Here is a 288358-nt window from a genome sequence, read left to right on the forward strand (position 1 = left end):
GGCAGAGAATCCCAGTGGAAAGAGGGGAACCGGCCAGGCAGAGACAGCAAGGGCGGTTCGTTGCTCCAGAGCCTTTCCGTTCACCTTCCCACTCCTGGGCCAGACTACACTCAATCATATGACCCACTGAAGAGATGAGTCTTCAGTAAAGACTTAAAGGTTGAGACCGAGTTTGCGTCTCTGACATGGGTAGGCAGACCGTTCCATAAAAATGGAGCTCTATAGGAGAAAGCCCTGCCTCCAGCTGTTTGCTTAGAAATTCTAGGGACAATTAGGAGGCCTGCGTCTTGTGACCGTAGCGTACGTGTAGGTATGTACGGCAGGACCAAATCAGAGAGATAGGTAGGAGCAAGCCCATGTAATGCTTTGTAGGTTAGCAGTAAAACCTTGAAATCAGCCCTTGCTTTGACAGGAAGCCAGTGTAGAGAGGCTAGCACTGGAGTAATATGATCAAATTTTTTGGTTCTAGTCAGGATTCTAGCAGCCGTATTTAGCACTAACTGAAGTTTATTTAGTGCTTTATCCGGGTAGCCGGAAAATAGAGCATTGCAGGAGTCTAACCTAGAAGTGACAAAAGCATGGATTAATTTTTCTGCATCATTTTTGGACAGAAAGTTTCAGATTTTTGCAATGTTACGTAGATGGAAAAAAGCTGTCCTCGAAATGGTCTTGATATGTTCTTCAAAAGAGAGATCAGGGTCCAGAGTAACGCCGAGGTCCTTCACAGTTTTATTTGAGACGATGTTTTGTGGGTAGTTGTTTTCTGTATAGTTTATTTGCCTTACAGAACTGTTAATTTTTTCACTTTGTTATTTTGTTCGAGTGTTTTGCTCAATAAATATCATGAACACTTACCACGCTGCACTTTGGTCCATGCCTTCTGACAAGAGACGTAACACATACACTTAGGTTGGAGTCATTAAAACTAGTTTTTCAACCACTCCACAAATTTCTTCTTAAACAAACTATAGTTTTGGCAAGTCTGTGAGGATATCTACTTTGTGCTTGACACAAGTCATTTTTCCAACAATTGTTTACAGACAGATTATTTCACTTATAATTCACTGTATCACCATTCCAGTGGGTCAGAAGTGTACATACTCTAAGTTGACTGTGCCTTTAAACAGCTTGAACAATTCCAGAAAATGATGTCATGGCGTTAGAAGCTTCTGATAGGCTAATTGACATAATTTGAGTCAATTGAAGGTGTACGTGTGGATGTATTTCAAGGCCTATCTTCAAACGCTGTGCCTCTTTGCTTGACATCATGGGAAAATCAAAAGAAATTAGACAAGACCTCGAAAAATAATTGTAGACCTCCAAAAGTCTGGTTCATTCTTGGGAGCAATTTCCAAATGCCTGAAGGTACCACGTTCATCTGTACAACAAATAATACGCAAGTATAAACACCATGGGACCACGCAGCTGTCACACCGCTCAGGAAGGAGACGCATTCTGTCTCCTATAGATGAACGTACTTTGGTGCGAAAAGTGCAAGCAAATCAATCCCAGAACAACAGCAAAGGACCTTGTGAAGATGCTGGAGGAAACAGCTACAAAAGTATCTATATCCACAGTAAACATGTCCTATATCGATGTGACCTGAAAGGCCGCTCAGCAAGGAAGAAGCCACTGCTCCAAAACCGCCATAAAAAAGACAGACTACGGTTTGCAACTGCAAATGGGGACAAAGATCCTACTTTTTGGTCTGATGAAACAAAAATAGAACTGTTTGGCATAATGACCATCGTTATGTTTGGAGGAAAAAAGGGGATGCTTGCAAGCCGAAGAACACCATCCCAACCGCGAAGCACGGGGGTGGCAGCATCATGCTGTGAGGGTGCTTTGCTGCAGGATGGACTGGTGCACTTCACAAAATAGATGGCATCATGAGGGAGGAAAATTACGTGGATTTATTGAAGCAACATCTCAAGACATCAGTCAGGAAGTTGAAGCTTGGTCGCAAATGTGTCTTCCAAATGGACAATGACCCCAAGCATACTTCCAAATTTGTTGCAAAATGGCTTAAGGACAACAAAGTCAAGGTATTGGAGTGGCCATCACAAAGCCCTGATCTCAATCCTACAGAACATTTGTGGGCAGAACTGAAAAAGTGTGTGCGAGCAAGGAGGCCTACAAACCTGACTCAGTTACACCAGCTCTGTCAGGAGGAAGGGTCCAAAATTCACACAACTTATTGTTGGAAGCTTGTGGAAGGCTACCCGAAACGTTTGCTACCAAATACTAATTGAGTGTATGTATATTTCTGACCCACTGGGAATGTGATGAAAGAAATAAAAGCTGAAATAAATCATTCTCTCTACAATTATTCTGACATTTCACATTCTTAAAATAAAGTGGTGATCCTTTATGGGCTATACTCGGCCTTGTCTTAGGATGGTAAGTTGGTGGTTGAAGATGGTGTGGGGGCTGTGCGGGGACTGTGCTTTGGCAAAGTGGGTGGGGTTATATCCTGCCTGTTTATATCCTGCCAGAGTGCCTCCCGACCCCTCCTGTGTCAGCCCCCAGTATTTATGCTGCAGTACTTTTTGTGTCGGGGGGATAGGGTCAGTCTGTTATATCTACCACACGGAGGGAGCTACTGGCTGTAGTGGAGTTCACTACACACTTCTGTCAATACCTGCTCGGAAGACCCTTCATTGTGCGCACCGACCACAGCAGCCTTCGGTGGCTCATAAGGATGAAGGAACCAGAAGGTCAACTGGTGAGGTGGCTCGAGAAGCTTGGGAAGTATAACTTCAAGGTCATACATTGTCCAGGACACCAACCACCATGAAAATGCTGACGTCCTCTCCAAGAGGCCCTGCCACCAGACTTGCCCCTGCACTATACAGGACCCTACCCAGAAGAATGACCGTTTCAGGGCACCAGGAAGTGCAGTGTGACTTCGGCTCCAGCATAGCTGATTACGCTGTGGAAGCTACATCTATGGAGCGCTGTTCAGTGGGGTTAGGGGAAGACCCCTGCCTACAGCCTGTACTCCCTGGAGTTTCTGAAGCTGCCGTCAACGTGGAGTCAGGTCATCGGGAGAGTGAAGGTGACACGTCAGATGTGGAAAAGATTCGCCTCACCGATACAAGTGACACTGTTCTGTTCCATGGATGGACTACTGAGGAATTACATCAAGCTCAGATGGCTGATCCTGATATAGGCCCTGTCAAGAGATGGCTCGAGGAAGTACAGGATCGCCCATCGTGGGGAGATGTGTCACCTTTCGGGCCAGCGACTAAATCCTATTGGAGCCAGTGGAAGATAATGTATGTCAAGGACTGCATTCTCTTACTATGCTTCTACTGTACCGAAGGTGCAGTGTATTACCCACAGATACTCCTACCTCGGGTGTTCCGGACAGACATCATGAAGCAGATGCATGACGGCCCAATAGGCAGTCACTTTGGTGTAGAACGCACACTTGCCCAGCTGCAGACAAGATACTACTACTGGTACCGTATGAGAGAGGATGTCACACTATGGTGTCGTACATGTACCAGCTGTGCCGCTAAAGCCAGACCTCCGAGGAAGCCCCAAGCACCTATGGGCACTGTCCGCATGGGAGTACCCATGGAGAGGATCGCCATTGATCTCAATTGCTGCATGAATGAGACAGAACGCTACAATTGCTACATTTTGGGGGTTCAAGACCCACAGACACTCCACAGTGGTCAAGGCTCCAACTTCGAGTCTGAAGTCTTCCGAGGAATGCGTGAAATGTTAGGAGTCTAAAAGACTCGCACAACCCCTTTCAGACCGCAATCGGACGGGCAAGTCGAAAGATTTAATGTCTCTCTACAGAAGACCTTAGCCACCACCACAGATCATTGTCATTGGGACTGGGACCTCATGATTCCTTTCGCCGTGATCGCCTATAGAGCAACAAAGCACAGCTGAACAGGGTTCACTCCAAACATGATGCTCCTTGGACGAGAAGTAACAGAACCCATCAACCTGAGCATGCCAAGACCCCTCCACAGTATGTGGCACAGCAACGAGATAGATTGGAACTTGCTCACCAGATTGCAAGGGATGCGCTGGGTCAGTCAGTGGAGTGTGCCAAAAAGCATACTTCATACTGGAACAGCTGGACAACTTGATTTACCGGATTCAAAAGAGTCCGAAAACAAAGGTGAAGGTTGTTCATCACGACAAACTCAAGTCGTACAACTCCCGCACGACTCTAGACAACAGCTGGGTGTTCACACACGCCGAAGCGTGGCAATCTGCAGAGGTCTTGTCGCCTGGTCTGAATGCAGGACTCCACAATTCTGATCTGGATCTACCCAACCTGTTCATGGACGAACAAAACAGTGACAATGGTAGTGAGAAGGAGGCAGATTTTGCTTCTGATACCACTTCTTTTGTGAGTGGGTCTGCGACACCAGATGGAGTTTAGTCTGATGGGGGTAGCATAATGCAACAAGGCCAAACATGGACTGTTACTCACCCTGCTTTGGATCAAACTCCCACAGCGAGGCCAAAGAGGAAAAAAAGACCACCGAACCGGTTAGGTGATTGGCTGTTGATGTTGAACTGAACTGTTACTTACAAACTGTTCTGGGACATAAAAAAAGGGCATTTATTTAACGTTGCATTATTGTTGTTAAAAAATATAGAGAAAAATAACAAAACACAGAAGGAGGTGGGACTGTAAATTGTGACCGTTTTATATTCCATGCATTGAGACGTGGCCCATTTATGTTTTGGGAACTGTGTTATTTTGTTTGGGAAGAAAGCCAGGTTTTTTTTGTAAACGGAAAGTAACATTCTTGAAATAGAACAGTGTTAACCTTCTTACTTTATCAGGAGAGATAACTTGGGGTTCCTGCATTCACACTGGAACTACATAATGTACTGCTAGGTACTGGAACCTCTGACTTGCCTTCCTTTCCTCTAGGTATCCTCCTCTTAAACCAACAGCCCTTGTAGGGTGCTACCCACCGCTCCATGTGCTTTTGGGCAATTAGGGGATATGGGCTGTATAGACTATTTGCTCTGTCAAGTGGAGTACTGAACAGGACAAGTTCAGAGGACGTTGTGGACTGAAAAGAAGAAGAAAACAATGTCCATGTTACTGAAATGAAAACCATTGGATGTTGTGCCTTTGTATGAGTGTTGGAGTGGCGTTAGACCTAATCACCATCCAGAGTGGGGGTAGTGTTGGTAAAGTAGGGGTATAGCTTTAAAACACTGAAGTGCATTATGGGTAACTTTCGGTTTTGGATGTGACTGTGTGTGACGAGGATGTAGCCGTACTGTGAGCCACTCTTTTTCTGCTCTGTTAGCCCACAATTTTATTTTGTCATTCGGACGACCTCAAATGATGTACAAGTCTTAATAAAAGTTAACTACTTCCGTGGAATTCCAGACTAACTCGTAATTAGCAGCGGATAAGATCCCCAAATGTGGGAATTACCCCAGGGCATCCGTAAATTGCTCTGGCCCTGGAGCTAGCAAGTGAAGGCCCCCCTGAGCCGTCACAACATACTGCCAAATTCTCTTAATCAAAATTGGAGGCGGCTTATGGTAGGGAAATTAACATTAAATTCTCCGGCAACAGCTCTGGTGGACATTCCTGCAATCAGCATGCCAATTGCACGCTGCCTCAAAACTTGAGACATCTGTGGCATTGTGCTGTGTGACAAAACTGCACATTTTAGACTGGCCTTTTATTGTCCCCAGCACAAGGTGCACCTGTGTAATGATCATGCTGTTTTAAAAGCTTCTTGATATGCCACACCTGTCACTAACAGGGATGTAAACAAATTTGTGGACAACCTTTTACAGAAATAAGCTTTTTGTTTCAGCTCATGAAACATGGGACCAACACTTTACATGTTGTGTTTATATTTTTGTTCAGTGTAGTTGCTTGACAAAGTCCTACATTTTCAGAAGGATAAATTATAAAAATGTTGACCCCTTGGGGATCACAATTAACCCCTGTTGGCTCTTTTAGTGTTAAACACAGACTGGTGGGAGTGCAGGAGGACAGTACAGGGCAGAGGGCGATGGAGGGATGAGGTTTTGTGTGTGTGTGTGTGTTTGGAGGGAGGGAGACCAGCCTTAATGAGACACAGGCACCTATCACCAGTCCTAACCTACTCCTTGTCTCTCTCTGTCTTTCCTGATATATCTTCTGTCCCCACACTCTCTGTGAATATGCCCAGTCTCTCTGTCTGTCTCTCTGTTTCTGTGTGGTTCTGTGCCCTTGTTATATCTGCCTGCTATTTATCTCACTGGCCAAAGCCCTAATTTACACTCTTCAGCCACACACATTTTTCTAGAAGGCGATACTCATTGGATATACATGTATTTCTCAAGGAACAATGTGACTATCATTTGTGGATGGACTGGAGTTCCAACAGGGATCAGCATGGCCACCTCCAACGGGTGAGGTGATTATTGAGCTCATATAAGATAACTACCCTGCGGTGTATAATCACCTCTCCTCCACTTTGATTGACAGCTTAATGCTGTTGCCCCTGACGAAGGATTAGGCCAATGGAGCCTTTGTGCTGCTCAGAATGCCTCCACTAATAAAGACACACTGATCTCTGTTCAGTGGCCTCTCTGTGTGACAGGACTTTAATGAGCATGGGACTGATCTGTGATCAGAATCCTCACTCTGACAGGCCTTTAATGAAGAGAGGCAGGTCATAATGACATTGTACTGATGGAGGATGAGAGGTTTATAAGAAGGAAATGATTCGCCTCATATAGGGCTGATGTAGCTACAACATATAACCCTTTACAGTCTCTGTCTGTCTGTCTGTCTGTCTGTGTGTGTAACTGTGTTTACTCAACACTTCACTCGGGTATAATTTATGAGCCCAGAATATGATTGGTAACGAAAGCGTCATGTTAAATTTAGTATAAAAAAACATTCATTGACAACAATGGTCCTTTCAAAGCGAAGGCCTGGTGTGTAAGCATGGCTTGAGTGTCTGTCCATGTGCGTGTGTGTGCTTCCATGTGTGTGCGCATGCACGTGTGTGAGTCCCTGCGTGCTTGCCTGTATGCCTGCATCAGTGTATGGGTGTGTGTGATAGGTCCCTCAGGAATGCTGTACCAGTGAGATAAGCGTCCTCTCCCCTGCTACTTATTAGCGTTTATTAGAGACGAGAGGTCAACTTGGGGGCACGTACGCATCATCACACTGTGCCCCTTGTGCGGCAGCTGTCACAAAGAGCTCCTTTCTTCTCTTTATTACTACACTGCCCTTCACATATACGGACCCCACTATACACACACGAACACGAACAGTCGCACAGGCACACACACACGCACACACACATGCGGGCATGCACACATTCTCCCCAACCGTCATCGCTAATCGTTTTCGACATGTTGGTAATGTATTGAAATATGTGTGAAAATGTAAATGTATCAATAAAGATGTAATAGTGTGGTGCCAGGACAACAGCCTCTCCCTCAACGTCAGCAAGACAAAGGAGCTGATCTTGGACTACAGGAAATGGCCCCATCCACATCGACGGGGCTGTAGTGGAGCGGGTCGAGATCTTCAAGTTCCTCTGTGTCCACATCACTAATGAATTATCATGGTCCAAACACACCAACGCAGTCGTGAAGAAGGCACGACAAAAGCCTCTCCCCGCATGGGCCCTCAGATCCTCAAAAAGTTCTACAGCGGCGCCATTGAGAGCATCTTGACTGGCTGCATCACCATTTGGTATGGCAACTGCTCGACATCCGACCGCAAGGTGCTACAGAGGTTAACGCATACGGCCCAGTACATCACTTGGGCAGAGCTTCCTGCCATCCAGGACCTCTATAACAGGCGGTGTCAGTGGAAGGCCCTGAAAGACTCCAGCACAGCAAGCGGTACCAATCCACCAAGTCTGGAACCAACAGGACCCTAAACAGATTCTACCCCCAAGCCATAAGACTGCTAAATAGTTAACCAATAGCAACCTAGACTATCTGCAATGACCCTTTTTGCAGCTCTTTTGACTCATCACACGTGCTGCTGCTACTGTTTATTGTCTATCCTGTTTCCTAGTTATACGTACATATCTACCTCAATTACGGCGTACCCCTGCACATTGACTCGGTACTGGTACCCCATGTATATATAGCCAAGTTATCCTTACTCATTGTGTATTTATTCCTTGTGTTATAACATTTCTATTATTTCTCCTTTTTTCTCTCTCCATTGTTGGGAAGGGCCCTTAAATAAGCATTTCACTGTAGTCTACACCTGTTGTTTATGAAGCATGTGATAAATACAATTTGATTTGTATCTGTGTGGGCATCTGTCCGCGGTGGCGGCTCTGGTGCTGGACGTGGCCCCCACTTCACCGTAGTCTTAGTCCCCCACCTTGTCCGCTTCCGTGACCTGCTAGCCACGGCAACCCTACCCAATAACACGGGACAGAGGGGCAGCTCGGGACAGAGGGGCAGCTCGGGACAGAGGGGCTCTTCAGACTCCGGCAGCACAGGAGAGGAGGAAGGCTCTGGCAGATCCTGGCTGACTGGCGGATCTGGAAGAGTCTGGCAGACTGGCGGATCTGGAAGAGTCTGGCAGACTGGCGGATCTGGAAGAGTCTGGCAGACTGGCGGATCTGGAAGAGTCTGGCAGACTGGCGGATCTGGAAGAGTCTGGCAGACTGGCGGATCTGGAAGAGGCTGGCTGACTGGCGGATCTGGAAGAGTCTGGCTGACTGGCGGATCTGGAAGAGTCTGGCTGACTGGTGGATCCTGGCAGACTGACGGCTCTGGCTGCTCCATGCTGACTGGCTGCTCTGGCTGCTCCATGCTGACTGGCAGCTCTGGCTGCTCCATGCAGACTGGCAGCTCTGGCGGCTTCTTGCAGACTGGCAGCTCTGGCGGCTCCATGCAGACTGGCAGCTCTGGCAGCTCCTTGCAGACTGGCAGCTCCTTGCAGACTGGCAGCTCCTTGCAGACTGACAGCTCTGGCTGCTCCATGCAGACTGGCATCTCCGGCTGCTCCATGCAGACTGGCAGCTCTGGCTGTTCCATGAAGACTGACAGCTCTGGCTGCTCCATGCAGACTGGCAGCTCTGGCTGTTCCATGCAGACTGACAGCTCTGACTGCTCCATGCAGACTGGCAGCTCTGGCTGCTCCAAACAGGCAGGAGACTCCGGCAACGCTGTAGAGGCGGAAGGCTCTGGCAGCGCTAAACAGGCGGGAGACTCCAGCAGCGCAGGAGAGGAGGAAGGCTCTGGCAGCGCTGGAGAGGTGAGGCGCACTGTAGGCCTGATGCGTGGTGCTGGCACTGGTGGTACTGGGCCGAGGACACGCACAGGAAGCCTGGTGCGGGGAGCTGCCACCGGAGGGCTGGTGTGTGGAGGTGGTACTGGATAGACCGGACCGTGCAGGCGCACTGGAGCTCTTGAGCACCGAGCCTGCCCAACCTTACCCGGTTGAATGGTCCCGGTCGCCCTGCCGGCCCAAGGAGACGCACTGGGGACCAGATGCGTAGAGCCGGCTTCATGGAGCTGGAATATACCGCACCGGGCTATGCACCTGCACTGGGGACACCGTGCGCACCACTGCATAACACGGTGCCTGCCCGGTCTCTCTAGCCCCCCGGTAAGCACAGGGAGTTTGCGCAGGTCTCCTACCTGGCATAGCCATACTCCCTGTGAGCCCCCCCCCAAGACATTTTTGGGGCTGACTCTCAGGCTTCCATCCGCGTCGCCGTGCTGCCTCCTCATACCAGCGCCTCGCCGCTTTCGTCGCCTCCAGTTCTTCTTTGGGGCGGTGATATTCTCCAGGCTGAGCCCAGGGTCCTTCACCGTCCAGTTCGTCCCCGTCCATTCCTTCTCTTGCTGCACTTTGGAGCGGCTACACTCCCCTGGTTTAGCCCAGGGTCCTCTCCCGTCGAGGATTTCCTACCAAGTCCAGAAATTCTTGTCACGCTGCTCCTGCTGCTGTTGTTGCCTGTTACCACGCCGCTTGGTCCTGTTGTGGTGGGTGATTCTGTAACGATTCTCTTGTGGTGAAGGAGAGTCGGACCAAAATGCAGCGTTGTGATGATTCATGTTATTTTAATAAAGGAAAACTATACATGAATAAACTACAAAATAATGAAAATGTGAAAACCGAAACAGTCCTATCTGGTGCAAACACAGAGACAGGAACAATCACCCTCAAACACACAGTGAAACCCAGGCTACCTAAATATGGTTCCCAATCAGAGACAATGACTAACACCTGCCTCTGATTGCAAACCATATCAGGCCAGACATAGAAATAGACAAACAAGACATCCAACATAGAATGCCCACTCAGATCACACCCTGACCAACCAAAACATAGAAACATACAAAGTAAACTATGGTCAGGGTGTGACAGTGTGTGTGTGTGTCTAGTAGAGGTCCCTGTGCTGACGAAGTACCCTGAGGATCAGCAAGGTAAAGCAGTGTGGAGTGATGGTCGGTGGAAAGGATTTATTTGACTACGCAGAGCTGAACAGAACGTGGCATAGTGGAACTCGCTGATTAAAGACAAAGAAAGAGAGAGATGCACACACACATCAGATATATAAAATGAACATGCACACTGCCATGGACACTCATAGCAAGTATACATTCACCTATTTCCCATAATGTACTGACACCCTATAGCAGGAGTCACCAACCCAACATGCCATGACATGACACTTGTCGTTATGATTGTTAATTCGATTTGCGCAAAAGGACTTCAGCACCGTTTGTTTAAATCTTTATTAGATGAGCTTGACGATGCATACGGTGACCTGATTCTCCACACTTGCATAAGGTGGTTGAGTCGCGGGAAAGTACTGCAGCGATTGGTTGACTTGCTGCCCGAGATCAAATCATTTCTGGAGTCACGAAATGAGGAACGTGAGGAACTGTCTGATGATGCACGGCTGCTAGACTGAGGTTTCCTCACGAAACAAAACAGCAAAACTGAACCAGCTCATCTACGAGCTTCAGGGAAAAGACAAAGATGTGGTATACATGATCAGCGCTGTCAATGCCTTTAAGGGCAATGTGGGTGTGTGGGCAGTGTCCGAAATTAACTTCTTGGCTCACCTGCCAAGGAGACTGGTAGATTAAAAAATCCACCAGCCAAGCTTATTTTTTTACCAGCCAAAATAATAAATTGCCTTTTTGCCTTACATTCATTTCAGTACATTTCATTGAGACGATAAGTTATTATGTTGAATATAAACTTAAAGAAGATTTGATCCTTTCAACATGGATACCAGAGGTCTCCAGGACAGGAAGTGGTCCACCAGGGTTTCCAATTCAGTGTCTCCAAAATCTAGAATAATTGTATACATTACATTACAACAAGCATCATGCAGTTTTAATTCTCAAACTAAAAAAATATGATCATGAAGCTGAACCTAACCTGACTGCCCTGTAATACAAAACATAAAGTAACCTGACTGCCCTGTAATACAAAACATAAAGTAACCCGACTGCCCTGTAATACAAAACATAAAGTAACCTGACTGCCCTGTAATACAAAACATAAAGTAACCTGACTGCCCTGTAATACATAACATAAAGTAACCTGACTGCCCTGTAATACAAAACATAAAGTAACCTGACTGCCCTGTAATACAAAACATAAAGTAACCTGACTGCCCTGTAATACAAAACATAAAGTAACCTGCTGCCCTGTAATACAAAACATAAAGTAACCTGACTGCCCTGTAATACAAAACATAAAGTAACCTGACTGCCCTGTAATACAAAACATAAAGTAACCTGACTGCCCTGTAATACAAAACATAAAGTAACCTGACTGCCCTGTGAGAAAGAGAAAGAGAACACCTTTATTTAACCAGGTAGGCTAGTTGAGAACAAGTTCTCATTTGCAACTGCGACCTGGCCAAGATAAAGCATAGCAGTGTGAGCATACAACAAAGAGTTACACATGGAGTAAACAATTAACAAGTCAATAACACAGTAGAAAACGAAGGGGGGGTCTATATACAATGTGTGCAAAAGGCATGAGGAGGTAGGCAAATAATTACAATTTTGCAGATTAACACTGGAGTGATGAATGATCAGATGGTCATGTACAGGTAGAGATATTGGAGTGCAGAAGAGCAGAAAAGTAAATAAATAAAAACAGTACGGGGATGAGGTAGGTGAAAAGGGTGGGCTATTTACCAATAGACTATGTACAGCTGCAGCGATCGGTTAGCTGCTCAGATAGCTGATGTTTGAAGTTGGTGAGGGAGATGAAAGTCTCCAACTTCAGCGATTTTTGCAATTCGTTCCAGTCACAGGCAGCAGAGTACTGGAACGAAAGGCGGCCAAATGAGGTGTTGGCTTTAGGGATGATCAGTGAGATACACCTGCTGGAGCGCGTGCTACGGATGGGTGTTGCCATCGTGACCAGTGAGCTGAGATAAGGCGGAGCTTTACCTAGCATAGACTTGTAGATGACCTGGAGCCAGTGGGTCTGGCGACGAATATGTAGCGAGGGCCAGCCGACTAGAGCATACAAGTCGCAGTGGTGGGTAGTATAAGGTGCTTTAGTGACAAAACGGATGGCACTGTGATAGACTGCATCCAGTTTGCTGAGTAGAGTGTTGGAAGCCATTTTGTAGATGACATCGCCGAAGTCGAGGATCGGTAGGATAGTCAGTTTTACTAGGGTAAGCTTGGCGGCTTGAGTGAAGGAGGCTTTGTTGCGGAATAGAAAGCCGACTCTTGATTTGATTTTCGATTGGAGATGTTTGATATGAGTCTGGAAGGAGAGTTTGCAGTCTAGCCAGACACCTAGGTACTTATAGACGTCCACATATTCTAGGTCGGAACCATCCAGGGTGGTGATGCTAGTCGGGCATGCAGGTGCAGGCAGCGACCGGTTGAAAAGCATGCATTTGGTTTTACTAGCGTTTAAGAGCAGTTGGAGGCCACGGAAGGAGTGTTGTATGGCATTGAAGCTTGTTTGGAGGTTAGATAGCACAGTGTCCAAAGACGGGCCGAAAGTATATAGAATGGTGTCGTCTGCGTAGAGGTGGATCAGGGAATCGCCCGCAGCAAGAGCAACATCATTGATATACACAGAGAAAAGAGTCGGCCCGAGAATTGAACCCTGTGGCACCCCCATAGAGACTGCCAGAGGACCGGACAGCATGCCCTCCGATTTGACACACTGAACTCTGTCTGCAAAGTAATTGGTGAACCAGGCAAGGCAGTCATCCGAAAAACCGAGGCTACTGAGTCTGCCGATAAGAATATGGTGATTGACAGAGTCGAAAGCCTTGGCGAGGTCGATGAAGACGGCTGCACAGTACTGTCTTTTATCGATGGCGGTTATGATGTCGTTTAGTACCTTGAGTGTGGCTGAGGTGCACCCATGACCGGCTCGGAAACCAGATTGCACAGCGGGGAAGGTACGGTGGGATTCGAGATGGTCAGTGACCTGTTTGTTGACTTGGCTTTCGAAGACCTTAGATAGGCAGGGCAGGATGGATATAGGTCTGTAACAGTTTGGGTCCAGGGTGTCTCCCCCTTTGAAGAGGGGGATGACTGCGGCAGCTTTCCAATCCTTGGGGATCTCAGACGAGATGAAAGAGAGGTTGAACAGGCTGGTAATAGGGGTTGCGACAATGGTGGCAGATAGTTTCAGAAATAGAGGGTCCAGATTGTCAAGCCCAGCTGATTTGTACGGGTCCAGGTTTTGCAGCTCTTTCAGAACATCTGCTATCTGGATTTGGGTAAAGGAGAACCTGGAGAGGCTTGGGCGAGGAGCTGCGGGGGGGGCGGAGCTGTTGGCCGAGGTTGAAGTAGCCAGGCGGAAGGCATGGCCAGCCGTTGAGAAATGCTTATTGAAGTTTTCGATAATCATGGATTTATCAGTGGTGACCGTGTTACCTAGCCTCAGTGCAGTGGGCAGCTGGGAGGAGGTGTTCTTGTTCTCCATGGACTTCACAGTGTCCCAGAACTTTTTGGAGTTGGAGCTACAGGATGCAAACTTCTGCCTGAAGAAGCTGGCCTTAGCTTTCCTGACTGACTGCGTGTATTGGTTCCGGACTTCCCTGAACAGTTGCATATCACGGGGACTATTCGATGCTATTGCAGTCCGCCACAGGATGTTTTTGTGCTGGTCGAGGGCAGTCAGGTCTGGGGTGAACCAAGGGCTGTATCTGTTCTTAGTTCTGCATTTTTTGAACGGAGCATGCTTATCTAAAATGGTGAGGAAGTTACTTTTAAAGAATGACCAGGCATCCTCAACTGACGGGATGAGGTCAATGTCCTTCCAGGATACCCGGGCCAGGTCGATTAGAAAGGCCTGCTCACAGAAGTGTTTTAGGGAGCGTTTGACAGTGATGAGGGGTGGTCGTTTGACTGCGGCTCCGTAGCGGATACAGGCAATGAGGCAGTGATCGCTGAGATCCTGGTTGAAGACAGCGGAGGTGTATTTGGAGGGCCAGTTGGTCAGGATGACGTCTATGAGGGTGCCCTTGTTTACAGAGTTAGGGTTGTACCTGGTGGGTTCCTTGATGATTTGTGTGAGATTGAGGGCATCTAGCTTAGATTGTAGGACTGGCGGGGTGTTAAGCATATCCCAGTTTAGGTCACCTAACAGAACAAACTCTGAAGCTAGATGGGGGGCGATCAATTCACAAATGGTGTCCAGGGCACAGCTGGGAGCTGAGGGGGGTCGGTAGCAGGCGGCAACCGTGAGAGACTTATTTCTGGAGAGAGTAATTTTCAAAATTAGTAGTTCGAACTGTTTGGGTATGGACCTGGAAAGTATGACATTACTTTGCAGGCCATCTCTGCAGTAAACTGCAACTCCTCCCCCTTTGGCAGTTCTATCTTGACGGAAGATGTTATAGTTGGGTATGTAATACAAAACATAAAGTAACCTGACTGCCCTGTAATACAAAACATAAAGTAACCTGACTGCCCTGTAATACAAAACATAAAGTAACCTGACTGCCCTGTAATACAAAACATAAAGTAACCTGACTGCCCTGTAATACAAAACATAAAGTAACCTGACTGCCCTGTAATACAAAACATAAAGTAACCTGACTGCCCTGTAATACAAAACATAAAGTAACCTGACTGCCCTGTAATACAAAACATAAAGTAACCTGCTGCTTCATCTCCTGACTCTGGCCAGTTGGTGAAGCTGACCAGCTTGGTGGCACACAGGACCCCTACACTGGTGAAGCTGACCAGCTTGGTGGCACACAGGACCCCTACACTGGTGAAGCTGACCAGCTTGGTGGCACACAGGACCCCTACACTGGTGAAGCTGACCAGCTTGGTGGCACACAGAACCCCTACACTGGCGTCCTGGAACCTGTCAGTCATGCTCTCAACTAGTCTGTCGAGCATTTTATCCTGTGAGGTGACGAGGGTCTTGCTGTCACCTCTGGTCAGAGAAATCCCCTCATATCTGTTGGCCGTTGTGGCCTTCATCATGGGCCCTTCTCTGATGATAAAAGGCACATTTTAACATTCTTTCAGAATGTTCCTTTACCACACACTCTCACTCACACTTTCTCTCCCTCTCTTATTGACGTATTCCTTTCTCTTAATTCTCTTCAGGTAAGTATTTCTTATTGCAGCTTAAATAAACATACCTGGTTTTGTACTTCTTAAGTACTGCCTGTGTTGAGCACAAGGAGCTGTGGGCTTCTGCTATGGTGATGGTGGACCTCTGCAGACAGGTGGACAGGTTGCTATGATGATGGTGGACCTCTGCAGACAGGTGGACAGGTTGCTATGGTGATGGTGGACCTCTGCAGACAGGTGGACAGGTTGCTATGGTGATGGTGGACCTCTGCGGACAGGTTGCTCAGGTGTGTTAGTGTGTCATGCAGGAAGCCACAGAAGCCGATAACAACAGCCTCCCTCTCAGTACTGTAGTATTTCCTGGCCTTGGCCTGCTGGACACCTCAGACATTTTGGGCATCAGCAGATTGAATCTGAAATACATAAAGAACAAAGACATACAAACAGACAATGAATTGCTGTCCAAAAAAAACTATATTAGATATGACTAATTTTATCAGTCGATAAAGCATTGAAACATGATGTAACCAACGGTAACCGTGTTTGTTGTTATTTACTGGACATTACATATTGATGATGACTTTTGAAGTGCTTAACATAGCAATCTAGAGCCACTACCTGTTCCAGGTGCTGGACAAGCCCCTGGTGATCTCACAGGAAGTGGTTCAGTGCATGCAATATGTGTCCTACCCATTGGGTCCCGCCAATTCTGGTGGTGTGGTGTGGCACCAGTGGTGTGTGCCCAAGAGCCTGGAAGCTGTTTACCAGGTTTGCCCTGTTCAGTGGACTGGTGTGGTAGAAGGTGTAGAGCCCACTGAGGAGGTCTACTTTCTGAAACATCACGTTGGACCGGATGGCATCAGAAAAGGTCAGATCAAGGCGGTGTGCCATACAGGGGATGCCGATGATGTTGGGCCCTGGCCCCCTTCAGTCGGCTGACCACACCATTCTTGGTTCCGATCATCACAGCAGCTCCATCTGTTCCCAGAGCGACTCACCACGCACTCCCTCCATGATGGCACTGGTGGAGTTGTTTATGTGTGCCGCGTCTGCCTTCTCCACTGACTTGATGCCAACAAACTTTGACTCGATCTTGCCCTTGGGACAGAATCGGACATAAACTAACTCCTCCTCTTTCACAGAACTGTCTGTGGAGCCATCTGACACGATGGAGAGAAATTTGGTGGTTTTCAGATTCTCTCTGATGTTGTTTCTCTCCACCTCTGCAATATGCTGCATAAACTCTTTGGCCTGCTTCTCATTTCTATATGTTGAACCCACAGCGATTTCTTTTTTTTCCCATCCAAACTGCAAAAATAAAACGTCAAATGAATTCAATAATAACTAAATATACAATCATATTATCCAATATAGCTGGCAGTTGATTGTGCTAAATTAGCCTTCTACCATTCGTTTACTTAAGGATCAACACTATAAGGCAGGTAAAGTAAATTGTGTCACAATGCTTTAAAATGTAAACAGCATCTGGAGAACATTAAAATAGAATGTTACAGAGCCATAAGAGAGCATGGATATCCATGTCAGCATCAGTAGGCCTATCATTTGATGTTATTTATACACTATTTTGAGGTGAACCGAAGCTTATCAAGAGCTGAGAAATAACCTACAATACTGGACCACGTCTGCTAAATAGACTTGAAAAAGCTAGCTACAAAAGTACTAGTCTAGCTGCAAGAGTAACAGCATTTTCACTTACTCACACATCCACTCCAAGTCAGAAAGGGGTCTCGTCTTCTTGCCAATGGCATGTACAGTCCTAAACAATATGTTCATCTTCGTGCTGGTCTGCTCTGACATTGCCTTTAGTGCCGTCACAGAGGGTGTCAAGAGGAGAGGTTCCGATTGAGCCCAGGACACAGACACGCAGGCAATGTGACACTTGCTGTGTTCATGGTCACGAATGTTCTCCAGCTTCATTGTTTTATTTCCGATGACAAATGAGTTGTTTCTGCTTTTATCTTTAGCATACTGGCGACACACAGAACAACTCATCACCACAGCCTCCGTATCCTACTGTAGGCAGCCTCTTGAAACTCCTTTATCTCCAAACCTCCATTTCTCACAAAACTTTTTTTTTTAAATGTGATTCGTCCTCCTTTTCGTCGGTGGGTTTTTCGTTTCAAAGGTTGGCTTACTCCAGGTAAATGTCGCCACATAACAGCTATTGAATGAACGGTAGCTAGCAGCAGACCCGCGTTAAGTGAGCGATGTCCAGTGCGGTAAACTGTGCCGTGAAACTAGGAGCATGAGAGACGGTCTGTGGTAGGCTGGCAAACATGAGTAATTTCCACGAGCCATCATGCCAGATTTTATTACATTACTATTTTGGTGCAAACATTTACCCACCAGCGTGGCAGATAGCCTTCTGAGATTTACTCGCAAACGGAAAATCTACCCGCATTTGGCGCATGGCGGGTGTTAATTTCGGACCCTGTGTGTGGGCCTCTTAGCTGAGGAATGGAAGGCTGGTGCACTTCCCCAAACCTGGAGAAAATGTCGCAAAACATTGGAAACAAAGATGCTTTTCTCCCGCAAGAATTCTGTTCCCACCTGGAGAAACTAGCATACGAATTCAACTGGCTTTTTCAGGAGTTAACTGACATAGGGGAGGTTGTTGCATTGATCTCAAACCCTTTCCTCCCCAGTGAGATCGAGGAGATGTCCGCCAAAATTCCAGCAAGTATTGTTCTTTACCAATCGGAGTTGACATGGAGATAATTGAGTTGCAAAATGACATCGAGTTGAAAGTAAGATCAAGAGACAGTGACTTTTGGGGTCTTGTAGACACTGAAAAGTTCCCCCTCCTTTCATCCTGCGGCACTTAAGGTGAAGGCCTACTTTGGATCAACATATCTCTGGGAGATGGCCTTTTCACAGATGAAAATAATCATGTCAAAGAACAGGTCTTGTCTAACTAATAGACATCTCACAGACAGTGTCGGACTTGCTGTGTCAAACTATGAGCCAGACTACAGAGCACTTGCCGATAGTGTGCGATCACAGCCGTCACATTGAATGTGGTGTGGGGAGGGGATCTCATCCACAGCCATCAGAAGGAGTGAGTGTTGCCAGTTTGAAATCTGTTTGTATGCTATATAGTTTACAAAAGGATATGACCTGTGTTGTGTGTTGTTTGAAAAAGGGAAAGGCAAACAGTACTATACATGATTGGCTTAGGCCTGTAATTGACTGAATATTGAGGTTATATATGAATGGTGAAGGCCTGTAATTGACTGATTATTGAGGTTATATATGAATGGTGAAGGCTTGTAATTGACTGATTATTGAGGTTATATATGAATGGTGAAGGCCTGTAATTGACTGATTATTGAGGTTATATATGAATGGTGAAGGCCTGTAATTGACTGATTATTGAGGTTATATATGAATGGTGAAGGCCTGTAATTGACTGATTATTGAGGTTATATATGAATGGTGAAGGCCTGTAATTGACTGATTATTCAGGTTATATATGAATGGTGAAGGCCTGTAATTGACTGATTATTCAGGTTATATATGAATGGTGAAGGCCTGTAATTGACTGATTATTCAGGTTATATATGAATGGTGAAGGTCTGTAATTGACTGATTATTCAGGTTATATATGAATGGTGAATGAGAAATAGACCTGTGGAAATATTGAATAATGTAATATGACTGTTATAAAATGTTGAATGACAGTTGCACTTACTTCTGATTATACTATTTGTATAATTAAATGAATACTTTGCGTGTGACTGACAGGTAACTAAATGAAGAATGTCAGAGTGGAACCACCTTGAGGCCTTGTTTTGTCCTCGTTTTTTGCAAGGGGTAGATGTTGGTGGACATTTGGACTTGGGATGTGATCTTAGGCTTGAAAAGGTTGGTGACCACTGACCTATAGTATAGTAAGCTTTCACACACACCCTAATTACACATTTGAGACATCCGATACCGTATATCCACTCAAGACACCGTGGGGGCACTTCTGGGAGTAATAACCACAGGTCCCGGATCAGATATTATCTTCATCTTTGTAAAAGTTCAACTTAATTTAGGAATTGGGTAACCTGATCCTAAATCATGGATTAGGTTCAACCTATACCTTAGGCCCACTTGTATTTGGCTTGTGATCGATACGGATCAGGGTCAAAGGTTAGGGGTTAGTAGCAGGAGCAGTATGGCGCCATGGGGTGCTGATATATCCCCTGCCTGGGGGTTAAAATAGACAGTTCACCAGGCAGGGCCAACAGCACACACACAGCTGCTATGACCAGACGCCTGTCTCTTCGACCCAGGGCCAGGCATTTACTGCAGAGCAATAACAGCATGACCCTAACCTGTTCTCTGTAGGTGTGTGAGGGAGTGGGGGTGGGCTTTGCGTGCCTCTGTGTCCGGGGCTCCTTGCCTTTAGTAGGGCCAGGAGTTTTTCCTGGCATGAGCAGGAAAAACTCCTGGCCCCATGGAAGGTCTATTGAACAATACTCTCTTGCCACTACAACATTTGATATCTCTCATTGGTGCATGCATCAGGTATATTTGGTAGCTGCAGGCATCAGGGCTAATACACATTGATTGCTAATTGCTGCCACATTGGAGACCAACCTATTGACCACGTTAACCCTGGGTTCAGTAGAAGCGCCCCTCTCCTCCCATCCCAGGTCTGCACCGTCTCTGTCTTCCTCAAATCTCCTCTGATCGCTTGTGGATTCTTGCAATTCAGAGAAAGAACATAATCCAGGACCCGTCCACATCGACAGGGCCACAGTGGAGAAGGTGGAAAGCTTCAAGTTCCTCGGCGTACACTTCACTGACAATCTGAAATGGTCCTCAAACTCAGGGGGCTGAAGAAATTTGGCTTGGCCCCTAAGACCCTCACAAACATTTACAGATGCACAATTGAGAGCATCCTGTCGGGCTGTATCACCACCTGGTACGGAAACTGCACTGCCCACAACCACAGGGCTCACAAGAGGGTGGTGCGGTCTGCTCAACGCATCACCAGGGGCACAGTGCTTGCCCTCGAGGAGACCTACAGCACCCGATGTCACAGGAAGATCAAAAAGATCATCAAGGACATCAACCACCCGACCCACGGCCTGTTCACCCCGCTATCATCCAGAAGGTGAGGTCAGTCAGGTACATCAAAGTTGGGACCGGGAGACTGAAAAACTGCTTCTATCTCAAGGTCATCAGACTGTTAAATAGCCATCACTAGCCGGCCTCCACCCAGTACCCTGCCCTGAATGTAGTCACTGTCTCTAGCCAAAAGCATCTCAACATCAACTGTTCAGAGGAGACTGCGTGAATCAGGCCTTCATGGTCAAATTTCTGCAAAGAAACCACTACTAAAGGACACCAATAATAAAAAGATAATTGCTTGAGGCCAAGAAACACGAGAAATAGCGATTAGACCAGTGGAAATCTGTCCTTTGGTCTGATGAGTCCAAATTTAAGATTATTGGTTCCATCCTCTGTGTCTTTGTGAGACGCAGAGTAGGTGAACCGATGATCTCTGCATGTGTGGTTCCCATCGTGAAGCATGGAGGAGGAGGTGTGGTGGTGCTTTGCTGGTGACACTTTCAGTGATTTATTTAGAATTCAAGGCACACTTAACCAGCATGGCTACCACAGCATTCTGCAGCGATACGCCATCCCATCTGGTTTGCACTTAGTGGGACTATCATTTGTTTTTCAACAGGACAATGACCCAACACACCTCCAGGCTGTTTAAGGGCTATTTGACCAAAAAGGAAAGTGATGGAGTGCTGCATCAGATGACCTGGCCTCCACAATCACCCAAACTCAACCCAAATGGTTTGGGATGAGTTGGACTGCAGAATGAAGGAAAAGCAGCCAACAAGTGCTCAGCATATTTGGGAACTCATTCAAGACTATATAGCAAGGAACACAAGCATTTCACTACACCCGCCATAACATCTGCTAAATATGTGTATGCAACCAATAAAATTGGATTTGATTTGATCGGTGGCCCAGATTCCACAGCCTCTTTTGGCAGAGCACACCAAGTTCAGAATCAGAGATGGGCATTTTTGGGGGGTTTAACCCGTTTTATTTCTTCAACAGAAACTCAACTGATTCTTCACGTAACAAATGTGCGGGGGACAACTCACATAGTTTTATTGTATTTATTTCGCCTTTATTTCAATTTTAAACTTCATAACTTTATAGTGCACCAACGACTTTTACATTTCAGATCAGCGGAGGATAGGATCCATGCTGCAGCCGGTCAAGACTGTCATTGTTCTTTATGACCTCTTTGCCCTGTGTTCTACGTCTCCGATGACCTCCAGGGGGCACCAGACCTGCACCGACCACACCACTCTCCACACTCCCCCAGCTCAAGGCCCCTCGCCAGGTCTTGTATCAGCCCTACTCTGGCTCTGGCGCAGGGGGAACTCAAAGTGACGGATCTCCCTTACAATGAGGCGGGAATGTATTGTCTCATGGTCCCCATGGGAGTGTTCCCTAAAAGTCTTCCGTTTTTCACTTTCCCTGAGGCCAGAGGAGCGGGCCAAGTCTGAAGGGGAGAAGGCAGGAGGGTTCAGGGTTTCTGTGCACTCTGGCAAGGCCCGCTCAGCCCAACGGGACAGGACCCACAGAGCCTGAACCTCTCACTGGTACTGCTGAGATCAGACAGACTCTCAGCTGACAACTGTCTGTGTGTGAGAGAGAGAGAGAGCCCGGCTTCATCTGTCTGTGTACTCTACTTCAGTGTGTTTTAATGCATATGATGTTGTTGCGTTGTGTTGGTTTGTATGATGTGTACTGCCTTCCTGATGGTTTTTGTCTGTGCTGTCTAAAGGCAGTACTTATATTTTGTGCCATGTTGTGTTAGGGTTGATCTGTGCGCATGTATGCCTGCTGTGTGTGTCTGCGTGCGAGTGTTCACATAAAGTGTGTTTGTGTGTGTCTGTAGGGAGTGTTCGAATAAAGTGTGTTTGTGTGTGTCTGTAGGGAGTGTTCGCATAAAGTGTGTTTGTGTGTGTCTGTAGGGAGTGTTCACATAAAGTGTGTTTGTGTATGTCTGTAGGGAGTGATCACATAAAGTGTGTTTGTGTGTGTCTGTAGGGAGTGTTCACATAAAGTGTGTTTGTGTGTGTCTGTAGGGAGTGTTCACATAAAGTGTGTTTGTGTGTGTCTGTAGGGAGTGTTCACATAAAGTGTGTTTGTGTGTGTCTGTAGGGAGTGTTCACATAAAGTGTGTTTGTGTGTGTCTGTAGGGAGTGTTCACATAAAGTGTGTTTGTGTGTGTCTGTAGGGAGTGTTCACATAAAGTGTGTTTGTGTGTGTCTGTAGGGAGTGTGGAGTGTTCTATAGAGGTGTTTTTGCAGCTGGATGAGAATAGCAGGAGACACCAGTGAAGCGGAGGCCCTCAGATCAACAGGGCTGTAACTGGAGAGGAAAAGCTGGAGTAACGGCCCAGCCTCTATCCCAAGCCAACGCACACACCCACGCACACACACACAGAGCGCAAACACACACACATTTCATCACACTCAAGTCTTCGCTGGCGTCCACCGCACTCACACCGTGAAGACTATGCTATATTTGTATTTTATATTTCCTCTCTCTCCTCGGCCTCATAACCACTTGTTTTTCTACTGAACACACCAGGAGTGTGTCTCTATGATTTATCTCTGTCTGATTTTACAGCCATGATAACATTTTATGTGGCATCGTTCAACCTGTGTGTGTGTGTGTGCGTGTGCGTGTGCGTGCGTGCGTGCGTGCGTGTGTGTGTGTGTGTGTGTGTGTGCCTGGAGATAATGGGAAGTGAGGGTTGAAGAGAAAAGTTTCTCCAGGACCCATGCTATGTTCAGAGTGTGTCTGGGCAGGTTGTGGTAAGGAGACCCCATGCTGGGTCTTGACATCCTGCAGCATCCCAGGGGTCAAAGGTCAAATAGCAGAGCTTATTTCATTTCCTGTCAGACAGTTAACACGAACAACACAGAGAGTATGCTAACTCTGCCTTGTGTAAATACGGCTGGTCGTTGTTTCACGTCTGGGCTGTTTCCCACATCTTGATAAATCAGGTTGTTTAAAGCAAAGGCTAATGGAAATCAAATGGGTTCTTGCCAGTCGCTTGCATGCGTTCACATTTAACTGCCTCGTGAGAGATGAGTGCAGACGGGACTGTGGTTCTGTTCATCCTCCACATATTACCTCCCTCCTCTTCTCTTCTCCCCTCCGTCTCTTCACTCTCTCCTGCTCTATCTGTCTGTGTACTGTACAGTATGTCTCTCTGTTAGAAAATGTTTTATGTGTCAACTTACCAAAAGCCGTCGAGTTGCTCAGACAGTAAAATTACCCAGAGCAGTCACTGTTAACGGCTTTATTCACTCACCTTTAGCCTCACATATAAAAACGGCATGTCAGGCCGCTCGACAAGAGGCGTTTTGGCCGGAGGGGGTTTTGTATTCACGCCATGTCACTGACAGAAGAAATCTGCTCTTTTTTGGTGATGTGTCTTTTCTCACTTTCTTGGCTCAGGATTATTCCACCGACTGCACCATTTTCCAATTCAGTTACATCATAAAGAGGTGTGAGAGGCTGGAATGAGGGACAGTTGCAGACGGTACTCAAATGTCCTTTTCCACTTAAATGGTTTCAACTGAAAAGTCATTATGAATATCATTCAAATCATTTCCAAGCCGTTTTCAGTTGAACGTTGATATCTAAGGCATCTCTCATCGTATTGGGTTAACAACAGTCACCAACTTTGACTCTTCCATCGACATGGGCAGTTCATAGAATTGAATTGTGAGTAGAGTAAGTCGCTATGATGGACAGGAAAGCGGTGATAGGTGCTTGTTTATATTCTACAGGTCAGACACGCCGATCTTCTCTCTGGATCTGCAAGTCATTCCTTGCACTGCTCCAGCTCAGTCCACCCATGCCATTATGTACTGGACACAGACGTGTACACCCACCCACACAGCACAGCCACATGGAACACATACACAAACAAGCACACGCACGTTTACGCTCCTCTCTGGTTTCGACTGTCTGAAGTATGTGCGCACACTGACTGCTCGTTTGTTTTTCCTTCAGACAAATTTTCCCAAATTGTCCCAATTCTATTGATTGAGTAATGGGCCACTTCGTCCCATCAGGCTGTCAGTCTGAGGGCTTGATGTGTGTGTGTGTCTGTGTGTCTGTGTGTGTGTGTGTGTGTGTGTGTGTGTGTGTGTGTGTGTGTGTGTGTGTGTGTGTGTGTGTGTGTGTGTGTGTGTGTGTGTGTGCGTGCGTGCGTGCGTGTGTGTGTGCGCGTGCGTGCGTGCGTGCATGTGGCTTTACTATCCTTGTGGGGACCAGAAGTCCTCACAAGCATAATAAAAGAAGGAAAATTCATACAAGTGGGGACATTTTGCTGGTCCCCACAAATAAAAAGGCTAATTTAGGCTTAGGGGTTAGGTTTAAGGTTAGGTTTACAATTAGTGTTAGGGGTTAAGAGTTAGGTTTGGAGTACGGTTTTGGGGTTAAGGTTAGGGTTAGGATTCAGGTTATGGAAAATAGGATTTTGAATGGGATCCAATTGTTTGGTCCCCAAAAGGATAGTAAAACAAACATGTGTGGGCGTGCGTGCGTGCGTGTATTGGGGGTAGAGGATCAGGAGGTGGATAAGCTGTCTATCACACAAGCCCACAGCTCATCAGCACCCAACAGTGGACAAAAGAAGCTTGGTCCTTCTTCACCCCTTTTCCCCTGTGTAGACTATTAGGCAGCTAGTATGAAAAACATAAATGCTAAAAGATGAAGAAGCATAATTGCGTAGACAAAAAAGACAAAAGGGAGAGAAGAGGAGTAGCAGAGGATGAAGAGGAGAAGGATGAGGAAGAGAAGCCAGATGAAGGAGGAGGGTGGAGAAGAAGGGTGACTGTAGAGGAGGAGGAGGAGGTGGCATTCCACAGGCTGTTGCAGCGACCTCAACATCCAGCCTATAAAAATAAATCACACATCTGCTTCCAATGAGGCTGTGACATATTAATGGTTTTATGCTTGTTATGAAATTCTTGTAACGTTCTCCTCCCTCTTCCTCCATTCAGGGAAGCGTTTATACACTCATCTTCGCCCTGGGGATTCTACTATCTGTTCATCACTCTCTCGATCACCGCAAAACGAGCTCCATCCTGCTCACCACATACAGTAAGTACACCTGAAAGGTCCCTTTCTTTACCCCACCCCCCCCCTCCCTCCATCTTTCATTCATGTTGAGATACTCAAGCCAGTGGGGGTGTAGAGATTCACCAGCAACCACTATTCCCCACCAAAGGGACAGCTGGGAACATAGAACATAGAAGGCAGACAAACACAACAAAGACAGAGAGGTGAGAGTTGAGAGTTGAGCTCTCTGCCCGTAACCTGTCCCAGGATGTCAAAACTGATGATTATAGATAAAATGAGGATTATGAACAAACACATTCCAGTGTCCTCTCTTCCCCCACCTCATCATCACCGGGGGCCGGAAGCAGGGCTCGTTCTCACATGTGGCACTGTTTAGAGAACCGTCAAACCCAGGCGGAGAACGGAGGACAGAGAGAAGAGGAGGGTGGCCACGGGCCTTTGAAACCCTCTGCAGGTCCTTAATTAGCCACAGACAACCATAATCCACTGTTTATTTGTGAGGGTGAGGCAGCTGAGGCCTGTGTGCCGCAAGGTAGGGCTGGAAACGGACTATCTAGGAGAGTGGCCATGTGGAAGTAAATGTGGTTTCCGTGACGATGAACTCAAAATATCCCTGTCCCACAACTTGAGGCAGAGGAGCTCTCAGCAGCATGCCAACTCCGGAGAGAATTTTCTCAAGTTGACTAGAGTAGAGCAGGTGGATCCTACATATTTTCACTCTGCACATTGAATTCCTTGTGAGGGTACAATATCATGCAAAATATGTGTGAACTAATTCTCAGCCAGGAGATGGCAGTGAGTGGATGAAGTTGTGGCATTGCAAACCAAGAGGTCAGTGGTGTCTTCACACATATGGCAAAGCCCTTCAGAGTGTGTGAGGAGGATAGACCATACATAATAATACATAATAAAATCTTTAAAATACCCTCCTCTAAAAATACCCTCCTCTAACACTTATGATAGGATTGTTTGTGTCTCCATCAGTGACGTGGTGCAGTTTCGCGAGGCCCCTTCGGCAAGCTAATTTCCATTCATAAAAATATCAAACCAAAATGTTGGGCTTATGAGGTGTTCATATGTGACCTGGGGGGGCCGACCACCGCCCCAAAGCTCATGGCTCCCCAGCCTTGCAGTGGGGCTGCGGGGGGTGTGCTCCGCCAGTGGTCTCCATGTGAATAGTAATGATATAGCATCTCACTACATAATCTCCCTGAATTGAAAGAGGAGTCAATACCCGTAAATCTAATAATTAGGACAAACTGGAGACAAAATCACACAAAAAAAGATCTCTACGACAATTCATGATCAGAATTTGGCCCCTTAAATCAGATCCAACTTGTTTTTATCACATGTGGATTGAAACAATATAATCTAACTTGGTGTCCTCTCCCCTTTTGCAGAGAGACCAATGTGACGATGATATTCATAGCAAGGGTGGGCCCACGTATGGGTGTGCCAAGGGTGTACCCATACCTTCAGACACTGACGTACCCACCGACCCACTGTAGCTGGGTATAATAATACCGTTCTATTATGGATGGGCATGAGTGTTTGCTGGGGCAGCTTCATTGCGTGCCGATCTGTGAGTGACTCTGTGCCCCTGTAAACGGATCGGACAGTAATCCCAAGGCTCACTCTAATCTCGTCACGTGTGTCCACAGCACGTCAATAATAGGGGTACCAGAACACACACACTTTCACTACATCCTCTCTAGGTGTTTTTAACCGCCCCTCTCACGATCTCCGTCTCAGCCCTGAAAGCTGTCCATCAATCAATCTTGCTGTCAAGCTCATTTCCCCCACTCCTCAAACATTGGGGTCATGGTAGACCCAGTTTTCTCAATGCAAAAGCATTGTTCATCCTCTTGTTCATTGGATTTTATCCACTGTACATTTTGATTGGTCACCGAAAGGCATAGTAATGAATAGCTTATTAACATAGTAATGCTCTTAATTAAGCTATCAGATAATCGAGTGCTGAGCTATCTCAATATCAGCCTATAGCACAGCTTGGTGTGGCAGCATGAACGTTATTCATCTTCAGAAATAAAAGGAAATAGTCCCTTCATTTAATTTCACACAAAAGAGATGCATATTGTAGCACACCCAAACCCAGCGCCAGGATAACGGGACTAAGGGGCCAGATTAAATCTTGCTTGTACCTGTTGTTTCCCCCCCCCTGTTAACATTACAACCGCGCAAAATGTTTCTGATGCCCTTTCAGACACCCCAGTAATGACTGATATGGGCTCAGTGGAAAACCTTGTCTTTCAGTTGCTTCTATAAGAATGCTAAAGCTGCGTTGGGGATTTAACACATCGTCTCGACACTTGTATCACAAGAAAGAGAAGAAAAATACATTTTCTTTTTAAATGGGTGTTTTTTTTTGTAGAATGAAATTGAAAAAAGGTCTAATTTGATACAGTTGAAATGTTTACAAATTAGGTGTGCTGAACTCAAAGCAACTTCTGAAAACGAACACTCGGATTACAGTGATATTATGTCTGATCTTGCCAACAATGTCAAATATGTATAGATAGTTGTAAATTAGAGTCAAGCGTGTTGATGTTTAATCTGAGGGTATCCTGCTATTGCCATTTTTTTTTTTGAATTATGCAACAGAACGTGACAACAACAGTAATTAATGAGGCAGTCTAAACAGAGCAGATGAGTCCAGGTAGACCTAGACAGAGCAGGTGAGTTCAGGTAGGTTTAGACAGAGCAGGTGAGTTCAGGTAGACCTAGACAGAGCAGGTGAGTTCAGGTAGGTCTAGACAGAGCAGGTGAGTTCAGGTAGACCTAGACAGAGCAGGTGAGTTCAGGTAGGTCTAGACAGAGCAGGTGAGTACAGGTAGACCTAGACAGAGCAGGTAAGTACAGGTAGACCTAGACAGAGCAGGTGAGTACAGGTAGACCTAGACAGAGCAGGTAGACCTAGACAGAGCAGGTGAGTACAGGTAGTAGACCTAGACAGAGCAGGTAGACCTAGACAGAGCAGGTAAGTACAGGTAGACCTAGACAGAGCAGGTGAGTACAGGTAGACCTAGACAGAGCAGGTATACCTAGACAGAGCAGGTAGACCTAGACAGAGCAGGTGAGTCCAGGTAGGCCTAGACAGAGCAGGTAGACCTAGACAGAGCAGGTGAGTATAGGTAGACCTAGACAGAGCAGGTGAGTACAGGTAGACCTAGACAGAGCAGGTGAGTACAGGTAGACCTAGACAGAGCAGGTGAGTTCAGGTAGGTCTAGACAGAGCAGGTGAGTACAGGTAGACCTAGACAGAGCAGGTGAGTACAGGTAGACCTAGACAGAGCAGGTATACCTAGACAGAGCAGGTGAGTCCAGGTAGGCCTAGACAGAGCAGGTGAGTACAGGTAGACCTAGACAGAGCAGGTAGACCTAGACAGAGCAGGTAGACCTAGACAGAGCAGGTGAGTACAGGTAGACCTAGACAGAGCAGGTGAGTACAGGTAGACCTAGACAGAGCAGGTGAGTACAGGTAGACCTAGACAGAGCAGGTGAGTACAGGTAGGCCTAGACAGAGCAGGTGAGTACAGGTAGACCTAGACAGAGCAGGTATACCTAGACAGAGCAGGTGAGTCCAGGTAGGCCTAGACAGAGCAGGTGAGTACAGGTAGACCTAGACAGAGCAGGTAGACCTAGACAGAGCAGGTAGACCTAGACAGAGCAGGTGAGTACAGGTAGACCTAGACAGAGCAGGTGAGTACAGGTAGACCTAGACAGAGAAAGTTTTTGTTGTTGCAGCCCTGTTCTACTCTTTTATGTTAATCTCATTTATGCAAATGAGGCACATATAATTGTATTTATTTTAACACAAAAGATCAACCAAAAAACAGCTGATACCATTAGAAAATGTATATATAAGTACATTCTAAGAAAAAAAGTGAAATTATACAATAAATTGTTTACCTAAATTCCCACCAAAATCCATGAACTCCATTTGATATTTGTCCGTGCCAGTACAACGTGTTATGTGCAAAAATCTGATGGATTTTCATCTATATGTAGTAGTATCTTCATCCACTGTCCAACTGTTGCATTTATTAGAATGATTTTGAAAACCTTTGAACAATTTGAAGGGCCGTTGCTACTCTGTGTGTGTGTTTACGTTCTCTTTAAGATCCACCTCGTACTCGGCCAACATAACACACTGGTATTTGCTCATCATAGCTTCCTTTCACATCATGACCTCAGTGGCCTCCAACTCCTCATCCACTGCAGAGGGAAAGGTTTTAAAGACTGACAGCTTCCCTATAGTCTGGACTGAAGTCATGATAACCCATGTTACTGTACCATACCTAATAAAAAGCATGAGCTGGTGCAGACCCAGAGAAAATGATTTAGCGTAGAGGTGCTGACTAACGGCAAATAAACTGTAAACTATAAAAACAAAGAGATTTGCATGCTCTATATTTAAACTCCCGGTGATTTATTGGGTAAAACACAAACGTTTCCCCATCACTGTGCCTTCTTCAGGGTGAACACACACACACACAAAACCACACAACACACACACACACACACACACACACACACACACACACACACACAATCAGTAACTACCCCAGTTTAAAAGTCAGGTGTTATGGTTATACAGTTCAGGGAGAGGTCACCCAGCAGCTATAAGGACAGGTAGGTATGTCAACAGTTATTTACATTAGTGTCATACGGTGGCCACAGAAGGAGTCAGTTACTGTAGGAAATGGATTCCCCCGTTTAGCTGCGCTTCACTGGCAGATAAAGTAGTCCATTGATAAAGTAGTCCATTGTGAATTGCTGAGTGGCAGGTCTGTTATCTCCACCACGCTATGGGAACATTGGGATGGAGGAGAGGGTCAATTCTGCATGTAATCTCTGTCTCTGATAGTGTTTGACGTGTGAACAGAACTACAATGAAAAGAGAGGGGAAGTAGTGAGGAAATAAACAGTGAATTACAAACAAATATCAATGACAAACATGGCTGAGGAAATGTGTATTGTCAGAGAGGTTTGAAAAGGCTATTAATATGTTCTTACCTGGAAAAGATGTTCCAGTGGCAGTTTTTCAGCAGATGACAGGGCATGGTTTTCTGGGAGCCTGATGTTCTGCCCGGTAACTGGATCGGCCTCAGCTCTGTGGTTGGCCAGTATATGCCCGGAGAGGGTGGTACAGATAAACACATTGATAATGGGGAAGGTGGTCTCTGTGGATCCAGGCAGTTGAGTCTGATGCACTGGTCTACAGGTTCTGCACTGGGCCTGGAGTGGGTTGGACTATAATGTGGTAGACCATCTGGGGGCTGGTCAGTGGTGGAGAGACGCTGTAGGCCCATACTGGTGACCGTGTACACAATTTTGAGTTGGGGACAGGACAGGCCTGAACAGCCCCTTGGATGAGCTTGGCCCAGGCTGGATTGTACTGTTATGGAGGGGGGGGGGGGGTAAAAGGAGGGGGTAAAACCTGCACTGAGACGTATCCGCTGTCCCTGCAGCAGACCTCCTCTCTTCAACTCAGTCAAAGGCCCATTGGTACATGTCTAACAGAGCCTGGTGAAGAAAGCCCTGCTTCAGAACATGGGAGTTGTCCTCTTGGTGACCCACCTTTTTGGGAACCACTGATTTAAAGAATGCCTAGTAGTAGGCAACCAATCATAATCCATAGTGACTGAAGTGTAGAGATGCAGGGTAGGGGTATTACCATGCTCCATGGTCACTATGGACAAAGGCAAAAGAGAGGAGAGGCATAAATTAGCTTGGAGAGCATAAAACACCTGGGTTTGTTGTGTCTGATATCTAAAAGGGCTAATCCATTATTTCTCAACTGTGATGCCAGCAGCCACATCCCATTTAGCAGTAGGCTTAGGAACAGGCTATAGTAGGATAAGAGAAGAGATTAACACCTCCAGGTGTCACCTTTAGAAAACAACCCAATGGGCACACCGCGTCATTTCAACGTTCATAATTGAGTAATATTTGGTTGGGACATTGGTCAATGAGATTACATCCTATATTCACCCAGGCAAAAAGAGCCAAAAGTTAGCTGGATTTCCAATGTGTTATCACAATGCTTTCAACCATCTAAAAGCACAAGCAAAGTCCAATGGAAAAACAATGTCTTATTTTTGCTTTCGTTTTTTTTCAACCAAATGTCTGTCACTGTGCTTTCAACCATTGTAAAAGCACAGCAGTTCAAATAGAAGTACATTGTCAGATATTTTGTTTATTTACACAACATATTGCGTTATCAATGTGCTTTATCTAATGGCAGAACCAAATCAACTGGATTGCGGTTGAGATAACATTAAAAGTACATGGTGCAAGTGATCAATGTTGTTCGAGATTCTGCACAGATTATTAGAGCAATTGTGAGGATCTCCACAGACCTGTGGCGACCTATGTGTAACGGATGTGAAATAGCTAGCTAGTTAGCGGTGGTGCGCGCTAAATAGCGTTTCAATCGGTGACGTCACTTGCTCTGAGACCTTGAAGTAGTGGTTCAGTAACTCAACAATCTGAGTTAAAGAAAAGGACTAAATCAAAGCTAATCAAATGTTCAATTTATTTAGTCCTGATTCTTTAACTTGGATTTTTTGAGATGGATACTTGAATCCAACATATCAATTATTAATTTGTAGATAAACTGGATTTAAAGCCAGACTAAATAAGTTTCACAAATGGAACTATCCAAGCAGAAGATAAATATTGTTGATATTTTGTTGCATTGATAACCAAACACAATCCAATATCACTAAATAGCATTAGATTTACAATCAACCAGCTTGAAACCCTAGGCCTACACAGTTGAAGTCGGAAGTTTATATACACTTAGGTTGGAGTCATTAAAACTCGTTTTTCAAGCACTCCACAAATGACTTGTTAACAAACTATAGTTTTAGCAAGTCGGTTAGGACATCTACTTTGTGCATGACACAAGTAATTTTTCCAACAATTGTTTACAGACAGATTATTTCACTTATAATTCCCTGTATCACAATTCCAGTGGGTCAGAAGTTTACATACACTAAGTTGACTGTGCCTTTAAACAGCTTGGAAAATTCCAGAAAATGGTGAAATACATCCACAGGTACACGTCCAATTGACTCAAATGATGTCAATTAGCCTATCAGAAGCTTCTAAAGCAATGACATCATTATAATGACCTTCGTTATGTTTGGAGGAAAAAAGGGGGATGCTTGCAAGCCGAAGAACACCATCCCAACAGTGAAGCACGGGTGGCAGCATCATGTTGTGGGGGTGCTTTGCTGCAGGAGGGACTGGTGCACTTCACAAAATAGATGGCATCATGAGGTAGGAAAATTATGTGGAAATATTGAAGCAACGTCTCAAGACATCTGTCAGGAAGTTAAAGCTTGGTCGCAAATGGGTCTTCCAAATGGACAATGACCCCAAGCATGCTTCCAAAGTTGTGGCAAAATGGCTTAAGGACAACAAAATCAAGGTATTGGAGTGGCCATCAGAAAGCCCTGACCTCAATCCCATAGAAAATTTGTGGGCCTTCAAACCTGACTCAGTTACACCAGCTCAGTTAGGAGGAATGGGACAAAATTCATTCAACTTATTGTGGGAAGCTTGTGGAAGGCTACCCGAAACGTTTGACACAAGTTAAACATTTTAAAGGCAATTCTACCAAATACTAATTGAGTGTATGTAAACTTCTGACCCACTGGGAATGTGATGAAAGAAATAAAAGCTGAAATAAATCATTCTCTCTACTATTATTCTGACATTTCAAATTCTTAAAAATAAATCCTCTTAGGGCTCGTGAACCGATAGCGGGACACCTGTTGACGACATCTGGTGAAATTGGAGCACGCCAAATTCAAGTTACAAAGTCGTAATATTAAACATTAATTTACATATAGATTACTTATATATTTTAAAAACTTCTTGTTAATCCAACTGCGTTGTCAGATTCAAAAAGGCTTTATGGCGAAAGCATAACATGCGATTATCTGAGGACAGCGCCCCACGTCAAAATACTTTTTCAACCAGCACAGGCTTCACAACATCACAAATAGCGATTAAATAAATCACTTACCTTTGAAGATCTTCCTCTGTTTGCAATCCCAAGGGGCCCAGCTACACAATGAATGTTTGTTTTGTTCGATAAAGTCCTTCTTTATATCCAAAAAAGTCTGTTTAATTGGCGCCATTGATTTCAGTAATCCACTCCTTCAACATGCATACAAAGGAATCCAAAAAGCTATTGGTAAACTTCATCCAAAAATGTCAAACAATATTTCTATACAATCCTCAGGTACCCTAACATGTAAATGAATGATAATATTTCAGATGGAAAGAATGGTGTTCAATAGGAATGGAAAATAACGAAGAGCGCACCCTCATTCACACGCGCCAAAAGCCTACTTTTCCTGTTGAGCTCACTTTGGGAAAACTACTGTTACTTGTTAGTTTTTCAAGAAACAAGCCTGAAACCCTGTATAAAGACTACTGACATCTAGTGGAAGCCATAGGTGCTGCAATCTGGGAGATATGTTTATATATAGACCCATGGACTTGCATTGGAAAGGCCTGTGACCTCAAAAAATATATAATTCCGGGTTGGATTTTCCTCAGGTTTTCGCCTGCCATACCAATTCTGTTACACTCACATACATTGTTTTAACTATTTTAAAAACTTCAAAGTGTTTTCTATCAAATTCTACCGATTATATGCATATCCTAGCTTCTGGGCCTGAGTAACAGGCAGTTTACTTTGTGCACGTCAGCCAGACGGAAATTCAGGATAATGCCCCCTAGCCTTAAGAAGGTTTTTAAAAATAATAAAAACTTCTTATCTACGTTACCTCAGGGACAGGCTCTCAATAAAGGTAAGGAAAGCCCGGTGAAATTCTGTCCTGAAAGTGCATGGATGTGAATAATAAAACTACAAATTCCCGATTGGAAGCTGGCTAATTTGGTAGGCTAATTTAACATGTACAGTTTATGATGTCTGTCACATCACATGAAGACCATACTAGTAGGAAAATGTTTATGTCCTATCTGTGCTAGTAAGTTATATTGAAATTGAATTTGCCTATTGAGTATTTCTTCTGTCATTATCTGCCAGGAAACCTCCATTAAATAGCTAGCCGATTTTCATTGAACATCCAAAGGGTCTGAGTAGGCCTAAATAAAGGCTTTCTGTTGGATTATAAACATCACATGACTTCACATGAACTTTGGTTAGTATTATTCTCAGAAGTCACAACCAACCTGAGGGTTCAGATAGGCTACAGGTCAAGACAGTCAACAACAGCTTTTAGTGTTTCCCTTGAGTTGTTAGGGTGGGGAACAATGCATTTTGTAAATGCCTATTCATACTGTTAAAATACTGATAGGCCTAGAGTAAACACTAAAACAAATGTGTACCACAAATTGGATTAAGGTTGGGCTGAACAAAGCTTTAGTCTCTGAGTCAAACACATAATTATTCAATTTTGCACTGGAAAAGGAAACTGCATCAGACACCTGCAATTTGTAAATTTTATGCAAAGGATTATGAAAGTTAATGTTCTAATTAGTTATATTCGTTGACTAATAAACACGAGCCACAAAATAATTGGAAAAGGGTGTGTCTTAGTGATATGTAGAGCCAGTAGAGAAAACTATACGGTTCTAGTCAAATGCTGTGTGGAAAATGCTATTTAGCATGTACTTTTCTTTCTAACTAGTTTTGAACTGTGTATTTTGTGTTTTTTGGCTATTGGATTAAATGGTAGTTAATGCCAGGCACCACACACTAAAAGGGGAAAAAATATTTTTTATCATATCACAATTAACTTTACTAGTTGAATGTTGCCTACAAATCAACTATTTCCCTCTGGACAAGTCTGGAGAATATATCTAAGCATAACCACACACAATTTTGTGAATGCAGATGCTTTTGAAGAGGAAAAATATGAGTTGAAGTGTGGGAAGCGGAAATGGCAGTTGAAGACAAGCACACTGAAATTAGACTACCAAATACAAAATGCCTATTTAGACCCAATCAACATCTCTAAAAAGTAAGTTACCAAATATCATCCAGTTTGTAACATTCTCGATGAAATGGCCTTTTAAATGTTGTAATTGAGTGTAGTGAGCTTTGAAATGATTGATGTATGTCCATTTTAAAGCTGTTCAAATTATTATTCTTTTTTATATGAGAGTATTATACAATAAAGAAAATATACATCTGCATCAAGTTGACATTTTTATGTTTATAAAAATGATCAAAAACAGGAGTAATGTAAAGCAGTTGGCTAGTGTAAAAAACATGGCACGGTGTTGTTGCCATTTGTACCCCACGCAACATTATACAAGATCACCTTTTCTACATGACTTTCTACGCCTGTCTCTCTGCTTGAAATCCATCAGCTTACAGTGTATCAATGAAATTCAGACAACGAGTGGAATATATTGTTATATAAAACACAGATATTCAGCAGTGCATTGTACACTACACTATCAATCCAAATGGTAGTACACAAGAGTGACTCTTTCCACTTTTTCCCATTGAAGCAAACAAACTATTTAAGTTAACTATGCACTACATCATTTTGGTTCAGTACGTATCAGTTTGAGCAGTTTGATTAAGTGATAGTTTGTTGTATTGCTAATAAATGACAAGAAAATCATATCAAAAGTAAAGTGAATAAGAGCAATTTGAAAAACAGATACTTAGATTGAATGCGTATCCAAATAGAAAGAGTGATTTGGTGCAGTGAACAAGGACTTTGTGAATTGGTTTGTTGTACTCAGTCAATTGAAAATGTGCTTAGAGTTTTGAAACATGAGCCATGTTGATGATCTGTTTTGATTTTTGTACTTAGAGTTGTGAAAATTTACCATATATTTGTGAAAATTGTTGTGTACAAAACATTAAGAACACCTTCCTACTATTGAGTTGAATCCCGTTTTGCCCTCAAACAGCCTCAATTCGTCGAGGCACAAACTTTACAAGGTGTCGAAAGCTTTCCACAAGCATACTGACTCATGTTGAGCCGGATGTCCTTTGGGTCCTTTGGATCAGTCTTGATACACACGGGAAACTGTTGAGCGTGAAAAACCCAGCAGCTTCGCAGTTCTTGACACACTCAAACCGGTGCGCCTGGCACTACAATCTTTTGTTTTTGCCCACTCACTCTCTGAATGGCACACATACACAACCCGTGTCTAAAGACTTAAAAATCATTCTTTAACCTGTCTCCTACCCCTAGATTCAGCCGACGGGACAATTTTTTTCTTGGACAGATTTTGGCAAACACCCGAGGCAGTAGAGTCTTACTCTTAGAACACCACTCGCGCTGTCACTAGTTGGTTCACACTTGACAAGGTGGAAGTTCCTGCAGCCACAGGACCATCTCCAAGGTCTCCCCATCCCAGTGCAGCCCAGCACAGGTCATGTAGGAAGCTGACGCTTAAGCAACAAATCAATTACATGGTAAGACAAGAGATTATAGCCCAAGGCTCATCTGCTACAAATGGGATCAGGGCTGATTAGCAGGGTTTAGGATGACGTACTGCAACTTTGTGGCTTGATCACTCTGCTACTCGCCTGGCTACCTCCTTTTGCAGGAAAAGGATCTACCTGGAATAGCTGTGTAGCCCGCTATATCCTGTCATTTTGGGGGATTTTATGTGAATATTTGTTTGATCATTTTTGGTGGCAGACTCCTCTGTCCACCCAGCACTATGGACTTTCCTGATTTGAGGTTGGTCAGAATGGATATGAAGAGGGGAACCCTCGCCAAAACACATTCTGCAGCTCCTTTCTGGAACGGATTACAATTTTCCAACTGAAACTCTCCACGGGAACATTGTTGCCTAAGGTCAACTGAGGTCTTAACTGTTACTGAAGAAATAACATTGAAAAAACTCGTTTTTACTATTTTGTATATTCAAATTTGTATATATTTTTTTTATCCAAGTTTTGATTTCGGGATAGTATACACTCTGAGGTAAGCATGGTGTTGATGAAGGTAAAGTTTGACTTGCCGAAGCGGGTGAAGCTTGCCCAGGGCCTGTGGCTCATGTACTGGCTAGCAGTGATGACCGGCATTCTGGTCTTCAGTCTGGGGCTGTTCTTTAAGATCGAGCTCCGGAAGAGGAGTGAGATGATGGACAACAACGAGAGCCATTTTGTGCCCAACCTGTTGATTCTAGTTGGCCTGGCTGCTTGCGGGGTAAACGTTTTTGGCGGCAAGGTGTGCCACGACTCTCTGGATGCTTTGAAGTTCGCCAAGTGGAAGCCCATGGTCAAGGGCTACCTGATGGGCTGCTTCGCTTTCAACATCCTCCTGTTCTTCACAGCTCTGCTGTGCTTCTGCATGCAGTTCCAGTTGTACTTTTCCCTGGCTGAGGGTCTGAAGAATGGGATCAAATACTACAAGGATACGGACACACCTGGGCGCTGCTTCATGAAGAGGACGCTGGACATGACCCAGATCGAGTTCCGCTGCTGTGGCAACAACAACTATAGGGATTGGTTTGAGGTCCAGTGGATCAGCAACCGCTATCTGGACTTCAGCAACGATGAGGTCAAAGAGTGAGTACTGAAATCAGTAGCCGATAGAAAGCAATGTTGGTTGGATCATGGTACCCAGAAGGCCTAGATAGGCCCAAAAATGGCCTGTAAAGTAAAAGCAGGCTAATGACTTGTTGACAGTGTCTCTGCGTGTCAGCCAGAACCAAGAAATCTGTCTTTCCACCAGAGCTCCTTGGCTTCGAAAGATTCCTTCAGTCTTTCGATTGACAGAAAGGCTATTTTAGGAAAGAAGTACTGTTTAATTCATGCCAAGTTTTATGCAACATAACCAACATTGCTGCTACATAGGAGTTGTTTCTCACTCCTAACCTTAGTCTCTATATTTACTCATATGGTCTCTTGTGTTCTTGTGCAGGAAGCTGGGGACAGTAAATGAAACAAGGTAGCACTTGCTGTCGCTAGTGTAAGGTAGTGGCAACTTAGTTCCTGTAAAACATACAAAACAAATAGTTTAATTAGGGGTATACCTTAAAGGGGGTCAGGGCAGGATAAATGTAGAGAGAATTAAAGAAGTCTTAGTGGGATGCAGAGGATACCAGTGTAAGTGGAGTCAGGCTCATGTGCCAGGTTCTGATAAGTCGATGATCTCCCTGGATCTAAATTCCACGTCCTTCAGAGCTTACTGTCCCCCTAAATCACAATAAGACAGCAGTTAACTGTCACCAATAGACTCTGACACTTCACAGAAACACACTACCCCCCCCCCCCTCTCCCCCCAATATTGTGCCTTGGTGGCAACTGATACTATATTTAGTCGATTTAGATTCTGATTTGAAGACATTGATTAAAGGGATAGTTCACCCAAATGACAAAATGACACATTGGTTTCCTGACCCTGTCAGCATTCTACGGATAAGGGATGACAGCAATTCATGCTCCGCTTTTGTTTACCGGGCCACTGTTTCAAATGTTAACTTGTGGGAATTCTTGGCCCAAATCCAATGCATGTCAATGGTACCTATAGTAGCATGTTCATGCTTTATGTCCAAATCATCTATAAGTAACGACACAATCATTTTTAGAATATTTAGGATGGATGATTTGGACATTTAGAAAGTAATTCAAGAATATGTTTGGAAGTGTGTGGTAATGTGTGAATAGCACAAGTGTAACGGTGTGCATGTTTAAACGCATTCGAGTTCATTCACACATGTATATGTGTGTGCATGTACAGTATACTTGACTGTGTGCATGTACAGTATACTTGACTGTGTGCATGTACAGTATACTTGACTGTGTGCATTGGGCATGCGTGTTCATATGTTAATTTACTGAAGAGATACCCGCTGTCTCTCTCACTCACGAATGATCCCATCAAGAGGGTCCTCATGAACCCGGGTTGAAAGTCTTCAACAGTCAACATTAGCCTGAAGCGATCCCAACTTTCCTCCTGTCAGCCAAGGCCTCTCTATATAATAAAGCTGACTGATCGCTTAGTCATACAGTTAGTCTAGACTGACACTTGACATGTGAGCTGTTGCCTCGTTTCAATGCTTCACATGTCTGCGTTATGGGACTGACGTAAACCTGTGGATGACCTGCCGTGTGTGTGTGTGACATGGCCGGCATGACTTGTGACGGGTCCGACGTGTCTCTCTTGGCCTTTCCACAGCCGTGTCCTGAGCAACGTGGAGGGGAAGTTCCTGATGGAGAGTGTGCCGTTCAGCTGCTGCAACCCCGGCTCCCCCAGACCCTGCATCCAGCACCAACTGACCAACAACTCAGCCCACTATGACTACGACCACCACACCGAGGAGCTCAACATCTGGACCCGGGGCTGCCGCGAGTCCCTGGTCGCCTACTACGGAGGCATGATGAACAGCATCGGGGGCCTGATGCTACTGTACATCATACTGGAGGTGAGAAAGAGAAGAATAGGGAAATGGCTGGGGGTGGGGGGTGGGGGGGGGGGGGGGTGATTCCCTGGATGTCCTGTCAACGTCCTTCACTTCAGAGGGTAGTTGGCGACATGTGCTAAAAACCACACGCAAACGAATCGATTAGCTGATTTGATTCAATTACACTCTTAAAAGGCACACAGCAGGACTAGGCCCAGGGGTGTGGAGAACAGGGTAAAAAAAATGGAACAATTTAAGACTGTCCATCGGTTTCCCATTATTGGCCATATTGTAGAAGATGGCCATTTCTAACTATCTAGCTCAGTGAGTATTAGTAGAAGTCCAGCTGGTCCAAGTTGGCCACAGCTGACCAGTTCAGTGGGCACACATACCAACCCTCTTGAATATATTTAGACTGTAGGAGAACATGTGGCACTCACCAAGCCTAACTATCACCATAACGATGCCCTTCTTACAAGCGGGCACTGAAACATGCCATTACATAGTTGGTCTTAGCACTCACTTGACTTTCATATAAATGACTTGCCAAAAGTAGACCTCTAGTGTCTGATCTATCTGCCCAGGCTTAAGTATCAAAAGTATATGTAATTGCTAAAATATACTTCAGTATCAAAAGTATAAATCATTTCAAATTCCATATATTAAGCAAACCAGATGGCACAATGTGTTTTTCATTTATTGATTTACTGATATCAAGGGGCACACGCCAACACTCATTTGTGTTTAGTGAGTCTTGCCAGATCAGAAGCAGTAGAGATGGCCAGGGATGTTCTTTTGATGTGTGTGAATTGGACCATTTTCCTGTCTTGCTAAGCACTCAAATAGTAACGAGTACTTTTGGGTGTCAGGGAAAATGTGTGGAGCAAAAAGTACATTGTTATCTTTAGGAATGTAGTGAAGTAAAAGCAACAATTGTCAAAAATATAAATAGTAAAGTAAAGTACAGATACCCCAAAAAACGACTTAAGTAGTACTTTAAAGTATTTTTACACCACTGTGTGGGTGTGGTATACGCAGTGAGGGAGGATCAGGGTTAGAGGGGTTAATCTGGGCAGAGCAGAGACCAACAGGTAGCCTTCCTAGAAGCACTAATAGGTTTGCTATCTGGGTCAAAACAACAACACTAAATTGTCATTTTGTGCCAAATCCAAATTTGAGATCTGTGTCAATTCATTGATGTCAATTGATGTCCAATTGGCGCCAATGGGAGATTTGATCTAAAAACCCAACCAACTGGGGGAAAATATTGTTTCAATGTCACTTCAACAAAAAACATAAATGTGATGACGTTAAATCAATGTGGAGAACTATAATTGGATTTGCAAAAAGTAATCAACGTAAGAGAATGTGGTCTGTATTTCATCCAACTTTTAATCTAAATCCAATAACATGGTTACATGTTTTGTTGATTTCACGTTGAATTCACGACAGTTTGACAACCAAATGTAAATCAACCAAATGTAAATCAAAACTAGACGTTGATCTGACATCTGTGCCCAGTGGAAAGCCTTAGTGACTATCCTTTTTGTTGTCGATTTAGAGCAGTGATTAATACATTTGGAATCAGTGTTTTCTAAATCTAAACAAGAACGGGTACCAGAGATCTTTGGTGGTTCAGAGGCCATTTGGATGGTTTGATAATTACAGCATGTCCGTGTAAAAGGCTCTGTCAGTGACGTACATATCTGGTTTGTCTGGTCCTCAGGCAGGAGTGATGGTGGGCTTACAGTACCTGACCACTTCTCTGGAGACTATGGCCGACCCAGAGAACCCGGAGAGTGAGAGCGAGGGCTGGCTCCTGGAGAAGAGTGTGAAGGAGACGGTGGCAGACGTCATAGCAAAGATCAAGGGCCTGGTCGGTGCAGGGAACCATGTGGGGGAGGTTGAGGAGGGGGTGGCCACTGTGAGTTGAAAGGGTCTCACCCAAAGGGACTATCGACGGGAGCTCAAAGAGAAATAGAAGGAGTGAGAGGAGAGACATCTTGCTCGGTGAAACAACACATACTCAAACATACACACACAGACACATCAATGGACACATGCACACACCCTTTGAAAAGTGAACAACTCAACCAACTCCTCACATGAAGGGAGAACCAAACAAAAAAATGTGAATGTACAGATGAAGTCGGAAGTTTACATACACCTTAGCCAAATACTAATAATTTGTCTAAGGTGTATGTCAAAATTTTAAAAAATCCCTCTCTTAGGTCAGTTAGGATCACCACTTTAATTTAAGAGTGTAAAATGTCAGAATAATAGTAGAGAGAATGATTTATTTCAGCTTTTATTTATTTCCCAGTGGATCAGAAGTTTACCTACACTCAATTAGTATTTGGTAACATTGCCTTTAAATTGAGAAAACTTGGGTCTAACGTTTCGGGTAGCCTTCCACAAGCTTCCCACAATAAGTTGGGTGAATTTTGGCCCATTCCTCCTGACAGAGCTGGTGTAACTGAGGCAGGTTTGTAGGCCTCCTTGCTCACACACACTTTTTCAGTTCTGCACACACATTTTCTATGCGATTGAGGTCAGGGCTTTGTGATGGCCACTCCAATACCTTGACTTTGTTTAAGCCATTTTGCCACAACTTTGGAAGTATTCTTGGGGTCATTGTCCATTTGGAAGACCCATTTGCGACCAAGCTTTAACTTCCTGATGGATGTCTTGAGATGTTGCTTCAATATATCCACTTAATTTTCCTTCCTCTATTTTGTGAAGTGCACCAGTCCCTCCTGCAGCAAATCACCCCCACAACATGATACTGCCACCCCCTTGCTTCACGGTTGGGATGGTGTTCTTCGGCTTGCAAGCATCCCCCTTTTTTCTCCATATATAACGATGGTCATTATGACTAAACAGTTCTATTTTTGTTTCATCAGACCAGAAGACATTTCTCCAAAAAGTACGATCTTTGTGCCCATGTGCAGTTGCAAACCGTAGTCTGGCTTTTTTATGGTGGTTTTGGAGCTGTGGCTTCTTCCTTGCTGAGCGGCCTTTCAGGTTATGTCGATATAGGACTCGTTTTACTGTGGATATAGATACTTTTGTACCTGTTTCCTCCAGCATCTTCACAAGGTCCTTTGCTGTTGTTCTGGGATTGATTTGCACTTTTCGCACCAAAGTACATTCATTTCTAGAAGACAGAACGCGTCTCCTTCCTGAGTGGTATGATGCCTGCGTGGTCCCTAGGTGTTTATACTTGCGTACTATTGTTTGTCCAGATGAATGTGGTACCTTCAGGCATTTGGAAATTGCTTCCAAGGATGAACCAGACTTGTGGAGGTCTACAATTTTCTTTCTGAGGTCTTGGCTGATTTCTTTTGATTTTCTCATGATGTTAATTAAAGAGGTACTGAGTTTGAAGGTAGGCCTTGAAATACATCCACAGGTACACCTCCAATAGCCTATCAGAAGCTTCTAAAGCCATGACATAATTTTCTGGAATTTTCCAAGCTGTTTAAAGGCACAGTCAATTTACTGTATGTAAACTTCTGACCCACTGGAATTGTGACACAGTGAATTATAAGTGAAATAATCTGTCTGTAAACAATTGTTGGAAAAATGACTTGTGTCAAGCACAAAGTAGATGTCCTAACCGACTTGCCAAAACTATAGTTTGTTCACAAGAAATTTGTGGAGTGGTTGGAAAACGAGTTTTAATGACTCCAACCTAAGTGTATGTAAACTTCCGACTTCAATTGTATATCCTGTCCATAATAATTCTGTATATATGTTAATCAGAGTATATTTTTTAAAGAAAAATAATGAAAGATATATTTGGGTTGTCAAAACATCTGTACATGAATTTGGGCTTGTGAATATCAAGAAAATGTAATGAAATCTCCCCTCCCCGGGAATCCTCTCCATAAAAAATAATGGACCTACCCTGAAACAATCAAGCCTAACATAGTTGATCTATCCTCATGTCTAATAGTTTTACCCCCATGTCCTTTTTACACTCCACAACTTGTGTTAAGTGGACATTCAACCCAATAGCTACACAAAGATATGTATTTTTGTCAAGTATTCCAAAAATGTTCTTAGTCTGCTCAATTTAACTACATTTTCTAATCCAAAACACATTATCAATGCCTAATGCCACCCGGTCACATACGTTCCCTCACGGCAGCTTAAATCGGGCAGCTGCGGAACCGGTGTCCTGGCTGTCCCTCCCAGCCCCCTCTCACACTGGCCCCTGAGGGGGACACACATAAACCCGGGCACTGTAGTGTCCCCATACAGGTCCCTGCAGAGCAGTGCCACATGCATTTACATCTATACAACACACACTTGAACATTTATCGGTTATGTATCAGTGTTGCTATCTGGTTATATGTCTTGATGTACGAGGCAGATTAAACTCTGAGGGGCTATAGTGGACTGACTGCCCAGATGAGGTGCTAGAAGCACGTATAAGAAGAAGGTTGTGTACTTTTTTTTTGAGAGTTAACAATGATCAGATTGGCAGTTTAAAATCAGCATACCCTTTATGGGCAGATAGCGATGCTGGTCAGTTTGCAGTGGATACAAAAAGTCTTATCAGTTGTCATATTTTTACTTTCTGTGTGATCACGATTTTCTTCCTTTGTAATATTGAGAGTTCATCTTTTCTGTCAATTTGGATTTTGAGATATTGTGTAAGATAAAAAATATATAAAGAGAACAAGAGTCGGATTGTCTGTTTTGTCCATAAGGTTTTGTCTGACATGAGTCATGTCTAAATTGATACTGCACACTTAAAAATGTCCTGTCACAGACATATGTACTCACATTCATACAGTTTTTAAAAAGTATTTATTCACCATGGCCATGCTGCCTATGCTTTACATTTGTCCCCTCATTCTCTCACTTTTTGCAAACTTCACTTAAGTGACATGCTGGTTGCGGTAGGGTAGTACCATATCCAAATGATGAAAAATGTCAATTAAGGAGAACCGGAGGTTCACAGTTGATGAGGGAGATGAGGCGTACGTGTAAAGAACCCAGTAGGAACCCAGCTTTCCCTGATGGGATCATCAGTAACGTGTGGTTCCCACTCAGCAGGGATCCAATCCTCAGTTACAGGACAAACAAGTGACTAAAATCACTTTAACTGTGCCACCCTCAGAAGAGATAAGTTGTCGCTAGTTATCAAGTCCCAATTGAGAAAGAGGTCTTCTGACTAATGGGTCTTCCAGGTTAAACAAAGGTTTAATACGAGTAAATGTTGGATAATACATGTCAAAGGGTTGAGGTATATCTAGCAAAGACAATTTAAAGGATACTTAGGCTTACCTACCCTTTTTAATGTGTCCCCTGATATGTTCAACTAAGCCATAAAAGGAGGTATCCTTACCTGAGGGGTAGGTTCAGTTGAGCAAGAACAGTAAATATAGTTGTATACGTGAGAGTGGTAGTGGGGGGTAAAGGGGACATCTGTCCTCTGGAATATAGCTTAAAGGACCTAAAGCACATAAACAGCTGCTGAGGAGATAAGAGCAGTAAGAGGCTTTGATGTGCAGCTTAGCCCCGTCAGGTGATTGCAAGGACAGGTGCCTCTGACGCAGGGAGATGCCCAAAGCGTCTTTGACCAGATGGGGCGGGCCAGCCTCTCTCCTGCAGAATACAACCCAATTCCTCTCCAATCCTCAGGAGGCCTGGATATCTGTGCCAGAACGTTAGATCTAATTACTGATGCTAGGAAACGTAGTGATGCACATTTAAATACTGAAGTGGTTTGGGTTAGTTTTAACCTTGTCCCCAGGCTTGTGGCTGAGAATTATCCAAGGGAGAAATTCTAATTGAAAATGTATTAAATTAAAACATGTATTACCTATTAATAAGAATAGGAATGCAGCACTTAAATACTACTCTGTGACTTCCCTAAAAAAAAAATCAAGTTTGAGTCTGGGAATGTTTCAAAGAAGCTTCCAAAAATATCCCGTACCTCACCTTGAATGTTTCTAACGTCAGCGTTGCTGTAATCCTGGTTAACCGCTGGTTAACTGGTTAAGTGTTCTCATTATACCAGCAGCTTTATTCTTCAACTGGGCCTTGGGAGCCTAATCCACTTTATTATCCTGGACGGTTTCCATGGTGGTTATACTGGGAGGCCCTGACAGATCGGAGATGGGCACAAGTGCTGCTCACAGCAATAGTGATATTAATATCACACAAGGTCACACACACACACAAAGCCCAGCAGGGAACCTTTCATTAAAGGGTTTTTGCAAGATTTTGTTCTACTTACCCAGAGTGAGATGAACACATGGATACCATTTATATGTCTCCATGTGAATTTGAGGGAAGATGCTAACTAGCATTAGCACCATGCCTGGAAGTCTTCAGGTACTGCTAGCGTACCATAGCACAATGATGAAGGCTAGACTAACGCTAGTTAGCAATGGCGCGGAAAACTACCTTCAAACTGCACGTAGAGACATACAACTGGTTTCCATAAATTCATCCGACTCTGGATAAGTAGGATGAAGCAAGCTTACTTGCCTAAATCTCGCACTATACCTTAAAGACCGGGTATTGGCAGGGAGGGACATCATGATAAGACTCGTATAAAAAGTTCAAATCAAGATACATAGCTAGGTCCCGATTCAATATATTGAGATACTATATGTATTGTGATTAGACTTTGCAATAGGGTGAAAGTGTTGTAATACATGACATTTGAAATATGATACTACGAAAGTCTTAATGATTTTGCCAGGAAGAACATGTTTTTGCTGACAACTCAGTCAGAATGTTATATGTAATTGAACTGTTAAACGAACATAACCAAATATTACGATTCCAAGATTCGTAAGCCTTTGAATCGATTCACTATACATGCGATAGAGATCAATGGCACCCCCCCCCCACATGGTTACTAAAATCCAATTTGGATATACAGTGCCTTGCGAAAGTATTCGGCCCCCTTGAACTTTGCGACCTTTTGCCACATTTCAGGCTTCAAACAAAGATATAAAACTGTATTTTTTTGTGAAGAATCAACAACAAGTGGGACACAATCATGAAGTGGAACAACATTTATTGGATATTTCAAACTTTTTTAACAAATCAAAAACTGAAAAATTGGGCGTGCAAAATTATTCAGCCCCCTTAAGTTAATACTTTGTAGCACCACCTTTTGCTGCGATTACAGCTGTATGTCGCTTGGGGTATGTCTCTATCAGTTTTGCACATCGAGAGACTGACATTTTTTCCCATTCCTCCTTGCAAAACAGCTCGAGCTCAGTGAGGTTGGATGGAGAGCATTTGTGAACAGCAGTTTTCAGTTCTTTCCACAGATTCTCGATTGGATTCAGGTCTGGACTTTGACTTGGCCATTCTAACACCTGGATATGTTTATTTTTGAACCATTCCATTGTAGATTTTGCTTTATGTTTTGGATCATTGTTTTGTCCCAGTCTCAGGTCTTTTGCAGACTCCATCAGGTTTTCTTCCAGAATGGTCCTGTATTTGGCTCCATACATCTTCCCATCAATTTTAACCATCTTCCCTGTCCCTGCTGAAGAAAAGCAGGCCCAAACCATGATGCTGCCACCACCATGTTTGACAGTGGGGATGGTGTGTTCAGGGTGATGAGCTGTGTTGCTTTTACGCCAAACATAACGTTTTGCATTGTTGCCAAAAAGTTCCATTTTGGTTTCATCTGACCAGAGCACCTTCTTCCAGATGTTTGGTGTGTCTCCCAGGTGGCTTGTGGCAAACTTTAAACAACACTTTTTATGGATATCTTTAAGAAATGGCTTTCTTCTTGCCACTCTTCCATAAAGGCCAGATTTGTGCAATATACGACTGATTGTTGTCCTATGGACAGAGTCTCCCACCTCAGCTGTAGATCTCTGCAGTTCATCCAGAGTGATCATGGGCCTCTTGGCTGCATCTCTGATCAGTCTTCTCCTTGTATGAGCTGAAAGTTTAGAGGGACGGCCAGGTCTTGGTAGATTTGCAGTGGTCTGATACTCCTTCCATTTCAATATTATCGCTCGCACAGTGCTCCTTGGGATGTTTAAAGCTTGGGAAATATTTTTGTATCCAAATCCGGCTTTAAACTTCTTCACAACTGTATCTCGGACCTGCCTGGTGTGTTCCTTGTTCTTCATGATGCTCTCTGCGCTTTTAACGGACCTCTGAGACTATCACAGCGCAGGTGCATTTATACGGAGACTTGATTACACACAGGTGGATTGTATTTATCATCATTAGTCATTTAGGTCAACATTGGATCATTCAGAGATCCTCACTGAACTTCTGGAGAGAGTTTGCTGCACTGAAAGTAAAAGGGGCTGAATAATTTTACACGGCCAATTTTTCAGTTTTTGATTTGTTAAAAAAGTTTGAAATATCCAATAAATGTCGTTCCACCTTATGATTGTGTCCCACTTGTTGATTCTTCACAAAAAAATACAGTTTTATATCTTTATGTTTGAAGCCTGAAATGTGGCAAAAGGTCAAAGTTCAAGGGGGCCGAATACTTTCGCAAGGCACTGTATATACACAATAGCCTAAATGTAGGCAATTTTGATGTGGTGTGGGGGGGCAATGAGGAGATTCTGTCCCCCACGTGGGGACGCCTGAGTAGCGTTGCCAAGGCACTTCCAATGTCGAGTTCAATTGATCTCTCTACCACATCTATTGCAACAAAAAAAAAAGTATAGCAATATTGATTTCCCCCCCAGCCCTACCATCGTCTAGTGACTACTTCAAAGTACACCTCACAAATAGACAAGACTCAGGCATTCCTTTTCCTTTTTAATTAGGTATCATTTTACAATATAGTACAATGTACTCATTTATACAATAATTAACATATTAACAAGTCTGTGACATGAAAATAATGATGCAGCCTCGATATTGGGAGTGTGTTGAAGAATGGGGGTGTGGATGGTTACCATGAGAATATGCCAAAGGAGTGAAAGGAGGAAGAATTATAGAGCTTCAGATCCCAGCATCAGGGAGACCCTGCATCAGAGAGCAGTGTGTGTGGGTGTGTGTGTGTGTGTGTGTGTGTGCGCGCGTTCCTCTAAAGTGCCTGCGTGTGATTCTCCTGTTAAGTTTCTGAGCTTTAAGGATGATATTTCAGGCTACCTGTCTTGTCACACACTGCTGCCCCCACTGTAGGTGTGGTAAATGGTACAGTCCAGAGACAACCTTATGATTAGGGCTAGGACTACCTGACCAAAAACACAACTCTGCGCTTTACTTATAGGCTAAAGCTAGGTCCCAGAGTTGTTTTCCAGGTCAGGTCGTCAGGCAAACCCACAGGCCCTACTTATGACAACTTCACAGTCCATACATGGAAATAAGGTTAAAGGGATATGTTCCGGCACTCTTCTCAGAGATCCAAAAAACGACAATACAAAAACAATTACCAAAACAAAACAAACCCCATCAATGCACAACATCCACGTCAGATAAAAAGTGAGAGAGACTACATGGCTCTCCAACCAACCACACACATATTACCACAAAAGGAAGAGACAGCCTTGCAGTAAAGGCTCATATCAGGTTTCCTTAAATATAGTGTTAAAAAAAAACTAATAGTTGACAATGAACAGTCTGGATGCATTCAAAACACACATAAACATAACCTGCAAAAAGATTTCACACACACCAACATACACAAGGACAAATTGAAAAACCAAAACACAGGCACTCGGGAGTTAAAACACGCAAACACCGGTGTGTTACTGCACTGTGCATTTGGGTGTCCATCAGACTGGAGAAAGTATTCAATGATTGCAGCAGGGGGGAGAATATGCCTTTGTATTGGGGTCAATTAATTTCAGGACTTCAATTTAAATTCCAATTCAAAGCTGAAAAGCACTATTTATTTTCATTTAGGATTTTTCGGCTCTTGGATTCAAACTTAAATTCAAAGGAATTTAAATAGAATACTGTTAAGGGCACAATCTGACCTCACCTATAGACCTATCAGATGACATTTTGGCCCAAACTCTGAAATGAGCAGTCACTGGCTGACAAAAGCAAGGATGAAAACCTTGTGCTTACTCAAAATGTTTAGTTTCAAAGCAATCCAACACGGCAGCCATCTATCTACCTTAGTAATAATTTAAATCGTATTTGAATAGGCAGAAATTAAATAACATTCCTATAAAGAAGTTATACTCTGGAGTATTCATGTTGCACCCGACCCCGGCGGCCCGATGTGTCAGCTATATGCTTTATAATATATATATTTCATATTAAATCAGAAAGAAAATAGAGGAACATATTCTTTCCAGGGAGAAACAGCAAAAAGAAAAGGAGAAAAACATACATCCACTCCCAGACAGAGGGGGAGAGAGGGAGGAGCGAGAGAGGTGGGGCTCTGTTGCCATGTCCACCACGCTGCTGCTCTCCCATGTGCAGAGTCCCCCATGTTGGGAGAAGGGGTGTATCCGACTCTGGTGGGTGGGAACCTATAGTAACCTATGACATTCACAGGTGCTGCCAGTCGATACCCACCAGGGTCTGGTTGGCCTCCTGAGCGTGCCCTATTTCCTCTGTGACGCTGTGCTGGCGCCACAGCTTCTGGATCTTGCGGTAGCGCTGGCGGCACAGGTGCAATGGGTTCCCCCGCCTGGATAAAATGGAGATGTTTTCAAACAGCGGAGCACAGCAATACACACTACTGGACACCTTTCAGCACAGACTAGCAACAAAGTTGCTTCTGGGGGATTCTAATGAGCGCCGGTGTCTGTCCCAACCGTTTGAGAAGCCATTTTGAGAACCACTGCTGTACTGTAATGAGTGAATGTGCTCACCTTAGGCCCTGGTCCGTCTCTCCATAGTCGTCCAGGTAAGGAGGAGCGTAGAAACAGCCCTTAGTTTTACCAGACAGGAACAGAACCTGGCTCTCTCTCACTCTGGAACACAAAGGATAGCATTATACTTGCACACTCATGAACGTCGGCAAATCTGTCATTTTGTTGTTGTCAAGTAACCATTTCTTTGTGCTCGGGGTGAAATGAAAATAGAGGTCTTTGACCACGCACACTAATGGGGGGTTTGTCCTTCGAAAGAACAATATGCAGAGAAACACTCAACCCTACTGTAAAATATGGTGGTGGATCTTTGATGTTATTGGGATATTTGGCTTCCACTGGTCCCTGGGGCCCTTTTTAAGGTCAACGGCATCATGAACTTTACCCAGTACCAGGATTTTTTTTTGCCAAAAACCTAGTTGTCTCTGCCAGGAGGCTGAAACTTGGCCGCAAGTGGATCTTCCAGCAAGACAATAACCCCAAGCACTAATCAAAATACACAAAAAAAAATGTTAATTGGCCACAAAATCAACATTTTGCAATGGCCATCTGTCACGGACTTGAATCTCAATGAAAACCTGTGGTTGAATTGAAGAGGGTAGTTCATAAGGATATCAAGGATCTGGAAAGATTCTGTATGGAGGAATGGTCTCAGATCCCTCCCAATGTGTTCAACTCATAAAACATTTTAGAAAAAGGCTCAGTGTCGTTATCCTCGCAAGGAGCGGGTGCTAGAGTACTGAAAACAGGGGATCCAATCATCTTTCAGATGCATTTTTTAGTATTACTTGTTAAACAAATTCATTCTCTGAGCAAATGTATAAGTATACAATAACGTGTATAGATTTTTTGGGCATACAATATAGCTCAGGATTATTTACTTTATACAGTCTTTTTCTGCTCATATTTATCAAGGCATCCAATAATTCCAGACCCCACTGTATACAGGCGCACATTTCAACACACACACACAGGTCTGTACCTGAGGAAGATGCCTACTCCGGCTCCGCAGGCAAAGGTGTGCGCGGTGCAGGCTCCCACGTCCTCTCCATCTAGCTCTGTCTGGCAGCAGTAGCTCTGTGAACACAGCATGGAACCACACACCAGGCACAGGGTGGGCGCACGGGACTTATCCCCACCCGACTTAGGGCACCTGGGGGGGAGAGCATAAACACACAGTTGGGGCCAAATACACTACATGGCCAAAAGGTAGATGTAGATATCCACTCATTTTGAAGGGGTTTGGCTATTTCAGCCAGTATAAAATCGAGCACACAGCCGTTCAATCTCCATAGACAAAGACTGGCAATAGAATGGCCTTACTGAAGACCTCAGTGACTTTCAACGTGGCACAGTCATAGGATGCCACCTTTTCAACAAGTCAGTGAGTCAAATGTCTGCCCGGCTAGAGCTGCCCCCATCAACTGTAAGCACTGTTAATGTGAAGTGGAAATGTATAGGAGCAACAACGGCTCAGCCGCAAAGTGGTAGGCCACACAAGCTCACAGAATGGGACCTCCGTGTGCTGAAGCGCAAGGGAGAACTGTTAATCGGAAGCTTCATGAAATGGGTTTCCATGGCGGAGCAGCCGCACACAAGCCGAAGATCACCATGCGCAATGCCAAGTGTTGGTTGGAGTGGTGTAAAGCTCGCCGCCATTGGACTCTGGAGCAGTAGAATGTGTTCTCTGGAGTGATGAATCACGATTCATTTACATGTTAGTCATTTAGCAGACACTCTTATCCAGTCACTGTACCCCAACTGTACACATTTCCAACTAATCTGTACCCCAGAAAATTGACTTAGTGCCCCCTGTATATAGCCTCAATATTTATTGTGTTACTTTTTATTTTATTGTTTACTTTCGTTAATTTAGTAAATATTTCACAGTAAATGTCTACAGCTGTTGTGCATGGGACAAATAAAATCGTGAGAGCATACATTTTTGTATTTTTTCATACTGGTCTCCCATGGGAATCAAACCCACAACCCTGGTGTTGCAAGTGCCATGCTCTGCCAACTGAGCCCCACCGGAGGACCAGATTCACCATTTGGCAGTCCGACAGACGAATTTGGGTTTGGCGGATACGAGGAGAATGCTACCTGCTCCAATGCATAGTGCCAACTGTAAAGTTTGGTGGAGGAGGAAAAATGGTCTGGAGCTGCCCCCATGCACAAAGCGAGGTCTATACAGAAATGGTTTGTCGAGAACAGTGTGGATGAACTTGACTGGCCTGCAGAGCCCTGACCTCAAACACCTTTGGGATGATTTGGAACGCAGACTGTGAGCCAGACCTAATCACCCAATGTCAGTGCCCGACCTCACTAATGCTCGTGGCTGAATGGAAGCAAATCCCCGCAGCAATGTTCCAACATTTAGTGGAAAGCCTTCCCATAAAAGTAGAGGCTGTTATAGCAGCAAAGGGGGGACCAACTCCGTATTAATGCCCATGATATTGGAATGTGGATGTTCAATGAGCAGATGTCCACATCATTTTGCACATGTAGTGTACATTGGCACCATTGCACATTTCTTAAAAGCCCAATGCAGTCAAAATTCTGTTTTTGCTGTGTTTTATATCATGTTGTAAAACAGCTGATGAAACTAACACTGTTTAACAAAATTATTACAGCAATGTATTTAAACATTACTAGGGCCCAAACTCAAATCAGTGTTTGAGGGGTGCCTTCCACCAACTGCTCTCATTATAGGTAATGGAAGTGATTCAGATTGACGCATAGGGTATATAGGGAAAAATACACGTTTTAAATCAATTGTTCAAAAGAACAGACATTTCCCGCCTTTATTTCACCCCTCAAACACTGATGATTTAGAGCAGTTTGCTGCTGAAGAGAGGGCCAAATTGCCAGTAGAAAAAAGGTACAGCAAGCTCAATGATGGCTACAAGAAGCATTTGTCGGCAGTTATCTTGGCCAAAGGCTGTGCAACCAAATACTAGCACCAGGGCGCCAATCATTTTGTCTCTGCCATCTCTCTTTATTTTCTAAAATGATTAATTGTCAACTTAAGTTTATAAAAAATAAAATTGGTTCTGCAATGTTGAAAATCAGTGTGGAGACCAACAGTTTTCAATTTCAACTTATTTGCGAAGAATACGTTGGAATTATTTAAGAAAAGTGCGATAAGTCCAATATATTTGACCGCACCTGTATTAGACATTCACTCTAAAAGATGTTACATAGGACAGGAAGGAGAGCAATGACATCCAACTGCTCCCGATTGTAATGTCATAGCATAGCCTTACAACATCTCTGATGCACCAATGACAGTTGTTCGCTGGGCACTCACGTGAAGCTTGATGCTTGGTTTATGAGGGCACTGTAGTCATCTGGGAGGTCAATCAGGCTGTTGGACTCCCGAGGGAAACTGAACAGAGGAAGAATTAGTCAGCCCTAGAGCTCTTAACACCATCAACAACAAATTCTGTACAGTTCTTAAAAATTAAAACTTGACCACACCAGTGTTAATTTTGTCAACAATAACTAATGACAAAAAATATTGGTCAACATATTTTTCCTGACGAAAACTAATGCCGATAACGAGACGCCATGAATATGTTACGAGAATTCCTTGCGAGAGTTAAGGACATTCAATTCGACATGAAGCTCCTATTCGTCCGTTTTTGTCCAATCATAAGCATGCATGCCTTTGCATAATGTTTAATGCAATCCTCTCATTGGCATAAGTAACGTCTTTCAGTAGCGCGGTCCGATTGAGCTGATCTGCTCTCCCACACAGCTCCCAGGCGGTCACTTCAGGTCACTCGTCAATCTTTTGATATGATACGCAGAACAATGTTAACTCCGTCTTACTTTCATGTAGGCTATTTTTGCTTTGATCATGTCAGCACTATTTTCCTACGTGCGCTTTTACTCATGTCTCGTCACGTTCCGCAAATAGGCATGCAGTTTTTTCCCGATTTGACCCATGAATGCTACAGTATGCGCTGAATATTAGGAGTAAAGTAACATTTCTGGCAATGTTGGAAAGCTCAGATTTTCCCCTCTAAGGGAATCAGAGGCGTGGTCAATCCTCTGCAACTGGATCCTGGACTTCCTGATGGAACGCCCCCAGGTGGTGAGGGTAGGCAAAAACACATCTGCCACGCTGACCCTCAACACGGGGGCCCCTCAGGAGTGTGTGCATATATCCCCATCCTATACTCCCTGTTCAACCTTGACTGCGTGGCTGTGCACAACTCCACACTACTATCAGCAAGACATTGAGGGAGAGTCCATGAGCGGATCGTGTAGTCCACGAGCGGATCGCGGGCTACAGGAAAAGGCAGGCCGAACAGGCCCCCATTAACATCAACGGGGCTGTAGTGGAGCGGGTCGAGAGCTTCAAGATCCTCGGTGTCCACATCACTAAGGAGCTATCATGGTCCAAACATACCAAGACAGTCGTGAAGAAGGCACGACAATGCCTCTTTCCCCTCGGGAGGCTGAAAAGATTTGTCATAGGCCCTCAGATCTTTAAAAGTTATACAGCTGCACCACAGAGTATCTTGACTGGCTGCATCACTGCTTGGTATGGCAACTGCTTGGGTAGTGGGGATGTCCCAGTATGTCACTGGGGCTTATCCAGAACCTCTATAGCAGGCGGTGTCAGAGGAAGGCCCTAAACATTTTACAAAGACTCCAGCCACCCAAGTCATATACGGTTCTCTCTGCTACCACACGGCAAGTGGTACCGATGTACCAAGTCTGGAACCAACAGGACCCTGAACAGCTTCTACACCCAAGCCATACGGCTCCTAAATAGTTAACCAAATAGCTACTCAGACTAACTCATCACATACACTGCTGCTACGGTTTACCAACCGCCACTTTATTCCGGGCTGCAGTATTTGAACATATCTACCTTGTACCCCTGCACATCAACTCGGTACCGGTACTCATTGTATACAGCAAAGTTATCTATTATTACGTGTTTAACTTTTATATTATTTCTCCATTTTCTTTCTCTGCACTGTTTTTTTTACAAAGCATGTAAAGAATAACATTTTATTTTGATTTGATCTTCTCCTTGAGCATAAACTGAAAATGGCAGGCGTCCAACATGTAGATATCACTCTGCCGTTTCCTGGTTACTTAAAATTCTACACTGCAAGAAAATAAGCACTTGAGAGTGTAGAGAATCACTGCACAACCTAAAATCGCAGTAAAATATATTCAATAAATAAAAATATATTTTCAGCTGTTTGAAGCTGGTGGATAAAACTAAAAAGTAAAAAGACTCCAGGGCGAATCTCCACCATGTTGCCGGAATATGAGAGTTGTTATTCGCCTAGCTTCCTCAAGGGGAAGCAAAGTTAGACATATTACCTTTAATGTGCATATGATGGAAGTTAAAAAGGTAAATATTTATTTCATGAAATAAAATGCATTGACTAATATGCGACTAACACTACACAAATTGCTAAATCTACACAAATTGTCCAGCGTTTTAGTCGACTCTTAACCTAAGTCTGAAATGACTGAAATGTATTTTAGTGAAAGGCAAACGAAAATAGCTGCCAAAATTAACACTGTACCACACAAAATAATTTATACCAATATCCAACCTAAGTAGTCAGTCTTCAACCCATCATATCACAGTAAAATAGCAGCACTGACCTCACGAGAACACCACCTCCCTGGAGGGTTTGTCGTACACCTGGGTGAGAGCACCACCTACAGGACAGGAGGACACAATGCTAAATGAAATAAACTTTTCCCCCCATCAGAGTGTGACTATGACAGAGTATATCAATCAGTCATTCAGCTGGCACTTCTGAACCATTCAGAGGATACAAGAGGAGAAAAGACAGGTTACTGGCGCGCAACAAGAGAGAGCGAAAGAGACTCTTACCCGTACAGTAAGGGCTCCAGTAGCTCCTTTTGACTGTGGTAAAGCTGAAGTAGGTTGGAGGGCAGACTGAGGTATCCACACAGTACCTCCCACTGACCAGGACAGATAGCTAGAAGAAACACAGAGAGTGAACATCAACAGCAAGGCTCTGTTTGAGACACACACACACACACTTGAATATAAGTGTAAGGTTGTGCCTATCATGGAATAACCACAGTCACTGTTTGAACTGCAAAATTAAGGCACGCACTAATTGTCTCTCCTCTCTCCCCTCCTCTCTGCCGCTGTAGCAGTTGCCCACTTGTGTTGCCTAGCAACCGGAGTAAACAATCTATCACGCAGTGGTCATGCTTTTGGCTCACGGGATACAGACTTGGCTCTCGATTCAAATTCATACAGCCGAAGTTCAATGCTATAGCGCGATTTAAATTTAAAGGCAATGTTCCCGCATTCACGGTAAATGCTGCATGTCGGCTCAATCGGAAATGACATTTACAATTCCAAGCGCGCTATAGAGCTGAACTTTGGCGATATGGATTGAATCGAGCCCTTAACGTTGGTGAACCTAGTTGATTTCAAAAAAAAAATTCTCAAGGTTTTTATAACCTTGACGATTCACTTTCGCTTATAAAAATGTCCCACACTCACCAAGCAGACAGATTAAGGTCAGATTTCAGCATCTTTTTAACACCTTTACAAACCAGAGAATAATTCCTACTGTAGCTGGTACAGATAATACTGGCTACAGCATCAAAGGGAGGGCATTTCTGAAGGAGACAGTTTACGTTGGGAGGAGATGGAGACAGTTGGATATCTAGACAGATTATCATTCTTTTACACTACTGCCATTGTGTCAAATATTATTTCAAATGAATGGATTGAAGGGTTATGGCAGCTCTTTTATTCATGGTCTTCACCCATTATTATCGGTTACACGATTATACAATTACCGTGCCAGCCCTGTGTGTGTGCGTATCCATGTTGTAGTTATTACCATGCAGCTCTGGGGGCGTAGGAACCCCGTTAAGGTGGTGGAAGAAGAGTGCAGCTCCTCTCAGGTAGGGCAGGATGCCAGTCTTCACGCAGCGCCACAAGTGCCAACCAGAGGCCACCTCAGGCAGGGAACTGTCACCACACACACACACACACAATTAGAAAAATCACACTCACAGCATGGTTCAAGCACAACGCGTGCATTACCGCGACAATACTGGGGGAAAAGCCGGCTGCTTAGTGGATAGGGTAGATGAGTGTCATCTGGGGGGACGGGGGGGATTCACGGCAACGTGTCATATCTACAGAGTCAGTGTCGCCTCACCTGCCGAGATGTGTTCTGAGGGTGTTGTAGAGAGCGCAGATGTCCTCCTCCTCCTCCCTCTCTGCTCCCCCACTCTCCTGCTCCATGGTCACCTCCTCTGTTGACACACACACACACACACAACGTTTGTTTGGTCCTTTCTCTACGCCGTACAAACACGTTTCATGTTTAACAGCGGTTAACTTCGACGACTCGTAAGAACCCTCTCCTCAACTATCCAAAGGGTAAGATTTTAGCTGGGGTTGAGAGAACTTTAAGATCCATGTAGACACATTTCCACACACACACCCTGTCCAGGTGTAGGGTGCTCGCTCTCCTTACCTGGGCCTGATGTGAGCAGCATCTGGACCATGTGAGCCACAGTGATGAGGTGGAAAAAGTGAAGCTGGACAGCGTCCACGCTCAGCCCTGAAGAGTCCTGGGAGTGGACCGACCCGTAGGACAGAACCACACTCACCTGAGAGGGGGATCGGTGTTGACTTAACATTTATACACCCAAATCACATTTTATTGCTCACATACACATGTTTAGCAGATGTTATTGCGGGTGTAGCGAAATGCTTGTGTTCCTAGCTCCAACAGTGCAATAATATGTAACAATTTACAACGACACACACAATTTCAAAGCTGTCATCAAGGCCATTCCAGTGTTTTACTTGCTATATTGTATTTACTTTGCCACCATGGACTTTTTTTGGCCTTTACCTCCCTTATCTCAACTCATTTGCTCACATCGTTTATAGACTTGTTTCTACTGTATTATTGACTATATGTTTGTTTTACTCCATGTGTAACTCTGGTGTTGTATGTGTCGAACTGCTTTGCTTTATCTTGGCCAGGTCGCAATTGTAAATGAGAACTTGTTCTCAACTTGCCTACCTGGTTAAATAAAGGTGAAATAAAATAAAATAAAAAATGGTTTAAAGGCAAAGGGGAGGCTACTTTGAAAAATCTAAAATATATTTGGATTTGTTTAAAACTTTTTTGGTTACTACATGAAAAATAATGAAAAATCCTTGAATGAGTAGGTGTGTCCAAACTTTTGGCTGGTTCTGTAGGTGTGATGAACAGGGACTCACCAGAAGGTGCAACATGTCTATGTCCAGGATACAGGGAGAGGTCTCCACCTGGGGGTCTGGAATCAATGCTACACAAAACACACACATACCATCAATAAAAAAACTATACAACTCAAATGCCTAGAACAAAAAAATCCTCAACATATGCAACATTAAACCTCTTACAGCTACCCCCTACTTTCTTCAATTTCTGCCTGAAGACATACACAAATCTAACAGCCTGTAACTCAGGCACAGAACCAAGGATATGCATATTCTTGGTACCATTTGAAAGAAAACACTCTGAAGTTTGTGTAAATGTGAATTGAATGTAGGAGAATATAACACAATAGATCTGGTTTAGATAATACAATGAAAGAAAACATACGTTTTTTATTTTTTATATCATCTTTAAAATGAACAAGATAAAACAAACATTCAGATAGGATGATGCGGACAATTTCAGTGAAAAACATAAGAGGGCAACAGTACTTGTGCAAAGTTTCAGAATGATAACTTCCAAAACGAGTGTGCTAGGCACCCAGGTGTCCCACACAAGTAGCCCAAATGAACCCAAGTGGCCAAATTGGTGAAGGTATACATTTTGAAACAAATAACTATATACAAAATGGTATTCTAACACACCCCCCCCCCAAAAAAATGGAGATTTTTATTTTTATACATTTACAAAATAATATGGGTAACTATTTACACACTTTCAATATTTGGAAGACCCTCAGTCCTCTATCAAATCAAATGTATTTATATAGACCTTTGTACATCAGCTAATATCACAAAGTGCTGTACAGAAACCCAGCCTAAAACACCAAACAGCAAGCAATGCAGGTGTAGAAGCACAGTGGCTAGGAAAAACTCCCTAGAAAGGCCAAACCCTAGGAAGAAACCTAGAGAGGAACCAGGCTATGAGGGGTGGCCAGTCCTCTTCTGGCTGTGCCGGGTGGAGATTATAACAGAAGATGGCCGAGATTTTCAAACGTTCATAGATGACCAGCAGGGTCAAATAATAATAATCACAGTAGTTGTAGAGGATGCAACAGGACAGCAACTCAAGAGTAAATATGAACAGTTTAGGGTTCCATAGCTGCAGGCAGAACAGTTGAAACTGGAACAGCAGCAAGGCCAGGTGGATTGGGGACAGCAAGGAGTCATCATGCCAGGTAGTCCTGATGCATGGTCCTAGGGCTCAGGTCCTCCGAGAGAAAAAGAGAGAATTAGAGAGAGCATACTTAAATTCACACAGGACACCGGATAAGACAGAAGAAGTACTCCAGATATAACAAACTGACACTGTGGCCCCACCCGATGAGAACCCCGGACAGGGCCAAACAGAAAGGATATAACCCCACCCACTTTGCCAAAGCTCTACACAATATTGTGTTGCTGATGCCAGGTGCCATAGCAGTCTCTTTTAGCTGTAAAGCAGAGGGTCACCAAGCATGTGGAGCAGGTGATGGGGGACTTAATTTAGCAAAGAACACAGCGACACCTCCATACTGTGCCCTTTTGGCCCGGAGGCACATCCATGCCTGCAGAAATACATTTGGGCAGATGAACCAGCTTCAGTGAGGGATGGAAACCTTGGCCCTGGGGGCTGCCATTCGGAGTCAGTGTCACTGTGAAAGAAAATGTTCAGTTAGAATAGTTTCACATATGAGCCCTGTATCAACAGGTATAATAAACAGATATATATAGAGTACAGGGAACATAAGGTTGAATATATTATTATGACCTGCTAGATCTACTGTCTCTTTTATATTATGACAGACCAGCTGTATCTACTGTCTCCATTTCACTTTGGCCAACGTTGTGGGCCTGCCCTCCCCTCAAATAAGCTATTTCATGTGGGTTGGGGTTGGGCGGCAGACACACGCATCTCACATTTCATGACATTACATGTTTATATATTGCTTCTAAAATAAAAATATAAAAATATTTTATATTATTAATTTCAAACAAGGGCATTAGCATGATAAGAACTTACCAGTCCAAAACGATGTCCTCTCCCGTTCAAAATCGCTCAATGAATCGTCCTACAACAATCTGTCTCACGTTCCCAATCAACTTATTCAAAAATTGTGTGTACATCTGTATATCTAGACTTAGATTTAGCTTTCCCTGACTTAGTCACCATAATGATTGATATATAAACAGCTGAATATGCGAAACAACGCTGTGCGTAATATGCGTTTCTCCTTCCGGTATGAAACTTCAATAGCGAATTACTCTCTTTACACCGGAGCTTACTACATGGGTTGGTCTTGCAACACATAAACATGACCTATTGCCGTTTACCTCAGCTCATTGGCCATCTATCCAGCTAGATTTCGAGACGATCAGTGGTCATTGGGTTAAAATACAGTCAATCAACGAAACAGCGGGCAAATCATTGGTGCACAGTGATGTCATGACTTGTCTTCAAATCGGTTTCTTTCAGTCAATACGTCCCGCGAAATGACCCATCAGGTTTGATTGTGTTACAAACAAACCAGTTGATTGCAGTGAAACCAAACATGACTGGAAGAGTCACGTTCTGTGTGGGTTATTTACTTGGAATGTGTCGTCGAAAATGGAATGAGACGGAATTCACGACACAAGCGGTTCACAAAATGTTTCGTGTTAGGCTATAAAAAAACGGATTTGATCAAACAAAAGATCATTCATTGTGTAACAATGAGCATTGGAATTGAAACAGACGAAGATCGTCAAAGGTAAACAATTTATTTTAATGCAGTTTGTCATTATGTTACGCCTGTGCTGGTTGAATTTAAAAAAAATGTTTTTATGGGGCTCTATCCTCAGCTAATCTTTCGCAGTAAATAATTTTTTAAATCTTGGATTAGCAAGATTCTAGGCTTTCGATACATGTGAGACACTTGTATTTTCATGAATGTTTAATATGACTATTTATGTAGCGATCACCGTATGTTGTAAAATTTCAGCCCGCTACTGGGTTCCGTGCTCAGAGAGGTTAACACAACATGTGAATTTGGGCACTGAAAAGACCAGCCTACTGGTCCTGCAGGTGCCCGTTGACAGTGTCTGTCCTACCTGCTACCAGTCTGATGTAGTGGCCCTGCACGGAGGGCTGAGAGGCTGCAGTCCAACACGCTGAGCCAAACCTGGCCAGGGAGCTCAGGCAGTCATCCTGCACACGCAAACACCGGTGTCAAATATGTATTGGCACCTCTCCACATTACACAACAACCTAGAAGTCCACTGACTCATAGGTCAGAAGGAGAGGTTGTAGTCGTTTACCTGTCTGCAAGGTAAACTTCCAAATAAAGGCTTCTCCTCGTCCACCAACAGTCGCTCTGCAAAATAAAAAAATAAGTCAGTTGAACATCACAGCGTGAGAAACAATTGTCGTGTTTGGACATCTGTGGGCCATTCTCAGCAACATTAACTGACCCATTAAATAATGAAGACTTGACTAGGGCTGTAGCGGTCATGACATTTTGTCAGCCGGTTATTGTCACGCAAAAGACTGCCGGTCCCACGGTAATTTACAGTTAATTAACATAAAAAGGTTTAGCATCTCCAGGCCTCCATGCATACAAGACACTTTGAAACATCTACATTAAATAAAATTTTAAAAAATCCATTTACACCATCAATAATTCCATGATTTATTTTAGTCAGGCCTAAAGATACATTATGATATGAAGAGAATGTGTTGAGTTGGCCTACTGTAGGTGTATGTTATCTGGCTATGCTCTATGCCCTAGGCTTGTTCATTTAGCTGACAAGATATGAGACTTATAAGCATGCTTTTATTGAATTTTATCAGATTTTACAGTAAGAAGAATATAATTGAACTTAGCTGAATAAAATAGAAATGATATTTTTCCCATTACAGCACGAGTGCGCATATGAAGTGGCTATGTTGAGCGTAAAAGTGATCATTGGAAACAGATCCTATACGCTTTAGTAGTGAATGATACAAACCTCAGAATGTCTTAGAAATCAAAACGTATATGGGCTGCATGGTGCGACTACAGTCTATTGAGGATTTGAGCAAGTAGCCATAAAAGCCTGCGCTCCGTTCCTTGCCTCAGGCTGCACAGCTGTTCTCTCATCAAGTGGTCATATGTTCACCCATCAGACTATTCTCAATTTATCTGGTCTTCACTAATATGTAAAATGAGTTTATTAGTAAAATAACTATTTAAAATGGGCAGGAACAGGGACAGGGGGGAAACAAAAGATGCCATCTGTATGCACTCAAACAGCCTAGTCAGTGAATGGAGGCGGAGCCCTTTCCCAACAGTCTGTTTTGTAGGCTACTTTGGTTGTAGAGCAGATCACGTGCTCAATATGAGCAGCTGAGAAATAAACAAACACTTCATTCAGTCCATGCATCAACCACTGTTTGAGGAGCATGCTCTCGCTGCCAGACAGGTGATATTCTGCCAAAACCCTGTCCGCCGTGGGCTCTCCAATCTTGTTCCTGCAGCTAACACAGTGCTTAATTATGGAAATCTGTTCATCAACATGTTTTTGCAACTAAACATATTTCACTAAACTGTTGACAGCCCGTCTGCGTGCTCAACAAAGGAATATAGGAGAGAGGAGATATCGCTATTATTAGGCTATTCAAAATAAAATACAAATTCACTAATTGTAGGCAGCCCTTCACAATCAATCAATAGCATGGCCAAGGGATGTAGGTTCTCACCCAGACTCATGGATATACATGTTGGAGCGTAAGGTAACCAGTCCATCCAGTATGCACAACACAGTCCACACTCACCTGCCCTAACTCAAATGTCTTTACTTTTGGAGTATAGGTTCGACCAATTATATACCAAAGACATCTTAAAATCAGTTTTGTTTTATGTTTTCCTTCCATGCATAATATGCGTTAGGCAATGTATTGTATAATGGCACAATCATCTTAATTCTGGGGGTTTTCGGGCTTGGGCTCATAAGCATTTGGATTGAATCGTCACTGTAGAAAGCGCTGTCCATTTCGTTGTGTTAGGCTTTAAAACAGCATCCATCACAACCATGTTTTACACTGTTTTAAAAGTATGATAGACCTACTGTTCTGATGATAAGTGTTTGATGTGATTTTCCATTGTATTTGCATTGATGTTAGTGGTTAGAGGGACAATAGAGCCCTGAGTACCAGGTCATTAGGACCTGACGGTAACAATAGAGCCCTGAGTACCAGGCCATTAGGACCTGACGGTAACAATAGAGCCCTGAGTACCAGGCCATTAGGACCTGATGGTAACAATAGAGCCCAGAGTACCAGGCCATTAGGACCTGATGGTAGTTAGCAAGTTGGGTACTACCAAAGCATGTCCAGAGTGCATTAAAGAAGATTACCATGACTCAAAAGTCATGTGGAATTTTACTCATGACTGCCGGTAAGTCACCACAACAGCCCTAGACTTAACTCAATCCCACATGTGCACCTTTGACATGGGTTTTATATCACTTTAAACTATGTTGGTTCTCTAATTCTTGTCAATCATCTTTTTTTTTTTCTGTCTGTGTGTGTGTCTGTATTACCGATAGACTGGATGGTGTAGGCACAGCTTCCCCAGCACATGATGGGCACGCGGGGGTCCTGCTCGTTGGGGTGCACCTTAAGGCCAACTTTGTAGGTCGCCGTCCCAAACGTCGTCAGCATCTCCTTTATGGTGCTGGAGTAAGGACTCCTGAAGAGACGGGTAATTGAACAACATCAAAAATCAGAGGAAGTCAATCAAACTAACCCAAAGATGTCTTGGTTTACTCCAAAAAGTATCTCTCGCTCATAAAATGGGTTACAATGGCAGTTTACAATGCCACTTACATGGGCGTGTAGTCTATTCTAAAATTCTCAGGGGCAGGGCACTGCTCTTCAGTCTCTTCAACAGCGTCAACACCTACACACACACACACACACACACACACACACAGGTTAGTGACATAACGTGAACGCATAGACACATTCTGTCGTATATCACTTCAGAAACACTGATCTCAATGCTGATATACAGTGACCTCTAATGTGTTACGTTGAACATATGAATGTGTCGTGCTATGATGAGAATGATCTGCACGGGAAGGAACTCACCGACGGGCTGGAGTTTCCTGTGGGCAGAATGCATGGCCTTGATCTGCTGACCACTGATCTTTAGCCACTGACCCAGACCAGGCTGCTCACAACTGGAGAGAGGAAGGCGACTGGTCAGTGGACTCACACTTATGGAGAAGCATACAAACATGGGCTGGCCTTTGCTTCTTAATTTGGCATGCTAATAACAAGGCTGTTGGTATACACCAAGTTTACAAAACACTAGGAACACCTTAATATTGCATTGCACCCCCCTTCGCCCTCAGAACAGCCTCAATTCGTCGGGGGCATGGACTCTACAAGGTGTCAAAAGCGTTCCACAGGGATGCTGGCCCATGTCGACTCCAATACTTCCCACAGCTGTGTCAAGTTGGCTGGATGCCCTTTGGGTGGTGGACCTTTCTTGATACACACAGGAAACTGTTGAGCGTGAAAAATCCAGCAGCGGTGCAGTTCTTGAAACAAACTAGCGCGCCTGGCACCTACTACCATACCCCGTTCAAAGGCACTTCAATATTTTGTCTTGCCCATTCACCCTCTGAATTGCGCACACACACAATCCATGTCTCAACTCCCCGAAGGCTTAAAATGTTTTCTTTAACACGTCTCCTCCCCTTCATCTACATTGATTGAAGTGGATTTAACAAGTTACATTAATAAGAGATCATAGCTTTTACCTGGATTCCCCTGGGTTCATCTACATCATGGAAAGAGCAGGTGTTCCTAATGTTTTGTACATGCATCAGAACCATTCTTTGAATAATATTTATTTATTTAACCAGGTAAGTCATTCAGAGCATAATTTATTTAATAATGACCTGAATTGTATAAAAAAAATAAAAAAAAACACATACATTTGCTAGCATGGTCTTTTCTCTTGAAACTTTTCTCAGCGCTCTCTATGTGAAAGTGTAAAAGGACTGAATGACCTCTGTGTAGTTGTGGAGGTGACGACTGAGCGTTAGTGCCGAGTGAGCCTTGACCTCGCGTGAGAGGAGTGGTACTGTTGACGTCAGAACTCTAGAAGGGAATTAACTGGGGGGGGGGGGGGGGGGTGGACTGGTTGGAGGTGAATGAGAGGCGGGAGACCAGAGCGGATTCCTCTCGTGACAACCACTAATCAGTGTGGTTTCCTGCATCCCAGTATTCTTAAGCGGAATCCTCTCGTCCCCTTCATCTGCACCGATCTGAAGGAACTGGACGGGTGAAAGCAAATTCCCATTGAGAATTCACTATCTGCATTCACATATCCATCATTTTCAGATGGGCACAGGTAAAGGAAAAGAAACCAAATTAGACTGAGAGGTGTACACCAAATTAACACGTGTGTGTCTGTAGCCGAGTTGGCGCTTGCAACGTTAGGATGGAGGGTTCGATTCCCGGGGTCACCCGTAAGTTAAATGTTGGCAGCATGACCAAGTCGCTTTGGGTAAAAGTGACGGATAAAAGGCATATATTATTATGATAGTGTGTGATTGGGTACCTGTTGGAGCCCTTGGTGCCGGGGAGCAGCGGAATGACGGTGTTACTGAGGCACTCGCACAGCGGACACAGGAACTCCCCGTTCCCCACATCGTAGCTGGTGTGGACGCGCAGTCTCTGCTGACGCCGCTGCTCCTTGGCCTGCACCGCCTCAAAATACCTGCACACACACGACAACTATTGAGTTTTAAACCCAAACAACAGTTAACTCCACAGGCCCACTGAATCCTCAAGATCCAAACGTTCCCTTTTACACAATCCCCTGTGTGTGTCCTACTGCCCTGCCCCAGTGCTGTAGGCCCAGGTTGTTGTAGAACCCAGAGTCTTGCTCACCTCTGCCAACAGTGAGAGTGCATGATGTGGCCACAGCTGCCTGTGTGCGTGCCAAACGACAGGTCAGGGTGCATGAAGAGAGGGTCGTAATGCTCTGGAAAACACAGGCAGGTAAGTCAAGCAATGCTAGTATATCATTCACAGACAAAACACAAAGACGATACATCCTCCAATCTGTGGTATAGGATGAAGTTGGCTCTTGACACTGATCTAAGGTCAGTTTAACACCCCCAATAGTTAAGATTAGGACTTGAGGGAAGGTAAGCTGATCCTAGATCTGTACCTAAGAGCAAATTCTACCCATCTTTGTGCCCTCCAGTCTCTCTCTCTCTCTCACCGGGGTCGTGAGGCGGTCTCTTGCGGTTCTTGGACATGACGGTGGATCGCTGGACGAAGGCAGCCAGCACCATGGCCTTGCTGTCAGCCCTGATCTCCTGCTCCTCCTGGCACAGGATACACGTCACCACCTGCCTCTTCTCCCTGGGACGAGACCTCCTGGGACCCACACACACCAGGGCTGCGTCTGATGAAGTGGGGCTGCAGGAGACAGGGGGGGGGGGACAGCTTATAGAGCTTGATTGAGTGTAGAGTAGGGATTGGGTGGTGAAATGCAAGTGTGTGTGTGTGTGTGTGTGTGTTGTCAGTACCTGTGCTCCAGTGAGGTAGAGGTGGAGGCGGAGGCATACAGCTCCTCTAGACTCTGCTTGAAGAGCTCCTTGTTCTCGTTGATAAAGTGTCTCTGCATCTCTGACATCTGGGCCATGATCTTCTCCCTGCGCAGGCGAGCCATCTCCGCCTTCCTCTTCCTCTCCGCCTTGTCCTTGTCACACACCATCTGCAGGAAGGGAAGACACAGACGCGGTATATTTGTCTATTAAATTCACGAGAAACCAAATAAAATGCCATCTAGGTGCATCTCCTCTTAGATGTGCTCGACCCACCTCTTCCTGACCGTGGCTCCCGCTGGCGGTCACAGTATAGGTGGTGGCAGTCAGCTCCCGCATCGTCTTAATGCTGGCCACCATCTGCACAGTGACAAAATACTATTACCTCGTCAAAAAGTGAGACATCAATATAAACACGAGAACATATCTTCCTATTTTGTTTGACATAAGTCATTTTGGATATGCATGTGTCTCGAGGGACCACTAGTTGCACGCTGTCCTATGCTGCCTCCTGGTGGCCATGGCATGTACAATATTGCAGTGAACCAACTGAAACACTTGGGTAAGGTGTCTTCTATGAGAGTTGCATTGGTAGGGGAGGTTGTAATAATGTTGACCCACCTTGAGGATCCAGCGGATCATGTCCTTGTGGACCTCCAGGTGAGGGGCGTTCTGTAGGTTCTCCAAGAGGGCCAGGACACTGGCTGTGTTACTGGGGGCTTCCCCTGGACCTAGGACACACACGGAAGTTAAATACACAAGTTAAAAAGTAATGGAAATCAAACTAATGTTGCCCCCCCCCCCCCCCAAAAAAAAAAAATGAATACCTGCACAGTGTCACGTTTGACCGTTTGGATGACCCAGATTATTTTGAGCAACATTTCAAAGATTTTTATTTTTCAGCTCTCCTCTCTCAGTTTTACAGTTTCAGAGTGAGAGAGAGTTAGCAAAACAGGTCCTGAATTTCAGGCTAACGATAACTCAGACTGGTACCCAGGCTAAGAGGGACTGACTCACGGGAGATTTTGAGGGTGAAGTTGAAAGAGACGTCGTGGTCTTCACTGCTGTTCTTCAACTGCTGCTGTTCCTCCAGCAGACCCATGCCTATTAGGTGGAGCACCTAGAGCGAGAGAGCGAGACACACACACACGTTATGGACAGAGAGGCAGGCCTCTAATGTGCCTACAAATTAGACGACACTGGAACACACACACTTTCTCTAACACGCGCGAGCGCACGCACAGTGCAGTCCTAGTCTCCCTCACCCTCTGCAGCATGGACTCTGACCAGTGCCCTCCGCTGGGCTCCACAGCCCACTGCAGCACGGCTCCCAGCATCCCCAGCAGCACATCACACTGCAGAATGTTCACCAGGCTGGCAAACAGCGGGGAGAACGGGGGCAGCATCGGAGGAGGCAGGGCTACAACAAACGGATTACTTGATAGACAGCTGAAAGACCACAACCAATCACCACAATAGTTACATAGTCAATTCCATTTAAAGACTTGCTTCATGTATATAAAGGAGAGGGTTTCTCTGAGACGCTTTACCCATGTCCTCTCCATTCTGTCGCTTCAGCTTTCTCTGGGCTTCCTCTGCCTTGGACTGGTCAGCTCGGGAGTAGTGGTGGAAGTAGAGGTTGAACTGCTTGGCACACTCTGGCCTGAGCTCATACAGCCCTCTGCCTGTCACACCAGGCTTCCTGTGGGCAAAAAAGGACACGAGTGACCAACATCTCACACAAACTAGACCCAATGGGCGCATCATACATATCGAATTGTCTGATCTTTATTCAGCCAAGTCACCAGGAACAAACTCTTTCACATTAACAATCTGGGTGGTCAGTTTAAACTTCATGTAAGAAACTAGAGAAAGCGACTTACTTAAACGAAGCAACACAGTCGATCACTCTCTCCATACCAGTCTCCTTGTTCTCCTAAGGAAGGGAGAACAGTTCAACCTCTCTCCAAACACACCAAGACAGTCGTGAAGAGGGAACAACAAAACCTTTTCTCCCTCAGGAGACTGAAAAGATGTGGCATGGGTCCCCAGATCCTCAAAAAGTTCTACAGCTGCACCATCGAGAGCATCCTGACCGGTTGCATCACCACCTGGTATGGAAACAGCTCGGCATCTGACCGTAAGGCGCTACAGAGGCTAGTACGTACGGCCCAATACATCACTGGGGCCAAGCTTCCTGCCATCCAGGACCTATATAATAATAGGCGGTGTCAGAGGAAAGCCTATAAAATTGTCAAAGACTCCAGTCACCCAAGTTAAGACTGCTACCGCACGGCAAGCGGTATCGGAGAGTGAAGTCTAGGACCAAAAGGCTCCTTAACAGCTTCTATCCCCAAGCCATAAGACTGCTGAACAATTAATAAAATGGCCACCGGACTATTTACATCGACCCCCCCCCCCCCCACACCATTTGTTTTGTACAATGCTGCTACTCGCCGTTTATTATTATCTACATATATAATCACTTCACCCCTACCTACAAGTACAAATTATGACTTGTGGGAGCAATCAAAACAGATGCCACGACAGCTTATGTCACGTTGACTATGACTCGTTACGAGATATTCCAAGTGAAAACTGCAGTCGGGCAGTCAGCCTGAACTTATGTGTGGTGAAAAAGGGAGTGAGGGAGAGAGAAATATAGTAAGAGCGAGAAAGAAGGAAAGGAGTGAAACAGAGACAAAATAACACTGGGGTTAAAGTAACAAACAAAAAAATCCCATGACTGAAATTTAAGTCGATCTCAGATTGTCTAGAAAACTATTGGCCGTACAGACTTTTAAAAAAAAAGACCGATAGGTTTGTCAGAATCATCCCCCCCCCCAAAAAAAACTAAGATAGAGAAATAGATAGCAAGAGAGTGGGAGACGTAAAGACGGAAGAGAAAGGGGCAGAAAGCAGAGCCTTACGTTCTCAGGCAGGGCCTTGACCAGCTCGCTGTGGGCCATGGGTCTGATACACAGCTGGTGAATGATCTCCCGCTTGATCTCGTCACAGCCTTCCACCTGGCCGACGCCAGCCTCAAAACGTTCACCTGAGACAAACGCACATACCCATCAGGTACTACTACCGCCGTCGTTAACATAAGGAAACAAGTCAAACAGGCAACAAGTCCTAGTGAGCGGATGATAGTGGGACACTCACCCACAACCATCATGATGAGATGCAGCATCTCCTCTATTAGAGTGTTGTTCTGCTGGACCACGTCCTAACAGAGACGTAGGGAGTCAGGTCAGTCAGAGATGGACACACACACACCAAAACTGAGTGCAAACGGAGTAAAAAAAAAAGCCAAAAGGAAGTTGTCATTGTGAGTGAGAGAGCAGACCTTGTTGGTGTTCTCCCTGTTGTAGCTCTTCCTGCAGTCGGCGGAGCTGAAGATGTGGTAGAGCTCGAAGCGGCTCAGGACTATCATCAGGAAGTGGTTGGGATCCATCATGGAAGCTCCAGCCTGGAGTAAACACAAACGTAGACGTACACACACAAACTTGTTCAAGCCTGTAACACGTTGTTGACCGTTAAGAGTCATTAGGTTGTTAGCTGAAACAAACTGACCTGCAGCATGATAAGGTCCTTGTCAAACATCTCCACTCTGCACTTGACATTGTGGTAGTAGTAGATCTGCAACCAGAGTACACTATGAGCTCTCTTCATTATAAACACCAAGAGAAGAGCAACACACACACACCGCGTGTTAGAGTTCTGGTATACAGCGCAGGGGGAAGAAAGGCAATACGGTGGCGGACGGGGCGATTTTACCTGATTCACCAATGAGAAGCCATTTCTCCTCCACATCCCAGCGTGCACTTGGGCACAGAGGACCAGGCAGCGAAGGGGGTGTTCAATCAGCATGGGGGGGCTCAGCTCACTCTGTGGACCATACGAGAGACTCGTTAGAAGACACACACATTTACTAAAAGGTAAGCTGAACATGTTCCAACCGTACACAGAGACACTCCTGCATGCTTACCAGTGGAAGCTGCTCAGGGAATCTGTAGGCCACCTCCATCTTACTGAGGAGAACGTGGAGACCTAAACAGAAAACCAGCAGTGACCATGTTAACAATGTGCTGACTCTTCATCAATATCAAAGCATTAGTGGTCTGTCATTCAGCTGTGTGTGTGTGTCCTACCTGCAAGTAAGCGGGAAACAGGCAGGTGGATGCTGACTTTCTCTTGAGACACGCAGTAACGGATGGTGTCCACAGAATGTCCACACATGCTCAGTGTGATTGGCTGCTCTCCATCGGTGAAGCCACTGTGGCAGTGTGTAAGGGCTGTTAGGCACTTCTTATAGGCTTCAATCAGCACACGTTCCTGTGCGCGCAAGCACACACACACACACACAGGGGAAGAAACAATAGGACCACAGGTGAGAGAAGGCAGCTGCGTGTTTGTGTGAGCAAGCGTTTGAGAATGTGAGTTTGTGAGAGAAAGCGAGCGTGTGTACATTCATGTGCATATGAGCGCGCTCACACACACGTATATGTCCAGTCACTCACATCTGTGGCGCACCACTCCTGCATCATGGAGATGATATGTGTGAGCTTCATCTGCAGGGTGAAGGCTGCCTCCCACTCAGGCTCCATCTCTATGTGCTGGCCCACCTGCCTCACCACAGGGTCCATGCCCTGAGGTGGGAAAGACAGAAAGCACAGATGCTGTTCAACACTACCCCAAATTAACTAGAGACATGGGATGGATCTAATTACTCTAATTTCCTCCATCTGCTCTGGTGTGAAGGAACTGTGCGGGTGAAAGTACGTTTTCCTTCAGGCTAGCTAGGCAACCAACCATCTTTTTTGTTCTGTTCCATAGTGCTGCGCAGTCTCAATCATGCCCAGAGGGGTTGTAACTCCCTATGTCCCCTACCACCACTATAAGGTGACCTGTCGTTACCTGCATGCACTTGAACAGCTCCAGGAAGGTGTCGAGTCCCTCCAGGAACTTCTCCCTGAGTTGGTCACTCCACTCTGTGGGCCGACTGATGAGGACGTATCTGCGCACACACACAGCAACATCGTTTACAACCCATTCAGAAACACACACTCCACAGTGGTCAGTATGCTGGCTTTGTATAACACTCACACAACTAATCTACACACACTGTTATATTGCCCAGGGTGTGTGTGTGTGTGTGCGTGCGCACACATGCATCTTACTTGAGGTCTCCAATGAGGCTCTGTACGCGGCGGAACTTGAAGGCCTGCTGGGCAGTGTAGCGCTCGAACTGGAAGCGGCCCTGCAGGTCACGATGGCGCAGGTGGTCCACAAAAGTCCTGATGATTGTGGTCATCAGGTTCTCCTCTGTTATCAGCATGCGCGCCTGGGCCGGGGAAAGAAAGAGGTTCAGGGGGCCTCAAGTAGCAGGAGTCATTCTGGAGTCAAATCCTTACTACACACAATCTAAGCAAATCTATGTAAAAATGTGACAATATTCTACAGCCTGAAAGTAACTGTCCAGTGGAAATTGCACTTTTTAAAAGTTCATGTTCTGTTATTAACTCATACCCAAATAATGTTGGTGACTCATCCTATACTCACTCCTATGTGGCCAAAGGATACATTGTATCTCAAAAAGACCATTTTTAAAAATGCTTGCCATTTCTTCAGAGGAAGATGCCATCTTCCTGAGAAGGAGCAGCTGGCCAATCAGTAGTCTACTCGGGCAAATATTTTTAATGACCGGTATACACCCAGACCAATCCAACAAAGAAATTCAACTTTTTTTTTAAAAACATACTTCATTACCATTTTCTAGAAGGAAAACCATGTACACTCATATTTGTATTAAGTATAGGTGATTGAAATCTGAAAACACTGGACAGTTACTTTAAATTACACTACAGCATACAATTGGAATAGCATACAATTCTTTAATATTCTATGACATGGGTATAGTTATTATGACATGAAATGGGATGCTGACTGGATAATGTCGTTAAGAAAAATCACAAAATCTAACGTCAGTATAGCATGCCACACCCATTTCAAAGAATCAATGTTGAGAATGGAGATATTCGGAACATAACTAAGATGACACTCATGATTTAGATCAGTGGTTCCCAAACTGTAGGGTCGGCGGGGAACTCAGTCCGGTTTAGGGCTATTACGATGATTGTATTACCACCACAGGCAGTCACGAGTCATGACCACAGTCAAATTCCATGTGGCCTTTTAGTCATGGTAAATAGAATAGGCTTCTCCAAGCTCTGATGCTGCTCAACATTTCTATAGGCTATGCAATTGCATGAGAAAACAGTTGATGGCCTCTATTAAAAAGAGGAGGATCCCATCAGCTTTCTAAAGACTAGGCCTACTATATTTATTTTTCAACATTCCTAATATTAAGCACACTACTTTGTTTACAAAAGGAGCATCACCTACCTGGCTGGCATGAAAATGAACCATGGGAACAGAGTACTATTTAAGTGCATCTTTTATTATTTCCCATGCCCCCTGTTCCGAGACAGGTGCATAATCATGGTCCGTTCTAAATCAAAACTAATTTCACACATATATTATTCTCTATATGTAAAGACAACATTAAATTAAGAATAGTTTGATTGGTGACAATATTAGCCTATCACTTATGAACGATATATTAACACTTGTGAATGATGCCCAGCTTGTGTGCAGTAAGGCAAGAAACAGAGTATGCCTTTGTTGACTTTCTCAAATCAGTCCCACACCTCATGTAGCCTAGCCCATAGGCCTATATGTTTTGTAAAGTGGCCAAATAACTTCTTAAAATTAAGCACATTAATCTGCTTTACAACCGGTGTAGAGCCTAACTGGCATACATAGGCGGCACGTGAGTTTCAAGTTTGGGGGAGATAATTTTCACCTTTATAAGTAAGCATTACATGCATAATCACATTTCCGGTCACTTTAGAGAACAGCGGTTTGCCGCTAATTGATTGTATTTTGGAAAATTCCCGCTTATAACCTACTACAGTGTGCGCATTCATGCTCTCATAATGTGAAGAAATAGCCTAATAGTTTATCAACATTTTAAGCTAAACATTCTGATCTGTTGCATCAGCCTCATTGCTTTTAAACGTTTTTGTGATGCTAGTGGTTGTATTAATTTGGGATCCATCACATCCCACGTTTGGAATATTAATTTCTTGCACTGAAGGACAATAGAATAGATAAACTCTTGTACTATGGGGGATAGCATTCGACACAGGCTGGTGCTTTTGCTGTTAATTAGGCCTACTCATACTCATTGGCTGACGAAAAGTAGGCTAAATGGGGTCAGTTCTTCTAACATCGAAATTTGAAGTTTCATGCAGCTTTTCATAAGAGTAACTATTTCTTTGTTAACTGCTCAACACAGAAGAACCGCATGTGCACGCTCCCTCAAATCGCTTGGAGAAAATATCCTTTCTATTTTATTCAGCTATGTTCATTTGTATTCCTCATACTATAAAATATTGCCACGGAATTCCAAGCAAATCTTGTCTGCTAAACGAACTAGTGTAGCCCACAGCCATATGGCATAGACGGATATGGACAATTCTGTTCTTGTGAAATAGAACATTTTCTTCATATCATGACAAAATGTCATGACTGCCACAGCCCTAGTCCAGCTTTAAACTTACTCTTGAAAATGTTAATAGTAGAATGCACAAGGTGCAATTTCAAAATTGGGTAGTCATCATCAGTTCCTCTTGTCATGTCAGTCGTTGCATACCTTAGAGAGCTATTTATAACTTGTCAGAAATGTGCAGATCAACTAGCCCATGTCAGCTAATGTTTTTTTAGCCAATTGATTTTGAATACACATTAGACATGGCAAGAAAATGTGCTTTTAAAATGGCAAAATGTATATGCACCCCATGACTAAATGTGTAGAATTGCAGGAAATAAGCTTTAAAAACTTCCAAAATTCTCTCCACCAAAAAGGTGTGAACAGTTTGTGTCATGAACAGTGCTTGTGCCCACAGAAATAGACGTGGCATGTGTGTGTGTGAGCGCGCGCAGAAGGGGAGGGATGTTCCCCAATGCTGGAAGGGCCCCCCTCCCCCGAGTGAAAAAGTTTGGGAACCCCTGACTTAGATGGCCATACTTTCTCTCTATGGACGTGACATCATCCATACTAAGTCTAAGATCCCTGAGGTTGTCAGCATGCGTCCCATCTCGGATGGTACTATCTTATCTCACCCCGACCCTGCCGCCCGTACTCACCAGGGAGGGCACTGTGAACATTTGCACGGAGAGGTCAGTGACTGAGAACTCCCTGTCGTGGTCATCTTTCACATAGTCGCTCTGCAAGCGCTCATAATTCTAATGGTGTTGGCATGGGGAAGACAAGAGAAGAAGAGAAGGTGTGTGTGTTGAGAGGTGTGTGGTCAGGCGTGGGGTTGGGGTTACTCACCATGGTGGGGACGGTGAAGAGCTGAACTGACAGAGAGGTCACTGACACTACACGCTCGTGATCATCCTCCATAAAATCTGTCTGGAGGCGCCGGTAATTCTAAACGACAAGGGGGACATTCACCTCCTGGTCAAAGGGCGTGGGCCCCTTTCCCTCTCCTCACCCCCCCCCCCCCCAAATTCAATTCTAAGTTCCAGGGAGAAGTAACCCCTAGACACAGATCTAGGATCAGCTTACTCCCCAAATTGAAAAACCTTAACCATTTGGGAGGAGGAAAGCAAAACTGACCTCAGATCAATGTCTAAGGGCAACTTCATCCTTCTCCCCGTTAAGCTTCTGAAGCCCTCCTGCCCTTGACCACCCAGGTCTCTGAATGCATAGACATAGAATCCCAGAAGAGCATCAGGCCAATTGTGTCCAATCAAAGTTAGGGTTAAATACTCCTCCACGTAAGATTTTGAGCAGCCTATCTTATCCAACATCCTGGCTTCGAGTCTTAGCTCATGCGACCCAGTGAGCGCATATATCTACGCTCTCAGGTTCAGCTCAGAAGACCTGTAGAGCCTTGGCTCCGAGTGTGTGTGTGTGTGAGAGAGAGAGAGAAGAGCGGCCTTTGGAGTCAGACAGGGACCGGGAGTGTGTGGGCCTGAGTTACACGCCAAGCAGGCTGAGAGGAAATCCACCCAGGAGGACTGGTTAAAGGATGTGATGTAGTTAGTGCCACCATCGAGGCTTTGTGCCAACACATTCACACAATACAGTCTTCCGTTATATCAAACTTCCATTCAAGACAGTGTCCAATTCTCTGCAATAGCTACACCATACATTTACATTTGAGACATTGAGCTAGCACTTACAGTTGAAGTCAGAAGTTTACACACCCTTAGGATGGAGTCATTAAAACTCGTTTTTCAACCACTCCACAAATGTCTTGTTAGCAAACTTTTTTGGGGGCAAGTTGGTTAAGACATCTACTGTGTGCATGACAAGTCATTTTTCCAACAATTGTTTACAGACAGATTATTGCACTTGAATCACAATTCCAGTGGGTCAGAAGTTTACATACACTAAGTTGACTGTGCCTTTTAACAGCTTGGATAATTCCAGAAAATGATGTCATGGCTGTAGAAGCTTCTGATAGGCTAATTGGCATCATTTGAGTCAATTGGAGGTGTACCTGTGGATGTATTTCAAGGCCTACCTTCAAACTCAGTGCCTCTTTACTTGACATCATGGGAAAATCAAAAGAAAATCAGCCAAGACCTCAGAAAAAATGGCAGACCTCCACAATCAGGTTCATCCTTGGGAGCAATTTCCAAATGCCTGAAGGTACTGCGTTCATCTGTACAAATAATAGTACGCAGGTATAAACACCATAGGACCACGCAGCCGTCGTAACGCTCAGGAAGGAGACACGTTCAGTCTCCTAGAGATGAACGTACTTTGGTGCGAAAAGTGAGAATCAATCCCAGAACAACAGCAAAGAACCGTGTAAAGATGCTGGAGCAAACAGGTACAAAAGTATTTATATCCACAGTAAAACGAGTCCTATATCGACATAACCTGAAAAGCCACAGTTTGCAACTGCACATGGGGACAAAGATTGTACTTTTTGGAGAAATGTCCTCTGGTCTGATGAAACACAAATTGAACTGCTTGGCCATAATGACCATTGTTATGTTTGGAGGAAAAAGGGGGAGGCTTGCAAGTCAAAGAACACCATCCCAAACGTGAAGCACAGGGGTGGCAGAATCATGTTGTGGGGGTGCTTTGCTGCAGGAGGGACTGATGTACTTCACAAAATAGATGGCATCATGAGGGAGGACAATTATGTGGATATATTGAAGTAACATCTCAAGACATCAGTCAGGAAGTTAAAGCTTGGTTGCAAATGGGTCTCACAAATGGACAATGACCCCAAGCATACTTCCAAAGTTGTGGCAAAATGGCTTAAGGACAACAAAGTCAAGGTATTGGAGTGGCCATCACAAAGCCCTGACCTCAATCCTATAGAAAATGCGTGGGCAGAACTGAAAAAGCGTGTGTGAGCAAGGAGGCCCACAAACCTGACTCAGTTACACCAGCTCTGTCAGGCTGAATGGGCCAAAATTCACCCAATTTATTGTGGGAAGCTTGTGGAAGGCTACCTGAAACATTTGACCCAAGTTAAACATTTTAAAGGCAATGCTACCAAATACTAATCGAGTGTATGTAAACTTCAGACCCACTGGGAATGTGATGAAAGAAATAAAAGCTGAAATAGATCATTCTCTCTACTATTATTCTGACATTTCACATTCTTAAAATAAAGTAGTAATCCTAACTGACCTAAAACAGGGAATTGTTACTAGGATTAAATGTCAGGAATTGTGAAAAACTGGTTTAAATGTACTTGGCTAAAGTGTATGTAAACTTCCGACTACAAATGCATGTAGATCAGGATTGAGTCCTCGCCCCTGCTGATGTGAAGTTGACACATTAGTTCCTCATTAAAAAGGGGGCCAGCTGGAGACGCAGGTTCACAATAGCGCCTCCAGTGCTTCTAATGCAGAATGCACTGTGACTTTCCACATAGCGGTGTTACATTAGGTGGCCATACTGGTCCTTCAAATCAAGGGACAAAAGAAGAGGCTTACTTTTGCAAACTGGATAGCAAATAGCTTCTTGTATTTGAGGTCCATGAGAAGGCTGCTCATGAAGAGCTGGTGGTAGACATTCCTGGCCCCTGGAGTGGAAAACAGGTATTACTTAGAACAACAGTACTCACGGAAAGGCTGTTTATGTTTTATGTGCATTGCAGGGGGGAGGGGTCAGTCAATGCCATCCCAATTCAATCAAATCTCAAAGTAAATAGACATTTGCCATTACTTTTCGATGAGGATTTTTCAATTATTGAGTTGAAATGTAATTGTCCCCAGCCCTGGCAGGAGAACTAAAAGGACGCATTTCCTCCTCCTCACCTTTCCACATCTTGGAGTCACAGAGCATGAGTGTGTCCACCAGGGAGGAGTTCTCTCCCTCTGGCCCTCTCTCCAGGCCCACCTGACACAGGATCCTCCTCAGAGCGTCTACACACACAGATCATACACAAGTGCTGTCAATGGGCCTCAGGCAGACACACACACAAGGGTACAAAAACAAAGCAAACAAGGATGTGTGGAGGGTCTTTAGCAAAAGCAAAAGTAAAGACTGACGTGACCAAAACGTATTTTTCATCCAATAAACCACTTATGAAGCAAAAAAATAAAAAGATTACAGGTTCAATTCTTTATATTTCAAGAGGATACGGAGTGTACAATCCAACGGCAGTTAGACATACTTCACATGCAGCTTGGAAAGAGGAAGGAGGCTGACCTGAGTATCCTATGACGTGGCCCAGCCAGTGGAGGGCTTTGAGAGCAAAGCACTGGTGAGCCACCACCGAGGAGTGCATTACCTGGACCCTCAAGGGCTTCGACTGACGACTCGTGTTCCTCTGCAGACGCACACACACAGATTAATACACTCATGAAAAATTACTGTAAAATAACATGGGTTTAATTGGTGGCTGCGGTGGGATGTGAGCATCGGTCATCTCATGACAATTTCAATGGAGATACATCCAGCTCCCCAGGCCAGGCTACTCACCACAATGACTGACTTGGCCTGCTCACAGAACGCGAAGTCGCCAAAGCGCACCGATTTCCTTCCCTGTATAGCAGAAGATACAAAAGAATGATTACACACATATGAAGTATGGCTGGGGATTGCCAAGGACCTCACGATACGATATTATCACGATACTTGGGTGCCGATGCGATATGTACTGCGATTCTCACAATTATATTTATATATATATATATAGCGATAGGATACCACGATTTTATTGTAATGTTCCAAATATATTGCTCAATATTTTTTACATTTTACTTAACTAGGCAAGCCAGCTAAGAACAAATTCTTATTTACAATGACGGCCTAGACCGTCCAAACCCGGATGACGCTAGGCCAATTGTGCTCCGCGTTTGAGGCTGTACAGCCAGCCGACTAGTGCTAGCTAACCCTACCTGCTAGGGATGCACAAAATATTGTTAAGCATATCGGAATCGGACGATATTAGCTAGAAAATACCAACATCGGCTCTGTCTAGTTTAACGCCGATGTTCAAAACCGATGTCAAAGCTGACGTGCATACCTATACAACGTAGGTAGATGACGTGCATACCTATACAACGTAGGTAGATGACGTGCATACCTATACAACGTAGGTAGATGACGTGCATACCTATATAACGTAGGTAGATGACGTAATGATGCAACGAAAAATACAGCGCTACACGTGCAACAGCATTCCTAACCTCGCCCACAATGTCTGCTGTGTGGATCTATTTTTCAAGTGTCAAAGGAAGATAACAAAAAGGCCATATGCAATGTTTGTGCTGCTCTTATTTCCCGAGGGGAGAAAGTGAAATCCTTCAATACCACAAACCTAATTACTCATTTGAGAGTGCATCCCCACCCAGATGTTCAGCGACTACTTAGAACAAAAGCAGAAAAAAAACTAAGCGCACACTTCCAACAACTAAACACGTTCAAGTCGAGCAGTCATTTGAAAGAGTAAGAGTAACATTTCAGTGAGACAACTCAAAGGCGAAATCAATTAACGCCAAGATAATGGCCTTGACAATCAACCGTTCTCTGTCGTGGATGATGTTGGCTTTCGTCGACTGGTCGAGCACCTCGAGCCCCGGTACAAACTACCAAGTAGGCGCTATTTTTCAGATGTAGCCCTAATGGAGTTACACAGTATTGTTGAAACGCACATCCATGAGCGTCACTGCTATTAGCTTCACGACTGACATTTGGACCAGCGATGTCAACCCCATGAGCATGCGTAGTCTGACAGCACAGTGGGTCGACGAGGACTTCGTACTGAGGAAAGACGTATTGCATACTCAAGAATGTGCTGGTTCTCATACCGCTGCTGCCATTTCAATGGCATTTGAGAACATGTTTGGAACAAAGTACACACTGTGCTACCTGATAATGCACATGACAAATGCTTTGGAAGAATGCAGAGTCACCAGTTTTCCATGCATAGCACACATGCTGCAACTGGCTGTGAACGAAGGTGTTTTGGACCAACGCAGCATATCTGACAGTGGCAACAGGTAGGAAGATAGTGGGTCATTTTAAAACACTCACAGCTAGCATGTAGCCGGCTGCAAGCAATACAGGAACAGCTTATAGTAAAAACGAAAAGGCTTAAGCAAGACATTTCCACCAGATGGAACAGTACTTTTTACATGACGGAGAGCCTGCTGGAACAAAAACGAGAACTTGGCGCGTACACAGCCGACTATGAGTTACCTGCAACAATCAGTACAAACCAGTGGACTCTCATTGAAAACATGATCACACTCCGAGCTCCATTCGAACGACTGATTCGAGAAATAAGCTCTTCAACTACGTTGGCAGCAGACGTGATACCCTCTGTCATGGCATTGAAACACGGGCTCAACAAAACTGCCGACACAGACTGTGCGGTTAAAAGTTGCAAAAGTACTCTACTAGAGGCTGTGAACAAGCGATTCAGTGGTATTCTCTTTGAGCCTCTTTACTGTGTCACCACCATGCTCGATGCTAGGTACAAGGACCGCTACTTCGATGCGGACAACAAAAAAAAACAGGATTTATGTGAAATGTTACATACACCGCTGGACAAGATGGAAACAGACACAGTGACAATGCGCACCAAGGAAGAGGACCCGCGACAGAAGAAGCCACGGACAGACGGAGCTAAAACTTCCCTGCTTGACATGCATGATGAAATCCTGCTTGAGAATGAAACGACTGAACAACAAAACAGCACAGCAAGTAATTGAAAGAAATTGGTTTTGATTGTTTTTCTGGTAATGGAGACATACGGAAATTCCAACAAAATAACTTTTTGGTCAGTGTGTGTGTGTGTGTGTCTCAGAGAGAGACACGTTGTATTGTCATTTTCTGTTACTACATCGGCCATCATTTGCCAATGTTGATCTATTTGGAATGTAGGAATAATGCAATATGTTGTATTTAATGTACAAACCCCCTTTCTCATTATTTGCAGATACTAGCATACCTGACAGAACCTACCATTACCAGGAATGAAGATGCACTTGGATACTGGAGAAGTAACAAGGCATCTTGGTGCTTCCCTGTACTAGTGCCGACAGTGAGCACCTTTTCAGTGCAGCTTCACACATTGTAGATGGAAAAAGAAACGGACTCTCTCGAGCAGGTCCTCTTTGTGAAGAAAAACCTCCCCCTAAATGGGCAGTCATATTGTAGCCCAGTCATCTATAGTCACCATTGTTTTTTCATGGCTGGTATAAGTCAAGATTTTCATTTCATTTAAAACTAAGCAGTTTTGTTCTTTTGTTTATTTATTTTTTATTTCCTAAATGAAAGATGAGATGTGTTGTAAATTTGCTCTCATTTTACTAGTCAAGTCAGCTGAGCACATTTGAAAAGCTGAAGTTGTGCCATTTATAGCAGTTCAGGACAGCCTAGAGACAGTCATATTTTCAAGCAGTTAAAGCTAAAATGAACTGCATTTTAGTTTCAACCAATAATTCTTTCAAAGCAGTTTTAAGTTTCTCCATAGAGTCAAGATTGGATAGTGAGAAGAGCCACCAACACCTTAACCATCTTCGTAATGCGGGGCAGCTAAACTATTTGTGTCATGAATATCTGTTGTCCTAATAAAATACATGAATGGTTGTCATTTCTCTCAATGACATGTTATTAAACAATCTGTTCCTAACTGAACATATGACACCTTGTATCAACTATTTAACTGTACTAGAATGCTTAAAAGGCCGGCTAAAATTTTAAATATTGGTTATCGGTATCGGACAAAAATGTCATGTCGGTGCATCACTACTACTTACAGTAGTAAAATAATGTTTAACTAATTAATACCTGGAGTCAAATATAGATATAATATTGCAATATGTAACTATAAATGCCCCCCCCACCATCACTAATATGAAGCCGTTAGTCATTAACACACTCACATCTCTGTCTACTGTGGTGGCAAAGCTGACTGCTTCTTTCTGGGTGCAGTTGACAGCCTTCTGGAGGGTGTAGATGACTTGCTCGTAGGTGTGGACCTCGTCATTGAAGAGCATGCAGTAATAGGTGTCACCTCGGTCTCTGACAAATCAAAAAGACGTGAATATCAACTGGCTAGAGATGAAAACCATTTTGTTGTCATGACGACCAGCAAGAACGTGACATGGAATCACAAATGACTTCCTGTGTGCGGGTGTGTACGTACGGAGGCTCTAGGCCCGGGGGCAGCTCGTCCTCCTTGTCCCAGGTGAGCATGTCCACGGCGTATTTCAGCACAATAGCGAAGACATTATAGCAGCGGGCAATCATGTCTGTTGACAGGTGGGCCAGGGGATCCTGCAGATACACAATCAAACAATGTTGTGTCATCCTCAAAGAATGATTAAAGTGGCAATTAGCAACCTGTAACAACTTGTAACATAATGTGTAGTAATAGCAGCGAATGAACGGTGTACTTTTATTAGATGTGAATGAGACGATTTACAGTCACAATGGCTGAGAGCTGCTCACCTCCTGACAAGAGTCACTGATGTTGGGCTCATGTTTCTGACAGTAAGGGCCCTTCTTCCAGGCCTCTGTGTCTCCACAATCACAGAAACCCCCTCCCCCAGAGGTCGTCATCTGAAGGGGAGACGATATGTGAGGCAAGACAACACAAGTACATGTACACAGTCATACGCAGCAGACAGAGAAGCTTCTGGATGGTTTATATTTGGAAGACGACAACAATGACCACCTTCTACATCCCCTGCATTGCCTTTAAATTGTTTAACTTGGGTCAAACATTTCAGGTAGCCTTCCACAAGCTTCCCACAATAAGTTGGGTGAATTTTGGCCCATTTCTCCTGACAGAGCGGGTTTGTAGGCCTCCTTGCTCACACACACGTTTTCAGTTCTGCCCACAAATTTTCTATAGAATTGAGGTCAGGGCTTTGTGATGGCCACTCCAATAGCTTTACTTTGTTGTCCTTAAGCCATTTTGCCACAACTTTGGAAGTATGCTTGGGGTCATTGTCCATTGGGAAGACCCATTTCTCCAAAAAGTACAATCTTTGTCCCCACGTGCAGTTGCAAACCGTAGTCTGGCTTTTTTATGGCCGTTTTGGAGCAGCTTCCTTGCTGAGCGGCCTTTCAGGTTATCTCGATATAGGACTCGTTTTACTGTGGATATAGATACTTTTGTACCTGTTTCCTCCAGCATCTTCACAAGGTCCTTTGCTGTTGTTCTGGGATTGATTTGCACTTTTCGCACCAAAGTACATTCATCTCTAGGAGACAGAATGCGTCTCCTTCCTGAGCGGGATGACGGCTGCGTGGTCCTATGGTGTTTATACTTGCGTACTATTGTTTGTACAGATGAACGTGGTACCTTCAGGCATTTGGAAATTGCTCCCAAAGATGAACCAGACTTGTGGAGGTCTGCAATTTTCTTTGAGGTCTTGGCTGATTTATTTTGATTTTCCCATGATGTCAAGCAAAGAGGCACTGAGTTTGAAGATAGGCCTTGAAATACATCTACATCTCCAATTGACTAAAATGATGTCAATTAACCTTTCAGAAGCTTCTAAAGCCATGACATCATTTTCTGGAATTTTCCAAGCTGTTTAAAGGCACAGTCAACTTATTGTCTGTAAACTTCTGACCCACTGGAATTGTGATACAGTGAATTGTAAGTGAAATAATCTGTTTGTAACCAATTGTTAGAAAAATGACGTGTGTCATGCACAAAGTAGATGTCCTAACAGACTTGCAAAAACTATAGTTTGTTAACAAGAAATTTGTGGAGTGGATGAAAAACGAGTTAATGACTCCAACATAAGTGCATGTAAACTTCTGAATTCAACTGTACATACATCTTCCTGCCCTGAAGTAGTGTTTTAGAATGTTCTAGAACACAAACAAAGAGGAGTAAGACAAAACCAGAATGCATAAGTAAGCACTCAAGGTCATATTTTCCACAGATCATTTCACCCTACCCCCCAATCCTAACCTTAACTGTTAGTAGGCCTAAAAACTACAGTATATACCTGACCCTGTATCAGTGGTTAGGGGCAACTTGCACCTACTCTTGGGTGAACAGAGCTTGAGACCTGAGGAGGATAGGTGCACCCATCCTGAGACTCACATGGCAGGAGAGTGGCAAGCCAGGCTAGGCCCAAATGGGATTAGCCTGCCTGATCCTCAGCCTGGATTCAGAGCAGCAACTGGATGACCCATCTCATGGCAATCACCCACTCACTTACCTACCCATTCAGCACTTCTACTGAAACCTAGGCAGTAGTGCTGAGTGATTTGTGCTTTTTGAGGTCGGTTCCGTTTTGGCCGATTTTTTTTATAATCATGTTTTTAGGTTATTACTATTTTTATTATGAAATAATTATATTACAATGTTAGAGCTTTTAATGGATATTCCAAAGTCAAAAAGAGTGAACATTCAATTGCCAAAACATTTAAAATATTCCATTGTCTGTGTCAGGTCCACATTGGGTAGACATCAAAAGAAGAAATTAGGAAATTACTATGAAATATAATATTTCAGTTGTGTATATTACATAATGTACTGTCTTTAGTCATCCTATTTCGCTGGCCTGCCTAAGTATGCTGCAGAGCTGTCTGCCAAATACATTTGACTAGCTCTTCAAAGTAAATAAGGCATTATTTCACAAACTGTCTCTGTCCCTCTCGTCGTTGTGTACATTTCTCTCTCATGCGGTCTGTGTGCATATAACCTAACGTAGCAGGCGTAAAAGTGTATCCATCCAAAGAGTTGTATATAATGATGAGATACTCATGCCTCTGCCCTAACAATGGAAGTCATTGTCCCAAAGGCAGGTGACAAGCTTAGGTCCAAAATAAGCCATAGAAATGTATTGGGCTTATTTATTTTGGACAGATTTTGGCTTGAGTGAAACCTCTCGCTTTGCCTCTTCCTCTCTGATCCGTCTGTCCGAGCTGTAAAAAACAGGCGCAATGGATTATGGGAATTGTTGTTAATTACCAGGGCTATGCGGTGAACTAGGTTGAATATTTGCTTAGTGAAAACTACAACTCCCTTCCGCCCAGAGTCCCACATAGTTCTCGACTTCTCTCGTGAATGATTTCTCTGTAGAGAAACGGCACGTTGGGCTCACAAATATATATTTTTTTAAATAAATGGAAATCAAGTTATTGAACCAACGTGGGTCAATTAGTTGTTTCATAAACAAAATGACAGTTAATGGCTCAGCACTACTAGCCATTGTTTGGGCTGTTGGCCTGCTTATACTGAACCCTTGAGTGTATGATAGAGGTTGTGTGGTCCTTCTTACCCTGTAGCGATGTTCTTTATGCACACTGCCCAGGAAACACTGCATACAAAGCACACAGGTGGGGTCTGCAGCACATTCCCTGCAGGAGAGAGAGCTAGATTGTGAGAGAAGCAGGAGGGACAGCAACAGTACCTAACATTGTCTTCCAGAGTTCCACCAGGTCATGTCTTGATCCCATGCTACCCTCTTACTCAATGCCAATACAAAGGAGGAGTTGTTCAGGAAAAATAGAAACAATACTCATGGAATGGATGTTCAATTAGGCACATACAGTACAATAAGCATGGGAGTGCATTGCAATGGCTTTCCATTGAACACACACTTGGGTGTGTATGGGTGTGTATGGAATTAGCTAGTATGGTCAAGCTGATCCTGTAAACGGAAGTGACCTCGACCTTATCGAGACAGCACCAATTACCAGGAAGCTTACGGTTTGACCTGAGAGTTAACACAGGACCAACCTGACCCAATTCACAGGAAAGGACAGCTAGCATACGTATGTGTGTCTGTCTTTCTGTCTGTCTAACGAGAGCTCAACTACCCCCACCTGCATGAGTAGGTGGGCTCTCCTACTCTGAAGACGTGTCCACAGAGCTGTGATGGCTGGTTGTTCTGCTCCAGCTTGGCAAGGCCCGTGGAAGGGTCCTCCCCACACAGGTACCACTCTAGAGGGGCTTGCAGCAGCAGCTGGGCCAGCAGGTCCTCACTCTGGGGGTTCAGGTTGGGCCCCAGGCAGTAGATCTTGGGTACATAGCGGGCCAGGTGCTGGTATACCTCCTTGTACAGGTCGGTCACTTGGAGCCATTTCTGTGTAGAGGGGGGTTAACAGTGAGACATGAACATGACAACAAACCTGTTGTTAGCTTTTCAGACCTCAGGACATTGAACACAGTCCAGGTCCAACTTCTTTGAATTTGACTTAGTTATATGGGGTGGTCTTTATTGTATGATGAGCAGAGCTGAATCTTGAACGATGAACATACATATGTTAGCCTATAGCCAGGGCTCCAGACTGCGACCATTTAGTCACATTTTGTGGCCCTTTGACTTTTTAAATCATACTGGTTGCATCGGCGTGAGCTGCACATTCTACATGGTCACCTTATTAGGAGGTTAAAACCGTGGTCAGTAAGTGCAATTGCCTCATGTTTCCTTTAATGAAAGTATCTGGCATGCCCCTTTGACTGTTTTGCTGGGGCTTGCTGCTTTGAACAAGCGAGTCACTCACTCCCGTTCTATATTAGAGCCCAACCTTTATGTTTTTTGGGGTCTGATACCAATTCCAATTTTTGGGGGGGACAAAACTTGCCGATGTATCTGCCAATATACTTTTTTCCATCTCAAATTCTCAAATTTCCACCCAAAACAACAACTGTCCAAGAAAAATCTTAAAAATGTTGATTTCTTATGTTGTTAAATTAAAGGACATCATGAGAATGACCACAAGTGTTCAGATTAGTATGAGATTCCATTTTTTCATCTTATTTATTGAATATCGGTTATCAGTGGAAAAATCATCTGATACTGATATAGCGGTAAAAGGCCAATATAGTCCGATAACGTCGGTCGGGCTCTATAAAAAATAACAGCCTAATTGTCAACCCACAATTCCTGACAATCACTGAATCTCTTGCATGAAATAGTAGCTATTTTTACCTATACACGGGAGGAACGAGAAAGACCAGACTACTGGAATTCTTTGCATTGTAGGTCGTTATCAATATATCTAAAAAATATATATAATCACCTGCCCAATGGGGCAACCTCGGAGCAGGCTCAACTTCCATGAATGCTCAGTTCACTTGCCCCAGGCAATAGGGGAACCCTTAAAGTCAATCCTAGCAAATAATAATTAATCAAATGACAGTGATAAACTAGCACAGTCACATCTAGTACATGGCATGTTGCGTCATATGTGGAGAGTGAGCTCTTAGCCTGGTATATAGCCTGCAGGGGGGCAGATGTCACATGTAGACAACATGTAGTCTTAGGCTGAGTGTAATAGGGAAATGAAAGACCACTGAAGTTGATATTTCGTTTAGTGTGATCAACAGAATGTTTAGCATATTTAGAATTAGACGCTTTTGTTATGGATTGTTCTCACATCTGTTGGTAGTGATTGACACCAGAGCTACTGAAGGCCCAAGTACAAGGACACTATTGGCTATTTGATACATTTGCAATACATTCTGGCTAGCTAGGGAGGTATTCGCAATCAACAAGTGCTGTATCACACTGGATGGGCCATGGGTAATGGAAAACATCTGTTTTACTGTTAATAACAATATGTGACTAGTAGGTAGAATTCATAACTAGCTAGTTAGCTAGGTTTGTGCAAATAGCTAAATTCAAGCTTTTCTGTAACCTGGCATCACTACCCCTCGATCAGATGGACAGCATATTTGCGTTTTGGTACAACAGAAGTACATTCATTTCCAAAGTAATGCTGTGATTGCAGAGGCAGTTGCAGTGCGTTCTTTGTTTTGTGGGGTACATTCATTCATTCAATGTATGCATTAAATTGACAGAAATAGTAGCAAAAGTTGAATGTTGAACTTTTGTTGCACATCCAGCAACAATTTTGGATTACATCATGAAAAAAAGTTTGCCTGCAGAATGTATTATGCAGAATTGAAGCAAAACGCTGTTGGTCTGATCAGGGGGCTACGATGCTAGCTGGTTAACGCCTCCATCACACCGACAGAGTTTATGCTTTGGGAAACCAGAAGTACATTCATTTCCAATGGAACGATACCGTTTGCCTTGCAACATTGGCAGTTTTAGTGCGTTGTGTGTGGTGAATAGGCTGTATTTATCGAACGTATGCGAAGACGGTTAGACAGAAATGGTAACAGAAGATAAATGTTGAACTTTTGTTGCACACATATCGAGTGGTTGCTGTGTACTATTTTGCGCTAACACTGTCGGTGTGACCCAGGCATAACGGCTGAGCTCTCCCCAACTATACCCCACTCTCCCCAACTGGTTGTGTTAACATTAACGTTAACAGGGCGGGTTTCACGGAGCGAATAAGGTTAATTCTCAACAACAGATATTGCGGGTTTGTTGGTACGCAAGTTGTACAGAATAGCTAACTACTGCTGCTAGTTATGGAACAACAACTGCTTGACGTTCAGACAGTGCGGCTAACAAATTGTTGGCCGGCAATACCAAAAATACTGTCTGCCAAGTGACCCTAGCCTATAACGTTAGTTAGTATTGTTTAAAATAATCCTGGACACATTCCTACCAATATAACATAGCTGGTGTAGTATCGATTCCAATCAATACATTACAGTTATGCAATGCCGTAGGTTAGCTAATGCCATTTTCTAGAACGCCAGTTAGCATTAGCTATGCTCCCGTACTGTAGCCTAGGCCATCATCATCATCGCATTGAAGAAAAACAGGTCGAGATGGAAAAATATAGAAATGAATATAGTCGATGGAATTGGTGCGCTCTGCACCCTTTGATAAGACACATCACATCAAATATATACACACATGGAAACTGTCACATACCGAAGCTGTGTCCTTGGCAGAGAAATTCAGGAATTCGGTACACAGAGCAGACGGTACTTCACGATCAGATTCTGCCGCCGCCATCTTCGCTAGCTAGTCCGTCCAGTGTGGAAGGAAACGGATATCAGCCGTTCGTAGTGCGGACGAGAGAGTAGGGAAACTTTAAAGCTGACTAATGGAAAATGAGAGGCTGTAGGATCAACGATGACACAACGTGGTCAGGGAACAGCCCAGCCGAGGGGACTTTTTTCTAAGGTGCACTGGGGACAGGAGACAGACTGTAGTAGCCTACATACTAGTAGTTGTAATATCAGAATCAAAATATTCATCATTAATATTCTGATGGTGATTGTAGTGACATACTCCATAAAGTCATGACAAAATATGTGCAAAACCTTTATTTACACTGTACAATAATGTTGAGCATGTATCTAATGCCAGACAGACCTGCCAGACATTAGCGGAACATGGTTAATTCTCGTTTAAAAGGCAGCATCATAATCTGACCAGATCAGTAAATTACAACTAAATGGTTGGTTCTTGATTCACCCAAACATTTAGGCCTACAAAGCTCTGGGATAACTGAGTCAACTAAATAGGCTAGATTGATAAAGAGGTCACTGCAAATAAACAATACAAATGGTGGGAAAAGTTTGGACACACCTACTCATTCCAGGGTTTTTCTTTATTTTTACTATTTCCTACATTGTAGAATAGTAGTGAAGACATCACAACTATGAAATAACACATATGGAGTCATGTAGTAACCAAAAAAAGTGTTAAATATATTTTCAATTTGAGATTCTTCAAAGTAGCCACCCATTGCCTTGATGACAGCATTGCAAACTCTTGGCATTCTCTCAACCAGCTTCATGAGGTAGTCACCTGGAATGCATTTCAAATAACAGGTGTGCCTTGGTCAAATATAATTTGTAGAATTTCTTTCCTTAATGCATTTGTTGTGACAAGGTGGGGGTGGTATACAGAAGATAGTCCTATTTGGTAAAATACCAAGTACATATTAGGGCAAGAACAGCTCAAATAAGCAAAGAGTAACGACAGTCCATTATTACTTTAAGACATGAAGGTCAGTCAATCCAGAAAATTTTAAAGACTTTGAAAGTTTCTTCAGGTGCAGTTGCAAAAACCATCAAGCGCTATGATGAAACTAGCTCCCATGAGGAACGCCACAGGAAAGGAAGACCCAGAGTTACCTCTGCTGCAGAAGATAAGTTCATTAGAGTTACGAGCCTCAGAAATTGCAGCCCAAATAAATGCTTCACAGAGTTCACAGACCATCACATGATCGGTCTTTCTCACAGGCTACAAGTGAAGACAAACACATCGGGGATTCAACTGCGTGGGTCCTTATCCAATTCTGAGGTGCATATTGAAGACATTGGAAGAACTGTCCAAATTTAGTTTTTGTCAGCCAACAAGATGAGTAGGCCTAACGAACAGCAAAAACACTAGCCTATGTCAATCTACTATCCCCCATAGTACAAAAGTTGACCTATTCTATTCTGTGCAAGAAAAAAACTGGAACAGTTGTGGGATGCGATAGATCACAAATTAATACAACCACTAGCATCAAAAAAACTTGTTTACGCAATGTGGCTGACGACATAGATCAGAACGTTTAGCTTTGAATGTTGACAAACTATTAGTCTATTTCTTCACATTATAAGTACAGCAATGCGCACATGGCAGTAGGCTTTAAGCGTGAATGTTCCATTAGCGGGAAAACACCATTATCAAAAGTGACCGCAAATGTGATTATGCATGTACTGCTTTTATATGATAAAGGTGCATTTATGAAACACACTCGCTGCTAATGTATCCCAGTTAGGCTCTACCCCCCTTGTAAAGTGGATTAATGATCTTAATTTTAAGAATTTATTTGGCCACTTTAGTTGTGAAACAAACCTTCGCCAAAAAAAGGCTTTGTTTCTTGCCTTATGCTGGGCATCATTCACATGTGATAATATATCATTCACAGGTGATAGGCTACTATTGTCACCCATCAGACTATTCTTGATATAATCTTGTCTTTGCATATACTAAATGTGCTATATATAAAATTGCTATATAGATACGGTTTCTTGCTAAGATATCGACAGCTGGAACATTTAATAGGTGAGTTTAGGCCTTTCAAATTCCAAGAGAGAATAGCTAGTGTTGCCATTGTTTAAAAAAAACCATGTAATATTAACAATGTAATTGTTAGCTGTAGTGTTAATAAGCCTATGGATGTGAAACAAAAAGCTGGACCCACAGGGAAACCCACACATTGGTCATTCCCCACCCACGAGAAGCGAAACCCGCCCCACCATGTGAACAATTCCCTCCTCATTATTGTCTTATGCTGAGGGCAGCATCACAGCCATAGGCTAGGCTACGTGATTTTGTGTGGATAGCATACCTGAATATTGAGCCAACCAAATTGCGGTTAGTCTAAAATAAAATCGGTTGGCTCGTCCCCTTGTGTGTTGGCCTTAATGTGCTTATCGAAGGAGTCTTGAGCCTCCTTGGTAGTGGAAAAAAACATCTGCGTTGTATTCTCGAAGGTCAAAATGAGTTTTGCATGGCGGATGAAGCCACATCTCAGGTTTAGCTTGCGTAGCTGGGATCTCACCTCGTTGTAGCTCGCCCTCTTTTCAGCAGTTCAGCACTCAGATCTGGGTAGATGCTGAGCCTCTTCTTTGCATAGGTCGGAGCCCCCGAATCCGCAGTGAGGCGAACAATTTGTCATTTGACTTCAAAACTGTGGATTTGTACAATCATACACAAAATATCCTTTCTGGAGAGGACTTGTACGTACGGTGCACAATGTTTATCAGTGGCATGGGACCCAGTTTCTCCTGCCCAAACAGTTCATAGAGAAGATTGCTCATGAAGGAAGTTGGGTTGCCTGCTTCCACACCAGTTTCAAGTCCTGTGACCCCCACATTTAATTTATTTTTTTAGTTCTGTTTTCATTTTTAGGAAATGTATTTCAGGTCATGGAGTCGCCCTTCTGTCAGATTGGCCACTGTCTCTAAAGTTTCCACTTTAGTTGAGTAGGTATCCACTATAGCAGTGCAAGAGCAGTGCAAGAGATTCATTTATAATTGCAAGTCGAAGGCAGAGATAATGTTGTCACGATCAATTTCTCGGATAGTAGTGGCCAACTCCTTCTGTTGTCGGGTGTTAAGAGCCGCCATGTTCCCATAGGTGAATTGTGAATGGACAGAATATGCCAGCTACTGGAGCGAAACAGACCTGCTATTGTTCCTTGTAATACAGTAAATGTCCCACACCTTAATGTGATGTTATATGTTAACAATTATTTGAAAATATTTATTTTGCAAAAGAAAAGCCACGCATTTCAATGCATGCCACCGGAACCGAATTTGACAGATTTGAAGAATATCCGATTCGTTGAATATGCGCCAATCCGGCGTCCTCCTCCTATCCTCCACAATATGCTTCCATTTGACCTCTTTACCGCATCTATTAGATTAGCAAAAATATACTGCATGTATTGTAGTCATACCATAAGATACCATAAATTATCTGAATAACCTAAAAACTGATAAGGAGATAGATGTTAGTTAGAAGGTTTCATCCTTGTTGTCTGGTCCTGGATCTCGTGTTGCTTGTGCAGTCTCTGTGGTTACAAGCATCTTCAGCATCAAGGAGTCAACCTGTTGAGGCCCTGAAGGATTGGATATTACAACACTCATGAGTTCAAAGTAAACAGGTCAAATTGGACACACCCTGTACTTGTAAAGCAGACTGCTGAGACACCCTGTGGCCATCTGCAGAGTGCACTATGCAATTACAGGCTTACAACAAAGGGTTTCTACATACACATGGGTTACGGATGTAACCTTGGTAGAGTGTTTGGTTGCCAAACCACCTATGGGGAACTCCTTCCCTTCACCCGATGTGATTGAGATACTTAATATCAAAAGATGTTTACAGACACGCCACACCCTTAATGTACCCATGTGACCTGCCACTATAAAAGGCTGTGTGGTATGACATACTGTCTATTACGTCACTCAAACCTCACAGAGGTGGAGGAACGACATGAAAGCTTGGCGACCCGATACTCAGAGAACCAAGGTTACATCCGTAACCCAACGCTCTCTTTCATTTTCGTAACTGGTGCCAAATTAACTATGGGAGAGGCTGTACAGTAGAGGTCATTTGGACAACAGAGTGGGATAACTTACCATTTAACTTAGTCCAGATGAGTCCCTGGGACATCCTTGTATCCACCACATGACGCAACAGAATATAATTACCCAACAGGGTAACACAGAATTTCAACTGTGGTATACAACTATATACACAAGCAAGGTGAAAGCTAGAACTTACAACATGAGGCTTCATTTGGGGGCAACAGCACCAATAGTGGAAAGGCTTTTTTTTTATAGAACATCCATCTCACTGATGGTTGATAAGTAAGTATGTACAAGGTTCATGGTACGCTCACTTATCTGGGTTGAGAGAGCATGCCGTGTCCAGGGCCACAGAGCCCACTGATGGTGTGGATAGAACGTTGAGTCGCTAGTACCTTATGAAAGTCATGGGTGTTGCCCAACTTGCAACAGCACAGGATAGTCCAGCGAGGCCCCTCTGAACAGGGCCCATTAAGTGGCCATACCCCTGGTGGAGTGTGCTACTATGCCATCTAAAGTTGGTCTACATGCTGCAGCGTATGATTGTGACTGCAACGTGCCAGTCTCTGCTTCGAGACAGCTCTCCCTTTGGTGTTCTCCCCATAACACACAAGGTGTTCGGTTTGACAAACAGTTTTTGTTGCAGCAAGAGAAGCACTCAATGCCCTAACTGGACAAGTGTATGCCACTCATGACTCTCCTGTGAGAAGTGGGGAGGCAGGTGAAATGCCGCTATGATTAAGGACTGGTTAGCATGTGATGATGAAAGCACCTTAAGTAAGAAGGCTGGATTTGGCCGAAGCACTGCCTGAGATCCAACTTCTGCTAAAGTGAGACATGAAGGATGGGTAGAAAGTGCATGTGATTATCTAACACGCTTGGCTGAAACAATAGCCAATAGAAAGGCAGTCTTGACTTAGAGCTCATTAATCTCAAGTGAAGACAGGGGCTCAAATGGTGAAAGTAGGACAACATCTAACTCCCATAAGGCTACTGAAGGAGCCTTGGGGGGCTGTAGCCTGTGGGCTCCTTTCATGAATTGCGATACTAGAGGGTGTGCCTATGGTGATGCATCAATGTAGATGGGGACTCTTCTGTAGCCATAACCTGGAGGAAATCAAAATGACAGAAATTGGGCAGGAATATGGCGATTCCGCATGGTCGACACACCACTTCCTGAACACATTCCACTTGTAGGAATACAGGGTTAGCGCAGAAGATGCCCTGGCTGCCTGAACTGTATCAATTAAGGAGGGCAACCCTGCAGCTACAAGGCGGTCACACTCAGGTGCCACTCCCACAACTTCAGTATGCTGGGTTTGGGGTGCCAATGCTTGCCATTCGCTTGTGACAGGAGGTCCACTCGAAGAGGGAGTCCCCAAGGTGGGAGGTTGTCAGCTGTACAAGGTCTGAAAACCAGTGATGCTGTTGCCAATGTGGAGCAACAATTAGAACTGACGCACTCTCAAGACTGATCTTCCAAGACCCGCGGAGCAAGGAAATTGGTGGAATCACATACAGCAGCCCACTTGGCCATCTGTGTAATAGGGCATCGACTCCAATTGGGCCTGCCGGACCATTTGTGGAGAACCACATAGGAACATGGGTTGAGTCTTGCAATGCGAACAGATCAGTGGTGGCCTTTCCAAATTGCGCCCAGATCATCTCCACTACTGTAGGATGTATCCACCAGTCTGAAGGAAGAGGGTCTCCTCTGGAGAGGTCTGCTGCCTGATTCTCCACCCCAAGCAGGTGTTCTGAGGTATGTAAGGTGTCTGTTTGCCCAAAGCAGTAGCTCCCTTGCTACCTGGTGCAGTTCCATGGACCTCAGTCCGCTCTGGCGGTTGATGTTTGCAATCACGGTTGTGGTGTCTGTCCGTATCAGTACATGTTGTCCTCTCAGTACTGGGAGGAAGTGCCGGAGTGAAAAGGTCAACCGCCTTGAGCTCCAGTACGTTGATGTGAGCCGTTTTCCATGGTGCTGACCATACACCACGGGCCCCTGACTGGTTCAAGACTGCTCCCCATCCCTGTAGGGAGGCGTCTATGGTCAAAGTCACCTGGTTGTGAACTGCAACTAGCAGAACTCCACTGGGAGTTTGAAGTGCTAGGCGCAACCATTGTTTTGTTCTCCAGCAACTCATTGATATTATCAGCTTTTTGTGTTTCTCCCTTCTGGGACACAGATAGTGTCTGTTGTACATCTGCTCTATTGGCCGAATGTGGAGCAAGCCCAATGGTACAACATGGACTGCAGCAGCTAGGAGGGCTAGTAGCCTCTGACTCTTCTTGTGACGTCACCTGTTTTCTCAGTTTGAATGTTGAAAGGCAATTTGTCAAAGATGCCACTATTTCTGGAGAGTGTTGCTCGCATGACTTGAGTGTCCAGTGTCAAGCCCAGGAAGTGCACACACTGAGTGGGGACCAGAGAAGACTTTTCCAAGTGCCTTGTTAGTCCCAACTCAGAGAGGTGATCTGAGACCATGGATGCGTGTGCCAAAGCTTGGCTTTGCGACCCTGCCTATATTAGCCAATTATGTAAGTAGTTCAGGAAGCTGACTCCTGCTTGGCGAAGTGGGTCTAGCGTTGCGCTTATGCACTTTGTGAAAGTGTGAGGGGCAAGTGAAAGGCTGAAGGGTAGAAAATGAAATTATGCGTCTTTCAGGTTCTGTGGAGAACCAATCTTCCTGGTTGTACAAACGGAAGGCTGGTTTTGATTGTTAGCATTTTGAAGGGCTGAGAGATGACGATTCAGGTCTCCGCCCTTTTCTGGCACCAGAAAATAGATTGAGTAGAACCAGAAGTAATTTTGTTGCGCTGGTTCTACCTCTTCAATTGCATGCTTTTTAAAAGGAGATTACTGAGTGTTTGCTTTTGAGCAAGGTTGCAATCTGTTGTTTTCAAGACACCCCTGAAACGTGGGGATCGCTACCAAAATTGTAGTCAATAGCCTTATGTTAGAGGGTGTAACCATTGACCTTTTCCAGCTCAGGACCGAGGCTCTGCGTGCTTTGGTGCAGAGGGGACACGGCTTGCATATGGTTCGCCTCTGCCTCTTGGGTGACGCTGTGCTCCACCTCTTCGGTAGGGCTGAGAGTGTCTGTTCCTCCACTCCTGTTTTCTTGGCATTCCAGTTGGGGCCCTGGGACTGGAGTAATGGTTTGCTGGCTGATGCATTCTAGGATTTGGAATGAGGCGCTGAAGCGTCATCTGTGCTTCTCTGTCCTCCTTAGACACTTGGAGGAGGTGGGCCGCAGCTCCTACTGATAGAAGGCCAGTATTGCTGCTGAATTGCTAAGCCTAGCGACTGAAGTAGTGCTGTCATGTGTCCTGCATAGGAAGCAATCAGATGCCCTGCATCATTTGTTTGGCAGTTCTTGGTCTGAACTGTGACTGAGAGAAGCAGGCATAACAAGCAAAGCAAATTATTTGTCCATACAGGGGAAAATGGGCAAAACTATTCTCATCTGCACCGTGAACTGTAGCTAAGCGAGTGCATATGCTTGGAATGGCAGGGGTTCTGTCATTTGGGAGGGCTGAGAGAGGGCTGATATGGGTAGGTCTATCAGACGCCATCAGAGGGCTGACAGAGGTAGGTCTAAGAGTCCAGGTAGCGGACTGAGAGTAACTATGTAGAACACCTCAAGATAAAAACGTAATATTCAATATCGGTAAGTTAGACTAAATATTAGCACTACACAATCTGGTGGGTGATAACCTTCAATCTGGATAACAACACAAAACAAATCTTAAGACTAGAGAAATGTATCGACAAATACTATGAAAACAAGCAATACCCAAACATGACGGAGAGTAAAACAAGGGAATCTATTTCAAAATGAAAACGTGACTCTTCTACAGACTCAGACAATTTAATATTTTCACCACCGGGAATGGTAAAGGTTGAAACCGATCTGCTAAAATCAATAAATGACAAACTGGGCATACTTGAACTAGTCAGAGAGGATATAAAAGAGTTGAAGGCAATTCTCTAGATGAGTGTCGAAAAAGCTGCGACATTGGAGAAAGACACAAACAACCAAAAGAGACAGTCAATGAGATTGAAAGCGAAGTTAATGAAGTTAAAAAGGAGAACACCAGTATGAGAGAAGCTTTACTTGACATACAGACTAGATCCATGAGAGATAATCTGGTAATTACAGGTATCCAAGAGAAAGAAGGAGAAGTTCCTGAATGTGTAGTTAGAGAGTTCCTCCTTACAGCGCTTCAGATCCCACGCGAAGCTGTCGACAAAATCCAACTAGAACGTGTACACCGTTTCGGACAGAGGGTAGAGGTATGAATGCCCAATCGTTGCCAAATTTGCTTTCTTTAAAGATAAAATAATGGTTAAAAACCTGGGTAAAAGACTTGCTGGCACAAAAATTGGCATGAATGACCAGTTCCCGAAGGAATTTGCAGAACGGCTTAAAATTCTGTATCCAATAACTTAATTGGAACACAAAAGCACTAATTCAACATGATAAAGATAGAAACTCAGTAAACAGAAGGCACAGAATGTGTGGGAGGTGTGGTGTGTGTTTCTTTGGTGTTTGGGAAAGTGTGGCATAGAGTGAGAAAGGAAATGGTTGCATATCCCAGAACCAATGTATTGCTGTGAGCAGGGGTTGTGAGAGAGCTTTCAATGTTGTTCAGATGAGGGATATCATTTTTATATATCTTATTTATTTATTTATTGTCCTATCATGGTGGAACAGTGTTTTAAAAGAAATTATACATCTAATCAATTTATTTATGATCCTATATTGATGGAACAGTCCACAACCCTATACCCTAGACACTCACCTGAATGACCCAGATACTAAGGAGAAGTCACTAACTGTTTTATGGGCCTGCTGTAAGTGGTCTGTATGCAGCCAATATGTGGTCGGAGACCTAGAGCAGCACTGCCCCCTCAAGATTCTGAGCCTGGAGAGAATAATATACAAGGAAATTCTCAAAGCTTCTAATGAGAACCTTGACGACCTTGTACCTAGCCGGTGGGGATTCCGGTGGGGTGCCCCCACCCAGGCAGTGGCAGTTCTGGCTGCAATAACACATGGGGGGGGGGGGGGGGGGGGGGTCACACTCGGACATTCAGAGAGGGGCCATATTATTGGGGCCCTGGTGGCACAAAATCAAAGGTCTGACTGCATGGAGATGCTTGGGAATATGGTCACTACGGGGGACCGTGTTGTGGATGTTTCAGGGGAAGGGGGTATATCTGACCTCCATCATCTGGGACGTGACAATGGTTAATAAAATTTCCCCATTTCTGCCCATTTTTTTTACACAGTTTTGCAGGCCATCTCATTCAGCTGCAGCTGTATATGCATTCGTAAATCAAGACCTTTCTTTTGCCTACATTTCTAGAAATATTAATAGCTAATTATGGAAAATAAGAAACAGGATTTGAAAAAAATTATATATATTTATATGGCTACAAATGGAGGTGAGGGCGATGGAAATGCATTTGGCGGTTGATCTACTTCTGTTCTGTGAGTGGCACTGTGTGCTCTTTTCGAAGGATGGATCCCAGTCTCTTCAGGGCTATGGGATACGGGGGGGTCTGCCGGGCATTGGGATGACAACACAACTCGGGATGAGGAGGGCGTTTAGCGGGTGGAATAGTGGGGACCAATTGGAAGTTTACTTAGTAGCAATGCAAATATCATGGTGCAGCTATACAGACCCTCAATCATCATGTTACTTTTTAATGGTACGTTTACAAACATATATTTTGATAAAGTGAATTGAAAGTTGAGTCTCATTATGGTAAGTGGTGAAATATGTATTGCCAGTTATAATTGTAATGACCTAGCAGATAATAAGAAAAGACGATCAGTATTTACCTGGCTAAAAGAGAAGGAATATAATATCTATTGTTTACAGGAAACTCATTCAACAATTTTAGATTAAGTTTTGTGGGAAAAGGACTGGGGGGAGGTGAAATACACTAATAAAGGGAACACTAAAATAACACAAACTAGATCTGAATGAATGAAATATTCTTATTAAATACTTGTTTCTTTACATAGCTGAATGTGCTGACAACAAAATCACACAAAAATTATCAATGGAAATCAAATTTATCAACCCATGGAGGTCTGGATTTGGAGTCACACTCAAAATTAAAGTGGAAAACCACACTACAGGCTGATCCAACTTTGATGTAATGTCCTTAAAACAAGTCAAAATGAGGCTCAGTAGTGTGTGTGGCCTCCACGTGCCTGTATGACCTCCCTACAATGCCTGGGCTTTCTCCTGATGAGGTGGTGGATGGTCTCCTGAGGGATCTCCTCCCAGACCTGGACTAAAGCATCCACAAACTCCTGGACAGTCAGTGGTGCAACGTGGCATTGGTGGATGGAGCGAGACATGATGTCCCAGATGTGCTCAATTGGATTCAGGTCTGGGGAACGGGCGGGCCAGTCCATAGCATCAATGTCTTCCTCTTGCAGGAACTGTTGACACACTCCAGCCACATGAGGTCTAGCATTGTCTTGCATTAGGAGGAACCCAGGGCCAACCGCACCAGCATATGGTCTCACAAGGGGTCTGAGGATCTCATCTCGGTACATAATGGCAGTCAGGCTACCTCTGGCGAGCCCCAAAGAAATGCCACCCCACACCATGAGAGACCCACCGCCAAACCGGTCATGCTGGAGGAAGTTGCAGGCAGCAGAACGTTCTCCACGGCGTCTCCAGACTCTTGTCACGTCTGTCACATGTGCTCAGTGTGAACCTGCTTTCATCTGTGAAGAGCACAGGGCGCTAGTGGCGAATTTGCCAGTCTTGGTGTTCTCTGGCAAATGCCAAATGTCCTCCACGGTGTTGGGCTGTAAGCACAACCCCCAGCTGTGGACGTCGGGCCCTCATACCACCCTCATGGAGTCTGTTTCTGACCGTTTGAGCAGACACATGCACATTTGTGGCCTGCTGGAGGTCATTTTGCAGGGCTCTGGCAGTGCTCCTCCTGCTCCTCCTTGCACAAAGGCGGAGGTAGCGGTCCTGCTGCTGGGTTGTTGCCCTCCTACGGCCTCCTCCACGTCTCCTGATGTACTGGCCTGTCTCCTGGTAGCGCCTCCATGCTCTGGACACTACGCTGACAGACACAGCAAACCTTCTTGCCACAGCTCGCATTGATGTGCCATCCTGGATGAGCTGCACTACCTGAGCCACTTGTGTGGGTTGTAGATTCAGTCTCATGCTACCACTAGAGTGAAAGCACCACCAGCATTCAAAAGTGACCAAAACATCAGCCAGGAAGCATAGGAACTGAGAAGTGGTCTGTGGTCACCACCTGCAGAACCACTCCTTTATTGGGGGTGTCTTGCTAATTGCCTATAATTTCCACCTGTTGTCTATTCCATTTGCACAACAGCATGTGAAATGTATTGTCAATCAGTGTTGCTTCCTAAGTGAACAGTTTGATTTCACAGAAGTGTGATTGACTTGGAGTTATATTGTGTTGTTTAAGTGTTCCCTTTATTTTTTTGAGCAGTGTATATTTCTCCCATGGGCAAAGAAATTCAAAAGGGGTGATGGTATTAATTAATAGTAATTCTAATCCAAATGTGAAAATTATCCAAACAGATCATCAAGGTAGATGGATTATTTTAAATGTTATTGGACAATAAACAGATATGGCTTATTAACTTATTCGGTCCAAATAATGATGATCCAAGCTTCTTTGAAAATATATATAAGAATTTATCAACTCTACAAGCAACACTAGACTCTATTATTATGGTGGGAGATTTTAATACGATTTTAAATACCTCTATGGAGTGTAAGGGAAATCACACTACAAACTATCACCCTTAGGCACTTAAGGAAATCATGAATGTCATGGATATATTGGAATTAGTGGATATATGGAGGCTTAAATACCCTGACCTAGTGAGATATACATGGCGGAGGCTTAATCAAGCCTCGTCGTCTAGATTACTTTCTTATGTCATTCTCTCTGGCACCATAAGTTTAAAAAGTGTTGATAGGGGACAGAATGCGGTCGGATCATCACATAATTGGCACATATATTACTCTTACAGAATTTCCACGTGGGCGAGGATATTGGAAATTTAAGCAAAGCCTACGAGATGATAAATTGTTTAGAACTAGGACAGAAGAATTTATAACTGAATTTTTTCGACATAACATAGGTACAGCAGATCCCCCTATTGTATGGGACACTTTTAAATGTGCCTTTAGAGGCAATGCAATTCAGTACTCATCTATAAAACAAAAGAAATTTAGATCAAAAGAGTCCATATTTAAGAGTAATTCTCTCTGACACCAAAAGTAAATATATAATTGATTCTGTGCCTCTATAATACAGTATTTATTTGAAGGACTAACAGAACAGATAGATAGCAATAAATACTGTACCATAGAGGCACAGAATAAGTTAGAGGAAAAACAAAAAGAAATGTAGGAACTTATTCAAGAAAGATCCAGTGCAATATATATATATATTTTTTTTAAATAAAGTGAACTGGATGGAATATGGGGGAAAATGCAACAAATTATTTTTCAATCTTCAATAAAGAAATGCTACCATTTTTTTAATCGAAACTTGTTACAAATGATGGAGTCAAGCATGATTCACCTAATGATATTTTGAAAGAGGAAGAAAAGTACTTTAAGAATATGTTTTCGTTGCAGTTTCCTCCATCTCCACTAACCGAAGCTAATTGTATGGATTCGTTTCCAAAAAATGTATCTAAAATGAACATCTGTACAGAAATTCTCATGTGGAGGAGACCAAATTACAGAGGAGGAACTTTGGTGTACTTCCAATGGATGGCATACCAGTGGAAGTACACCAAACTTGTTTTTATATACTCAGAGGACCCTTATTAGCATGTTTTAACCACTCCTATACAGTGAGGGAAAAAGTATTTGATCCCCTGCTGATTTTGTACGTTTGCCCACTGACAAAGAAATGATCAGTCTATAATTGTAATGGTAGGTTTATTTGAGACAGAACAACAACAACAAAAATCCAGAAAAACGCATGTCAAAAATGTTATAAATTGATTTGCATTTTAATGAGGGAAATAAGTATTTGACCCCTCTGCAGAACATGACTTAGTACTTGTTGGCAAAACCCTTGTTGGCAATCACAGAGGTCAGATGTTTCTTGTAGTTGGCCACCAGGTTTGCACACATCTCAGGAGGGATTTTGTCCCACTCCTCCTTGCAGATCTTCTCCAAGTCATTAAGGTTTCGAGGCTGACGTTTTGTAACTCGAACCTTCAGCTCCCTCCACAGATTTTCTATGGGATTAAGGTCTGGAGACTGGCTAGGCCACTCCAGGACATTAATGTGCTTCTTCTTGAGCCACTCCTTTGTTGCCTTGGCCGTGTGTTTTGGGTCATTGTCATGCTGGAATACCCATCCACAACCCATTTTCAATGCCCTGGCTGAGGGAAGGAGGTTATCACCCAAGATTTGGCGGTACATGGCCCCGTCCATCGTCCCATTGATGCGGTGAAGTTGTCCTGTCCCCTTAGCAGAAAAACACCCCCAAAGCATAATGTTTCCACCTCCATGTTTGACTGTGGGGATGGTATTCTTGGGGTCATAGGCAGCATTCCTCCTCCAAACATGGCGAGCTGAGTTGATGCCAAAGAGCTCCATTTTGGTCTCATCTGACCACAACTCTTTCACCCAGTTGTCCTCTGAATCATTCAGATGTTCAAATAAACCTACCATTAAAATTATAGACTGATCAATTCTTTGTCAGTGGGTAAATGTACAAAATCAGCAGGGGATCAAATACTTTTTTCCCTCACTGTATAAATGGTAGACTATCGGACACGCAACAAGGTCTGATTTCATCATTACTGAAACAGGACCCAAGTGGTATATATAAAGATCGAGTCCATTTAAAAAACTGGAGGCCTCTTACACTTCAGTGTTGTGATGCAAAAATCCTAGCTAAATGCTTGGCGCATAGAATTAAAAAGGTATTGTCAGATATGACTCATCCTAATCAGACAGGTTTTTTACATGGACGATACATTGGAGATAATATAAGACAAGTACTGGAAACAATAGAATACTATGAAATATCGGGGACACCAGGCCTGGTTTTCATAGCTGATTTTGAAAAGGATTTTGATAAAGTATGACTGGAATTTATATATAAATGCCTAGAATATTTCAATTTTGGGGAACCTCTTATAAAATGGGTTAAAGTTATGTATAGTAACCCTAGGTGTAAAATAGTAAATAATGGCTACATCTCAGAAACTTTAAAACTGTCTAGAGGAGTAAAACAAGGTTTTCCACTATCGGCATATCTATTTATTATTGCCATCGAAATGTTAGCTGTTAAAATTAGATCCAACAATAATATTAAGGGATTATAAATCCGTGGCATAAATACAAAGGTCTCATAATACGCTGATGATTCATGTTTTATTTTAAAACCACAATTAGAATCCCTCCACGGCCTCATAGAGGATCTAGATACTTTTGCTAACCTCTCTGGATTAAAACCAAATTATGATAAGTGTACTATACTACTTATTGGATCACAAAAAAAATGCACATTTTACATTACTGTGTAGTTTAGCAATAAAATGGTCTGACGGAGATGTGGACATACTCGGTATAAAAATCCCAAAACAAAGAAATGATCATTTTTATAGAAAGTTAGCAAAAATTTATAAGATTTTGCTACCATGGAAAGGAAAATACCTGTCTATTTGTGGAAAAATCCCCCTGATTAACTCCTTAGTTATATCACAGTTTACCTTTTTGCTTATGGTTTTGCCTACACCTAGTGACCTTCAATTTGATTTGGAATGGCAAGCCAGACAAAATTGAAAGGTCCTATTTATATAACGAATATGAATTCGGAAGTAAGAAATGATTAAATATTAAAGCATTAGACTAAAGGCATCAGTCATACAAAAGTTATACTTCAATCCAAACTGGTTCTCTAGTAAATTGGTAGGAATGTCTCACCCCATGTTCAAGAATGGCCTTTTTCCCTTTATTCAGATTACAACGGTTCACTTTCGGTTGTTTGACAAGGAAATAATCTTCAAAATATCGTTATTTTTTAAACAAGCCTTAGAAAGTTGATTGCAATTTCAGTTTAATACACCTGAAAATACAGAACAAATAATACAACAAATATGTGGTTAAACTCAAATATACTAATTCATAAAAAAATATAAAAAAATTGGATGAAATTTAAAAAAAAAAGGTATAATGTTAGTGCATAATATCATAAATAGGACTGGTGGAGTTATGTCACACATGCAGCTAACACAGACATATGGAAATGTCTGCTCTACCCAAAATTACAACCAACTAATTGCAGCATTACCACAAAAATGGAAGAGGCAAGTAAGAAGGGGTAAAAAAGTAAGGAACTGCATTAAAGAACATAAATGGTTAAAGAAAATTGTAATAAATAAAAACATATACCAATTTCATTTAAGGACCAAAAAATGGACAGCTGTGCCATATAAATTGCAAAATAGTTGGGAAGAGATTTTCGATGTCCCCATTCCATGGCACATGGCTTATATATATGTGTGACACGCAAAACAACGCCAGATTCAAAACTTTGAACTTTTTTTACTATACACAATTCTTGCAACCAATAGAATGTTATATATATGGGGGATACAATCTTCCCAGCTCTGCAGATTCTGCTGTGAGGAGGCAGAGTCATTAGATCATTTATTTTGGTATTGTCCATATGTAGCTCATTTTTGGTCACAGGTCCAGGAATGGCTGAAAAATTGCAACATTTACCTAGAACTAACACTACAGATAGCAATACTGGGTGATTTGAAAAGCCATAGTCAATCAATCAATAATATAATTATTGTTTTTGCAAAAATGTTTATCTTGAATTTACAATCTGTAGAAGCTATGAGAGTAGAAAGGTTCAGTACTTTGGAGAAGCATCGCAGCACAGTTGAAAAATATATGGCAAATAGAAATTCAATATGGATGGTGTTAAGAGATAGATGGGAGGGGTTGAATGGAGCTGAAGGGTGGGACTAATAACAAGATAACACATGTAAAACATACGGTCTGTAAAGTGTATATAGGTTCAGAAATGTTGTGAAATAGCACAGTTACAAACATAAATCAAAATGGATGGACATCAGAAATAGAGGAAGGACTAAAAACAAACAAAATAGAACTATTGTACAATAGATTGTGTCTGTAAAATGTGTATAATATGTATAAACTGAAGGTAGAAGCCTAAGTGTTATTGATTATTAGTTTACTCCAATTGGGGGAAGGGTGGGAGGGTTTGCGGGGAATAATAAAGGTATATTAAAAAAAAAGTATGTATATCTATATAGGTATGTGTATGTATATATATATATATATATATATATATATATGAATGTTTGTGTATGCATATGGATATATTAATGTTTATGTATGCATATGGATATGTAAGTGTATGTATATGGATATATATTTACCAAAAAAGGATAAGGGGGTTTGGAAATGATGCAGACATTTACATTGTTGGAAGCATCCATCTTTCTGCAATATTAAGCTGATCCACCCCTTTAAAAAAAAGAGCATTGGAGCTCACGCACAAAGTATTTAAACAACAGTATGGATGTCTCAGTCTTTGAAGAACTGAATTCATCAAACTTGGATGTGGACGCCATGGCAGTAAGTATATGTTCCACGTTGAGGTTCTTGTTTGCCCTCTTAAACATTCCGATATTTTTGGTCGACCGTCATCCGATTCAACAAGGTTGGGGTTGGGTTTGGTACCGGCGGGGGAAGCCTGGCAAGTAGCTGTTCGAGGGCATACTCAATGGTTGCCATACGACTGTCCAGTGACTTAATCTCCGTGCGCATCTCAGTGTGTTGAGATTTGTGCCCAAACGCGGATGAGCGCTGAGGTTTATTGGGCGGCGGATCACAAGGGGAGTGAGACCTGTCATTACACCTGGAGCGTTTGGAAAGATCATTCATCTGTGTAGCAGACTCATCTGACGAGAATCCAGAGGTCGAGATTTCAATGCTCTTGGTTTGAATTTCTGACAGTGAGTGCAAGAGCTGCTACTCTGTTGCTGCCCCTTGAACATGTTCAGCTCCCAAGCAAAGAATGCAAAGTGTGTGCTCATCTGAGGCTGGGAGTTGTTTTTCACACGGTTGACATGAGTGGAACAACATCCCGTGTACAGCACTGAATCAGTTTACAAAGAAAGGGTCTTCACATAAGAGAAGTGTGTTCCAAGAAAAAGGTAACCGTTGGCTCTGACCCACCGTGCTTCGGGGGCGAGACTCCCGCCTAAATATGTATCAAGGTATATAGTCAAGCGTGGACTGTCAGTCTTGGCGTTGGTGGACTCAGTCAAGCGAGGACCGGTAGCCTACATCACCGCTGAGCTCCGTGATCACAAGCTAGGGAGTGGTAATGCTGGATCAACGGGCTGGTGTGGAAGTCAAGCGGGGACTGGCATGACACTGCGAGGCAACAAGCGCCAACAGGTACAACAAGCTAACTAGCTACGCTAACTATGTGTGGCTAATTTAGCTAGCTAGCTACGAGCTAACTTCTGAGTTAAAGGGATAGACCCTAAACTAATTAGCGTACTAGCTAGTATGGAAAAGCACGACAAAAAGCAATACAAGTTAGTGATTATGGGCAGGCACAATAACAAGAGTAGGTCATTCCGTAAGAAAATAATTAGAAGGGGATTAATAGTTATCTCGTAATGTAAAACACAAAGGTGAGAATTAAGAAAATACAGTATGTCACGCCACACAGCCTTTTATAGTGGCAGGTCACATGGGTACAGTAAGGGTGTGGCGTGTCTGTAAACATCTTTTGATATTAAGCATCTCAATCACATCGCGTGAAGGGGATGGAGTTCCCCATAGGTCGTTTGGCGACCCGTTACGAAAACGAAAGATAACCAAGATGCCTTAAACCAGTGATACCTCACCTGTATGGTGGCGCTTCGACGGGCTCTGACCCAGTGCTTTCTGCTGCCTTCACAGTCACACCACAGCCCACACCTGCACAGAGACAAAATAACATAATCTGTCAGCTATGGACAGACAGGAGACAGTTAAACATAGCTATACTCTAGCACAGAAATACACAGAAGAAACAGGCACAGGGACAGGTTATCATAGTAGGCCTCAAAGAAATAGAACTAGTGAAGTGCAGTCTGACTGGGTCAAAGACTAAACAAAGAGTAAAGTCCATGGATTCTAATTATATGGTAGAGCTTCTCTTATTTGAATGATAGAGTCATTCATGATGTCAGTTCAAATGACTACATCATGTGTAAAGACTATTAATCCAAACATGCACTCCCTCTGGATTTGAATGGACTTTACTCTTTGTTTAGTCTTTGAACCAGTCAGACTGCACTAGACTAGTTATCGGGTCTGTCTTAGTGTATAGACCCTGTATAGAAGGTTCTTTACGAGGTCAACATAATACTGACATGAGCTGGTCTGGGACTGGATCAGTTGGTGGATCAGGGCCTGCAGGTTCTTCATGTCTGCCCTCAGGGCACTGAGGTCCTGGCTCTGCTGGGTCTGGTCCACCTGGAGCCTCTGCAGAGTCTGCAGGTGTTCCCCCTGCACAGGGAATGAGAAGCACCTCTCCCTAGGAGAGACAGGAAGAGAGAGATCTTGACACAAGCCTGGAAATATTCCACAATACAGCATAGTTGTTCCATACTCCTAAAGTCAGGTAAAAGAGAGGCAATGCTGTGCCTACCCCGAGGCCCTGTCACTCTCATCAGGTCGTCCTTGTTCGGGGGGATTCACTTCTTTTTGGATCTCCAGGAACTCATCTAGGGTCTCCTGAAGTGTCGGAAACAGGTAAAAAAGAGAAACAAGCACTCTACCTCCCTAAACTAAACCAACCCGCAGGCAGACATACAGACATACAGACATACAGTTCCAACGCAGGTGTTAAAGATTAATGTCCCATCCAGTCACCTTGATCTGAGTGGTGATCGTCTTCAGCTCAGCGTGCCGCTTTGAGTCAGTTCTGATGTCATCGTCGTATAACTCCCCAAGAGGGGCACAGAAGCGGTGGATGTGCTGGTCGTCATAGAAACGGCAGAGACGGGGCATGGATTCCTCCACCTGCAGGATAATGGCTGCTTGCTGCATTACTGCATTGGCCAGTGCATTGTCATACACCCTGACAGAAGAGATACATACTGATGCTGAGAGTGACGGATGCATACTGAGTCATTTGTTTGTTTGTAGATAAACACGCAAACCTGGCGTAGACAAACAATATACAGTACTTGAGCGCACACGAGTGTAAGCTGTAAAGGCTGATCAGCACACTACTGATCTGCTAGTTCGCCAAATATCATTTTAGCAGCCCGTACCTTTGGAAGGTGTCCGAGAGAAGGGCAATCATCAGGTTGACACACAGAATGGAGGACAGAGCCAGAAAGGTACCACAGAGGAAGTGGGCCATGATCGAGTCCACTTCCACCATGGCGTTAAACTCATACTCGTCCACCAGAGTGATGCGGTACAGGCTGTAGAGCAGCTGGGGTACAGTCCGCATACTGGGTATTGACGCCTGACCTGGGGAGGACAATTCGCAGACAGACCGTAAATACAGTTGTTTGTGTATTTTGTATCATACCAGGACAGCTGCAGTAGCATATGCCATGTCATATTGTGGGTATGTTTCATAGAATATGCATGATCTTATGGTTTGTTTCCCAACGTACCTCCAAATATAATCCAGAAGGCACACGCGTAAGGGATAAAGATCTCTGCATATAGGAAGAGGAAACGTAGCACATCCCCCACAATCTTCCCCAGCATGACAATGAAAGGACCCATAACCCTGTACAGAATGAGGATCAAAGGTTGTGGTATTGGTGTAACGCTGTTGAATTTTCAGACTCAACGGCTCTAAGATCTGCTGTATGAGTTCAATGTGGGTTAGTATTTGGCTACTTTACGTTTGGAAATATCCAGACATGCTGTTCTAAAAAATGTGTATTTTGGATATGAGAGCCATGTCCATATGGGGGCCTATGAGCTCTAGTTCCTTTGTTGTCACTACAGGGGGGGGGGGGGGGGGGGGGACACCTGTGGCACCCTATTCATGTGTTGTTGTCATGGAACCTGATAACTCCAGGTGTACCTATAGGGACGCTGACCAGGTGTCATTATTATCGTTGAGCTTCCCCATGAACACAATGAACTGTTCACTGGGAAGCTCAGGCTTTTGGGTTTAGTTTCAGTTGTGTTTTTTTCTTCTTTTTTTCTCAGAACCTATTGTTCCCTTCCATGATCCATTGGGTACCAGAGAACAGTCATCAATGGTGGGGAAGGGAAGTAAAGATTCATTATTCTCCACCACAAGATTGGTGCTCTAAAATGAACAAATGCCTTGCACTTCCTCAGGGAGACAAGTAAAAAAACAAAAAAAAAGATCCTTAAAAGAGGACTCTTCAGTGGTTGGTCAGTCTGATCACCTGAAGGCTCGGACGTGTTTCATCAGCCGGAGCCAGAGGAAGATGATGACCACGGCGAAGAGGCGCAGGCTGTAGTCCCGCAGTGTTCCTCCAAGCAAGAAGATGTCTGCCACATGGATCCCGAACACAGCCATCAGCAGTATGTACACCAGCCAATCAAAGATGTTCCTGTGACACAGCCAAATGAGATCCCATCGTCTGCTTGCCAGTTAGGTAATGGAAGAGCATTATTAAAGGGCCAGAGTTACAACATATCCATATGAGATGTACTGTATCATATATAACACAAATGTGTTTACCAGGGGTCTTGTAAGTAGTTTCCCTTCATGCGGTGGATCAACTTGATTTGCTCTTCCAAGAAATGCTTCTCCTTTGAAGCAGGAAGACAATTTTCTTTTAAAGAAGATGTCAATTTGCACATTCTCAATGGGGATTACAACAACCTGTAGCCTTACAAATGGCATACTGCCAAAATAATGTATTGGGGTCAGGAGGGCTTTTCCTTAGATCTTAAAATAAGTTTATTTTGGTTAATTGTGTAAGCCTAGATCAAGTCTAGAAACTTCCCGAAAGATGTGTGTATGTGTGTGTCTCCTGGGTAAGAAAAGATGCTGTACCTCGGGCCACATTGGGTGTGTGCAGCGTAGGTCATCGTTGGTGCGATGCTCACACCAACTCTGCCAGCTCCTTAGCTTCCTGCTGGAGCCTATCATCTCTGCCACTTCCCGGCCCACCTCCACCACTGTTAGCCCCAGAGCCACCACCACCCCAAACACACGCCACCAGTCCTGCAGGTGAATATACTTTCTATATTTAGATTTGTTTATTTGGATCCTCATTAGCTGTTACAATCACAACAGCTACTCTTCCCGGGGTCACACAATGACTTCATCAATGTCCAAAAATCTGTATGACCTGTGACATACTTCTGACCTTCATATTCAGATTATTTCATTGTGGATCTAAATGAAGGACTGAAATGTGTGTGAATCTTAAAACATCACACCTTTAATGTAATTCTGAAGAGTTAATGAAATGTATCTATAAATGTATCTATATATACAGTTGAAGTCGGAAGTTTACATACACTTAGGTTGGAGTCATTAAAACTCCTTTTTCAACCACAGAGATGAGTGTACTTTTTGTGCGAAAAGTGCAAATCAATCCCAGAACAACAGCAAAGGACCTTTGTTTTGGTGCTGGGGTAAACAGGTACAAAAGTATCTATATCCACAGTAAAACGAGTCCTTTATCGACATAACCTGAAAGGCTGCTCAGCAAGGAAGAAGCCACTGCTCCAAAACCGCCATAAAAAAAGCCAGAGTACGGTTTGCAACTGCACATGGGGACAAAGATTGTACTTTTTGGAGAAATGTCCTCTGGTCTGATGAAACAAAAATAGAACTGCTGGGCCATAATGACCATCGCTATGTTTGGAGGAAAAAGGGGGAGGCTTGCAAACCGAAGAACACCATCCCAACCGTGAAGCACGGGGGTGGCAACATCATGTTGTGGGGGTGATTTGCTGCAGGAGGGACTGGTGCACTTCACAACATAGATGGCATCAAGAGGGAGGAAAATTATGTTGATATATTGAAGCAACATCTCAACACATCAGTCAAGATGTTAAAGCTTGGTCGCAAATAGGTCTTCCAAATGGACAATGACCCCAAGCATACTTCCAAAGTTGTCGCAAAATGGCTTAAAGACAACGAAGTCAAGGTATTGGCCTGGTCATCACAAAGCCAATCCCATTGAAAATGTGTGGGCAGAACTGAAAAAGCGTGTGCGAGCAAGGAGGCCTACAAACCTGACTCAGTTACACCAGCCCTGTCAGGAGGAATGAGCCAAAATTCACCCAACTTATTGTGGAAAGCTTGTGGAAGGCTACCCAAAATGTTTGACCCAAGTAAAATTTTTTAAAGGCAATGATACCAAATACTAATTGAGTGTATGTAAACTTCTGACCCACTGGGAATGTGATGAAAGAAATAAAAGCTGAAATAAATCATTCTCTCTACTATTATTCTGACATTTCACATTCTTAAAATAAAGTGGTGATCCTAACTGGGGATTTTGCGGAGGATTAAATGTCAGGAATTGTGAAAAACAGAGTTTAAATGTATTTGGCTAAGGTGTATGTAAACTTCCGACTTCAACTGTGTGTGTATATATATATGTTCCCTCTGTCCTTCACTTTCTCACCTCAGGGAAAACATAAGGCTCTTCGGTTCGGATGACAGACACAGAGATGGCCACGGTCGTCCAGGAGACTATAAACAGGAAGTTAAGGAGTAGGAGTATCCAAGCCCCCAACCTACAGAGACACCAGTTTACTATTCAGAGTGAAATACTGAGCCACCATTCAGTACTGTATTAACAGTAGATCCCTTCAGCTACGTGTCTAACTGGTTAGGGCCTATGGTATATTTCATTTATGACAGAGCATGAGACTGGAAGGAGGAAGAGGGGTGACAGAGCCCAATCTGGCAGGAGTGACACACCTGCCACTCCTGTCTGGCAAAAGTCTCTCTCACCGATTAACTGACCTGCCATATAGTTTCCACTTGACAGTGATGAGCTTCAGAACCACAGGGTGCATGATGAGATCCAACTTCCCCTGGTGTACTATGAACTCCAACTGTGGCGAGAGAGAGAGAGAGAGAACAATTGTCAGGGAAAATTCATATCGCAATTATGATCAAATTAGTTGACTTAGTTTTCATCCATTATCACTTTATTTGCTTGTTTAGCCTTAAAGAGTGGGACATACTGGTGATGTAGGCTCACTGGCAACACCCTCTGGAAGACAAAAAAATTGAAATGAGAGATCACACAAGTTTAAAAAAAATTGTTTACAAGTCTGTTGCACAGTTTGACCCACTGAGTTAGGTGGTTAAACAGAGTGTATTTTTATTAGTGGGAGCATTGGCCATATAGGACATGTTGTTCTGTGTAAATAGCATATATATATTTTTTCAGACTATAACCTTGTGAGCCCTGTCCTGGTGGATTCTGCTTGCAGGGTGGCTCTGGCTCCAGCAGGTGAAGGTAGTAGAACTGCTGCCTGGTCATCCGGTCAGTCACATGGAACTGGTTCAGAGCCAAATGAGCCTGACAAGACCAAAGAGAGCTGAACAATACTATAGGATGACCACATACAGAACCCACTCTATGACAACAACTAGCACATTGTCAGGACAAACTATACAATTGGAGCATGTACTGCATATTTACCACTGAGGTCATCTTGTCAATCATGGCGGTGATGCAAAGCTGACCATCAGAGTCCTTTACCCCAGCATCAGCCCCTAGTTCCATTAGTGTCCGTGCAGCCTCACTCCTGTCTGAAAACACACAGGAGTACAACAAAAGAAGCATAATCAAGTACAGCAATAACTGTGTAATGTGCAATTTAGCTATTTGTAAGGTGAGATGGAGGGTACATTTCCATGTGTGTTTGGACAATAAAGTTGTATTTTATTCTAATACAAAGTATGGAGTGTGAAATGCGCACCCAGAGGCAAGTAAAGGTATGAACCTAGGTTGGCAGCCAGTTGTAGAGGGGTTCTCCTTTTGTAGTCTCGTGCGGAGATGTCTGCCCCATACTGCAGCAGCACCTTGACTGCCCCCACCGCGTCATTCTTAGCAGCGTAGTGCAGAGGTGTCTGATGATCCATGTTGGTCTGAGCACCAATGTCGGCTAGACAGGACATGCACGTGTGAGCTACAGTACAAGACACATTCAAATCCCTCACCTACAGAAGTAACACACAAGGGACACAGACACAAATGACCTCTGACCTTTCCTCTCCAACAAGAAGTGGATCATCTCCTCGTAGTCTAGAGCTGCGGCAACGTGCAGGGGCGTGACCCCGTAGGAGTCAGGACGCAGAACATCAGCCCCCCTGTCCAGGAAGAAACGCATCACGTCCACGTTCCACGCCCTCGAGATCTAGAACCAGGCAGAGGAGCCCATTTGAACACACAGTGGCTTCACTCACAACGATGCTGCCACAACAGAAGGTCTTTGAGCCATTTGATGACGTGTGAAGACTTCAGTCTCACCTCATGCAAGACAGTTTGTCCGTATCGGTCTGTTGAGTTGGGGTCGGCTCCATCTGCGATTACATCACTCAGGTACTGAAGGTCCACCTATGACCAAACCGGATTATTGACTGTATGAATCATCACCAGCCTTCAATCAGACCACATCTAATCTATATATCTTACATCTATCTATACCTTTAGCCCCATTTTACAACGTAAATGCCATCCACCCCTCACCTCATCAGTGTCCTGATTGCTGGAAGCCAGATCTCTGAAATGGTCTAGCAGTCTTTTATTGAGGTGGAAGCTTTTGTCTCCTCCATCTATGACATCTTCATCCAAGGCCAGGCCTTTGTACATGGTCTCAAAGAATTCCCCTTTAAACAAGAAGGTGATCACACAGCCTGATAGAGTGCAGAGTATTTGAACTCTTATCTAGGTGTACCTTGAGTTTGGCGTTTTATCTGCAATGGTACCTGTGGGTTTTCTCTTCACACACTGACGGCAGGCTCGTTTCCAGCGGCTGCAGGTGTATGACGCCCACTGGGCAGCTGCCTTCGCAGCACTGGACACAGATGTCTTCGAGATCGCACTTCCAACAACTGGCTGCTGTTCAGACTGCAGTGACACACATACATCACACAACAGTACATAGAACTGCATCATAGCATGTACTCAAATGTCCAATTCTGAAATATATCACCCAGTAAGAAGTATAGTAACCCACTACTCTCTAATCATACACAGTTTGGAGCCTAGTAACCATTGAAAATGTATTGAGAGGGTTTCCGATTACTCCAGAAATGGAAAAATATCAACAGATAACGACATTGAGAGGCAGACTGGTAAACTTCAAAGTGCCATTTTCTCCTCACCTGGTTGACAACTCCATCGGTCATCTCCATCTCCATGGCACGGTTGTAACGGCCAGAGGCACTAACCCGGTTCAGTCTCCTCATCCTGCCGTGTTCCAGGCCTGAAGGCTTCTCTGTAAACACTTAACTACACAGCTCCAATATGACTGCGACCAGCCTACCAGTGTAGGTGCGGTAACTCTACAATGAGCGGCTATTTCCAAACAAAGGCTTTCACTCAAAACACAGGGAGTTGGTATATTCCGGTAGACTCTGAACCTGCTAAAGCCGTGTGATCCAGAGAGATGAGAAGTGGATTGTTGTTAGGCGGATATCAGGTAAAAGGAAAGTCTTCTGCAGGCTCAGTCACTGTTTTTCCTTCCAGCTGTTTGTTTACTAGTGAGCTACCTGCAGTACTGTACCTGAACAATATGGTACATTCTGACTCATGTGCTTGTTACACAACAGCCTTTATGTCAAAGTTAACAATGATGACACTGACAAAGCAATGGTCCTATCTTCTAATGTTTAACAGCTTTGGAGTTTGTCTGAGCTGTTAAGACATGTTGGAGAAACTGTGGACATGTTTATGGCTTCTTATCAGCTTACGTGTGTGCTCAGTACAGATGTATTGTGGCTTGTTACGGTACATATAATCACCAAGTGGCCCCACTCTTGACATACCAGTTTCATGCCTAGATATAGGATTCCAATGGTCTTTTCATATGATTGTTTTTCTTAGCTAAGGCATCCAAAATGACAACACCATGACTTGGCCATATGCAGCGACAGCTCAGAGTTGGACAGGACGTGGTTGCCATAACAATGTGATTGACAGGTGCCACAATAATGTCATAAGAAGGGTGGGGTGTTTGAAAAGCTAAAGTCCACTCTAGGGCAACAAAGCAGGTGGGGGAAAAAAAGACTAACAGACCATTAAGTAACAAAGACTAAAAGAGTGGTCAGCTGTAGCTCAGTTGATAAAGCATGACGCTTGCAACGCCAGGACAGTGGGTTCAATTCCCGTGATGACTCGTATGTCAAATGTACGCACACATGACTCGTAAGTCAGCTAAATGAGATATATTATATAAACACAGACAACATTGTATTCTTTATAACAAGGTTGTGATGTACAATGGGCACAGACAATCTTTGACAAGAAGGAAAAAATGAAGTGTAAATCCACTATATTGTCCAGTTAAAGCCGGACAACCATTGTGCATTTATCTAATGTGACTGAAGGCAAATGAGGTCACTGATTAAGAGATTGTGATAGGTCAGGGCACAGCTTTATTGAGTCTTTTAAACACATGATTGATTTTGCGTTCCAGTCCCAGGCACGTATTCCTGAGTGGCGGCAGGGCCTTTCTGAGGTCTCAGAGTCAGCCAAACCAGTGGTTTCCCATACACTCCCTGTTCCACTCCACACGACAGATCCAGCACCACTCAAACTTACACTGGGCACGGGGACACACCATGTGCATACAGCCACCTGGGAACACAGTATAAAAACACAACTTTACAGACAGGCAAAAAGGAGAAGAGAAGACTAAGCTTGGGAAAAGGACAATGTATGAAAGGATGGCATTTGAAATAATCTATTATACAGTATTGTTCCCACTGCAGAGGGGGGGGGGGGGGGGGGTTTAAGGGGTTGGAGAAATAAAGGGCATATGGAAAACAATGTAGATATAGAACATATACAGTACCAGTCAAAAGTTTTAGAACACCTACTCATTCAATGGTTTTTCTTTATTTTTACTATTTTACTTTCATTGTAGAAAAGTGAAGACATCAAAACTATGAAATAACACATATGGAATCATACAGTATCCAAAAAAGTGTTAAACAAATATATTTTATATTTGAGATTCTTCAAATAGCCACCCATTGCCTTGATGACAGCTTTGCACACTCTTGGCATTCTCTCAACCAGCTTCACCTGGAATGCTTTTCCAACAGTCTTGAAGGTGTTCCCACATATGCTGAGCACTTGTTGGCTGCTTTTCCTTCACTCTGCAGTCCGACTCATCCAAAACCATCTCAATTTGGTTGAGGTCGGGGGATTGTAGAGGACATGTTATCTGATGCAGCACTCCATCACTCTCCTATTTGGTAAAATAGCCCTTACACAGCCTGGAGGTGTGTTGGGTCATTGTCCTGTTGAAAAACAAATGATAGTCCCACTAAGCCCAAACTAGATGGGATGGCGTATCGCTGCAGAATGCTGTGGTAGCCATACTGGTTAAGTGTGCCTTGAATTCTAAATAAATCACACAGTGTCACCAGCAAAGCACCACCACACCATAACACCTCCTCCTCCATGCTCTACGGTGGGAAATACACATACGGAGATCATCCGTTCATCCACACCTCATCTCACAAAGACACGGCGGTTGGAACCAAAAAGCTCCAATTTGGAATCCAGACCAAAGGACAAATTTCCACCGGTCTAATGTCCATTGCTCATGTTTCTTGGCCCAAGCAAGTCTCATCTTCTTATTGGTGTCCATTAGTAGTGGTTTCTTTGCAGCAATTCGATCATGAAGGCCTGATTCACCCAGTCTACTCTGAACAGTTGATGTTGAGATGTGTCTCTTACTTGAACTCTGAAGCATTTATTTGAGCTGCAGTTTCGGAGGCTCGTAACTCTGATGAATTTCTCCTCTACAGCAGAGGTAACTCTGAGTCTTCCATTCCTGTGGCGTTCCTCATGAGAGCCAGTTTCATCATAGCACTTGATGGTTTTTGCGACTGCACTTGAAGAAACTTTCAAAGTTCTTGAAATGTTCCGGATTGACTGACCTTCATGACTTAAAGTAATGATGGACTGTTTGCTTATTTGAGCTGTTCTTGCCTTAATATGGACTTGGTCTTTTACCAAATAGGGCTATCTTCTGTATACCCCCCTACCTTGTCACAACACAACTGATTGGCTCAAACACATTAAGAAGGAAAGAAATTCCACAATTTAGCTTTTAAGAAGGCACACCTGTTAATTGAAATGAATTCCAGGTGACAACCTCATGAAGCTGGTTGACAGAATGCCAATCATGTGCAAAGCTGGTTATTTGAAGAATCTCAAATATAAAATATATTTTGATTTGTTTAACACTTTTTTGGTTACTACATGATTCCATATGTGTTATTTCATCATGTTGATGTCTTCCCTATTATTCTACAATGTTGAAAATAGTACAAATAAAGAAAAACCCTTGAATGAGTAGGTGTTCTAAAACTTTTGACCGGTAGTGTATGTACAGTGCCTTGCGAAAGTATTCAGCCCCCTTGAACTTTGCGACCTTTTGCCACATTTCAGGCTTCAAACATAAAGATATAAAACTGTATTTTTTTGTGAAGAATCAACAACAAGTGGGACACAATCATGAAGTGGAACGACATTTATTGGATATTTCAAACTTTTTTAACAAATCAAAAACGGAAAAATTGGGCGTGCAAAATTATTCAGCCCCCTTAAGTTAATACTTTGTAGCGCCACCTTTTGCTGCGATTACAGCTGTAAGTCGCTTGGGGTATGTCTCTATCAGTTTTGCACATCGAGAGACTGACATTTTTTCCCATTCCTCCTTGCAAAACAGCTCGAGCTCAGTGAGGTTGGATGGAGAGCATTTGTGAACAGCAGTTTTCAGTTCTTTCCACAGATTCTCGATTGGATTCAGGTCTGGACTTTGACTTGGCCATTCTAACACCTGGATATGTTTATTTTTGAACCATTCCATTGTAGATTTTGCTTTATGTTTTGGATCATTGTCTTGTTGGAAGACAAATCTCCGTCCCAGTCTCAGGTCTTTTGCAGACTCCATCAGGTTTTCTTCCAGAATGGTCCTGTATTTGGCTCCATCCATCTTCCCATCAATTTTAACCATCTTCCCTGTCCCTGCTGAAGAAAAGCAGGCCCAAACCATGATGCTGCCACCACCATGTTTGACAGTGGGGATGGTGTGTTCAGGGTGATGGTTTGTGTTGCTTTTACGCCAAACATAACGTTTTGCATTGTTGCCAAAAAGTTCAATTTTGGTTTCATCTGACCAGAGCACCTTCTTCCACATGTTTGGTGTGTCTCCCAGGTGGCTTGTGGCAAACTTTAAACGACACTTTTTATGGATATCTTTAAGAAATGGCTTTCTTCTTGCCACTCTTCCATAAAGGCCAGATTTGTGCAATATACGACTGATTGTTGTCCTATGGACAGAGTCTCCCACCTCAGCTGTAGATCTCTGCAGTTCATCCAGAGTGATCATGGGCCTCTTGGCTGCATCTCTGATCAGTCTTCTCCTTGTATGAGCTGAAAGTTTAGAGGGACGGCCAGGTCTTGGTAGATTTGCAGTGGTCTGATACTCCTTCCATTTCAATATTATCGCTTGCACAGTGCTCCTTGGGATGTTTAAAGCTTGGGAAATATTTTTGTATCCAAATCCGGCTTTAAACTTCTTCACAACAGTATCTCGGACCTGCCTGGTGTGTTCCTTGTTCTTCATGATGCTTTCTGCGCTTTTAACGGACCTCTGAGACTATCACAGCGCAGGTGCATTTATACGGAGACTTGATTACACACAGGTGGATTGTATTTATCATCAATAGTCATTTAGGTCAACATTGGATCATTCAGAGATCCTCACTGAACTTCTGGAGAGAGTTTGCTGCACTGAAAGTAAAGGGGCTGAATAATTTTGCACGCCCAATTTTTCAGTTTTTGATTTGTTAAAAAAGTTTGAAATATCCAACAAATGTCGTTCCACTTCATGATTGTGTCCCACTTGTTGTTGATTCTTCACAAAAAATACAGTTTTATATCTTTATGTTTGAAGCCTGAAATGTGGCAAAAGGTCGCAAAGTTCAAGGGGGCCGAATACTTTCGCAAGGCACTGTATATATTGGAATAAGGATCAGAAAATGGATGGAGTGAGATGGAGGGATGTGCAGTGCCTTACCACTCTTCTCCACTGGGACCTTGCAATGTGGACATGGACGGGTGGTCTCGTCTATAGTCTCCTGCGAGGCCTGCTCCCACCGAGCCTGAAGAGCTGCCTCCTCATCCACTACATAACCCTGGGGCGGGAGGTCAAGGGAGAGAGTAAAGAGAGACCAGACCAGGGGTGGGGGTGTGAGAGACTGGGGGTTTATTTCTTGAGTGGATACAGTGAATAGTGTGCTGAAATTTGGTTGATTTAGGAATGCCATCTTGTGGCATATTTTAAAACTCGAGTCATACATAAAACACATAATATCTCAAAATTAATCTTTACTCACAACTCTGAATTATGAGTCATTACAAGTATGTTTCAGTGTCCCCTTTTTAGATACTAATGCTGGTCATATAGACTGTAGGGGGCAGCAGAGACAGTGCAACAGTGAGCAGCACACAGCTGATTGGCTCAGTTACCTGCAGGGCTCCTCCTGAGACAGGTGATGACCTCACATGACATTCCCCCTCATGGAATCCTTCCTTACAGTCACGGCAGAACACAAACTGAAAGAAGACACGCAAAATGTTGCCTTAATAATATGATCCCATTTAGTCACAATGAAAACCTGAACTGGGATGCTTCTTAATACTCTATAGTGGCTCCCTTTCCTTTCCAATGGACGCCAGCCATGAATTTTCTTACATCGGTATAGTTCCATCACAACACTGCAGGTGAAGGAAAGGAGACGTGGAGATTAAGTCTCTTTTTTTTTTACTATTAAGACGCACCCCTGGTTTCAAGGCATTTAATGACTGGCTGTATCTTCTCCCACAGGTTGTATACAAGTTCCTAAGATAGACAGTGGGTGGCGCCATCTCTATACGCTCCCCCACTAGGAGCCACCCAGCCTGCATGTGGAAGTAGGGAGCTGATATACACCGAATCCTTCCACAACCGGGATTAACTAGGAATCTAGAAAGATGCTTTGTATTTTTAGCTCGACTCCATCTTTTGAAGCGCAACAGTGATTTTGCACTTCATCAAAGGGGCTGGAGTTTTGAAGGAGAGGGGGCTTGTCGCTGTTTCTTTTATTATCTGCTGTGTGTGACTGATAGCAGCTCTCCTCTCAGGTCTGGGGGACAGACGCCTCTTTGTTTCCAAACTCCTGCATGGCGCCGCCTGTGATGAGACAAGGGGAGAAGAGGGGAGCTTCTGACAGGCGCTTTCTTCCTCCCCCTCCCTCGTTCTTTCCCACTCTTCCCTCAGATGAGCCTCCATCATCATCTTCGGCAGAGAACTCTGAACAGTCGCTTCATCAAACGCCCGTGGCGTATGCGCCAAAGCTTGTCTGAGACGCGAGGCGATGAGAAGTGAGGAGTCTCAGGACGCGTCACTACACTGCACTGTAGCACGGTGACCTGATTGTCTGTGAAGTCATTTTGAATGGTTTTCTGCAACATTCAACAGTAACTTGTTTTAAGTCTCACTTCAGCAGAAGCTTCATACCACTACGGTTATAATAAACTAAATGTATAACTATATGACAGCAAGAGCCTATGACAGGTCTCTTCTCCTCCTGATCAGGTCTCTTGGTCAGGAGAAAATCCTCACCTCTAAGTTTAAGTCATTTGTCTAGCCGAGTTGGGCCGGGGGCCGGGTGGGGCGAAGGTTTGCGGCTGGGTTGAGGGTTGGCCAGTGGGTGGGTTGCGTGGCTGGTACAGAGACAGAGCTGCCCAGTGGAGTGTGGAAGACTCATGAAGGGTTGCAGCAGGTTTCCGGTGGCTGACAAACCTATTTCCCCTCGCCTCCCTTCACTGAGCAACACAACGGATCACAGCACCCCAGACAGCACCCTCAGAGGGTAAACATACACACATGCACTGACACAAACACACACACAGTCACAAAAACGGACATAGCCTGTAAGTCAACTTTAAGTGATGTGCAGCCCTGTGCTGTTGCTCAGTATTGGGTGGATATCATATTGTAATGTAGATTCAGCACACTGCAGTGTCTGTCTCAGTACAGAATCATATGGCACATGTGAAGTTTTGAACTGAGGGTGACAGCAGCACTGGGAACTCTTCTAAATTAGAGCACTCTTGTGAAGCTCTAAGAAGAGCTCTGTGAGAGAGCTTACTGATGAAGTGGCAATGTCGTCCCCTTCTGCCCTCCCTGACACCCTTCCTTTCTCGCAATCTCTCTCTCTCTCTCTCATATAAAGTGCATTCAGAAAGCATTCACACCCTTTGACATTTTCTACATTTTGTTGTGTTACAGCCTGAATTTAAAATAATTGAGATCGTTTTGTCACTGGTCAAACAATAACCTATAATGTCAAAGTGGAATGATGTTTGACATTTTTACAAATGAATGAAAAATAAAAACCTGAAATGTCTTGAGTTAATAAGTATAAGACCCCTGTGTTATGGCAAGCCTAAATAAGTTCAGGAGTAAAACGTTGCTTAACAAGTTACATAATAAGTTGCATGGACTCACTCTGTGTGCAATAATGGTGTTTAAGATGATTTTTGTACCCCACACATACAATTCTATTTAAGGCCTAGCAGTGCATTTCAAACACAGATTCAACCACAAAGACCAGGGAGTTTTTACAATGCCTCACAAAAGAAGGGCTCCAAACAGACATTGAATATCCCTTTGAGCATGGTGAAGTTATTACACTTTGGATGGTGTATCAATACACCCAGTCACTACAAAGATACAGGTGCCCGGAGTCCCTCCTTGCCAGAGAGGAAGAAAGCCACTCAGGGATTTCACCATGAGGCCAATGGTGACTTTAAAACAGTTTCAGAGTTTAATGGCTGTGATAGGAGAAAACTGAGGATGGATCAACATGTTAGTTACTCCACAATACTAACCTAATTGACAGAGTGAAAAGAAGGAAGCCTGTACAGAATAAAAATATTCCAAAACATGCAACTTGTTTGCAACAAGGCACTAAAGTAATACTGCAAAAAAATGTGGCAAAGCAATTCACTTTGTGTCCTGAATACAAAGTGTTATGTTTGGGGCAAATCCAATACAACATATTACTGAGTACCACACTACCTATTTTCAAGCATAGGGGTGGCTGCATCATGTTATGGCTATGCTTGTAATCGTTAAGGACTGGATTTTCAGGATAAAAAATAAAGGGAATGGAGCTAAGTACAGGCAAAATCCTAGAGGAAAACCTGGTTCAGTCTGCTTTCCACCAGACACTGGGAGATTAATTCACCTTTTAGCAGGACAATAACTTAAAACACATGGCCAAATCTACATTGGAGTTGCTCACCAAGAAGACAGCGAAAGTTCCTGAGTGGCTGTTACCGTTATGACTTAAATCTGCTTGAAAATCTATGGCAAGACCTTAAAATGGTTGTCTAGCAATGATTAAACAACCAATTAGACAGAGCTTGAATCATTTAAAAAAAGAATAAATGGGCAAATGTTGCACAATCCAGGTGTGGAAAACTCAGAGACCCAGAAAGACTCACATCTGTAATCGCTGCCAAAGTTGTCTCTAACATGTATTGACTCAGGGGGTTGAATTACTTACCTAATAAAGATATATTAGTGTTTTATTTTTCAGAAATAAATATTTATTCAGAAATAAATTAGATTCTTTCTTCCATTATAATATTTTATGTAGATTGTTGACAGAAAATTGACAAATACATCCATTTTTAAACCACTTTGAAACACAACAAAATGTGGAAAAAGTCCAGGGGTGTGAATACTTTCTGAAAGCACCATCAGAAGAAAAGAGTCTCTGACTCTCACACAATCACATCACTCAAGACACAAAACAAAGATACTCTCTTGCTGTACATCTGCTAACTGAAAATCACACAAACAAACACATTGGAGTACCAAAGACAGAGGAATATTTCACCATCATCTCTTTAACACAGACAGACACACACACACACTATACGAACACCCACACACACCCTGCAGTTCTCCCTATCCAACCCTACAGCCCACCTCCCGTGTCTGCGCTCAGATTCAGTGCTCGGGCTCGTTTAACCTCGTCCCCAGGCTAATTGCAACCGAGAGCCGGCTGGTGGACGAGACTAGGACCTGCATGGTCCACAGAGATAAAATGTCCTATTGCATGTTTACAGGTCTCCTCTGCTGACCAGTGTCTATTGTACCCTGCGGCTGCAGCCGGGTCCGCCAGGGCCCATCTGAGCTGTACGTCGTACCAGAGCTGCAGCAAGGGGCTCCTAAAGCCAGCTCACAAACACTAGCAGGGAGGACATGAAAAAGACAGGGAGGCGGGCAATATTGATTTCTATATGTGGTGTCTTTAAGAGAAGCCAGCTCACCAGTATCCTAAGGCCTTAAGCACCCCCCCCCCCACCCCCCAAAAAGAGAACTGCATCTGGGGGAGTGTTAAAGTGATAGGATCCTTGTCTTAAAGTAGCAGCCTGACACTTATAGAGGCTTTATCTGCTTCCCACAGACCTCTGGATGGACTGGAATGAATGTGCACACACACACACCGCCACCCTCTCAGTCAAATCAAATGTATTTCTAAAGCCCTTCTTACATCAGCTGATATATCAAAATGCTGTACAGAAACCCAGCCTAAAACCCCAAACAATGCAGGTGTAGAAGCACGGTGGCTAGGAAAAACTCCCAGCCACCGTGCTTCTACACCTGTATTGCTTGCATTTGCTCAATGTCACCTGGGATCTTATGGCTACACACACATGTATGTATGTATGTATGCTTGCTCCCTCCCTCCCTCCCTCCCTCCCTCCCTCCCTCCCTCCCTCCCTCCCTCCCTCCCTCCCTCCCTCCCTCCCTCCCTCCCTCCCTCCCTCCCTCTCTTCCTTTCTCTTCCTCTCTAAGCCAGGCTGCTGTTAGTGGAGACAGATAGATGGAGAGATTGAGATAGAGACTGAGATACTGTAGGTGAGCGATGAGCCCTGTAGCGACCCCAATTCTGCTCCCCTGTGATGAAGATGGTGTTTGCAAACATGCAATCAGTCGGCACTAATGTATACTATCTCCTAATCTTTAAATCGGGTGGCTAATTAGAGAACATCATGCAACTCGTTTTATAACGACATCTCTTCACGTGCTGTGTGCTTGCGCGTATGCATGTCTCACCCCGCATCCCAAACCGTTGCTGAGCAGACACTGGATCATCCTCTTGTCCTCCTCAGGCAGCAGGCCTGCTCCACATCCAGGGGCTGGACACAACACTCCTCCCATCTGGAGGAGACACTCCTCGGCTGCATACTGCTGGTACCGCTCATACTGATACACACACAGAGAGAGAGAGAGATTCATTCATTATTTCATTATCCGTTTTTGATGGATTTGAAGTAAATGACTTTCCGCTTCGACAATATGGTATTTCATGTCTTTAAGCATCATTTTATTGACATTTATTGAGAGAAGGAAAAAGGCAGGGGCAAAAGAGAAGTGCACTCATGCATATGCACACACAATATACACACAACCACAGACACACACACACACACACACACAGCATTATGACCAGACACATAGTCATGCTAATTGTGTCTCCGTGACAAGGCTAATTGATGCATGCCTCAATCATACATCTGCATAAAGGCTCAGCTCAGAAGGGGCTTTTAACCATCCGGTTCACATCACTTATGCTTTCAGAGTGGCGTGTTTCACTGAGCAATGGAACCACAGGGCAAGTTTAGAGTTGGCTAAGCATTCATATTCAGAATTCAAAGCCCCGCCATTAACTCACTCATGCAACAGGAGCATCGTTTCATTATTTCATTATGTTTACTATTGCAAATGTGCTAATCCTATGTCGGAGTAAATTGAAATAATGTTGAAGAGAGTATGTTTGCCTGAAGAGTCTCAGGAGTGAACAATGGCGCACGGTCCTTATTGTTTATAATTTCCCTTATTAGTAAGCTACTTCAAAATGACACTATTTTACAGTGGAAGTATAGAAGTGTGGAAGATAAGGAGGAGTATAGGGCACTCAAATTCAAAGCCAGATCCACTGCTTTCCACTACCTTGTAGGGTCAGATTTTAATACCCCTGGCAGAGGGGGTGAATGAAGAGTATTGAGTGGTAGAGTAGAGAATCAGACACTCCCTCTTAAAACCGACTCCTGCTCTTCCTGGCTGAGGTGCTGTGAGATGGATGGAGAGAGCGAGAGATGTTGCTCATTTGGGACGGATGTTAGGCTAGTTGAAGGGTGGGCTGGTAGCTCAGTTTGTAGAGCATGGAGCTTACAACACCAGGATAGTGGCAGACACTGTATTGTAGCACCAGATGAGACAATTAAAGCACTGTTAGATGTGACAGAGAGACCAGGAGCATATTTCCCTTGTGACCTGAGTGAGACAGGAAGGCTGAGGTTGATGCTGGGTGGCGGTGGGGATGCTAGTTTCCCTCTAGATAGGATAGATAGGAGTTTGTTTGTTTGGGGTCACTGTTCAGGACTCACCTGTTCATCACCTAGGGCTCGGAAGTGATGCAACTCCGTTATGAGAGAGTCTGGGCAGCCAGCTAGAGATAGAAATAGGGAGAAATTAGAGGTGAAGAAAATTGGTAAGGAAAGGGAAAGGGAAAGAAAAAGAGGAGAGGGAAAGAGAAATGGAAGAGAGAGATTGATCTTCGTCAATGAGCGAAATGAACACAGCCATTTGTGCACAACAGGCAAACACCCACACACTCATTGGAAAAAGACGCACTGTTATATACACCTCATCCAGCATAGGTCAACCACGAGAGACAAGGCCCCTCATCCCAGCCCAGAAGATCCCACGAGGAGCAGAGTAGTAGAATATACAAGGGGGATGTTGTGTCATAACGGTCCTCCGTCTAGCTGACAGGATCATCTCAAACAACCGAGGCTCACCTTTAAATCTACATAGGATAATCACACAAGGCAAATGACCCAACGCTGAATGCATGTGGGTGTGTTTGCTTGTGTGCGTGACACAGCAGGCGCGTGGGGTCCTGTCCTCTTTTAACAATCTTTTTGTTCATCATATAAGGTTAGGATTAGACATAAGGTTAGCAGTGTGGTTAAGGTTTGGGTTTAAAGCAGATTTTAAGAAGGGAAATTGTAGAAATAGACGGGGTTTAGCCATAGTTATGACTTTTTGGCTGTGGTAACTAGTGACAACCCTAGGTCAGCCGCCAACTCTGCACCCTGTGTTGTCTCTGTGCCAGAGACGTCCCTCTCCCTCTATATCCCCTGATGATAGCGGTGGCCTCTCTCTGTGATGTATCTGCGCACTCACACCACTGTCAGCGAAATATTGCTGCCTATTTATGGCTGAGGCCAATCCAAGCTGTGTGGTGGTCTCAACCCCAGGCTAGGCCAAGCAAGTTTCTCAGCCAAGGCTGGGCATTGCTGCTGATGGACTGTGACACAGAGTGAGTCTGAATGAATGAATGAATGAATGAATGTATGTATGTGCGTGGCTGTGATTTTCACTCCATTCCCTCAATGTTGATTCCCTTCAGTACAGTGAAGTGATTGCATTCCGGACCTCAGGAGTGACCATCAGTGCTGCAGGACAATTCCCATTTTACAAGGAGGTGATTCTCTGAGAATGAGTGATCAGCTCAATCTCATCTCCGGGGTCAGATGTGTTTAGTGGTATGGGTATTGAGATGAATTCATGTATTTTCCTTTCCTGTCAAAGGCATATAAAATCCCCAAGCCAACGACCCCATAGGCGGACAGGAAATCAAGACATGCCCCTTGGCAAACAAGCAGCTCTTGTAACACTAACACTAAAAAGACTTGAACTTAACCTAGCCCAGGTCTGGGGACCCTAAGGACAGAGTAAGTACTAGGTCCATAGGAAACTTATGTCCAACTTCCAACTGTCCATGTTTCTTTGTATAGAGCCTGTCTGTGAGTAGCAGAACAAGTCAGACAATCTCCTACATAGACACCGTTAGCTGTAGCTTGAGCCCTGTAGGCTCCAGCATGCTAATGTCGCTAATCTCTCCTGGGGTCTCCTATGCCACAGCGCCGCCGCCACGGTCTCACTGTTCTTATGCAAATCCCTCTGACGAACGCTAATCACGCAGCCCGAGCTGGGAGGGACGAAAAGGAAGAAGATAGAAAAAAACACAAGACACCGACTTTTGTCTGAACGTAATTAAAGATACAGACAGCCGGCGACAGGGACAGAGTGACATGACGTTGCCATGGTGATGTGGGGACAGAGGAGCGGCCCTTGCAGATAGAAAGCGAGTGACAGAGAGAGGCAGAGTGACAGAGATTGACAGACAAATTCAGACAGACACAGATAACAAAGGGAACAGAGGAACAGCCATAAGAGAGAGAGAGAGAGAGAGCGAGAGAGACAGACAGAAATGGAAAGAGGAAGGGGAGGGGATAGACAGATAGGGAGGAATTCTCTAAGTAAGGGAGGGATTCTCTAAGTAACATCTCTCAGAACAGAAGACATACAAGTAACTAAAGTTTGAGGTCACAGGTCAAACAAAGGATTCTACACCCGGGGTGCGTTCAGTACGACAGAACGGTGTTAAAAGTTTCATTCAAAGGAAATTGTAGTGTACTGTACGCCCATTTCAAGTACGGCATGATTATGATGGCCCAGAGGACCATTATCGTGTATGGTGTGCTGCATGAGTTTTGAAATTTAAAAATGGTCAAACTCAAATTGACCACGCCACACCCATCAAACGCGAGCAGACGTATTTCATAATAAGAATGCTGCCCACTGTTTTGGGGAATTGTGTCGTTTAGTACAAACAGTCACACAAACGTAGTAAACATTGAACTGAACTGAACGCACCCTCGGATTTATGTTGTGCCATTTCCCATCACTCTGCTGCTTATCCAAAAGGACAACCAGTTAAAAAGGAGATCAACTTCTTTCAGTGTCAAATCAATTCACTCAGCGCTTCCTTAATGACTGTTATTTAGCCGCCGTGCTTGATAGTTTATTGATCCCTTCATAACAGTGTGTAAAATTGCCTTAAGACAACCGTTTTAAACTTGCGTGACTGAAGGGGAAAGAGAGTCTGAGGATGTGGAGAGCTTGTGACTCCACAAACTTGTTGGATGTATTTGCTGTTTGTTTTGGTTGCGTTTCAGATTATTTTCTGCCCAACAGAAATGAATGGTAAATTTTATTGTAAATAAGAATATGTTTCTAACCACTTCTACATTAATGTGGATGCTCCCGAATCGTGAATAATGAACATTCAGAACATCAGCTATCTGGATTTGGGTAAAGGAGATATGGTGGGGGCTTTGGCGGGTTGCTGTGGAGGGTGCCGGGCAGTTGACCAGGGTAGGGGTAGCCATGTGGAAAGCATGGCCAACCGTAGAGAAATGCTTATTGAAATTCTCAATTATAGTGAATTTATCGGTGATGACAGTGTTTCCTAGCCTCAGAGCAGTGGGCAGCTGGGAGGAGGTGCTCTTATTCTCCATGGACTTTACAGTGTCCCAGAACTTTTATGAGTTAGTACTACAGGATGCAAATTTCTGTTTGAAAAAGCTTGCATTAGCTCTTCTAACTGGATCTTGTTTTGCGTTAGTGCATATAGCACCTCTGATGTTACGGTTCGTTGATTGTTTCTTTTTTTGTTTGGAAGTTTCACTTAAATAAATATGTGGAACTTTTATCACGCTGCGCCTTAGTCCGTCTCTCCACACAACCGTGACAACTCCATATTTGGTGGCTACATAAAATACATAAGATTTAAAACAAAAGAATGACAGTAACCAAATGACTAAAAAGAACCCAAAGGAAAAGCAAATCTAAAAAGATGTGTTTTAAGATCTCTTAAATATGTCCACAGTTTCGGCCCCCCTCAGGTTCTCTGGCAGGCTATTCCAGAGGCAGTAACTAAAAGCTGCCTCTCCATGCCTCTTGGTCCTAAGCTTTGGGATAGTTAAAAGGCCAGTGTCAGAGGACCTGAGGGACCTACTGGGTACATAACTTAAAAGCATGTCTGACAAGTATTGGGGTGCACAATTGTGGATGGGTTTAATAACCAAAATACCTAGTTTGGTATTTTATCTTTATTGAATGTGAATTACAATGTGAGGCCAGATTCTGTCTCTGTGCTTTGGCTCCAACAATATGTACTTTGTTCTTGTCTTCATTTAGCTCCAGGAAGTTATGAGCCATCCAAGTATATAAATCACTAATACGGTCTAATCATTTATCCGTGGAGCTAAAATCCTCTGGTGACACAGAAATGTAAAGCTGTGTATCGTCTGCGTAGCAGTGAAAATCCATGCTGTGCTTTCTGATGACACTGCCAAGGGGTAACATATACAGTGCATTCGGAATGTATTCAGACGCCTTTACTTTTTCCACATTTTGTAATCTTACAGCCTTATTCTAAAAATGGATTAAATAAAAACAATTTCCTCATCAATCTACACACAATGCCCCATAATGACAAAGCGAAAACAGGTTTTTAGAATTACATGTTTTTTTTTATTTACTTAACTATGAGACTCGAAATTGAGCTCAGGTGCATCCTGTTTCCATTGATCATCCCTGAGATTTTTCTATAATTTGATTGGAATCCACCTGTGCAAATTCAATTGGTTGGACATAATTTGGAAAGGAACACACCTGTCTACATAAGGTTCCACAGTTGACAGTGCACGTCAGAGCAAAAACCAAGCCATGAGGTCGAAGAAATTGTCCGTAGAGCTCCGAGACATGATACAAAAACATTTCTGCAGCATTGAAGGTCGCCAAGAACACACTGGCCTCCATCATTCTTAAATGGAAGACGTTTGGAACCATCAAGAATCTTCCGAGAGCTGGCCACCCAGCCAACCTGAGCAATTGGGGGAGAAGGGCCTTGGTCAAGGAGGTAACCAAGAACCCGAGGGTTAATCTGAGAGAGCTCCAGAGTTCCTCTGTGGAGTTGACAGAACCTTCCAAAAGGACAACCATTTCTGCAGCACTCCACCAATCAGGCCTTTATGGTCGAGTGGCCAGACGGAAGCCACTCCTCAGTAAAAGGCACATACAGGTCCTCTTGGAGTTTTCCAAAAGGCACCTAAAGGACTATCAGACCATGAGAAACAAGACTCTCTGGTCTGATTAAACCAAGATTGAACTCTTTGGCCTGAATGCCAAGCGTCACATCTGGAGGAAACCAGGCAACGCTCATCACATGGCCAATACCATCCCTACGGTGAAGCATGGTAGTGGCAGCATCATGCTGTGGGGATGCTTTTCAGTAGCAGGGACTTGGAGACTAGTCAGGATGGAGGGAAAGATGATCGAAGCAAAGTACAGAGAGATCGTTGATGAAAACCTGCTCCAGAGAACTCAGGACCCCCTACTGTGTTAAACGTTCACCTTCCAACAGGACCACAACGCTAAGTACACAGCCAAGAGAACGCAGGGAGTGACTTCGGGACAATTCTCAATGTCCTTGAGTGGCCCACCAAGAGCCCGGACTTGAACCCAATCGAACATCTGTGGAGAGACTTGAAAAATAGCTGTGCAGCGACACTCCCCAACCAACATGCCAGAATTTGGGAGGATCTGCAGAGAAGAATGGGAGAAACTCCCCAAATACAGGTGTGCCAAGCATGTAGTGTCATACCAAGAAGACTCGAGGCTATAATTGCTGCCAAAAGTGCTTCAACAAAGTACTGAGTAAAGGGTCTGAATACCTATGTAAATGTTATATTTAAATATAATTTACATTTGCTGAAATGTCTAAAACCTGTTTTTGCTTTCTCATTATGAGGTATTGTGTGTAGATACAGTTGAAGTTGGAAGTTTACATACACCTTAGCCAAATACATTTAAACTCAGTTTCACAATTCCTGACATTTAATCCTAGTAAATATTCCCTGTCTTAGATCAGTTAGGATCACCACTTTCTTTTAAGAATGTGAAATGTCAGAATAATAGAAGAGAGAATTATTTATTTCAGCTTAAATTGTTTAACTTGGATCAAACGTTTCAGGAAGCCTTCCACAAGCTTCCCACAATAAGTTGGGTGAATTTTGGTCCATTCCTCCTGACAGAGCTGGTGTGACTGAGTCAGGTTTGTAGGCCTCCTTGCTCGCACACGCTCTTTCAGATCTGCCCACACATTTTCTATGGGATTGAGGTCAGGGTTTTGTGACGTCCACTCCAATACCTTGACTTCGATGTCCTTAAGCCATTTTGCCACAACTTTGGAAGTATGCTTGGGGTCATTGTCCATTTGGAAGACCCATTTGTGACTAAGCTTTAACTTTCTGACTGATGTCTTGAGATGTTGCTTCAATATATCCACTTAATTGTACTGCCTCATGATACCATCGATTGTGTGAAGTGGTGCACCAGCCCCTCCTGCAGCAAAGCACCCCCACAACATGATGCTGCCACCCCCGTGCTTCACAGTTGAGACGGTGTTCTTCGGCTTGCAAGTCTCCCCCTTTTTCCACCAAACATAACAATGGTCATTATGGCCAAACAGTTCTATTTTTGTCATCAGACCAGGGGACATTTCTCCAAAAAGTACAATCTTTGTCCCCATGTGCAGTTGCAAACCATAATCTGGCTTTTTTATGGTGGTTTTGGAGCAGTGGCTTCTTCCTTGCTGAGCGGCCTTTCAGGTTATGTCGATATAGGACTTGTTTTACTGTGGATATAGATACCTTTGTACCTGTTTCCTCCAGCATCTTCACAAGGTTTGATTGATTTGCACTTTTCGCACCAAAGTACATTCATCTCTAGAAGACAGAACGCATCTCCTTCCTGAGCAGTATGACGCCTGCGTGGTCCCATGGTGTTTATACTTGCGTACTATTGTTTGTACAGATGAATGAGGTACCTTCAGGCGTTTGGAAATTGCTCCCAAGGATGAACCAGACTTGCAGGTCTACAATTTTCTGAGGTCTTGGCAATTTCTTTTGATTTTCCCATGATGTCAAGCAAAGAAGCACTGAGTTTGAAGGTAGGCCTTGAAATACATCTACAGGTACACCTCCAATTGACTCAAATTATGTCAATTAGCCTATCAGAAGCTTCTAAAGCCATGACATCATTTTCTGGAATTTTCCAAGCTGTTTGAAGGCACAGTCAACTTAGTGTATGTAAACTTCTGACCCACTGGAATTGTGATACAGTGAATTATAAGTGAAATAATCTGTCTGTTAACAAATGTTGGAAAAATTACTTATGTCATGCATGAAGTAGATGTCCTAACCGACTTGCAAAAACTATAGGCTTGTTAACAAGACATTTGTGGAGTGGTTGAAATACAAGTTTTAATGACTCCAACATAAGTGTATGTAAACTTCCGACTGTAGATGAGGGGGGGAAAATGATTGAATACATTTTAGAATAAGGCTGTATCATAACAAAATGAAGAAAAATATAAGGGGTCTGAATACTTTCTGAATGCACTGTGTAAACTAAACAGTACAGGACCCAAAATCGAACCTTGTGGAACGCCACGTGATATGTATTCTCTCTGAGGTATGTTCACCAAAAAAATTGACTGGTCAAATTGGTCCTAAACCAATTTAGAACTGGACAGGCCGCCTCTCCAGTATATCCAGAAGGACATCATTTGAATGCTGCACTTAAATCCAAGAGTACAAGGACAGAGAGTTGTTTGGCATCTGTGTTGGCTCTAAGTTTATTTACCACTTTAGTAACTAAGGCGTTTTTTGTGCTGTGGTGGGCATTTTTTTTTTTTTGCTGTTTGAAACCAATTTCTCCTTAATTTTGCTTAAGAATGGAAGTTCGGCTGAAAATTGTTAAGAGCTGAACAATCTTGATTAATGTTCTTCACAAGGGGTTTCACCATATCAGTTTTTAATGCAGTGGGGAAAGTGCCTGTGAACAGGGAGTGATGAACAATAGCTTGCACTTCTTCAGATATGCAATTAAAAACTGTTTTGTAAGAAGTTGGTGGGGATAGAATTGAGAAGGCAGATAGAAGTTAAGTTGTGATATCACTTTCCTGAGCATGTCTGTGTCAACAACAGAAAATAAATCCATAGTGCCTTTACGTGGTAGGCTAGAGCAAATATCAAACTTCTTATCAGGTGTTGTTTGACTGATACCCAGCTTAATGTTGGTTATCTTATCTCTGAAATATGCCGCACACTCATTACATTTAGGTGTGGATGAAAGTTCACATAGGTTTTAGGGGAGATGATTTATCAGGCCATCAATTGTTGAGAAGAGCATTCCCTAATTACTCTGATTAATATTGATCAAGTTAGAAAAATGAATCCGTCTGGCATTTCTAATTGCCTTGGTATATATGTCAAGTTACTCTCTCAGAATATCATAATGGACTTGCAACTGACTTTCTCCACTTCTGCTCTACATTTCTGCAATTTCTCTTTAATTGAATGGCAAGAGTGTGCAAAGCTGTCATCAAGGCAAAGGTTGGATACTTTGAAGAATCTAAAATATACTTTGATTTGTTTAACACTTTTTTGGTTACTACATGATTCCATATGTGTTACTTCATAGTTTTGATGTCTTCACTATTATTCTACAATGTAGAAAATAGTAAAAATAAAACCCTTGAATGAGTAAGTGTCCAAACCTTTCACTGGTACACTATATTCAAAGTTATTTGAAAAAACATTGAATTTGGCCCAACAAAAACACATTGAATAACACAGTTGTACATGGTAAAAAAGACAGTCAACAAATGTATAAGGAATATGGTTTTGAAGTGTCTGTCTTATATCTGAGAGACAGTCAGACCTCTTCGAAATGAGGACATCCGCAACAGTGTTCCGATGACTGTCGTAAAGCTTGTGCGTGTCGTAGAGCTAGACAATCGACATAGTCGTGTTCATGAGAGTCTCATCTTTCGATGGTGGTGACTTATTAGTCTGTAGCTCACGTCATTCTGGCTTTACATAGGATTATAACCATTTTTGTGTCCGAATCCTCTTGTGTAGAGAAATACCACTTTCAAAAGACTCATGTTATGGAATAGGCGCAAACTTTAAATTGACGGAAAGAGGGGATTGAGCTGCAGGTACACCTTGTGCTGGGGACAAAAAAAGGCCACTAAAATATGCAGTTTTGTCACAAAACACAATGCCACAGATGTCTCAAGTTGAGGGAGCGTGCAATTGGCATGCTGACTGCAGGAATGTCCACCAGAGAATTGAAGGTTCATTTCTCTACCATAAGCCACCGCCATCATTTTAGAGAAATTGTCAGTACGTCCAACCGGCCTTAAAACGCCACACCACGTGTATGGTGTCGTGTGGGTGAGCAGTTTACTGAAGTCAATGTTGTGAACAGAGTGACCCATGGTGGCAATGGGGTTATGATATGGGCAGGCATAAGCTACGGACAATTAACACAATTCCATTTTGTCGATGACTATTTGAATACACAGTGATACCGTGACGAGATCCTGAGGCCCATTCATCTACCACCATCACCAAATTTTTCAGCATGATAACGCATGGCACAATGTCGCAAGGATCTGTTCACAATTCCTGGAAGCTGAAAATGTCTCAGTTCTTCCATTGTCTGCATACTCACCAGACATGTTACCCATTGAGCATGTTTAGGATGCTCTGGGTCAACGTCTACGACAGCATATTCTAGTTCCCGCCAATATCCAGCAACTTCGCACAGCCATTGAAGAGGAGTGGGAAAACCGGCCACAATCAACAGCCTGATCAACTCTATGCGAAGAAGTTGTGTCTCGCTACATGATATCTGTCTGGTTTTCTGATCCACACTCCTGCCTTTCTTTTAAAGTATCTGTGACCAGATGCATATTTGTATTCCCAGTCAAATGAAATCCATAGATTAGGGCCTAATGAATTCATTTCAATTGACTGACTTCCTTATATGAGCTGTAGCTCAGTAAAATCTTCGAAACTGTTGCATGTTGGGTGTATTTTTGTTCAGTATATTTGAAACGTCCTAAAAAGACATCTTCTCACCTTTCACTCAGAACCTCAAATTAACCTAACCTGAACGTTTGGAAAACACGTCTTTTAGACATATTTTCAATGCCATTTTGCTCACTGGGTCCTTTCCCAATTCCCATCTTTAAAACATTGTGCGCATAGCAGGTTAAGGTTGTGCCTCCTGGGGAACAGGTGTGTGTGTGTGTTTGTCTAGATCTCTGTCATTATTAGGGCTTGGTCATGAGCAGGGGCTGTGGGAATGGGCTGAGGCCCTCTACTAATAGGACAGGCAATAGAGAATAAAAATGAGCAGGGTATCCAAGCAAGCAGACAGACACATATCTCCCTCCCTCTCTCTCCCCAGCCTGATGGAGAGCAGGGCACAAGGCTAGTATGACCTCAGGAACAGAGATGTGTAGCTTAAAGGAAGACTGATATGGTCATGCTCACACAGGCAGAACAGCCACAGCCATACAGTATTAAAGACTAGAGAACACCGGTGGTCACTGGATCTCATACGGTCACAGCCAATCATGCAATCACTCTGATTACAGAGACAGCAAGAGATACGATTAGCATACGAAAACACAATCAAGCTGGTGGTAGTTAAAGAATGCTTCATTATGAAAACAGAATCGCCCCCGGGCCGCCATAATCCCCTGTGGTATCAGGAGTGTTCCACAGACATTTCCCAATGAAGATACAGCCGTTCAAAAAGAGGCAGCTTGCCTCTCCTCCCTCTGATCAACCCGTTTCGTACCCCTCCGGTTAATGATTTCACACAGATCGTCATCTTAGATCAGGGTGTTCTCAAAACTCTCCGCAGGGACCCCCCCAGACGTTTAACAATGTTGTTGTAGCCCTGAACCTACTCACCAAGCTGATTCACCTAGTCAAGAGCTTGATAATTAGTTGACCATTTGAATACGGTGTGCTAGCTATGCAATAGTTAAAATACATGGAACCGCTGGGGGGTCCTCAAGGAGAGGTTTGAGAACCCCTGATCTCTTAGATAAGAGATCATAACAGATCAGACAGGCTCTATAGTTGGTACGGTACTGTGCTGTGCTGTGCTGTGCGTCTGTCTGTAACTAAGCCATCGTTAGACCACAGGTCCTGTCTGTTAGCACAGACACTATGCTGACTGCAGAGCAGCCAGGCTTAATGACCCAGTTAATAAGCCCATGGTTAGAGGGGAGATGGCTTATTCTACCAGCCTGAGTCTGGTCACATACAGACTGGTTCTAGATCTAATCTACATAGAAAGAACTGAGAAGATGATTGTCTAGTACTGCTGGAGAATTGAATAGAATAAACCCTGTGAATAAAAGGTTTACTAGCCTTCCCTGAGCTGTTTGAACTCGCTCCTTTGAGACGGCAGGGTTAGGTCGAAGGGTTAATGGCATCATTTTAAGATGTCTGGTTTTTGGAGGGGATTTAGAATATATATTTTTTAAATACAGTAGCAGTGAAAGGTTTGGACATTTTTTTAAAACTATTTTCTACATCGTAGAATAATAGTGAAGCCATCCAAACTATGAAATAACACATGGAATCATGACGCAACCAAAAAAAAAGTGTTAAACAAATCAAAATAGATTTCATATTTGAGATTTTTAAAGGAGCTACCCTTTGCCTTGATGACAGCTTTGCACACTCTTGGCATTATCTCAACCAGCTTCATGTCACCTGGAATGCATTTCAATGAACAGGTGTGCCTTGATAAAAGTGGAATTTATTTTATTCTTAAAATGCATTTGAGCCAAATCAGTTGTGTTGTGACAAGGTAGGGGTGGTATACAGAAGATAGCCGTATTTGGTAAAAGACCAAGTCCATATTATGGCAAGAACAGCTCAAATAAGCAAAGAGAAACGACAAGAACTTTTAAAGTTTCTTCAAGTGCAGTCGCAAAAACCATCAAGCGCTATGATGAAACTGGCTCTCATGAGGACCGCCACACTAAAGGAAGACTCAAAGTTACCTCTGCTGCAAAGGATAAGTTCATTAGAATTACTAGCCCCAGAAATTGCAGCCCAAATAAATGCTTTACAGAGTTCAAGTAACAGACATATTTCAACATCAACTGTTCAAAGGAGACTGTGTGAATCAGGCCTTTATGGCCAAATTGCTGCAAAGAAACCACTACTAAAAGGACACCAATAAGAAAACAAGACTTGCTTCAGCCAAGAAACACGAGGAATGGACCGGTGGAAATCTGTAATTTAGTCTGATGAGTCCAAATCTGAGATTTATGTGAGGTATCTATGACCAAAGATTTTTACAGAGTGAAGGAAAAGCAAGTGCTCAGCATATATGGGAACTCCTTCAAGGCTGTTGGAAAAGCTTTCCAGGTGAAGCTGGTTGAGAGAATACCAAGAGTGTGCAAAGCTGTCATCAAAGGCAAAGGGTGGCTACCAAATATATTTTGATAGGTTTAACACTTTTGGTTACTACATGTTTCCCTGTGTGTTATTTCATAGTTTTGATGTCTTCCCTATTATTCTACAATGTAGAAAATAGTAAAAAATTAAGAAAAACCCTTGAATGAGTAGGTGTGTCCAACCTTTTGACTGGTACTGTATTTCAAGGAAAGGTGGACTGTATAAGGAGGTTTCGACTGGTTCAGAATGCGGATGAAATGAGGAGATAAAGCAGGACTCCAAATAGCAGGGTTTTATTCCACACACATGGGGAAAGCGTGCAGGATAAGAAATGGTTGTGGTTTAATAGGGAAATACAAGAGGGAGAAACAAGCATGACTGACATGTTTCTCTGTTAACTATCTAAGGTCTTCGAAAGCCAAGTCAACAAACAGGTCACTGACCATCTCGAATCCCACCGTACCTTCTCCGCTGTGCAATCTGGTTTCCGAGCCGGTCATGGGTGCACCTCAGCCACACTCAAGGTACTAAACGACATCATAACCGCCATCGATAAAAGACAGTACTGTGCAGCCGTCTTCATCGACCTCGCCAAGGCTTTCGACTCTGTCAATCACCATATTCTTATCGGCAGACTCAGTAGCCTCGGTTTTTCGGATGACTGCCTTGCCTGGTTCACCAATTACTTTGCAGACAGAGTTCAGTGTGTCAAATCGGAGGGCATGCTGTCCGGTCCTCTGGCAGTCTCTATGGGGGTGCCACAGGGTTCAATTCTCGGGCCGACTCTTTTCTCTGTGTATATCAATGATGTTGCTCTTGCTGCGGGCGATTCCCTGATCCACCTCTACGCAGACGACACCATTCTATATACTTTCGGCCCGTCTTTGGACACTGTGCTATCTAACCTCCAAACAAGCTTCAATGCCATACAACACTCCTTCCGTGGCCTCCAACTGCTCTTAAACGCTAGTAAAACCAAATGCATGCTTTTCAACCGGTCGCTGCCTGCACCTGCATGCCCGACTAGCATCACCACCCTGGATGGTTCCGACCTAGAATATGTGGACGTCTATAAGTACCTAGGTGTCTGGCTAGACTGCAAACTCTCCTTCCAGACTCATATCAAACATCTCCAATCGAAAATCAAATCAAGAGTCGGCTTTCTATTCCGCAACAAAGCCTCCTTCACTCAAGCCGCCAAGCTTACCCTAGTAAAACTGACTATCCTACCGATCCTCGACTTCGGCGATGTCATCTACAAAATGGCTTCCAACACTCTACTCAGCAAACTGGATGCAGTCTATCACAGTGCCATCCGTTTTGTCACTAAAGCACCTTATACTACCCACCACTGCGACTTGTATGCTCTAGTCGGCTGGCCCTCGCTACATATTCGTCGCCAGACCCACTGGCTCCAGGTCATCTACAAGTCTATGCTAGGTAAAGCTCCGCCTTATCTCAGCTCACTGGTCACGATGGCAACACCCATCCGTAGCACGCGCTCCAGCAGGTGTATCTCACTGATCATCCCTAAAGCCAACACCTCATTTGGCCGCCTTTCGTTCCAGTACTCTGCTGCCTGTGACTGGAACGAATTGCAAAAATCGCTGAAGTTGGAGACTTTCATCTCCCTCACCAACTTCAAACATCAGCTATCTGAGCAGCTAACCGATCGCTGCAGCTGTACATAGTCTATTGGTAAATAGCCCACCCTTTTCACCTACCTCATCCCCGTACTGTTTTTATTTATTTACTTTTCTGCTCTTCTGCACACCAATATCTCTACCTGTACATGACCATCTGATCTTTTATCACTCCAGTGTTAATCTGCAAAATTGTAATTATTTGCCTACCTCCTCATGCCTTTTGCACACATTGTATATAGACCCCCCCTTCGTTTTCTACTGTGTTATTGACTTGTTAATTGTTTACTCCATGTGTAACTCTTTGTTGTATGCTCACACTGCTATGCTTTATCTTGGCCAGGTCGCAGTTGCAAATGAGAACTTGTTCTCAACTAGCCTACCTGGTTAAATAAAAACAAGTGCAAAAAAAACACACACAAAAAATGGATAAACTGAAATGTATCAAACTGAGGATATCTTACATGCTGGACTGGCAAGAATTTGCACTAAAAATGGCAACAGCATATCAAATGTAACATCAACTAAAATGATCTTAATATTAACATTTACATATTCATGTATAAGGACCAACAGGATACGGAAGACGGGAGGGGGAAAAACTACTGCTTAATTATTCAACGGCGCTAATGAGCAGAGTGGAGACAGGTGTGGTGAGTGGCAACAATATGTATTTTACACTATCAGTCCAAAATACATATGTAATGGCCAGTCCAGTCCCAGACGGATGCGTTAGCCCAGAGGGCCGAGCTGGAAGGGCCTGCATGGTTTGTATCCTTCATGAGGAATTTTCCCCCTTTACATCCCTGTTAAAGACAGAAGCAATTCTGGACAAGGTCAGGCTTTTGACAAACGAGTTCCATTACCGGCGTTCACCTTTTCCTCCTGGCTCAAAGTTAGCACAGCGGCTGTCTACTAAAGCTCAGGCAAGTGTGGTTTACACATTTTCTAATGGCCCCTGTGTGACAAATGACACAGTATCCTTCCCGGCCTGGTCCCAGACCCATTGTCAGAAGGACATCACACACACCTTATTCCCCAGGAATCAACACTTTCTGTCTACACACACACATTGTTTGAAGTGTGTGTGTGTGTGTGAGCGTGCGTGTGTCTGCATGTGTATGTTGAAGGGTAAACTAGACCGGGGAGGAGGTTTTTGTTGAAGTTCTATCAAATTAGATCCACCTACCGCTGAGATATTATTTTTGGAAGGAGAGGGGTAACACACACCTGAGAGATACACTTGCATCGCGTTAGGAGTACACAAACCTACACTAAATTGTGTCAAATATTCCTTTTGAAAGTCACACTGACACATGCAAGAGAGCAATAAGAGGGGAAACTTTCCATCACACACACACGAGCACACACACACTTCTGAGTGAGGAAGAGTGATGATAACTGTAGAAAACTGACAGTGACACATTTTGGTCCCACACCTGCGAGACTCACATTACAGAGCACTTGGTGGGCAGAATCCCAGCGTTTCCATGGCAATACACAAAGTAAGAACCAATTGCCTTCACTTCAAAGGCTGCGGGACTTAAAAGCAGTGCGGCAGAGAGAGAGAGAGCACCTTATCTCAGCTTCTGATGGCAAAGCCCTTTAACAGGCATTATGTTCACATGCATTCAGCACAGCTTCATTTGCAGTAAACCACTAGATAGCACTGCGAGAGGGGAGGAGGAAGGAGAGAGGAAGAGTTGGCAGAAGTGTCCACAAGTGCAGGAAATGTAGTCCCAGAGTATGTCCTCCCTCTCGCAGTAGATTAGTCAAATGAAGAAAAACATATTGCTGAAAGACCGTTCAGAGCTCTATGACCTACTTTAGACACCCCAAGCAAAAGGACCGTGTCTGACACCAAATCCTCCAGACACATAATGCCGATTGCGAGTCCAAACAGTTAATATATGTTTCACCTTTAGAGGCGCCTTTCTCTTTCTTTGATGCCAACTGTGTCTTAGAGCAGGCTGTGCTCAACCTTCACGCAAGAGTAGAATATTCTATTCAAGGTGGATGTGTATTTGTCACCCTGTTACAATGGTGCTTTGACAAAGGAGCTTCTGCGACGTGAGTCAGCAATATAAAAACATTTATTGAATGGAATTAAATTAAGGCCCTGAACCTTCCTTCAATATTATATGGTGCATTTGGAAAGAATTCAGACCCTTTCACTTTTTCCACATTTTGTTACGTTATAAAATGAATCTATCATTTTTTTCATCCTCATCAACTCTACACACAATACCCCATAGCGACAAAGCAAAAACAGGTTTTAAGAAATGTTTGCACATTTATTGCAAATAAAAAAAACTGAAAAATCACATTACATTCAGACCTTTTACTCAGGACTTTGTTGAAACACATTAGGCAGCGATTACAGCCTCAAGCATTCTTGGGTATGACACTACAAGCTTGGCACACCTGTATTTAGGGAGTTTCTCCCATTCTTCTCTGCAGATCCTCTCAAGCTCTGTCAGGTTGGATAGGGAGCGTCGCCACTCAGCTCTTCTCAATACTCTCCACAGGTGTTCGATCAGGTTTAAGTCCGGGCTCTGGCTGGGCCACTCAAGAACATTCAGAGACTTGTCCCGAAGCCACTCCTGCGTTGTCTTGGCTGTTTGCTTAGGGTCATTGTCCTGTTAGAAGGTAAACCTTCGCCCCAGTCTGAGATCCTGACCGCTCTGGAGCGGATCTCTCTGTACTTTGCGCCGTTCATCTTTCCCTCGATCCTGACTAGTCTCCTGCCGCTGACAAAAATCCCCACAGCATGATGCTGCCACCACCATGCTTCACCGTAGGGATGGTATTGGCCAGGTGATGAGTGGTGCCCGGTTTCCTCCAGACATGACGCATGGCATTCATGCCAAAGAGTTTAATTTTGTGTCATCAAACCAGAGATTCCTGTTTCTCATGGTCTGAGAATTCTTTAGGTGCCTTTTGGCAATGTCCAAGCGGGCTGTCATGTACTTTTTACTGAGTAGTGGCTTCCGTCTGGCCACTCCACCATAAAGGCTTGATTGGTGGAGTGCTGCAGAGATGGTTGTCCTTCTAGAAGGTTCCCCTATATCCCCAGAGGAACTCTGGAGCTCTGTCAGAGTGACCATAGTGATCTTGGTCACCTCCTTGACCAAGGCCTTTCTCCCCCGATTGCTCAGTTTGGCTGGGTGGCCAGCCTTAGGAAGAGTCTTTGTGGTTCTAAACATTTAAGAATGGTGGAAGCCACTGTGTTCTTAGGGACCTTCAATGCTACCGAAATGTTTTGGTACTCTTCCCCAGATCTGTGCCTCGACACAATCGTGCATCAGAGCTTTACGGACAATTCCTTCGACCTCATGGCTTGATTGTTGCTCTGACATGCACTGTCAACTGTGGGACCTTATATAGGCAGGTTTGTGCCTTTCCAAATCATGTCCAATCAATTGAATTTACCACAAATGGACTCCAAACAAGTAGTAGAAAAATCTCAAGGATGATCAATAGAAACAGGATGCACCTGAGCTCAATTCCAAGTCTCATAGTAAAAAGGTCTGAATACTTATGTAAATAAGGGTCTCTTTTTATTTTATACATTTCTAAAAACCTGTTTTTGCTTTGTCATTATGGGGTATTGTGTGTAGATTGATGAGGATTTTGTATTTATTTAATACATTTTAGAATAAGGCTGTAAAGTTACAAAATGTGTAAAAATCCAAGGGGTCTGAATACTTTCCAAATGCACTGTATACAGTGACTTCAGAAAGTATTCCCAGCCCTTGACTTTTTCTACGTTTTGTTGTGTTACAGCTTGAATTTCAAATGGATTCAATTGTGATTTGTGGTCATTGGCCAACGCACAATACCCCATAATGTCAAAGTGGAATTATGTTTCCTCTTTCAACACATAAAATTATCTGTAAGGTCCATCAGTCGGGCAGTGAATTTCAAACACAGATCAATACAACCAGTAACTACAAAGATACAGATGTCTTTCCTAGCTCAGTTGCCGGAGAGGAAGGAAACCGCTCAGGGATTTCACCACAAGCCAAATGGCGTCTTTAAAATAGTTACAGACCCAATACAAACACATTACTGAGTACCACTCCATATTTTCAAGCATATTGTTGACTGCATCATGTTATGGGTATGCTTGTAATTGTTAGACTAGAGAGTTTTCTTGGATAAAAAAAAAACTAATGGAATGTACAGGCAAAATCCTAGAGGAAATCCTAGTTCAGTCTGCTTTCCACCATACACTGGGAGATGAATTCACCCTTCAGAAGGACAATAGTCTAAAACAAGACTACGGCCAAATCTTAGTTACCTACCAAGAAGACAGTGAATGTTCCTGAGTGGCAAAGTTACAGTTTTGACTTAAATCTGCTTGAAAATCTATGGCAAGACCGGAAAATGTTTGTTTAGCAATGATAAACAAGCTCTTATAGACTTACCCAGAAACACTCACAGCTGTAATCACTGCCAAGTTGCTTCGACAAAGTATTGACTCGGGGGTGTTAATATTTATGTAAATTAGATATCTGTATTTCATTTTCAATACATCTGCTAAAATTTCTAAAAACATGTTTTCACTTTGTTATTATTGGTTAATGTGTGTAGATGGGAAAGAAATACAATCTACCTAATCCATTTCGAATTCAGGTTGTAACACAATAAAATGTGGAATAAGTCAATGGGTATGAATACTTTCTGAAGGCACAGGTATAAAGCATCTACCCCCTTCACCTTCACTATCAATTCAATAAATAGCATCATCTGTCCTCATCCTGTCTACAGGATGCTATGGTTCCTCCCAGAAGCGTCTAGAGCAGGAGCCTTGTGTATAATGGCACAATTTCGGAGAGGCAGTTTGATGGGTTGAATTCGGGTCACATCTGAATACGGCTATGTTTAGCTCTCATTCCTGTAGAGCTCCATTGTTGAGCCAAAAAGCCTCTTAGAAAGTGAATGAGGCTTCTGATTCCCAAGGTGTTGTCAGCACTTCCACAGGAAAATAAAGATTTAGAGAAGCAGAGGAAGAGACTTGAGAGGGAAGGCTCTTGATTTTCAATTTTAAAGAAGCCGCATACACCTAGTAGCCTATACATCAGACATTCAACCATAAAACTACAGGTGGAAAAAATTGTGGGAAACAATTCAACAAAGCTGCGAGAAACCTTATTGTACTTCTTGGCATTCACATTAGTGGCATATAGCGGTTATATTGTTTGAGCTAGTCTCGAAAAATATTGCATTTAAAAGAGGTGGGTCCATAGCTATATACCAAATTTGGTGCCAATTGGTCCTGCGATTCAGGAGAAGATGTCATCATGTCAACATCATAAAAACAATTCTAAAATATATCAAAAGCATATCACCTGATCTATTTGATTTTGATTTCTGATATTTGGCAGGCGTGGTAAAGAGTACAGAAGTACCTCATCCAAGGGTAATAAGTCCAATTTGTCCTGATGTTGGGGCTGTGGGGCCACAGGGCTTGAACCCTGCTAATAGCTGCTTGCAGCTACATTTCTTGAAATACAGTACCAGTCAAAAGGTTGGACACACCTACTCATTCAAGGGTCTTTCTTTATTTTGAATCTTTTCTACATTGTAGAATAATAGTGAAGATGTCAAAACTATGAAATAACACATATGGAATCATGTTGTAACCAAAATAAAGTTAAACAAAATCAAAATAGATTTTAGATTCTTCAAAGTAGCCAACCTTTGCCTTGATGACAACCTTGCACACTCTTGGCATCGCCCATGACCTTTTCTATGTGAGAAATAAATATTCCAAACATAGTCTGGGACAGTGGTGGGATGCGACAGATCCCAAATGAATACAACCAATAGCGTCAGAAAACCTGTTTCAAGCAATGAGCCTGACGTAACAGACAAGAATGTTTAGCTCAAAATGTTGATAAACTATTAGGCTATTTCTTCACATTATAGGCACAGCAATGCACACAGGGCTGTAGGCTAAGCGCAAATGCTCCATTAGATAGAAAACACCGTTCTCAAAAGTGACCACAAATGCGATTATTCAAACAAGTGATGTAATCATGTAATGCTTATTACTTGCACATCTATCACTCCAGTGTTTAATTGGTATATTGTAATTACTTCGCCACCATGGCATATTTATTGCCTTACTACATCCCTTATCCTACCTGATTTGTACATACTGTATATATACTTTTTTCTACTGTATTATTGACTGTATGTTCGTTTATTCCATGTGTAACTCTGTGTTGTGTCGAACTGCTTTGATTTATTCTTGGCCGGGTCGCAGTTGTAAATGAGAACTTGTTCTCAACTAGCCTACCTGGTTAAATGAAGGTTAAATGAAAAATGTAAAAAAATATCAAGGTGCATTTATGGTGAAAATTATCTTCCTCAATTTTGAAACTTACGTGCTGTGTTTGTATGCTAGCTAGGCTCTACACCCGTTGTAAAGCATATTAATGTGCTTCATTTTAAGAAGTTATTTGGACACTTTTGTTGTGATACAAACCTTAGAAAAGCACATAGGCCTATGGGCTAGGCTACAGTGCCTTGCGAAAGTATTCGGCCCCCTTGAACTTTGCGACCTTTTGCCACATTTCAGGCTTCAAACATAAAGATATAAAACTGTATTTTTTTGTGAAGAATCAACAACAAGTGGGACACAATCATGAAGTGGAACGACATTTGTTGGATATTTCAAACTTTTTTAACAAATCAAAAACTGAAAAATTGGGCGTGCAAAAGGTCGCAAAGTTCAAGGGGGCCGAATACTTTCGCAAGGCACTGTACATGAGGTGAGAGACTATGACTAGAAAAAGCTGCAACAAAAAAAGCATTCACTGTTTTTTGCCTTATGCTGGACAACATTCACAAGTGATAGGCTAATATTGTCACCCGTCATACTATTCTTGACTTAATCTTGTCTTTACATATACTAAATAATATATATGTGTGAAATTTGTTTTAGAATGGACCATAACCATGCACCTGTCTTGATATGGGCAGCGGGAAAGAATACATGCCATCATCTATTCACTTACAGTGGGGCAAAAAAAGTAGTTAGTCAGCCACCAATTGTGCAAGTTCTCCCACTTAAAAAGATGAGAGGCCTGTAATTTTCATCATAGGTACACTTCAACTAGGACAGACAAAATGAGAAAAAAAATCCAGAAAATCACATTGTAGGATTTTTTATGAATTTATTAGCAAATTATGGTGGAAAATAAGTATTTGGTCAATAACAAAAGTTTCTCAATACTTTGTTATATACCCTTTGTTCGCAATGACAGAGGTCAAACGTTTTCTGTAAGTCTTCACAAGGTTTTCACACACTGTTGCTGGTATTTTGGCCCATTCCTCCATGCAGATCTCCTCTAGAGCAGTGATGTTTTGGGGATGTTGCTGGGCAACACGGACTTTCAACTCCCTCCAAAGTGTACCTATGATGAAAATTACAGGCCTCCCTCAGCTTTTTAAGTGGGAGAACTTGCACAATTGGTGGCTGACTAAATACTTTTTTGCCCCACTGTAAATAGCAAATGGACAACGCTTTTCCAGTGTTTTTTATGCCAGCCAGGTAGGCTATACTCCCATTGTAAATAGAAGCAATGTGCTTAATATGAATAAAGTTGAGAAATAATTATATAGTAGTATAGGCCTAGCCTATAGAAAGCTGATAGGATCCTTTTTTTAATAGAGGCCATCACTCTGTTTTCTCACACCATTGCATAGCCTATAGAAATGTTGTGCAACATGAGCTCATGGGCTCTCATGAAGTGTTTAGAGGGACAATAGAGTGCTGAGTACCAGGCAGTTAGAAACTTTGGTAGGCTACTAATGACCATCAGTAGCATCAGAGCTTGGAGAAGCCTAATTACCTTGACTAAATGGTCACGTGGAATTTGACTGCCTTCATGACTCGTGACCGCCGGTGTGGCATTAATACGGTCACCGTAACAGCCCTAGTTGTGGGTTTGATTCCCACGGGGGACGAGTATGAAAAAGTAACTAAATGTATGCACTCACTACTTACTGTAAGTCGCTCTGGATAAGAGTGTCACCTAAAAGACAAAAAAATACGTTTTTAATAATTAAAAAATAATCATATTAATGTTGGGAGACCTATTTACATGTTTTTGTAATTGACTTCTGATGTCTTGATAGGTTGGGAAACTTGAGAGGAAGCTAGGGAAACTGTTGGGGAAACTGTTTGGCGTGAATGCTTGATTGTTATTATTTGTGGATTGCGTTTCATATTCGATTTTTCTATTCTGCAGGGCTCATTTGACCTCCTGCTTAAATAAAAGTTTTTCAAAAGCAGGTCACGTTCATGTAAAAAGAGCAGGTCACGTTCACTAAGAAAGAGGAAGAATCCTTCAACCGGACACAGAAATGTAGGGAAAATCCATCAGCATTATAACTCAATTTCCACTTTAATAACTAGCTGAAACAGAAAACAAAAAACCAGCCCTTTTCATAAAAAGAGTGTGCTCTGAATCAATACTCATAAAAGTGTGGTTAGTGTCTCCTCAGCAGATAGATGTACGTGCCATATTTTAGCCTCAAGCTTCCGGCCACCGATAAAGGTGGATTGAAGGCCTCCAAATCTCTTTTTTTTTATGTCATTCTCATCCATGAAGGGCAGCTGGGCACACAGACAAGGGCCTACGAGAGGACAGTATTCAATCTACAATAATGAGAAAATAGAAATGTGTGTGTGTGTGTGTGTGTGTGAGTGAGAGAGAGTGCATGGCCTCATTTAAATAACATGTACTAACAAAGTGGATATTAGTAAAAATCGATCATTTCTGTTCTAACATGGCAACAATGCTGTTACTAAAATCTAATTTGGACATAACTGGCTGTGTTAGCTTGCTTCACTTTTAAGTAGTCCTTTCAGGTGTCAACCTTTTTTTACATAATGCTCCCGTTCTGATATGCTTGTAGCAAACCTCTCCATTTAGAAATCGCTGGAGGAAGTTGCAGTCGTTTTTAAGTGTAATGCTGTTGACTGGTGACGATGACATGAACATGTACTGGGGATGACATCCATACAAGCTTAATAAACTTGCGCCTATAATTGTTACCCTGGCGTAGTGTCAAATACACATACAGTGCCTTCGGAAAGTATTCATACCTCTTGACTGTTTTCACATGTTCTTTAGGCTACAGCTTTATTCTAAAATGAATAAAAATTGTGATTTTTCCCACCAAAAATCTACACAATACCCCATAATGAGCAAGCAAAAATAGGTTTAGATTTTTTTGCAAATTTATAAAGAAAATACGATATTTACAGTATTCAGACCCTTTACTCAGTATTTTGTTGAAGCACCTTGGACAGCAATTATAGTCTCGAGTCTTCTTGGGTATGACGCTACAAGCTTGGCACACCTGTATTTGGGGAGTTTCTTCCATTCTTCTCAAGCTCTGTCAGGTTGGATGGGGAGAGTTGCTGCACAGATATTTTCCAGGTCTCTCCAGAAATATCCGATTGGGTTCAAGCCTGGCCTCTGGCTGGGCAACTCAAGGACATTCAGAGACTTGTCCCGCTGCTTCTCAAGCATTGTCTTGGCTGTGTGCTTAGGGTCGTTCTCCTGTTGGAAGGTGAACCTTCGCCCCCAGTCTGAGGTCCTGAGCGCTCTGGAGCAGGTTTTCATTAAGGATCTCTCTGTATTTTGCTCCGTTCATCTTTCCCTTGACCCTGACTAGTCTTCCAGTCCCTGCTGGTGAAAAACACCCCCACAGCATGATGCTGCCACCACCATGCTTCACCATAGTGATGGTGCCAGGTTTCCTCCAGATGTGACGCTTGGCAATCAGGCCAAAGAGTCTTGGTTTCATCAGACCAGAGAATCTTGTGTCTTTAGGTGCCTTTTGGCAAACTCCAAGCGGGCTGTTATGTGCCTTTTACTGAGGAGTGGCTTCCGTCTGCCATAAAGGCCTGATTGGTGGAGTTCTGCAGAGATAGGTGAAGGTTCTCCCATCTCCAAAGAGGAACTATAGAGGTCTGTCAGAGTGACCATCAGGTATTTTTCATCACCTCCCTGACCAAGGCCCTTCTCCCCCGATTGCTCAGTTTGGATGGTCGGCCAGCTCTAGGAAGGGTCTTGGAGGCCACTGTGTTCTTGGAAACCTTCAATGCTGTCGACATTCTTTGGTACCCTTCCCCAGATCTGTGCCTCGACACAATCCTGTCTCGGAGGATCTTGCTCTGACATGCACTGTCAACTGTGGGACCTTATATAGACAGGTGTGTGCCTTTCCAAATCATGTCCAGTCAATTGAATTTACCACAGGTGGACTCCAATCAAGTTGTAGAAACATCAAGGATGATCAATGGAAACAGGACGCACCTGAGCTCAATTTCGAGTCTCACAACAAAGGGTCTGAATACTTTTGGAAATAATGTATCTGTTTTTTAAATTTTTTAATACATTTTCAAAAACCTCTAAAAACCTGTTTTCACTTCCTCATTATGGGGTGTGTAGGATGCTAAGGATTTATTTTATTTAATCCATTTTAGAATAAGGCTGTAACGTAACAAAATGTGGAAAACGTCAAGGGGTCTGCATACTTTCCGAAGGCACTGTATAAACAATAGCCTATGTTAAACTATGCCTATGAAACCTATTTTCCTATTTTTAGTGGGCCCTTGTTGCGTGATACTTAAGGTTTAGATTATCTAAGAAAAAAGCTTATTTCCATTGTAAAACATTTCCATGTAAAAAAAAAACTAAAGTGAGGAGAGGTTACCTTACATCCCACCTACAAACAATGTTAAGAATGACAAATACACAGACTAGATTAAACAAAAAGCTGGTTAGAAGGAACAATATTCATCAATATCACACTGCCCGACCAACATCAGACACAAGTGGCCGTTTGCATCCTTCTCCCCCAACGAGCTCACCTTGAGAATCCATCTTCACAATCCACATCTCCTTTTCAATTACTGTCTCTCCAGCTTCCTATTGATCAATCTTTCCTTTCTTCAATTTCTGTCCCGACATACTTTCACATGCACTCTTTTCACTAAATGTCTCTTCTCTCACTCCCTATATATCTCTAATTCTCCCTCCCTCACGCCATCTCTTAGAGTTTTTGTCCTCCTCTTTGTGGAAGGCTGAGTTAGGGTCACCACAGACATACACACCTTCACCCCTGGTCCCTCACCTCAGCTCCTCCACAGTCAACACTTCCACTAGAACCCCACAGGAAGTCTGCCTGAACACAAACAGTGTGTAATTCACACACTCCATCCCTGCCTCCCTCCCTGCCTGTTCCTGTCAGCCTGGGCCAAACACATAGGCAGATTGCACATCAATCTGGCCCCTCAGATGGTGGAAGTATAGCTGTTTTTTGTTTAGTTTTTTTCAATCCACATTTCCAATCTATTAATTATAGGCTAATTATGTCTTTGATTAAGGAGTGTGTAGCGCACTGCGCCCTCGCAGGCCTGACAGCCACCATGATGAAGATTAATGGAGCCTGCTTCAACCACCGCTCTGATGAGACGTTAATACCACCGGTAAGACAGACAGACAGACAGACACACACACACACACACACACACACACACACATATATATATATATATATATATATACTGAGTGTACAAAACATTAAGAACACCTGCTCTTTCCATGACAGACTGACCAGGTGAATGCTATGGTCCCTTATTAATGTCACTTGTTAAAATCAACTTCAAACCAGTGTAGATGAAAGGGAGGAGACGGGTTAAAGAAGGATTGTTAAGCCTTAAGACAATTTAGACATGGATTGTGTGTGTGTGCCATTCAGACAGTGAACGGGAAAGACAAAATATTTAAGTGCCTGTGAAAGGGTTATGGTAGTAGGTGCCAGGCACATCGGTTTGTGTCACACTCAACAGTTCCCTGTGTCTATCAAGAATGGTCCACCACCCAAAGGACATAGAGTCAACTTGACACAACTGTGGGAAGCATTGGACTCAACATGGGCCAGCCTCCCTGTCCATGCTCTGACGAATTGAGGCTGTTCTGAGGGCAAAGGGGGAATGTGTTGTACACACAGTGTATTCACATGCACGCAAAAACACAGGTATGTACACACACACACACCTTCAATTTTTTTAGGTCACTTAGAAATGTCCTTGTTTTCCATGAAAACATAGATGAAATTAGTTGCGAAATGAATAGGACAAAGAGTCAAGATGTTGAAAAGGTTATAAATCATGATTTTTAATTGAAATAATAATTGTGTCCTTCAAACTTTGCTTCGTCAAAGAATCCTCAGTTTGCAGCAACTACAGCCTTGCAGATCTTCGGCATTCTAGTTGTCAATTTGTTGAGGTAATCTGAAGAGATTTAACCCCATGCTTCCTGAAGCACCTCCCACAAATTGGATTGGCTTGATGGGCACTTCTTACGTACCATACGGTCAAGCTGCTCCTACAACAGCACAACAGGGTTGAGATCAAGTGACTGTGCTGGCCACTTCATTATAGACAGAATACCAGCTGACTGCTTCTTCCCTAAATTGTCCTGTTGTAGAAGGAAATTAGCTCCAATTAAGCACCGTCCACAGGGTAAGGCACGGCATTGCAAAATGGAGTGATACCCTTCCTTCTTCAAGATCCCTTTCCCCCTGTAGAAATATCCCTCTTTACCACCACCAAATCACCCCATTGCCTCCAGCATGCTTGACAGAGGGCACCAAGCGCTCCCCCAGCATCTTTCATTTTTTATGCATCTCACGAATGTTCTTCTTTGTGATCCGAAAACCTCCAACTTAAGATTCGTCTGTCCATAACACTTTTTTTCCCAATATTCCTCTGTCCAGTGTCTGTGTTCTTTTGCCCATCTTAATCTTTGCTTTCTATTGGCCAGTCTGAGATATGGCTTTTTCTTTGCAACTCTACCAAGAAGGCCAGCATCCCGGAGTCGCATCTTCACTGTTGACGTTGAGACTGGTGTTTTGCGGGTACTAAACTCAGCAAAAAAAGAAACGTCCCTTTTTCAGGACCCTGTCTTTCATAGATAATTTGTAAAAATCTAAATAACTTCACAGATCTTCATTGTAAAGTGTTTAAACACTGTTTCCCATGCTTGTTCAATGAAGCATAAACAATTAATGAACATGCACCTGTGGAACGGTCGTTAAGACACTAACAGTTCAGAAAACTTAGGACACTAAAGAGGCCTTTCTACTGACTCTGAAAAACACCCAAAGAAAGATGCCCATGGTCCCTGCTCATCTGCGTGAACGTGTCTTAGGCATGCTGCAAGGAGGCATGAGGACTGCAGATGTGGCCAGGGCAATAAATTGCAATGTCTGTACTGTGAGATGCCCAAGGCAGTGCTACAAGGAGACAGGACGGACAGCTGATCGTCCACGCAGTGGCAGACCACGTGTAACAAATCAAATCAAATGTATTTATATAGCCCTTCGTACATCAGCTGATATCTCAAAGTGCTGTACAGAAACCCAGCCTAAAACCCCAAACAGCAAGCAATGCAGGTGTAGAAGCACGGTGGCTAGGACAAACTCCCTAGAAAGGCCAAAACCTAGGAAGAAACCTAGAGAGGAACCAGGCTATGTGGGGTGGCCAGTCCTCTTCTGGCTGTGCCGGGTGGAGATTATAACAGAACATGGCCAAGATGTTCAAATGTTCATAAATGACCAGCATGGTCAAATAATAATAAGGCAGAACAGTTGAAACTGGAGCAGCAGCACGGCCAAGTGGACTGGGGACAGCAAGGAGTCATCATGTCAGGTAGTCCTGAACAACACCTGCATAGGATCAGTACATCTGAACATCACACCTGCGGGACAGGTACAAGATGGCAACAACTGCCCGAGTTACACCAGGAACGCACAATCCCTCCATCAGTGGTCAGACTGTCCGCAATAAGATGAGAGAGGCTGGACTGAGGGCTTGTAGGCCTGTTGTAAGGCAGGTCCTCACCAGACATCACCGGCAACAATGTCGCCTATGGGCACAAACCCAACGTCGCTGGACCAGACAGGACTGGCAAAAAGTGCTCTTCACTGACGAGTCGCAGTTTTGCCTCACCAGGGGTGATAGTCGGATTCGCGTTTATCGTCGAAGGAATGAGCATTACACCGAGGCCTGTACCCTGGAGTGGGATCAATTTGGAGGAGGAGGCTCCATCATGGTCTGGGGCGGTGTGTCACAGCATCATCGGACTGAGCTTGTTGTCATTGCAGGCAATCTCAACGCTGTGCGTTACAGGGAAGACATCCTCCTCCCTCATGTGGTACCCTTCCTGCAGGCTCATCTTGACATGACCCTCCAGCATGACAATGCCACCAGCCATACTGCTCATTCTGTGAGTGATTTCCTTCAAGACAGGAATGTCAGTGTTCTGCCATGGCCAGCGAAGAGCCCGGATCTCAATCCCATTAAGCACGTCTGGGACCTGTTGGCCTGGCAGGGTGGGGGCTAGGGCCATCCCCCCAGAAATGTTTTGCAGGTGCCTTTGTGGAAGAGTGGGGTAACATCTCACAGGAAGAACTGGCAAATGTGGTGCAGTCCATGAGGAGGAGACACTGCAGTACTTAATGCAGCTGGTGGCCACACCAGATACCGACTGTTACTTTTGATTTTGACCCTCCCTTTGTTCAGGGACAAATTATTCAATTTCTGTTTGTCACATTCCTGTGGAACTTGTTCAGTTTATGTCTCAGTTGTTGAATCATGTTATGTTCATTAAAATATTTACACATGTTAAGTTTGCTGAAAATAAACACAGTTGACTGTGAGGACGTTTCTTTTTTTGCTGTGTTTATGTAATGAAACTGCCACTTGAGGCGTCCGTTTTTCACAAACTAGACACCCTAATGTACTTGTCCTCTTGCTCAGTTGTGCACTGGGGCCTCCCACATCTCTTTCTATTCTGGTTAGTGCCAGTTTGCGCTGTTCTGTGAAGGGAGTAGTACACATCATTGTATGGGATCTTCAGTTTCTTGGCAAATAGCCTTCATTTCTCAGAACAAGAATAGACTGACGAGTTTCAGCAGAAAGTTCTTTGTGTCTGGCCATTTTGAGCCTGTAATCGAACTCACAAATGATGATGCTCTATATACTCAACTAGTCTAAAGAAGACCAGTTTTATTGCTTCTTTAATCAGAACAACAGTTTTCAGCTGTGCTTAACATAATTGCAAAAGGGTTTTCTAATGATCAATTAGCCTTTTAAAATGATAAACTTGGATTAGCTAACACAATGTGCAATTGGAATACAGGAGTGATGGTTGCTGATAATGGGCCTCTGTACACCTATGTAGATATATATATCAGCCGTTTCCAGCTACAATAATCATTTACAACATTAAAAATGTCTACACTGTATTTCTGATCAATTTCATGTTATTTTAAATGGACAAAAAAGTGATTTTCTTTCCAAGTCAAGGAAATGTCTAAGTGACCCCAAACTTTTGAACAGTAGTGTATGCAGACACCCGCACACCCACACACACTGTAGACATCCCACCAGTCCATTGAAATCAGCCAACAGGTCAGTCAACAAGGCCAAACACACACTGATCAACAAACACCAAAACACTGACAGTGGTGCACCTAGAACAGGAATCATACCCTGTAATAATGTCTGTATTCTACTGTTCTAGTCCAGTGTCAGTGATGAGTGATTGAGTTGAGACAAGGCTATACTATACCACGCCTGTGCTTCATCTTCCTTTTCATCCATCATTTATCCCTTTGGATTGGGGGCTGTTTTGTCTTCTATTATTTAAGATTTGGCTTTCCCCTCTTGAAAATCCTCCATATCTTATCCCATAATACATTAAACAAAACAAAAAAACAAGAGCTGTGCAGCCGAGAGATGGGCTTTGAGGTTCTGGAGTTCAAAGGCAGGAAGACAGCACATGGGGCCGGATAGACTGGGGGGGGGGGGGGGGGGGGGGGGGGGGGGGGGGTCGGGGGGTTGGGGAGGCTGAGGCAGAGGGGGGTAAAGAGCCCTCACTGGGATAGAACAGTCATCTCTAGAGGAACTGGAGTCTTCCGTCTCAATAGTAACTCTTTTACCATGTCATTTCTTCAATGCTCACTCACACACGGTTGGAAACAAAATTGTAATAAAAAATATTGTAATCAGATTACAGAGACTTTAGAAATGCTAGATTGTTACTTCTTGGAATAATTCAAATTCAGAAAGGATGTTTGTGGAAAAACTCTGACACCTTTCGGTTTTCTCAATGACATTAAATCAAAATGTGCAGTGTAATAAATAATAATAATGCAAAACAATACACACAAATCCCCAAGAATGTTATTTAAGGAATTAAGAACTATAGAAATATCAGAACGAGCAACGTGAGGAGCCTGGAATATTATATATATACACACACAGTGAGGGGATAAAGTATTTGATCCCCTGCTGATTTTGTACATTTTCCCACTGACAAAGAAATGATCAGTCTATAATTTAATGGTAGGTTTATTTGAACAGTGAGAGACAGAATAACAAAAGAATCCAGAAAAAAAGATTGTCAAAAATGTTATAAATTCATTTGCATTTTAATGAGGGAAATAAGTATTTGACCCCTCTGCAGAACATGACTTAGTACTTGGTGGCAAAACCCTCGTTGGCAATCACTGAGGTCTCTTGTAGTTGGCAACCAGGTTTGCACACATCTCAGGAGGGATCTTCTCCAAGTCATTAAGGTTTCGAGGCTGATGTTTGGCAACTCGAACCTTCAGCTCCCTCCACAGATTTTCTATGGGATTAAGGTCTGGAGACTGGCTAGGCCACTCCAGGACCTTAATGTGCTTCTTCTTGAGCCACTCCTTTGTTGCCTTGGCCATGTGTTTTGGGTCATTGTCATGCTGGAATACCCATCCACGACCCATTTTCAATGTCCTGGCTGAGGGAAGGAGGTTCCAATTGTTTTCTTGGTGACTATGGTCTCAGCTGCCTTAAGATCATTGATAAGATCCTCCCGTGTAGTTCTGGTCTGATCCCTCACTGTTCTCATGATCATTGCAACTCCACGAGGTGAGATCTAGCATGGAGCCCCAGGCCGAGGGGATTGACAGTTCTTTTGTGTTTCTTCCATTTGCGAATAATCGCATCAACTGTTGTCACCTTCTCACCAAGCTGCTTGGCGATGGTCTTGTAGCCCATTCCAGCCTTGTGTAGGTCTATAATCTTGTCCCTGACATCCTTGGAGAGCTCTTTGGTCTTGGCCATGATGGAGAGTTTGGAATCTGATTGATTGATTGCGTCTGTGGACAGGTGTCTTTTATACAGGTAACAAACTGAGATTAGGAGCACTCCCTTTAAGAGTGTGCTCCTAATCTCAGCTCGTTACTTGTATAAAAGACACCTGGGAGCCAGAAATCTTTCTGATTGAGAGGGGGTCAAATACTTATTTCCCCTCATTAAAATGCAAATCAAAACATTTTTGACATGCGTTTTTCTTGATTTTTTTGTTGTTATTCTGTCCTTCACTGTTCAAATAAACCTACCATTAAAATTATAGACTGATCGTGTCTTTGTCAGTGGGCAAATGTACAAAATCAGCAGGGGATCAAATAGTTTTTTTCCCTCACTGTGTGTATATATGATGTTGTGTATAGACATTATGGACAGTATATGAATAGAAAAGGTGTGTACAGCAGTAGTTATACACTCACCAGAAAGTTAATTAGGTACACCAATCTACTACCGGGACAGACCTGACCCCCCCCCCCCCCCCATTCATTTGCCTCCAGAACAGTCTGAATTCTTCAGGGCGTGGCTTCTACAAGGTGTTCAGAAACGTTTGTTGCTCAATTGGTATCAAGGAACCTAATGTGTGCCAGGAAAACATTCCATAAAGCAGTACACCACCGCCACCAGCCGGTACCATTGACACCAGCAGGATGGGTCCAGTCCATGGACTCATACAGCTTACGCAAAATCCTGACTCTGCCATCAGCATGACTCAACAGCATTCGTCGGAGCAGGCAATGTTTCTCCACTCCTCAGCTGTCCAGTGTTGGTGATCGCATATCCACTGGAGCTGCTTCTTGTTGTTTTTAGATGAAAAGAGTGAAACCTGGTGTGGTCGTCTGCTGAAATAGCCCATCCGTGACAAGCATCGACGAGTTGTGCGATCCGATATGCCATTCTGCACACCACTGTTATACTTCCCTGTTATTTAACTGTTTCTGGCCAACCTGTTAGCCTGCACGATTCTTGCCATTTTCTTCGACCTCTCTCATCAACGAGCTGTTTTCGCCCACAGGACTGCCGCTGACTGGATGTTGTTTGTTTGTCACATCATTCTCGGTAAACCCTATATACACCGTCATGTGTGAAAAGCCCAGGAGGTTGGCCGTTTCTAAGATGCTGGATTCGGCACGCCTAGCACCGATGATCATACCACACTCAGTCGCTTAGGTCACTCGTTTTGCCCATTCTAACGTTCAATCGAACAGTAACAGAATGCCTCAATGCCTGCTTTATATAGCAAGCCACGTGACACACAGTCTGTAGGAACGATCCATGTGTGTGAACGGGGTACCTAATAAACTGTCCGGTGAGTGTATAGGAAGAGCCTTGACTAGAATATGTTATATACAAATGAAGTTTGTAAAACAGTATATAAACATTATTAATGTGACCAGTGTTCATTCACTATGTACATAGGACAGCAGTCTCTAAGGTACAAGGTTAAGTACCGGGTGGTAGCCGGCTAGTAACAGTGACTCAAGTTCAGGGCATTCAATTCAGCATTGAAAATAGGTACAAGTTTAAGTTTTTTCCACCTGAGTGTGTCTGATCACAAGTGAGATACCACTATGATGACCCACCAAATGCATTTGATGGATCCTTTTTGTCTTTTTCCAATGCCTCTTAAGCTGAAAATAATACAAAAAATAACAAAGTAATCAGATTACGTTACTGAGTTTGGGTCATCAAAAGTTACATTACTGATTACAATTGTGGACTTGTAACTAGTAACTGTAATGGATTCCTTTCAGAAAGTAACCTATCCAACCCTACACACAAACACACTTCAATTCACTTTTTGTGAAAAGTTTGCAACTTTCTGCCCAAGACTCAGCTCTGGGAGTAGAACCAACAACCTAATGGCAAATAGCCCATACTTTTGACTACAGATATTATTGGGCAATTCACAGAGGGTTTTGTATCCTTCTCTGTCAGTTTGTTTTTCTTCCTCTCTCTCATCCCTGGGGACTAGCATGGTTATGTGTGTTGTATTTGTGATCTCCTCACTTCTCATGCATCTCCTGAGAGGGGAAACAAAACACACTGGAGGGTGTATAAGGACTCTGTAAACACACATAAAGCCTTCCTCTCTCTGCCTCTGGTTTGTCACAGACTGTGTCTTCAGGAAGGAGAGTGTGTGGATCTCACTGAAGAGTCTGAACCTGTGCCACACACACCACCCACATACTCCTCTCACAAAGCAGAGTCTCATATATGCCTGGTAACTCTGCCAGATCACCTACACATTTCATCAGCACTCCCTATTAACTCATTACATACTGCTTAACAGCGGGAGGGAAAAATGTTTTTGGCAAGTCTCACATATATATTTAATTGGGAGGAAAGCTGTTTGACATGCTTTTTACATTTGTATCACAAACCATTTAAGAAAAATCATTTTAGGCCCTTTTAGACCTATACATGCCTCCTGTGCCTATCCACATCGATGGAACATTAGTGGAGAGGGTAGCAAGTTTTAAGTTCCTCGGCATACACATCACAGACAAACTGAATTGGTCCACCCACACGGACAGCATTGTGAAGAAGGCGCAGCAGTGCCTCTTCAACCTCAAGAGGCTGAAGAAATTCGGCTTGTCACCAAAAGCACTCACAAACTTCTACAGATGCACAATCGAGAGCATCCTGGCAGGCTGTATCACCGCCTGGTACGCCAACTGCTCCGCCCACAACCGTAAGGCTCTCCAGAGGGTAGTGAGGTCTGCACAACGCATCACCGGGGGCAAACTACCTGCCCTCCAGGACACCTACACCATCCGATGTTACAGGAAGGCCATAAAGATCATCAAGGACAACAACCACCCGAGCCACTGCCTGTTCACCCCGCTATCATCCAGAAGGCGAGGTCAGTACAGGGGCATCAAAGCTGGGAGCGAGAGACTGAAAAACAGCTTCTATCTCAAGGCCATCAGACTGTTAAACAGCCACCACTAACATTGAGTGGCTGCTGCCAACACACTGACTCAACTCCAGCCACTTTAATAATGGGAATTGATGGGAAATGATGTAAAATATATCACTAGCCACTTTAAACAATGCTACCTAATATAATGTTTACATACCCTACATTATTCATCTCATATGTATACGTATATACTGTACTCTGTATCTACTGCATCTTTATGTAATACATGTATCACTAGCCACTTTAACTATGCCACTTTGTTTACATACTCATCTCATATATATATACTGTACTCGATACCATCTACTGTATCTTGCCTATGCCGCTCTGTACCATCACTCATTCATATATCTTTATGTACATATTCTTTATCCCCTTACACTTGTGTGTATAAGACAGTAGTTTTGGAATTGTTAGTTAGATTACTTGTTGGTTATTACTGCATTGTCGGAACTAGAAGCACAAGCATTTCGCTACACTCGCATTAACATCTGCTAACCATGTGTATGTGACAAATAAAATTTGATTTGATTTGTAAGGCCTTGTGGTCTGTACATGACACAGAAACATCTTGGTGTCATTCTAATCCTTATAGCAACATTCCCCAACTGGCGGCCCGCTCTCTGTTTTCTGAGCCAAAATGTAATAAAAAAACAAAAATGTATTTATGTGTTTGTTTTTCTATTGTTGCACATAAGAAATCAGCAAATCAGCTCCAAGTGATTTTAATTTGTGGAATTTGTTTGTATACAAAATGTAAGCAAGGTTTGAAATGATGTTATAGTCAAATATTATAATATACATCCATCAGATGTAGTGATCATTACATTGTAGTCTGTGGTGTGCCTTTTGCCTCTCGGTAGGCTTGTCATTGTAAAAAATAATTATTATTCTTAATGGACTTTTAAATAAAAGGTAAATAAAACAATTAAATGGAGGGGCAACCAGACACTGCACTTGACATTTATAAAATTGCTTATTCCACATACGAATAAGCATGCACCCATTAAAAATAAAATTACTGTAAAGAATGTTAAATCCCTGTGGATTGACAAGGAATTGAAAAATTTTATGATTTATAGGGATGAGGCAAAAGGAATGGAAAATAGGTCTGGCTGCATAGCCGATTGGCAAACGTACTGTAAATTGAGAAATCATGTGACTAAATTGAATAAAAAGAGGAAGAATCTACTATGAAACAAAGATAGATGATATAAAGAACAATAGTAAAAATCTATGGGGCACCTTGAATGAAATTCTGGTCATAAAGACGAACTCGGCTCCATCATTCATCGAATTTGATTGCTCATTCATCACAAAACCCACTGATATTGCCAAGTACTTTAATGATTTTTTTCAATGGCAAGACTAGCAAATTTAGGCATGACATGCCAACAACACATTTTGAACCTACACATCCATGCATAACTGACCAAATTATGAAAGACATTCATTATAATTTAGAATTCTGTAAAGTGAGTGTGGAATAGGTGAAACAATTATTGTTGTCTATCAACAATAACAAGCCACATGGGTCTTACAACTTGGATGGGAAATGACAGAGGATGATAGCGGAAGATATTGCCACTCCTATTTGCCTACAGGAAATCTAAGCCTACAGGAAAGTGTATGCCCTCAGGCCTAGAGGGAAACATAAGATCTTATGCTACCCAAGAATAGCAAAGCACCCTTTACTGGCTCAAAACAGCCAACCAATCAGCCTTATACTAACCCTTAGTAAACTTTTGAAAACAAATAGTGTTTGACCAGATACAATGCAATTTCACAGTAAACAAATTAACATCAGATTTTCAACACGCTTTTAGGGAAGGGCATTCAACATGTACGGCACTTACACAAATTACTGATGATTGGCTGAGAGAACATTGATAATAAAAAGATTGTGGGAAATGGTTTGTTAGACTTCAGTGCAGCTTTTGACATTATCCTTCATAATCTGCTTCTGGAAAAACGTATGTGTTATGGCTTTACATCCCCTTCTATACCGTGGCTCGAGAGTTACCTGTAACAGAACACAGAGGGTGTTCTTTAATGGAAGCCTCTCTAACATAATCCAGGTAGAGTCAGGCATTCCCCATGGAAGCTGTCTAGGCCCCTTACTTTTCAATCTTTACTAATCACCTGCCACTGCCTCTGAGTAAAGCCTGTGTGTCTATGTATGTTGATGACTCAACACTATACACATCAACTACCACAGCAAGTGAAATCACTGCAACACTTAAAGAGCCAGTCAGTTTCAGAATAGTCAGTTTCAGAATAGGTGGCAAGAAATAAGTTGGTCCTAAATATTTCAAAAACTAAAAGCATTGTATTTGGGGTAAATCATTCACTAAACCCTAAACCTCAACTAAATCTTGTGATGAATAATGTGAACATTTAGCAAGTTGAGGAGACTAAACTGTTCGGAGTAACCCTGGATTGTAAACTGTCATTATCAAAACAAATTGATGCAACAGTAGCTAAGATGGGAACAGGTCTGTCCATAACAAATAACTGCTCGCTCTTCTTAACAGCGCTATCAACAAGTCAGGTCCTGCCGGCCCTAGTTTTGTCACATCTGGACTACTGTCCATTCGTGTGGTCAGGTTCCACAAAGAAGGACTTAGGAAAAATGACCCAGAATAGGGCAGCACAGTTGGATCTTAAATCTACACAGAGAGCTAACAACAATAATAATAATAATAAATATATATATATATATATATATATATATATATACACACACACACACACACACACACACACACACACACACACACACACACACACACACACACACACGTCAATCTCTCCTAGCACAAAGTAGAGGAGAGATTGACTTCATCACTACTTGTATTTGTGAGCAGTACTGGCATTTTGAATGCGCCGAGCTATCAGTACTACTAGCACACAGCTCAGACACCCATGCATACCCCACAAGACATGCCACCAGAGGTCTCTTCACAGTCCCAAGTCCAGAACAGACTATGGGTGGTGCACAGTACTGCATAGAGGCATGACTACATGGAACTCTATTCCACATTAAGCAGTAAAATCATATGTAAAAACCAGATCAAAATACACCTTATGGAACAGTGGGGACTGAAGAGAGACACATAACATACGCACTATACACAAACGTACACATGGATTTTGTGTTGTAGATATGTGGTAGAAGAGTAGTAGCCTGAGGGCACACGCTTAATGTGAAATCGAATGCAATGTTTTTAATTGTATAGAACTGCCTTAATTTTGCTGGACCACATAAATAGTAGCTGCTGCCTTGGCCCGCGGCTGAATGTAGATGATCCCTGACTTATAGTGTGCTCTAACATAAGGAGTAGGTCTAGATTCTGAAATACACATTCCCATTAATTTATTCAACATAAAAAATATGAGTATCTCAAAACTACCCTTTTTGATTGAGTTCATTCTAAGACATATTGTTTAGAACAATATACTCTACAACAGGTATTCTCAACTTTTTTGGGGCGGCAGGGTAGCGTTGGACTAGTAACCGGAAGGTTGCAAGTTCAAATCCACGAGCTGACCAGGTACAAATCTGTCGTTCCGCCCCTGAACAGGCAGTTAACCCACTGTTCCAAGGCCGTCATTGAAAATAAGAATTTGTTCTTAACTGACTTGCCTAGTTAAATAAAAGGTGAAAAAATACGGTGCAAAAATGTTTAAAAACTGGCAGACCGGGGTCCAGAACTCATTCAGGCTTTTAACTTACTGATGTCGAGAGGTTTAATAGTAGAATATACAAGACTCAACTTCTAAATTTGGTAGTGCATCCTCTTGTTATGTCATTCACTGACAGACCTTATTTTTAACCTGTCAGAAATGTCCTGTTGATAACCTACTGGCAATGTTAGCTAGATGAGTAAGTTAGGCTAACCAGCTATTTTAAGATTGTAGCCATCATGTCCAGATTACATGCCTAGTGGCCTCGACCTCCAGGGGGCCCCCATTGATATTGTTGAGTCACTCAGGTATCCGAACACACATAAGACATGGCAAAATGTGTAGAATTGCAGGAAATTATCTTTAAAACTGCTCAATTGTATCTCCACCCCATGGCAAAATGTAGATAATTGCAGGAAATTAGCTTTAAAATGGCAAAATGTTCTCTATGCCAACAAGAGGGGTGGGAACAGTTTGAACATATTTGGATCGTGAGGCGGGGGTTTGTTACTACGCCAATAAATGGCAATATCCAGCCGGACCTTTGCCATCTAGAAAATGTGTGACCAGACCTTGTCAAATTGTAGTTGAGTCCCCTGCTCTACAAGTACATCAAATTTCCAGTGGGGTCTCTGCTAATTATGAAGTTTTGATCCATTTTATGAGCACCACCAACACAGTGAATGGTAAATGGATTTAAAAAGGGACCTCCCTCTGCTGGTGATTTTCTGAATGTGCAATCCTAAAGGAGGGCTGTGATTGGTTAACGACCTATAAATGTACATTTCTATGTCTAAAATGGGTCACATCATTAAAAGTACCAGAGAGAGAACTCTGGAAATCTAGTGCGTTTGAAGAGTATATTGTTACAAATCAAATAATAAGTTGAATCAAAAAGGATCATTTTGACATATTCATATTAATGTTAAACAAATGTAGGTGAAAATCTGTATTTTAGAATCTAGACATACTCCATATATTAGAGAACAATATAGGTAGTGTTGACACCAAGATGTTGTCTGTATCACGTACGATTAACAGATCATTATGTCTCACAGGAGACATGTATGTCTAAAATGGGACTACAATGGCCACTTTCATCATGATTTTCTCAAAAATGGTTTGTGATAAATGTAAAAAAGCATTTAAAATCATCCTTCCTCCCAATTCAGTTTCTATGTGAGAATTGCCAGAGCATTCTGAGACACCAAAACGACATTCTGCTCCTGATAGTATGGAATCACCCTCTTACCTAATCTGTGTTTGTTGTTTATAATGTCCCAGTAGTTGCTCAAACTGTTTCCTGGTCCTCTTTCTTTGGCCCACGGTCTCTGTGTACGGACATCGTTTTTGATGGGTTATTATTAATACGTGTGTGGTTGCAGGAATATTAAAGATCAACAGGAGATCTTGGTTCCTCACAGGAATATTAATCCATAGTAGATAAAGGTCTTCACGGGAGTATCAATCTACAGCCGATGCACGTTTCCTGCACAAATACTTATGTGAAGCATATACAAATCCTCGCAGGAATATAAATCTAATGCAGATACAGGGCCCAAAATGAATACTAATCAAGAGCAGATAGTGTTTTTTACATGATTATATTGCTAAAGCAAATGCATATGTCCATGAAAATAGACAGATATGGGACCATACAGAAGAATATGCCACCAGTAGTTCCCTGTCCTATCAGGTAGATAGTTTTTTTTATGAGATCTCGGTATCTGTGCTATTACAGAGACGGTGCCTTGTGTTGCACAGCAGAGGCTGCAGGCACTGGCTGGTATTTATGGACATTTCTCACTTGCTGATAAAGTGTCAAGCGCCGAGTCCAACAGGTGCAACTGCAATTCCACCTTATCTTCCCTCTCCCCCAGCCGGCAGGCTGGCTTAGCATGTTTAACATGCAACCCGGGTCACCATCCACGCCCGGAGACCCCAAAGAGACAGGGCAGGAAATTAATCTTGGCACCTTGTGACAACCCCCAATGTATCCCCCAATATTTCACTGTGCAACATAGTGCATGTATGAAGGTTTGTTTGTACTGGCGACTCTACAGTTCCTGTGTGTGCGATAGTGTTTGCTTGACAGGGTGACCCCGACTGAAACCCCTTGGAGGGAGGACAAGATTGAGTCTTAGGCTCCCTCTCTAAGGGGGTCAGAGGTTATGAGAGAGACAGGCTCTAAGGTTTCACTGTTGCTGTCGGAAATACTACCGTAGGTAATAATCATGAAAGAGAGAAAATAGAGAAAATTATGAACAGAAAAACTGTCTCACACTACATGTCACTCAAAGAAGTTAGATCTCCCGACTACTCAAAAATGGTTGAGAGAGGAGGGTGACAGAAGAGAAATGTAGGAGCCAGAGATATATAAAGAGAAGGAGAGAGGGTATAGAGATATTATGCAGATAGCTAAAGTTACCTTTAAAGAGCAAATGCTCTGAGTGAATGTTAAAACGGGGATATTCTGCAGGGTTTTATGTCTTTGAACACTGTAATATAGTTGTGTGCTAAAACCTCATCTCAAAAGAAGGTTAGGTCTTTTTTTGGCTCTGGCTTATTTTTCTCAGTGAAAAGCTGCCGCCAGCCTTCCTAGCACTAACTCTTTATCAAACTCAGCGGTCACCGGCTTGCAACTTCTCTCCTTTCATCCATGCCTTTTGGACAAGTGTGCTTTGGCTGGGCTGTTAAAAGTTATTTAAAAATGGAAATGGCATTTGTGGGTGAAGTCTGACCTTTCTGCCAAATCTCCTGTCTGCAGACGCTCAAACAGTGATGATCGCCTGAACAAACAGACTAGGAACGGCACTTGGCAAACGGGCCACAGGGTGTGTTTGTTGCACACACACACACACACACACACACACACACACACACACAATTCCATAGCCAAGGCTAAAACATACCCTCTCTCAAACACCTGCTAAACATAGAGAGAGAGACACATCCACTTTACAAAGCTGCATCTGGCATTGAGAAGAAAGGGTGTGGATATCAAAGTGAAAAAACTCCAACATAAGTGTTCCTCTCTTGTGTGAGTAAGAGAGAGGAATAAGTGAGGCCAGAGAAGAAAGAGAACAGGCAAAGATAGGGAGAGAAACAGTTAGACGTGAGGGGCAATAGTAAAGAGAAACGAGAGAGAGAGATCATTTGGTAAAGATCAGACCTAACCCACTATCAAAGTAGTCAAATTAACTCAACAGAGAAAAATGTCCTCATGTGTGCTAACTACAGTTGAAGTCAGAAGTTTACATACACTTAGGTTGGAGTCATTTACTCCACAAAAGTATTGTTAACAAACTATGGTTTTGGCAAGTCGGTTAGGACATCTACTTTGCGCATTGCAACAATTGTTTACAGACAGATTATTTCACTGTATCACAATTCCAGTGGGTCAGAAGTTTACATACACTAAGTTGACTGTGCCTTTAAACAGCTTGGAGCATTACAGAAAATGATGTCATGGCTGTAGAAGCTTCTGATAGGCTAATTGACATCATTTGAGTCAATTAGAAGTGTACTTCAAGGCCTACCTTCAAACTCCGTGCCTCTTTGCTTGGCATCATGGGAAAATCAAAAGAAATGAGCCAAGACCCCAGAAAAAAAATGTTGACCTCCCACAAGTCTGGTTCATCCTTGGGAGCAATTTCCAAATGCCTGAAGGTACCACGTTCATCTGTACAAACAATAGTACACAAGTATAAACACCATGGGACCACGCAGCCGTCATACCGCTCAGGAAGGCTCAGGAAGGAAGGAATCTCCTAGAGATGAACGTACTTTGGTGCGAAAAGTGCAAATCAATCCCAGAGCAACAGTAAAGGTGCTGGAGGAGACAGGTACAAAAGTATCTATATCCACAGTAAAACGAGTCCTATATCAACATAACCTGAAAGGAAGAAGCCACTGCTCCAAAACCATGTGCAACTGCACATGGGGACAAAAATCATACTTTTTGGAGAAAAACTTTCCTCTGGTCTGCTGATACAAAAATTGAACTGTTTGGCCATAATGACCATCATTATGTTTGGAGGAAAAGGGGGAAAGCTTGCAAGCCGAAGAACATCATCCCAACCGTGAAGCACGGGGGTGGCAGTATCATGTTGTGGGGGTGCTTTGCTGCAGGAGGGACTGGTGCACTTTACAAAATAGATGGTGTCATGAGGGAGGACAATTATGTGAATATATTGAAGCAACATCTCAAGACATCAGTCAGGAAGTTAAAGCTTGGTCGCAAATGGGTCTTCCAAATGGACAATGACCCCAAGCATACTTCCAAAGTTGTGGCAAAATGGCTTAAGGACAACAAAGTCAAGGTATTGGAGTGACCATCACAAAGCCCTGACCTCAATCCTACAGAACATATTTGTGGGCAGAACTGAAAAAGTGTGTGCGAGCAAGGAGGCCTTACAAACCTGCCACGGATACACCAGCTCTGTCAGGAGGAATGGGCCAAAATTCACCCAACTTATTGTGGGAAGCTTGTGGGAGGCTACCCAAAAGGTTTGACCCAAGTTAAACAATTTAAAGGCAATGCTTCCAAATACCAATTGACTGTATGTAAACTTCTGACCCACTGGGAATGTGATGAAATAAATAAAAGCTTAAATAAATCACTCTACTATTATGCTAACATTTCACATTCTTAAAAAAAAAAGTGGTGATCTTAACTGACCTAAGACAGGGAGTTTTTACTAGGGTTAAATGTCAGGAATTGTGAAAAACTGAGTTTAAATGTATTTGGCTAAGGTGTACGTAAACTTCCGACTTCAACTGTATATCGGCCCAATAGAATCCCCATACTTTAACGATGACAGCTTTTCCATCCTAAAAGGGGAGATCAACAATTTCCAGGCTCAGGGACATGTACTAGTCTGTGGTGACCTAAATGCCAGAACTGGACAAGACCCCGACACCCTCAGCACACAGGGGGACAAAACACCTACCTGGAGGTGACAGCATTCCTTAAACTCATATGCCCCCTAGACATAACTACTACAACATAATCAATAAAAACAGCTCACAACTCTTACAGCTCTGTCATACGCTGGGTATGTACAGTACATAGTCAATGGTAGGCTTCGAGGGGACTCCTATGGTAGGTACACCTATAGCTCATCTCTTGGCAGTAGTACTGTAGACTACTGACCTCAACCCAGTCTCTTAGAGCGTTCACAGTCAGTCCACTGAGACCCCTATCAGATCACAGCAAAATCACACTCTACTTGAACAGAGCAATGCTCAATCACGAGGCATCAAAGCCAAAGGAACAATAATATTAAGAAATGCTATGGATGGAAGGAAAATAGTGTGGAAACCTACCAAAAAGCAATTAGGCAACAACACATTTAATCCCTTCTGGACAATTTCCTGGACAAAAGGTTTCACTGTAATAGTGAAGGTGTAAACTTGGCAGTAGAAAACCTAAACAGAATATTTGACCTCTCAGCTTCCCTAACAAATCTAAAAATGTCAAGCTGACAACCTAAGAAAATTAACAACAATGACAAATGCTTTGATGAAGATTGCAAAAAAACAAAAGAAATTGAGAAACCTAATCAACGAAAAACAGAGACCCAGAAAACCCGAGCCTACGACTTCACTATGGTGAATCAATAAACAATATAGAATACAAAGAACAAAGACAAACAGAGAGAGAGAGAACGAGATAGCTCCCTCTATCAGTGGTGGAGGGTCAGTGGCCTTCCCCAGAGCCCCATTACACAGTGGCCTGTGTCCTCCTGGGGCAGTGTGTGTGTGCCTGTGACAACAGAACTCTGATTCCATCTCCCCCTCGGGGAGCAGCCACAATCCATCACTGACAGGCCCCTCACACAGTCTTACCACAACTAGCACCCGCGCGCGCACACACACACACACCACAGTCCGACCACAACTCACAATCTTACCACAACTCATACAGTCTCTTGCCAGAACTCAATAGTGCAACTGACTTACATTCACACAAGTTTACCTGCACATGGAAGTGAGTAGCCGACATCTGGGTGGTGGATGAATTGTCGCTCGTTGAGGCGAGTCACACAGTACATGTGGAAGCAGTCTAGACAAATGACATGGCGGTCTGGACACTGGGACACCAACACTGGACTCCTACAGAGTGGACAGACACAGAGACATTTCATACCAATGAAGAATCATTGACTTGAAACAGACGTAGAGATATATATAAATAAATTCACACACAGTTGAAGTCGGAAGTTTACATGCACCTTAGCCAAATACATTTAAACTCCGTTTTTCACAATTCTTGACATTTAATCCTAGTAAAAATGCCCTGTCTTGGGTCAGTTAGGATCACCACTTCATTTTAAGAATGTGAAATGTCAGATTAATAGTAGAGATAATTATTTATTTCAGCTTTTATTTCTTCCATCACATTCCCAGTGGGTCAGAAGTTTATATACACTCAATTAGTATTTGCTAGCATTGTCTTTAAAAATGTTTAACTTGGGTCAAACATTTCGTGTAGCCTTCCACAAGCTTCCCACAATAAATTAGGTGCATTTTGGCCCATTCATCCTGACAGAGCTGGTGTAACTGAGTCAGGTTTGTAGGCCTCCTTGTTCGCACACGCCTTTTCAGTTTTGCCCACACATTTTCTATGAGATTGAGGTCAGGGCTTTGTGATGACCACTCCAATACCTTGACTTTGTTGTCCATTTTGCCACAACTTTGGAAGTATGCTTGGGGTCATTGTCTATTTGGAAGAACCATTTGCGACCAAGCTTTAACTTAACTGATGTCTTGAGATGTTACTTCAATACACTTGTAAAGTGCACCAGTCCCTCCTGCAGCAAAGCACCCCCACACCATGATGCTGCCACCCCCGTGCTTTACGGTTGGGGTGATGTTCTTCGGCTTGCAAGCCTCCCCCTTTTTCCTCCAAACATAACGATGGTCATTATGGCCAAACAGTTCTATTTTGTTTCATCAGACCAGAGGACATTTCTCAAAAAAGTATGATCTTTGTCCCCATGTGTAGTTGCAAACCATAGTCTGGATTTTTTATGGCGGTTTTTGAGCAGTGGCCTCTTCCTTGCTGAGTGGCCTTTCAGATTATGTCGATATAGGACATGTTTACTGTGGATATAGATACTTTTGTACCTGTTTCCTCCAGCATCTTCACAAGGTCCTTTGCTGTTGTTCTGGGATTGATTTGCACTTTTCGCACCAAAGTATGTTCTTCTCTAGAAGACAGAACAAGTATCCTTCCTGAGCGGTATGACGGCTGCGTGGTCCCATGGTGTTTTTACTTGCGTACTATTGTTTGTACAGATGAACGTGGTACCTTTAGGCGTTTGGAAATTGCTCCTAAGGATGAACCAGACTTGTGGAGGTCTAAAAAAAATGTCTGGGGTCTTGGCTGATTTCTTTTGATTTCTCGTGATGTCAAGCAAAGAGGCACTGAGTTTGAAGGTAGGCCTTGAAATACATCCACAGGTACACCTCCAATTGACTGAAATTATGTCAATTAGCCTTTCAGAAGCTTCTACAGCCATGACATCATTTTCTGGAATTTTCCAAGCTGTTTAAAGGCACAGTCAACTTAGTATATGTAAACTTCTGACCCACTGGAATTGTGATACAGGGAATTATAAGTGAAATAATCTGTCTGTAAACAATTGTTGGAAAAATTACTTGTGGCATGCACAAAGTAGATGTCCTAATCGACTTGCCAAAACTATAATTTGTTAACAATACATTTTGGGAGTGGTTGAAAAACGAGTTTTAATGACTGCAACGTAAGTGTATGTAAACCTCCGACTTCAACTGTATGTATATATTAAACTTATTTTCCCTTTCGTACATCATTACAACACTATATAGCCATAATGACATTTGACATGCCTTTATTCCTTTGAAACTTTTGTGAGTGTAATGTTTACTGTTAATTTTTGATTGTTTACTTCACTTTTGTTCATGATCTTTTTCACTCGTTTTGGCAATGTAAACATGCGTTTCCCGCGCTGGTGAGTGTTTTGTTCCATCACAGGCCACAGGGGGGATTCATTTAGTGCGGGAGGCAGGGGAAAAGCAGCAGTGCGAGACAGAAGGTCTCAGAGGAGCTCTGATATATCATGGCTGCTACAAAGACAGAGGGGCCAGGGATACTGAGCGAGAGCGAGTGAAACCGTTCACCACTGACACACTAACATCCACGCGGGTGAGTGTGGTCTTCCTCTCTCTACATCCCTCTTCTGTTCCTCACCTGTTCTCCTTGTCCCTCATTCTTGCCCTCTTCTCACAGACGACGTCTCTCCCCAACATCTCCACTTGACTTTATGTATTGCTTCACGTCATTCAATTGCAAATGACATAAATGACCCAATTAACTGACCTGGCTGAGTAACGCCTAAACAAATTAAATAAACTAAGCCAGTCCAACCTCAGCAAGAGAAATCCTTCAGACCTTCGCCTCTCCTAGGTTGAACTTGCTTGCATACAGCACCTACTGTACATATTATTATACTCAAGAAGCCTAGCAACCACCCACTCACTCACTCACTCAGCCAAAGCACATCTTGTTACTTCTGAAAGTATGAAAAACAGAGCACAGAGGGTAGTTCTCAGAAGCATACTTTGTTCATGCACATTTCAAAGCACGCATCAACGCAAGCGTCAACTGAAATATTCCCAGGATTGTTGACGTAATATGATGCAACCACTTAACAAACAATGTAATATTTCCAGAAAAAAAATGGTGGCTGGTTTTGAGCTGAAGCGATAGAAAATGAACTCGGACTTCGAGAATGAAAAGTTGACTGATTACAATACTTTATCTTAATACGTTAATAAATACATACGGTGTTCATTTTTGGCATGTTTAACTGCCTAGAATATCCATAGACCGCAGGCTAACTGACAAAAAAATTGGTAACTACCTACCTACGAAGAATTCGTAGCCAACATTGGCCAGCTACCTTTCTTAACATTAGTTGTAGGTCATTTTTTGACATGTTAAACTAGCTGGCTATCTAGATTAACACGATTCACATATAGCCGGCTGATAATTATGAAGTTGCGTTTGCTTTAACGCAGTCATCTCGTGTCATCTGTATTAGTCAAAGGTAATGCAGTAGCAGGAGAGTGCGCAGTGCATCTCAAATGTATGATTGCATGCATTCTCCACACGCTCGTCCACCAAAGAACGTTTGCAAGAGAACGTCCTCGGGGAATGAACTCAGAGCGTGAGAGTGAGGAGCATGGTAGTATGCATATTGAGAAACGCCCCCTGTATTAGTCTCACAGTAGTAACCCTGTGACTGTGGTTTCCTCATCCGTTTGCCCTTTTAAACAAACCAAAGAGCTGATTGTGCTAAGTGGCGGCAGCAAGGCGAGAGGAACGCCGGGAAAAACAAAGCTTCACTCAGGAGGGTAATTGTACGGCCCCACTTCAATCACGCTCGTAGCGGCGAGTCCTTGATTTGAGACGAGGGCGTCTGTGATTGGGCTCCATTGTATCGGATGCGGGCAGCAGGTGACGGACTGGCCCTCCCTTCTTTTGTCCTCTGTGGGTGAGGCAGTGACAGTATGTCCGCCGTCATCACAGGGATGGGGAGGCTGACCTTCATCTGTTATATGCCACGCTGACAGAATCACAGCTTTGTTTGCCTGGAGCCACTGATTGTAGGAGGGAGAGACAGGGCCAGGGGGGTGCGTCTGTCTACCTGCCTGCAAGCGTGTGTGTGTGTGTGTGTAAGCCTAAGTCGGTCTATTGCTTTCATGTTAAACATGCTGTTTATATTAGGCCGATATAGAGGCTGCACAGACAATATTGTACACGCACTTACATGATATCTGTGCAGGCAATGCATGGGACATCCCGCACATTGGGCATGACGAGGTCCAGGGCCACAGACGTGTCATCATCAGAGGTGGGGTGGGCAGCACACTTCAGGTAAAACTCCTATGGAAGGCAGATAAGAGACCGAGGTACATGTTGTTTGGTGGAGGTGTGGTCATGTTATGAGATTGTAATTCCGTTGTGGTGGCAGTGAGGGGGTTTTGAGGCAGTTGTGGATAGTTCACTGGTCTCACCGCTACTCTGCCAAGGCAACCCTCTGATTGACAGACGCCATGGATACGCTCTGGGAGGAGGACATCGTCCCAACATGACGGGCCCTGGGGGGAGAGAGACTTTTTACTTTAACGGGACTTCCCCATTACACTAAAAACACCCTTTACCCCGCCCCACCCACCACACACAAAAATGTATTGCATGCCACCACAAACTCCACAAACAAACCCATTACACAGTATACAACACAGTACAATACAATACAGCACCACATTACAACTACAGGGGGGCAGAAAATATTTAGTCAGCCACCAATTGTGCAAGTTCTCCCACTTAAAAAGATGAGGCCTGTAATTTTCATCATAGGTACACTTCAACTATGACAGACAAAATGAGAGAAAAAAATCCAGAAAATCACATTGTAGGATTTTTTTATGAATTTTATTTGCAAATTATGGTGGAAAATAAGTATTTGGTCAATAACAAAAGTTTCTCTCAATACTTTGTTATATAGTCTTTGTTGGCAATGACAGAGGTCAAACGTTTTCGTTAAGTCTTCACAAGGTTTTCACACACTGTTGCTGGTCTTTTGGCCCATTCCTCCATGCAGATCTCCTCTAGAACAGTGATGTTTTGGGGCTGTTGCTGGGCAACACGGACTTTCAACTCCCTCCAAAGATTTTCTATGGGGTTGAGATCTGGAGACTGGCTAGGCCACTCCAGGACCTTGAAATGCTTCTTACGAAGCCACTCCTTCGTTGCCCGGGCGGTGTGTTTGGGATCATTGTCATGCTGAAAGACCCAGCCACGTTTCATCTTCAATGCCCTTGCTGATGGAAGGAGGTTTTCACTCAAAATCTCATGATACATGGCCCCATTCATTCTTTCCTTTACACGGATCAGTCGTCCTGGTCCCTTTGCAGAAAAACAGCCCCAAAGCATGATGTTTCCACCCCCATGCTTCACAGTAGGTATGGTGTTCTTTGGATGCAACTCAGCATTCTTTGTCCTCCAAACACGACGAGTTGAGTTTTTACCAAAAAGTTATATTTTGGTTTCATCTGACCATATGACATTCTCCCAATCTTCTTCTGGATCATCCAAATGCTCTCTAGCAAACTTCAGACGGGCCTGGACATGTACTGGCTTAAGCAGGGGGACACGTCTGGCACTGCAGGATTTGAGTCCCTGGCGGCGTAGTTTGTTACTGTTAGGCTTTGTTACTTTGGTCCCAGCTTGAAGTTAGGCTTTGTTACTTTGGTCCCAGCTCTCTGCAGGTCATTCACTAGGTCCCCCCGTGTGGTTCTGGGATTTTTGCTCACCGTTCTTGTGATCATTTTGACCCCACTGGGTGAGATCTTGCGTGGAGCCTCAGATCGAGGGAGATTACGAGTGGTCTTGTATGTTTTCCATTTCCTAATAATTGCTCCTACAGTTGATTTCTTCAAACCAAGCTGCTTACCTATTGCAGATTCAGTCTTCCCAGCCTGGTGCAGGTCTACAATTTTGTTTCTGGTGTCCTTTGACAGCTCTTTGGTCTTGGCCATAGTGGAGTTTGGAGTGTGACTGTTGAGGTTGTGGACAGGTGTCTTTTATACTGATAACAAGTTCAAACAGGTGCCATTAATACAGGTAACGAGTGGAGGACAGATGAGCCTCTTAAAGAAGAAGTTACTGGTCTGTGAGAGAAAGAAATCTTGCTTGTTTGTAGGTGATCAAATACTTATTTTCCACCATAATTTGCAAATAAATTCATAAAAAATCCTACAATGTGATTTTCTGGATTTTTTCCCCTCATTTTGTCTGTCATAGTTGAAGTGTACCTATGATGAAAATGACAGGCCTCTCATCTTTTTAAGCAGGAGAACATGCACAATTGGTGGCTGACTAAATACTTTTTTGCCCCACTGTATACAAACCCTCCTCTCTAGCCTTAAAGACCCCCCCCCCCCCATAAGCCCCATACCTCCTGAAACTTCTCCACACTGTTAATCATTTTATAAAACTCAAATCCAGCCTATGGCCAACTTGGCTTGGCCAAACAAAAACAAAAAGTTAAACAAAACACATTTGGCCCTTTCACTGCTTGAATACCTGAGCCACATCACAAACATCTCCACAGAGAAGACCACCCCCAACCTCACACACAGACAGTCCAACAGAGACAGTAGTTGCATTATCCTGGCACAGAAGGAAAAAACTGTTATTGCACAAAACGGACACCCCGCCCTGACTCCGGGGTCAACCCAAGCCAACCAGCTATTGGTGGCCAGGGCTCCATGTATTACCCTCCAATGGAGGTCCCCTGACCAGACTTCTCTTTCACTGTTAGCCTAGGCAACGGTTAGCCAAAAGCTACCGGGATAGCACCCTGGAAACAACTGCCCTCTGCTGTTCTGATTGGTCAAAAGAGTAGAGCATTTTTTTCTCCCAAATCCGAATAAAAATCTAGATTTTGAACGCCTATGCCCACCTGCTGTGAATACTCTTGGGGGGGGGGGGGGGGGGGGTGTTCCACCCTCAACCCCCTGGCAGCCGTAGGTCAGCTATCCTGCTGCCATTAAACGTCCCTGCAGGGTGACTGAACGAACAGACCGTAAAGGGATCTGTGGGTTGTGGAAAATGGGCTCCTCCCCTGGTCCAGGCGCCACACCCCCCTCGTGTGGGCCTTAGCAGCTGCCAGGCCCTCAGCACTGCATAGTAAAAGTCAGAGACCCCTGTTGTGTTCAGCCTCTCCGGCCTCATGAGGACGAGCTGCCGGTCCAGCCCTCCTCAACAGAGCACACGCTGGTTCAGACATTGATTGCTTGGTGCATCCTTATTGTTTTGGGAGGATTCCCCCCACCACCCCACCCATCCTCCTCTGTTCTGCCTGCACGCCACTCATTAGCATAAGCATTTAAACATTCTGACAGCGGCCTTAATAAGCCTCTGAAAAGGTTAAGAAAATCATTACTCCCTGTTGGGTGGGAGGAAGCAAGGGTAGAGAGGGAGGGGACCCTGTGTGCCTTGGTGGTGGGGCATGAGATTACACACACACGCACACACCTGCTCAGAGACAGCCAGGAAAGGTCACACAGACCCCTGATGTGTCTACGCACCACACACACACAAACACCCTTGAATATAAATGATTAATGAATCATTTAGAAACCCACCCGTATATTCCTCTCCCTCTACTTTCGGCGGGGAAGCAGATTCAACGTCTCCGTTTCGCAAAGTTTTAATTTGATTATTGTCTAACTTAAAGGGTTTATCTCTGCGCCAGCTGTGCTCATCTCACAGCATTGACCGAGGTATGCGATCGCTGGGCAGAAGAGGGACCCCACTCGATTGGCTAAACTGATTGGCCAGTTGAGGACACCTGTGCTCACCTCAGTTGATCTATTACAGTCCCTGTGTCAATAGAGCACACTGAACAAGCACAAAAACAACACACACACACACACAGCCTTTTTCTACAAGCATCGGGCACACACACTGAGAGCAGCATGCTAATTAACACCTACTCTGATACCAGGCTCAGGAACAGGGACCTACGGTGAGCCTCATTTCCTGTCTCCTACACTCTCACTTAGGTGACTGAGAGGCCCCCCGGCTATACACGCACACCTATGTGACTGACAGGTCGGTCTCAGGAGCAATCAGTTTCTCCTAGATGTATGGGGTCAGGGAGGGTTGGGTGCAATGGAGTCTGTGAGGCTGTGGTTGTGAGAGATAGCAGTGTGAGTGGCAGTTTCAGCTGGGCTGTGGTCAGGTATGGAGAGGACAGTGGTCAGAGGGGACAGAGTGTAACCCCGGATACTCTGGGTCGTCTGGGTATGAGAAGGGAAAGGCGATTTGAAGGGACTGACTGGGGTCCTATCCAAGCTTGAGGTACTGTAGGTAATCACCAGCCCTGGCAGGAAACTGGCACGGAGAGTGGACAATGTTGCCATAGTAACAGTGGACAAACAGATGTCACTCAGTCGTAGTCTAAAGAATGGCAGGATCCTTATTTGTGGGAGTCCTGCCCATTCACACGCACACACGCACTCGCGCACACACACACACACACACAGAGAGAGAGAGAAGTCCCATAAGGACCTGAGGTAAATATGGCCGCAGGCTGAACAGACAGGCAGAGGAAGAGTCTACTGTCACTGTGGAGATGTGACAGATTTCCTCCGTTTGAGAAAATAACAATAACAGTGTTATGCAATAACAAAGGAGGGGATAGATGGAGGGTAATGTGGGATTATTGTTCACTGTGGATCTACCGGTCTAAGCTCGAAGCCATTGTGCGTAGATAAATACACATTTTACTCAGTTGAGCAACAGAAAGGATTCACGGCGTTGAACAAAATGTGACTTTGTTGTACTCTGAGAAACAGCGCATCTTAAACGCAGTACTTCTGTCAGTGAGAGTTGCTCCGTGGAAGTGGCTCTTGGCTACAGTATTGTAGTCTTCCATTCTTACTTGACATACCCGGCTCAAGGTGAGGGTTCCCTGCTTGCAGGCTCGGCAGCGCACGCGTAGCTTCCCCGGCTGGATGGCCCGGCACACACTCTTGCAGTACACATAGAAGCTGCTGTGAGGTCTGGGCTCTGTATGGGAACACAACCACACATTCTGTCAGAGGAGAAACAGTAGGAGATTGTAGCAAGGCTGAAATGAAGCCAGTGGACTCAGCAAATGGTGACATAGGACATTTGATGGTAGAACATATGCAGTAGAAAAACATCCATTGTATAGATGGACACTAAGACTTTCGCATTATGCGAGGACGATGACACAAGGACAAGGGACATCTCCAGTCTGTAGTCTGTCTGGCTGCAGCCCAGAACACAGACACACTGATCCAATTAGCGGAGAGAAGCAACCAGACGTCTTCGTGGCAGATGATTTATTAAAGAGAGGAGGACGTGTCCTGCATGCCTCATTTAAAGTCACCACACCATACAGGCATCCATTCATACACACACACACACACACACACACAGCAAGAGGGACCAGGAAGAAACAGCATTCTCATTAGAGCTAAAAGCATGGGGGCGCTGGAGTGGGCCGCGCTACCTTGACACGATTCCCAATAAAAATGGGGCGGAGTGGCTTTAAGCCTTCGCATGTCTAATTTATGTTTCCTGGGAGAGAGGTCTCCATTATGGTAATGACTTTACAGGAGGATGGAGGGAGAGCCTCAGAGGGGGAAGATAAAGGAGACGTTATGGTGGGTTGGGTTGAGAGACAGAAGGAGGCGAGTGTTGGAGGGTAGGCAGACGGAGACGAGGGTTGGAGGCGAGGGTTGGAGGGTAGGCAGACGGAGGCGAGGGTTGGAGGCGAGGGTTGGAGGGTAGGCAGAAGGAGGCGAGTGTTGGAGGGTAGGCAGACGGAGGCGAGTGTTGGAGGGTAGGCAGACGGAGGCGAATGTTGGAAGGGTAGGCAGGAGGAGGTGAGTGTTGGGAGGGTAGGCAGGAGGAGGTGAGTGTTGGGAGGGTAGGCAGAAGGAGGTGAGTGTTGGGAGGGTAGGCAGAAGGAGGTGAGTGTTGGGAGGGTAGGCAGATGGGGGGTAGGCAGAAGGAGGCGAGTGTTGGAGGGTAGGCAGACGGAGGTGAGTGTTGGGAGGGTAGGCAGCAGGAGGTGAGTGTTGGGAGGGTAGGCAGAAGGAGGTGAGTGTTGGGAGGGTAGGCAGATGGGGGGTAGGCAGAAGGAGGCGAGTGTTGGAGGGTAGGCAGACGGAGGTGAGTGTTGGGAGGGTAGGCAGCAGGAGGCGAGTGTTGGAGGGTAGGCAGACTGAGGGTAGGCAGACGGAGGCGAGTGTTGGAGGGTAGGCAGATGGGGGGTAGGCAGAAGGTGGTGAGTGTTGGAGGGTAGGCAGACGGAGGCGAGTGTTGGAGGGTAGGCAGACGGAGGAGTGTTGGAGGGTAGGCAGACGGAGGAGAGTGTTGGAGGGTAGGCAGACGGAGGAGAGTGTTGGAGGGTAGGCAGACGGAGGAGAGTGTTGGAGGGTAGGCAGACGGAGGAGAGTGTTGGAGGGTAGGCAGAAGGAGGCGAGTGTTGGAGGGTAGGCAGACGGAGGCGAGTGTTAGAGGGTAGGCAGAAGGAGGCGAGTGTTGGGGGGTAGGCAGACGGAGGCGAGTGTTGGAGGGTAGGCAGACGGAGGGTAGGCAGAAGGAGGTGAGTGTTGGAGGGTAGGCAGAAGGAGGCGAGTGTTGGAGGGTAGGCAGATGGGGGGTAGGCAGAAGGTGGTGAGTGTTGGAGGGTAGGCAGAAGGAGGTGAGTGTTGGAGGGTACACAGAAGGAGGAGAGTGTTGGAGGGTAGGAAGAAGGAGGAGAGTGTTGGAGGGTAGGCAGAAGGAGGAGAGTGTTGGAGGGTAGGCAGAAGGAGGGTAGGTAGAAGGAGGAGAGTGTTGGAGGGTAGGCAGAAGGAGGAGAGTGTTGGGAGGGTAGGCAGATGGAGGCGAGTGTTGGAGGGTAGTAAGAAGGAGGAGAGTGTTGGGAGGGTACACAGAAGGAGAGTGTTTGAGGGTAGGCAGAAGGAGGCGAGTGTTGGAGGGTAGGCAGAAGGAGGGTAGGCAGAAGGAGGAGAGTGTTGGAGGGTAGGCAGAAGGAGGTGAGTGTTGGGAGGGTAGGCAGATGGAGGCGAGTGTTGGAGGGTAGTAAGAAGGAGGAGAGTGTTGGAGGGTAGGCAGAAGGAGGAGAGTGTTGGAGGGTAGGCAGAAGGAGGAGAGTGTTGGAGGGTAGGCAGAAGGAGGTGAGTGTTGGAGGGTAGGCAGAAGGAGGAGAGTGTTGGGGGGTAGGCAGAAGGAGGAGAGTGTTGGAGGGTAGGCAGAAGGAGGAGAGTGTTGGGAGGGTAGGCAGAAGGAGGAGAGTGTTGGGAGGGTAGGCAGAAGGAGGTGAGTGTTGGAGGGTAGTAAAGAAGGAGGTGAGTGTTGGAGGGTAGGCAGAAGGAGGTGAGTGTTGGAGGGTAGGCAGAAGGAGGTGAGTGTTGGAGGGTAGTAAGAAGGAGGTGAGAGTTGGAGGGTAGTAAGAAGGAGGTGAGTGTTGGAGGGTAGGCAGAAGGAGGGGAGTGTTGGAGGGTAGGCAGAAGGAGGAGAGTGTTGGAGGGTAGGCAGAAGGAGGGTAGGCAGAAGGAGGAGAGTGTTGGAGGGTAGTAAAGAAGGAGGTGAGTGTTGGAGGGTAGCGAGAAGGAGGAGAGTGTTGGAGGGTAGTAAGAAGGAGGTGAGTGTTGGAGGGTAGTAAGAAGGAGGTGAGAGTTGGAGGGTAGCAAGAAGGAGGTGAGTGTTGGAGGGTAGCGAGAAGGAGGAGAGTGTTGGGAGGGTACACAGAAGGAGGGTAGGCAGAAGGAGGTGAGTGTTGGAGGGTAGGCAGAAGGAGGAGAGTGTTGGGAGGGTACACAGAAGGAGGCTAGTGTTGGAGGGTAGGCAGAAGGAGGGTAGGCAGAAGGAGGTGAGTGTTGGAGGGTAGGCAGAAGGAGGTGAGTGTTGGAGGGTAGGCAGAAGGAGGAGAGTGTTGGAGGGTAGGCAGAAGGAGGAGAGTGTTGGAGGGTAGGCAGAAGGAGGGGAGTGTTGGAGGGTAGGCAGAAGGAGGCGAGTGTTGGAGGGTAGGCAGAAGGAGGCGAGTGTTGGAGGGTAGGCAGAAGGAGGCGAGTGTTGGAGGGTAGGCAGAAGGAGGCGAGTGTTGGAGGGTAGGCAGAAGGAGGCGAGTGTTGGAGGGTAGGCAGAAGGAGGCGAGTGTTGGAGGGTAGGCAGAAGGAGGCGAGTGTTGGAGGGTAGGCAGAAGGAGGCGAGTGTTGGAGGGTAGGCAGAAGGAGGCGAGTGTTGGAGGGTAGGCAGAAGGAGGCGAGTGTTGGAGGGTAGGCAGAAGGAGGCGAGTGTTGGAGGGTAGGCAGAAGGAGGCGAGTGTTGGAGGGTAGGCAGAAGGAGGCGAGTGTTGGAGGGTAGGCAGAAGGAGGCGAGTGTTGGAGGGTAGGCAGAAGGAGGCGAGTGTTGGAGGGTAGGCAGAAGGAGGCGAGTGTTGGAGGGTAGGCAGAAGGAGGCGAGTGTTGGAGGGTAGGCAGAAGGAGGCGAGTGTTGGAGGGTAGGCAGAAGACAGCTTTAAAAAGGTTTGCCTGTGAGCCGGGATACAGAGGTCAAAGCCAATTCCTGTATATATTTCCATTTCCCACAGATGTCTGGAGACCGACTGCTGAATCCCAATCAACCGTTTAGAAGGCTACATTCAGGGAGCGGTTGTACTGTTCAAATGGGGCACGAATGTCAAGGCCACAGAGCCACTTCTGAGCTCCCTGCGTGTTCATGCACACCCAAATAGGACTTGTGTCATTTTGGCTTGTCTGTGTCATTTTCTATGCTTTTAGAGTTTATGGAACACCAAACAGCCAAGATACACATACACCGAGTGTACAAAACATTAGGAACACCTGCCCTTTCCATGACAGTGACCAGGTGAATCCAGGTGAAACCTATGGTCCCTTATTGATGTCACTTGTTAATTCCAATTCAAATCAGTGTCAACGAAGGGGAGGAGACGGGTTAAAGAAGGGTTTTTAAGCCTTCAAACAATTGAGACGTGGATTGTGTATGTGCGCCATTCAGAGGGTGAATGAGGGCAAGACATAAAGACTCAGTGTATTGTCACATGCGAACACACACCTGTGTGTTCAGGCTCTTCCCTGGCTCTCTGCTCGTCATCAGTTTCCAGTATGACAGCCAGGCCGGTGGAGGTAGTGGGCAGGCGGGAGGCGGTGAGGTCCAGGCGGGTGAGGCTGTCCACCCCTCGACCCAGACGGTGCTGCAGGGCCAGGTCAGAGCACCGGCCCGACCCCGGGGGAGGCAGCACCACGTGCACGGTACTCTGCTCTGGGAGGTCACAGCCCTGCAGGTCAGGTAAATAGAGAGAGAGAGAGACAGAGAAAGACAGTTATTTAAACCTCGGTTTAGCACATGTAGATTGTCTGTCTATGTACAGTTGTCACATTGTAGTACACAAACCTGTTGTCAGATTGACCGTAAACCAGCCATAAAATGAAATCACATACCACTGCAGTAAATTAGATCAAAACACATAAAAAATGCCTAAAGATATGGATCATACAACTACGGATCTTTTTTTTTATTTTTATGACCTAATCTGTTTAGGTACATCTCCGTTTTATAATTTCCAATACAGCTGCTGTACCATTTCAGGGCAACACGTGTTCAATCTACCCCAAAATTCACAATTAAAAAGTGTTTTGTTCAACATGTCACTGAAATGATATGCAAATCCATCAGTCATATTAGATCTAAACCCCTCCATTGATGCAGAAGTAGGCTAAACAAACAGGGTCTGGCGTTAATCACTGACGATAGCTTACTCTCCTGGAAAGCTTTCAAGTTTCAGTTTTGAAGTTTGTCTCCCTGAAGTTTCTTTGTAGCTCTCAGTGTGGGAGAAAATACAAAATAAAATGTCAAAAAAAAAACTCTCCCCTGTCAAAAACCATAGTCGGGTAAACAACAACAGGAAATGTTTGTTTCAAAAACACCAGCATTTCACTGGAGGAGAACTAGTGAGCTAACAACTAAGCATAATCAAATCTCACATGCAACTCAGGTGATTGGGTGCGAAAGAAAATATGAAAAGAGAAACAGTTCTGAAAGGTGTGCTTGTGTCACCAGCTGTCAAAGCTTTATCTTAAAGTGTTACTTTTCTTATAATGGTAGCAGCCATTCCAAATCAGCCCCAGCCTAGTGCTTACAGCAGTACACTAGATCTGCAAAGACTGGAAAGGATCCAAGTAGATATTTTATAATTTGGCAGGAAATGAATGCATTGGCATTTGTTTCATGGAGTTCATTTTCTGAGAACGGAGTAAAAATGTGTGAGGCAAATAAGCTGCGGCAGGTAGTGCAAACAGGTCCTAGTTAAAGCAAAGAGCTTGTGTGTGTGAGTGTGAGTGTGAGTGTGAGAGAGAGAGAGACAGAGAGAGAGAGAGAGAGAGAGAGAGAGAGAGAGAGAGAGACAGAGAGAGAGACAGAGAGAGAGAGACAGAGAGAGAGACAGAGAGAGAGAGACAGAGAGAGAGACAGAGAGAGAGAGAGGAGAAAGAGAGAGAGAGAGGAGAAAGAGAGAGAGACAAAGAGAGAGAGACAAAGAGAGAGAGACAAAGAGAGAGAGACAAAGAGAGAGAGAGAAGAGAGAGAGAGAAAGAGAGAGAGAGAGAAAGAGAGAGAAAGAGAGAGAGAGAGAGAAAGAGAGAGAGAGAGAAAGAGAGGTCCTCATTTGTGAACTAATCCATAGAAGGGAGATAATTTCACCCCGAGAAGCCTGGCGTGCCAAATGACTGGCAAAATATAAAAACTAAATATGTTTGATCTGGTTAATTTTCTCGGGCTCAACAGCGTGGATTTGTTTTTTTTAATGATATGGCGTTAATGAAGAACCTGTGGCTGAGGCTGGAAGTTCTACTATGTGAGACAGCTAGCACAGCTCAGACGGTACGATGGATCTGGAGCTAGCAGCTTTAGCTATACAGCCAGACTGAGGAAAAATAACTAGGTCGTTCCACCAATTCAGTGCCTTCACCTAATTGAAACATTCTGTCACAAAGAGCACGTTAACTTAATTTTTTTAAGTGCCAAATAAAGTAACATGGTTGACTGTAACAGGATTGACGATTTCATTTTAAATCAGCCGTGAATCCCCTTGTGACAGGGCAAATGGAAGCTTGTTGTGTGCAACAGGGCGGGGCAGTTACATGCAAGCTTCACCTTAAAATGATTCACTAAATCACATTAAATAAATATTTATAATCAGAAATTACTTTTTCAAAGCAACAAACTAACTAAGGACTTTACAATGGTGGTGAGAACTTGGAGACATTTTGGGGTTAAGTGGGTTAAAATCATCCTAGAAGTCATGAGAGGGTGCATGGAGGGACATGTCAAAATGCTGAATTTTGGCACTTGAGCAAGTCTTTACTAGTATAGTAAATATAATCTATTGAATTCGCCATGAGGTCTATATTTAAAAAGGGCATTTCATTAAATGTAACATGCTTTTAAAATGTAATATTGGTGCACAATTTCTACTTAAAATATCAAAGGGATGCAAGTGGCAACCATTTCCTGGAATGACAACTATAATTAGTTAAATAGAGACCAATATATTTAAGGATTGATATTCCCATTGGTCTCTATTCAAATCCGAATTCAACTGTATGGAAGAGTTGATCACTTAGCTACTGCAAAGCACTTTGTGACGACTGCTGGGGTGCAAATTCCTTTATGAATTAAATCGGATTGATTTGTTGATAGCCCCTCCACAGCTCTGCCACATCAGCTTTACGTTACTGCCGTTTGTGACCGTTTGATGCATTACTTTACTGCGGTCTAGAACCCCTGATTGTAACCAGGGAGGTGAGTAAAGATAACGACAGCGTGGCTACTTTCATGTTCCTTCAAAGTCAAATGTCTGGTTTTATCAACATTTGGCAACAGTAGTTGACAGACCTGATATCAAATAACTTCCGGTTACACACACACACACACACACACGCGCCTCAAGCCTAAATCTACCTTGGCTTGTCTGTTGAGATTTTTTTTTTTTATCATGTAAAAAGCAGGTACAAACGTGGAGCTAAATAAGACACAATTGACTGACATTGAAAACTAAATATCCTTTCCAATAACCGCAACACAAAACAAATTGAGCATCGGCAGCGTAAGTACATCTGTGCTCCCCACAGGTGTTTAAAGAAGGTCTCCTAGTGGCTGATTCCTCTCCCAGACACTAATTGGAGGCATCAGAAGCCCAGGGAGCATGAGTGTATTCATGTTGCATGCTTGTGACCTTTCCACACTCATCCTCTGCTCTTAGGAGGGCCAGACCAACAAGTCTGTAACCACTATTTTAATGGACAATCTGGGACCCGTGAATTGCCCCATGACTCATGAAGGAGGTTTCGACAACACATCATCAATAATTGCATTATAGATCAAGTCATTTTGGGAAAAACCTCGGCTGTAATATGCTTTTTCTGCACAGCAACATCGGCCCATTGGGAATTAATAAAGTTCATTGAAGTGAGGTGAATTGAACTAAACTGACTGTTTCCCCTGGATAGAGGTAGGAGTCACTTGAGCAATGTCGCACAATATCAAACAAGTAACACTAAACCATTCAAGGCCGCAAAGTGAAAGATACAGGAGTCTTTAGTGGCTCAGTCCCTAGCATGCAGACAAATGTTTGTGAAAGGCTGAGCAAAAGCACCTGAAATCCTGTGAAGACTGTGAATAATGTGGGCTGGGACTCCCAACTCCCTGTGCAGCTCATTCTCTACAGTGAAAAAGCTCAGCGCCACTCTGCAAAAAGAAACAGTGTCTGCGCCGATTGTTTCGCTGCAATTAGCAGGATAGAACTCCTTGTCTTATTATATGGTTGAACAAAGTGGCAACTCAAGGACAAGGAGATTGGATGACGGAATCAACTTGTCTTGTATGAGGTGGGGACTCACTCCTTAGAGTACCTGTACATCAGACATCAGACATGCAACAGTGCCTCTTCAACCTCAGGAGGCTGAAGATATTTGGCTTGTCACCAAAAACACTCACAAACTTTTACAGATGCACATTCAAGAGCATCCTGTCGGGCTGTATCACCGCCTGATACGGCAACTGCTCCGCCCACAACCGTAAGGCTCTCCAGAGGGTAGTGAGGTCTGCACAACGCATCACCGGGGGCAAACTACATGCCCTCCAGGACACCTACACCACCCAATGTCCCAGGAAGGCCAAAAAGATCATCAAGGACAACAACCACCCTAGCCACTGCCTGTTCACCCCACTATCATCCAGAAGGCGAGGTCAGTACAGGTGCATCAAAGTTGGGACCGAGAAACTGAAAAACAGCTTCTATCTCAAGGACATCAGACTGTTAAACAGCCATCACTAACATTGAGTGGCTGCTGCCAACATATTAAAGTGACTAGAGATTTGAGTTAGTAAGTAAAAATTGGATGTAATAAATGTATCACTTGTCACTTTAAACAATGCCACTTTATATAATGTTTACATACCCTACATTACTCATCTCATATGTATATACTGTACTCTATACCATCTACTGCATCTTACCTGTGCCGTTCGGCCATCGCTCATCCATATATTTATATGTACATTAACTTATTCATCCCTTTACACTTGTGTGTATTATTTTTTAATTATTGTTTTAATTTTACCTTTATTTAACTAGGCAAGTCAGTTAAGAACACATTCTTATTTTCAATGACAGCCTGGGAACAGTGGGTTAACTGCCTGTTCACGGGCAGAACAACAGATTTGTACCTTGTCAGTCCAACGCTCTAACCACTAGGCTACCCTGCCGCCCCGTATAAGGTAGTTGTTGTGAAATTGTTAGATATTACTGAACGGTCGGAACTAGAAGCACAAGCATTTCGCTACACTCGCATTAACATCTGCTATCCATGTGTATGTGACCAATGATTTGATTTGAGACCACACCTAGCAGGCCTAATGATTAAGATAAATCTGACATGTTGTAATTTAGGCCATGTCATTTATGAGTAAAAGGAAGGGATAACAAATAAAAAGAGGGGGAGCGGGGCGACGTGGAAGGGAGAATAAGAGAGGAACTTGTAGGCTACTGGAAGGGAGCGTGTGTGAGTGAGAGAGAGAGAGAGAAGTAGAAGGAAGTGTGAGAGAGATGGCACTCCCTCTGGGATGAGAAAGCTAATAGAGCACATAACAGTGAAAACTCCTCTCGTCACTACAAAATGTCAGAGGCACACATCTCAGACTGTGGCAGTTAAACACCAGTGACTAGCGACTTGTCTGAGCCTAGAGGCCTGGCACTGTGGCGTTCAGAGTCTCTGGGACCGATGACAACGTGACACGCATAGCAACAGCGCTTTACCTGGCTGAGTGACCCGGCTTCAGTGTCTGCTAACTAACCAGGGCCTGGTTTCCCGATAGCGATGGAACTTAGGTTTATGAGTGTTTTAACGATGCATCTTTCCCACAAATTTCCCTAAACACCATGGAGAGAGATTGCTAAGTGCATTGTTGGATAATGGCGCCGGGGGGGGATGGCTGCCATGTTACGGGCTTGTAACTTGTTTTTTGTACATAATATTGATGCTACCGTTTCTTATGACCGAAAAGAGCTTCTGGACATCAGAACTGCGATTACTCACCTCAAACTGGATGAAGATTTTTTATTTAATGAGTCCGACGTGAAGGATATAGTGCTTTCTCGAGACCAGGCCCAAATCTCCGTCATTCCCATGAAGAAAAGACGGAGAAAGAGGGGGCAGAGGTCGGGGTGCCTTCTGAGACATCGTAGGCAAATGGATAAACCACCACTACCATCCGTACTATTGGCCAATGTCCAATCATTGGAAAATTGCCTGGAAGATCTACGATTAAAACTATCCTATCAACGGGACATTAAAAACTAATATGCTCACTTCGAGGCAAGCAACACTGAAGCATGCAGGAAAGCACCAGCTGTTCCGGATGACTGTGTGATCACGCTCTCCGTAGCCGATATGAGCAAGGTCAAACAGGTCAACATTCACAAAGCTGTTGGGCCAGATGGATAACCAGGACGTGTACTCAAAGCATGCGTTGACCAAGTCTGTAATACCTACATGTTTCAAACCACCACAGGGACCACTTTGTCCCTGTGACAAAGGAAGCAAAGGTAACCTGCCTAAATTATTACCGCCCCGTAGCACTCACGTTGGTAGCCATGACGTGCTTTGAAAGGCTGGTCATGGCTCACATCAACACCATTATCCTGGAAACCCTAGACCTACTCCAATTCGCATACTGCCCCAACAAATCCACAGATGACGCAATCTTAATCGCACTCCACACTACCATTTCCCACTTGGACAAAAGGAACACCTATGTGAGAATGCCGTTCATTGACTACAGCTCGGCGTTTAACACTATAGTGCCCACAAAACTCATAACTAAGCTAAGGACCCTGGGACTAAACTCCTCCCTCTGCAACTGGATCCTGAACTTCCTGATGGACCGCCCCCAGGTGGTAAGAGTAGGCAACAACACATCTGCCACGCTGATCCTCAACATCTGTCGCCCCCCTCATGGGTGCATACTTAGTCCCCTCCTGTACTCCCTGTTCACCCACGACTGCGTGGCCAAGCACGACTCCAACACAATCATTAAGTTTGAACCGACAATGATGAGACAAAATATAGGGAGGTGGTCAGAGACCTGGCAGTGTGGTGTCAGGACAACACTTCTCCCTCAATGTGAGCAAGACAAAGGAGATGATCGTGGACTACAAGAAAAGAAGGGCTGAACAGGCCCCCATTAATATTGACAGGGCTGCATTGGAGCAGGTTGAGAGCTTCAAGTTCCTTGGTGTCCACATCACCAACGAACTATCATGGTCCAAACACACCAAGACAGTCGTGAAGATGGCCCGACCACACCTTTTCCCCCTCAGGACAGTGAAAAGATTTGGCATGGGTCCCCAGATCCTCAAGAATTCCTACAGCTGCACCATCGAGAGCATCCTGATCGGTTGCATCATCGCCTGGTATGGCAACTGCTCGGCATCTGTCCGTAAGAGGGTAGTGCATACGGCCCAGTACATCACTGGGGCCAAGCTTCCTGACACCCAGGACCTATATACTAGGTGGTGTCAGAGGAAGGCCCCAAAAAATTGTAAAAGACTCCAGTCACCCAAGTCATAGACTGTTTTCTTTGCTACCGCACGGCAAGTGGTACCGGAGCGCCAAGTGTAGGACCAAAAGGCACCTTAACAGCTTCTTCCCACAAGCTATAAGAATACTGAACAATTAATAAAATGGCCACCCGGACTATTTACATTGACCCACCCCCTTTGTTTTTACACTGATGCTACTCGCTGTTTATTATCTATGCATAGTCATCTTAACCATACCTACATGTACAAATGACCTCGACTAACAGGTGCCCCCGCACATTGACTCGCTACCGGTACCCATGTATATAGCCTCATTATTGTTATTTTATTGTGCTACTTTTATTTTATTTAGTAAATATTTACACAATACTGACAACTGCGCAGCGCCTAGAGCGATATTACCACTTAGGCCTACTGCTGCAAATATTAAGGTGGCTTATTTGAATGCTTACCCTATAAAAATGTATTAAATTATTGATTTGGCACACCACTGAGCACATGTTAGGCTACACATCATTAAATACACTGCTCAAAAAAATAAAGGGAACACTAAAATAACACATCCTAGATCTGAATGAATTAAGTGTTCTTGTTAAATACTTTTTTCTTTACATAGTTGAATGTGCTGACAACAAAATCACACAAAAATTATCAATGGAAATCAAATTTATCAACCCATGGAGGTCTGGATTTGGAGTCACACAATTAAAGTGGAAAACCACACTGCAGGCTGATCCAACTTTGATGTAATGTCCTTAAAACAAGTCAAAATGAGGCTCAGTAGTGTGTGTGGCCTCCACGTGCCTGTATGACCTCCCTACAACGCCTGGGCATGCTCCTGAGGAGGTGGCGGATGGTCTCATGAGGGATCTCCTCCCAGACCTGGACTAAAGCATCCGCCAACTCCTGGACAGTCTGTGGTGCAATGTGGCGTTGGTGGATGGAGCGAGACATGATGTCCCAGATGTGCTCAATTGGATTCAGGTCTGGGGAACGGGCGGGCCAGTCCATAGCATCAATGCCTTCCTCTTCAAATCAAATCAAATCAAATTTATTTATATAGCCCTTCGTACATCAGCTGATATCTCAAAGTGCTGTACAGAAACCCAGCCTAAAACCCCAAACAGCAAGCAATGCAGGTGTAGAAGCACGTTCAGTTCTCTTGCAGGAACTGCTGACACTCCAGCCACATGAGGTCTAGCATTGTCTTGCATTAGGAGGAACCCAGGGCCAACCGCACCAGCATATGGTCTCACAAGGGGTCTGAGGATCTCATCTCGGGACCTAATGGCAGTCAGGCTACCTCTGGTGAGCACATGGAGGGTTGTGCGGTCCCCCAAAGAAATGCCACCCCACACCATGACTAACCCACCTCCAAACCGATCATGCTGGAGGATGTTGCAGGCAGCAGAACGCTCTCCACGGCGTCTCCAGACTGTCATGTGTCACATGTGCTCAGTGTGAACCTGCTTTCATCTGTGAAGAGCACAGGGTGCCAGTGGCTAATTTGCCAATCTTGGTGTTCTCTGGCAAATGAAAAACGTCCTGCACGGTGTTGGGCTGTAAGCACAACCCCCACCTGTGGACGTCAGGCCTTCATACCACCCTCATGGAGTCTGTTTCTGACCGTTTGAGCAGACACATGCACATTTGTGGCCTGCTGGAGGTCATTTTGCAGGGCTCTGGCAGTGCTCCTCCTGCTCCTCCTTGCACAAAGGCGGAGGTAGCGGTCCTGCTGCTGGGTTGTTGCCTTCCTACGGCCTCCTCCACGTCTCCTGATGTACTGGCCTGTCTCCTGGTAGCGCCTCCATGCTCTGGACACTACGCTGACAGACACAGCAAACCTTCTTGCCACAGCTCGCATTGATGTGCCATCCTGGATGAGCTGCACTACCTGAGCCACTTGTGTGGGTTGTAGACTCCGTCTCATGCTACCACTAGAGTGAAAGCACCGCCAGCATTCACAGAAGTGTGATTGACTTGGAGTTACATTGTGTTGTTTAAGTGTTCCCTTTATTTTTTTGAGCAGTGTATATTGAGACAAATTACAGACAGTAGCCTAGAAGCAGCATAATAGAACTCGATTGAACATGAAATGTATTTAAATATGTTTATATTTCAATGGAGTCATCTCAGTTTTCATTTGAAGCATATTTTTACATAGCTTGTTTGTATGAATTGCAAAGACATTGGCCACACATCGTATTTGTAGTCGACTTTCTATCCATCTCTCTGTGACAGTTATCGGCTGTCACAGAGAGATAGATAGAATCACATGGTTTATGTCTAGCAGCGATCTTCTGTGAATAAAGTGACGAAGGAGGGGAAACGACAACAACAAAAAAGCATGCGCGTGCGTCCGTCATCATGCGCATGCTGATTTTGTACATCCACACCAGACACGATCAGGACAGCATGTTGAAAAATCAAGACGAACTCTGAACCAACAATATTAATTTGTGGACAGGTTGAAACACATGAAACATTCATGGACATTTAGCTAGCTAGCTTGATGTTGGTAGCTAATTTGTCCTGGGATATAAACATTGGTTTGTTATTTTACCTGAAATGCACAAAGTCCTTTTTTTCCTGGGTCTTTGTACAATTTTACTCTGACAATTAATTCACAGATAAAAGGGTTTCCAGTAATCTCTTCTCCTGTGGACTTTATATGGCAGTTGGCAACCAACTTTGAGGTGCATTACCACCACTGAATGGAGTGTGGACCTCAGCTCAGTTTCCAATCACCCATGTGGGTATATGCTCCTAAAAACCAATGAGGAGATGGAAGAGGCGGGACCAGTCAAAAGTTTGGACACGCCTACTCCTTCAAGGATTTTTCTCATGCCAAGAGTGTGCAAAGCTGTCATCAAGGCAAATGGTGGCTACTTTGAAGATTCTCAAATATAAAATATATTTTGATATGTTTAACACTTTTTTGGTTACTACATGATTCCATATGTGTTATTTCATAGCTTTGAGGTCTTCACTATTATTCTACAATGTAGAAAATAGTACAAATAAAGAAAAACCCTTGAAAGATTAGGTGTGTCCAAACTTGACTGGTACTGTATGTGTACATTTATTTTGTAACGTGAGCGGTGTGGTCAGCATGTTGGCTGTTCTATGAGTGGTCAGAGGCAGGCGTTAGATCACGAGCGTTTCCAAGTGCAACGTTAATAACGATGTTTTTTGGGAAACAGCTCAGAGACTTAACGATGCTCCTATGAAGGTATTAACAATGAATGTAGCCTTAAATTGCTTTTGGGAAATCAGGCCCAGGCCAAGCAGAACAAGAAGGAAGGATTTAGTGCTGGAATGGTTTCATATCTGGTGCCAGTTGAAGATGTTAAGGGCTAGGTGTTCTCACTTGCTCTTAAACTGTGTGTGTGTGTGTGTGTGTGTGTGTGTGTGTACGCGTGTATGGATATATTCTGTATAGGCTTACTTATCATCTTTATCATTTAAAAGCACATCTTAATAAGCACCAGTAAAATAATCTAGCATCATTACTCAAGAAGAAGGTGAGTAAATCAGCGAGCACATTAGGGATTTGTTGATCAAAGCATCAAACTGAGAACATTTTGCTATTTCAACCGAGCTTGAGTGCAAAAACGGATCCATTCCTTGCCCTCAGTTATTTGCTATGAATGCTATTCTCGCTTCACAAATGTATTTCAAAATTCAACCAATATAAAATGACTGAGAAAGTAAGCATACACCTAGAGCCAAAACTGGAAACACGCACAGAAAGGGTCATCTTCGTGTCTGCTGAATGACGTACAGTAAACACACACACTAGTCGCCTTCATGTCAACTGAAACACATGAATCATTGGTCCAGACACAACCAATGAGAGAGTGATGTGTGCGTCTCCACGTCATTCTCAATAACTTTGTGCCCTCATGCTTCACTCAATGCTTTGAGGCCCTTTATTCGCCCCAAACCCTTGGGGACAGACAAAGCCATTCTGTACACAGGCTGACAAACACACAGTGTCTCAATTATACTCTAGGGGGCAGAGTCGAGTCACAACGCTACGCCCCCACTGTGCTAGCACCACCATCAAAAGCTGAGACCCACACTTACTCCAGCCTCAGGAGCAATCTATCAGGGGGAAATGGAGCTCAGGTATAAAATGTGCAGAGACAGCAGAACTGACTGGAGAGACACAGTCGGGAGTCAGAGTGGGGAGTGTGTGTGTGCCTGGCTCCCCAGCCGCTCCCTGTGATCCTGACTGTTTTGATGCATAATTAAGATAGTCAAACTTAATGAAGCACTGTGGACTAAAGTTCATGGGATCCCCAGGCTCTGTTTACACTGTTGAGAGTCAGGATGGGGAGAGAATGCCAGGCTTCTAGCCTTCACCAGAAACACTGTGTAGAGAGTGAAGGTTTGAGTGTGCACCCATGTGTAAGCGTGTGGTGGGGAAATTAGGGCATGAGTAAACAAAAGACACACCCTACCACTAATTGCTATACAGACAACCACACACACACACACACACACACACACACACACAGCACAGTCAAAAAGACAGGGTCGAGTGAAATGGGAGAATGATGACCTTACCTGGAGGGTGCAGTCGCTGAGCAACTCTCTGCCAGCAAAGATGACTCTCAGCTGCTCCGGCTGTACCCCCTGCAGCCTCCCCACCTTCTCCTTCAGCACTGCAATGCTGGCCCCCTCCTCTAGCTCCACTGGGAAGCCATGGCTGGAGTTAAACCTTACATACACTGGAGAGACAGAGAGAGGAGAGACTGGTGAGATAACTCAGAGACAATAGTGAACAATAAACAGAGAATGAAGCTTGAGAATGAGAGAGAGAGAGAGAGAGAGAGAGAGAGAGAGAGAGAGAGAGAGAGAAAAAAAAATGATGCTTGTGTGTCAAGAGGCAAAAAGAGAACGAGACAAGAGGCCTAAGGGGTCAGAGAGCGGAGAAGAGAATAAAAAGGCGATAGTCTAGACATAGGGGACCTTAACACAGAAGAGAAGGTGGACAGACAGTGGAAGTGGAGAAGAAAGAGAGGGAAAGTGGGTACAGAGGAGAGAGAACAAGAGAGGACATGAGGAGAAATAACGGGAATCAGGGAGAACAGATGATAGACAGGAGAAAACAAAGAAACAGGATTTTAAAATTCAGCCGGCTAAGCCAATATGAAAATCCCCGAACCCTTCATTAAGATGAGTGAGATTTGGAGCAAAGGTATTCTTTCCTGCTATCATTTCTATTTATTATTTTAATTGAAATGAGTCAACCTTTTCAGAGCCCCTAGAGGCAAGGAGATACATTCAGGACTGTAAAATGGCTGATCGGGGAAATGTCTGCAATCAAATTGGAAATTATGAGGCAATGGAGATGTGTAGACTACTTAGGCATGTTTAAACACACACTGGTTTTGATATGCATTTATTATGGATCCCCACTCTTACTGGGGCACAGTAAAAATGAAGGCAGTAATATACGTAATAATATCATTTTTAAACATTAAAAAACCATTTTACAACACGGTGCCCTCCTGACACTACTCTACTACAACACACAATCCAGGTGTAAGTGTGTATGTTGTGTGTGTTTGTATGTGTGTGGTTGAAGGAATACATAATGATGCGAGGTGAATAGACAAGTGAGCACACACACACAAAAGCATATAGACTAAGCATACACACATAGGCAATTCCACGATAACGAAATTACGTTGAGTGTCCGATTTTTCACTTAAAAAATGTACAGTACCAGTCAAAAGGTTGGACACACCTACTCATTCAAGGGTTTTTCTTTATTTTTACTATTTTCTACATTGTAGAATAATAGTGAAGACATCAAAACTATGAAATGACACATATGGCATCATGTAGTAACCAAAAAATTATTAAATCAAAATATATTTGAGATTCTTCAAAGTAGCCACCCTTTGCCTTGACAGCTTTGTACACTCATGGCATTCTCTCAACCAGCTTCATGAGGCATGCTTTTCCAGCAGTCTTGAAGGAGTTCCCACATATGCTCGGCACCTGTTGGCTGCTTGTCTTTCACTCTGCAGTCCAACTCATCCCAAACCTTCTGAATTGAGGTCAGATGACTGGAGGCGAGGTCATCTAATGCAGCACTCCATCACTCTCCTTGGTCAAATAGCCCTTATACAGCTTGAAGGTGTGTTTTGGGTCATTGTCCTGTTTGGACTCATCAGACCAAAGTACAGATTTACACCGGTCTAATGTCCACTTCTTAATGGTATCCTTTAGTAGTGGTTTCCTTGCAGCAATTCAACCATGAAGGCCTGATTCACGCAGTCTCCTCTGAACAGTTGAGATGTGTCTGTTATTTGCTTGAACTCTTATTTGGGCTGCAATTTCTGAGGCTGGTAACTCTAATGAACTTATCCTCTGCAACAGAAGTAACTCTGGGTCTTCCTGTCTTGTGGCGGTCCTCATGAGAGCGAGTTTCATCATAGTGCTTGATGGTTTTTGCGACTGCACTTGAAGAAATGTTCAAAGTTCTTGACATTTTCCGGATTGACTGACCTTCATGTCTTAAAGTAATGGACTGTAGTTTCTCTTTTCATATTTGAGCTGTTCTTTCCATAATATGCACTTAAGTCTATCTTCTGTATACAACCCCTACCTTGTCACAACACAAGTGATTGGCTGACAAATTAAGAAGGAAAGAAATTCCACAAATTAACTTTTAACAAGGCACACCTGTTAATTGAAATGCAGAGAATGCCAAGAGTGTGCAAAGCTGTCCTCAAGGCAAAGGGTGGCTACTTTGAAGAATCTAAAATATATTTTTATTTCTTTAACACTTTTTTGGTTACTACATGATTCCATATGTGCCATGTCATAGATATATTCCCTATTATTCTACAATGTAGAAAATAAAGAAAAACCCTTGAATAATTAGGTGTGTCCAAACTTTTTTCTTCTACAATGGTACTGTATGCCAAACAAAAACAGAAGATTGACAAAAACACATTTACAGGAACAACTGTGCAGGTGCAAAGTTTGATAACATTGATCAAACATTGATCAAACATTAAAAGAAGTCTGTGTGCATAGAGTTGTTCAACTTTGAAATCAATGGGTCTTGTTTGGCATACATTTTAAAGTGAAAAACCTGAGTCTCAGCATAATTCCGTTACAGCAGAATTACCCACACATTGAATACACCCACTGACACATACACGTAAGCTAAGCATACACAGAAACATCTTGTACACACACTAACACATACACAGTGTGGAGTAGTCATGGGAACGCAGCATTAATCATAGTTATTACAGGAATTTAGATCGTTTTAGTTTTAGATTTAATGACTGAGAAATAAAAAGGTATTCTTCCATTTGGTGCTTAAGGAGTTGACTCAGTTAGGTGATTGCTTGTTGCCAATGTGCGACATTCCCTTTAGAAGTGTTTCTGCAACATTATTCTGAGACAAATATACTACAAAACCTTCTGAGATTGTCCACTTTCTTGTTACAGACACCATTACGCTATCCATTTGAACCCATGCTACATCACATCACATACCTGATTTATCTACACAGAAGAGACTACAGTACCTCAAGTCAGAGCAACATCAACAATGACCACTATGACACAACCGCCTCTCGGTTGACTGATCTCTGGCAGCACTACAGCCAATCCAGTCCGAGCTATGGCCCAAAGTGAATGAGGAGAAGGGCTGATTCTGATTTGTCCCGTCACTGAGATTTCCATAATGTCTCTCATTGTTTTGCATCCAATCCAAGTGGCTAACAAATGAGTAAATTCCTCCTTTGTCATGTTCCATCACAGAAGCCGTCAGTTTGGTGATGGGGCCATAACGTGCACAGGTTACCCGAGTTCTCAGTCTGGGGAGGAAGAGTGACAGAATGCAATCATGTAGCACCAACTCCACCAGGCTGGATTACCAAGCAGAGAGCTTACTGGAAGGCTAACAACTCACAACATAATTCCACAAACCTGGCTGCATGCACAGAGAAGAACACCAAAACTTCCATTCCCAAAACAGGCATTTTCACAAAATAAGAAGAGAGAGATGGCGGGACAATCTAGACTGGAGAAAAATCCAGCTGTCAAAACCACTCTATGCATAACGAAATGTGTGTTATTTACTGTTAATGTCCCATGACAGTAATTCAAAAAGAGAGAGGCAGAGAGATGCGATGTCACTCAGACCAAGGGGGCAGGAGCGGGGCAGGGAGGGTATCACGGCCAGCCAATGCTTTGTGTCTGGGCGGAGTGGCAGGCGGCCAGATCAATACGGACCGCACACAGGCAGAAATATGAAGACAGATTGGCTCAACTCTCAACTGCTGCATCGGAGGGAAATGGGTCTGGGGACTCTTTAGTGCAGGAGGGAGGTGAGATGATGTGAGAGGAGAGGAGAGGGAGAGATCGACTGGGAGGGGGAAGGTTGAAGAGGGAGGAAGAGGGAGAGTAAAGCTGCTACATGGAGAAGGCAGGGAGTTGAAAATGTCTCTGTAAAAGGACTCCCTTCATCCTAATGACAGCAGCCCAGGACTTGATCGCTCCAGGGAGTTAAACCCGACAGTGCAGTTTCCCAAAGGGGCCCGGTTAGGCTCTCCAGACGCTAATGCAATGCTATCAGAGGGCTTGGCTGGGCCACGTGTCTCCTTTACGAGTGCACTGACCACGTCACTACTTTCTTCTTCCTATTGATTAGGGATAAAGCACCCAAATGGCCCTGGCAAAACCGCCGTAAAATACTGCCAACCTCATAGGTCCGAATTTCCCCCGCACATAACTATAAAGAAGATGGATTCCTCAATTCCAGAACTCACTTTGAGCAATTAAGAGAACAAATTCCCATCCAACACTGGGGCTAAGAGCTTTTCTCCCTCCACCTCCCTCCTTTCTTGAGCCTTATCCTGATAGCTGGTACAGTCAGGTGCAGCGTTTGGTCATGTGTGACGGGTGCTGTGAAGCGATGCTGTACGGTACTGTACGATGAGCCCGGTTCAGGACCAGGCTATCCATTGTGGAGGCTAGCAGCAGCTATGGGGCCAGTGCCAGGTGACTGTCCACTGGAGGATTCTCTCTTAGATCAACGGTCGGGTGGATTCCGGAGCGCAGTGCACGTTCATCAGCCGCCCCCACCGCAACCCCGACCCCGGTGCATGAAAGCCAGGAAATAACCCCCCCCCCTCCCTCCATCTGTCCTCGCTTATTACATTTGGAGGAAGCGGCCATGTCTGCAGAATGGAGCCTTCAGGAATACCACTATCCCCCCCATTGCAATATGTGGCCAGACTACATCCCCATACAATACCAAGGGATGGAGATAAATAAGTCTGCCTGGAGATAAGACTGCAGCGAAGCTGTTTTGGGTCTGTGTATACACAGTGAGCAGAGGTGTAGCTATTTGGGACAGATATGGTGTGATAGTACTGTACGTCTGCTGGGTTATTGGAACACTGGCTGGCTGCATTGCCTCACTAGGCAAGCAGTGTCACGTTCTACCAATAGCACAAAGATGAAGAAGCTAAGATTGCTTTGTGTGTTCTGTGGGTCAACCACAACAGGAACAGAAAATGCAAAGAAATGATAGTGTCCGTACAATAAAAAATGATTTCTAGGTTATTTTCATCAGCAGATATCAGTAATGATAGAAACTGTACTTGGCAAATCCAATGACAATATGATAACAATTGATGTTTAGAAGAATTTCCTCTAATAACCAATGTAACAACTTCTTATGTGAGCCCTCTGTTGCTGTAGCTTCGACTGTGCCGTCTGGCTCTGCCAAGCTGCCTGTCATAGCTCCATCTGACGGGGACAGAGACAGAGGGAAGTCATTAACAATGGTAATTTGCCTGCGTCTGCCACCTGCAGCACCTCAAGTGGGGCAGAGCGACAAACGCATGTACACATGGCTGGGCTCTGTCAGATGGTAGAGCAAAGTCACGTTCTCCATATTGATCATCCAGATATGCTGTTGATGTCGATGACACTCAGAATATTGTCCAGATAACAAGCCATGTAGAGAACAAGTGCACATTGACCCTTCATCAATCAATGTAATTCTGAAACAAAACTGCAGATAAAAGCACTTCTCTGGTCTGTGAACACTCCACTGAAACCCCTGAACAACTCAGAGAGGCAGAGTGCGTCCTGAAAGGTAGGCTGTACTGTATTAGCTGGATAGAAGCCCAGGGGTATCAGCAAAAGGCCAGGTGTTCCTGCTCATTCCCCTGATCTTTCAGATCCATATTGCCTGCCTCCCCCATTTCCCCTCTCCTCCTTCCATCTCCATTTCATTTCTCCGTGGCAGCCATCTCACCTGCGCCCTTGCCACTTCCCTGTTATTAGCGCTGTGGCTGCTGGCGGTACATATTTGCATGAGAGCCACTGTAACCAATTCCAATTTCAGCCAGAATTTGTTTTCCCAGACCCCATCTGCGGCTTTTCATTAGAAACTGCGGCGTTCGGTGAAAGGCACCGGTTGCGTTTCAGGTGGCCATTCATTCGCCAGCGGCACTGACGCTTTAAATCATTCGGGGTCTAATCATTGACTAAACAATAAAGCATTAATTCAGGGAAAATGACTCAAAGAGAGATGTGCTTAGAGGAAAAGGACTGGAGTCCCCAACAGTAAAAGGACTCTAGATCAGGAACTGGCTTGCACACACACACACACACACATTATGAGAGAGCATGTCCTCTGGGGATGTGCTGTATGTTTTTGTGCTTGAGGCAGAAAATCAACAATTGAACTACAATGACCTAGACTCCTGGAGGTCCTGGAGCAACGCGCAAAACTACACACAAAGCTCTGTCATGAGACTCTCCTCACCGTCCCGCCACACCCCACCAAGGTGACCTTGGCATCATCTCAGTGGGGCAATACCAGGACCTGGCAAAGACAAGGGGTGATACGAACCCATTGAAATCCATTGAGGATTTGGGTTTCTGTGTGTAGTGGTTCAGTAATCCCTCTTCCCTTCAGCCTGGTGACTGTGTATTTACCTTGCATTCAACATTGATTGACAGTAATACAGTCATTATCCTCTTGGATTTCCGAGAGGCATCTATCTTTTCCAGAGGCAATTAGGCACTAACACTGCGTCAGCCCTATCGGAGTAACTGTCCCTTTCTGACCACTTCTGCTCATTCTTCTCTGTACCGCTTGCCCCTTCTCTCCCTCCTGCTCTCTCAATCCATTTCTTTCAATCATTTCTCTCTTGCTGCCTCCTTTTCATGACAGCCAGCTTTGGAGATATGAAAACTTGTGATTGACACACCAATTTCATTTCTGCCATCACACACTGATGCCCAGATTTCTCAAGATTCTCTTCCTCTGTGCCTCCAGTGAAAGCAATACATGGGAAATGGGAATAAAAACACATCGGAATTCAGATAAAGCGCTAAAAAGACCTATTGAATGTAAATGTGTGGTTATAACGGACGCCATTTGAAACTCCACATATTTTCTCCAAAAGCCGTTGCCTTTGTGTCACTAGTGTTTGTTTTACTCCCAACAAACCATGGGGGTCATGAAATTAAATACACAAATTAGGACTTTTAACAAAAGGGGCATAACATTCATTTGAGGAAGGACATGCTGCATGTTTGATATCCCTTGGATCTTTGACAAAAGATGTCCTTTCACCCACTCATTATCATACGCCTATCCAGATAATAGGGTTAAACATATGTTTAAATAGGCCTAAACGGTTTTATCACTTTTCTTTGAATATGCAAATACCTTGTTACAAGTCTACTCAGTCATTCCATGGCCCCAAAGATTATACAAGTTCAGGGCTAGAACACAGCTTATGATCTACCATGTGCAGTTCGTTTGGGTCGAGGGCTGTCAAATCATTGATATTGTTTGACATTACACTTTTTTTTTATTCCAATTTTACTGCATTGCTAGGAACAAGTAACCTTATGTCATTTTGCTGCACCCGTTATAATATCTGCTAAACTGCGTGTGCAGCCGATTAACTTTGAATCAGTGGGAGTCTAGCTTGTCAAGGCTGAGTTAACTAGTCTGTAGTGATAATTAGTCTGTCTAAAACCCACACATTCACTCCTTCTCCACTGCAAACTCTAACCTGCCACACTCTAGTGTACACTCTTTGGCAAAGGCCTACGTTCACAAGACTGCTGAACTCAACGTGAAGGAAATGACAACACACCACTGCAATGGAATCACATGAGAAACGCAGAAAGCGAATGTGGATACATATTAAAAGAAAATTATTCTTGGCCTGGAGTCAATGCAAAGGCAGGAAAGATACTTAGCTGCAACAATCCAAAAATCAATAGCAATTTATTCTCTCCTTGGTCTCCAAACAGAGCGAGTAAATAATCCTGACCCCTCTCTCGCCTGTCCCAGGAGTACACTGGCGTCTCTCCCTCTCGCTCTCCTCAGCCTCTATCGCAGACTTCTCTGGCCCCTTGGAGTAGCACCGCTCAGACTCAATACCTACTGCCACACAGTCCTGCTCCGCTAGAAAGACATAGCCTACGGCAATTGGTAAGGATTTGGCAATTCACCAGGCAGGTAGTCCAGGTGTGTTTGATTCCCCTCTCCTGTGTTGTTTACATTTTTACACTTTAGTCATTTAGCAGACGCTATTATCCAGAGCCACTTAGAGTAGTGAGTGCATAAATGTTCAAACTTCTTTGTACTGGTCCCCCCGTGGTAATCAAACCCACACTCCTGGCGTTGCAAACGCCATGCTCTACCAACTGAGCCACACGGGACGTTAGTCAACAAATTTAGCTAAACACTCTCACCGGCTCCATCCCATACACTTGCTGGCACAGACACAGTAACGTTGTTGGCTGAAATACAGTGGGCGGGCGGGCGGGCGGGCGGGCGGGCGGACGGACGGACGGACGGACGGACGGACGTCTACAGATAGACAGATAGACAGATAGACAGATAGATAGATAGATAGATAGATAGATATCTATCTGTCTATCTATCTATCTGTCTATCTATCTATGTCTAGGCATAAACAACATGTCCCAACATATATATACATAAATTCAGTCATTTGCATTTTAATATCATATGAGCAAGATTATATCTTCCTAATGCAGACTCAGCTATAATTACAACTTGCTGTATTATAAAGGTGATTTAAAAATACCGTTTCACATGAATATAATGACATTCCTCATAATAAAGGTCTGTTTTCTTGTGATAGACCTAGTTCTGGGGCCCCGGCGTGCGCGATCATCAACATGAGAGAAATATTGGCCCTTCAGAATTCCTGGATGATGACTTTTCCCTCCCTTCAACACTCCCTCTCATCCCCTTCCCTCTATAGGCCTAGTGCAACGTATTACTAGACGACCACCATTCAGCCAGCTCAAACCAAACCCCATCTCCTGGGGATGTGTGAGTCTGAGACAGTCTCAGAGTTGATGGGCCGGAGACTCAAGACACAATCGATCCGTCTTCCTCAGACCTTCACTCCCGAGCTTCTCAAAATCTGACAATTCAAGAGGGTGGAAAGGCTATTTCATTCTCTGGAGATATACCTCAGATTAATGTTGCTCTTGCCTTCAGGTTTAGCGAAGTTTATCCGAGACATTTCTTGAGAGCATCTCTCGATTTTCTGTTTGCTCCAAGATGACAACAGTCTTCCTTCATATTCTAGGAGTGGAAGTGTCAGTCAAACTAAACCTTAGAAATCGACCGAAGAAACACCTTCTGGCCCTCCAAACAAAGTGTTGAAAATAATAGGCAACTGAGTGACACCATTTTAATAACTTAGCAACAGGTATAGACTTAGACCTTTTGCAGAAATCTGAACACACTGAAAATATATAATCTTTGTCCTATACTTGACCTTGTATTGATAGGAATAAAAGGAAGATTAAAGTATTAAACATGTTGCCAGATAGTGGTTAATTCATGGTGTGCTGTCACTCAAACACCATCAAAAACTTGGGCCAGAACATCTGGCTACAATGCATCTGTTATTGGCTGGCACGTGGCGTGGATTGTCAGCTGCATGTTCACGTGAACATGTAGTAGAGCTGTTCACCTTATAAATTATAACCCAGCAAGGTGATAGTACATCTTGTAAGGATGAATGCAACTCTCGTGTACACACATATGGGCTATTGTACAAAACAGCAGCTTGTTATATTGTCAACTGACCAGTAGCAAGCCAGGCACAAAAACAACTATCTCATGCACAAGGCATCACGGGTTCGTGGAAATGCTGTTATTCACAAAATAACCTAGAACTGACAAGACTCACTACAACTTTCTCACATACCAATCATGCTGGGGATGTAGCTACGTCCTCTGGTTTTATTAAGGTGAAGAACTTCATGTCATACGACTGCTGGGGATCTCCATTACAGTATTTGCAAGTCTCGAGGACTATGGGAGATGGAGTCCTACTTGATTCCGTATTATTATGATCTAGTTAAATGTACCTGGCAGCGTCCAAAATAGCTTTTGAGCTGTTTCATATTGTAACATATTTTACATACATTGTACCAGACAGAATCCTTCTACAAACGTATCCAATAGGTGCAAAAAAACACATTCGGAGAGAGAAAAATACAAACTTGAACTTGACGTCATACCGGAAACGATCGCTTTAAACACCGGATATGTTTTTTGACAGCATGCTTGCTTTCACTTTCAATGTTTTGATTTGATCATGTCAGTTGATGACAACAAACACGCGACTATTGCATATTGAAACGGAGACATTACCATTTAAGGAAGAAACGACGAGTCACTTTTAGGATATTCTTTACGATAATATGCAAGAAATTCTGGAACCACAGCCGTGTAAATGTGAGGGTGAGCGGAATCAAGAAAGCGTCCTACAACAAAGAATAGAGACGGTTAGCATTGGCAATAGAGTAAGATGTTTTCTCCTCTGTATACCTAGCTACTTCAACTAATTGCACATTAGTGTTTGTTTGGTCACATTTGGAGACATTAACTGTAATACTACATTGGCGTACGGAGTGTTCATTCAATGGCTACTGCAGGTGGCCAGCTGCATATCATGGAATCAATCCACCAACTCGGTTTTAGGATAATGAACCATCCACACACTAGCGGTCAGCTAGCTAACTACTGTAGCTACAAAGAGTAACGTTAATACTAAATGCGAAGCCTAGTGATGCTATCTTCAATGTATGCTATTCAAATTCTGAAGCCAACTAGAGAAAGAGAGTCCATTGACTCTCCAGGACATGACACTGCTGTGGCATGAGTAGTTGCTCAATTGGGCTAATTAGCTAGTACAGTATATCACCTGCCACACACAACAGGTGAGCCAAGCAAGGGTTTCTTTCCACTGCTCAATGTTGCATGCGTCAACCACATCTACTGTGCCTTCGGGAAGCAGATTGCTATTACATACGATGTGGTTATCTGATATGTAAAATACCTATCCAGGCTTTGTAAGATCTGGCATGTGTCAGTAACATCTGAGCAGGTGAACAGAACCAAAAGAGGTGTACCTGCCAGATTACATTGCAGATGCCTGCAAGATCTCACCATGCCTGGACAGGCATGCAAACGCCTTCACAGTTCACTTCTAGCTGGGAAGGAACTCTTGAGCTGTGTTTGAATACTCATACTAACCGAACTATTTGTGACGTGAATTGAGTATGTAGTATGCTTATTGGTCATAGTATGGATATAGTTATTATGCCAAAAGTTCCCGGATGTCGTACTAAATTCGCCAAAATATGAAGTATACGCGCAGAGGACACTATTTCCGTACTTTAGGGCCCATAATGCAATTCTTCAGGAAATAGGAGTGGCTATATGTCATTTTCAGATTTGAAGAAGATGATGGAAAATATGCAGTTGAAGTACGAGAGCAGATGCAAATTCATTACTTTAACTGATGATGACAAATATTAAGAAAATGTTGAGCAATGTAATAAAGTAATGACTTTTCAAATAAGTTACCTTACAAGTTATGTTGGCTGACAATTTGTTAGCGACACTGTCCTTACGAACCACATAGCATATAATTACAGCAGTCTACCGGTATGTTAGTTGGCCACTTATACATCAAACTTGCCAGTATGTTAACTAGGGGTTATCTAACTAACTACCCAACGTTTATTGACTTGATTATTCCCTCTTAGTTTAGTTAAATGGTATAGTCGTTGTGCGTTCTCAATGGACATTTGGGTGCTTTCATAAATTTGCTCTGACTATCTACTCCGATTTCAGGGCACTCTCATCTGAGTGTACTAGAGCGCAGAATAATGAATTTATGAGCGCTCAACTCCTGTTGAATATGGCCGTTGTCAGTACACATCTGCAAAAGGCACAATTACATTTTTGCCAGCAACACAGGTAGTCACCAACGCTCTGGATAACATAACTTCCTAACCAGCTTTGCTAGGGCGAGTAAAATGGTCAGAGTGGTCACTCTCATTTGTGTCTGGAAGTAGCTAGCCAGCGTTAACTTGAGTGCTTGACTGCAGTTGTATGGTCAGAATGCTCAAATCAACCCTACTTCTCCAGTTTCCCCTCTGAATTTACAAACAGACAATCTGACAACGCTCTGAATTTACAATCGCACTCCACATTGAATTTAAGAAATACCCGAAGTCGTAAAATATCTAACTATTTATTATGCTAACTAGCTAGCAAGAGGTCGCATAGCAACAATATCAACTTCCGGTAGACAGGCAAAGAGCTAGTACGCTCAACTGAAAGCATACGGTTCATTTACAGTATACTAAAATGAACTCATAGTAATATAATGAAACAGGCAGGGATCAGGTCTGACACCCTTTTTAGAGATATAATTTTTTTGAGATATAATGTTCTGATGATCAGAATATAGTCGTATCAACTAAAATATATGTATACTGAACAAAAATATATACTCAATGATTTTACTGAGTTACAGTTCACATAAGGAAATCAGTCAATTAAAATAAATAAATTAAGCCCTCATCTTTGGATTTCACACAGCGGCGGCGCAGCCATGTGGAGCCCACTAGGGAGCCAGGGCCAGCTAATCAGAATGAGTTTTTCCTCACAAAAGGGCATTATTACAGACATAAATTCTCCTCAGTTTCATCAGCTGACCTGGTGGCTGGTCTAAGATGATCTCACATGTGAAGAACCCGGATGTGGAGATCCTGGGCTGGCATGGTTACACGCGGTCTGCGGTTGTGAGGCCGGTTGGATACTGATAAATACTTAAAAACTACGATGGAAGCAGCTTATGGTAGAGAAATTAACATTCAATTCTCTGGCAACAGCTCTAGTGGACATTCCTGCAGTCAGAATGCCTTTTGCACACTCCCTCAAAACTTGAGGCATCTGTGGCGTTGTGTGACAAAACTACACATTTTAGAGTAGCCTTTTATTGTTTTAAGTAGGGTTTCACATTTTGGGGAATATTCAGAGGTGGAAACTTTCCATGGGAATATATGGGAATATATGGGAATTAACAGAAATATATGCAAATGTAATATTATTACCATTTAAATGTAGACGTTTTTTGCACTGGATACAGTAGGGCAAAAAAGTATTTAGTCAGCCGCCAATTGTGCAAGTTCTCCTACTTAAAAAGATGAGAGAGGCCTGTAATGTTCATCATAGGTACACTTTAACTATGACAGACAAAATGAGAAGATAAAATCCAGAAAATCACATTGTAGGATTTTTAATGAATTTATTTGCAAATTATGGTGGAAAATAAGTATTTGGTCGCCAACAAACAAGCAAGATTTCTGGCTCTCGCAGACCTGTAACTTCTTCTTTAAGAGGCTCCTCTGTCCTCCACTCGTTACCTGTATTAATGGCACCTGTTTGAACTTGTTATCAGTATAAAAGACACCTGTCCACAACCTCAAACAGTCACACTCCAAACTCCACTATGGTCAAGACCAAAGAGCTGTCAAAGGACACCAGAAACAAAATTGTAGACCTGCACCAGGCTGGGAAGACTGAATCTGCAATAGGTAAGCAGCTTGGTTTGAAGAAATCAACTGTGGGAGGAATTATTAGAAAATGGAAGACATACAAGACCACTGATAATCTCCCTCGATCTGGGGCTCCACGCAAGATGGGGTCAAAATGATCACAAGAACGGTGAGCAAAAATCCCAGAACCACACGGGTGGACCTAGTGAATGACCTGCAGAGAGCTGGGACCAAAGTAACAAAGCCTACCATCAGTAACACACTATGCCGCCAGGGACTCAAATCCTGCAGTGCCAGACGTGTCCCCCTGCTTAAGCCAGTACATGTCCAGGCCCGTCTGAAGTTTGCTAGAGAGCATTTGGATGATCCAGAAGAAGATTGGGAGAATGTCATATGGTCAGATGAAACCAAAATAAAACTTTTTGGTAAAAACTCAACTCGTTGTGTTTGGAGGACAAAGAATGCTGAGTTGCATCCAAAGAACACCATACCTACTGTGAAGCATGGGGGTGGAAACATCATGCTTTGGGCTGTTTTTCTGCATAGGGACCAGGACGACTGATCCGTGTAAAGGAAAGAATGAATGGGGCCATATGTATTGTGAGATTTTGAGTGAAAACCTCCTTCCATCAGCAAGGGTATTGAAGATGAAACGTGGCTGGGTCTTTCAGCATGACAATGATCCCAAACACACCGCCCGGGCAACGAAGGAGTGGCTTCGTAAGAAGCATTTCAAGGTCCTGGAGTGGCCTAGCCAGTCTCCAGATCTTAATCTCATAGAAAATCTTTGGTGTGAGTTGAAACTCCGTGTTGCCCAGCAACAGCCCCAAAACATCACTGCTCTAGAGGAGATCTGCATGGAGGGATGGGCCAAAATACCAGCAACAGTGTGTGAAAACCTTGGGAAGACTTACAGAAAACGTTTGACCTCTGTCATTGCCAACAAAGGGTATATAACAAAGTATTGAGATAAACTTTTGTTATTGACCAAATACTTATTTTCCACCATAATTTGCAAATAAATTCATTACAAATCCTACAATGGGATTTTCTGGATTTGTTTTTCTCATTTTGTCTGTTGAAGTGTACCTATGATGAAAATTACAGGCCTCTCTCATCTTTTTAAGTGGGAGAACTTGCACAATTGGTGGCTGACTAAATATTTAGTCATATCTGCCCCACTGTATGTAAACTTCTGACCCACTGGGAATGTGATGAAAGAAATAAAAGCTGAAATATATAATTCTCTCTACTATTATTCTGACATTTCACTTTCTTAAAATAAAGTGGTGATCCTAACTGACCTGGCAGGGAATTTCTACTAGGAGTAAATGTCAGGAATTGTGAAAAACTTGAGGTTAAATGTAGTTGGCTAAGGTGTATGTGAACTTCCGACTTCAACTGTAGGTGGCGATAGGTATTGCTATTCTCACGATTCTGTATGTATTGCGATTCAAGGTTCCAAACATTGCTCACCGTGTGTCTGCTGCAGAGGGACAAAATAGAGCCATGATCCCCCCCCCCCATCACTACAGTAGAGTTCAGTACACTACAGTGGAGTACAGTAAATGCAATACATTATACTGTACTCTACTCTAGTGTGCTCTACTGTACTGAATGGTACTGTAGTACTGTATTCTACTTTTCTTTACTGTTCTCTGTTGTGGTCTACTGTACTGTGTTATCCAAACTTGTGAAACATAGACGTCTATAATTGGTTCAGATTTGGTCCAGCCAGGGCAGCTAGACCAAATTTCAATTACTTTTCAACATCCATGGACATCCTGTGTTAGTCGGTGCTCAGTGGATGAGGATGCTTGTTACAGTAAATGAAAAGAGGGTAGCTGGTAGGTGTCAGTAAGAGCCGGTAGAGATTACATTAACTGGAGAAGGAGGGAGAGCGAGACAGAGAGAGTGAGACGGAGGGGTTGTCCAGACTGTTTTTACAGTCTTGCTTAGACCACCAGATGACAGAAAGAGAAAGAAAACAGTTATCAGTATGCCAGTGGAAGGGAGGATAGTAGCAGCTGACCAAACTGGGGTTTGTGAATACTATGATTTCCCATTGTAGCCAATTTTAAAAGTAGTAATTCCATTACAGATTATTCAGTACTTTCATTACGGATTTGGTAACATAATTATGTGTTTTAATCACTTAAAGCTGCAATATGTCTCTCTTTGGGCAACCCGACCAAATTCATATAGAAATGTGTTATGAATCTATAATTCTCATTGAAAGCAAGTCTAAAAAGTGGTAGACCTGTTCTATATGCATTATTTCTGTATGCTTCCCGTGCTTAAGTTTTATTTTTACTTTCGGTTTTGTACAATATTTTTGGTTCTGGAAAATATATTTCACAGCAGTTTAGATGTTACAATTATTTTCCACACTATACTTGCTTGTTTTGTCACAAAGTAAAATTAGGCTAACTATTAGAATTTTGCAACCAGGAAATGGCATAGTTATTTCTGCATAATCTTGATATCAATGAAAACACTATATCTAATTGGTAGGTCTACCTTTACTTGTTTCTTCTGTGAACTTTCATTATCCTCCCTCATGAGGGAGAGAAATTTGAAATGATCTTAAAGATGTGTGGGATTTTGGTAACGGAATTACACGGCACAAGGCATGTTTGTTAAACTTACGGAATGCAACTCATTTCTCAAACTATAGTGTTGATATTAGTTGACAGGGGTCTTTACTTCAACATTGTGTTTTGATGTATTTCTAATACCTTTTAAGACTTTCTGGTAGATGTTTTCTAAAACCCATCTGTTTGACCAGAAATCAAAGCCTTTGTTTATTCCACATTTTTAGGATGGAAAATTATTGAAAAATGTATATGCTTTTATTTATTTTTTAAATAAAATTGAGAGAGAGATTTTTAGCTTTAATTTGACACCCAATATGACATACTCCTATGAACTTCACATGCTGATGGTCATGGGTCATTTTACATGGAAATGCCCAGTATCGGCTTCATTCTGTATTTTCCACCTATAGAACTTGTATAAAATAATACTAGATGTTATTTCACTGTTGTCAGAGGGATGCACAAAGAAGACTGTACAGCTCAACTGCTAAAATATTGGAATTCCAGGTTTATTCCAACATGTCAGATTGCCTTGTTTTCTAGCTCTGCCTTGTAGCAATGTTTGTTGTGTACACTTTAATAAATGCAAGGACCTGTTAAATCCGGGAACTGGTAAATGATGTAAACTTCATTAATATTCAAATTGAAAATGCATCAACGTAATGTTTTCTGCATCTCTTCAAATATGATGTGGCATATAACAACCCAACTTCCATGGTAAAATAATTGACTAAACACGATTCAATTTGCATATTAATGAGTGAGATGACAGATTATAATATTTGCCCTTTTTTCCCTTTCCCTTCAGGGAGCAACCATAATTTCAGGCATCTTATTTTCCTGGAATAGCTGATGGCTTTGAAAAAACAAATGGATAACTTTAAGAACAATGAAACTTAATTTTAATTGAATGTTCATCAAAGCCTTTCTAGTGACATTTTTGTTTCCGTGTGAGAGGAATTCTAAGTATGTATAAAATGAAAAATATAAACTCAACATGTAAAGTGTTGGTCCCATGTTTCATGAGCTGAAATAAAAGATCCCAGAAATGCTCCATACGTACGCAAAGCTTATTTCTCTCCAAGTTTGTGCACAAAATTGTTTATATCCCTGTTAGTGAGCATTTCTCCATTGCAAAGATTATTCACCCACCTGACAGGTGTGGCATATCAAAAAAGCTGATTAAACAGCATGCTCATTACACAGGTGCACCTTGTGCTGGGATCAATAACATGACACTTTAAAATGTGAAGTTTTGTCACACAACACATTGCTGCAGATGTCTCACGTTTTGAGGGAGTGTGCAGTTGGCATTCTGACTGCAGGAATGTCCACCAGAGCTGTTTCCAGATAATTGAGTGTTAATTTCTCTACCGCTGGCAGTGCGTCCAACCGGCCTCACAAGCGCAGACCACTTGTAACCTCTCCAGCCCAGGACCTCCAGATCTGGCTTCTATACCTGAGGGATCATCTGAGACCAGGCACTTGGACAGCTGATGAATCTGAGGAGTATTTCTGTCTGTAATAAAGCCCTTTTGTGGGGAGAAACTCATTCTGATTGGCAGGTCCTGGCTCCCCAGTGGGCGGGCATTTGCCCTCCAAGGCTGTGCCCCTGTCCAGTCATGTGAAATCCATAGATTACGGCCTAATTTATTTATTTCAATTGACTGATTTCTGTATATGAACTGTAACTCAGTAAAATCTTTGAAATTGTTGCATGTTGTGTTTATAGTTATGTTCAGTATATATAATTAACCTCACCAGTTATGTTTTGGCCTAGCTTTTTTGGTAACTTGCTAATGGAAGTGTTCTTTTACCCCTAAATGCTGTTATTCATCCTCCTTCTTGCTTCATACGTGTTTGTCACGGCGTTCTGTGAATGCCTCCTGTTACCATTTTCTGTCAAAGGTGACACATTTAAACTTAGAAATAGCTTTAAAATACACAGAGCCTTTGAGGAAATTATAGTTTTTTAAATGTCAAGACTATTTGTAATTTGTAAGTCCTATTGAAAAACCAGGTTACCATTTCATTCCTGTAAGAACTACAATTGAATGATCTGAATGCCCTCTTCCATTTCTTTGGGATCTTGACATCTACAGTTGAAGACAGAAGTTTACATACACCTTAGCCAAATACATTTAAACTCAGTATTTCACAGTTCCTGATATTTAATCCTAGTAAAAAAAATTCTTGTTTTAGGTCAGTTAGGTTCACCACTTTATTTTAAGAGTGTGAATTGTAAGAATAATAGTAGAGAAAATTATTTACTTTAGCTTTTATTTCTTTCATCACATTCCCAGTGGGTCAGAAGTTTACATACACTCAATTAGTATTTGGTAGCATTGCCTTTAAATTGTTTAACTTAGGTCAAACGTTTCGGGTAGCCTTCCACAAGCTTCCCACAATAAGCTGGGTGAATTTTGGCCCCTTCCTATGGACAATGAGCTTGTGTAATTGAGTTCGGTTTGTAGGCCTCCTTGCTCGCACACGCTTTTTCAGTTTTGCCCACATATTTTCTATAGGATTTGAGGTCAGGGCTTTGTGATGGCTACTCCAATACCTTGACTTTGTTGTCCTTAAGCCATTTTGCCACAACTTTGGAAGTAAGCTTGAGGTCATTGTCCATATGGAAGAACCATTTGTGAAAAAGCTTTAACTTCCTGACTAATGTCTTGAGATGTTACTTCAATATATCCAAATAATTGTCATGCCTCGTGATGCCATCTATTTTTTGAAGTGCACCAGTCCCTCCTGCAGCAGTCCCTCCCCCTTTTTCCTCCAAACATAATGATGGTCATTATGGCCAAACAGTTCTATTTTTGTTTAATCAGACCAGAGGACATTTCTCCAAAAAGTACGATCTTTGTCCCAATGTGCAGTTGCAAACCGTAGTCTGTTTTTTAATGGCAGTTTTGGAGCAGTGGCTTCTTCCTTGCTGTGTAGCCTTTCAGGTTATGTCGATAAAGGACTCGTTTTACTGTGGGTATAGATACTTTTGTACCCATTTCCTCCAGCATCTTCACAAGGTCCTTTGCTGCTGTTCTGGGATTGATTTGTACTTTTTGCACCAAATTACGTTCATCTCTAGGAGATCCTGACCGGTATGATGGCCTTGTGGTCCCATGGTGTTTATACTTGCGTGCTATTGTTTGTAGAGATGAACGTGGTACCTTTAGGCATTTGGAAATTGCTCCCAAGGATGAACCAGACTTCTGGAGGTCTACAATTTTTTTCTGGGGTCTTGGCTGATTTATTTTGATTTCCTGTGATGTCAAGCAAAGAGGCACTGAGTTTGAAGGTAGGCCTTGAAATACATCCACAGGTACACCTCCAATTGACTGAAATGATGTCAATTAGCCTATCAGAAGCTTCTAGAGCCATAATTTTCTGGAATTTTCCAAGCTGTGTAAAGGCACAGTCAACTTAGTGTATGTAAACTTCTGACCCACTGGAATTGTGATACAGTGAATTATAAGTGAAATAATCTCTCTGTAAACAATTGTTGGAAGAAATATGTGTGTCATTCACAAAGTAGATGTCCTAACCGACTTGCCAAAACTATAGTTTGTTAACAAGAAACAAGTTTTTTATGACTCCAACCTAAGAGTATGTAAACTTCCGACTTCAACTCTAGCTGCTGTATGGAGAAAAGTGACAAAACGGCAGTGATCGAGCCATAGATAAGAGGTGTTATAAGTGTACAGCAACCCCTTTGTTGCGTTTTAGCCACTTAAATACTCTGCTTGACGTCACAACCTAGACCACTAAAGAAATATATATATACTGTATACAGTGCCTTCGGAAAGTATTCAGACCCCTTTACTTTTTCCATATTTTGTTATGTTGCAGCCTTATTCTAAAATTGATTTTAAAATAATAATTACAATCTACACACAATACCCCATAATGACAAAGCAAAAACTGGTTTTTAGAAATAAAAACAGAAATATCACTTTTACATAAGTATTCAGACCCTTTACTCAGTACTTTTTTGAAGCACCTTTGGCTGCAATTATAGCCTTGAGTCTTCTTGGGTATGACACTACAAGCTTGGCACACCTGTATTTGGGGAGTTTCTCCCATTCTTCTCTTCAGATCCTCTCAAGCTCTGTCAGGTTGGATGGGGAGCGTTGCAGCACAGCTATTTTCAGGTCTCTCCCGAGATGTTCGATCGGGTTCAAGTCCGGGCTCTGGCTGGGCCACTCAAGGACATTCAGAGACTTGTCCCGAAGCCACTCCTGCCTTGTTTTGGCTGTGTCCTTAGGGCCGTTGTCCTGTTGGAAGTGAACCTTCGCCCCAGTCTGAGGTCTTGAGCGCTCTGGAGCAGGTATTCATCAAGGATCTCTCTGTACTTTGCTCGGTTCATCTTTGCCTCAATCCTGACTAGTCTCCCAGTCCCTGCTGCTGAAAAACACCCCCACAGCCATGCTTCACCGTAGGGATTGTGCCAGATTTCCTCCACATGTGACATTTGGCATTCAGGCCAGAGATAAATCTTGGTTTCATCAGACCAGAGAATCGTGTTTCTTATGGTCTGAGAGTCTTTAGGTGCCTTTTGGCAAACTCCAAGAGGGCTGTCATGTGCCTTTTACTGAGGAGTGGCTTCCGTCTGGCCACTACCTTAACGTCCTGATTGGTGGAGTGCTGCAGAGATGGTTGTCCTTCTGGAAGGTTCTCCAATCTCGACAGAGGAACTCTAGAGCTTTGTCAGAGTGACCATGAGGTTCTTGGTCACCTCCCTCACCAAGGCCCTTCTCCCCTGATTGCTCAGTTTGGCCGGGCAGCCAGCTCTAGAGAGAGTCTTGGTGGTTCCAAACTTCTTTCATTTAAGAATGATGGAGGCCACTGTGTTCTTGGTACCCTTCCCCAGATCTGTGCTTCGACACAATCATGTCTTGGAGCTCTACGGACAATTCGTTCAACCTCATTGCTTGGTTTTTGCCCTGACATGCACTGTCAACTGTGGGACCTTATATAGACAGGTGTGTGCCTTTCCAAATCATGTCCAATCAATTGAATTTTCTAGAGGCGAAAGAGACGCACACCTATTTAGGCAAGGTGCTGGCTAGCGGAATAGAACACTTGAAAAATTAAAGGAGAGCCGCACATTCTAGGGGCTCAGATGCAATAATTGAATAACCTAATATCCAACGTTTCAACAGACAAGCTGTCTTCATCAGGGTATAATGATCAATAATCAATTGAATTTACCACAGGTGTACTCCAAGTTGTAGAAACATCTCAAGGATGATCAATGGATACAGGATGCATCTGAGGTCAATTTCGAGTCTCATAGCAAAACGGTCTGAATAATTATCTAAATAAGGTATTTCTGTTTTTTATTTTTAATACATTTGCAAACTTAATAAATACCAGTTTTCAGTTTGTCATTATGGGGTACTGTTTGTAGATTGCTGAGGATTTTCTTTTTTTTTCTTCATTTAAGCCATTTTAGAATAAGGTTGTAACGTAACAAAATGTGGAAAGAGTCAAGGGGTCTGAGTACTTTCCAAGGCACTGTATATCTAGGCACTGTATATCTAGGCAATACAATTAAAGTCGAAGGAAAGTCTCTCCTAAGTGGGTCAAAACCATTCACTCATCAGTCATCTGCTTTTCTCTTTCCTTCACAGACCATGAAGATGGAGACAGATGTATTTATCCCTTCCCACACTGCAGAGCTCCAGTTCCTCAGGTCACGGGTTCGGGAACTGGAGAAAGAGAAGGCCGAAATGGCGGCTGAAAACCAATGGCTGCAAAACATGCTAGTAAAGGGTGAGGATGAGTAAGGTCAATACAGTTTTATAATTCACCTGCTCTAAATTGATCACTTTCCCTCATGCGTGTTCCTTCTTAACTTTGTGGTGTCATCCCTCAGAGATCCCTGACCTGCTTTCTACCATGTGGCAGAACTTGGGCCAAGCCAACCAGCCCCTCCACCCTGCAGTGTCCCCACAGGCTGTCTCCACAGCAATAGTGAGGGGCGAGAGCTACACATACACACACCACTCTGTGTCAGGACAATCTGGCCGACGGTTCAGTCCCCCACTTCATCATCAGCCCATGTCCAACCGCTCAGCTATGACTCAGGACGACGTGAATGGAAGCATGTCAAACTTTGGACCCGAGATGGCCATCAGTGAGCACAGTGGGGACGGAGACTTAGAGCTGAGTGACATCACAGAGGACGACAACCCTCACAGCTCTCTGTTTGGCTCAGCAGCCGACCTACCCGGGATGAGGACATGCTCAGAGACACACTGTGTTAGTGGGACGGGCCATGTAAGGAAACTTGCTGTTCATTCCAGATAAAGACAGATTGTTAACTTAGCGGCCATTAACATATCAGAACCATATAGTCCCATGGTCTCATCTGAAATGTTTGTCTAAAATGAGTTAGTCACATAATTGATCTTTAGATAGTTCTACATATGTCTGAAAAGTTAGTAAAAATGTGAAATATGAAAAACTAGAAACCCATTTGAACTTGGCGCTGTAAGGTTCTCTCTGCAATCCAATCACAAGCCTGAACAAATACAGACGGACCAATCAGAACACATCTTTGCCTTCTCCCTCTAAGTATTGTTGAGTGAAGACCATAATATTTCTGAGGATCGTAATACATTTCTTATGTATTTGATGTGTCTGACTATCTTGGTAAAATAGTGTTATTTTATCATTAATGTATTCAAATAGCTACGGTTTTCTTAAAATCTGAACATGTCTTTACATTAGAAGTGTCTTTATATAGCCTTATTGAATCCAGACTGACATTTAAAGAGCCAGAAGGTTCTATATGCAGTTGCACCCCCCTCTCAGGATTTTGATACTCTGCACTTTAGGTACCTTTTAAGGTGAGGACCTTAATGGTTTATGAAAGAATAATTCACTACAAAACAGTTCTGAGATCTGGGATGTGAAAACTTTGGTACTCAATATCTCAGAGCTATGCTTTGCGCAGATAGAACCAAATAGTCCGAAGGACACGATATCGATCCTCCAAAAGTTATGGAGGTCTAAATGGGTTTTGATTCTGATCACATTCGCACTGTCTCCCAATTGGCTGTGCAGGTAAACCGGGTGGAGGTATACCCAAGTTCCGGGGTCTTCTGTGAAATGCGGTCTTGGCATGCAGCCAATCAGACGCAGTCTCCCACGGCAATGGCGCGCACTCTGTTGCTGGGCGTGTTTGACATGGACACCCTGCTGAACAGCAACCTGCGAGGGGGGCGGAGCCGCAGACCAACCTTCCCCAACCACCGCACCGCCCTGGACCCACACAAGCTCAACGCCATCTACAGTAAATGATAACCTGATTCTCTGCTTTACAAACAACCTTTCATTGTATTTTTCTCCAATTTCACTTGGTCATTCATGGGTGAGTGGAAGCACTCACCTTCTCGATCATTAGAAAGATACGGTGGGGTCTGAAATGATTGACACCTGTAATAAAGATGAGCAGTAATGACTGTATGAAATAAATAATTCAAATAATAATTCAAATAGCGATATTGTATGCTCCAAAAATGGGGATATTATATCCCCATATTATAATATATACAATTGCTCAGAAAGGTAGGGATCAAAATGATTGACACCACTAAAGATTCTTATAAGTAAAGTAGTCCAAAGGTTTGTAGTCATTGCGTATTAGTAATATGGGACAAAATAACAAACTTGTTGGATGTTTCAGATTATTTTGTGCCCAACAGAATTGAATGCTAAATAATTTATTGTCATTTTGGAGTCACTTTTATGATGAATAAGAATATAATATATTTCTAAACAATTCAACATTAATGTGGATGCTACCATGTTGATTATAGATCATTTACAGAGGGTCAAAGATCATACCCCCAAGACATGCTAACCTCTCACCATTACCAATAACAGGGGAGGTTAGCATTTTATATCATACCTTCAAGACATGCTAACTTCTCACCATTACCAATAACAGGGGAGGTTAGCATTTTATATCATACCTTCAAGACATGCTAACTTCTCACCGTTACCCATAACAGGGGAGGTTAGCATTTTATATCATACCTTCAAGACATGCTAACTTCTCACCGTTACCCATAACAGGGGAGGTTAGCATTTTATATCATACCTTCAAGACATGCTAACTTCTCACCATTACCAATAACAGGGGAGGTTAGCATTTTATATCATACCTTCAAGACATGCTAACCTCTCACCATTACCAATAACAGGGGAGGTTAGCATTTTATATCATACCTTCAAGACATGCTAACTTCTCACCATTACCAATAACAGGGGAGGTTAGCATTTTATATCATACCTTCAAGACATGCTAACTTCTCACCGTTACCCATAACAGATTTGTCATGTTGAAAAATCTATGTACAGTATATCATTATTATTTGTTGTTGTTGTTTCTCTGTACTACTTCTTGCCACCTAACAATTTTATGAAGTTGGCTTTAGCTAGGCCAGATAGGTTCCCAATCTCCCAACCTCATAATATATATTTAGGGGTGTCAATTATTTTGACCCCTGCCTTTTTGAGCAAAACAATTATTACTTGGACCAATGAAAGCCGGTCCAAGGCAGCCGTTTTTATCTAAATATTAAATAATTTGTAGGTAACAATGAAGTACCCGTACTGTGATTGTTTTCAATTAAAATGGTAAAAAGACTGTCTTGGGGTGGTCTGAATGGGAAGGGTAAACTGTAAACTAGCTGTTATTTGCAGAGAGGTTTGGAGCTCTCTTCCTTATTGATCTATTAACTCATTTACTGCCTGGTGAGGCCAAAACCCCATCTGACAACAACAGGCTGATAATTCAGGCTTTTCAAACTGCTCTTACACTAAAAGGGAATTATCATCATTTTCACAATTTCACAATATTATATCAACCTCATAGTGTGGAAAGAACTCTTCTATTAACAAGTTACCAAAAAAGATAGGCCAAAACATAACTGGTGAGGGTAATTATATATACTGAACAAAACTATAAACACAACATGCAACAATTTCAAAGTTACAATTCATATAAGGAAATCAGTGTATTGAAATAACTTCATTAGGCCCACCCACTTGGGATTAGTTCTTACCCACAAATGGGCTTTATTACAGACAGAAATAGTCCTCAGCACCCCCCACCCCCCTTCAGACGATCCCACAGGGAAGAAGCTGGATGTGGAGGTCCTGGGCTGGCGTGGTTACACGTGGTCTGTGGTTGTGAGGCCAGTTGGACGTACTGCCAAATTCTCTAAAACGACATTGGAGGCAGCTTATGGTAGAGAAATTAACATTCAATTTTCTGGCAACAGCTCTGGTGAACGTTCCTGCAGTCAGAATGCCAAATAAGCTTTTTGTGTTTATGGAACATTTCTGGGATCTTTTCAATTTCAGCTCATGAAACATGGGTCCAACACTTTACATGTTGCGTTTATATTTTTGTTCTGAGTATATAAAACACAGGAAAATCACGTTTTGGACTGTACAAACAAAGTATTTTTCTCTGAGCATTACTATAAAATAATATAGTTCCCCAATTATTTTTAGCATACAATATAGCTCAGTATTTTAATGAATTATTTTATACCGTCAATATTGCTCATCTTTATCAAGGGTGTCAATAACTCTGGACCCCACTGTATCTCACTGATACAGTTGAAGTAGCATCCCAAAACTGAATCATTTACACATGCATTATTAGGTTGCGCTTGAGTGCTGTGCCACCGTAATTCAATAAAAAAAAGTGAAACATGATTTAGAGAAGATGAGGATTGAGAGGGTGTGTGTGGCGGAGGCGGCCGGGCCCATTTCCGATCCAGTAAGCCCCCTTCATTCATCATCATTTTGTTTTTAATGGCCTGACAGCTCTGGCAGGGCTGAAAAACGGCTGTGTTCCTTACTGTCACTCCTGCGCCGTCCACCCTCCTCCAACTGTTGTTGTGCTGTCGCTCTCTCCCTCCGCAGATGCCACTCTAGCCCGCTTCCCATTGGCCAGGAAGGGACAAATTGGCACCGGCATCAACTCCAAGCTGTCTGAGATCCGGTTCCGATCCAGGAGAGCCAACCGGGACCCCAGTTATCTATGAAGGACTGTTCCTGCCCACACACCCAGTTGTATCAAATCAACATTTTAGTTCTAGCATTTTATCACATTAACCGTTCAACTGTATCAGTATATGAGTACATGTGCGTGCAGAATGTCTGGCCTATGAATGGTAAAAGGACTCAAAAGATGGGCTAATGCTAGAGGAAGGATTCAAAGCCAGTGGAACAACGTACATAAGAACTGGCTTTGATGGTTAAATTCCCACTCTGTCGCCGACCAATCATTCGTAAACCACACATGTGAACGGTCCCCGGGGCAGTCTCTCTGACTGACCGAGATGCATAGATCCAGGACGGCTGATCCATGTGTGACCAACCAGTGGAGGACGGGAGGCTTCAGTCATGTCTTACCAGACAGACGCCTCTCTGTCGTTGACCTCTACCCACTTAGACAAAGGAGGCAAGAGGGGATTGGAGGGAGGCCAAACTATATTTCTCCATTGATTTCTCTGATCCTAGGCATTAAGCTCACTCCTAAAGCTCCATTACCAGCCCCAGGTCCCCTCTGCACCCTCTCCTTCCAATCCTCTCCTTCCGCCTGAGAGGAGAATCAATTTGTGGCCCCCACCCACCCAGCCTTCCCCGGAGGTGTCACAGCTCCCCATGCCTAATGGACCCACAGGTACTCTGAGCCTCCAGCAGGATGACAGAGGAAATTCATTCATCTTAAAGGAAACTAAACAGTGTGTCATTCTCCCCAAGTTCACCATGTCCACAGAGCCCACATGAAGAGAACATGACTGGGGATTTGGCCTGATGCATATATGAAGTATTGGATTAGATGTAACCGTTGGTAATGAGGAACGGTCAAGTTGTTGTTTTATATCCGGTCATGTCTGATGTTCAAGATGTTGAATGTTTGATGCGAATGCATTAAAAGACTGCTGTTTTTCATTGCCCTTCATGTTGTCTCTCTCTAGTCATCGGAACGATTTGAGAAATTACGCATTAACCAATTGCTTAACAGCTACTTAGTTTTCGGCAAATGAGAAAGAGAGAGGAGAAGATGATAGGCAATGAATCACTAGCCCATTGGTAAATTGAAATATCCATTACAGTAGTCCACCTACTGGGCATACCACTTCATTTCAACGTGAAGAATTGGGTATTATTTGGTTGATACGTTGATCAACGAGATTACAACCTATTTTCAACCATTCAAAAAGATTATGCATTCAACCATCTTGCATTCAACCATCTTAAAGCACAACCAAATTCGAATGGAAAATCAATGTCTATTTTTTGGTTTAGTTGTCACCTAAATGTGTTGTGCTTTCAACCATTTAAAAGCACAACAAAGTTCAAATGGAAATGCAGCTTAATGTGTTCTGTGCTTCATTGAATAGCACAACCAAATGACACGGATTGCATACCCTAATCAGGTGAGTCCAGGTGGAGGTATGATCCCTTATTGATGTCACCTGTTAAATCCACTACAATCAGTGTAGATGAAGGGGAGGAGACGGGTTAAAGAAGGATTTGTAATGCTTGAGACAATTGAGACATGGATTGTGTGTGTGTGCCATTCAGAGGGGTGAATGGGCAAGACAATAGATTGAAGTGCCTTTGAACAGGTTATGGTAGTAGGTGCACCGGTTTGAATGTGTCAAGAACTGCAACGCTGCTGGGTTTTTCATGCTCAACAGTTTCCCGTGTGTATCAAGAATGGTCCACCATCCAAAGGACATCCAGCCAACTTGACACAACTGTGGAGTCAACATGGGCTAGCATCCTTGTGGAATGCTTTCGACACCTTGTAGAGTCCATGCCCCAATGAATTGAGGATGTTCTGATGGCAAAAGGGGGTGCAACTCAATATTTGGAAGGCGTGCCTAATGTTTTATACACTCAGTGTATGATAAAATATGGATATATTTCATTTGCTCTGTTACCCTACCCTTTAGAATGCCTATGTTAGCAACTCTGAATCTATTAGGTGGAGATTCCACAACAATCATTCTCAATAGGGCTGGGCTAGGTTAAAGGAATACTTTGGGATTTTGGCAATGACCCCAAAGTATCTACTTCCCCGGAGTCAAATGAACTCGTGGAAGCCATTTTTATGTCTCTGTGTCCTGTATGAAGGAAGTTAGAAGTAGTTTCGCGAGCCAGTGCTAACTAGCATTAGCCCAATGACTGGAAGTCTATGGGTATCTGCTAGCATGCTGACAGATACCCATAGACTTCCACTCATTACGCTAACGCTAGTTAGCAACTTTATTCAAACTGCACGCAGAGACATACGAATGGTATCCACGAGTTAATCTGACTCTGGAGAAGTAGGTATAGGGCCTCATTGCTAAAATCCCTTTAATACCCTGGATGACAGACCAACGGGATAGCTGTAGATAGATCAACTCTCCAGTAGGATATGCTGCCCAGCCTATTGTTTTTTTCTTCTAGTGGATTTTACGTTGACGATCTGATGTTGTGTCAAAGGTGCAAATTCAACTTATTTTATCTTTGGTTACCATGATGACATAAACTTGTGGTTGAAAATTCAGCCTCAAAACAACAGTTTATGGCTTTTTGCAAATCCAATGTCTTTTCCACATAGATTCCACATCACAAATGACTTTGAAACAATGTTTATTTCACCAGTTTGTACCCAGTGGGAATTTACCAATTGACCAAGTAGGCTACACATGCATGAATCTACTCTTTCATCCTCAGGAGTCCCTGAGCTCACATGAAATTGAAATTGTGTCCATTAATTAAAAATGGTCAATTGCTATTTTTTATGAGAATGAATGAATGTAATATCTTCATCCTGAGCCCCTAAACCTAATCCAGTAGTGTAGTCCCTATCCATTCCTTCATCAGAGATTACCTGTAAAGCTTCTGAACTGTCTTTAGTCACAGACAACTTCAACACTGGGGACTTAACAGCCCCTTGTGGGTGTTTGTCCTGATCCCCATTTCTATCCACTGACAGCCCCTGTCCTGTTTCTTGTGGCCTTTTTGTTCTGTGTTGATACATATTCAATAAGCCTGCATTCCATTTAGCTCCAGGGTGGGATGTCAACTTCTGATAGTAAAGATAACCTGTCTCCAGAATTCATTCTTGCCTCTGACAGAAACTTAAATGCCAGGGACTGCTATTAAACCAGGCATCGACTCATTTGACCCCTCTTCCTCAGCCCAATTAATAATTGAATGACTTTAGCTTTTCTCTCTCTGTCTGTGCAGCAGCCAGTCTTCTCAACTAGCCTCCCGGTTGAGGAGAGTAGTTGTTTTCAGAAAGGAGAGAAAACAATCAAAGCAACCCCGACAGTGTGTCTAGTTTAGGGGAGGATCTCAATTGCACACTTCTCACGTTCTTTCTCCTCAAGGATTCTCCCTATATTCTCCCTATATCCCTGGCTATGAAACAAATATGGGGTTCTGATATTTTCACTTATCTGCAGCGAAACAAGACTTGTCCACAGGTCAAAGGGCGGCAGCACAGCGAGACAGGAGACATCAATAATCCCTGAATGTCAGGGAAAGGTGAAATAATAAGAAGGAGAGGAAATAACGAAGCTCCCTCCTGTGAGAGATAGAGGGAACAGACAGACTCCTCACAGTGAGATGTCTACTGGCTAGGTTCTGAGAGGTAGACAGCACTGTTATCAGATAGAGACAGGAAGATACACAGTGTGACACAAACGGACACTGGATAGGCTGTACGACAGGTACAGCCAGAAGAGGATGGGCCGTCCCTCTGAGCTGGGTTCCTCCTTAGGTTTCATCCAAGGGATTTGTGCGAGCCAATGTGCCTATGGTAATGTTTTGGATATTGCTTGCTCTTTGGGATTCAAATCAAATGTTTTTTTGTCGCATGCTTCGTAAGCAACAGGTGTGGCCTAATAGTGAAATGCATACCGATGGGCCCTTCCCAACACTGCAGAGAAGAATTTTTGGGGGAGAAATTATAGAAAAGTAAAACACGGAAAAATAGGTACACAATGAGTAACGATAACTTAGCTATATGCAAAGGATACCAGTACCGAGTCAATGTGCAGGGGTACGAGGTAATCGAGGTAGATATGTACATATAACTAGGAATAAAGTGGCAGATAGTTAACAGTAGCAGCAACGTGTGTGATGAGGCAAAAAACATTTGTGCAAAAAGGGTCAAAGCAGATAACCAAATAGTGTAGATATCTGGACTAACTACACTATGTTAACAAACTATTTACACGTTTTATGGCTTAGGGGTAGAAGCTGTTCGGGTCCTGTTGGTTCCAGACTTGGTGCATTGGTACCGCTTGCCGTGCAGTAGCAGAGAGAACAGTCTATGACTTGGGTGTCTGGAGTCTTTGACCATTTTTAGGGCCTTCCTCTGACACCGCCTGGTATAGAGGTTCTGGATGGCAGAGAGCTCGGCCCCAGTGATGTACTGGGCCGTGCACACGGCACTTCCCTCTGTAGCGCATTGCGATCAGATTCCAAGCAGTTGCCATACCAAGCGGTGATGCAGCCAGTCAAGATACTCTCAATGGTGCCGCTGTACACATTTTGTTACGATCTGAGTGCCCATGCCAAATCTTATCAGCCTCCTAAGGCAGAAGAGGTTGTTGTGCCCTCTTCACGTCTGTGTCGGTGTGTTTGGACCATAACACATCCTTAGTGATGTGGACACCGCAGCTCTCGACCTGCTCCACTATAGACCTGTCGATGCGAATGGGGGCGTGCTCGGCCCTCCGTTTACTGTAGTCCATGATCAGCTCCTTTGCCTTTCTGAGGTTTTTGTCTTGGCACCACACTGCCAGGTCTCTGACCTCCTCCCTATAGGCTGTCTCACCGTCACCGGTGATGAGGACTACTACCGTCATGTCGTCAACAAACTTAATGACGGTGTTGGAGTTGTGCGCGGCCACGCAGTCGTGGGTGAACAGAGAGTACAGGAAGGGACTAAGCACGCTCCCCTGGGGTTCAGTGTGGCAGATGTGTTTTTGCCTACCCTCACCACCTGGAGGCGTCCCATCGGGAAGTCCAGGATCCAGTTGCAGAGGGAGGTGTTCGGTCCCAGGGTCCTTGGCTTAGTGATGAGCTTGGAGGGCATTATGGTGTTGAACGTTGAGCTGTAGTTAATGAACAGGATTCTCATGTAGGTATTCCTTTTGTCCAAGTGGGAAAGGGCAGTGTGGAGTGCAGTAGAGATTGCATCATCTGTGCATCAATTACGGCGGTATGCAAATTGAAGTGGGTCCAGGGTGTCTGGGATGATAGTGTTTATGTGAACCCTGACCAGCCTTTCAAAGCATTTCATGGCTACAGATCTGAGTGCTATGGGGCGTCATTTAGACAGTTTACCTTGGCGTTCTTTAGCACAGGGACTATGGTGGTCTACTTGAAATTAAATTATTTTTCCACATTTTGTTAAGTTACAGCTTTATTCTAAAATGGATTAAAAATAAATACATTCTCATCAATCTACACAAAATAACCCATAATGTCAAAGCGAAAACAGGTTTTTCGACATTTTTGTAAATGTTTTAAAAATAAAAAACAGAAATCCCTTATTTACATAAGCATTCAGACCATTTGCTATGACACTCGAAATTGAGCTCAGTGTCACACCCTGATCTGTTTCATCTGTTTTGTGCTTGTCTCCACCCCACCAGGTGTCTCCTATTTTTCCACATTATCCCCTGTGTATTTATACTTGTGTTTTCTGTTTGTCTGTTGCCAGTTCATCTCATCAAGTCGTGTTTTTCCGTGTGTTACCTTCTCTCTAGTTTTGTTTTCTAGTCTTCCCTGTTCCGACCTTTCAGCCTGCCCTGACCCTGAGCCTGCCTGCCTGCCTGCCATTCTGTCCCTTGTTGACTCTGCCTTGGATTACGAACGTCTGCTTTCCCTCGACCTGCCCTTTTGCCTGACCCTTTGTGATAATAAATAAATATTCTGACAACCGAACCATCCGCCCCCTGTGTCTGCATCTGGGTCTTATCCTCAGTTCTGATAGTACGAACTGGCCATGACTGACCCAGCAGACTCACACCAGCTCCACACTGCTGTCTCCCTGCAAGGAGCCACCATTGGAAGACAGGAGGAGCTACTTCTGAACCTTATTGAAGGACTCCATACCTTGGAGGAACGCCATGACCATATGTTAAACTCATTACTGGAGCAAGCCACCAGGAAACCTCCCAGGCGCTCAGTAACCTCGCTACAAGCGATGCTTCTCCCACCCCAAAACACGACAAAGAACACCATACCTACTGTGAAGCATGGGGGTGAAAACATCATGCTTTGGGGCTGTTTTTCTGCAAAGGGACCAGGACGACTGATCCGTGTAAATGAAAGAATGAATGGGGCCATGTATCATGAGATTTTGAGTGAAAACCTCCTTCCATCAGCAAGGGCATTGAAGATGAAACGTGGCTGGGACTTTCAGCATGACAATGATCCCAAACACACCGCCGGGCAACGTAAGAGTTGCTTCGTAAGAAGCATTTCAAGGTCCTGGAGTGGCCTAGCCAGTCTCCAGATCTCAACCCCATAGAAAATCTTTGGAGGGAGTTGAAAGTCTGTGTTGCCCAGCAACAGCCCCAAAACATCACTGCTCTAGAGGAGATCTGCATGGAGGAATGGTCCAAAATACCAGCAACAGTGTGTGAAAACCTTGTGAAGACTTACAGAAAATGTTGACCTCTGTCATTGCCAACAAAGGGTATATAACAAAGTTTTGAGATAAACATTTGTTATTGACCAAATACTTATTTTCCACCATAATTTGCTAATAAATTTATAAAAACCTTAATCTCACAAAGCATTTTATTTGGCATGGAACACTATTTATAGGGAACACTATTTGTATTCTACACCTTACTTTGCTCTAGCTGACCCTCTTCAATGTACTCTGAACTTTTAGTATAAGGCTTTTTCAGTACCCTCAATCCCACTGCCCTACCAAGTGTGGGGTCAGAAAACCCTGTCACCAGCAGGTGGTGCACTAAGTATGGTGCTTCAGGGGGCAGGGAGAGTACATGGGTGGAGAGAGGGGGTAGGTGGGGCACAGAGAGAGGTAGATGAAGGGAGAGAGGAATGTGGATGAAGACATGGAAAAGTTGATATGACAATCGTTCTTTTATGGGTATGTTTTGGTACCCAAAGAATGATACATTCATATAACGTGTCATCGATTCTATTGCAGAAGTTGTGTGATAAATTCACAGAGTATTATACTATGGGTTAGGGTTAGGGTTCAATGGTAGCCGATAACATTGGTTAACTTCTGATGAAAGGACGCACAATTGAGACCAGCGTCTCATTTTTAATGGTGCCCTGAGACCGTAAAAGACACAATAACAAGTACATTACTTTTATGCAGGCCATGGAAGAACTGGGAAATGTTCAGCTTCCAGGATGGTGTTCAATGGTGTAATTTAGTTTCATGAACATGGTTCAGTTAATATGCACAACACCAGATTCCCTCCCTCTCGTACCTCATCTTTGTTTTCCCAGTGGGCCCTTTCATAACTATGAAAATGTATATATGTATCCAACGTTGTTCCTCTCCCTCCTCTTCGGTGCAAGAGAATTTAATTTGCAAGTGTATTAGAATTAAGGTATTCATAGCAATTATTGCTTCATGTAATTATTGAAATAAGGGGTCTTCATTCATCACGGCTAGATTGGAGTAGTGCCTGTCAAGACACCCTGATCATTTCTGCACAGAATTATTAAGGAGTGGGATGCCTGTGGTCAAAGTGCTCCACATTTTACCACACTGCATCAATTTACTGCCCAGGGGGTTCTGGGGTGAGCTCAGTGACGCTGTAGGATATCATTATGGAGGTTGATGAGGAAAATGGCAACTCAATCCATGTCAAATCAGTTTGACTGTATGAGTAGTAGCCTACTGTTTTAAGTAAGTTGAAAACTGAAACGACTTCAGATGAATCAGAAATGTGTTTTTCTGTGCCTGGGTTATTTTTTGATCTGTCTCTTTTGATGTGAGGCACTCCTTTTTACACTGAACAAAAATATAAACGCAACATGCAACAATTTCAAAGATTTTACTGAGTTACAGTTCATATAAGGAAATCAGTCAATTGAAATAAATTCATTAGGACCTAATCTATGGATTTCACATGACTGGGAATACAAATATGCATATGTTGGTCAAAGATACCTTAAAAAAAGTAGAGGTGTGGATCGGAAAACCAGTCGCTATCTTGTGTGACCACCATTTGCCTCATGCAGTGCGACACATCTCCTTCAGAAAGAATTGATCAGGCTGTTGATTGTGGCCTTTGGAATGTTGTCCCACTCCTCTTCGATGGCTGTGCGAAGTTGTTGGATATTGGCGGGAACTAGAACTTGCTGTCCCAAACATGCTCAATGGGTGACGACTGGCGAGTATGCAGACCATGGAAGAACTGGGAAATGTTCAGCTTCCAGGAATTGTGTACAGATCCTTGCGACATGGGGCTGACAATGGGCCTCAGGATCTCGGCACAGTATCTCTGCACATTAAAATTGCCATCAATAAAATGCAATTGTGTTCGTTGTCCGTAGCTTATGCCTGCCCATATCATAACCCCACCGCCACCATAGGGCATTCTGTTCACAATGTTGACATCAGCAAACCATTCGCCCACACAACATCATACACACTACCCGGTACAGTTGAAACCAGGATTCATCAGTGAAGACCACACTTCTCAAGCGTGCCAGTGGGCATCAAAGGTGAGCATTTGCCCACTGAAGTCGGTTACGACCCCGAACTGCAGTCAGCTTCCCTGAGATGGTTTCTAATTATTTGATTATGCAAACCCACAGTTTCACCAGCTGGTGGCTGGTCTGAGATGATTCCGCAGGTGAAGAAGCCAGGTGGGAAGGTTCTGGGCCGGCGTGGTTACAGGGTGTCTGCAGTTGTGAGGCCAGTTGGACGTACTGCCACATTCTCTAAAATGATGTTGGAGGCGGCTTATGGTTGTTACGGTTTTCTAGTGGTGATGAAGGAGAGTCGGACCAAACTGCAGTGTGTCGATTGCGATCCATATTTATTAAACAAAACGTAAACACGACTAAACACTAAACACTACAAAACAATAAACGTAATGAAAACCGAAAACAGCCTATCTAGTGCAAACTAACAGAGAGTACAAGTAAGACACTAAGGACAATCACCCACGACAAACTCAAAGAATATGGCTGCCTAAATATGGTTCCCAATCAGAGACAACGATAAGCACCTGCCTCTGATTGAGAATCACTCCAGACAGCCATAGACCTTGCTAGATAACCCCACTAGCTACAATCCCAAATATATACACACCAAAACCCCAAGACAAAACACACCACAATACAAAAACTCCATGCCACACCCTGGCCTGACCAAATACATAAAGATAAACACAAAATACTTTGACCAGGGCGTGACAGAACCCCCCCCCCCTAAGGTGCGGACTCCCGAACGCACCTCAAAACAATAGGGAGGGTCCGGGTGGGCGTCTGTCCAATGGTGGCGGCTCTGGCGCGGGACGATGAACCCACTCAGTTGATGTCTTAGTCCCCTCTCCTCGCGTCCCTGGATAGACCACCCTCGCCGCCGACCATGACCTAGTAGTCCTCACCCAGAAACCCACTGGACTGAGGGAGCAGATCGGGACTGAAGGACAGCTCGGGACTGAGGGGAAGCTCGGGAGTGAGAGACTACTCGGGAGTGAGAGAAGGCTCAGGAGTGAGAGAAAGCTCAGGAGTGAGAGAAAGCACAGGAGTGAGAGAAAGCTCAGGAGTGAGAGAAAGCTCAGGAGTGAGAGAAAGCTCAGGAGTGAGAGAAAGCTCAGGAGTGAGAGAAAGCTCAGGAGTGAGAGAAAGCTCAGGAGTGAGAGAAAGCTCAGGCAGGTAGGTAGATCTACCAGATCCTGGCTGGTTGGCAGGTCCTGGCCGACTGGCAGATCTGGAAGAGTCTGGCTGACTGGCAGATCTGGAAGAGTCTGGCAGATCTGAAAGAGTCTGGTTGACTGGCAGATCTGGAAGAGTCTGGTTGACTGGCAGATCTGGAAGAGTCTGGTTGACTGGCAGATCTGGAAGAGTCTGGTCGACTGGCGGCGCTGGGCAGACTGGCGGCGCTGGGCAGACTGGCGACGCTGGGCAGACTGGCGACGCTGGGCAGACTGGCGACGCTGGGCAGACTGGCGACGCTGGGCAGACTGACGACGCTGGGCAGACTGGGGTTGCTCCATATAGGCTGACAGCTCTGGCGGCTTCTTACAGACTGACAGCTCTGGCGGCTCCGTGCTGACTGGCAGCCCCTTGCAGACTGGCAGCCCCTTGCAGACTGGCAGCTCCTTACAGACTGGCAGCTCCGTGCAGACTGACAGCTCCGTGCAGATTGACAGCTCCGTGCAGATTGACAGCTCCGTGCAGATTGACAGCTCCGTGCAGACTGACAGCTCCGTGCAGACTGACAGCTCTGGCTGCTCCATGTAGACTGGCAGCTCCTTGCAGACTGGCATCTCTGGCTGCTCTATGCAGACTGACAGCTCTGGCTGCTTCATGCAGACTGACATCTCTGGCTGCTCCATGTAGACTGGCTGCTTCATGTAGACTGACAGCTCTGGCTGCTCCATGCAGACTGACATCTCTGGCTGCTCCATGCAGACTGACAGCTCTGGCTGCTCCATGCAGACTGACAGCTCTGGCTGCTCCATGCAGACTGACAGCTCTGGCTGCTCCATGCAGACTGACAGCTCTGGCTGCTCCATGTAGACTGACAGCTCTGGCTGCTCCATGTAGACTGACAGCTCTGGCTGCTCCATGTAGACTGGCAGCTCCTTGCAGACTGGCAGTTCTGGCTGCTCTATGCAGACTGACAGCTCTGGCTGCTTCATGCAGACTGACATCTCTGGCTGCTCCATGTAGACTGGCTGCTTCATGTAGACTGACAGCTCTGGCTGCTCCATGCAGACTGACATCTCTGGCTGCTCCATGCAGACTGACATCTCTGGCTGCTCCATGCAGACTGACATCTCTGGCTGCTCCATGCAGACTGACAGCTCTGGCTGCTCCATGCAGACTGACAGCTCTGGCTGCTCCATGTAGACTGACAGCTCTGGCTGCTCCATGTAGACTGACAGCTCTGGCTGCTCCATGTAGACTGGCAGCTCCTTGCAGACTGGCAGCTCTGGCTGCTCTATGCAGACTGACAGCTCTGGCTGCTTCATGCAGACTGACAGCTCTGGCTGCTCCATGCAGACTGACAGCTTTAGCTGCTCCATGCAGGCAGACAGCTCTGGCTGCTCCATGCAGGCTGGCTTCTCCATGCAGGCTGGCTGCGCTGAACAGGCGGGAGACTCCGGCAGCGCAGGAGAGGAGAGAGGCTCTGGTTGCGCTGAACAGGCGGGAGACTCCGGCAGCGCAGGAGAGGAGAAAAGCGCTGGCTGCGCTGAACAGGCGAGGCGCACTGAAGGCCTGGTGTGTAGTGCTGGAACTGGTGGTACTGGATCGAGGACAAGCACAGGAAGCCTGGTGCGGGGAGCTGCTACCGGAGGACTGGTGCGTGGAGGTGGTGACGGATAGACCGGGCCGTGCAGGCACACTGGAGCTCTTGAGCACCGAGCCTGCCCAACCTTACCTGGTTGAATGCTCTCGGTTGCCCTGCCAGTGCGGCGAGGTGGAATAGCCCGCACTGGGCTATGCAGGTGAACCGGAGACACCGAGCGCAAGGCTGGTGCCATGTAAGCTGGCCCAAGGAGACGCACTGGGGACCAAATGCGTAGAGCTGGCTTAATGGCATCACGCTCAATCTAGCCCGGCCGATACGCGGAGCTGGAATATGCCGAACCGGGCTGTGCACCCGCACTGGAGACACCGTGCGCTCCACAGCATAACACGGTGCCTGCCCAGTCTCTCCAGCCCCCCGGTAAGCACAGGGAGTTTGCGCAGGTCCCCCCCCCCCCCCCCCCCCAAGACATTTTTGGGGCTGACTCTCGCCGTGCTGCCTCCTCATATCTGCGCCTCTCCGCTTTCTCCGCCTCTAGTTCTTCTTTGGGGTGGCGATATTCTCCAGGCTGAGCCCAGGGTCCTTTTCCGTCCAGTTCCTCCTCCCATGTCCATTTATCCAGGTGGTGCAGCCGCTCCCACTGCAGCTGCTGCTCCTGCTGCTGCTGCCTCTGTTGCCTCCGTTCCTGCTGCTCCTTTGGGCGGCTACACTCCCCTGGTTTAGACCAGGGTCCTCTCCCGTCGAGGATTTCCTCCCATGTCCAGGAATCCTTATTGAGCATCTCCTTTTTCGGCTGCTCCTGCTTGTTGACACGCCGCTTGGTCCGTTGGTGGTGGGTGATTCTGTTACGGTTTTCTAGTGGTGATGAAGGAGAGTCGGACCAAACTGCAGCGTGTCGATTGCGATCCATATTTATTAAACAAAACGTAAACACGACTAAACACTAAACACTACAAAACAATAAACGTAATGAAAACCGAAAACAGCCTATCTAGTGCAAACTAACAGAGAGTACAAGTAAGACACTAAGGACAATCACCCACGACAAACTCAAAGAATATGGCTGCCTAAATATGGTTCCCAATCAGAGACAACGATAAGCACCTGCCTCTGATTGAGAATCACTCCAGACAGCCATAGACCTTGCTAGATAACCCCACTAGCTACAATCCCAAATATATACACACCAAAACCCCAAGACAAAACACACCACAATACAAAAACTCCATGCCACACCCTGGCCTGACCAAATACATAAAGATAAACACAAAATACTTTGACCAGGGCGTGACAATGGTAGAGAAATTAACATTCCTGCAGTCAGCATCCCAATTGCACACTCCCTCAACTTGAGACACCTGTGGCATTGTGCCGTGTGACAAAACTGCACATTTTAGAGTGGCCTTTAATTGTCCCCAGCACAAGGTGCACCTGTGTAATGATCATGCTGTTTAATCAGCTTCTTGATATGCCACACCTGTCAGGTGGATGGATTATCTTGGCAAAGGAGAAATGCTCACTAACAGGGATTTAAACAAATTTGTGCACAAACTTGGAGAGAAATAAGCTTTTTGTGCCTATGGAACATTTCTGGGATCTTTTATTTCAGCTCATGAAACATGGGACCATGTTGTGTTTATATTTTTGTTCAGTGTATTTGCGTCAGAGGTGTTTGTTGCTGCTCACCTGCATCCCCCTAGAATGTATTTTCTCCAAAAATAAGTAATCTTCGAGGACTAAGATTGTGTCAGACTGACACTGGAAAATTACAAAGACCTGCTCGTATTTGCTACAGTGCATAAGCTTATATTTAGTCATTCACAAGGAAAATATTTGTATTTCTATGCAAGTGATAGAGTGGTACTCGGGCTGTGAGAGATGAGGAAAGCTTTGGCCCTGGCCCCTGGATATGTGCTCAGTCCCAGGCCCCTGTGCGCTATGGATTGGAGTGGGGGGGCTGTGCTCTCCTTCTCCCTGCCTCTGCTCTTTGTCCACTGTCCTTGGCAGCCCTGCAAAGAGCGCCAGTCCTCTCTGTGTCATTCAAGGGGAAATAATATGATATTGTCTTCATTAAGCAGGCCATGTTTTAGGAAGCCTGGGCCTTGAGCAGGGCAGAGATGCTGGACAGAGAGGGTGGGTGGTGGTTGAGGGGTGGGATCGGGAATGGAGGGGGGGAACCGCGACTGAGCAGAATCCTCAAGCGAGGCCTTCTTTGTCTCCCTCTGTTTTATGGTTGGTTACTGTGGAGATTCATATTCAAATGAACCTGGGCTGTGAATAGTTGGTTCACACACTACATTGTGAACCCCCCCCTTGATTATAGCTAATTACAATGACGAATGAAACACTAAAGAGAAAGCAGTCTCAATCAAATCCGTGCTCAGGCGTGAAACCCTTTTGCAGTGTTTTGGCAAGCTGCGTGCAAAGCTTTCTGGGGGGTTTTGGGTAGTGAGGGGCACCCTTGTCTTAAGGAGAGAGCTGGTTGGCTTTGGCACTTGCCAAAACAACCTTGGATAAATGACCAGAGATGGCTGCTTCACCGGCAGTGCAAGTCTGGAGCTTTGCCGTAAACCATGACAGCTTTATTGGATCCAGACCAACCCCAGGAGCCTGTAGAAGTGACAGACACTGATTAATGTTGGTTTTATGTAGCACAATACCCACTAAGTCCCTCCCCAGCATTAATGATGCAAGGGTATAGAGGTGACATTGAAGAAATGTTCATAGATCATCTCAACAGTGTGTGTGTCACAGATATATGATACACAGATTATGACACCGAAGCACACAACCTGTTCTGTCAGTGTGTGTGTGTGTGGTGTGCCGGTACTTTGAAGTCACACGATTTCCTTCACCCCTGAGATCACTCTGCTCTCTAACTGTGTAATGCCTGCTCCTGACAAGGGGTCAGGTTACCCCGTACCTTCCTAAGTCCACCTCACCCTGCTTCCTTTGACAGAGTCAATACAAGCCACATGATTTCCCTCAGGAGAACATGAGAGCATAGGCAGGAGGCTGGAGGGAGCCACCGGGCAAATCCACCGGGCAAATGTCCATTCTTAGAAAGAGGTCTGTAGGATCAAATTTGTCAACAGTCACAAATCCTGCCAGTCAACATAATCATCAGAACTATGGATACATTGAAATTGGGTTGAAAATTCCATATAGAAACATTAACAAATATTTTTCATCCTATATAAAATATACAGTACCAGTCAAAAGTTTGGGCACACCTACTCATTCCAGGGTTTTTCTTTAGTGTTACTATTTTCTTCATTGTAGAATAATAGTGAAGACATCAAAATTAGTGAGGGGCACCCTAAATAATATTTGGTAACACTATTTGGCTCCCGAGTGGCGCGGCGGTCTAAGGCACTGCCTCTCAGTGCTAGAGGTGTCACTACAGACACCCTGGTTTAATCCAGGCTGTATCACAACCGGCTGTGATTGGGAGTCCCATAGGGCGGCGCACAATTGGCCCAGCGCTGTCCGGGTTTGGCCAGTGTAGGCCGTCATTGTGAATAACAATTTTTTTCTTATCTGACTTGCCTAGTTAAATGCAGGTTAAATTTAAAATATATATATATAAATATTTAAAAAACATCTAGCATCATAACACGTTATGGCATGGTCATGACCATGTTATAACTGACATAATGTTTCATAACCTGTCATAATACTGACATGAGTCATGACCCATATATTTAGACCTGTTGTGACATGTATTGTGTATTTGACGGCTGGTTACGACCCCTACATAAGATTGTCAAAACCCACAAAACATACCACACAAGGCAAACCCTTCCATTAAACTATAGCCTACTTCGAAACAGCATTTTTGTTTTATAAAATTTCCTGAAATTTAACATATTACATTATCATTGTAATTGTAATTGTGCACACATTGATGTCATTTACCTACCTCAATGCTCCGTTGCTGATGACTGGGATGAATGCAGGATTCAGGAGCAGGACAAGACACCTTCTTTGTGACTGATGACTGACATAAGGGCATGTACGTACGTAGGCCTATCTGGCTTATATGATCATGATTGTCATAATGCTTCACGACAGTGTCATGAAGGGTATTTTCTTAGTCCAAGTAAAATGACACAGGATGGTCAGAATGCTGCTTGGCAGTGTCATGAAGGGTATTTTCTTAGTCCAAGTAAAGTGACAGTAGTAGTTCCCCTTGCTCTCCAAGGGCTTTTGCGGAGCGATGGGTAACGATTCTTCGTGGGTGACTGTTGTTGATGTGTGCAGAGGGTCCATGGTTCGCGCCCAGGTATGGGCGAGGGGACGGTCTAAAGTTATACTGTTACACGGGCAATCTATAACTCGCACAAGATGCAACTGAAATTTTGCTGGTGGGGAGAGAGTGAGAGAGGGTGGAGGAGGATGCTTTGCTTGAAGCGCTGGGCATCTTGTGATGACATGCATTATCTGAATTGAGCCTACAGAATTATACCTACGGAGGAGCAGCTTCTATGGATGAACTTTGAATGGCTTAACGTCGGACCAGAGCTAGCTAGCAAGCAAACAAGCTTGTGTGTGCAGAGCGGCACCAGAATTAAAAACACATCTTACCTTTTAGTATTTAATAAATCACATGTGAAATGTGATAACTATAGTATCCCTAACTAGCATTTAAGTAAAGAAAATATATAATTAATTTCTCCCTCATTTCTGAATCACGTTTGTGACGTCAGTAGGCTACAGCGATGCTTCAGAGGGGGAGAGGCAGGTAGCCTGCACACACACTGGCAAAGATTTTCAGCTGACTGGCAGACACTGGAATAGAGTGAGGGCATTGTTGCGTTCCAACCCCTGGAACAGAGTATGCTACTATGAACCGCTAAGGAAAGCTGTTAACTAAATGTCATACCAAACATATTATGGCAATAGCAAACACTTTCACACATTCTCAAACACATTTACAATCCCGTTTTCTCAATATTGTCATGACGTAGCTAAAACTAGCTATCTGCTATTCATGTAGCAGATGATCTCATTTGTGTTTGTTTAGCTAACGTTAGCTACCCTATCACTAAAGATGGTGGTGTGCAAAAACACTAAATACATCAATGCATTGATGAGGCAACAGTACATCTGATTCACTCTATACAGTGTAGGCTTTACAGTGCTAATTGTACAAACAAATTATAGAAGCGGCCGGTGTATTAAATGTAACAAAAACCCATGGTTAGCTAGCTAACAACAAGTAGCTAGCTAACGTTAGCCGTTAGCATGCGACTGTTAGAGACACATTCAGAAAAATGAACCTTCTAAAATACATATAATTGGCGTAGTTCATATGTACTCATGTAAATACACTTAATACGAGCCATCATTTGTAAAAATAAATTTAAAAAACACAACAAAATAAACCATTTAAGAGCCAAAACGTTTACAGCGAAAATACATTTAATCTGAGATGTCATCTTGTCTCATTCACATACAAAGCTACCTAGTTTAGCTTGGCTGTTCTTGTCCCAGGATGGCCTTGTCCCATCGCATTCTAGCGACTCCTTGTGGCAGGCCGGGCGCATGCACGCTGACCACGGTGGCCAGTTGTATAGTGTTTCCACCAACACATTGGTGTGGCTGGCTTGAGAGTTAAGCAGACAGTGTGTCAAGAAGCAGTGCGGCTTGGCAGGGTCATGTTTCAGAGGATGCATGGCTCTCTGACCCTTGCCTCTCCCGAGTCCATACAGGAGTTGCAGCGATGGGACAAGACTCTATCAAGAAAAAGGTGTAAAAAGTACAAAATAAATGTAAAAAACTCATCACAGTTTAGATAAACATGTTATCTCTAGATTTAAAAATATATAAAACAATTGTTATAAATGTTACAAACCTGAAAACAGGATGAATAAGGAGACAGACAATTTACATTTTTTCCACAATATATGAGGCACGTCTGCAGCTAACAGATTGAATGTCTCCCCCTGGTGGTAGGACTAAGTATATACTTATATTGAATGTGCACTATGCATAAATCGGCTCGACATATCCTGGTCGCTCAAATTCGAATGGTTTGCCTAATTTCAGTTTATGTGACAGAACAAGTAGTCATTGCGTAAAGAATCATTGTGAAATATATTTTCCATAACCAAAAAGATTGTATTTTCAGCTGTTTGAAGCTGGTGTACAAAACCAAATGTAAAAGACGCAAACGAAATGTAAGAACGTGATGCATAGAAATGTAGCGAATAGAACAGTTCTAACGCTTCTTAGACTTGCTTTCAATGAGAATGACAGATCTTTAACTCACTTTCTATGTGAATTTGGTCAGGTCACCCCAAAAAGTTACATATTGCAGCATTAAAGCAAAACCATGGAGGACTACAATAATAATGTTGTGAACAAACAAACGTTGATTCCAAAATAGGAAAATGTATCAAATCTACAGTATCACAGGACATTTTATGTTGTTGTAAGGGTAATATACTGAACAAAAATATAAACTCAACATGCAACAATTTCTAAGATTTTACTGAGTTAGTTCATAACGAAATCAGTCCATTGAAATAAATTCATTAAGCCCTAATCTATGGATTTCACATGACTGGGAACACAGATATGCAGATCCACCCCCAAATGGGCATGGATCAGAAAACCAGTCAGTATCTGGTGTGACCACCATTTGCCTTATGCAGCGCAACACATCTCCTACACATAGAGTTGATCAGGCTGTTGATTGTGGCCTGTGAAATGTTGTCCCACTCCACTTCAATGGCTGTGCGAAGTTGCTGGATATTGGCGGGAACTGGAATATGCTGTGATGCACGTCGATCCAGAGCATCCCAAACATGCTCAATTGGTGACATGTCTGGTAAGTATGCAGGCCATGGAAGTGACATGGGGTTTTGCATTATTATGCTGAAACATGAGGTGATGGCGGTGGATGAATGGCACAACAATGGGCCTCAGGATCTCTTCATGGTATCTCTGTGAATTCAAATTGCTATAGATGAAATGCAATTGTGTTCATTTGTATTTATTATGGATCCCCATTAGGTCCAGCAAAACTAAGGCAGTTTTAAAAACATTACAATACATTTACAGATTTCACAACACATTGTGTTCTCAGGCCCCTACTCCACCACTACCACATATCTACAATACAAAATCCATGTGTACCCGTGTGTATAATGCCTATGTTATCGTGTCTGTGTATGCATGTGGCTGTGCCTTATGTTTGTGTGGCTTCACAGTCCCTGCTGTTCCACAAGGTGTATTTTTTATCTGTATCTTAAATCAAATTTTACTGCTTGCATCAGTTACTTGATGTTGAATAGAGTTCCATATTGTGGCACCTGACCACACGACTGAACAGTAGTCCTGGTGCAACAAAACTAGGGCCTGTAGGACATGCCTTGTTGATAGTGCTGTTAAGAAGGTAGAGTAGCGCTTTATTATGGACAGACTTCTCTCCATCTTAGCTACTGTTGTATCAATATGTCTTGACCATGACAGTTTACAATCCAGGGTTACACCAAGCAGTTTAGTCACCTCAACTTTCACAATTTCCACATTATTTATTACAAGATTTAGTTGAGGTTTAGGGTTTAGAGACTGATTCATAGGGGTGGCATGTAGCCTAGTGGTTAGCGCGTTGGGCCAGTAACCGAAAGGTTTCTGGATTGAATCCCCGAGCTGACAAGGTAAAAATCAGTCGTTCTGGCCCTGAAGAAGGCAGTTAACCCACTGTTCCCCGGTAGGCCGTCATTGTACATAAGAATTTGTTCTTAACTGACTTGCCTAAATAAATAAAGGGTAAAAAAAAAAATCTATGTCTGCAGCCCATACCATAGCCCCACTGCCACCATGGGGCACTCTGTTCAGTCAATACCATATGTGTAAAGGATTTGTATTAATTCTTGCTATATTCTCGCATCAGCAAACTGCTCGCTCACACAACTCCATACACGTGGTCTGCGGTTGTGAGGCTGTTTGGACTACTGCCGAATTCACAAAAATTACGTTGGAGGCGGCTTATGATAGAGAAATTAACATTCCATTCTCTGGCAACAGCTCTGGTGGGCATTCCTGCAGTCAGCATGCAAATTGCACACTCCCTCAACTTGAGACACCTGTGGCATTGTGTTGCATTACCAAACTGCACATTTTAGAGTAGCCTTTTATTGTCCCCAGCACAAGGTGCACATGTGTAAAGATCATGCTGTTTAATCAGCTTCTTGATATGCCACACCTGTCACTTGGCAAATGAGAAATTCTCACTAACAAGGATGTAAACAAATTAGTGCACTTTTTTTGAGAGAGAAATAAGCTTTTTGTGCATATGGAACATTTCTCAGATCTTTTATTTCAGCTCATGAAACATGGTACCAACACTTTACATGTTACGTTTATAATTTAGTTCAGTGTAATATAAACCAGATAGGCCTATCACGTACGTGACCATATGTCAGTCATAAGTCCCAAAGAGGCTGTTTTGTACTGCTCCTGCATTCATCCCAGTCTTCAGTGACAGAACAATGGTAATAAAATGGCTAATTCTATGAATTCTATGAAAGGATTTGTGGGCTTTGACACTATTATGTAGGTGTCATAACCTGCCATAACATAAAATATTGCATTATGTCACAACACGTCTAAATATATGCGTAACGGCAATGCTATGACCAGGTTATGTGAGTTATGACATACGATGGTTATAATCGTTATGACGCTAGGTGTGAAATAAAGTGTTACTAATAACATTGAGTAGTTGAAAGTAAGTCCTCAATTTGTTTCTGACACAATCTGTTTTTGATAGTATGTTTGGAGTGAGGTTGGGTCTATGTAGGCTACATTGACTTCAGATTTTTCCCAACAAAGGACACCATCATTTCGGTGTGTAGCTAGGTATACTATCATTCATCCATGGTTGATTGGATATTTGGAAGTTTAGAAGTATTTGCCATTAGACCTATGAATAGGATGCAAAATCAATATATACATGTATATATACTGAATATAGGATGAAAAAGATATTTAACATTTATACATGCAATTCTCAATTTCAACATATACAGTTGAAGTGGGAAGTTTACATACACCTTAGCCAAATACATTTAAACTCAGTATTTCACAATTCCTTACATTTAATCCTAGTAAAAATTCCCTGTTTTAGGTCCGTTAGGATCACAACTTTATTTTAAGAATGTGAAATGTCAGAATAATAGTAGAGAGGATTATTTATTTCAGCTTTTATTTATTTAATCACATTCCCAGTGGGTCACAAGTTTGCATACACTCAATTAGCATTTGGTAGCATTGCCTTTAAATTGTTGAACTTGGGTCAAACGTTTTGGGTAGCCTCCCACAAGCTTCCCACAATAAGTTGGGTGAATTTTGGCCCATTCCTCCTGACAGAGCTGGTGTAACTGAGTCAGGTTTGTAGGCCTCCTTGCTTGCACACGCTTTTTCAGTTCTGCCCACACATTTTCTATGGGATTGAGGCCAGGGCTTTGTGATGGCCACTCCAATAGCTTGACTTTGTCGTCCTTAAGCCATTTTGCCACAACTTTGTAAGTATGCTTGGTGTCGTTGTCCATTTGGAAGACCCATTTTCGAACAAGCTTCAACTTCCTGACTGATGTCTTGAGATGTTGCTTCAATATAGCCTCATGATGGCATCTATTTTGTGAAGTGCACCAGTCCCTCCTGCAGCAAAGCACCCCCCCAACATGATGTTGCCACCCCCCCCCCCCCATGCTTCACGGTTGGGAAAGTGTTCTTCGGGCTTGCAAGTCTCTCCCTTTTTCCTCCAAACATAACGATGGTCATCATGGCCAAACAGTTCTATTTTTGTTTAATCAGACCAGAGGACATTTCTCCAAAAAGTAGGATCTTTGTCCCCATGTGCAGTTGCAAACCGTAGTCTGGCTTTCTTATGGCGGTTTTGGAGCAGTGGCCTTTCAGGTTATGTTGATATCGTTTTACTGTGGATATAGATACTTTTGTACCTGTTTCCTCCAGCATCTTCACAAGGTCCTTTGCTGTTGTTCTGGGATTGATTTGCACTTACACCAACGTACATTCATCTCTAGGAGACAGAACGCGTCTCCTTCCTGAGCGGTTTGACGGCTGCATGGTCCCATGGTGTTTATACTTGCGTACTATTGTTTGTGCAGATGAACGTGATACCTTCAGGCATTTGGAAATTGCTCCCAAGGATGAACCTGAATTGTGGAGGTGAACACATTTTTTTCTGAGGTCTTGGCTGATTTCTTTGGATTTTCTTTGGATGTCAAGCAAAGAGGCACTGAGTTTGAAGGTAGACCTTGAAATACATCAACAGGTGCACCTCCGAATTAACTTAAATTATGTCAATTAGCCTATCAGAAACTTCTAAAGTCATGACATTATTTTCTGGGAATTTTCCAAGCTGTGTAAAGGCACAGTCAACTTAGTGTATGTAAACTTCTGACCCACTGAAATTGTGATACAGTGAATGTGAAATAATCTGTCTGGAAACAATTGTTGGAAAAAATTACTTGTGTCAAGCACAAAGTAAATGTCCTAACCGACTTGCCAAAACTATAGTTTGTTAACAAGAAATTTGTGGAGTGGTTGAAAAACGACTTTTAATGACTCCAACCTAAGTGTATATAAACTTTAAACTTCAACTGTACATAGTTGAAATTAGATTGACATAACAACCTGTTATTCAGATTAAGTCTATGTTTTTCAATTCAAATTTTACCCTAATTTCAATGTTTACTACGCTGTTTGAAATGAGATGAAAGCAGTACTTTTTCAAATCCAATGTATTTTCCACATCACAATATGTTGTCAAATTACATTGAAGCAATCTTGATTCAACCAGTGTGTGCCCAGTGGGAATACATACCTTGTCTTCGGAACGTATTCAGACACCTGACTTTTTCCACATTTTGTTACGTTACAGCCTTATTCTAAAATGGATGTACATTTTTGGGGTGGGCAAATGTATTTTTTTTATTTTATTTTTTATATATTTACAAAATAATTCAGACCCTTTTCTGTGAGACTCGAAATTTAGTTCAGGTACATCCTGTTTCCACTGATTATCCTTAAGATGTTTCTACAACTTGATTGGAGTCTACCTGTAGTCAATTCAATTGATTGGACATGATTTCGAATGGCACACACCTGTCTATATAAGGTCCCACAGTTGACAGTGCATGTCAGAGCAAAAACCAAGCCATGAGGTCAAAGGAATGGTCCGTAGAGCTCCGAGACAGGATTGTGTCGAGGCACAGATCTGGGAAAGGGTACCAAAACATTTCTGCAGCATTGAACATAGTGGCCTCCATCATTCTTAAATGGAATATGTTTGGAATGTAAGGATGTTTGGAATGATGTAAGAAGGGCTTTATAAATACATTTGTTTGATTGATTGTAGACACCAAGAGACTCTTCCTAGAGCTGGTTGCCTGGCCAAACTTAGCAATCAGGGGAGAAGTGCCTTGGTGAGGGAGGTGACCAAGAACCCGATGGTCACTCTGACAGCTCCAGAGTTCCTCTGTGGAGATGGGAGAACCTTCCAGAAGGACAACCATCTATGCAGCACTCCACCAATCAGGCCAATCGCAAGAGTGGCTTAGGTACAAGTCTCTGAATGTCCTTGAGTGAACCAGCCAGAGCCCAGACTTGAACCCGATCGAACATCTCTGGAGAGACCTGAAAATTGCTGTGCAGCAACACTCCCCATCCAACCTGACAGAGCTTGAGAGGATCTGCAGAGAAGAATGGAAGAAACTCCCCAAATACAGGTGTGCCAGGCTTGTAGCGTCGTACCCAAGAAGAATTGAGGCTGTAATCGCTGCCAAAGGTGCTTCAACAAAGTACTGAGTAAAGGGTCTGAATACTTATGTAAATTTCTGTTTTTTATTTTTTATAAATTAGCAAAAAAAGTGTTTTTTTTTGTCATTTTTTGCTTTGTCATTATGGGGTATTGTGTGTAGATTGATGATACATTTTAGAATAAGGCTGTAACCTAACAAAATGTGGAAAAGGTCAAGGGGGGTCTGAATACTTTCCGAAGGCACTGTATAAAACACATTAGTATTATGATGATGACACTACAGTCCCCCCACAAGATAATGGGCAAATAGTGACTACTTGAAGCTGAAAAAAATTAAGCTGTAATAGTATTCATAGCAAATATTAGCAGTAATAGTGGTAGGAATGGCTGTAATCATAGTGCTGGAAAAGGAATAGCAGCACCGCTTCATAAACAAGGGCGTCCTGTGGTTTATGATGATAATATTACTCAATGTGCTTTAAGCTTGGCGTTCCTTAGGGTTCCCGTCAAATGCGGAGTTGTGTGTCTGTCAGTAATAAAACTGTCAATAGCTATACGAGGGACTATAATGGAGGCTGTGACGCCCCCGGAGCCCCCATCCTCTCCCAGCCTTTGTGCTTACTCAGGGTCTGTGTCCGTCAGCCGGCAGCTCTTTGAAATGGTCCGGGACAAGGAGAAAAAGGAAACTCTCTCTTTAATTACGTTTTTTAGTGTTTAGCTGCTTCCTCCAGTTGATGGACTTTATTGGTCACAAAGACTCACACCCACAGATCCACAGATGGGTTAGTGAAGGTGGTGGAGAGATGCTGTGAACGGTAGTCAGTAGATATAGGACTCTATAGTTTTAACCTGAGATCTCTATTTACCTAGACTGAGATTGACAAAAACAGTACTCACATTCCATCTATCCTCAGTACGTAGTCTCAGCACTACCTAGATGAGATATGGTGAGAGGAAAACTGCTCTCTCCCCCCAGGAGTCTGGTTTGCACGGTGTGCCTCCAGCTGAATGGTAAGATGTTATCACATGAATCAGATTGCACATTCCCCAACCAACACTGGGCATGTTTGATCCATAACCTTTGTGTTTGATCCAGAGAGATGGTTAGGATCTGATGCTAGATCAGTCAAACCTTCATAGGTGGGTGACTACACTGATAGGAATGATGATGATGATTATGAAGACCTTTATCATCGACACCAGGCAGTTGTGGCACGGTCATGTGAACCGACATTCCATTAGAAATGTCACATTATTATAAGGCCGATGCATCTTCCGTGGAGATTAAGCATGATGGAGATGACTGTGATCAAATGTCTCATTTGCATATCCCTTTCATGCATTCCGCAGAATGTGAATTTCCTTGACATATGAAATGTTCATGTGTTGAATTTGTGTTTGTATCCTTGTTTGACAGAGAACCTTTATTGCGAGATGAAGGCGTGGAGATTCGCAGAAATATCATTGGCGCGGTGAGATTTTGAAACGGCTCACCAGATAGCGAGTGAAGATTTGTTGTCAATGTCAAATGAAGAAATGCTTATGGCTTGATAAGCTCGGGGGAAATGCCAAACAGTAAAATTTCCTCTCAGGCGTTACATTTTCTGTGTACGGCTATGGTACTTCTTTCCCAGCTAAATTAAACGTATCTACCAAAACAGAGGTAAAGGGGTTTCTGATTGACTCAGATTGATGTGAAAAATTGACAAACTGTGTCTCTCTTAACATGACAGTTTTCCATTAAGATAGTCCAGATTTGACCATGGATGGCATGTTGTGTACATGTAAAAATGACATGATATTACATTTGGTGTAATGGTGACGTCGTTCATTGAAAATGATAGGGCAGTAGCATGCTTCTCACTGTCCCAGCAGACTCCCCCCCCCCATCACACACACACACACGTGCGTACACACACATACATGCACACACACACACAGACGAGCACACACACATACACACACACACATGCGTACACACGCATGCATGCACACACACACACACACACACACACACACACACACACACACACACACACACACACACACACACACACACACACACACACAGACGAGCACACACACATACACACACACATAGCACCATCAGAGAGATAAGAGAGTACAGACAGAAACAACAGGAGCAGGCAGTCTAAACACGAGCCAGAGATGCTATCAGCATCACATATTTGTGTTTGCGCATCAGCTGGGGGAGGGAGGGAGGAAGTTGAGTTGAGGAAGTGTGTGTCGTGTCTTTACTATCATTAACTGAAGACTGATAGTTTTAATCAAAGATTCTCTGTAATTAGTTATTACGCGATTGGACTGATTAATCATGTAACCGTAATTACTAGGAAGTCGGGGCACCAAGGAAAAATATTCAGATTACAAAGTTATCATTTCCTAAAATAACTTTTCAGATATTTTATCTGATCAATTAGTCTTCGAATTAATTAATTATTTACTTTACCTCACGTTAGTCTCATTCCAAACGTCGTAAATTGTTGGTTATCTGCACAAACCCAGTCTTCACTATGAGTCATTCAGACATCAATTGTCTTAAATCATTTATTTATTACTAACTAAGTAATTCACAGAAATGCATAAACAAACAAACAAGGTAAATGTGGTTACATGAAATGATAGGAGAATGTGCCCTAGTGGGCTAAACCGGCATCGCGGCTTGTTAGACAAAAGGGGAAGTGGGGGGTCGACGAAGAAGTCACTACAGAGTGATAATTATAACAATTGAAATGCTAATACTTTACACATGAACGCTCACTCATTCGGGAACAATTGCAATCAATATATATATTTACGCTCAGTGTTTCTTTTGTAGAATTGTCCGTCTCTCTCCCTCTCTCTCTCTGTCGTGGCTATAGTGGGTAGTTCAGAGTGACATTAATTTGTTTTGTTATAGAATGGATGTTTCGTCGGTTGTCGATCTTCGCGTTCAATGATACCGAATTCCTAGCTGCAGACTAGTAATTAACATCAAAGACTTGTTCTTATTCTGTCGGTATCGATAGTCTAAGAGTTTAACCACGTGGTATGGTTAAAAGATTCAGCAATGGTCTAGAACCTTTGTCCTCCTAATGGAGAAAAACATGATCTGCAACCTTTAGCCATCTCGTAATTGAGGTAAGCTCGGTCTGCTGATCGAAAACCCGAGTGGGGGTTGTATTCGGAAGGGCCGAAAAAGGGCTGTCCTAGGAGGCCGGACCCTAACTGGGCTCAGGGGCGGTCCTCTGATTTAGTTCAAATCAAAAGGGAATTGTATTTTTCTTCATTAAACAGTCCAAAATCATATTACACAATTATACAAACAGTATCATCCTCACTCATTCATCTTATACAACAATTAGATGTAAACCTCATATCTGAGGCTATTATATAAATAGCGTTATGGTAATGTGGCCATACCGTCTCCCATGAGCTTCCCCAAGTTGTGACAAACGGACCAGTTCGTAGCTGGATTCTTCACCGATCTTTTATACTGTCTCCGGAACATGAAATTTGTTTGTACCTCAAGTTCTGTGAGGTGGAAGGATTTCCTTGGTCCTCTATGAAAATGTACTCTCTCTATACTGTGTGTCCATGAGGAGATCCTCAGGAATTTACGACGTCTCTCTGACCACAGCAACCTAGTTGAAGGAGGAAAGGGGGAGGCAGGGAGAGGGGGATGGGGCTTGCTATACCCAAAGAGGCCAACGTCATGACATGTGCGTGGTATGAGAGATTGAAAATCGTGAGTGATAACTCTGGAGGTATTTTCAGTGTAATACACTATTCAACCTACAGAAGGCAGGAGCTCTACTCCAGCCCACAAAGAGAGATGGAGGGGGTCAAAGAGAGACAGATATTTGCCTTCCTTTTTTCTGACATATGGATTTGTGATGATCACCCACCAGTGCTCTGGGCCATGGTGGCCAGAGACAGAATTAGGTTCATCACAAATGATGGAATGAATAGGACACAGAAAACATGGTTCACAATTACTGTATCTATAGGTCTCTCTCTCTATGTACACCACTATATTAAGATGAAGGTGGTGCATTATTTGCCGCAAGGAGAGAGACCCGGATAGACCTCCGGATTCTTCTCCTCAATAGAGAAGTCCACTCCCCAACCATGGCATTCATAGTCTGCAGGTTTTCACCCACATTCACAATTACTATTTATAACCATCATTGCATAGGTATTCAATTCACTCCATCTGAAATCAACACAATCTTTTCCATCCGGTCAGATTCCTAAAGGAGATAGGATAACACATGGGAGAAAGCAGGGTCTCAGTGTGGAAAAACAGGCCTTTGCAGTTGGAGAGACCAGAGTGAAATGGCCATGCTGGGAGTTGTGAAAGGCCAAACAGAAAAGGAACTGGGGACTGGCCTCCAGCCCTGAGGAGGGCTTTACTTTGCAGTGAATTGGTGAAGCCGGACCTGGCTCCAAACCCAGTGGCAGCACTGTTTGGCCAGCACCAAGGGCTGTTCTCATTCTACGTGACGAGGATACCAATGCCAGAAAACTCATGGGAAGGATTGGTGGGAAGTGTAGGTGGGTGTTTGCTGCATTTAATTCCAGTGTCCATTTATAAGAAGTCATAAAAGACCCCTGACATACAGTTGTTAAGTGTGCAGACATGAGTGCTACTGTGGTGGAGGATTTGCAAACGTTACGTGCCTAACATTGCTTTAGAGTGGAGCCTGTAGCCCAGCTAGGCACCATTTAGTTAACACTTGTGCACAGGCACGCACACACCTGCTCGGAACCCAGCGAAGCATTACTCTAATGATTACACCATACACGGCTGCTCACACTGTAGCCCTGAGTAAAACGAGCTGATCAGTTCGATGTCAGTGCATGTGTAGTTCCTTCTATGGTACTAGTGAGAGGTTTTCACTGGTACACATCGCGACCAACCCAGTACAAGCAATTGTGATGCGTCTTTTTTGTATTATCATCACAGTGCTGATCTACACAAAAAATAAGAGTGGCCCACGTTGACCTGGCTTAGGTATGTTTTGTTGATTTTTCTGTGGCCTGGATATGTATCAGTCCACAGAGTGGGCCCCGCTCCTCTGTTCACAAGCCATTCAGCTGTCAGCACACATTAGACCAGAGCTTCATCATAGAGTCCTGAGCAGGCGCTCTGATTCCCTCTGATGTTCCCCGGCTAACCAAATCTAGTCTATCTCTTGCAAAGGTAAAATGTAATTACGTTTTTTTTCATCTTTGGTTGTTGTTGTTGTTCATTTAAATGACAATGATCTATGCTTGCTGCAGCACTGACAGCAGGTAAATATATTCCCCTAAGCCAGCTAATATGGCTTTCCGTCAGCTATGGCCAGACAGTATCCACAGTTGGGTAGGAAAGTAATCACTGTATTTGTACAAACAAATATGTATAGAAAAACACACACTCACATTCAGAAATACAAAGCTTTTTTTTCACAAGCAAACGCAACATCTTTGATCTTCTCAGTATAGTGCCAGTGTAATGAATGTATATTGTGATTTGTCTACCTGTCGCTTTAGCCCTCTCTCTTGCTCTAACATGATGTGTCACAACCTTCCCCAGAGCACTACAAGTGCATCAGAGTTTGCCTGGTGCCTTTGAACAATCACATTGCCCGAGGTTGGTCACAACCCTCCCCAGAGCACTACAAGTGGATCAGAGTTTGCCTGGTGCCTTTGAGCAATCGCATTGCCTGAGGTTGGACACAACATTATGCCGAGGAGGTTGTGATCAACTTTGAGAAAATTCGCTTTTTGAGTGCTAATCATGGAATGACATACTGTATATATATTTTTATTTAACCTTTATTTAACTAGTTAAGTCAGTTAAGAACAAATTCGTATTTACAATGACTGCCTTGGTCAGGGGCAGAACCAAATATTAAATCCAGCAACAACTCGTTACTGGCCCAACGCTCTAACTACTATGTATGATATTTGCTGACAGACTGCACTTTAACCTCATAGTCAATGTATAATTTCAAATCCAAAGTGCTGGAGTACAGAGCCAAAACAACAACACGTTTGTCCCAATACACTTGGAGCTCACTGTATCTGCTGCTGTATATATCATTCTTAGTATATCTTCTAAATTCTTCCGTTGTTCACACTTATAGATTGCATTTTGATTACTGTTCTTGTACTATTTGGATGGTGAATTGGATTCGTCTCGACATTCTCGATTTCGTTTCTCCTTTTAAACTTTTTGACATTTGTATTATTTGTGTACTTGTTTGCAAATGTATTAAACTTAAAAAACAGAAATACCTTATTTCCATAAGGTTTCAGACCCTTTGCTATGAGACTCGAAATTGAGTTCAGGTGCATTCTGTTTCAATTGATCATCCTTGAGATGTTTCTACAACTTGATTGGAATCGACCTGTGGTTTATTCGATTGATTGGACATGATTTGTCAAGGCACACACCTATCTATAAAAGGTTGACAGTTGACAGTGCATGTCAGAGAAAAAACTAGTTATGCGGTCAAATGAATTGTCTGTAGAGCTCCGAGACAGGATTGTGTCGAGGCACAGATCTGGGGAAGGGTAACAGAATATTTCTGCAGCATTGAAGGTCCCCAAGAACACAGTGGCCTCCATCATTCTTAAATGGTCAAAGTTTGGAACTACCAAGACGCCAGGCCACACTGAGCAATCGGGGAAGGGCCTTGGTGAGGGAGGTGACCAAGAACCCAATGGTCACTCTGACCGCTCCAGAGTTCCTCTGTGGAGATGGGAGAACCTTCCAGAAGGACAACCGTCTTTACAGCACTCCACCAATCAGGCCTTTATGGTAGAGTGGCCAGACGGAAGCCGCTCCTCAGTAAAAGGCACATGACAGCCCGCTTGGAGATTGCCAGAAGGCAGGACTCTCAGACCATGAGAAACACGTTTCTGATGAAACCAAGATTGAACTCTTTGGCCTGAACGCCAAGCATCATGTCTGGGGGAAACATGGCATTATCCCTAAGGTGTAGCATTGTGGTGGCAGCCTCATACTGTGGTGATGTTTTTCGGGCGTCAGGGACTGGGAGACTAGTCAGGATCGAGGCAAAGATGAACAGAGCAAAGTACAGAGAGATCTTTGATGAAAACCTGCTACAGAGCGCTCAAGACCTCTGACTGGGGTGAAGGTTCACCTTCCAACAGGACAACCACCCTAATCACACAGCCAAGACAATGCAGGAGTGGCTTCGGGACAAGTCTTGAGAGGATCTGCTAAGGAGAATGGGAGAACCTCCCCAATATATAGGTGTGTCAAGCTTGTAGCGTCATACCCAAGAAGACTCAAGGCTGTAATCGCTGCCAAAGGTGCTTCAACAAAGTACTGATTAAAGGGTCTGAATACTTATGTAAATATGATATTTCCGTTATTTTGCTAAATTTCTAAAACCCAGTTTTTTCTTCGTCATTATGGCGTATTGTGTGTAGATTGATGAGCGGAGAAACATCAATTTAATACATTTTAGAATAAGGCTGTAACGTAGCAAAATGTGGAAAAAGTCAAGGGCTCTAAATACTTTCCGAATTCACTATATATCAAGAATCCAGTATGCAAAAAAAGATGTGCTGTGTATCAACAGTGTAGCTAAAATACAAAGTACATTAGTAGAAATATTTGAATGATTTATTTCAGTGCAAAACTGTAAGTGTGTATGTAGATACACTAAATGACAAAAAGTATGTGGACACCTGCTCGTCGAACATCTCATTCCAAAATCATGGACATTTATATGGAGTTGGTTCTCCCTTTGCTGCTGTAATAGCCTCCGCAGACTTTTCAATAAATGTTGGAACATTGCTGCGGGAACTTCCTTCCATTCAGCCAGAAGAGCATTAATGAGGCGGGCGCTGATGTTGGGCGATTAGGCCTGGCTCGCAGTCGGCGATCCAATTCATCCCAAAGGTGTTCATTGGAGTTTAGGTCATGGTTCTGTGCAGGCTAGTCAAGCTCTTCCACACCAATCTCAACAAACCATTTCTGTATGTACCTCGCTTTGTGCACAGGGGCATTGTCATGCTGAAACAGGAAAGGGCCTTCCCCAAACTGTTGTCAAAAAGTTGGAAGCCCAGAATCGTCTAGAATGTCATTGTATGCTGTAGCATTAAGATTTCCCTTCACTGGAGCTAAGGGGCCTAGCCCTTATCATGAAAAACAGCCCCAGACCATTATTCCTCCTCCACCAAACTGTACAGTTTGCACTATGCATTCGGGGCAGGTAGTGTTCTACTGGCATCCACCAAACCCAGATTCCTCCGTCGGACTACCAGATGGTGAAGCGTGATTCATCACTCCAGAGAACACGTTTCCACTGCTCCAGATTCCAATGGCGGCAAACCTATTTCATGAATCTCCCGACGAAGTTATTATGCTGACGTTGCTTCCAGAAGCAGTTTGGAACTCGGTAGTGAGTGCTGCGACCAAGGACAGACGATTTTTAAGCACTGTTCACTTCAGCACTCGGTTGTCCCGTTCTGTGAGCTTGTATGGCTTACCACTTCATGGCTAAGCCGTAGTTGCTCCTAGACATTTCCACTTCACAATAACAGTAATTACAGTTGACCGGGGCAGCTCTAGCAGGGCAAAAATTTGACAAACTGACTTTTTGGAAAGTTGACATTCTACGATGGTGCCACGTTTTAAGTCACTAAGCTCTTCAGTAAGGCCATTCTACTGCCAATGTTCGTCTATGGAGATCGCATGGCTGTGGCCTTGATTTTATACTTGATTTTATACACCAGTCAGCAACAGGTGTGGCTGAAATTGCTGAATCCACTTATTTGAAGGGGTGTCCACATACCTTTGAGTATAAATAGTGTATGTAAATGCATGTGTTTGTGAGTATGAGCTGTGTGTGTGATTGCTTGTGTGGGTTTCTTTTGTGAGTGAGTGTGCTTAACCTGGTAGGTGGCTGGTGATGGCTGTTTAACAGATGGCCTGGCAGTAGAAGCTGTTTTTTAGTTTATCGGTCAGATGCACCTGTACTGCCTTGGTTCCGGTGACTGAGGTCCTGAATGATATTCTTGGCCTTCCTTTGACACTGAGTGCTGTAAATGTCCTGTAGGGCAGGCTGATGCGTTGGGCTGACCGCAGCACCCTCTGGATAGCCATGAGAGCAGTGTAGTTGCTGTACCAGGCGGTGATGCAGCCCGACAGAATGCTCTCAATGGTGCATCTGTTGAAGTTTGTGGGAGTCTTAGGGGCCATGCCACATTTATTCAGCCACCTGAGGTGTTAGTAGTGCTGTTGCACCTTCTTCACCACGGTGTTGGTGTGGTGAGACCATTTCAGGTCCTCAGTGATATGCACGCCGAGGAAATGGAAGGTTTTGACCCTATCCACTGCGGCCCAGTCGATGAAGATGGGGGCGTGATCCCTCCTCTGTCTCCTGTAGTCCTTGATCAGCTCTTTGTTTTGTTGACATTGAGTGAGAGGCTATTTTCCTGACACCACTCCGCCAAGGTGCTAACCTCCTCCCTGTAAGCTGTTTTGTCATTGTTGGTTATCAGGCCTACCACTGTCGTGTCATCAGCAAACTTGATGATCAAGTTGGAGTCATGCGTGGCCATGGCTGTCATGGCTGAACAAGGAGTACAGGAGTGGGCTCAACACACACCCTTAGGGGCCCCCATGTTGAGGGTCAGAGTGGCAGAGGTGTTGTTGCCTACCCTCACCACCTGGGGTTTGCCCGTCAGGGAATCTAGGACACAGTTGCAGAGGGAGGAGTTCAGACCCAAGGCCCCGAGCTTAATGATGAGCTTTGAGGGCACTATGGTGTTAAAAGCGGAGCTATAGTCGATGAACTGTCACGCCCTGATCTGTTTCACCTGTCCTTGTGCTTGTCTCCACCCCCTCCAGGTGTCACCCATCTTCCCCACTTATCCTCTGGGAATTTATACCAGTGTTTTCTGTCTGTCTGTGCCAGTTTGTCTTGTTTGTCAAGCTTACCAGCGTTTGTCCTGTCAGCGCCTGTCTTTTCTCAGCCTCTCCTTTTCTCATCCTCCTGGTTTTAGACCCTTGCCTGTCCTGACCCTGTACCGGCTTGCCTGACCACTCTGCCTGACCCTGAGCCTGCCTGCCGTCCTGTACCTTTGCTCCTACTTTGGATTATTGAACTCTGCCTGTCCCTGACCCTGAGCCTGCCTGCCATCCTGTACCTTTGCTCCTACTTTGGATTATTGAACTCTGCCTGTCCCTGACCCTGAGCCTGCCTGCCGTCCTGTACCTTTGCTCCTACTTTGGATTATTGAACTCTGCCTGTCCCTGACCCTGCCTGCCTGCCGTCCTGTACCTTTGCTCCTACTTTGGATTATCGACCCATGCCTGCCTTGACCTGTCATTTGCCTGCCCCTGTTGTTACAATAAACATTGTCACTTCACACAGTCTGCACTGGGGTCTTACGTTGATACCTGATATGAACAGCATTCTCACATAGGTATTCCTCTTGTCCAGGTGGGATAGGGCAGTGTGCAGGTCAACAGCAATTGCATTGTCCATGGCTCTGTTGGGGCAGTATGCAAATTGTAGTGGGTCAAGGGTGTCGGTATGGTGGAGGTGATATGGTCCTTGACTAAACTTTCAAAAGCACTTCATGATGACAGATGTGAGTGCTACAGTGGGATAGTCATTTAGTTCACTGACCTTACAGTAGCTTGCTTGGGTACAGGAACAATGGTGACCATTTGAAGCAAGTGAGGTTGACAGACTGGGACAGTGAGAGGTTGAAAATGTCCTTAAACACTCCAGTCAGCTGGTCTGCGCATGCTCTGAGAATGCAGCTTGGTATGTTGTCCGGGCCTGGTGGTTCTGTGTTGTTTTCTTTCAAGCATGACAAAAATGTGTTAGCTTGTCTAAGAGTGTGACATCTATGTAATATATTTTTGCATCTTATATTTTTGCCTCTTTGTCTTGCGGCGGTCATAGATGGTCTGTTTGTAGGCGTCCATATTTCCAGTCACCTTACCGTGATTAGATGCAGTGGTTTGTGCTTTCAGTTTTGTGCGAATACTGCCATCTATCTAGGTTTTTTGTTTGGGTATGTTTTTTTAATCGACATCCGCGTGATCAAAACAGTCCTGTAGCATGGGATTCCGATTGGTCAGACCTGCGTTCAACAGACATTTACCACAGGTACCTTCTGTTTAAAAATGTTGCCTATAGGCGGGTAATCTCTCGTGAACAGATGAAATGGTGTGAATCTGTCAAGGCTCACATTTAATTATTTGATTACGAGCAGCAGTAGTTCCTGGTTTTGTGTTTTCGTCATTGATTATTTGGATGAATCAGGATTGGGTGAAGGCGGTGCTTAAACTGGTGCATTATTTTCAAGCCTGTGTGTGGATTATAAATGGTTTCCACTAGATTCTACAGCCACAAACTGTACACAGCCTTGATACAAACAGCTGTGAATTGTCTCGGGAGATAAAGGGGTCTGCATTTGATTGTGAGGTATTCCAGGTCAGAGGAACAGAACATGTTAAGGGTTTGTACATTCTTACATTCACACCGTGGGTTGTAGAAACATACTCCTCCGCCTTTGTTTTTCCCGCAAATGTATTTTTCCCTGTCTATGCGATGTATGGAAAACCCTGCAGGCTGTATAGCCTGATCAAGCACCTGTGGTGCTAATGATATTGTAGAAGTGGGAAGAAAAGGCAAACCCCAAAGACCAAAGCCATCAGCCCCACCACATTTATCAGTGTCTCATAAATAAAAATACAACAAGGCCCACTACTGTATATTCCTAGAGAGAGAAAGATGTAGGAGTACTGACGGTGTGAGGAGCTTGTTCAAAGTGGTGGAAATTCATTGGATTCAAAGCAAGCAAGCATAACGTAAGGAGAAACCAGCAGGATCTTATTTATCATGGATCAAACACTAACACACACACGCCGAGGCATGCATACACACACAAACACACACTCCATCTCCATGGTAATCCTTAGCAAAGCCTCTTCAAAGGAGCTGACCTTGCCCCGAGGGCATTATATTTCTGACCAGGTCCCTCTTCCCTGACCAATAGCCAATAATCAAATCAGCCATGTGTACTTATGTTGCTGCCTTCCCTAACCTCTTTAGAATCCTAATTGGTGCACTATGTTTCGAACCAGCAGTGCTTTCACAGAGACCGTTCATCTATCCAACTAGACATCATCCATCGATCACACAATCTGCAGTAAGATCAAAGTTGTTGCTGCTGAGGATTTTGCCATGACTGGGGTGAATTATTGGCTTGTTGGTGAACATCTACTGTATATGTGAATAATATCATTTTTCAGGCATTTTGATCACAAAGAGAATTGATTAGGTGATTTGTTGTGAACATAATGCATTATGACATGCAGTAAACAATATGGAATATGTATCAGTGGATTAGTGGGAACAAACAATATCCTGTCTTTTATAGATCTTGGGTGGAAATGGCACCCAGAGAAAATAATCATAAAGAGTATTGATTAACAGATTACCGTTACACATTTAAAAAAATGAGCATGGAAAGAAAGGGTTTCTAATCAAAGGACAGAAATGAAAAATGTCATGATGAGTAATATGAATTTGTGTATAGAGAGTGAGTGAAATAAAAAATGGTGGGAAACCTAATAAGATGGCCCTGTGGACTCCTGCTCAGTCATAATGCTGTCTCCTATGCAATACAGTACAGTAAAGAACAGTACATTACAATATAGTACTATACAATGACTGTCCAATGCAGTACATAACAGTATAGAATACAACAAAACTCTATTCAGGCATAACAGTGAGAGTTCTCTTGTCAGTGCTCCTGGTGGTCAATTCACACAGACTAGACGTAACATAGTAAATGTAAATCCGGGACACTAGTATGATATGTTACATTTGGTTGAGTGTCCAAATCTCATCACAAAGAACTTTAGCATTTTAGCTAATTAGCAACTACTTACCATGTAAGCTAACCTTTCCCCTAACCTTAACCCTTTTAACTGACTTCCCCTAACCTTAACCTTAGCCCTTTAACCTAACTCCAAACCTTAGCCCTAACCTTAACCCCACCCCTAGCCTAGCTAATGTTAGCGTTAGCCACTTACCTAACGTTATCAACAACAAATTGGAATTCGTAACATATCATACGAAATGGATGAATACATACCATGCCAAATGTAACATATCATGCTAAATGGAGTGTCTCGGATTTACCTACAGAATAATATGAAATGCTCTGAGACCAGGTTGATGAACAAGCCCCACTCACAGCACTAGGGCCACAAAGTAGAAATATGGTTCTGGATTGACAAATGAACTGGTGGAAGAAAAGCAAAAGTAAAAATGAAAAGTCTCTGTAGTGCAATGTTCTATGTATAGCCTACTCAAATTGGCATGATTGGCAACACTTCCTTTCTTCATCTATGGCCTTCAGATTAGTTTGACATACCATAATGCATTTTTTTTTCTCTTTCACTTACATACCTGCTTTGTTGCTTAACTTACCCTTGTAAATTCATGTTATGGTGCTTTACAATGTCACTCGTTAAAATCCTGCGCCGACTCGCAAACAGGCCCTGAATCGGGCGGCCGTGAAACTTGTGTATTATCCCAATGGCCCTTTCCTATGGCCCTCTTAATCAATCACAATGCAAGCCTGCAACCCCCTTTCCCTCTTTTAATGCCCCTGCCCCTGTCCCCAGTACACAATTTTCCTTTGCTAAGTAAATAGAGGGAGAGCGAGAGAACGGCGTGGAGGAGAGGGAAGGGAAGGAGTGAAGGACCCGGGAGGAAACAAAAGAAACAGCCCAATTATCCCCAGCAAGGACAGCACTTCTGTCTGTGTTGCCAGGAGTTTTCTTCCCTCTTCTCTCCCTCTCAACGTATTTTAAAGTGGATCTATCACACAGTCTTTAGAAAGGGTTGGGCCTCTGATTTCCCGTCACATCCCCTACCCAGAATGCTCCTTGTGTGTCGACCTAATCTGTCTTTTATCTGTGACTTTGAAGCAGCACTGTTTTCAAAGTCACCAGGATACAGAGGCTTGAGTGTAGCCAACTGTTACACTAACTACTGTGGTGATGATAGGATACGGCCATTCACCCTTGACAATTCCACTTAACCAGATGGCTCCTGCAGATAGTAACCTTTAAAATAGAAGGATGTAAAATGCAGGTTAAAGATATTCCTCAGATATATAAATGATTTCTAAAGTGTAACCGTTGCTCCGTCCGGTCAAGAGGTTGCGTAATAATGGGATTTGTAAACAGAACATGAATCCAGGTCCGTACTGTAATCAATATGTTTGCAGCCTCACAACACTCAACACATTTGCCTTTAATGAAACATCATATACTGTACCACAGATGTTAATAAAAGCAGAACCCCTACTTTTTCTAGTGCAGTACCAATAGAGGTACAAATCTACAACAGCATGAACTCTCCGAAAGGCTGTCCTTCTAACTTGTGTAGGGGAGAGACCACTTTTAGATATAAAACTACATCTGTTTCCTAATCAGTTATACTATTTATAGGTCTGTCCATAAGAGGGTCGGATCACAATATTGATTTCAGTCCGAGAGGTCTGGACATTACATTAGTGGTGATGAAATGTAACACCTAATAAAAATCCATTCATGTTTATGAATTATAGACCTATGTAATGATTTTGAAATAAATATAAGTGCTTTAATGTATATTACCAATATTTACATTAACACCCGTTTGTGCAATGCCATTTTTAGAATAGTCTGATGGTGTCCAGATCATATCTATTTACAACTCTTTTGGCACTCTGCAGGACTAAGCCTTTAGTCCTTAAATACTAACTAAGTTAGTATTTGTACACTGAACAAAAATATAAACACAACATGTAAATTGTTGGTCCCATGTTTCATGAGCTGAAATAAAACATCCCAGAAGTATTCCATACCCACATTTGTTAACATCCCTTTAGTGAGCATTTCTCCTTTGCCAAGATTATTAATCCACCTGACAGGTGTGGCATATCAAGCTGAATAAACATCATGATTATTACACAGGTGCACCTTGTGCTGGGGGCAATAAAAGATCACTCTAAAATGTGCAGTTTGTCATACAACACAATGCCACAGATCTCTCAGGTTTTGAAGGAGCTTGCAATTGGTATGCTGATGGCAGGAATGTCCACCAGAGCTGTTACCAGATAATTTAATGTTAATTTCTCTATATAAGCCACATCCAACGTCGCTTTAGAGAACCAACCGGCCTCACAACCGCAGACCATGTGTATGGCGCTGTGTGGGCGAGCGGTTTGCTGATGTCAACATTTTGAACAGAGTGCCTCATGGTCAAAAAGTACAAGATGGCGCTGATAGAGATGGCCACTTCACTTCTAGTCCTTAGGAAACTGCGCAGTATTTTTTTTAATGTATCATTTCTTACATTGTTTGCCCAGAAAACCTTAAGTGTTATTATGTACAACCGGGAAGAACTATTGGATATCAGAGAGACGTCAACTTACCAGCACAACCAGCACTACGACCAGGAATACGACTTTCCCGAAGCGGATCCTTTGTCTGCACCACCCAGGACATTTGAACTCATTCCAGAGGCCGACCCAAAACAACGCCATCCGAGGAGAGGGTGCCGGAGCGGTCTTCAAGTGAGGCTTCGGATGCATGCACACAACCCACCGCTTCCGAGTATGTTACTCGCTAATGTCCAGTGCCAAGTTAACAAAGTCAACAAAATCAGGGCAAGAGTTGCTTTTCAAAGAGATATCCGGGATTGTAACATACTTTGTTTCACGGAAACATGGCTAACTGGAGAAATGCTGTCGGAGTCCATACAACTAGGCGATTTTCAATGCATCACGCCGACAGGAATAAACATCTCTCCGGTAAGAAGAGGGCCGGGGGTGTATGTTTCATGATTAACAACTCATGGTGTAATTATCCTTTTGTTCACCTGACCTAGAATTCCTCACAATCAAATGCCGGCCATATTATCTACCAAGAGAACTCTCCTTGGTTATCGCCACAGCCATGTATATCACCCCGCAAGCGGATACCAAGACGGCCATCAAGGAACTTCACTGCAAACTGGAAACCATATATCCCAAGGCTGCATATATTGTAGCTGGGGATTTTAACAAAGCTAATTTAAGAACAAGGCTACCTAAATTCTATCCGCATATCGATTGCTGTACACGAGCGAATAACACGCTCAAGTAACACTACTCTAACTTCCGCGATGCATACAAGCCCCTCCCTCGCCCTCTTGGCAAATCTGACCATGACTCCATCTTGTTGCTCCCCCCCTTTAGGCAGAAACTAAAACAGGAAGCGCCCATACTTAAGTCTATTCAATGCTGATCTGACTAATCAGATTTCACGCTTCAAGATTGCTTCGATCACATGGACTGGGATATATCCCGGGTAGCCTCAGATAATAACATTGACGTATACGCTGACTCGGTGAGCGAGTTTATAAGGAAGTGTATAGGAGAAGTTGTACCCACTGTGACTATTTAATTTGGATTTTTTTATCCCCAATTTTCTGGTTTCCAATTGGTAGTAGTTACAGCCTTGTCTCATCGCTGCAACTCCCGTACGGACTCGGGAGAGGCAAGGTCGAGAGCCATGCGTCCTCCGAAACACAACCCAACCAAAACGCACTGCTTCTTGACTTAATGCCCATCCAACCCAGAAGCCAACCACACCAATGTGTCGAAGGAATCACCGTACACCTGGCAACCGTGTCAGCGTGCACTGCACCCGGCCCGCCACAGGAGTAGCTAGTGCGCGATGAGACAAGGATATCACTGCCGGCCAAATCCTCCCTAACCTGGACGACGCTGGGACAGTTGTGCGCCGCCCCATGGGCCTCATGGTCGCAGCCGGCTGCGACAGAGCCTGGGCTCGAACACAGAATCTCTAGTAATCTCTAACAACTTCTTTGTGCGCTTTGAGGACAATACAGTGCCACCGGCACAGCCCACTACCAAATACTGTGGGCTCTTCTTCTCCATGGCCGAAGTGAGTAAAGCATTTAACAGTGTTAACCCTAGCAAGGCTGCCGGCCCAGGAGGCATCCCTAGCCGCGTCCTCAGAGCATGCGCAGACCAGCTGGCTGGTGTGTTTACGGACATAATCAATCAATCAATCACTATCCCAGTCTGCTGTCCCCACATGCTTCAAGATGGCCACCATTGTTCCTGTTCCCAAGAAAGCTAAGGGAACTGAACTAAATGACTATTGCCCCATAGCACTCACTTCTGTCATCATAAAGTGCTTTGAGAGACTAGTCAAGAATCATATCAACTCCACCTTGCCTGTCACCCTAGACCCACTTCAATTAGCTTACCACCCTAAAAGGTCCACAGAAGATGCAATCGCCATCACACTGCACACCACCCTATCCCATCTGGACAGGAGGAATACCTACAGTATATCACAAAAGTGAGTACACTCTTCACATTTTTGTAAATTTGAGTATATCTTTTCATGTGACAACACTGAAGAAATTACACTTTGATACAATGTAAAGTAGTGAGTGTACAGCTTGTATAACAGTGTAAATTTGCTGTCCCCTCAAAATAACTCAATGCACAGCCATTAATGTCTAAACCGCTGGCAACAAAAGTGAGTACACCCCTAAGTGAAAATGTCCGACTTGCCAACCTATAGTTTGTTAACAAGAAATTTGTGGAGTGGTTGAAAATTGAGTTTTAATGACTCCAACCTAAGTGTATGTATACTTCTGACTTCAACTGTACATGTGCATACTACCTCAACTAACCGGTGCCCCCGCACATTGACTGTGTATCGGTACCCCCCTGTATATAGTCTCACTATTGTTATTTTACTGCTGCTCTTTAATTATTTGTTACTTTTACCTCTTATTCTTATCCGTTTAAAAAAATGTGTTGTTAGTTAGGGGCTCGTAAGTAAGCATTTCAATGTAATGGCTACACCTGTTATATTCGGCGCATGTGACTAATACAATTTGATTTGATTTGAGATCATGAGGCCCATTGTGAGGCCATTTTTTTTAAAGGTATCTGTAACCAACAGATGCATATCTGTATTCCCAGTCATGTGAAATACATAGATTAGGTCCTAATGAATTTATTTCAGTTGACTGATTTCCTCATGTGAACTGTAACTCAGTAAAATTGTTGCGTGTTGCGTTTATATTTTTGTTCAGTATACAATTGTCACGATCGTCGTAATAACATTTGGACCAAAGCGCAGTGTGAAATCGGTTTGAGATTTTATTAGAAGTGAACCGCACAAAAAAAACAATAAAGAGCAAACCTCACGTGAAGCTATGGAGTGCTCACAGGCAACTACACATAAACAAGATCCCACTAAACACAGTAGGGTAATGGCTGCCTAAATATGATCCCCAATCAGAGACAACAATAAACAGCTGCCTCTGATTGGGAACCATACCAGGCCAACATAGAAATAAAACAACCTAGATTACCCACCCTAGTCACACCCTGACTTAACCAAAATAGAGAATATAAAGGCTCTCTATGGTCAGGGCGTGACAGGAGTGTTATTCAGTAATGTGTTGTATTGGATTTTCCCTAAACATAACACTCTGTATTCAGGACAGGACGTGAAATGCTTTGCCAATTTTTTGCAATACCCCCCCCCCCCCCCCTCCAAAGGTGCGGACTCCGGCCTTTTCCCGCGCCCAGACCACGGGTCGGGCCATGGAGCCAGGTAGAACACCGTGCCCGGACTGGGCCTCGGCGCAGAGGACGGCCCCGGCCATGGAGCTGGGTTGGCCGCTGTGCCTGGACTGGGTAACCAGCGCAGAAGAAGGCTCCGGCCTTGGAACGGGACTGGACGCCGTACCTGGACTGGGCACCGGCACAGAGGAAGGCTCCTGCCATGGAGTGGGACTAGGTGGCGTACCTGGACTGGGCACCGGCGCAGAAGAAGGCTCCGGCCATGGAGCTGTACTGGACGCCGTGCCTGGACTGGGCACCTGCGCAGAGGAAGGCTCTTGCCATGGAGCGGGACTGGACACCGGGTCTAGACTGGACATCGGTGCAGAGGAAGGCTCCTGCCATGGAGCGGGACTGGACACCGTGCCTGGACTGGGCATCGGCGCAGAGGAAGGCTCTGGCCCTGGAGCGGGACTGGACATCGTGCCTGGACTGGACACCGGCACAGAGGAGGGCTCCGGACATGGAGCTGGGTTGGCTGCCACACCTGGACTGGGCACCGGCGCAGAGGAAGGCTCCTGCCCTGGAGCGGAACTGGACACCGTACCCAGACTGGGTACCGGCGCAGAGGGAGGCTCCTGCCATGGAGCAGGACTGTGGACCGTCGCAGGAGGTTCTGGACTGTGAACCATCGCAGGAGTTTACGGACTGTGGACCGTCGCCGGTAGCTCTGGACTGTGGACCGTCGCCGGTAGCTCTGGACTGGGGACCGTCGCCGAAAGCTCTGGACTGGGGACTGTCGCCGGAAGCTCTGGACTGGGGACTGTCGCCGGAAGCTCTGGACTGGGGACTGTCGCCGGAAGCTCTGGACTGGGGACTGTCGCCAGAAGCTCTGGACTGTGGATCGTCGCCGGAAGCTCTGAACTGTGAACCGTCGCCGGAAGCCTGGTGCGTGGAGCCGGCACAGGTGGCACCGGACTGGTGACACGCACTTCAGGGCGAGTGCGAGGAGCATGCACAGGACGTACCGGACTGGGAAGGCGCACTGGAGGCCTAGTGCGTGGAGCCGGCACAGGTGGCACCGGACTGGTGACACGCACTTCAGGGCAAGTGCGAGGAGCAAGCACATGACGTACTGGGCTGTAAAGGCATACTGGAGACTTGGTGCGTAGAGCCGGCACACATGGTACCGGACAGATGACACGCTCCTCAAGGGGAGTGCGGAGAGCTGGCACAGGACGTACTGGGCTGTGGAGGTGTACTGGGGACCTGGTGCGTGGAGCCGGCACAGTTTTTACCAGACTGCTAGCACGCTCCTCAGGATGAGTACGGAGAGCTGACTCAGGTGGCATCAAACTGATAACATGCTCCTTAGGGCGAAGGTCGTGCATCATACACCAACACAACAACTCTCTCATTTCTCTCTCCTCCAAGTTCTCCATCAACTCACTGACGGTCTCTGACTCTCTCCGTTCACTCTCCTCCAATTTTTCCATCTTCTCCCAGATTGGCTCTGGTTCACTCCTCGGCTCCGCCGACCACCCCGTGTGCCCCACTAAAACGTTTTTGGTAGCTGTTCTTTGGGCTTTCGTTGTGGCTGCGAACCGTCGCTGTCTTCCCTTCTCTCCTTGCGTCTGCTTCCAAGGAAGGCTTTCATGTCCTCCCATTATTTCCTCCCAAGTCCAGGATATCTTCTCCTCCTTGATCTCCTCCCAAGCCCAGGATACCTTCTCCTCCTGGGCACGCTGCTTGGTCCTGGTGTGGTGGGATCTTCTGTCACGATCGTCGTAATAACATTCGGACCAAAGCGCAGCGTGAAATCAGTTCGACATTTTATTAGAAGTGAACCGCACAAAAAAAACAATAAAGAGCAAATGACACGTGAAGCTATGGAGTGCTCACAGGCAACTACACATAAACAAGATCCCACAAAACACAGTGGTGATCCCCAATCAGAGACAACGATAAACAGCTGCCTCTGATTATGAACCATACCAGGCCAACATAGAAATAAAACAACTTAGATTACCCACCCTAGTCACACCCCGAACTAACCAAAATAGAGAATTAAAAGGCTCTCTATGGGCAGGGCGTGACAATAATTCATGCCAGGGATCCCAAGTGGCGCAGTCGTCTAAGACACTGGTTCAAAACCAGACTGTATCACAACCGGCTGTGATTGGATGGCACACAATTGGCCCAGCGTCGTCCGAGTGTGGCTGGTGTAGGCCGTCATTGTAAATAAGAATTTGTTCTTAACTGACTTGCATGGTTAATAAAACAAATCTTAAAGTTAGATTGACTTGTTTTTATAAAGTGGCTGCTTGGCTTAGGGTCATTTTACAGCGATAGTTTGGGATTTTGGCAATACCCAGAGTCAGATGAAGTCGTAGATACCAAAGGTATATACTGTATCTGCGTCTAGTATGAAGGAAGCTAGAGGTATTTTTGTAAGCCAATGCTAACTAGCTTAGCATAAAGACGGGAAGTTTTTGTGTCCAGGTAGCATGTAACACTGCATTACAATTGTTCCCAAAACCCTAGCAGCCATGATAAACCTCTTGTGCCTAGCAACCATAGTGACACATGTCAATCATGTCAATGTTTAATCAACATATAGTGATGAAAATTATGCTAGTTTGAATTATTAGATATTAACGCTCAGGACAGTATAAGAAAAATAAAGCCTGTGAAAAAAATAGCAAATACTGAGGCATTTGGCAGAAACATTTGAAGCAGGAAAATATCCAAAATGGGCATGTACTTAGAGAGTTTCATCACTCTAGCTTGTTTCTGTTAGGATAAATTCAAGGTGTTACAATTGCTCCCAGTCTCCCCTATCTTCCAACAGCACAAAGGAAAGAAATGTTGAAAAAAGCCAAGCCTCAGGCACATCAGCAGGGATTGCTAATAAGAAATATAGATTTTTCTGTTTTCTTTAAATGGGGCTGAAGCACTGGCTGTGAGAAACACGCAGTAACGCTTTAGAGGTTTGTGTAACGATCTGGACACTACACGTGCTGTGAGGCTGAGAGATTAGTCTGATGTGTGAGATGTGTCTGTGTGCTTGGTTTGTTTGTTTGTTTGTTTGTTTGTGTGTGTGTGTGTGTGTGTGTGTGTGTGTGTGTGTGTGTGTGTGTGTGTGTGTGTGTGTGTGTGTGTGTGTGTGTGTGTGTGTGTGTGTGTGTGTGTGTGTGGAACGTGTTTAATCAGAAGTTTCCACAAGAATTATAAACTAACTCAATTTGACCAATTGGGGACATTTTGTTAGTCCCAAGGAGGTCAAATGCTATTTCTAGGGAGTTTAGAATTTGTGTTAGGGTTAGAATTAGGTTTAGGGTTAGGGTTAGGAGCTAGGGTTAGTTTTAGGGTTAGGGTAAGAGTAAGAGTACAGGATAGGGTTAGGTTTAGGGAAAATACGATTTTGAATGCGACTGAATTGTGTGTCCCCACAAGGTTAGCTGTATAAGACTGTGTGTGTGTATGCGCGCGTGTGTGTGTGTGTGTGTGTGCGTGCGTGTGCGTGTCTGTGTGTGTGCGCGTGCGTTTGAGAGAGACAGAGTGATAGAGAGACAGAGAGAGAGTTTTTCTTCATTGGAGGCATTTACATAAATGAGAGCACACATGGGAGGTCTTAGTTTTGCTTTCAGGTAAATAATGTTCTGCCATAATTGGAAGAAGTCAGTTATAGAAAAGAAACAATGCCGTGAGTCTTGTGACAGCCTAAAGTGAGTGTCTGACAGCAGGAGAGAGACAAAGAGAGTATGAGCGAGAGAAACAGGGAGAAGTGGACAGAAACAGAGAGAAGACAGAAGAAGAACAGATCTGTGGATGAGGAGAAGAAGAAGTATCACTTTGCTTCTGTCCTTTGACTGGACCAGTGAAACGTTGTTTTGTCTCCTGACCTTGCCTTTGCCACCGTCCGATCCTTCCGGACAGTGTGACACTTGTTCCTATAGAATGTATGGCCACTGGAAAAATATGCCTTTGTTAGGGGAGAATGAGAAGACAATACCCTCCCATGCCTACCAATACCCACACCAGGCCGGTCAGGCGCTCTCTGTGGCAGATGATAATGCCCCCTCCCTTCCTCCATCCTTCCATCCATTCATCCCTCCATTCCCCCCACCACCAGTTCTGATGGATCAGACACTGTTTGTCCCATGGCTAGGCCGTTTAGCAGACACTTGGACGGATTGTTCCCATTCTGGGGAATTTGGTGGGAGGTGTGGCCCTTGAGGTGTAGCTTATGCAATGGTCGCGCATACTTCATCTCAGGCTGCTACTGTATAATGAAGCACACAGTCTGCACAAGCTACTTTGACAAAGGGTGAACAGTCCCACAACAAGAGGCAAAATGCCAACAATGTGAATGTTAACTATGCATCTGCATGACAAAGAGAGAAAGATATACTGTATGTTTGTCATTTGAGTCGTGCATGATTTCTTCAGAGGGCAAAAGAGGGACGTTTTTGCTCAAAATAAGGACTGTTCGAAAGGCTTCCCACATCTGTTTTAACACACACTCTCACGCACACGCCGAAGACATTCCTCCCATTGTGCAACGACAGTGAGAATGGTTGGGCTGTTGGGTTCTGAATCAGAAGGAGCAGACCGCAGGGAGGATGGTAGGCATAAGTGAGGGATTGTGTGCCTGGGACCAGGGTGGCTCTGTCCCTCGGTTCCACTGGTGAGCTGGTACTGAACTGTGGAAACGAACAGCAGGCCCCTGACAAGGCCTTACACTCTCTACCCCCTCTCTATGTGCGTGTGTGTGTCTGACACTCCATGGTCTGCTTCTCTAAAAGGACTTCTATGTGGTGCGTGTGTGTGTGTGCGTGTATGTGTGTGCGTGTATGTGTGTGTGTGTGTGTGTGTGAGTGAGTGTGAGAGAGAGTGACTGTTCCTGCTGAATTGATGAGCATCTGCCTCTGTATCTCTGTTCCCTCTCCGTTATTCACCTACTGTGTGACTCCCTCTATTAGAGCCAGAGCATGTGTATTAATCTCTCTGCTCCTGGCCATCAGCCATATCTAACTGCATCTGCAGCATCTGTTAATGTCTGTCTGTCTGTCTGTCTGTCTGTCTGTCTGTCTGTCTGTCTGTCTGTCTGTCTGTCTGTCTGTCTGTCTGTCTGTCTGTCTGTCTGTCTGTCTGTCTGTCTGTCTGTCTGTCTGTCTGTCTGTCTGTCTGTCTGTCTGTCTGTCTGTCTGTCTGTCTGTCTGTCTGTCTGTCTGTCTGTCTGTCTGTCTGTCTGTCTGTCTGTCTGTCTGTCTGTCTGTCTGTCTGTCTGTCTGTCTGTCTGTCTGTCTGTCTGTCTGTCTGTCTGTCTGTCTGTCTGTCTGTCTGTCTGTCTGTCTGTCTGTCTGTCTGTCTGTCTGTCTGTCTGTCTGTCTGTCTGTCTGTCTGTCTGTCTGTCTGTCTGTCTGTCTGTCTGTCTGTCTGTCTGTCTGTCTGTCTGTCTGTCTGTCTGTCTGTCTGTCTGTCCTGTCTGTCTGTCTGTCTGTCTGTCTGTCTGTCTGTCTGTCTGTCTGTCTGTCTGTCTGTCTGTCTGTCTGTCTGTCTGTCTGTCTGTCTGTCTGTCTGTCTGTCTGTCTGTCTGTCTGTCTGTCTGTCTGTCTGTCTGTCTGTCTGTCTACACATATTGGTGTGTCTACGAAGGTGTGCGTCTGTATTTGTCTTCCCTCACATCTTTGTGAGAGGTGCCATAAAATGCTACATAAAATATTGTTCTGATGACATTTCTTTTGTACAATACACATTAGCTCCCGTGTCCTTTCCTGGCCTTGGCGCGGCTACGCGACAGAAAAACAAATTAAAACTGTCCGATTGGCTGCCTTCATATTTGCACCTGCCCATGTGGCCAGGCAACCGTCACTCTCCCCGTCTCCGGGGCGATGGCGGGAGAGGAAGCATGACGCACTTCAGACGATTTTATCCAACCCTTTCCGTACCCACATCTCCTAATGGCCTGGAAAGGTGTTAATGTGTTTTTTCTAGTTAATTAACCACTTCAATTAGAACGGTGGAGCCGTGGCGGAGCGAGGGAGAGAGCGAGAGGGAGAACGAAAGAGAGAGGGAGTGAGAGAGAGAGAGGGAGTGAGAGAGAGAGAGAGAGAGAGAAAAACAGAGAGAGAGAGAGAGATAAAGCGAGAGAGAGTTGTAGTAGTTTACTGGTGATGCCCTCTAAGGCAGAAGCGATACATTTAATTTGTTCGTCTTCTGTCCATGGCTGGGAGCCTAGTTGATGACACACATGAGAACAACAGAAACATATTGAGAAGAATGGAGTACGATTCTGTAACTGTAATTTACAGAACTCACACACACTTACAAACTGACTCTGTTTTCAAAACTGATTTCTGCTATTCCCAATATTACCCTAACCTGACTCTGGTTTCCTGTATCTACATGATACCAGTAAATGTCTGACACAAATGAATCACTTCTGTCCATGTCTGTCTATTTCTTTACTTCATTGTATGTGACGTGTGTCACTTCAAGACCCAGTGAGCCCAACAGAACTAGGCCCATCAATTCATTCATTTCCCCTGTCTGGCCACATCATATCACATCTTCCTTCTACTGGGCTGTTCGTCGCTGGTGTCAGACCTGCCTGGGGGAAGACATTAAGCATGTTCCCCCTGCTCTCCAATTCCTCCCCAGATTGGTGTTGATCGATCGGCAGACTTCAAAGCGGCCCAGTCGGCTCTTTCTGATAGCCACTCACAAAGGGATCAGAATTCCACCTCTAATAATAGGGAGCGACAGAGGGAGAAAAAGAAGACACAGTCGTTTACACTCAGAGCCGCCTTCATATACAGAACTGTGTTCACTATTTGTATTTCATGTCATAAAGGATTATCCCACATTTCAGGAAGCCTTCATTTTCTTTGAGGGGGTTGAAATGGAATACAATAAGTGGGATCTGTGTAGGTAGGTTGTCAGGGAAAGACCACCATTCTCGACTCTATGTGCCACCGCGGACCTCCCTGACCGCTCTCGTGCCACTCGCTGTCCACGTCCATTACGAAGGCTTTTGTGACATTCCACCATTTGACTGTAATTGAATTGGAGTGCGGCTGTGAGATGCGTGGCCCACAGAGCCGACGGGGGGGGGGGGGGGGGGCCTTGGTGGTCAGTAGTAACACAGCCTATTCACGGAGCTTTAGACCACAGGTGGGTACTACTGCGACTGCCAATAGTCCTGTGGACCAGAATGACATCGGTACATTTCTATCTGTACTCGCAATGAATACCATGTCAACATCTCCCATACAAGCTGGGCTAGCAGACCCACCGAAGCGTTAAGTGGTGAGCGAGCAGAGTATGTACTGTACGATCATCAAGAAGATCCATGGAATGCTAGCAGCATAATGCCAGGTGACACGGGCTTGGTATTCCTGGGGTCATGACGAGACGTGAAACCTTCTCTCACCTCGCCTCCAAGTGTTCCACACACAGACACATAACATCACAGTGACCCTGGGGACTGATTGAAACATTCCCGTCTGTTGATGTAACATATTTGAGTATGTCTATTAACTTTGTCCCGGTTAAACAAAAACAAGCGTTTCTAATAGGTTCCAGGTAGTTCCTCACCGTTTCAGCCCATTTGCTTCCGTTTCATTCTTCGTGAATACGACCCAGGCTGTGTGTTCAGTATTTTTAGACGCCTTTTTGAGTGTTAATCGGCTGCAATAATGAGTTGTAGGCTACAATGATCGTTATGGCAGGCACAGCTCTGACGACAAGCCTCATCAGAGAGCCAGGGTTCGCTGTCAAAAGCACAAGGGCATTTCAGAGTGCTGTTTCAATTAAATCTCCTCACCACTCCAACCACCTGACACTGGGAACCAGAGAGAGGTATCATAAGTAATGTGATCACAATATTTCACATACTCATAAAAGCCAGATCACTCAGGGAGGGCTAACGTCGTTGTTTTATTCAATCATGTCATTAGTAGGCATTGGTAGTGTCTAGCCCATATAAGCACAGTAGACGATCTGAGTGTCACCACTTAATGTGTAATTGAAGACTTCTGATACCAAGAAAATTCAATCCTAACATACACAGAGCTGAAATAAAAAGATCCCAGAAATGTTTACCTAAACACAAAAAGCATATTTCTCTCAAATTTGATGCACAAATTTGTTTACATCCCTGTTAGTGAGAGTTTCTCCATTGCCAAGGTAATCCATCCACCTGACAGGTGGGGCATATCAAGAAGCTGATTAAACAGGATGATCATTACGCAGGTGCACCTTGTGCTGGGGACAATAAAAGGCCATTCTAAAATGTGCAGGTTTGTCACACAACACAATGCCACAGATGTCTCAAGTTTTGAGGTAGCGTGCAATTGACATGATAACTTCAGGAATGTCAACCAGAGCTACCATTATCCGCCTCCAACATCGTTTTAGAATTTGGCAGTATGTCCAATCGGCCGCACAAACGCAGACAACGTGTAACCACTTCAGCCCAGGACCTCCACATCCGGCTTCTTCACCTGCGGGATCGTCTGAGACCAGCCATCCGGACAGCTGATGAAACTGTCGGTTTGCACAAGAAGAATTTCTGCACAAACTGTCAGAAACCGTCCCAGGGAAGCTCATCTGCGTGCTCGTTTGTCTTCACCAGGGTCTTGGCCTGACTGCAGTTCGGTGTCGTAACCGACTTCAGTGGGCAAATGCTCACCTTCGATGCCCACTGGCACGCTGGAGAAGTGAGCTCTTTATGGATCAATCCCGGCTTTGGATCAACGTGTACGACAGCGTGTTTCAGTTCCTGCCAATATCCAGCAACTTCGCAAAGCCATTGAAGAGGAGTGGGACAACATTCCACAGGCCACAATCAACAGCCTGATCAACTCTATTTTAAGGAGATGTGTCGTGCTGCATGAGACAAAGGGTGGTCACACCAAATACTGACTGGTTTTCTGATCCACTCCCTACCTTTTTTTTTTATGTGTGTGTGACCAACAGATGCGTATCTGTATTCCCAGTCATGTGAAATCCATAGATTAGGGTCTAATGAATTTATTTCAATTGACTGATTTCCTTATATGAACTGTAACTCAGTAAAATCTTTGAAATTGTTGCATGTTGCGTTTATATTTTTGTCCGGTGCAATAAAATATGCAATTAAGCAGACGCTTTTATGCAAAGCGACACGGTCATGCGTCCATACATTTTATGTATGGGTGGCCCAAGCGGGAATCAAAACCACAACCCTTGGCATTGCAAGCGCCATTGCTCTACTGAGATACACAAGTACAGGGTGTGGCACCCCAATGAAGATGAACGTGGATTCTACTGGCCATCACCTCGCCACCACTTTACAATAAAGGGACAGTCGTATACATTTCTGGTTGGGTTTTCCCTTACTATAAACACTCCTTAGTTGTAATGGCTCTCCACACTCATTCCAACGTCTGGGTAGTGTGGAATCAGTCAGAATGTCAAAGGTCAAGTCCAGTCCCACTCGAACTCTGTGACTTCATCCTTTCAGGGTGGTTCTGTGTTGATACAGTATGTCTTGTTCCTTGAATGATGCTGAGACTGGCCTTTGCTGTCTCAGCACACTCCTTTAGTTATTTAGTCCCTGCTGGCGAGGCACCTATGGGGACGGCCAGGCACACGTTCTGTTGTAACCCACTTTCTACTTGTACCCTGTGAGCTGTTCTGTAGTGGAGATTTGGGAACCCCTCTGAGCAGCACTGTAAGTACTGAGTAAGCCCACTCTGACAGGCACCAAAGGCAGGGTTGGGTAGTAACGGATGACATGTAACGGGGATAACTTCATCCGATTACAAATATGAAGTAACTGTGGATGTTGATTAAGGCAGCCCCCTGCACCTCTGATTCAGAGGGGGTTGGGTTAAATGTGGAAGACACATTTCGGTTGAAGGCAGTCAGTTGCGCAACTGACTAGGTATCCCCCTTTCCCTTTTCTTTGCCCGATTACCTTAAATATATATATATATATCATTGGATTTCTGTTACATTCTTAAAACAGCTGATTACATTTAGGATTACTTCATCTAATATCAAGAGGAAAAATGTTGCTGCCATTTAGTGCACCCTCAAGACTTCTCACAAGATTCTATTGTCCTGCTGATCGCCCATCAAGGGTGGATGGCTTGTTTTAAATAGGTAAGGCTTTCAAAACATTTTACACCCAGCCTTCTAGTCAAATCAGACAGTTGTCTAGACCCCACAGAGTTCCTGCCCGCTGCGTCGTAGCAGTACACCTTCACTCTCTCTCTCCTTCGTGTGCTATGTAGCAAGACAGAGAGATCCTTTCTGAATGAAATCACAGGAAAAAACATGGTCTACTGTAGAAGAGAAGAGGGCCTCAGCTTTCTATAGTTCTGTATTTTATTTATCATGTACAGTACATTTTTACATTTGAGATATTTAGCACAGTGTTTCCCAACCCTGGTCCCTGAGTACTCCCAACAGTACACATTGTTATTGTAGCCCTGTACAAACGCACCTCATTCAGCTCATTGAGGGCTTGATGATTAGTTACAATAAAAATGTTTACTCCGAGGACCAGGGTTGAGAAACACTGTGCCAAATAAGTCTAATGTAAAGGAGGAACCAGAGATGGGAAATACTCATGTTTCTCTTATCTGGAGCAACTAGGGTTAAGTGCCTGGCTCAAGGGCACATGGACAGATTTTTCACCTAGCCCGCTCGGGGATTCGAACCAGCAACCTTTACGGTCATTGGCCTAACTCTCTTAACCGCTAGGCTACCTGTAGCGAACAAAAGGAATTCACATCGGCCATTCGATTTCAAGATGAGTGCATAGGCCTATTCATTAAACTTATGGAACCCTATTTTGACAGTAAAACAACATCGCTGGTGTAGGTTGCACATAAAAATATCTGGAATAATGAATTCCTCCTTGGACATGTTAGATTTAACCATTTATTTCTTGAAACATGCCATCTAGTCCACTTTGTAATGAAGCACTTTGAATGACTTTATAAGATGATTAGGCTACATTTGATTTATTGCGTGACTCTGCAACAATATTTTGGTGTGACCAAATCATGGGCTGATGCCCCAACTGAAAATGCTAGTATGGAGCCCTGTGACTATGCTCTTACACATAGAATAAAGAATGTGGTTTATAGTGTTTTTATGGTCTCATATTAGTCCCCAATTTGGAAATATGTTACTAAATGAAGTAATGCTACATATTTAAATCGTTTTAAAATATGTCTGGGTGTTAGAAGTGAAAGTAATCCAAAAATAATTGGATTACGCTACTTTGGAGTAATCCAAAGGATTATGTTACTGATCACTTTATTGTCATGTAACTGTAATCAGTAACGGATTACATTTGTCAAGTAATCCGCCCAACACTGACCACAGGGCCCAGAAGGACCTCTACTGTGTATATGGGGGTCAGAAGGGCACAATAACACACACACACACACACTTAAGTGTGTCAGTCAGCAGGGTCCCTTCCCCGCCCTTCTGCTAGTGTGGCCTGCTGCTGCGTCCCAGAGTGACTTGGACCACACCATTCATCTGCCTTGCAGGGGACTATTTAAAACTCTCTACCAGCCTGAATTAAAAAGTTATAAAGACAGAACTATTTCAGAACACACCAAACCAGAACAGACACAGGCAAAGCCAGTAATTGGATGTAAAGAGAGACACGGGGACACACATTGCCATAGGTTACGGTCCTGGTGATATCAGTCAGCACTTGAAAACGGATGTTACAGAAGTAGCGTAATGTAAACGTTCGATAATCAAAACACCCAGAGGCACTGTGAACAGTCACTAATGTGTTTTCATAGAGAGAACAGTGGGCCTATGGAGACAGACAGCCCCTCAACCATAACCAAGTGTTGAAACAAAACAAACCATTAGCACTAATGAAACCCTTTCCAAAGTGTGCGTCCACACTTTCCAAAATGCAGAAGGAAAAAGAGACAGCAGTTCCTCTGGGACCAAAGTCATTCCGTTGGAGTGTTTAAACTCCAACTCCTCTGAACAGGATCCGGGTGGATTTTGCTCGGCGAGAAACTTTTGATGGCGTGCCGTCGAAAGACAGAGGAAAAAGATGAGGGAAAACAGGGAAGGCCCTTCATTAAGCACTGCTTGTCTGAAGAGACTCTTCATTAGCGGCTAATGTCGCTAACGACCACAGAGAAGGCTGTTTGGCTCATCAGTGGAAGGAGCCGACGCAGGCAGAGGGCGCGACATGTGGCTAAGTGATGTGACATGATACAGCCCTAAACACTTTCCCCCATGCATAAGGCGTTGCTGGAAAACTATGATGATGTTTAGAATATTATACACTGTTTTTTTTCAACCACATGGCATTGATACTTAATTATGGTGTTGACTACACATAGGGAACCTCTGTTGTCACCTTACATGAAGCATACTATTGAAGTCTGAGAAAGAAAGCTCTAAAGACATGTGATGCCCTCCAGAGATGGATAGTAGTCTCTCACCAATCATTTCTAGCTACTGACTAATAAATTGGAGGAGACGACATCATCTTGCCATAACACAAGCAACAGTACGAAGCCAACATCACATTGCAGATCAAATATACAAACATGTTTACAAACCTTTTAAATATAATATCTGCTATTTCCATCAACAAAAAAAAGAACAGAAATACTTTATAAATGGGGTTGTAATGTGAATCCCTGGTATGTGATGGGAGCTGGCTGTAAAGGAATGTCTGGACATCATATGTGCTGACATCATTGACTGAACTCAAAGAACAGTTTACTGTAACTTGTACATTATAGACTAAATGAGTCAAAGAGAGGGAGATACCAGCGACGCATAGTGACACACAGACCAGCCACAGACACACAGTACATGCCTCTGTTGATGAGGGAACTCTGAGGTCATCAACCCTAATAGTGGCAGGACTAATATGATTTTCTCTTAAGCCCGTTACAGCTTCACAGCACCACAGTGAGAGCAGAGGATCTCATTACCTCTGGATGTTTTAGAAACCACGCCTCTAAGTAGATAAAATAACATTCACTGAACAAACGGGTGCTGAATCCTCCCCTTTAAAAAAAACAAACAGACTTCAATATATGGCGATTATATATTTCAAACAGGAGAGGGATTCTGATGGTGTAATCAGAAGAGAGATCCTGCTGACGATTGTCCAGTACATCATACAGAACAAGGGCACTGTTCTGGTCTACCAGCTCTCACAGTCTCACGTCAGAATGACATGTTCATCCATGTTTCTCAAAAGTCAAATTTCGAAGTTGTTCCAAATGTCACATTTCAAAGTGTTCAAGGTCACATTTAGGCATGAACTCTGAATGGTTGTGGTAAGGGTCTAGGTTTGGGATAGGCTTAAAACAAAAATATACAAAACAACTTTCGATCGCTGGATTCAAACTTGCAACATTTTGAATCAGAGGAAGATGCTGACACCCATCCACAACCCCTGTCCACAACACCCTACCGAAACAGAAACCTTCTTGAAGGTAAGAGCGCTTACTGTTGTCCCAACGTCCTCAGACATGGATGGACGTTGAATACTGACTTGTATCACGGGTGATCTGGCTGGTTCTGGCATCTCACGCTTTATCCCTGTTGATTAGCAACCTTGGGACCATGGTCACACACACAAACACACACAGTTCCCACAGTTGTGTCAAGTTGGCTGGATGTCTTTTGGGTGGTGGACCATTCTTCATACATGAGTGTGAAAAACCCAGCAGCGTTGCAGTTCTTGACACACTCAAACTAGTGTGCCTGGCACCTACTACCATACCCCTTTCAAAGGCACTTAAAATGTTTGTGTTGCCCATTCACCCTCTGAATGGCACATACACAATCCATGTCTCAATTGTCTTAAGGCTTAAAAATCCTTCTCCTCCCATTCATCTATACTGATTGAAGGGGATTTAACAGGTGACTTCAATATGATTCACTTGGTCAGTCTATGTCATGGAAAGAGCAGGTGTTCCTAATTTTGTACACTCGGTGTATGGACCCCAGTACACACACAAGCACAGGTGCACACAAACATACATACACACACACACACACATTCCCAATCGCTCCTCGGGTGTATTTCCTGAAAGGCTTCTGTTGATTGTTCAATTGATTGCCAATTACCAGATGTATTGGATCCATCTGTGAACAACTGGAATCAAACTGGAACAACTGTGGGTGGAAAATATATTCTAACCTCTCGCTCTCTCTACATTCAGTCTTCCTTTTCTATTTCCCCTGTCCTCCCGTCCATCTCCTTTGTCTCCGTCTGTCCATGTTCTACTCCATGGACCCATTCCCTTTATCCATCCCTTCTTAATAGTCTATGGTTCTCTTTACAACTTATCTTTCTCATACCATCTCCATCCCCCATCTGATGTAATGCACCAACTTATTGAATATAACTTCTGCACGATATGTTGAACTGTTTCCTGTACAGAATGTATCAGAGATAGATGTAGTTCACTCCTGGGCAGGTATGATTGAGCCTTTGATGTCTGGGGCTTTGAGATCTTTCCATTCCTCGTTTCATTGGTGGATTACAAAATGAAATGTGCTGAGATAACGTGAGAGAAATCAAACCAAGAGGGAGATAAATAACGTGTGTGTGTGTGTGTGTGTGTGTGTGTTGCGCTGAGGGAGTCAAAAAAAGGTACATGATTCATCACTTATTGCATATCACATAGCTGTCATGGAATAATGTAATTGTGTGTAATTGTAACACTATTTTCCAGTCATTGAAACTGTCATCATGAACAGTAACCTACACTATCGTTCTTGTTTTTGACATTTTTTGTCCATTAAAATAACATCAACATTTGTTAATGTTGTAAATTACTATTGTAGCTGGAAACGGCTGATTTCTTATGGAATATCTACATAGGCGTTCAGAGGCCAATTATCAGCAACCATCACTCCTGTGTTCCAATGGCACGTTGTGTCAGCTAATCCATGTTTATCATTTTAAAAGGCTAATTGATCATTAGAAAACCCTTTTGCAATTATGTTAAGCACAGCTGAAAACTGTTGTTCTGATTAAAGAAGCAATAAAACTGGCCTTCTTTAGACTAGTAGAGTATCAGGAGCATCCTCATTTGTGGGTTGTGACCCCAACTTTTAAACTGTAGTGTATTCAGAAGGAAGGACATGCTTCAGTCTAAAGTGAGTGTCCTCGGGGACAGAACACATAACATGTCCTTTTGAGCTGCAAAAATGAGAAGACAAGAGTGTGACATAACTCAAAAACGAATAGTGCTTTTGAAAGAAAGTCAAATATGTTATTTATTTTTATTGAATTTTCAAACATACAATCTACCTGCTGTGAAGCTGCTCAACATTTACATTACATTCAGTCATCTCGCAGATTCCCATCCAAGCGCCCCGCCCAAGCTCACATCAACAGTTCTCCCACCAAGTCAAATTGGCGACCCGAACAAGCGACCTCTCGGCCACCGGCCCAAGTTCCCAACCGCCAGGCCACCGACCATCCAAGATCCCCCGAGAGCTGCACCTCAACCTCAAGTAAAATATTGCATCTTCTCTGAGATGGATTGTTGAAAGTTTGAGACACTCGATGACCTTACAGATTCTAGACGCCATTACTCTGGCACATGATGGGAACTCCCGTAAATGTTATGTTACGTTTATACAGTATTACTTCACCATAACGTCAACACACAGGTTACTCAATTCAAAAAGCCTACTTTAGTAGAAAAGTGCTGTTTAGAGTAGCAGTTGGAGTTAATAATGTCCTCTTAGAGACACCTAAATATAAAAACATAATAAAAGTTTATAGTCAAATCCCCTTGACGCTTCAACGCTTCTGAGAGAGTCAGACGGTGGTGGCAGGTGACAGGTGACAGGTGATGTGCTTGGCAGCGCCAGCACGAGAGTAGATGAAAGGCCCTATTCTTAGCTAGCAGCCATCGCTGGCGAGGCTGTAACTTGGACTACATTATTCTGTCTGTTCACCGCACTGATTGATAGCGGATCCTAGTTGTTTAATGACAGATGTGTGTTTGCATGTGTGTGTGTGTGTGTGTGGGTGTGGGTGTGGGTGTGCGTGTGTGCGTGTGTGTGTGTGTGTGTGTGTGTGTGTGTGTGTGTGTGTGTGTGTGTGTGTGTGTGTGTGTGTGTGTGTGGGTGGGTATTGAGCTCTAACATAATGGGTGGGAGGAATCCATACAGGGAGTTCCACCTGTTTCTGGTGATGTCGAGAGAAGCATATGTTACTTTTTGTTGTTGACAAACAGCAGTGTCTAATGTCCCCATGGGATCGAAAATTGGAGGTGTTTTCTACTCTGAAACAACTTCAGATAACCTCAAACTACTCTTAAGCAAACCCCAAGCTGTAAACAATAGCTTTATATTCAAGATAAAGCATCTCCATTTAAAAAAGCAGCAGGGGAGCTGACATGATGTTGCCAGGCGCATCGTAAATAGCATATAGCACTATTGCAAATGTGCCTAATCTATTCCTGTTAGCCATTATAGGATGCACAACTGTCAACCAGCAAGAGACAGCATCGCTTCACAGATGATCCAAACACGCAAGTCTCAGTTTGCTCTCTATCTCATCTCCAGGTCGGCCCTTTTTATTACGTCTCTTTGAATGAGCTCCGCATCTGGTCTACTGCGTGCTTTTCAACATCATCTCCATAGCAGGTTTCTCAGTGAGCTAGCTCTTTCATTATGCTCAGTAGCCCTTTCCTGCAGTCAAATGCCCTCGTGGCCTCATGGGTGGAATGTTAATCATGTTTTTTCATTAATAAACCTTATTTAAAGAAACCCGCTTTCGATGTGTTTCTATGTCAAACGATTTTGTTATATTTCAGTCTCTTGTGATGTAAACTCAGCAAAAAAAGAAACATCCCTTTTTCAGTCTTTCAAAGATAATTTGTAAAAATCCAAATAACTTCACAGATCTTCATTGTAAAGGGTTTAAACACTGTTTCCCATGCTTGTTCAGTGAACCATAAACAATTAATGAACATGCACCTGTGGAACGATCGTTAAGACACTAACAGCTTACAGACGATAGGCAATTAAGGTCACAGTTATGAGAACTTACATCCGAACATCACACCTGCGGGACAGGTACAGGATGGCAACAACAACTGCCCGAGTTACACCAGGAATGCACAAAATCCCTCCATCAGTGCTCAGACTGCCCACAATAGGCTGAGAGAGGCTGGACTGAGTGCTTGTAGGCCTGTTGTAAGGCAGGTCCTCACCAGACATCACCGGCAACAAAATCCGATGGGCACAAACCCACCGTTCCTGGACCAGACAGGACTGGAAAAAAGTGCTCTTCACTGACGAGTCGCGGTTTTGTCTCACCAGGGGTCATGGTCGGATTCGCGTTTATCTGACATGGTACGGGTGTCTTCTTCTTTTTAAGCCCATATCCATGTAAGTGAGGTGTATACTTTTGTTTGAAAGTAGATGTAGGACTTACCAAGGAACACTTTGTGTAACCCTGATTTAGCCCGCTGCAGTAAAAGGTTTACCAAGACATGTGTGTGTGTTTTTAATTTTTTTTGTGTCAAACAATAATAGATTGCTACCAGATCCCATCAGCCTACTGTTTCCATACATCTACGTATACTGTATGAGGGCACATAATCCCAAAGCAGACCCAATTATTATGCTATGAATGTTGATGACACATAAGATGTGGTGTCAGACTTTAAACCGACCCCTTGCCCTGCAAAGCTTCCCTTCACCTGGTTCCCTTTGAGAAGTGTACACCTGCTCCCAGACAGTTACTTCCCCTAGCCTACTGCAGTCAGCCAGGAGCCACAAATAACCCTAGGAGCTTACAGAGGCACTCAAAACTCCTCACAAACATGCTATAAACCTCCTACCACTCCGATGACCTTCCCAGGTGTGACCGACATCCGGATAGAATCGTCTAGGCTAAACCAAAGATGATCTATTATATTGACAAATAGTCGAGTGACCACTCTAACAATATAAATACATTGATGGAAGGCAGACAGGATGAGGAAAGATCAGGTGGGACCATTCTAGCCAATGAGAGAGCAGATACGCGCGTGAACAATGTTCACAATTCTGATATAAAATAGTTGACGAAATTCAACCTTTTTATGCCAGTAAAGTACATGTCGGATAAAAAAAATCTTATTACAGTTCTAATGGAAACAACATTTTTTGGTACATTTTCCACATTTGACGAAACAAAATACACTAGACAAGGTGAGATATTTTTGTGTTGGTAAAATTAATTATGCAAAGAATGTCGGTGGGAACACTTTTATGCACAAATATTTAGATAATAATTATCATATGGAAGTAAACTTGGAGTACCACGATGACATGTGTGGTCCTCCCACTACCGCTTGTTGGGAAAGAATGCAGTTTATTAAGCTACAGAAGAAATAGGTGTTGAACTTCACAGGATGATGAAAGTGCAAGGTGATGAGCTTGATGCTCCTTCCCAATAAATATAGAGGGTCTTATTCTGGTGACATGATAATCGATGCTTGGCTGCCGTTTGAAAAATTGTAATAATCTTGCTCTCATGTCCATATAATCATCATATCACCATGTAGGATATACAGTATATGTGCTCTAACCAATAGTGAACAGACAGCGCTGTTGGCTAGAGTGCACGTGCCAATACCAGAGTGGGCAAACTTTTCTTTATGGGGATCCTGAGTGGTGCAGCAGTCTAAGGCACTGCATCGCAGTGCTAGAGGTGTCACTACACTTCGATCTCGGGCTGTATCACAACTGAGCGGGAATCCCATAGGGTGGCGCACAATTAGCCCAGCATCGTCCGGGTTAGGGGAGGGTTTGGCCAGGGTAGGCCGTCATTGTAAATAAGAATTTGTTCTTCACTGACCTGACTAGATAAATAAATATGAGAACCATCAGTAGAGTTGGAAATGTGATGGAAACTATTTAACAACATGTATTTTTATGTGCACTGCATCATCACACACAGCCTTTTCTCTGCAACAAGTCAATTTGATGGAAACATCTCTGGTAGGAAAAAGCGCATATTGTTTATATGCAGATTTTAGAATATTCGCATTAACATCTATCGCCATTTGAATGGGAATCTAGCTATTGACCTCCATACAAAAATTCCTTACTAAACCCTCTCGCTTCACCTCTTCCTCTCTGGCTAAACTAATGACCTGCTTTTGTTATTTCTGCCATGAGTTGTACCAGCGGCAGTGATATAATTTAGTGGTAGATTCTAGCTTTTCTTGAGCATGTGACCTGACCAGGAAAAACTCTTACCATACACAAACTGCATCTAAGTCAGTTTTGGTGTAGGCGTAAGGTGTTGCACAACACCCTTCTATATACCTCTCTGCAGCATAGCTCAGGCCAGGCAGTGCATTCCTGCTGGCCCAGCCCCCAGCTCCGCCTCCCTGACCCCCACCACCCACCAGCCCATGGGCCCACTCAAAGGTATGACAAGCGCGTAATTAGACTAATCCCAATTAAACTCACCATGGCCTCTCCACCCCCATCTCCTCCCTCATTGAGTCCCAGCCCCCAGCATTCTAAGGCATCCTCCTGAGAAGGTATATGGGACTGAGACTGAGCCGACTATGCTGGGCCTAGTGTGTTACGTCTGTAAAGGCCACTAACAGCTGCTAAACGGAACATGCCTGCCCTGCCCTGCTCTTCGGCGTGGAACATTCCGTGCAGATGTTGGAGGGGGAAATAAAGACACTCCGAACCTCCCTAAAACCAGGCTAGACAGCTGGCTTAATAAGGGCCTTCCAGGGTTAGGCTCCTGAAACACGCCCAAGGGGGGGAGGAATCTTCTCCCCCGTGGCGAGACGAGAAGGGTATTGATCCAAACTTTGTACTAGACCTCACAGAGATGTGAGAGTGTTACTTTAGCCTGGTCTCAGACACGGGGGTGATCCGAGGGTAAGTGACACTCACACAGTCAGCACCACTGCAGCCATTGACCCTTTGTAAATCCCACCAGACGCAGTCTAACCAGAGGACACACTTGACACGAAACAACAGATGATAAACACACTCAACAAGACACTGAAGCTTTGTCATCTATCGATCCATCCCAAACATCTAGGCAGGTTGATGCGGGTGCATACATACATTTGAACAACTTCATCTAGAAAGGGCTCCATCCTCATGAAAATGTATTTTACATGTTTGAATTTGTGTTTGATATCCTCTGCTCCTAAATATGATATAACTATTGAATAATGGAGGCAGGCAGATATATCAGTGATGAGATAAGTGATGGGAAGAAGCATCTCCAGCCCCAGTCAGCATAGACACAGTTTAACAGTACACCAAGGCAGGCCTGCTCATTAGGAAGGATTAGGCGGCCGCATGTGGCGGCAGATTGACGAGGGCGGCATTTTCGGAGCCAAACTAACGAAGATGCACCACCAACAACACATAAAACCTCACACAATTTTGCCCAAAAACATTGACAATTTCTCTCAATGCCACCCTATGATATGCGAAGCTCACTTTGTCAAAGGCAGGGACACAAAATATGTATCTTGTCCATTCCCAGCGCACCTCTCCAGGGTGCTGTTGGAGAGACGCATCGCTGCGGCACTCCACCAACATTCTGTGAAAAAAAATGATCTAATGTAAATCATACAGCAGATATAGGATGAGGTAGAAAGAGTATGTAGCTATTTCTGTAGCCTACAGGCTGGAGATAAAATGAGTGACAATGTAATGAGATGGAAACTTTTTACATCATTGCATGTTTCTCTGATCAAATAGCCTAACCAGAAGGGCACCCAATCAAATAATAAATGTGCTGACATGTTAACAAACAACATATTCTAAAAACAGGACAGGTCAAAGTGAAATAGACCATATGGAATGGACAATCAAGCTCGTCACAACTGCTGTCCAGGAGTTTCATCCCGTAGGCAAAATTGGCATGAGTTTTTTACGACCTGATCATAGCGAAAAAGAAAATACCTCTTCTGCATTTCCTGCTGTGTAAACACATTGCAAATAGGCTCAGGATAATTCCTCCTGACAAAGTTGGGTAGCTGATATTCAGAGCTTAAATTGATTAGTCACAGGAATCAGGACTAATAAAGCCAATGCCACGGGCTGTTTTACAAATGGTGGGCCTACCATATGGATGGGCATTCATACAATTCCATAGTGGCTGACATGGCTACACCTCAGTAAGCAAGGACAGACACCAACGTCTTTTGGACGTCTTTTAGTCCTGTCCGAGCGGCCGTCTTTTTTGGGGGTGTTCAACAAACGGTAGGCCTACCACATAGACGGGAATTCCTAAAATAACATTTCAAGCAACACGGTAGGCCAGGGAGGGGCAACTCCAGTCCTCTGGGGCCTGGTTGGTATCACACTTTTGCCCCAGCAATTAACACATCTGACTCCAACAATTAACTAATCATGAACTTCAGCTACGGACTGGACTTTTTTGTTGTGGGTGTAGTCCGGACCAAATCTGAACCAATCATAGACGTCTATGTTTGATTCAGATTTTGTCTGGTTTGGACCAGCCTTGATTTGGCCTTTTCAACTTTCATTCAGAACCAAAAATGAACCTGATTTCAACATCTGGAAAATACGTCTTTTCACTTTTCATTCGGAACGTAAAATTGAACCTAACTTCATCTGGAAAAATATGTATTTTAGATGTCTTTTCAACTTCATTTTGTCTCGCCTAGGGCGGTTGAACGGCCATGACCAGCTCTGCAGTGTGTGTGTGTGTGTGTGCGTGTGTGTGTGTGTGTGTGTGTGTGTGTGTGTGTGTGTGTGTGTGTGTGTGTGTGTGTGTGTGTGTGTGTGTGTGTGTGTGTGTGTGTGTGTGCGGGGGGAGAAGGGTGTGATGATGGGGTAGGACTAGGACAGAGTGTTCTCCACATCAGCCAGAAAGTAACCCCCCCAGGCACTCATCTTTGGACCTCTCTTCTCCATCAAGACCACCCAAGTTCTCCCTCATTCATAGTTCCAGCTCATCAAGGTTCACATGGTTCAAATGCTTACCAATTGAGAACTAGCCACTGTGAACAGCAGTTGCTTACAGTAGTTAGGAAAAAGGGGGCTCAGGGATTATAAAATTAGAGCAGGTATAATGAGCATGCATGATGAAGTTTGATTTTCATGATGAAATAGTTCCTGAGATGTTTTCCTGGTTCCACTACAGTATTTGCGATTTGTAGTTGTCTGTCAGATCGCATAAATCCACCCCCAGCAGTTGTCCCCGTGCCACCCGTGCTGGCCCTTCCATTTAACAGCCTGCTTTGGTTCTCCACAGACACATCACCGCCTCTCTTCTGCTCCACTGTCACAGCGGATGTGGGCTAAGAGGGGAATGAATAGAGAGACTATTGCAATCAAAACAACAGGGCTGTTTGGCCTGCCCTGAGTCTCCTCTCTGGCACTTCACATGCACAGGCAGGGCTGCTGGACAGGCCCAGTTAGAGACTGGGTAACATATCATCTGTCGTCACTGGGGAATGTCCTGACTCTACCTCTGACCACTGCTAACCCGTATGTCTAGTCTGCAGTGCTAGCACACCAGAAAAAGATAGAGCGGGACAAGAATAAATGGCCACAGTTTGATCTCTGGCTGTTACTGAAAATAATGTTGAAAATAATCTGGGTCCCCTCGACTCCCCCACTACCTGTTGTTACACCTATATGCATGGTTTTGGAATAAGAGATATATATTTTATAATCCAAAATATGTAATGTGTATCTGAGACTTTTATTACGGCATTGCCATTGAGATTTTATGTTGGGACTCTTATTCTGAAAATACCCTAACCAGACTCACTTCCACATGAGGAGGTTTGACGGTAGAGATGAGTGACAGAGAGGTGAAGTGATGGAGATGTAACCTGTTGTGCCAATATACTGTGCGCTGCTGCTACTTGGATGGATTCAACTGTAGAAAATAACTTGATTGTAACCTGACTCTTTACCATTGAACCCAGGGCCCTTCGGAGAAGTTGATAGATAGCTTAATTAAGTCAAATAATTAGGGTTACAGACTGGTGACACCGGTTCTAGCTATACCAAACTAGCATCAGAATGTATTTTTTTCCGACCAAGGCAGTGAACTACAAGTGCATGACTCGGCTATCCCACGTTGGCGGTGGACTTTCAGTGAATTACACGGATTGGACATTTGGGATGACACAAGCATCGTTTTCACCGCACAATCTACGTTTGCACGTTTAGTGAGTCATCCCCAACCCCCGTCTCCATCACCACACCATTTCACCACTAGGAAAATCAGAGTCGGCCAGGATCTGCCAGTCGGCCAGGATCCGCCAGTCAGCCAGACTCTTCCAGATCTGCCAGTCAGCCAGACTCTTCCAGATCTGCCAGTCAACCAGACTCTTCCAGATCTGCCAGTCAACCAGACTCTTCCAGATCTGCCAGTCAACCAGACTCTTCCAGATCTGCCAGTCAACCAGACTCTTCCAGATCCGCCAGTCAGCCAGACTCTTCCAGATCTGCCAGTCAGCCAGGATCTGCCAGTCAGCCAGGATCTGCCAGTCAGCCAGGATCTGCTGAAACCACCAGCCAGCCAGGATCTGGTAGATCTATCTACCTGCCTGAGCTTCCTCTCACTCCTGAGCTTCCTCTCACTCCTGAGCTTCCTCTCAGTCCCGAGCTGCCTCAGTCCCGAGCTGCCCCTCAGTCCCGAGCTGCCCCTCAGTCCCGAGCTGTCCCTCAGTCCCGAGCTGTCCCTCAGTCCCGAGATGCCCCTCAGTCACGAGCTGCTCCTCAGTTCTGTGGGGTTCTGGGTGAGGACTATTAGGCCATGGTCGGCGGCGAGGGTGGATTATCCCAGGACGCGAAGGGGAGGAACTAGGACATTAATGGAGTGGGGTCCACGTCCCGAGCCGGAGCCGCCACCATGGACAGACACCCACCCGGACCCTCCCTATGGTTTTGAGGTGCGTCCGGGAGTCCGCACCTTAGGGGGGGGGGGGGGGTTCTGTCACGCCTTGGTCTTAGTATTTTGTGTTTTCTTTAGTTGTTTGTTCAGGCCAGGGTGTGACATGGGGTTATTGTATTGTCTTATACATGAGAACCGCCTCAGGCAGCCAAGCCTATACTAGACACACCCCTAATCAACCACAATCCCAATGCCTACAAAAACCCCAATAAGACAATACAATAACCCCATGTCACACCCTGGCCTGAACAAACAACTAAAGAAAACACAAAATACTAAGACCAAGGCGTGACACTCTCACTCATCGTGAACAAGACAAAGGAGATGATCGTGGACTTCAGGAAACAGCAGAGGGAGCACCCCCCTATCCACATCGATGGGACAGCAGTGGAGAAGGTAGAAAGTTTTAAGTTCCTCGGCGTACACATCACGGACAAACTGAAATGGTCCACCCACACAGATAGTGTGGTGAAGAAGGTGCAACAGCGCCTATTCAACCTCAGGAGGCTGAAGAAATTTGGCTTGTCACTCCAGAGGGTGGTGCGGTCTGCACCACTCATCAAACTGGGGGAAAACTACCTGCCCTCTATGATACCTACGGCACCCGATGTCACAGGAAGGCCAAAAAGATCATCAAGGACATTAACCACCTGAGCCATGGCCTGTTCACACCGCTACCACCCAGAAGGCGAGGTCAGTAAAGGGCCATCAGACTGCTAAACAGCAATCCCTAACTCAGAGAGGCTGCTGCCTACATTGAGACCCAATCACTGGCCACTTTAATAAATGGATCACTAGTCACTTTAAACAGTGCCACTCTATATAATGCCACTTTAATAATGTTTACATATCTTACATTACTCATATCACATGTATACACTGTATTTTATACCATCTATTGCACCTTGCCTATGCTGCTCGGCCATCCATGTAGTTACATGTAAATATTCTCATTCACCCCTTTAGATTTATGTGTATTAGGTAGTTGTTGGGGATTGTTAGATTACTTGTTAGATATTACTGCACTGTCGGAACTAGAAGCACAAGCATTTCGCTACGCTCACATTAACATCTGCTAACCATGTGTATGTGACAAATGAAATTAGATTGGATTTGATTTGTGATTGGTCTGAAGCCAAATCCAAATTGGATTCCCTTTACACTTTTTTTTGGTGCACCAGGACTATTCACAGCTGAGCTCACTCAGTTTATCTCAATGCTGATTGGCTATTTATTTAAATTTTTTAGCAAGGGACACCAAATGCTCGCTGGCTTCCCTTGCATTCAACGCAATGGGCGGCAACAATGTCATACTCTTTCTGACCAGACAATATCAGATAGATACTCTACATGTACTGAGACAGAGGGCCGCTGTTTCGTTCGCTCGGATGCGTTCTCCAGTGAGATACATTCAGCCTCTTGCAAATTGAAGAACATTTATTAAACACAGAGAGACGAAAGATAAATTATTTGATGTTTTATTTTTTCCTTGGTAAATGTTTTGGGGAAGCCTGGCTTCTCTTGGCGTCCATTAATACACACCCCTGGGTATGACTCAGCGAGACATTGAACTCACAACCTTACAATCTCAGGGCGGACACTAACCACAAGGCCACTAAGTTGTCCAATGTGTTGTCCAATGTGTAATCATGTGATATTTAAGTGACTGAAACATTACAACAAAATCTTTGGGCTAAATTAGCATTTTTTTTTTGCTGATATGGGTTAGTTAATCTGGACATTTTTTTAATATTTGTATTTATTTATTTAATTTCCCCAATTTCGTGGTATCCAATTGTTAGGTAGTTACTATCTGTCTCATCGCTACAACTCCCGTACGGGCTCGGGAGAGACGAAGGTCGAGAGCCATGCGTCCTCCGAAATACAACCCAACCAAGCCGCACTGTGTTAACCCAGCGCGCATCCAACCCGGAAGCCAGCCGCATCAATGTGTTGGAGGAAACAC

At 43.8% G+C, this 288358-nt stretch overlaps 5 protein-coding genes across 12 annotated transcripts; 2 read left to right on the top strand and 3 right to left on the bottom strand.

The window, feature by feature from the left end:
* The first annotated feature begins 37226 nt into the window (after positions 1-37226).
* prph2b (peripherin 2b (retinal degeneration, slow)) lies at positions 37227-42286 on the top strand. Its single transcript, XM_031823404.1, has 3 exons — positions 37227-38224; positions 39837-40083; positions 41789-42286. The coding sequence occupies exons 1-3, from the start codon at positions 37644-37646 to the stop codon at positions 41993-41995; spliced, it is 1035 nt and encodes a 344-aa protein (XP_031679264.1). The 5' UTR covers positions 37227-37643; the 3' UTR covers positions 41996-42286.
* Positions 42287-48821: 6535 nt separating this feature from the next.
* On the bottom strand, positions 48822-90185 carry ubr2 (ubiquitin protein ligase E3 component n-recognin 2). Of its 4 annotated transcripts, none has more exons than XM_020481575.2 (46): positions 90001-90182; positions 87026-87285; positions 86479-86557; positions 83681-83791; positions 83376-83506; positions 83113-83251; positions 79700-79762; positions 79427-79547; positions 79033-79140; positions 78709-78797; positions 75883-75981; positions 72852-73015; positions 72589-72688; positions 72192-72320; positions 71823-72006; positions 71660-71721; positions 71449-71559; positions 71245-71310; positions 71018-71140; positions 70834-70897; positions 70599-70723; positions 69552-69604; positions 69219-69370; positions 68934-69088; positions 68686-68788; positions 68290-68399; positions 67945-68028; positions 67651-67838; positions 67341-67540; positions 67004-67097; positions 66672-66830; positions 65189-65280; positions 64925-64997; positions 64639-64787; positions 62377-62432; positions 62170-62266; positions 59122-59189; positions 58364-58499; positions 58043-58139; positions 57719-57849; positions 56725-56833; positions 56490-56546; positions 54160-54237; positions 51832-52002; positions 50850-50951; positions 48822-50665 (listed from the first exon to the last, which is right to left on the bottom strand). In XM_020481575.2, exons 1-46 carry the CDS (start codon positions 90082-90084, stop codon positions 50524-50526), a joined length of 5268 nt encoding a protein of 1755 aa, XP_020337164.1. In that variant the 5' UTR covers positions 90085-90182; the 3' UTR covers positions 48822-50523. The 4 variants fall into 4 exon arrangements, with proteins under 4 accessions (XP_020337164.1, XP_020337165.1, XP_020337166.1 ...); XM_020481576.2 differs by lacking the exon at positions 75883-75981 and adding an exon at positions 76073-76171 and having other exon boundaries at positions 49147-50665; XM_020481577.2 differs by lacking the exon at positions 75883-75981 and having other exon boundaries at positions 49147-50665.
* Positions 90186-93304: 3119 nt separating this feature from the next.
* Positions 93305-116436, bottom strand: LOC109888957 (transient receptor potential cation channel subfamily V member 5). 3 transcript variants are annotated; one of them, XM_020480104.2, is made up of 21 exons: positions 115576-116436; positions 115177-115318; positions 114938-115077; positions 114719-114805; positions 114455-114605; positions 114192-114353; positions 113888-113997; positions 113641-113764; positions 113424-113452; positions 113200-113291; positions 112856-112967; positions 111268-111438; positions 110950-111020; positions 110651-110818; positions 109895-110013; positions 109541-109745; positions 109137-109344; positions 108913-108998; positions 108635-108798; positions 108125-108197; positions 93305-93697 (listed from the first exon to the last, which is right to left on the bottom strand). In XM_020480104.2, exons 1-21 carry the CDS (start codon positions 115657-115659, stop codon positions 93682-93684), a joined length of 2514 nt encoding a protein of 837 aa, XP_020335693.2. In that variant the 5' UTR covers positions 115660-116436; the 3' UTR covers positions 93305-93681. The 3 variants fall into 3 exon arrangements, 2 of the variants coding, with proteins under 2 accessions (XP_020335693.2, XP_031679266.1); XM_031823406.1 differs by having other exon boundaries at positions 114168-114353; XR_004209819.1 differs by lacking the exon at positions 93305-93697 and having other exon boundaries at positions 109137-109286; positions 114168-114353.
* A 128-nt stretch (positions 116437-116564) lies between these two features.
* On the bottom strand, positions 116565-204558 carry prkn (parkin RBR E3 ubiquitin protein ligase). 2 transcript variants are annotated; one of them, XM_020481579.2, is made up of 12 exons: positions 204232-204558; positions 194534-194697; positions 182917-183139; positions 178751-178869; positions 174303-174386; positions 174056-174171; positions 170218-170354; positions 126944-127005; positions 125610-125759; positions 120962-121048; positions 120510-120627; positions 116565-117049 (listed from the first exon to the last, which is right to left on the bottom strand). In XM_020481579.2, exons 1-12 carry the CDS (start codon positions 204236-204238, stop codon positions 116940-116942), a joined length of 1377 nt encoding a protein of 458 aa, XP_020337168.1. In that variant the 5' UTR covers positions 204239-204558; the 3' UTR covers positions 116565-116939. The 2 variants fall into 2 exon arrangements, with proteins under 2 accessions (XP_020337168.1, XP_020337167.1); XM_020481578.2 differs by having other exon boundaries at positions 116657-117049; positions 178742-178869; positions 204232-204355.
* Positions 204559-204585: 27 nt separating this feature from the next.
* LOC109889839 (uncharacterized) lies at positions 204586-223626 on the top strand. 2 transcript variants are annotated; one of them, XM_020481580.2, is made up of 5 exons: positions 204586-204832; positions 216114-216255; positions 216359-216762; positions 217552-217780; positions 220429-223626. In XM_020481580.2, the coding sequence occupies exons 1-5, from the start codon at positions 204731-204733 to the stop codon at positions 220548-220550; spliced, it is 999 nt and encodes a 332-aa protein (XP_020337169.1). In that variant the 5' UTR covers positions 204586-204730; the 3' UTR covers positions 220551-223626. The 2 variants fall into 2 exon arrangements, with proteins under 2 accessions (XP_020337169.1, XP_020337170.1); XM_020481581.2 differs by having other exon boundaries at positions 204586-204814.
* Positions 223627-288358: the final 64732 nt, after the last annotated feature.

The sequence above is a fragment of the Oncorhynchus kisutch genome, linkage group LG4, assembly GCF_002021735.2.
Source record: "Oncorhynchus kisutch isolate 150728-3 linkage group LG4, Okis_V2, whole genome shotgun sequence".
Taxonomy (NCBI): domain Eukaryota; kingdom Metazoa; phylum Chordata; class Actinopteri; order Salmoniformes; family Salmonidae; genus Oncorhynchus; species Oncorhynchus kisutch.

What these genes read in the sequence shown, in the direction of transcription:
- LOC109888957 (XM_031823406.1), bottom strand. Translation starts at nt 115,659, where the DNA reads ATGAGGAGACTGAACCGGGTTAGTGCCTCTGGCCGTTACAACCGTGCC. An exon ending in CCGATGGAGTTGTCAACCAG is followed by an intron (nt 115,319 to 115,575) that starts GTGAGGAGAAAA and finishes GTGTCACTGCAG; the next exon opens with TCTGAACAGCAGCCAGTTGT. An exon ending in GAGAGTGACAGGGCCTCGGG is followed by an intron (nt 108,799 to 108,912) that starts GTAGGCACAGCA and finishes TGTCTCTCCTAG; the next exon opens with GGAGAGGTGCTTCTCATTCC.
- LOC109889839 (XM_020481580.2), top strand. Translation starts at nt 204,731, where the DNA reads ATGCAAGAAATTCTGGAACCACAGCCGTGTAAATGTGAGGGTGAGCGG. An exon ending in GCAAAACATGCTAGTAAAGG is followed by an intron (nt 216,256 to 216,358) that starts GTGAGGATGAGT and finishes GTCATCCCTCAG; the next exon opens with AGATCCCTGACCTGCTTTCT. An exon ending in GTGTTAGTGGGACGGGCCAT is followed by an intron (nt 216,763 to 217,551) that starts GTAAGGAAACTT and finishes TTGGCTGTGCAG; the next exon opens with GTAAACCGGGTGGAGGTATA.
- prph2b (XM_031823404.1), top strand. Translation starts at nt 37,644, where the DNA reads ATGGTGTTGATGAAGGTAAAGTTTGACTTGCCGAAGCGGGTGAAGCTT. An exon ending in AGCAACGATGAGGTCAAAGA is followed by an intron (nt 38,225 to 39,836) that starts GTGAGTACTGAA and finishes GCCTTTCCACAG; the next exon opens with CCGTGTCCTGAGCAACGTGG. An exon ending in TACTGTACATCATACTGGAG is followed by an intron (nt 40,084 to 41,788) that starts GTGAGAAAGAGA and finishes TCTGGTCCTCAG; the next exon opens with GCAGGAGTGATGGTGGGCTT.
- ubr2 (XM_020481575.2), bottom strand. Translation starts at nt 90,084, where the DNA reads ATGGCGGCGGCAGAATCTGATCGTGAAGTACCGTCTGCTCTGTGTACC. An exon ending in GGAGGTGGTGTTCTCGTGAG is followed by an intron (nt 54,238 to 56,489) that starts GTCAGTGCTGCT and finishes TCCTCTGTTCAG; the next exon opens with TTTCCCTCGGGAGTCCAACA. An exon ending in GGAGTAGGCATCTTCCTCAG is followed by an intron (nt 50,952 to 51,831) that starts GTACAGACCTGT and finishes TTTGTGTTCCAG; the next exon opens with AGTGAGAGAGAGCCAGGTTC.
- prkn (XM_020481578.2), bottom strand. An exon ending in GCAACGGTTTGGGATGCGGG is followed by an intron (nt 121,049 to 125,609) that starts GTGAGACATGCA and finishes GTCTTCTTTCAG; the next exon opens with TTTGTGTTCTGCCGTGACTG. An exon ending in GGTCCCAGTGGAGAAGAGTG is followed by an intron (nt 117,050 to 120,509) that starts GTAAGGCACTGC and finishes CTGTGTTCCCAG; the next exon opens with GTGGCTGTATGCACATGGTG.